Here is a 288,358-nt window from a genome sequence, read left to right on the forward strand (position 1 = left end):
TTTGCAAGTTGAGGGGGATCTTTTAATAGCCGGTATGAACAGGAGGAATGATTACAGCGAGGAAAACGTCTTTCACTATTCATATGGACATCTAACTGTTGTTTTAAGCCACACTCTAAAAATTGTGAATGTATCCTTAAATTTTAGTAGCTTTTCTTCCTTCATTGAATCCTTCTGTAATGCAGTTCTCAGGTCCGCCTCTAGAATTTCTGATAAAACCAAAGCAGACATCAAAGCTAAATAACACTATCCTGTTGATTACACCCAGACTAGCTTCCTGTCTTCTGCCTTCCACAGCTGTACCAAAGATCACCAATGAATCTTGTTAGTTAAATTCATACTCAAACAGAAATGTAAAAGCAGCCATTTGTTATTTTATGGGGAGTGCTGTAACTATTGTTTGCATTTATGTATTTAGTACATGTTTTGTGTGTTTAGAGTGCGTGAAGATCTGCTGATCCCTGCTCTGCTTTGGCTTTTTAAATCAGGTGCCATGACTCAACTTCAGCTATGCTTTTTAAACATTGTCTTCGATGGGAGTATCACTTTCAAACAGCAGTAGCTGTGCATGCTAACAGAGCATAACTCAGACTCCAGCTCAGGTGGTGATCTCTGGCTTGGGGGCAGTAAATCAGATTACTGCACCGACACTGAGCTAACAGACAGTCTGTCTACACTGTGATTATTAAACTGTACACAAATAAACTAAATCTTTAACTACTCCCTATTTATCTTAGCACTGTGACCCAAGCCACAGTGCTAAGATGCATGCCAAACAGTATTAAGCCCTGAATTATTCTACCTTAGTAATTGTTACTTACATAGGAAGTAAGGCCTGCTGTACAGTGTTTGGCTACTCTATTCACCTCTTCTAAGGATGTTCCCATTTTGCTCATTTTGTTAATAGCCACATTTGCTTTGTTTAGGCTCTATTGTAGTGAAATATTTTAAACTGATAAAATAAGGTTATGTACACAGTTACTTTTGTTAGACCTTTGAATGAGAAAAACACTTTCTAAACTGGACATGAGGTGATGTCCTACCCAGACATTTGGTCCAGCTAGGTTGATAAGCACTGGTTACACTGGTTACTCTATCAAGTCTCAGTTGGTTAAACCTCTGTCCATTCTGGAAATATGAATGTGTTCAGTGAATTTCTTGACAATCTGCTTATTAGATTTTGATATTTCTTGTGTTCAAATGGAATTATGGTCTGGTGGTGCTATAGTAAAGGTCAGAGGGTCACCAAAAACATTAGGATTCATCCTGTAATTAATATCCACATCAGTTTTTATGTTTCCAGTAGCAGCCAAGATATGTCACTCTTGAACAAAGTGTTGGATTGGCTAACGGCTTTAAGTTAGGCCTGCCTCTACCAGGGAAAAATGTATTGGCAGCAGTTGATTGTCATCGAGACTAGTTGCTGCTTGATTTAAAAATTTGCTGATTCACAAAGGCTTCACCAGTCTGAGTTAGCAGTGGGTGTAAGTTAGTGTTTTTGGTATGTAATTCCCTCTTTGTGTTACTGTCCTTCCACCACAGCTCATCAAGGAAACACTGTCTAGGGAAATGCAAATAGGGAACATTGTATCAAAAAGATGGTAACTTTGGTAAATAGCCACTTAATTTGACTATCTCAGACTGCTGAAGCCTCATACTAGCTGTGGCTGAACTTAAGAAGGCATGTTCCCACAGAACAAGGACTGTGGACCTTATCACCCATCACTTACATTGGAACGTGTTCAGAAGGGATTTCTTCACAGCCACTATGGAAAGTAGGAACAATGCCAGCAACCAAAACCTGTTTTAATGTATATATGGGTATGTGAGAATTGTTTTGAGATAGACTAGCCTTATCTTTTACCCAATACATGCCAACTGCTGTTAATGAGCAAAGTTTTTTTTCAGAGCCCAACCTGCACCCATCCCCACAACCTTTACTGCCAGCCTCAGCACTGGGTGGGCCCACTCACTCTGTAGTCACAGCCAGTGTGTATGGCTGCTGTGAAATTTAAAGTGTGTTAGTGGTTTTGTAGCATTTATGAGCACCAACACATTTGGATATCATTTCATCACTTCTTAATATGAAACGAATTTTTTAAAAAAAAATCACAAATGCTGATTACTGATGATACAACACAACAAAATTTTTTGTCATAATTTTTGTCAATTTTAACTCTTAAAATCCTCTCTGCAGGAACCATCCAGTGTGCATCAGTCAGCTACTGACAGTTATGACGACGATTGTAATGGAGAGAATCGGGCGAGTGTTCATCAGCCTGCAGCAGATCAGGCAGGTTCCCCAGATGCTGACTAAGGCGGCGCCCTCCATGCCCGGCACCGTGAGAGACACTGACGTTCCCTACTACTTCAGGGAGCGCTACGTCTGCACCGGCTACCGACCGCTCCACCAAAACTGGCGCTACTACCTCCTGTCCTTGTTCCAGCGCCACAATGAGACCATCAACATCTGGACGCACCTGCTGGCATTTTTAGTTTTTCTGGTTAAATTGCGCCAACTTTCTGAGACGGTGGACTTTATTGGCGATGCTCATTCGTGGCCACTGTTGATCCTCATCATGTCCTCCTTGACCTACTCGGCATTCAGTGTAGCAGCTCACCTACTGGGTGGCAAGTCTGAGCTGTATCACTATACCTTCTTCTATCTGGACTATGTTGGGGTGGCGCAGTATCAGTACGGCAGTGCTGTCGTTCACTTTTATTATGCTGTGGATGAGAGCTTGCACAGACACGTGCATGGGATCTTCATGCCTACTGCCACAATCCTCAGCGGTCTGTCATGCCTGGGATGCTGCTACGGCAAATACCGTAACCACAGCCTACCGACGTGGGTGCGCAAGGTGGGCCAGGTGGTGCCCTCAGCCCTCGCCTATATCTGGGACAGCAGCCCTGTGGCTCACAGACTCTTATCCTGGTCTACAGCCAGCAATGACCCAGCAATTATCTACCACTTTGGCCAGGTAGCCTTCTTTCTCAGCTGTGCCTTCTTCTTCTCCTTCCCCCTGCTAGAGCGCTGCTTCCCTGGACGGTGCGATTTTGTGGGACAGAGTCATCAGATGTTCCATATTTTCCTATCCTGCTGCACCCTGTGTCAGATCAACGCCTCGCACCTCGACTACGTGGGCCGTAGAAAGCTGTACTCACGTCTGCATAGGAGTGGTGAGGCCGCTGTCTTTGTGGGACTGTATGGGGTCACTCTGGTTGTATGTGCACTAATTGTTGCCTTCATGCTGAGGAAAGCTAAACACGTGCTAGGTCTCAAACCCAAGTCCAAATGATAGACACGATGCTGCAGGAACCACGTGCCTTTCCCTCCAGACTTACTGCTGTGATAGAAAGGGAACTAATTATTTAGTATTATGTATACGACCACTGAAATGTGAACATTTCATAACAGTACGTGGCAGATTACAAGAGGCATACATAAGGATATTTGATATTAGTATTTTGATGCTCATATGTATTTAGAATCTTTGGAACAATTCATAGCATCAGAATGAATGTATCAGCTGAAAAGCACATTAATATAATCAAAATCAGACTATCAGAACTTATATATCACTGCTGACAGTATTTTGTCATTTATAGGTGTCACTGCTGTTACTGATAAAAATAGATGATGTGCGGTTGGAGTTGTTTAATTATAAGGTTGTTGGGATTTTTGGTTTAGGTTTTGCAGTTATGCTAAAACTATGTTGACATATTTCACCCAAGCAAATTTTTGATTTTTTAAAAATCATAATCATTGAAATGGTTTAAAGGTGATAACACTGATGACAGCTTGTAGAAGACTGGCAACATTTCTCCTTCAGCAAAAATGTTCTTCATAATTGAGGTTCACACAATATGATACAGTATCATGAAAACAATCTACCATTTTGCATTGCAGTACCTTGCAGGGCCTTTGTCGTTGTGCGTTGAGAGCTGATTGGGTATTGCCTTCTATTGCAGTTGTATTTTCAAATGTGACTTTGACTTTTCTGATGCCTAAACATCATCAGATGATGACAGAATGTGTTGGTTCTTCAGAAGCTAAAGCCTTTGGATTCAAGTTGCCATTTTCATGTTTTTATAGGTTTGAAAGACATGATATATTTTTCATTGCTAGCCTGAAAACCCTTTTATTTTGTTGTTGTTGTAGTAGCGCAAGTCCAATTTCACAGCTCTTTTAGATTGAACTAAATGTAGTGCTTTTACACTATTTAAAGGTGCAATTATACAACATTTAGCCCCACTAGATGTCGCACTACAGCACCAGCATCTCAGACCAAAACAAATGCATACATAGTTTACTCAATAATGTTGAGGAAAAAAAGAAAGCAGCATCTGAACACACGGCTCACGAAACTCAGATCAAACTGTCAAACTAGGCAGTCCTGATCAAATATGTATAAAGATTCTCTTACTGCGTTGCCTATTTCTGCCTCAAATTTTTTCAGAAACATATTTACTGTTTTGCTGTAATATGGGAAACTTTGTGACCTGGCTGCCATGTTGAAGACGGACGCAAGGAGGACAGGGAGAGACTCACATGCACTGATATGCACGCACAGCTATACCGGCTTCCAAAACAAAGAACAGAGAAGCTCAGATAACAACACACACAGAGGGAGTGTGACTTCATTCTCTGCTCTGGATGATATTACTCCACTATATCTTTACATTGCAAATAGTTGTTTGCTGACAGCCAGTGTCAGAAAACAACTATTTGCTGACACTAGATATAGTTGTTTGGTGACAACAACTTTATCTAATGTTGTATATTGCACCTTTAAGAATGCTGAGTATTTCTATAAGGGATTTAATATATAATGAAAGTCTTAATTTTATAATTCTATGAATATGTATCACTTTAGACATGCAGTACAGTATGTGTTGACTGTTGTGTGTTATGTATATTAGGTTGTCAGCGATCACTGCAATGTGTCTTGTTGGAAATCTTGTTTGTGCCTTTTGAGTCATAAGGGAAAAGTGAGTGTGGGTGTTACATGGGTGTAATTAAATATAAAGGTACCATGATAATGTTTGTCTTTGGGAGATAATAATGTCTACTACTGACCAAGATGCAAAGACAGTGGGATTGAGTTGAAGAAACATTTATTGGAGGCAGAAACATATATATATGTATATATATTTTTTTCTTTTTGTTTAACAGCATCCTATCTGCTGATGTCTTGTTGTCCACTGTGTCAAATACCTTCGTCACTGCTACTATGATCAGCTACAAAATATCACACTTAACTGAAAATGACTTTGAGGTACCAGGCATGTTGACCTTTGCACACTGTGCAAGGAACAGCGTGCTGCAATGTTATCTTCATTGTTATCTTTAAAATATAATATTCATGTAGCCTACCTCCAGGCTGATAGAATACAGTATAATAGAGCAAACTATATTTTCAGTGATAACAGTCACAAGTAAAAGTTAAACCTCACCTACAGTGTCTGATCTAATGTTACACTCTGCCTCTGAGTAATGTTTGATTAACTGAAACTCCAACTGGGAAAAGAAACTGGGATGTCTACCTTATTGTGCCTGTTATTGTTATGAAACTGCTGCAGATTTCTTTCTCTTAATGCACTTTTCTTGACATCATGTGTAACCCACAGGTTTTTGTCTGTTTTTTTGTTGTTATTGCATGCTTTTTAGACATACAGTAGATTTTTTTTGTATTTCCCTTCCACTGTCAGCAAAACAGCTGCTCCAAGTGCTGGAGAAAGAGATGACATGATATTGATTGTAAAGGTTATTAGCATTAAAATGTACGGTATCATTGCATCCATAAAAAAAGAAAGAAAAAAACCATTTACATCATGACATTTTAAAAACTGAATTTGTTCTGTTTGTGAAGGATATCTTTGTTAATGCAGGTTCTGTAATCTTTTTGATGGGAGAAGAATTGTGTACCAGGACAATGCTCTGATGCAAAACAGACAGCATGCCAAATCTGAATGGCTGTTTGTCTATGGATGTCTCTCAATGGTTAATTGGTCTCCGTAGCAACCAGTTAAACAGTGTTCCTCTCAGCAGGGCCTCAGCTGTTATTTACATACTGTACAGATACACTTGATACTGCAATGTTGTATAATTTGTAATCTCAGACTAGCTATTAGCACTAAGTAAATCTGTGCCTTATTGCACTGAGTCAACATGTAAAAACTGCCTGTTGGCCAAGACACTGAGTGAGGACTAGATACAAAGGAAGCATGTCCACTGTAATGGAAGATATTTTCTTAGCTGGCTGAGTAAATAACAATGTTCCTTTCATGCTACATCTGACCAGTTAGGTGACCTGCCATCATAAAAATGTACCTCACTATATGTGTCAAGGATCCATTGAACAGAACCAATAAAAGAAAAGGATGTCACAGTGGCAGCTGTAACCTCAGTCACTGTAGGAAACTGATGTTCTGTTTCATCCCTCCCTGACTGCCAGCGGCAGTAAACAGAATGTCCCTTTGCACTCCATGCAGGTGGAGATCTTGTATCAACAAAGTCATGTGTGTGGCCTGTTGGCTACGTGCCTGGCTGGCTGCCCACTTGGGGTTAGTTGTTTGTCTTGTTTGCGTTTGTGAAATAGGTCCGCTGGATGTTCTGATACATGTCCTGTGGCCCATTCACAGTTCTAGCTCACATTTCCTAACCTGGCTCCCTATTTCTGTTGACATTGATGCTGGAGCCCAAGGCAATGAGTTGTACTGTCTGGGTGCGGGTCACTTTAGGAAAGCCCTGTCTGACCCATGTATTAACTGCAACATCCTTCCACCAACAAAGGCTGCGTCAGGGGAAAGTGTTGTATGTGGAGATGACCCTCAGTCTTGTGGGGCAGCAGGAGCCCAGGGTCCCTCTCAATAGAGCACCTTGAAGCACTAGTGTGGGCTCCCACTTTGAGGTAAATACATGAGACTTGGATGAGGAAACAGGCTTCAACCTCTGTGTTTCAAGACTGTGAAGGTGCATTTATCCCTAAGGGCAGATCCATCTCCAGAACTATCATGCCATGGAGCTGAGCCTGCCAGTGTACAGGCCAAGGATGGCTGAGCATAGAGGTGGGAGGGACTCTGCCCACTGTAGGTGACACTGTGTGAAGCCCTGGTTAAGACTGGACTAGATGATCTAGGTGCTCACTCAGTTGGTAATCCAGTTCCATCCTTTGACGTTCCACCCTCGTCTTTTTTTTAGTTTGTTTGTTTTGAGGAAGAGGGCTTGAAGTGCTGCTGGGCAGATCCATGGGAGGGATGCTAAGACCCTGGTTACAGTGACTTCCCAAGTCTCTGCTGGTTGCTTGGTAACCTCACAGTGACGACAAGACTCCAGCAAGTCTGTTGTCCTGGCCAAGAAATAGCCCAGCCAGTACCCCCAACAGCAACTTGTCACTTTTGCACTTTGGTTTTTGTACAAATTAAACAAACAACATATAATGTGCTAAAAAGTGAGCTTTAGAGGTGCTGGTAGGCAGACTTTTTTTTACTCTTGAGCAGAGTCAGGCTAGTTTTTGGAGCTTGACCCATATTAGGGACTAAAAGTCAGGATATCAGGCTCCTCTGTGTTGAGTTTGACAATTCTTTTCCTTTTCCCATTCCCTTTAAACAGAACCAGTAAAAGAAATGGATGTTGTGCTGACATGAGTCACTAAAGGACGTGGATGATATACTGTAGATAATCAAATAACCTTGCACTGATGGATGATAAGAGCTGATGAATAATGTGTACTGTTATCATTATAGAGGCGTATAGGTTATATAAATGATCATGGGCTAAACATTTTCACTTCACTGTACATTTTTTTCTTTCATTTGTGAGTTATAGTCCCCCATTGTATTTAGATCTACTTTGTGCCATATAAAGTATGTAATGCTGGACCGCACACTGTTTGAAAACCAGTGCTTCAATGTGAATCACTTAAAAATATTTTGGATATCAGTCATATTTTATGCTATTCAAATGTGTATAAAAATATAAAACATACTAATAAAGCCCTTTCTGTTAAAGAGAGTTAACACCAAATGAATGTTTTTTTTCTCTCAGCTATGTATGTGCTCTTTTGCATCTAACTTATGGGAACAAACAAACAAAAAGATCCATCAACATTGTGATACCAAACTTTTGTACAATATACAATAAATTTCATTTTCACCTTTTTACAGATATATATTCTTTATGTTTAATTTCCCCCAGATCTATATATATATATAGATATAGATATATTTATATTAGACTCTGTTATATATTCTGTTAGCACTTGCTGTTGCAACAACCATTTTCTATAAAGGCTTCATTTAAGTTCCACAGTTTCTTCCTATAGTTGCACTGTTGGCAATATTCCACAAACCATTTTTCAATAAGACATTGTTGAATATAAGACCCCACTTGCTCTCAGATGGATCTAGCCCAAGTGAAATATATCTTTCTGCTGCCACCAAGTGGTGATGAAGGAACATTTATTTCAGGTAAACACATACTGTTAAGCTGGAGGAATGCCTTGATTATTTTCTCATGTCATGAGCAGAATTGGTTTTCTACTTCCTCTGGTGCAAACCTCAGAGCTCATAATGTTCACCTCGCTTGCAGATATCAGATTTATTGACTGTCCAGGCTGGCTCTGTAGTCTGGCTCCTCTCTTACTGTGTGGCGGTGTGTACTAGTCCCTGCTGCACGGCTCAGTTACTCACTAAAAACCCTGAATCAGCTGAATTATGGCGCTGTTGGACTCTCTCCCACATTCCTCCTGTCTGACTCACAATAGAACGGGCCAGCCTGCTTCCCATGTGATAACTTCCAAATTAAATTTCATCACTGCTCATTAGACTTAATGGGGCTCAAAATACTCAGAGCATTAGCAAGCTGCATTACACAGCTAGTTTGCACTCTGACTCATGACGTCTTCTAAGACCAACGTGTAAGTCAACTTACTTGTGAGGTTTTTAATTTAAACACATTAATTATTTGTGCTGTGTGCGCCTGGAAATATAATGATTCCTGGAACCAGCTCAGAACGCTTACCATTGCTTCTGATTGGTCAACAGTTGTGGAAGTTGTTAGTACAGCTAAACCTCAGGAGCACTGTCACTAAAATTTTGACAGTTTGGGGAATCTAGATAATCATTTCTAGTGGTGGAAAGTAACTAAGTACAGTACTGCACTGTACTTAAGTACAATTCTGAGGTACTTGCACTTTACTTGAGTATTTCCATCTGATGCTACTTTATACTTCCACTTCACTACATTTCAGAGGGAAATATTGTACTTTCTACTCCACTACATTTATTTGACAGCTTTAGTTACTTTTCAGATGAAGATTTGACACAATGGATAATATAACAAGCTTTTAAAATACAGCATATTGTTAAAGGTTTCCAACCTTTTTGGCTTTTGACGTCTTACAAAAAGCAGTGTGTAGTCGGGGTCACATTTCAGATGTCTATGAGTTGTTAACAGCTCCACCAAATAGCGATTTTTCCCTCTAAACTTCTCACATGCTCTCATTTCAATAAATGTTCAAATGATTCAATATTTCACCAAAAATCAAAGATCAGAGAAAAAATCCAAAAACTGAAAACAGATTTGTGCATCAGAACTTTGTTTTTTCTTCTTTCCTGTCCTGTTAATCATCTCACGACCCCTCAGATTTATCTGGTGACTGTTTGGAGGGGCCTGAACCCTAGGTTGGGAACCATTGGACTAAACTAGCTAACTGTATATAAAGTAGTTGAAACTAGCTCCACCTCCAGCAGCTACAGCAGTAACATGCTGCTCCAACACTGATGCTTCAGTATTAATAATCTAATGATGTCATATATAATAATATATCAGTCAGAGGGACCAAACCACTACTTTTACTGCAATACTTTACTACATTAAGCTGATAATGCTTTTCCATGAAGGACTTTGACTTGTAATGGAGTATTTTTACATTGCAGTATTGGTACTTTTACTGAGGTAAAGGGTCTGAATACTTCTTCCACCACTGCTGCTTCTACTGGTTAGACAGAATAAACATTCCCATCAGCTGTATTTTGTGTTAAGTGAGAATTAGTGAATATTAGCATGCTAACAAAACACTAAACTAGATTGAATACGGTAAACATTATCTGTATGTGTGGATGGCTGTAGGCTGTAGCCTTGTTGTCACACACTTTGGAATTAGACAGAATCAGCAGGAAGCTGTAAAGAAATGCGTTTTAAGATACAGAATCGAGTTTCAGAACTATCCTCAGCAATATTATTTTGCATTTCTGGCTTGTAGTGTGAGCACTCCTCCACTGTGACACTTGTGATCACACACATTACAAGGCTCATTGTGTGATGTGGCTGCTGGCCTGGAATGAGGGCTTCCTCTGCCCCAGTGGATCCATTCTCCAGAGGTGTTTGTCTGCAGACAGCAGGATCAGAGTAGAATCCCGTGTTTAAAGAAACGTTGGTTGTAGTCTCAGCTTTTGGATCAAAAACCAACCCAAATTAGAGAGAGCTGCTCAGAATGCCAGAAAGGTACCAAACTGTCAAAATGAAATGGCAAGTAAATGTCAAAATTAAATCAACACACTAGCTGAATGTTTTAGTTTAATTCTGGCTTCTGTTAAACATTATATATTTATGAAATTAAATATACTGTCCAACACCTTAAACCGAGTTACAGCTTGAATTCATTGTAAACAACAGACACAAGCTGTTAACATTGGATGTGACTTCTACGGGTTTGTGCCACCATCAATGATAACCCAGCCAGCTAGACAGACAGTGTTTGTAAATCTAAAAACAACAAGAGATTTTCCAGCCTTTCTAGATTTGTGAGTACAACTTTCAATGTTGTGCACACTGTAGAAAGGCTTTGTATGGGGAGAGGGACAGATGGACTCTGGCTGGCTTAGAAATGTTTGTGCCACTGTGCAACAATCCTTTGTGAGAGCATAGTTTACTGTTCACTGTCAACAAAGCAACAGAAGAGGAGCTTGGGTAAATGATCCAAAATAATTTGAATAAACCATAAATTGACCATTTCAGTTATCTGGAAATGTTGGATCATCAATCAATCAACAAATCCAATAAACAGGTCTTTTTTTTAAACTCAGCACTCTGCATTGGCATATTTCTTTCATAGCTGCTGTTTTCATCTTACAGCATATTTTTTATGTGAATTTTCTATTTTATGTTTCATCAATCTTTCAGACAATTCCAGACAATCACACACTCACACACACTGGTTTCCACTTATTTCCACAAGCAGTGTTTGGGTCTCTGTAACTATATATGTGTGTGTGTGCGTGCGTGTGCAATTGTCTGGAATTGTCTGAAAGATTGATGAACCATAAAAGAGAAAATTAGGTAGTTGTGGAGGGGAAAAAGGGAGGTAGGGTCTATAGAGAGGAAAAAGAAGAGAAAGGGAAAAGGAAAAGAAGGACAACACTATAGAAGGACTATACAAGCATGAGAGGGAGAGAGGGTAGCCTACTATATGACGATTAGCACTTAAAATGTAGAATATTACCCTTTTACTGGGCGTAAATGGAATAAAATTTTAAAAAGCGCCAAATGGAAAATATGAATTAAGTTCTAATGTGTCTCTTTAAACAGTGCAGCAAATAGATGTCCTGTGTAGTGAAGGAGAGGAGAGTCAAGTTAACCACAATACAATGAAACATTTCCTGTCATCATTTTCAACATTCAAAGATTATTGACATGTCATAATATATAGGCTAGTTGATGATCAGCTGAAATTCAAATTATGTCAGTATCCACACAGTAGGTACATGCCTTAAACTCAGATTTAACTCACAATTTTACTCACATATTTGAGTGTAGGGGGATTTTAAACAATTAATCGATAATCTAAATAGTTGCATATTGATTTTCTGTCAATCAGTTAATTGTTTCAGCTCTGGAACTATAAAGTTTATTATTATTAGTATCTATATGCCACCTATTTTACAGCCAGTTATGTTTTGAACAAGCTCACCCAGTTGTTGGGTTCAACAGAAGGCTGGATTATGAACTGGGCAAAGTGAGCAGTGTCCTGAGGTCCCCATACTTCAAGGTGCTCCCACAAGCCCCGTCTTTACTGTATGGCATTGTCTTGTGATAATTTGATTAATTGTAACTTTGTTTGGGAATATGTAAAAATGCACTATTGAAGCATAATGTCAGCTGACATAATACAGGTCTTCAGGTGGATCCTGCTTTATTACCTGATCTTGAGGTCCTGTCTTGAAGAAAGTCTCTGTTAAAATCTAGTTTTAAGACCTTCATTAGCTGAGCTGATATTGTGCTTACAACCAGCAAATCTGGGACCATTTAATATCTCTAACACTGTACATAGTTCACACAGCAAGGGAAGGAATGGTGGGCTAATAGGGGTCCAGCGCCACATTTGTGCCCAAGGGCTCTCTAGAAGGTTAATCTTACCATGATTCATGGATGCTTCCATATATGAGATTTCAGAATGTGTTGCCACACAGCAACATTTTTAATGCAGGAAACAATCATATATTGTACCTTTCACAATGTTCATGTTTGCCTATTGTTTCACCCCATAGACTAAAAAAATAATAGCCACCATGACGTCACCCATTGGTTTGTGGACTTCCATTTTGAAGCCTTGAATTTGGAATTTTGACTGTTGCCATTTTGGATTTTTGGAGCCACAAGTGACCATATTTGGACCATGATTTGGATGAGAGGGTGGAGATGATGCTAACGCTAGCTGCTAGGTGCTAGCTTGGTTAGCACAGTGCACCCCTAACCCTAACCCTAACCCTAATCTGGGGTTAAGATACATAACATACATAACCAATGCTGTCGTGTGGTAGCAATTTGTCAATCACAATTTAGCCACGCCCTAAAGCATAGCCTGCTTTATCATCTATTTCACTCTAAATGGGACCATGATTTACAAAATGAACATCATGCTGTATTGAAGAAGACTTGAACCCAGTGACTGAGACCATAAACTCATTAGGAAATTGTTTACTGAGGTAATAAATTAAGTGAGAAAGAAACTTAAACTTACATACAATTGGACTTCTTTCTGCAACCAGTGGAGTCGTCCCCTGCTGGCCAAAAGAGAGAATGCAGGTTTAAGGCACTTCCGCCTTGTTTCACCCCCATTTCCCTCGAAGTAAAAACGTGTTTTATTTTGAAAGCACTGTCGCCTTCTTCCTTGTAATGATCGATGAGAGTTGAACTTGACGACAGAGAGCGCAGAGCTACACGCCCGCAGATACACAAAGGGAGCACAAGGACCTGCAGCTATGGGGATCAAACTGTATTACACCACCGTTACTGCCTCACGGACGGTGAGTCAAGTAGCCATAAGTGAATTTAATGAATTGAACCTTGTGTTTGTGTTTTTGGCTCCAGAGGCAGCAGCTAACAAAGCTCAGTCCAACAGACACACCCAGCACCCTATCAGTAATAGCTTCCTGCTGACTAACAGTGCAGCGGGCCTATGCAACCCACTACTCATTTATATCGCTATTGTAACGTCAGCATTACCAGACTGTAGGCGTAATGAGGATGAAAGTTGTAAATTTAACAAAAACATAAAGGAGGTGCGAAGACGAGCCAGTGTGCATCACTCCACTTCATTTCCTTCATCTTGGTAAAGGCTAGGTGTTTTTTTTATTTAGCATGTTTGGCTAGCTATGTTTCCAGAAATTTCTCCAACACAATAACAACAACCGTGTTACTTATTCTAAAACTGACACTATTATTGTCTCATTTTGGTATGTAAGACTGGCCTCAATAGCTAAGTCATAGAGCTAAGTGTACCGACCATATATCCGCTTCCTGTACCGAGAAACCAAACTTCATTTAAAAATCAGGCAGTTTAAGGTAACCTTGCTTATGACAAGTAACCCTTATAACCCTTTTAGATAGATAGTTATCAGTCCAGCATTCACCAAATACTCTAAACAACACTTTTTTTTTTTTTAAAGGAAGCTCATCGTTTGAAATGGGTACACCTGCTAACTAGTCCATATTACAGCAGGTTTGTGTTAAGCCAGCATGAGAAGCAGTAATACAATTACAAATGTTACTTTAGTAAAAGCTGCCTTTTGGATTATATGTAAGCCGAATTAACCAGTAGATCCTTTAATTAGGAAAGAAGTCAGAAGTTCACATTATTTGTTGACTGATTTCGCTGATAAGCACTATAAGATAAAATAGTTAGATTTTGTAATGTAGTTTTGCAGTAGATTTGCAGACACTACAGTAGGATGGATGGAGTTGAACTGGTAGGCATTAAGACTCTGCAGATATCAGTAAATGTGCAGATGCTGGAAAACACAATATTCCTTGTTACACTCATTTTTGCAGCACTTTATGAAAACAGCGCATGACTACACACGGGGTCAAACATCTGCTATCTATTACATGTGAGGAATTCATGTAGTGAAAAAGCTCTGTGACCTGCATGAGTTTTTAACCCTCTCATGTGCAGTGATACCTATTTGTATGTGCTTATATCCGGTTTACTGTAGAAACCTTTTAGATAAAGCATCGGAGAGGTTTTGATTGGTCATTCCCCACTGACACCCAGTTTCAATCCTCTGTCCGCTGTCTTCAACACATGTCATATATTAGCCAGTGATGTATTTTCATATTCATATGCATGTGCTGATTACTTGTATTGAGTAACATTTTTCAAAATAGCCACTGCCGGCCACAGCTCCAATGATTCAGAGGAACGTTTAACTGCTTCCACAATTTAGTGAAACACGCACAAGCAGTTCCCTTTTTTTATTTAAGAACATGGAACTGGCCTCACAATGAGTGTGTGTGTGTGTGTGGGGAAAACTAAATGCCAGCTTGTGGGTTTCCAGTTAGTGTTGTGCTTAGGTGTGGTCATTTTTACAAAAACCCCCCTCCCAACTTCCTCAGTCGCCCAAAAAGATAGCAGAGTGTTCACCAGGTCTATTAATCACCACCCACAAGCCAGATAACACTAGTGCTTTTTAAAGGCGCATAGTAAAAAAAAAAAGTCCTTAAATCATATAATGTTTTTTTTTCTTCTTTTTACTACAGCACTTTGCTCTGAGTAATGTCTCTATGCCCCTGCCCTTGAATAGATAATATCATAAGGTTGATTTGAATAGTTCCTCAAAGCTGTTTGCTGGCCTTTTGATTGCATAGTATTAATCACACAGACTACTAGCTCAACAGTCAGAAAAATCATCTTTTTCTCTTCTTTGTTCTTTGAAATGTTGTTAGTAAAAACAGGATTAGAAGTTGTTGACTTTGCTGCAACGGTTGAACGAGTTGATTGCTGTTAACGTTGGCGCCGAGCGAATCTCTGATGGGAGCTGTTGTTTTTCCAGGTGAAGTCTCAACAGGCAGAAGTGATCCGAATCCTCGAGAGTAAAAGCATCCAGTATGAGCTCATCGACATCTCCGTGGGCGGCGAGCTTCGCGATGAAATGAGAAGCAAAGCAGGAAACCCCACGGCTGTCCCTCCCCAGCTGTTCAACGAAGACAAGTACTGCGGGGTGAGGCTTATTTTTAACCTCTCCATCGGTTTTCTAATACAATAACTTTTGAATGTCACTGTAGAAATCTAGCTGACGCTTAACTCTGGGATAATTACAGTAGGATGAATTAAAATGATGGAATAGCTTGAATTTGTAGAGATCACTTGGATTTGGCAAGGGGTGGCCCTCTCTGGTGATTAAAGGGATATTAAACACTGAGCTGCTGCAGGCTGGAAAGGAAGTTCTGACAAGTTTGTTCCTCTTTCATGGTTCCCTCAGCACATTTCTGTCTATTTGTATGTTTGCTATGTTTCAACAATGTACACTGTAGTTAGGACAGAGAGATGTTGATTGATCGGATTGTGAAATGATCGGTATTGGCTAAGATAAACCTGATCAAACGCAGATCCTTTCTTCACTGATATCAAAGCCGCTCTCCTTTACAACACTGCATTTTGCTGCATATGCGAGTGAAAATGAAATGACCTCATTTCAAGATCATTTGGGTGCATCAGTGTGTATGACTCTGAGTTCTTACACCCAGATTTGCAAAATACATGGAATTAATATATTTGTTATCAGATCTTTTATCTCACCTCTTTCTTCCTTATTAGCAAAGTGTATAAAATGTTCAGGTAGCAGCTTCTCATGTTTAGCTGACACTAAACCCCACTAACCCTTCTAAATCTTGCACACCTTATATTTTGAGAGCAACTTGATTCAAATACTGATGGTCCTGGTTGATAATAATGAAAGTTTGACTTGAGATTGCTGAAATGTACTTTTACTAGGAAGTAGAGCTGCAACGAGAAGTCGATTAATCGATTAGTTGCCAACTATTAAATTAATCGCCAACTATTCTGATAATTGATTAATCATTTTGAGTCATTTTTTTTAAGAAGAAAATGTCCAAAGTCTCTTATTCTAGCCTCTGAAATGTGAATATTTTCTGGTTTCTTTAGTCCTCTATGACTGTAAACTGAACATTTTTGGGTTGTAGATTGTTGGTCGAGACAAAAGAAGACATTCAAGGACGTTTTCTGCCCTTTTATGGACCAAACAACTAATGGATTAATCGAGAAAATAAAGGACAGATTAATCGATAATAAGAACAATCGTTTGTTGCAGCTCTACTAGGGAGTACTTCTCAGTCTGTTGGAGTTGTTGGAACAACAGAAACACTCAATCATCTCTGGATTGTCCAGTGGTGTTACAGAGAGGAGTTTTTTCCCCTCACAGTTGATCTTCAGCTGGATACGCACACAGGCTGCAGAAAGCACACAAACCTGACAACAGCCTGTCTGCATTTTAAAATGTCTTTGTTTACCTGTGTGCTGATTGACTATCATGGCATTTTCTTCTCCACAGAACTATGAAATGTTTTCTGAGGCGGTGGAAGCAGATACAGTGGAACAATTTCTGAAACTGACTGAGGGCGGCGTGTGATTCTCCAACTTAGTCCATCCCCACAACTACCTACAGTACCCACCCCTCGCCCACCCTTTGCCCTGAAGGACCCCCTTTATCCAGTCTCTCTTGACACCACTGGCAGTGTCCACCCATGTTCAATGCCATAATGAAGAATAATGCCAAATAATCAGAAGACACACATTCCCCCTACTGCACCATTTGACTCTCAATCAGTCTTAATCTGTTTTATTTTTGTGTTCTGTTCTTTTCTGTTCTTTCCTTTGATTCCTCTCAAACTTTTCTTTCCTGTCTGACACACTAGTGTTACAAAGTGATCCTAGGAATCAACGGGGTGTCTAAATGTGCAGTAATTAGGTCGACTAATCTTGGCTGCGGCCACATGATCGCTGGAGATTTAACTAATCCACTGGATGACAACATTCAACCCAGAATCTTCCTGATCCTCTGCAGACCAAACACACCATAATCACTCAGTCTTAACTACTTTGTTGTCTTTATCTGTAGCCTTCAAGTTCCCATGTTGCACATGACGGCACTCTATTTGTACTTCATATGGATGAAAATGCACACTGAAGTAGCAAGGATCGTGATGTCCTTTAAACCCAGTACATTTTCAATTATAGCAGCTAAAAGAGGCCTTTTTGGCCTTTACAACTTTTTGTGATTTTGGTCCATTGGTCACCTTGTGTAGTATGTGATAAGTAGTTTGGTACTGAAATGGGACCAGACTGTAGTCCACTGAGGTCCTGCACTGATCTGAACAGTGTGAAGGGGCAATAATGCCACCAGAACTCAAAAAGTGCATTTCAGGACAAAATTAAAAATATATATAAAAAACCAAACAAGCTAGAAACTAGTACTTGTCTGACACATTAAAGGTTATCTGTCAAGTTTTTTGAAACAGAAGTTAAGTTTACATCCAGTGTTTTTTTTATCTTGAGGTCGAACAAACGTGTTGAGTACATATCCTTCATAAAACATTTCCAAAGCTGATTGAAACAATTTTTTTTAATCATACATTGTTTACATATATGTTTGTTTTCTAGTCTTCTTCTTCACTGCATTTGTTGGCACGTCGCTCTGTGTGCTGACATGTTATTACCGACTGTTTTTTCAGTGGTTTTTTCATGGAAGCAGTGGCAGGATGTGAATTGCACCACCTGCAAGCGTGCGTGTGCGTCCTCGTGCATGATACAAACCCACTTGTAAAAACATTGCTCCATAGCGCTACCAGTGGTCAAAAGTTTACTACCTTTAGGCCAACAGGAAAAGAAACAAGAAAAGGATTCAGTATTTCCCAAAATGTATTCCTGGCATTTTGGAGAAGGGTTTGACCCTTATGTAGAAATCAAATTTAAAGATGATTGAATAGTTAAAATAAAATCTAAATAAACACAATATGAAAAGTCCAACTCAAAACTTTTCTGAGGGGGGTAGTTGTGCGGTGGAGGGACTTGGACTCAGTATTTTAAATTCCTTGCTACGCACATGTTGGTGACTAGTATCAAAAAAATGCATTTGGGATCCAAACACCGTCAGTATTCATTATGGTCTCCAATGGTCCAAAATTACAAAAGGAAACAGTGGTTAAACATTTCAGTAGATAGCTGTTTAATTTTAGCATCCACTAAAACAGGATGAACGTAGTTCCTAATGTCACATTTGGTGCCAATATATATCTGTAATGCGCTTTTGCAGGTGGATATTCACTGTAGTAATAGCACTTACCTGCCATCTTCTACGTTTTCCATAATTTTACTGTATAACTTGAAAGCTTCATCTCTGGCACCAAGGAGTGCTCTGTATTGTTGGCTGATTGGCGCCAAACATTTAGAATGGCGTGTAAATGATCGGACTGAAAAGATGTGAATCTTTTAGCTTTTGACAACGTAGCTTCTCCTACTTCTGTTTCTTTTATGTTACAGTTACACTGATTTGTCCTGGGCATGAAGATGCAGTAATGTGACTATGCACTGAAACCCTGCCTCATTCTGAACAGAGATAAAGCTCAAAGCTGGTGTGTTTAAATGGACCTGACTCAGTCTTCAACTAGGGAACACTCACCACATGGGAAAAATGAAGGCTTCACTTATTTGTGCTTTTTATGTATTTACATTCATTCAGTTGATTGATCTCACTCGGAATACACTGTTCATGTATCAGGTCTCATGTCTTGTTTTTTTTTTAATTGAGGACAACATGGTTTCCCTCTCTTGTAACATCTGTCAACCCCCCCTGCTTTCAAAATTGTGTTGTTACGGTTTGGGATCCCTAGTAATGACAGCTTTTACACACAATGTTTGTGCACTGTTTTGTAAGTCGATGGTTGTAGATGTTTGCCTGTTATTGATGTATATTCACTATGAACCATGTTTTAGACATTCCATGTCTCTCTCTCTGAGCTCCTGCTTTGCTTTTGGACCAATTCCCCTTGGCCAAAAAAAGAAGAAAATAGGGAATAAAATGCTGATGTCTTCCAAGAAGATTGTGAAAAGTGATTTATGGGTAAAAAAATAAAATGGAGTTGAATCTACCTGTCTGAATTTTTTTTTTATTCATCTGTGGGACCAACCAAATTGGGCATTACATGAATTTCAAGTTTGAATTTCATCTTGAAAACAGAAAAAACTCCAGTTTCAAGATTCAGCATCAGTGTAAATTAAATTTGATTTGTGTGGTTTTCTATTCATAAGTTTCAGTCCCCGTTTCAATGTGGAATTTTACAGGATAGTGTGGAGACATTTCCCACTCACATTTCTAATTTGCAAGTCAGTGGAATATTCTGATTGCCAATACAGTCACACGGATGACAAATCCCCCGCCCTCTGGCTTTGCAGTGTCAGTAGCTCATAGCTGTGTTGTATCATGACAACACTAAATCCATACAAATATATTGTATATTGAAAATCTAATGACTGTCAACAATGAATGTCAGGACCAGAGCATAAACATATTAATTTTTTACACACAGACTGAGTTAGTTAGTCTAAATTTAAAGGTAAAAGTCTAGTTTCATATAATTGTGTCCTGAGGTCACTTACATGAAAAAGTTATTTGAAAACTACAATTTATATCAATGAAGTAATATTAAAATGAATATTACTTCTTATATCCTCTAGGTGGAGCTGATGTAGCACATTTCACTTCTACCTTTAAAGAAGAAGAGGAAGACGAAGAAGAAGAAAATAATCAAGCTACCGAGAGTTAGCAGGAAAGGAGGGATTCACTTTCTAATTAAAAGCAAAAACAGCCAGTCGGTTGTGGCATGCTTAACACAATTGAAACACATTAGAAATATTTTAAATAAGGGCACTTAATGACAAGGCAGGACTGTTCTATATGTTATGGTTCTGATTGGTTATTTTGCTGATTGTCGTTTGTTCCACCAATCATGTAGCCTACAGCTAACGTGACGTCAGACTGCGCAGCTCAAATTTCTGCTAATTAGCGATCGTAAGCGAACTGAACGGCACCTACAGATACAGGCAGAGAAAAGTAACAATATATAGAGAAAAGTTACATTAGATAGCTCGGTTGTGGGACTTAATTTACAACTTATGTTGCTTCATTTTGTTGGTGTGCGGTCCGTTGTGTGCGTGCAACAGAAGTAAGTGAGGAAGGTCTTCCTGTTCTGTCTGTCGAGTTTGAGAAACAAATTGTTAATTAGCCTACCAATTTAGAAAAAGGACGATACTGTGAGCCTCTAATTGCCTTTAAATCGTAGTGTTTTTGTTAGTTACAGTTTTTGAAGTATTTCTGTGTTAAATTCCATGTAAAAGTGAAGTGAATTCATTAAAATTGATTTGCTTTTAATTGCCATAATTGCTTAACCGGTGAATGATGAAGCACGAGCATGAGTCTTATGATGTGCAGGTGTTACCAATTAAGACCCGGTGTGCATTAATTAGAGAAGTTAAATACCGTACTGTTGAGTCAGCGCTCATAGTTACTAAACATCACAATTTCTCTTTGTGTTGTGCATAGTAATGATCATTTGCATTGTTATATAATTTGGGTAGTAGTTTTATTTGAACTTCCTTGCGATAGACTAATTTTCATTACTTTGGCTGATAAGTTAAGTGATAATTTCCTCCTTAACATGTACATATCATTCACACACACACCTGTCCCTATACAGCTTCAAATGTGGCAACAATGAAGAAGCAGTTCAAGTGCAAATGACCAAGTTTGTGATTTAACCCCTTAACAAAGAAACAGGGACAGATGGTAACTTTGGGCTATTTTTCAGATATTATCAGATATTTTTCATGTAATAATTGACATTGATAATATGACATTTTGGTTGTGAACTGGTGTTTTCATACAACTGGGCAATTTGGATTTAAAAAAAATGAGGTTCACTATTTGGTTAGAGAGAATAAATACTAGTTATAATAAGTTAATATCATCCTGACCCCAGTGGTGGAAGAAGTATTCAGATCCTTTACTTAACTAAAAGTACCAATACAGCAATTTAAGTCCTGCATGAAAAATCTTACTACAGTAAAAGTAAATAAGTATTAGCAGCAAAATGCAGTTTAAGTAGTGGTTTGGTCCCTCTGACTGATATATATTTAACTAATCGTTGATTTTTGGTGAAATATTGAATCATTTGAACATTTATTGAAATGAAAGCATGTGAGAAGTTTAGAGGGAAAAATCGCTATTTGGTGGAGCTGTTAACAACTCATAGACATCTGAAATGTGACCCCGACTACACACTGCTTTTTGTAAGACGTCAAAAGCCAAAAAGGTTGGAAAGCACTGCTTTTATCTTTAGCAATGTGTTGTATTTTAAAAGCTTGTTATATTATCAATTGTGTCAAATATTCAACTGAAAAGTAACTCAAGCTGTCAAATAAATGTAGTGGAGTAGAAAGTACAATATTTCCTTCTGAAATGTTGTGGGGTGGAAGTATAAAGTAGCATCAGATGGAAATACTCGGGGTAAAGAACAAGTACCTCAGAATCGTACTTAAGTACATTACTTCACTCAGGTGTATTATCCTGTGAGGGTTTTATTCTGAAAATGTTGGCCGGAAGTTTTGCTGTTACTTCAGTGTGGATAAACACTGGTCCAAAGGAGGAAGCTGTGAAACCTGACAATTTACTGCTAAGGTAACGCGAGATAAAGTTATATATTAATGGCATAAGTGTTAAAGACACCAGACCGTACGAAGCTGATATGTGCAGTAATGACCTGTTTGTTGCAGTCAGCGTTGTTACTGTGTGACTGTCACGAGCAGACTGTTCATAGGTTAGCTAGCTGAGCTAAGCTAGCTGACACAAGCAGAGTAATATCTTAACGTAAGCTATTCGCGGTGGTATAGAATTAATTAAAAAAAAGGAAACTAACGAAGTGAGAGCCATTGTTTTAGTAAGTACCAGGTGTTGATATTGATATTGCCACTTATAACTGATACTGCTGTGTTTATGTTTAACCAGAAGACAGCAGCAGGTGTTGCTTTGCTTTTCGGGAAAAGATACATTTGTTAGAAACATTACTTTTTGGACTAATTTGCAGTCGCTGGGATTCAGTTTTCCATCCTGCATACACAAGAAACTCCAAACAACACTTTTTCATTCAAACGTTGTTGTTGTTTTGGAGTACACGTCACACTGTACACAAACACAGCTGATGTCTGTTAAGGTTAAAGGCTTTGATACCACAGAGGACACTCATGGGACTAACAATAGAAGACTGTCTGACTGTATAAATAATTTTATATTATTCTTTATGTATTTTGACAATGATGATATAACCTGAGATCAAAACACTTTTTCACTGATCGTTGTTATGTATGTATGCATTCTTTTGTTCTGTTTCATGAGATATTTGACCGTATCTAGAGCGACTATCTGGTGTCTTTTCATGCAGATAGTTTTGGTTTTGTCTGCCCAAGTGTTGAGATATTTGCTCCTGAAATGTCTCCTTCTCCACACCAATACAATGGAGATGAATGGACCTTTGTTTGTGGTTCTCACATCATTGAAAATGACAGAAAAAATCAACAGCAACATGTTTTTTCTGTGGACAGTTTTCATTGGATCTACATCCTACTAAAGAAATGGTATCAGTTAAAACTTGAAAAGGTCATTGATGAGACAAAAAGTAGGAATATAATCTGCTCTAATAAATGTCTTTGTTTTCTCTGTCCCATGAAGCCACATGTGAGGATGAGTGTCCCAGACTACATGCAATGTGCCGAGGACCACCAGACAGTACTGGTGGTGGTCCAGCCAGTCGGCATTGTACCCGAGGACCAGTTCTTCAAGATCTATAAGCGCATCGCCAGCGTGAGCCAGGTGAGCATCCGGGACTCTCAGCGTCTCCTCTACATCCGCTACCGCCACCACTACCTGCCAGAGAACAACGAGTGGGGTGACTTCCAGACACACCGCAAGGTGGTGGGCCTCATCTCCATCACCACCTGCGGCTCGGGCAAGGAGTGGCCCCAGACGGCTGAGCGTTTCCACGGCCAGAAGGAGGTGTACAGCTCCACGCTGTACGATTCACGCTTGCTGGTGTTTGGGCTCCAGGGGGAGATTGCAGAGCAGCAGCGGACAGATGTGGCCTTCTATCCCAGCTTTGAAGACTGCTCTGATGTGGAGAAGAGAGTGGAAGACTTTGTGGAGTCGATATTTATCGTTCTGGAGTCCAAGCGGCTTGACCGAGCCACAGACAAATCTGGTGATAAGATCCCTTTGCTCTGTGTGCCCTTTGAAAAGAAGGACTTTGTGGGTTTGGACACTGATAGCAGGTGAGTTTTTCTGTTAGCTGCACTTTTTTTTTTTTTTTTTTTTTTTTCAAAAGCGCTTCAGCTTTTTAGGCTTAGTATTGCTTGAATGTAGTTTTCATTGTAGTCAGTACATGTGATAGACTGCATTGTCGTTGTGAAGTGTGTGTTCTTGTGTGTCAGGTTGCTAGTCGCATACCAGCCTCGCCTGCTCGAAAATCTTCCTCAAAAATCTGTCTTTTGATTTTTGCTGCGTTCATTTCCGTTTGTTTACCTTGGTTTATCTGTCTTTCTTCTTTTTTTTTTCTTTCATACTGTCCTGTGAGTTTATTGTTGGGTGTGAAAAGGTGAGATGTTAGACTCATAAGTGTAGTTAAACCATTCCAGTCCCATCAGCTTTAGCTCTGCCCCGAAGGCCACAACCAGACCTCTGTGCTGTTGTACATTTGCTCATGACTGCAAGCCAAACTCATCACTCCTCCTGAGGTTTCAGCTTAAACACAGGCCACTTTGGAAAGGCTTGATGGGAGAAACAGGCCAAAGATCTTCAGTAAGCTTTAAGATAATATCAGCAATATAATCAAGTCTACAAAAACAAAAGATTCTGAATCACATGCAAGTTGATCCAAATTCATTAAACTGCAAAACCCACTATACTGTATCATGAATTGTATTTTAATTCATGGTAAACGATGAATAATTTGCAGCACTACACTACAATTTATTGAAGTAGTTCTACAGTACAATACAAGAAAGACGATGGCAAAGTTACATTCAGCTGACCACCAGGAGTTCACAGAGACACAGTGATCACTTTTCTCAGTCTTGGCTACATTTACACTATTTGCATGGTTGTCAGTTACAGGACCATACCTGTATTTTTCTGTGTTAAGACCCATTTAATACAAATCATGGATACTCTAAATTACTGCCAATCTTGCTACCCTCCTGACAGCCACTGGTTTCAGTATCTTTCCATGTATAAATCTAACTGCATGTCAGTCTGTCCATTAATCTTGTTTTTGGGTTACTTTATCACGGTCATACAGCTGATGGCACAGTTTATTTTGTATTCTTCCTTTGAGTCTAATGGAAAGCCCTGATATTGGAAACCTCTGTCGACGGTCAAGCAGCCATTTTTTAAAAGCATGAAGCTGCTGAGTTCACAACTAGTGTTTTCATTGAAACTATACTTCTTCAAGCACTTGGATTTCAACTGCCATTCGCCTCTTTCAGTGTGTGTATTTTATATATCTTTTTCAGATATTCTGACCTGCACTTGAAATGACAGTCTAGAACACAATCTATGCTTTTAGCTTCAGAAAAGTTAAAAAAACTACCTTTTTTTTGACAATCTAATAAAGTTACCTCTTCTATATTTAGCTCATTGATACAGCTGAATATTGCAGACATGGCTTGATTTGCACCTGTGTCATATTTAATTCATAGATAAAGTTAAAGGATACATTTGGATTTCAAGGATCAAGCCTATCTTAATTCCAGACTCATATGTCATATGTACACAAGAAAGAGTTATTGATTGCTGTAATCATACCTACTATCCCTCTTGGCGGGACTTGATTGTAAAAGACTGGGGACAGAATCAATAGTCTTTATTCTGTGTAAAAATGTATTCCAAGGTCCAGCTGAACCTGTGATGAGGCTTCAGTAGTCTCTGTTAGCCAAATCAAGTCGTCTTTTTAAGACAAAATGTTCCTTTTTGGGCTTCCTTGCTGAACAATGATGAGGGAGCTGACGGGAAGTTTTTGTAATAACAGAACACAGTAATTTATTTAAAAGAGAGAAAGAGATATGCAAACATTTTCAGCAAAGACTTTAAAGATTGAAACAGAATATTCCATGATTTATGAGTAAAGTTGCAGCTAGGTCCCAACACTGACCAAATTTCACTATAACAGATTACTTGTCTCAAGCGTGTTGATGTCTCACATTGGTTTGAACTGAAAGCAGTGGCTGGCTTGTAAGTGGAATAAGTCATTCTAAAAACATACTGTATTACATGCATCGCAAAGTTGTCAACATTAATAGTAGCTGATTTATCTGTGATTTATAGTAAATGATATTGATAGAGCGTGAAGTGTGTAAACACTGGTACGGGCCTATAAAGGAGGAGCTGATGGTTTGGACTCACTGAACACAACATGGCACAGTACACGCTACTGAGGTTTGTCCCAGCTTCAGAAGAACATTTGGGCCGGGAAGGTGTAGTTTGGGACTCTGTCTGGCTGTAGAAGCTGGAGCGACACACTGGCCACATGGATCTCATATCTTTATTCATGAGCATACAGTGCAGCGTATTGCCTTTCCAACTTGGCCTAGCGCTGTGCTTACTCATAAAAACATGAATTTGATTATGGCATCCATGTCCAACAATCCAGTTTTAATTGCTGTGATTCATGATTTCTTTATGAGCAGCTTTTTCATTTAGCTTTATTTTGCCAGAACAATTTCATTGTTTTTTTTTTTTTTTTTGAAGTACCCTACTGAGCATTAGCATTCATTTTTAATCTGCCAGATGTGTGATATAGATTTTCCCTGAATAGATGTTAATGTAGATTGATTTTTATATCCCTACCTTTTTGGATTATACAGTTAAGAATATTTTGTTCTCAGTTTCATTTCACATCGAGTCCTTGACCTTCCAAGTCTCTCAGAATGCTCAAATGTCTTGCACAATAGGGTTCGTATTTTTCCTCAAAACAGTTGATCCTGGTGAAACTGGTCCTTCCTGAGTCCCTGTGTTATTGTGCAAGACTACAGGGTCGTACTGTAGGTCAGCTCATACCCTGTCCTTGTTTCGGTGCTTTCCTTTGCTTGTGCTTTCCCACTCCATACATCCCCTCTGTAGCTGACTGATAAGATTCACATGAGTCTCCTCTCCTGGCACCCTGCTGACGCAAGGAATACAATAGCAGAAAGTCTGCACTGTTTTTAATAGAAGAACTTTACTGTATGAATAAAATCACAAACCCAATACCAATTTAAAAAAAACAAAATTGTATTTTATTCAAAAGTTTGACTGTCTTTATTCATCCCATTGTTGTCTGAAAAAGTATTTCTCTCTGTTCCTGCTGCTCTTCTTCAGGCATTATAAGAAGCGTTGCCAAGGACGGATGAGGAAGCATGTTGGGGACTTGTGTCTCCAGGCAGGCATGCTGCAGGATGCCCTGGTCCACTACCACATGGCTGTGGAGCTGCTCAGGGGGGTTAATGACTTCCTCTGGCTGGGTGGTAAGTCTGAAGGATGGCAGCCGATGTGGGCTTATTACTACCAGACTATGTATCCTACTGTTTATGTTTTGTGTTTGATTCTGTATGCACTATAGGGCCATAAAGCCTCAGTGATACTTGATATCAATATCGATATTTGCGTTTAAAAAATCTCCTAGCTACATCTGCCGGTATGTACTTTTTTAATTATAACATAAATAAACTAAAAGCTACAAAGTATCCCTTCAATTTTAAATTGCGTTAATAGAGAATTGTAACAAAGGTATACTGAGTAGAGATTTTACAGTTGAAAAATAAACTTGTCAGTGCTCTCTGGTGTACAAACTATGTAACAGCGGCTCTGCTTCGAAATTACCTCAAACATATCTTTTGCATTTTGGTGTTGCAATTTGTTGCTATTAAAATTATATGTCTACCTATATGTGTGCTGTCGACTCTGTGCACTGAGCATTGTTTTCCGTGCTGTACCAAAAACAAATCCCACCAACTCGTGTGGCCATTGAAGTGAAGTGAGCTAATGATGGACAATAATGTCTGCGATATCAGTATTTTGGTCAGACCCTATGGATCAGCTATTGATACTGGACCTTTTGATTGCCTGGGTTTGAGTCTGTATTTCCCATCTTACCTTACAGTTTGTTTGTTGTTTTTTTTTTTTGCAGTTTGCTGATGCTTTTATCTGTACTGACATGCAGTGAGTGCAACAGTAGTAAATGATTCATTTTCTTAAATTGCGAAAAAGTTGAAGCAAACTATCAGTGTCGCAGAACTTTAATAATCCAGGGACTTGCAGAAGCTCTTGTGAGAGTAGGATCTAGAGAAGGAAAATGAATAGGAACTAAGGAGAGAAAGAAAGTATGTATTTAATTATTGCTGTGTTTTTGTTTTTCAGCTGCGTTGGAGGGTTTGTGTTCAGCGTCGGTCATCTTCCACTACCCAGGAGGCACAGCAGGGAAGACAGCGGGACGCAAGCCAAGTATCTCCCAGCCAGCAGATGCAGGGAAACGCCACAGACCAGGTGAGTACATCACTCTGCGACCAGACCGACAGAGCCAGAGGTCTGGTTGGGATAATAGTTGACTGTGAGTGAGTTGTGATAGAGTGAGAGTGTCATTGCTAAGCTTTGCTCAGCTAAGCTTCCTTTGTGTGCAGTGTACGTCAGCTTCCTAAACTTCTGAAGCTTCTCTTATTTATCCTGATGAATGCTAATTTTAATTCAAACTTAACAAGATTGAATCTGTTTCTACTCTTTTATTAACATGCTATTAACATGGTGTTTTGTATTAACACGGCCTTGTGTATGTCTTCACTCAATGTTGAAATAAATCTTGAATGGCTAATCAGCAGAGCATCATCCTGTCTCAGCTTGAATGGAAATGGTGATAAAGTGCACTTACGATATCCGAGAATCAAGTGATTTTGGTTGCAACTAGTGATCATTTAAGTACCAATTAATCTACGGATATTTTTTATTGTTAAGCTTATAAATTCAAAACTGAATTTTCAGTTGTATGAAATGATGGATATTTCTATTTCTGAAGTTTCAACCATCATATATTTGGTATTTTTACTTGATAAATCACTTTAAATAATTATTTTTTTTATCAAAACGGTCATTTATTCATTTAATGTTGATTTGACTAATCAATTAAATATTTATTTATTTCAGTCTTGAAGTAAATTAATTTGTCTAAAAAAAAAAAAAAAAAAGTACCTCTCATCCACCAAATACAAAGTCTTAAAAAACCTCAAAAAATGTCATTAAAATGTTTTGAGTTTCATTTACAAATGTTAATGCAGTTTCTTGCCTGCTGTAGGCAGTAATGTTATTTATGAAATGTTTTTGTATGTGGTTGCTGCTGTCAGGAGATTGTTTAGACAGCAGAATGTGCGGCAGGAAGCTGTTCGATCCTTTATTGTGATGTTTCAGTCAGTACCGAGACCTGTACAAACACTGTCACTACTGCCAGCTGTAGTAACTACATGTAGGAAGCTCATATATGAGCAAGTGTCGTTTTTAGCAAAAACTTAGATGAACTTAAATGAATTAATCATTTTTAATTGGTTAATCCATCAATTTATTTTCTCCCACTTATCCAGGTTCAGGTCTTGTTAATGAAATTAATTATCATTAGGAATTACTGTTGTCAAGTAGTGAAAAAATGTGATACAGTAATAAGTAATTATGGGTCATATTGTCCCTACTGGTTTTCCATCATACTTGTATCCATTAGCTGGTACCCTGCAGGTACCCTGACATAATAAATATACTGTACAACCTCTTTTAAAGATATTTTTATGAGTTTTACATCATTGTACAACTGTTTGAACTTTGTTTTGGTGAAAAAGTTGAGTTGCATCGCCAGAGTTTATTATGGCTCTTGATAAGTGAAGTTTATAGCAGAGCAGCAGCAGCAGCCTATAAGCAGACTGTTGGGACTAACACTGCTAACATTGCGCCTTGCGTCATGGAGTGAATCTGCATTCTTTCTCTCTGTCTGTAGGGGCTCAGGAGGTTCTCATTGACCCAGGTATGGTATGTCTAACCAACATAGCTCTTGTAGACAACAATCTGCCTGTTTGCTTGAGGTCACATTTGCCCTGTGTTTGATGTCATTTTTCATCCTGTATCATCTGCGCTCTGATTCCTATGGTTTATTTTATTTTGAAAATCAACTGATGTTTTTTCCTCTTTTGACAGGTAGTGTTCTCCTGTGTTGGTTTACCATCACCTTTTTTCCCCCTAATGTACTTGCTCTTTCTCACAGCCACATTTTTGGTGATCAGTATCACACGACTACATGACTGAAGACTGTAAATGGCCACTCTCAGTTGCTTCCATCCCTTAATTATTGCCGTCCCATTATTCTAACAACTCACAATTTACTCTTGATTACCCCACAAAAATCAGTTAACCCTATCAAAAATATTTTTAAATTGCTCCTCATATAGTTACCTCTTTGAACACAAGGTTACGTATCTCTGATAGCACCAGTAGGTGGCAGACAGTGCACCATAGGTGCATACCTACATTTCCCGCTTGATGAATGCTCACTGTTGCTTAACCTCTCACTATCATAGCCTGGGAAGAAAATAAATCACATAGTGTATTAATAATCTGTAACTTGGAATCGTACTTAATTCAGATCATTCCGTGCAATCATCATTGCCTGATGTGTTTTCATTTGGTCATGTTACGTGTGCAATTTGGCCAAGAAAAAGTGCAATGCGTCATCTCCTTATTCACTCGTTAGTCATAGTGACAGCAGCACAGTGTTGCTATGGACACAGCCCCGTTGCTAAGCAATGCACTCTCAATTGGTATTTGTATTCTAATCAGATTTGGCCGAGAGATGCACCTTGCAGTTGCTTTTGAAATATTTCAGGTACAAGTTTAACTCTGCTTGGGACGTTAGCTGTAAACATTGTTCTATTCCAAAGACCCCAGAATAGTCACAACACCGCTTATTGAATGCAGAGCAGGACAAGTTCTTTTAGGTTTAATTTAGAGAGGAAAAAGTGCAACTACAAACAGGATAATCTGGGGCACCAGAGCTAGAAATAAAAACCCATTCCACACAGTTGTGCATCATTAATAATTTGATCTGTTCACCAACATTTAAACGCTGTATATCTGTGTATTATTTAATGTGTGTGTGTGTGTGTGTGTGTATCAGTATGCATGTGGCAGTGGTAGCCAGAGAGGTGTCTTTTAAAGAGTAAGTGGTGGATTTAAGTTTCCCCTTCCTCTTGTCGTCACTCCTGTCGTTTCCTTTCCTTTTTTATTTTATCAGTGGCGGGACACACTGATGGATGGTCATTCCGGTGTCTTTCTTAAACTAATCACATGTCTTCCTTTTTTTTGAGTTTAGGAGCCCTCACAGCCAATGGCATTAGTGCCGACACCAGCACCGAGATTGGACGAGCGAAGAACTGCCTGAGTCAGGAGGACATTATCGAGAAATACAAAGAGGCCATCTCATACTATGGCAAGGTATTGAACAGAAACTACAGTTCAATCACTGTTGTTGGATTAAAGCTGCTGATTAAAGATGACACAGTCATCTTGAGGCTGCCACTGAAATTGCTTTGTGGCCAATATGGAGGAGGAACAATCACTGCGACTAATAATAACTCTTTGCATGTTAGCGTTATTTTAAAATATATTGTACCATAAGAAATGTGAACCTATCCTTTTAAGTCCAAACAGCAGCAACCTCAAAGGCACAGTCTCCTTTTAGTTTTAGGTCTTGAGTGGGAAACAACCAACAAGCCCAGATCAGTGGACCTCTAAAAAGACTATGCAGAGCCCTGAAATTGGTCACAAGAAACTTGAATTGGATTCAGAAGAAATCAAGATCAGTGTCACATAGAGCAGTCTCAGAGGATCTTGTCAAAAAGAACTTTGGTTGCACCTTTGACTGCTTGTACATGATGTAATTAGTAATGCGTAGTCCTGCGGTTATCAGATTAAGTCTTACATGGCAGTGTTTAGGTAGGTTGCGGTTGCTATAAAACCACCTCTGGTAGGCAGAAAATGAACTACACGTGTAGTGATATTTATTCAGCTCACCAGGGGGCAGTATTTGATTTGGTTATGGTGATGAACAGTACATGCTGACAGCAACTGCTTATTACTGAATGCTACATGGGGCCAGTGCTCACAAACAAGCACAAGAGCAGGTTTACTCTCCGGAAATAGAACTTTATTAGTCAGTTATACCTTTTTTGTAAAGCAGTATCAGACAGACAAAATGTATCTGTTCATGGATTAGTATGTTCATATTGTGGCAGTGCTTTCTTTTGACCACTGCACTTGTACAAAGTCACAAAGAATAGTATTACAGTATCCCTAATGCTTAGGGGAAACTGAATAGGTTCATTATGCCACCTAACTATTCAGGAGCAATCGTGTGCTTTATCTTCATTATTATAATTGCCTTTTTGCACTGACCTCCCTCAGCCCTTTTACCTGTAACTAGTTCATTCAGAATTAAATTACATCTCAACACATAGCCATTCAGATATTAATTGAATTTTAATAAGGAGACAATGAGAGTGGAAGTGGAGGGAAGTTGAGGGACGGCAAGATAAAAAATGCACACACTTGCGCACGGATGTGAAGCCTCAGCAGCTGTAGATCAGGTTTCCAGTAGAAGCACAAACGCAGTAGTGGCTGGGAATCCCGGGAAAAACCAGCGACAAGGGGATCCGAGTTATCAAACTTGTCTGTCATCCCACGTCTGGAGCGGAGCTCTGCAGTGACTGATGAGGGTGGTCATGTGTTAATGAAAAAACATTCCCTCTGATTATGAGGTGGGTTGTAGAAGTCAAGGCGACCCTCATCGACTATTCATTGTTCATTAACGCCGAGCCTTTTCCCGCTCTTCCTCTTATCTCCTGCAGTATAAGAACGCAGGCGTGATCGAGCTCGAGGCCTGCGTGAAGGCGGTCAGGGTGCTGGCCATTCAGAAGAGAGCCAGGGAGGCCTCTGAGTTCCTGCAGAATGCTGTTTACATCAACCTGGGACAGGTACGCTATCTGACTGGGACATAAAAGCTTTCTCTGCTTCACTGGATGATTAATATGAACTGTGGCAGTATGATGTACAGTTAAATCAGGTTGACAGGATATCTTACTTTGAGAGAAAAAACACATCAAAACAGAAATCACTTGTATCATTGTCTGACTTTAGACGGCCACACTGTCCTGGCTCTTTATTATTAATACGACACAGTTTTCTTTCTTTTTTTTTCTTCTAAATGCATCTGTTTCCTCATGTGACCTACATAGCCAATGAAATTTCTGAAGTAGTGGTTCAGCCTTTTTATCTTCAATTGAAATCTTGATATTATTGATTATTCTTGAAATTAATTATAATATATAATTATTGCATAAAGGCCATGCCAGGTTGTGTAATTGTAACTGCAGCTTAGTCTAATGGAATTTTTCTAATCCATAATTCACTTAGCAGGATGTCACAACCTAATGTAAAGACAGATATGTTGTTTCCATAACTGCAGCTATCAGAGGAGGAGAAGATCCAGCGCTACAGTATCCTGTCTGAGCTGTACGAACTGATCGGCTTCCATCGCAAGTCAGCTTTTTTTAAGAGAGTTGCAGCCATGCAGTGTGTAGCCCCCACCATCCCGGAGCCTGGCTGGAGGGCCTGCTACAAGCTGCTGCTGGAGACCTTGCCTGGATACAGTCTTTCCCTCGATCCCAAAGACTTCAGCAAAGGTAGGCTCGGACACTTGAGGGTAGTCTTGGAGTATTGAAAACTTAGAAATAATAGGTTCTATCATTACATTTGAAAGAACTGTGGCCATGATCACTCATTTTCACACTTATGGTGTGAAGTGTTTTAGTCTGGCATAGGAATGGATCAGCATGTTTATTTTTTTGTAGATACATCAACAAGCTATGCACATCTTACATATTAAACACAGTGTGTTCCAGAGCTGAAACTAATGATTTTTCATTATCCGTAGTCTATAAATGTCAGAAAATTGTGAAATATTCCCATCATAATTTCCCAGAGCCCAAGGCGACGTCTTCAAATTGCCAGTCTTAACTGAACAATAGTGCAATAACCAAAGATATTCAATTTACAGTGATATATTTTTTGGACGTTTGCTTGATAATCTACTAAAGTGAGAAAAGCGGTTATCAAAATAGTTGATCAATCAATTCATCAACTTATCATTTCAGCTCTTCTCAGGGCACTCAAGGTTAAACATCTCTGAACTGTTGAAAGAACAGAAGCTACAGCACAGGGACCAAATAACAGCCATTACTGTGCAATAGTTCAACATTAACTTTATCAGGATCGTAAAACATGAACATAATGTCGTTCTCACTGTAGACTTGATACAGCGGAGGGAAATTTATCCACCTAAGTACCACATATTCAAAGCAAAAATGTAAACAAAGCAACAGTAAAAGTTAGAACACATAGATGGAAATACAAAAGCATAAAGCCAAGAGATGATGATGGAGTACATATACTGTATATCCATTATTTGAAGGAAGATGATGTATTGAATTTTTCATTAAGGCTTTTATTGTGCCTACACTGTGAATTTAATATGCTTTTCTCTATAGCAGCAGGTTTACCATGTCATCACATTTTGCAGCATTTTCAGTGCTCCAAGATTTCAATAAAACTGTGTAAAACTGTCATTGGCTTATGTAATACAAATAATAAGTTCCATAATGAAAATCGTTTTTTGGTCTAGTCTTAGATCTGAACCTGAAGAGATGTTTTTTTGTTCATTATACAGCAACCAATGTCTAACTTCAACAGAGGCATCAAAGAAGTAGAAAAGCGAGCAGTGTCAGCCTGCCATAACAGCAATCTGAATAATAGTTTTGTTCTAACTTAGTTTGATTTATTTATTTTTTGAAGGGTCACAAGTCAAGTAGCGCTGTTTATACATGAGTGAAAAGAAATAAATCTCACTGAATTAATCTTTTCTCAAATACTGAGAGCAGCACCCTCGCGCATGATGTAGAATATATGACTGGTAGCAGTGTAAACACATATTTAATAGATCAAGGAAATTAATAGCATCACTTCATTCCACCTCAAGCTTTGCTGTCTTTTCAAGAGTTCTTCGTCAGGGTGTTCTGTATTCAAGCCACCACTTTGCTCAAAAAGGGGCACAATTGAGAACTGACCCAGGCTTTTGTAAGGTCCTCATGGTAAGCCTCTCGGTTATACAGACTCTTGACCCTTGCTCATTGGACCCACTCAATGGCAAACGTTGGCAACACAAAAGATAGTGCTCACAGTGAACAGAAAAGCTCTGGGATATTCATATTTTCTCTTATGACTGTTATTCCAGGGACACTGTGGAAGGATTTTTATCATTTCTTCAAATTTGGCCTCACAAAACATGTTTTTGGCCATAACTTAATAATTCACACCCTAATTATGACAAAGTTTCACACAAATGTCTAATAGGATAAAATGATGAAGAGATGACATTTTATATCCAAAGGGTCGAAGGTCAACTTCACTGTGTCATCATAATGTTCTGCAAAAAGGCTTTTCTGGCCATTATTCAACACCATATCTCGGGAACAAAAGGGGAGATTGTGACCATATTTCACATTTGGTCGGATAGTGAATTGGTGACACTAATCTTGGGTGCCCACCTTGAAATTGTGGTGATTATATAGATCTTCTGTGCTGCTGAGTTGAAGATGCGTGAAGCATCCACACTTTAGAATTTGTAACATCCACATCTGAAGGATGTGGATGTTACAAATACAAGGAATTTAACTATTTTTTTGTTTCTCTCGATCAACTTACACACTAATAGATAAACAGCAGAATAAGAACAACAAAGCTGAGGCAAGGCGAAAGACAATTGATAACAGCTAGACAACAACAAAAGGAATAGTTTTCCAAATATACTTGACTAGGGAGGTTTACTTACCACTGTAGCTGAGAAAACGATCTTAAGATGAATGTTGAAGAGCCAGGGCTGAATTATTCACTGGAATCATACATGTCAATATAGTGATAACTTCCATTTCGCCACAAAATACACTTAATACCTTTTTTATTAAATTCTTTCAAAGTCTTCACTATAAATATTACGAGTCTAGACAGACATGAATGTAAATTGCAACTTGACTGGTTGGCAGAGGCGTACAACCACAAGGTGGTATTTCTAGTTCTCAAATACGCTCTTAATCTCTGGTCTCGTCTCCTTTTTATAAACTGTGAATATTAACAAGCTGCAGGTTGAAAGAGGTAAAATGTTTGCACTTTAACTGTGAAGGGCTGTAGATTTTTGATGTATGCTTCACACCTATAGCACTAACTATTAATAAGCCTTGTGAACATATTAAGTAATATAAATAATAGTTGTACAATACTTTTTTTTAAAAAATGTATCTATGAATATGTATTATTCATCTCACTACAACTTTTACATTTCAATATTAAAATCAAGACCTCGGTCTCACCTACGAGGATTTTGCTGATCACCCTTTCATTCACTTAATGTTAAACATGATTTTACACAGAAAGCTCAATTTTCTTAAACAAGGCTCGTGTGCTTCTGCTGGTGTGACTTACGAGTTCTCCATTTTACATATCTTCTGCAACCATTACTATAGATTACTTAAACCTCATATGTAATTTTACAGTACATGGACAAATTATGCTGCATTATGAAAAAATTCTGTACTCTGGTTATTTATTGTTTAGTCTCTAGCTAAATCTCTAACACAACTGGAAGAAGTGATTGATTTCAGCCCTTCCATTCAGTACATTTTCAAGGCACTTTTGAAAGTTATTTCTCTCGCATGCTAAAGAGCGTGTGTCATCTTTCAATACAAATGTCTCTACTACACTTAGCTATACACAGCTATAAACATAATCCTCCTCTGCATATTGACATTAAAAATCTAGTTGGCTTACTGTAAACAAATTACCCTCATTATATAAACTGAACGAAGTTAAGCCTTTGTATTAAAAAAAGTAAAAAAAAAAAAGCATGAACAGCCTTCGTGAATGTACCACTGAGGCTGTAGGTTCTGTAACATAATCTGTACATACTGACATATCAGCTACATCCAAGTCCTGCTGAGGCCTGGTTATCCACTCTGAGTCCCCACAGGGCTGCTGGGAAAGCAGGGAATGGCGATTGTAAGTCTTCTGGCAGAAGGGATCAGGTGGGAGTTTATCAAGCAATAAGCTGGAGAGGAAAGTTGAAGTGAGAAAGAAAATGGGGATCAATGGTGCATTCCAATAAGGCTGCAGAGCTCTGAGATACAGTGGAGGAAATGTTTTTTTAAGTGGCTCAGAGGCCCTTTTTCACTATTCCCCTCTGTTACCAGAAATGGGGACACTCTGTCATTTTCTGTCTTTCTTCCTCTTACATAGACCCCCGTTCTCCACTGTGGTCAAGCTGTCCCAGAAAGTTTCTTTTCTCTTAATAATTTACATGTTTATTATTATGGAGAATAACGGTAAGTGTGTGACATCTCATCACCCTACGCAGTAGAAAATTCCCCCAGTTTCATCAGAGGTGGTCCAAAGCTACAGTGCCTTTTTGAGTCAGGTTTTGCATAACAGTACACTCATTATCTTGGTGGTGTGTTAATTGGATTGCCAGACACCTCCAGTTCAGGTCTGAAAATACCACAAATGAAGTCATTTTATGTGTACGAGCGAGAGCGACATCCTCAGAAAATCCTAAGTGTCCTTTGGATTACTGTCCTGCAGATAAGCACTGGTTTTGGCAGACAGGTGGAAGTCAGCTATTTTTAGACCGCTTAGTGGGTGCAGTTTCACGACAGAAAAAAAAAAATCGCTTATGAAGGAATTGCATTTACAGTTTGTTCAGATGGCAGAAGTCAGAATGAACAATAACCATGGTAGAAAAATGCTGATAACTGAAAAGCATCATGGGCGTGATTTAACGTTATTGGAAGTGGTATTTAAGCTGAGGAAACATCAGAGTGTTTACCAAATATCCTCCCTCTCTCCCTCTGGTCCCCAGGCCTCCCCAGCACATCTTTCTTCTAGTTTTCTTTCCCACTCAGTGAGTCAACAGTCGACAGCTGGGAGTGGAGCAGGGGATCTGGTAGGGGGCTGAGGGTCTTATGTAACAGTTGGTGTCAGGCTAGAATGCTATTAAGTTGTCTTGCGGAGCTCTGCAGAGCAAACTACACTGCCTAAGTTAGTACCGCACTGAAGCACATGTGATATACTGCAACGGGGATACTTCAATTTTAGAAATGGCTCGGATGAAAACACTCGAGTTTGATCTGATTTGTGTGCCCTTTTCTGTGTGAAGCGTCTCAAGCATGCCAAGTACAGACTCATGAAGGTTTGTGACACACTTGTTGCGCTGTCTGTCTCACGTACTAATTATTGTCATGGAATACATTAATTATTGTGAAGGTGTACTTACAGAACATTTTTGCTGAAGTTAGGGCTCAGGGACATGGCTAGCATTAAATGAACAAAATGAACAAAAATATTATTAAGATATACACATGTTGGAAAAAATCTCAAACTGTATAAAAGAGTCTCATTGCTACTCAGTGCAATGATCTCTGTATTTATGCATTTATATATGTATTTATTACATCAGACAAAATTCCTCATACTGTATGTGAAACAATAATTTCAACCCATTTTTTTAGTAATTTTTAAAAAATTTTAACAGCTGAATTTTGTAAAACAATAAAGCAATATTATCATATTGCCACAATATGACTTAAGTAAAAGTTGATAAATTATATTATTGCCCAGCCTTAGTTAAATGTACTGTAATATTATTGTTATTATTATTATTAGCATTATAGTATTATGAAGCAATTTCAGAATTTAAAGAAGTAATCTTCACATACTAGTTTTTTCTGGGGCTTTCAACTGCATCCCAGGGGTTACAATCTACCATCTATATGCAACCACTTGTTACTGTGAGACCAATTACAGAATTGATTCTTGCATTCTTCATGTATGTGTTTAAAGTGTAATAATTTGATCAAATATTATATGTGCTAACAATGCTTAATCAATAAAAAAACACAACAAATTATGACCTTGACATCACTGATTATAAATGATATAGTAAACAGTGTAACTTGTCTAATTTTTATTTAAAACTGTTCAACCAGAGTCGATGCTTTTTTGGGTTTTTGGGCCTCATTGGTCGGTTTTTCTAATAAATAGATTTACAAATATAAACAGTGAGTGGGATGAAACGTGTTAAAAGATGAGGAACAGTGTGGTAGGATAGTTCTAAGAAAACAAAACATAAGAACATTTCTCTATAAGTTGCTCTCTCTCACATATCAGCATCACAGTAATTCCAAATCAGTTTAGATTTTTCCTGGACTTAATATGCGTCTTTATATCATCTGTATTAGGACAGTCATTTGCACAGTGTGATGCTTCAGTTAGGATTGAATGCATCTGTTGTAATCTGACTTGATAGCTGTGTAACATTAGATGTCAGCAATGAGCCTTGTCAGCCTTGCGAATGTGAATTTCACTATGTGTCATCTCTCTGTCAGGTACCCACCGAGGCTGGGCCGCTGTTCAGATGCGTCTCCTACATGAACTGGTGTACGCCTCCCGTCGCATGGGCAACCCTGGCCTGTCTGTACGCCACCTGTCCTTCCTGCTGCAGACCATGCTGGACTTCCTGTCCGATCAAGGTCAGTTCATAATGAACACTCAGAAAGAAGCTTTAAAAGTAGCAATATTACACTTACTTTTTCATTATAGAATTTAAACCCTGTGAGGTGCTTCCAGCTTCATACCCAAGCTTCAAAAACATCTAGAAACAGCCACCCTGTCCTTTGGTGATTGCAGCATTATACCTTGTGCTTAATAGTATGCAATGCACAACAAAGCCAGCTTTTTCTTGGCGGGAGTGCAACATTGTGCTCTGACCAGAAATCCTGTGCAGCCAGGAGATAGGGTTTTTACTGAAGCAGTGTGAGCCAGACGGTCCACTGGCCACACAATAGAGGCCAGTGTAATCCTTGGTTGGCTACAGAGCATGAGAATAGAGGGAAGGGGGTTTAGAAGGAGACGAGGTATGAACAAGATGAAGGAAGCTTAGAGTATAAAATATTAAACATCAGCAAAGGGATTTCTGCAGCTGTGTTTAGGGTGCTGCTAATACAAGGGTTCTTAGAAACAGTCCTGCTGGAATAACATCAACACCTACATCCTTACAGTACATACATCAAAGGGCAGAAATGCTTCCAAATAATGAAATGACTACTTCTTAGATCCATAGCAAGCAATATTCTAAGTGTTTTCTCACTGAAAAAATTACCTTGTAAGCTGAGTCCTTGAGCAGTGTTTTTTGCTCCAATAAAATACAATTTCATATTTACTTTGTAACATTTTGGGCACAGAGTGTTGCCTGCTGCAGTATGGGTGCCCTCTTTTGATTGTCTCCACTCCTGTCTGCAGTGTGATATTAAAAATTTCAGAAAGGTTTTTGTAGGTTGCTCTAGTGGAATAAGTCCACTTTAATGTGTATTTGAGTTTGTGCGTGTGGAGTTGGGCAGGAAAGGACTTTTATGGCTACAGTTAACAACAACAATCTCTGTTCTAAGCAGGGCTCATGTACACATGAGGGAAGCCTGGAAAGCCATAGAAATGACTAGAGATTACTTTGATCAGTGACCACATGCAGGCACTGTGAGCATTCATCACAGTGACTACACACATAAAAAATTATTCTGCCACCACACCTGGTTCGGCTTTTAAGTTCAAGTTGAAGTCTAGATGAAACAGCATTTTGAGAGTATCTAACTTCTGTATCGTGACGTATTTCTTAATGAAACTGGATAGACAGGTGGGACATGACGTTGGGAGGAATTGGATTTGAACGTTGAAAAGTGGGCGTGTCATAATTAATCTGTGCTGCTAAAAGTTGAAGATTGATTGATTGATGGGTCGATGTCATGATATTGGTTGAAACAGGTTGTTTCAAGCCTACATAAACACACGTCATATTTTGTTTTACAGGAAGAAAACACAATTCGATTTTGATACAAGAATAAATAAATTGATCTTTTTTGTATTTTTTGGCATATATTGTTAAATAGGTACACAATATGACTGAGGATGTGATCTAAAAGGGTTAAAAAGGCATTTTTCATTTCATCTCAACTTAAAAGCAACCCAGCACCCAACCTCTTAGGCAAAGGGCCCAGTATTGAGCCTTGTGGTACACCCATGTAGATTTTGATCTTATTTGATTTTAAGATGCATGACTTTTTTAAATTATTCTTTTTTAATGAAATGTGTGTGTGGTTAAAATATAAATTACATTAAAAATAAAGTTCTTAATTTCATTGAAAATCAAAAGTACACACATTCCTGCTCTGCCCAGTGTTTATTGAGGTGATCCACCATTCATGAATGAACTTTCAGAACTTTCTTGAATTTGACTTTATTTGAAATTGCCGGTGAAGTAGGACTCTGATTACACATTTCCAACTAACACAAACACAAAAGTGATGAATTGTATAAACAACACTTCCTGCTCTGAATATAAATTCATTTTAGTGGTGGCTGTAAATGTTAAAAGATAAAGCTAGATAAAGATAAAGTTGGAGTGACAATGTTTGTGCGTCTGTTTCTGGCAGCTGGACTAACTAATTAGCTACAGTGAACAACACAGAACAAATCATCACTCCATCATGTAGATCAGGTCTGCAGATTATTTTATATAAAACCAGTCAAACTGATGTCTGTTGTGGGGTAACCTGTTTTACATTCATACTATAATGTTATGGGTTATTTACTGTTGAAGGTTACTGCAATTTTTGATTAAATGTTAGTTAATTGTCAAATATGTCCACCACATCTAATCTGATCTATTTATATCCTCTAATGAAGCTGGACAGTATTCAGCTGTTTGCTGTGTTTAATACTTTGGATTTTGTCCGACCAGTTGTTGGATAGACGACAGCAGACCAGAGTGGGAGCTCCGTAATTTTAAATTGTCATTATTTTGTGTTATTTAATTTATCATTCGAGTAAAATGTTTACTTTATCTGTTCTTTGAACTAATTACTAATGTAACCTATTCTGATTTTGTGTTGAACATAGGTCATGTCAATGGTTAACATGGTTTTATAATAGAAAACGTCCAGCGTATTTCATACATTGTTAAAGTCCATGTAAGCAGTAATAAATACATGTTTGACACACCACAGAAAAATATGTAATTAACCACCCAGACAAATTTGAATGATTAAAAAAAATTGCCAAGTATATAAAATTAGGTTTCAAAATCGTGGTAAAATAAGCAGTATTCTCTGCTCTGAAACGCTGGGGGCGTGTCCACTGAACTGCACTGAAAGTACAGACCAACTGAATGGCCTCTGAGTTAACAACGCTCATATCAAACTCCCGTATAAAAATACACAATTTCAAAACAGGGCTTGTTTGTAGGTGTAAGGTAAGCAACATGGATGATATTTTTAAAATAAACATAATAATAACATTAGGAGCCACTGTTTAATTCAGCACCTATTTTGTAGGTAAATGTGGACTTATCTCAGTAAAAATGTAACTTAATTGACTGGTGATTGTTTGCTTGTTAACTAATCATCTAATCATTGGAGTTTGGTGCACTTAACGTTACTCACCCCTCTGCTGAAAAGTCCTGCCTGTCACCCTTGAAGCAGAAGCCTCTCCTTCTGGCTGGGGACCTCCCAGCTGCACAGCCGGTGCTGAAGCTGCTGGTGGCTCCACCCATCAATGGACGCTTCTGTTGGGTTTAAAATAAGTCCTTGAGCACTAACATTGATATAGTGGGGGAGGGGTCATGGTGGTAACCCCTCTGTTATAGAGGCACCATTTCAGGCCCACCCAAAAAATCCTCAACACAGAAATGCTGAAAAACAGTATAATGCTCTAACTCCACAATTCAGTTCTACATAGTTCAGTCTTTTAACATGTTTTCAGCAATTATTTTCTAACGTGTATAGTGTGTTTAAAAAGAAATCTCTAATTCTCCCCTACACAGATTTAAATGATTAACCATTAATTGTTAACATGGCCGACTATTGATTTTAAAAAAAACAAACAAACAAAAAAACCCAACTTTGCTTAAAATTTGCATCCCTACTTCATGGAGCAAATTACATTTTCACTGATAATGAATTTGTGCCTTTGATGACTCTAATACTAGTGGTGGTGTTCAACATATGTGTGTGATTGCGTGTGTGTGTTTTTTATTTGCTGAAGCCACGGCAAAATGGAGTTTAATCAAAAGGGGACTAAAATTGAGAGAGTAATTAGAAGAGCTCTAGATATTGTGTCTCTGATATCATCAAATGATATAAGTGTTGTTTTTTTTAAGTCTTGTTAATTATTTGCAAATATTAAATACACTGTTTAGGACTGTAGTGAGAAAAGACATTTTCTTTTAGGTTGGATCTTTCCTGTTTTATCCTCATTACATTCCCCACAGGAGCCATGTCTCCGAATTGGATTGGTTTCTTTTTTCAAAAGCCTCTCTGAGAGATTGGTTGTACCTTTTGGTGGTATCATTAGATACGTAGCTCAAATGTTTTATTAAAGCCTTCATCTTTTCTCTCATCATTTAGCATTGACAATGTTTCTGCCTCTTCCTCTGGGTCATAATGAAGTGACCAGGTAAGGCTAATTATGGCTGCTTATAACACTGCCTGAGAGATTGGCATCAGTAGGGGACATATAATGAGGCAGGGTAAAATTTAAAAAAAAACCCTCAATAAATATCATTAATAAATATTAAATCATTAATAAATAATGAGTCACGAGAGGTCAAGAATAATCGCTTGTATCCATTGGACATGACTGAGCCATGTTTTTTTTTTTTTTTTTTTTTTTTTTTTTTGTCACAATGTCTTCAAACAGAACCACTTACATTTTAAACAAAGCTGCCCTCTGTAGAATGTGTGAGAAAAGCTGTTAAGACTGTTGGTGCCGATAGATAAAAAGATTGAAACTAAACGAGTTTTGTACTGCAGCTGTACTGCAATTCGTTTTAGGTTTTGGAATGTGGGTGTTTAACAGAACAAGTTTGAATGGCGGTCGACAAAGTTACATTTAAATTACAGTACATGCTGGTGACCTGACTGGGTTAAATATGGGGTCCTATAGACAAACAGTATGCTTACATCTGTAAGCTGTAAATGTACTGTAGGAAAAACTATCATTTTTTTTATTATTAGTAGAACTATATTATATCACTAGTTTCTGGTAATCTGATATTCATGCCTTCTTGATCAGAACCATAAATTAAACTTACCAGTCTTTAATGAAAACTGTACAATTTGATATGTACTGCTTAGTACTACAATAAAGGTACTGCATATTAATGTACTTATTATAAGAGTATTTATATATAACTTGATTAAAGTACACTTGAAGACAGTGCATTAAACAATGTAAATCCACTTGTTTCATATTTAGATTTAATAGAAAAAGTAATAATGTGCTTTAAATGCACTTATTTCTGTTCTTTCACATTTCAAGTGCACTTAAGTGTATTTTATGTTTATTAGGGAAAAGTTGAGGATGAGTCTGTGGTCGAAGCAGCAGTCGGGTGGGTGTGTGCACGATTCGAGTACGAACACTTCTTTATTGTTTTATTTTTTATTTTTATTTTTTATTTTTTTTTATTTTATTTTATTAATTGTAGAAGCCAGACTGCTGTCCTACTGCTTGTTATCTCCTGTTGTATGAATGCGGATGCTAGGTAGACTAGTTTTAGCCTGTAGTTCCATCAGCCCATGTGAGGGAATGTCGCCACCTGCTGCTGCAGCTAGTAACTGCACCTCACATTTGTGGATTCTTTCTACTGATCTGCTGGGCTACAAATTGGACAAAAATCCAGAAACGAATAGGAGGAATGTCACAACTGTCATGTAGCCCACAAACCAACAGGAAGCGATCCACAAGTATGCAAAACATGTACAAATGGATCCGCAAATGTGTAAATGTTTACAGAGTAAGTTATGCATATTTGCAAATCACTCTGTATTTATGTTGATATGACTTTACACAACACAAATAAAAAAAAAAAAAAACATGTTTGTGGATAGTGAAATATTTGTGGATTGTCTTTAAGGTCCAATAAAAACTTCCAGTGAACATGGAAGGAACGTTCCATGCTCATGGAAAAAGTGTTGTAGCAGTGCTTGCAATGATTTTTGCAAAGTCACAAAAAGAGATGGATACGTTTTAAATTGCTTACTTTTAAACTTGTAAATATTAAATTTCATGAAGAAAGATGAATATCAGTTGCTCAGTCTCGAGTCTACAAGATCTATTTTTAACCATAGTGTTTATGTTTCACTTATTTGCTGCTGGCTTCTTGCGAGGCAGAAGAATCTAAATTATTCATAAAACTGTTGACATGTCTGTCTGTGGTCTATCAGTAATCATTTCACAACATAATTTGATAAAGCTCTCTTTGAAAATGTTTGTATTGTTTGTGCTGTCATTACGGGTATTTGAAGCTCTAGTCTCACCTCTTCCCAGTAGTGTCTATAAAGTTGTCTGAGAATAAGTCTCACAGTGAATATAGAAATCTCCGGGGGGTCTCTTACTGCACTGAGTTCTTTTTTTCCCTCAAATGGTGAAAATCTTGAAAAGAATCAGGAGAACGATAGCAACATCACTTCAGGACCTGCTCAAAGTTGAAGGCCATAAACTTTAAAAAAACAAAACAAAACATATAGTAGACATTAGTTATCGCCTTGTGATTTTGTTACCACTCTTGATTCAGTCTGAGATTGGCCTCTTGTTAACCGTTTTCCTCCAAACATATAATTGCCTATTATTATTATTATTATTATTATTATGTCTGATTCACTAATCAGTGTAATGTGATTGCTGTTTATCATGTCAACTGAAGTAACGCCATTTGTAACATGTCAACCAATCAACACTATTCACCATTTACAGTACTTTTGCAACCAGAATTTTCAATGTGGGGTGGTTTGAAGTATACTTGAATATACACCAGCCATAGTACAACCCCAAATATATCCCTTACTGCTCTAATGACTGCAGTATAAGCCAAAGAAACATATGTGCATATTTTGTACTTCCATGCAGCTGTTTTTGCTGTACTATTCCTCCCTGTAATACTTAAAACTGATCAGTTGACAAAATAGTGCAGAATACATCCATATCTTGTTGTGCTGGCCAGCTTTTATTGAAGAATGTCAGAGTTAGCAGAACTTCATTAGCAGTGCCAAACTAATTTCATTTCCTATAGGTGTTTCAAAATAAAAGCCTCCTGCTGGTTCGCCAGTGGAAATCTTGTAATATAATGCAGCTGCTGTGAGGATACAGTGAAAGTGCACATGTTTATGGCTTGGTGCAACTCCGTGTGACCAAAACAGACTAATTCTCGAAAAAGCAGCTTTAACAACCTTTTTGCAGCCTTTGCAACTCACATCAGTGGGTCAGGGAATTTTTGAGAGCCCATAAGATGGTGTAAACTCCTTGCTGTTGGTCCTCACTCTATGTGCAACTGAGTCCATAACCTTGACAGACCCAACCAATGGAGTTGGCAGTGATGGACATGGAATTTAGCCATGACCAATTTGAAAACAATGGCACTCACAGGTAAAAAAGTTCTGTAAAACTGTGAATCCAACTGAAAAATGAGTGGAAATTGTTCCCTAGAAAAGTAAAACTTTTACCATTATGCATCATTTTTGGGAGACAGCAGAGTAGACACATCAAGGAAGAAGGAATACAGCAAGGGAGGAAAACAGAACATTTTGTGCATCACAGCATGCACTGTGGTTATGGCGCATAATCTAAAACTGAATCGATACAATGTTTGCCCTTCACAGATTGTCCCTCACACCACATCCACCACATATTATATTCCTTTTCATGGAGCTTAAGCTTGCAAAACGGTTTCAAAATGAACTCAATTGACACCTGCTGCTTTAGGAATTATGTTGGATCCATCCTGACAAATTGGGAGGCATTAAAATGGCTAAGTACAAAAGATGCTGTCAGAATACCTGAGCCCTCTCATTACTGTCACACTGATTTGTATGGCGTGAGCATTATTTCACTGTTTATTCAGAAATGAATGTTGGGTCCTGTCAAGCTGTTGAAAGTACAGTGTTAATAAAGTGGTTGCCAAGAAAGACGAACTGCAAACAAACGTGTTAGATGAAGGCAGATTTAACGTGCAAATTTCAAAAGTGTCTCTCTCCTACTCTTCTATCATACAACAAGGTGATGTAGGCAAAGTTTTCAAAGGAGGATTCAGGGCAATCTTTTATCCATGCTGCCTTTCATCCTGCCTTCAATTGTTCTTCTTCTTGTTTACAGTTGACACTTGGAGATGAGGTGATTTAATTTGAGGAACAGTATGAAGTGTAAAGCATCTTTTTTTTTTTTTTTTTTGCTCATCTGGACATTGTGTTCCAGCTGTCAGGCTAATAATGTGCTGTGCTTTTGTGTGGGCAGGGAGTTCGGTGAAAAGCAGGGGACAGACGGTAAAAAAAATTGTTTTTGTCCTAGTTTTAGTTTATGGATTTGATTACTTACCTGACACACCAAGCTGGCCTCGAGAAACTATCCGCCGACAAAGTAATCAAGTGTTTTGCCTTTAGTAAAGTTGCAATTGAACACACCACGAATTCTACAGCCAACAGCCAGCTGACCACTGACAGTTCTGCGCAAGAGGAAGTAATTAGTGAGTTGTCAGAATTTGTAATCCCAGAAGTGATGCCGAAAGACAAACAAAACAAACTACCCTATCAGTTCTCATAATGCTGTGAATCTATTTAAATGGTTTTGTGATTTGCCCTGAATAACACCTTTTTGGTTTGCTTTGCCTTGCTGTGTTATTATTGGCCCATGAAAATGTAAAAGTGAACAGTAAGAAGAGATTGTGCCATATGAGTGGAATAATTGATTCATTAGGCTGAACAGTCAGTCAGATGGTGCTCTATCACTGACTGCCTTCACCACTATTTTAACATGCCCAAATAGCCAAAGGGCCAACTAGTGACAACGGAGCCAGACGCACAGCAAAAACTACTGGCGGTGGTTGGCCATGGCCACAGATGCTCAACAACTACAACAGTGCCGGATGCTTGACTGTACTAAATCAACTTATCTAATTCATTGGGACATACTTTCTCAGACATATTTTAATGTATTGATTATACTGTACATATTCATTTTTGGTGAAGTATGAGTGCTGTTTGGTACTGTAACCATCAATCACTCAATCAGCCCTAATCCTGAAATCCTATAATCCACATTCATTTACATGGGTTTTCTAGGTTGCAGCTGCTCTGGTTGGTGATGCCAGTGCTCTTCACCACTTCAGTAAATGATAGAGGCTGTTGGTGATTGTATTTCTATGTGAGCTATATGTCGGCGAAAGACCAATTTCCATTATTGCCTGTACAATAAGTTTCTTGATCACATTACCTTGTCTTTTGATGGCAGTCCCCCTGCATACAAACAACAATGTCATTCATTATAATCACCCATTCTAAAGCTGTTTTTGTTCAAAATGTATTTTCCTTAAAACTGCACTATCAATGCTTTTACAATAATAATGGATCATATTATTATGTGTAATGTGAATGGTGTCCCTCTGCAGTTCCTATCAGCTCAACAGAACATTTTTGTGTATCTATCCATAGCAGGCAAGTGTTTTCAACTGAAGAAGCTCTGAAACATTATGTACACTACCTCTCCGGCACCATAGACAAGACACATAAAGTTAGCAGTTAGTTGGGGAACATAGTGGAGCATTTAGCAGTTTAACAACCAAATACACCAGAGACTTTAAATTAATGCTAATTGTGCACCATGTTTGCTGGATGGGGAGATTTTTCTGCTGACATGTTAGCCATACCAACTTTACAAAGTGATGTCAACATGTTTACAGCTAGCTCTGTTGCCTCCAAATGGCCTAAAAATCTAGTAATGTAGCTTTAAAGATACAAACTAAACTGAAAGGAACAAGGAACTAAAGCCATATGATGAACTAACCTTTCATTACACCAATTAGTTCAACCCAACAGCTTTTTCTAAGGCTGATAAAAGGCCATTTGTTGACATTTAATTTAATTGATCTTAATGTAAAATTAAGACAAATTTAAACTGAAATAGACAAACTCTGAAGGATCCATGCTGATTTTATTAATCATAATGAAAGCAATAAGATGCAGTGTTAGGTGATTATTCTAAGACTTGTTTTGTGTGGGTACAGAATTAAATTTAAACAGAAATTACTTTTTTCTATGAGCACACAACCACTGCCCAGCCTTGTGTCCTGGAATGGCCCCTAAACACAAAGCTGCCATGAAAACTCGGACATGGCCAACAAGAAAAAGAAAAAAGAACAAATATATCATCAGTCATGAAAGCTTTACGCCAGGAGGACAACTGAGCTATCACTCAATTTATCTCTTGCGATTTTATTCCTTCTACACTTCCTCCTTCTTGCTGATTCCTTCTTTCCTCTATCCATCTGCCTCTATTCCATCCTTCACTTCTTTTCCTTCTCTCTATTCCCTCACTCAAACCTTTCTTCTTTCACTCCTTCCTTTCCTGTTTTCATTCTGATCTACTGGTGGTGGATTTCTGCCTCCCAGTCTTTACAAGGTTGTAGTTGGACACATATTAACATATTTATATGGGCAGTTTTGTCTGAATGTTTTATACTGTTGCTAGGAGACATGAAAAGACGCATCCATTAGCTGTTAATACAAGTATCTCATCTTATTCATATATATATATTGTTGGGCCTTGGCTACAAGTTTGGCTATCAGCAATAATTAATGATGGGGTCATTATCCTGCTGCAATTATTAATTATTAAAATCAATAAAATTATTAAGAATTAATAATAATGGGGCACCACCCTGGAGTTAGGGAAAAGATGGCTGAAGTTACCTGGTGACTGAGCACATGGCGTGCAGACAATATGACAAAGAGAACCAGAGAGACAAAAGGCCAGACCATGTGGTGTCTTGAATACATTTGCTGTCTGGACCAAAGTTTGGTGGTAATGCTGCTTTGTGGCTCCTGTACTTGTTAAATCAGCCAGCAGACTTGTGTGGTAGTTGCTGGCACTAGATAACTTTGTTACTGAGTCTTAGGCAGGCTCTCGCGTCTTCTGCCATAAAGAAAAGAGTTCTGTGTATGTCTGCTGTGAGCAGGCCACACCAGAGAGCAGACAGCTGAGCAGCAGAGAGGTGCTCCAGCAGCAGCCATGAGGAGAAAGAGAGAAGAGGGGGATCTCTAGTTTTGTAAACCTGGCTCCATGGGTGGGGATTTCACACTTAAGTGCGAACAACCAAGGATATATAAATAAATATATATGTATCTATATATATCTATATATCTATATATATACACAAATAGAATATCTTAGTATTTGGTATGTCCCCCTTTTTAATGACAGCATGCACTCAAGCTGGCATGAGCTCCTCAAGTTTATGCAAAAGCTGATGACCCATGTTATCCCAGCATGATCTGACAACAATGTGATGTCACAGAATGCTCAGCTTTCTCAGTCTTCAAGTGCCCCCATAAATGTTCAATGGGGTTGAGGTCAGGTGACTGTGGAGGAAAGTCCATGACAGTCAGGACTCCTTGGTCTTCTTTGGTCTTCAAATAGTTCTTACAAAGCTTTGAAGTGTATTTGGGGTCATTATCCTGCTGCAGTATGAATCCAGCAAACCAGAGGGTCCAGCATCTCTCTGAAGAATGGCGTGGTACTTCTCCTCGGTCAGGATGTAGTCAATTTGGTGCAGGTGTCCAACTCCAGAGTAGGGAAAATACCCCCAGACTTGAATATTCCCACCACCATGATTCACTGTGGGTTTGATACACTGCTGTATCTTTCTCTCTCCTGTTTGTCTCCTTACATACACCCTTTTGTCACTGCAATAAATCTCAGACTTAGACTCATTAGTAAATAGGACTTTTTCCAGTCATTTACTGTGAAATGCTGGTATTTCTAAGCCTACTCCAAATGTTTGGCCTTGTTTCCCCTCTTGAGAACTGGTTTAGAAACTGCTACTCGTCCTCTTGACACCACTACAACACAGCCTCCTTTTGACAGTACTTTTGCAGATTGGAGTCCTGTGTTCTTTATTTACCAAATTCTGTATCTGTGATAAAGATGCTTTTCTATCTCTCAGGGAATTAAGCTTGGTGTATTGATCTTCTGATGGCGTGGTCACTTTGGGTCTGCCTGATCGTGCTTTGGATACAACTGATCCAGTTTCTGCAAAGTGTTTGAGTTCCATGCACTCCCCCCTTAGAAACCTTCAGTGTAGCCATATTTGATGCTGAGAAATCCCCTCTTTGCTTAGAATAATAATTTCACTTCTGACACTCTCACTTAGTTCTGATGCCATGTTTCCCACTATCGCAATGCTACGTAGTAAGCAATAGTCTGCTGGAAACTTAAGGCACAACCATATTTATAGCAGGTGATATATATCATCTGAACTCATGCTTCAATGGAAGAAATACAAGTCATGGAAATCTGACCTTTTGTACAAAGGAGTTAAGTTGGTCAATTCAGTTCGATTACTGACCTAGAAATAGTGAAGAATCTTAAATGTTACTTAATTTTAGATGTCATTACTACTTGTGTGTTTAAATGTTTCTGAATCCTCAAACTTTCAGATTATTTCTGGGTTTACATGAAAATATTATTTATATATATATATATATATATCCCTTTTTTGGATTATGCAATAAGGAGATAATCTATTTTCACATACAGAACATTTTGTATTTAAAGGACAGTAAAGTAAGAAATACACCAAATTCACATACTGCAAGTGTAAAAAGCCTGCAATCGTAAGACCTCATAATGCTCCCTCCATGAAGGGTTATAGATCTAAATGAATCTTTTCAAGCAAAATGTCCTCCTATCCTTGATGGACAGCCTTGAAACTTGCAGAGCCAAAGCAAATTCTATGGCTGGGTGAGCAGTAATGTTCCCTCAAATGGTATTGATGGTACAATAAAACTTACAATTTTACTCGAAAGCTGGGTCTGTTATTGCTGAGAGAGAGAGACAGACACCTCACAGGTCATTAATGTCTGGTTAATTTATATCGCACACAGATGAAATCTCTACAGTGGAGATGATAGTCAGATTATTTGAGTGTGGGGGAACTTTAAAGGGAGCTGCGTTATGACATAATTGCTGCTGTCTGGTGTTTGGATAATCGTATATATAGATTTCTTTATGTACTTCGGCCATGTGCTCATTGATTTTCCTGCTATTTTATGCTCCTACATTTATAGAGAAGAAAGAGGTGACCCAGAGTCTTGAAAACTACACCTCTAAATGTCCAGGTGGAATGGAGGTCATCACCCTTCCAGATGGCCTGAAGCTCCCTCCAGTACCCTTTACAAAGCTCCCCATTGTCCGGTAAGTCTGGACTGTGTGTGACTGTTACTTTTCTCTATCTTGTTTCATGTGGGCTTTATTTTTAACTTGGCAAAATACCATTCGAACTACAAATATAGAGTAATTATACTACAATGTAAACTGCTTATAGTGATCACGGTTACAGTGACGCTGTTACAGGTCGTGTTTCTCCAAAAATTGATTCTTGCTACGGGCCACTGCTGCTCCCACCCCTGCAGCCTAAATTCACAACCTGTCTGCTTCGGGCTAGTTACTTGAGGCTGGAGCTGCATGCACATTGAAATCATGACGGGAGAAAGAAGCTCATTTTATCTTAATGAAAAACGTAATCTCCTTGAAGCTTGTGACAAACTGCCAAAAGCGAGCCAATGAGATGTAGCAGCGAAACAAGTGTTTGAAACAGCTGTACTGTATTTTGAAACAGTCAATAAATTTCCGTAAATAGCGAAGCTGCCCATTATATATTATGCCTGCATTACTTTATATTCATGTAATAAATACACAAATGTCAATTAGACTGTAATCTGCATGAGAAATTAAGAAAAAAAAAAACAGTTATAATAATCATCCGTTTATAGTGATCAATTTGTCTTGGACCGACGTGATCACTATAAGCGGTTTCCACTGTATTGACATATCACAGTTTAGCAGTCATATAGCCATTACTGCTACATGATTGCGTGAAAAATGAAAAAGCTCAGAGTGTATAATTGGTGCTTTTGATGTGATTTGGAATTGGGTTTTCCAATAATCATTTATTCCTTTCCCAAACTAGGTAAATTGGGATCAGTTCTCTGATAAGACTGTTGACAACAATGCAGTTGTTTAAATTATTTCACATGGAAATAAATGTTTATTTGTGATTAAAGGTGCCCTGTTGAGTTTTGACCACTATTAACACTTTGAAGCAATGTTTTTGGGAGTGGGTCCTCGTTTTGTTTTCGTCTTCTGCTTGCGCACAAGGACACACGTGCACATGCACGTGGGTGATGCAATACACCATCTTGCTGATGGTTTTATTCTATGATACTGATTGACAATTGGTGGCAGTAAAGTGCCAAGAAATGTGGCAATGCAGCGACAAAGGCAGTGATGAAGAGACTGCTAGCTAGCAAACATGGATGTACACAATGTAGGTTTCAAATTCTCCCAAAAATCTGCTCTGTAAATGTTTGAGAAAAGAAATGCATTCCACGATTGTTACGATCGAAATCGAAATATAGTAACTGAATGAGTGTAATGGTTTTTATGTGTAAGAAACACTTTTTTTCACCAAAGGGTTTTCAGTTATTTCACCCAAAGTTGTTTGTTTCACAGAGCTTCACACTCACCTCTAATGAAATGGAATGAAATGTTTAGGGTCATTAACATTACATTAACATTATTATTACTGAGCCAATACTCTGATTGGCTGATAGTAATACCTCCCTTGAGAAAGACAATGACTGCTCAACCAGAGACATGACAGACTACATTCAGTTACATTAGATACTGCATATGATATGTCCCCCATGTGACATCACCAGGAACAACAACCTAACTAAATAATTCCACTGACAGCAAAATCTGCCTCAAGGCAAGACAAATGACATCAACAGCTATCAGATAATTTTACATTAATTCACAGGCTTTAGAATTGTTCCACAATGAAAACCAGTGTTTCAGATATGTTTAGTAATTTCTGGATAAATTGTTCTCGTTTTATTCATATCGAGTTGTATTTACAACTTTGAAACTCAGAAGTTGAAGTTTCCAAGGAGCACATGGTAATTGGACAGCACTTACATAAGGCTTTCTCTAGTATTCTGACCACTCAGTGCTTTACAATACATTTCAACATTCACCCATTCACACGCACATTTATACACTGATGGCAGAGGCTTCCATGTTGGCTGCCAACCTGCTCATCAGGATCTAATCTAATGCACATTCACACACACTGGCACAGCCTTTGAGAGCAATTTGGGGTTCAGTATGTTGCCCAAGGACACTTCGACATGCGGACTGGAGGAGCTGGGCATCGAACCGCTGATCTTCCAATTAGTGGACGACCAGCTCTACCTCCTGAGCCACAGCCGCCCCATGAAGGTAGCAAGATTGTTCCACCAGATTACTAGTGTGTGTGTGCAGAGCTTTTTGAGCGTGGAAATAATTAGGAAACACACTGCATTTGCAAGGCTACTAGAAGTGCTGGAGAGCTGGAGACACACTAAGAGGAACCGGGCTGTGCCAATGACGTTGTTAAAAAAAGTTATAGTTTTTCTCTCAAGTTGTAATTGTGGCTTCGATCGTAGAAATAATTTGTGCCTAACCATAATGTCTTTTATTATAGAGTGAAAAATTTGACATATTAATGAGCAACAGTAACTTGCTCACAGACTTGCAGGTTCTGATGTGCAGGAGTCCTTATGTTACTGCAGATTACATTGACAAGGTATCCTTGCATTAATTAATAGGCCTTTGGTCCTTGAAAGTGAGGAATACACACTTTCTTTCTGTTTCTACTTTTTTTTATTTGTGACCTTGTAACCTTTAACAAAGAGATGTATTATAAATCTCTAGCATTTTGCTGTAAAAATAATAAATAGTCATCACAAAAAATGAATGTTCCCTTTAGATTTAGTCTCTGGGCTCCCATATTGTAGATTTATTAAACAAACACATTCCATCATAAGCACAAAACACTTGGATACTGCATGACCTGTCCAAAGCTACACCAACTAAAAGAGTAAACAAAACTTCTCCAGTGTTTTTTATTAAATGTGGGTGAGATGATTGAAATTTCATTTTGATGTGACCTGCTCCTTAAATGCTTGTGGGAAATGAGTCTAACATGTAATTATTGTGTCTTCTTCTATGATGCCCAAAATAGGTCAGTGAAGCTGCTCAATCTGCCTGTCAGTCTGCGTCCCCACAAAGTGAAAGGCCTGCTGGGACAGAATATGTCCACTGCCAGCCCCTTCATCTACTCGCCAATCATCATGCACAACAGAGGAGAGGAGCGCTGCAAGAAGATTGGTTAGTCCAACATTATTTCTGGTGTTTCCAGTGACCATGCTGTATTTTTGGTCATCACAACCTATAGCCTACATACCAACTCACTGCACGAACCCTCCCAGGAGACCATGAACCTTTTTTCTGAAACTCTAGTTTATGAAAAGAGGGCTTTGATTGGATCTGTCAAAAATTTTATTTTCCTTGGTTGAGGGACTTTCATCCAGGGTTACAGAAAATTTCCAGATATAAAATATCCAATAGATACTGTAACCAATGTTTTAGTGATGAATCATGGGGGGGTCCAGTGCTTCTTGGCTGTAGTCAAACCTGCAGGCCAGATTTTATGTGTCCTGTCTGAAAGGGAACCTTCAAGCGTCATCATTGACAAATGTAGGGCAGAGTCCACTAGGAAGTGTGTTGTCAGTTGTGAGATGGTGCTAACTACCTTCATCCAGACTGGGCACACCCCGAGACATTCCCAAACACAATGCAGAAAGAAGCCTCATCTTGCATCATGGATAGTATAACTTCACTATTGTCATCATATCTAGTAAACAGTTTATGTAGCTTGTGCACTTGCAAACCTGCAAATACACATGACTGCACAAGACTTAACGTTGAGCACAGAAGACAGTAAGCACTAACAACAACTTTAATAAAGGCAGGAACACTTTAAAATAACAGCTTGAGGAAATCTTTAGCAATTATTCTAGTTCTTGTTTCATTGATCTTGATGATGTCCAATCATGGCATTGCACCGGCTTTTTAGGGAACTTAGCTCAAGTCAGTACAGTCTCTCCACATCAGGTTCATCTCTATTGCCTTGTTAAACTAGATTGGCATACAACTCAGTTAACAATTCTACAGTAATTATAGTCGGATGATATTGGCCAGCTGCTGTCATCTCCCTCTAATGGTATGCCTGCAGTCACTGTACGTTAACAGTCCGTAAAATCTGAATTTGATTTAACCCTACTCAACTATTCAAATCTAAAATGTTTTGTGTAAATTAATTTTCCTCTTACAGGCAGAAATGTATCGCAGACTTGCATTTAACAGTGAATAGGTGTTTGGTGAACTAACTTGTAATATCACCTTGACTTAAAAGATACTCTAGAATGATTATTTTCCATCAAATTATTTAAATGTATCCACTGTTTAGTCAATGAAACTTTTGGATGTACGAAATTGTGCTTTACATTAGATCCTATCCAGAATGGTGGAAATAGGGGAAATGCATCCTATATCTAATTGCATTCTGTAATATCTCAGTACCTATATTTATGACTGTGATTTCTTTGTCCACAGACAAACAAATCACAGGCATAAAAAGGAAAATATAACAACAACAAAATCAGATCAACTCTTTAATTGTGTACTCCACTCAAGTGTTATTGCTCATTGTTTTATTCCATTGTGGCCTCTTGCCTGCATTCCTGTCATGGTATCATTGTAAACAAAGCCTATCATCTTAACTAGTTCAATTTTGAATTAATGACTCCTTTCCATAAATGCCCTAACCGCTTGAGAAACATACAGCATATTCATCACTTTGTATGTATGCTGCAGTAAGAGGCTCAAGGCTATGCTGGAATGAATCACAAGGCTCCCGACTGGAAATCTGGTGTATGAAGGACTGCAGCTTGCTTGTGTCGTGTCTGGAGCGAACCCATTTCTGTGTCTTATGCAATGCTAGACGCAGAGTCATCAAACAATGTCAGATTTGGTATTGCATTAGAGTAGCAGTGAGAGAGGGAGTGTGGCCACCCATTGGTTGATGTGTTCTGAGATTGCGTTGACATCAACAGCAACGTATCGCCAATGCTGAGTCAGGAATATCATGCAGGGCTCCCTTCATCTTTCAGCCCTTTGAAGCCCTTTGAGGCCCATCTCTGGCCCTTTGAAGCAGAAGTTTACATCTTTGGTGTCAGAGTATATTTTTTTCAAAGTATAGTTGGGAAATCGATACACAGTCTAGCTCGAGTAATTGACAGTTTAAAAGTAATTGACATTGCATGAACTGATACTGATAGTAGGGTTTGTTTTGAGACAAATAATGAAGCAATTTGTAAAATTTTCGCTCAGGTGTGACATGTAATAATGAGTCTTTTTCACTGCAGCTGTATAAAATCTGTTGCTTGTTTTGGTAGTCTGAGTCCAACTAATAAGCAAAGCCTTTGAGCAATCAGTGTCTTCTTTGCTTGCCTTAGAAAAGTGTTTTTATATATTCTTGCTGAAGATTATATCAGAGCCTGTAGCAATTTGAGTAAGCCATTACAAAAGTATCTGCTACTACAACAAAAACTATAAACATGTGAATCCCTGATTTCAGCGATGGATGAAATGAAAATCTTGTTTTATTACCTCACCCTGGGTGCCTGTCTACATGTAGTTTTACCAATTAATACAGAAGCATAGGAAGAAATATTTGGTTTGCACTGTGTGCAAGGCAGCTTGGTTGGTTAGTTTGGTCATTTTGGATAATAGCCAGTGTATAAAGTGTGAATCATATGAATCATTCTGATGTATCTGAGCTGGGATAAACAGAGCAACAATAATTTTGTTTTATTCAGAAAAACAAAAACTCTAAAATATAAAGCTTTTTACCTCAAACAGAGAGAACCAGGACTGTATTTAGAATAGACCTCCATTAGACAAAGGCTTTTATTCCTAGTTTCCCCTGTTCCCTGGTTAATGCAGAACCCAATACTCCATCTTTATCTGTTTTCTTGATAAGTTCAGAATTATGTAAATTTCCACAGCACTAATTAAATCACTACAACATAGTCTTGTGATACTTTTCTAGCAGAAATACTTTTTTATTTCCGTAATTATTCCGTCGTTGTTATGCTACTATCAGTTAAATTCAATACTTCCTGTTAAGGTGTTGCGCAGTAAAAGTCTTCCAGCTTTCCCTTTCCTGGCAGGCATTAATCTGGAAAATCTGCAGGAATGTTTTGACATATCTTAAAATCAATTAAAAAAGTTAAGCTATTATTTTGGACTTGGCCATTATTTGAATACTGGTTCTCTCATTTAGTTAATCTGAAGCTGCAGTATTCACTGTGTTCATAGTTTATTCTGAGATACCACCGTCTATACCAATTCTGTCCAGTGAAAGTCTCACATGTCACTGTGAGTAATACATTTGAATAATACATTTTAGGATTCAGTGTTCTCCAAGAATTTTCTAAATGCTGCTGCTGAAACAACTTTGTAGGCCATGCAAGCTGAAAATCTGAATTTAAAACCTGCATATTTCTATTGCTATTTTGTTAGGGGGTCACATAGACAGACTGTTTGGTATTGATCTATTCTGTATTAAATATATAATCAATAAAAATGTAAAAATTCATTCATATACGGGGTGGATGACACTGAGCGGGCCATAAGTGATTTTTAATAAACAGCCAATATCAGTCTAATATTAACTGTACCATGCAGTCCCCTGAGCAGCTCTTTTCTTTGATCGGGATTTAGATGTTGAAAGTCAGATATTCCTCTGGCTCAGTATGGTGTTGTGAGGCTTTGGAGATTAATTCAAATATGCCTTTCCCTCTCAGTCCCTCTGGAGAGCTACAATAGCTGCCAGCTAATGAAGTTACGATTCTCTCATAACTCTTTCAAAGCATCTCTCAGCACGCAGGGACTGTCCAAACCATGTCATTGAACGATGGGTTAACTGTGAACATGCATTCATCACACAGTGGCCACATGTGGGCATGTCCCCTCCCATGTAGCACTCAGTATTATCTCTGCCCCCACAGATGCTTACAAACAGGGCTGCAACACACTGTATGATATCAGCCATTACCTCATTTGCCCATCTTGATGTCTTAACACCTACGTTCCAACATGAAATAGATATTTTTAGACTTAGGTCTAATGTGTACTTGTCTGATCAGTGAAATATACTCTGTGGGAATATTCTTGAGAAGTTTATTATGCTCTGATAGTGCCACAGCTATAACAAACAGCAAACTGTTACCACTCACTCATTTTACTGATGGGGAACCAAAGTCTTAAGTATTCTGTGTTAGGCTGTGGTGATTGAGGTGTGTGGACACTGAGATTATGTGTGTGTGTGTATTTTCTTGCTCTTTAAGTCACATGCTATGAATCAGATTGATGTTCAGCTATAAAACAAGGGGTCCTCTAATGGGAGATTGTTTTCCCTATAATTGCTCTGAGACTCAGTTTTAACAACTGGATACTCTACAGCTATCCATTCACTTTGATGTGGGTGATAGGCTATCTATTACACTAGTATATGGTCATATAGGGAGGTGAATCTTTTCTTCATCTAGTCCTCATAAGAGAAACAGGGGCACAGTGCAGTTTGTTTTTGCTCTGTACTCCAGCACATTGTATCTCAAATGAAACAATCAGGTTAAAGTGCTGACTTCCAGCTTTAAGGGTGCTTGGGAGTGTTCATATCAATAGTAAGTGAGCAGTGGAAGACTCGTTGCCCATTTTATGAAATCTGCAGCACAGTGATCCTAAAAATACAGAACCAAACAGTTGAATGTTCTTGGCTGAGTCACCTGACCTCGGTCCAACAGAGTTTGTTTCACTTGCTGAAAACTAAACTGAAGGCAAAAAGATTAATCACTGTCTTCTTCTGGACACCGCTCTGGGTGGCACCAGTATCTATTTTTCACTCATGATTTGTACCCACATTGTATTTAGACTGACTGGGCCTGTAGTAGTGTTGAAGGATGTTTCTGTTGGCCAAAATTCCCAATCATACATTTCAGAAAGGTTGTAGGTTGTTGCCTAGTAGTGGCAAAAACAGTCCCCATCCAAGACCATGGTCAGACTGACAGCGACACTGTGTTAAAAAATGGCAACCTACTCATTCATTTCAATGTGACAACAGAGAGCTCCAGCTAAAAAATGCAGGAGCATCTGACAAAACGTTGAACCTGACTCAACTTTTGCCACAATGCAACACAACTTCATCTGGCAAGGCCCATGTGTTTGGTAGATGTCTTTATAACATGATTGCCGCTTTCCAGAGTTAAAGGGCCAGTGTTTAGGTTTTAGTGGCATCTAGTGGAGATGCCACTAGATGCCACACTCATTCCCCTTCCAAGCATGTAGGAGAGCCTACGGTGTTTGTGAACCTCGCAAAAACGTGAGAGTGTTTGGTTTGTCTCTTTTGGGCTACTGTAGAACCATGGCGGTGCAACACGGTGGGCTCCGTGGAAGAGGACCTGCTTCCTATGTAGATATAATGAGCTCATTCTAAGGTAATGTTCATGGGATTATACACTAATTAAAACATACTTATGGATATTTTATTCCATTTCTGCCAAGTCTGTTCTGCTAGATGTCACTAAATTCTACAGACTGCACCTTTAAGCTTTTAAACTCACAGACTTACTACTCAAAGTGGACTTCCTGGATCATATTTCATCTTCTTACTGGTACTTTAAACATTTCAGGTAATCTCATTGAGGTTAAGATCTCTTTTACGATAGACCTGAGTACAGCAGAGAGAAAGAAAACAGGACACCCCATGCCTGCTTGGCCTTGAGCACACATACATCACATATGTGTCCAGTCCCCATGGTTCCAGTTGTCTTCTCCTGCCAATTGGATGGTTCTTGCATTAGGAGAAATCTCTCATTACTTAGACAAAATAATCTTACATAGACTCGAGGTTTACATTGTGGCCTTTTTTGTGGCTTTCAGCGGCATCTCACAGTCTTCCTCAGCGGATAGAGTTTGAGCTGTTCTCATAATTAATGACATCATTACATATGACACCATGTCTCCTGAGCTTGAGTCAAGATCATTTAGTCAAACTACTATTTCTAAGATCAAGATTATACTTTCACATTCAATCTCTCACTACTCTGTAACATTCAGGCAACCCATGTGTCCCTGGTTTTAGCCTCATTCAGGAAAATAGTAATGTATTTTTGTATGGGCTATTTTATTGAATTCTTCCTTATATATTATTAACTAAATATCCTCCATAAATGTGTCTCCATCTGGGGCGCTAACGACTCATAATTTCAGACAAGTGCCATAGCTCGGTCTTGGTTATGTTAAAATGCATTCCCTCCTGCTCTGGGGTCGCTTCATTTCACATGCATGGTTTTTACTCCAATGCCCAGACATAGTGTGCATGTATTATTCAGGATGAAAGATGAATGTTGCTGATAGTTTTACAGAATATTTCTCCGTAGGATGCAGTAACATCAGTAAACATCTTCAGTTCTGTCTGTGGTCAATAAAAGAGGATTTTTAAAGCAAATGAAAGACAGTCTGACAAAATAATTTGCCCTTAAAGGAACCAAATACAAACACAATGTTTAACTAACCATGCAGCCAGGCATCATTATTGCTTTGTATGATGAAGTTTCAAAGAGCTGAAGCCTTTGGACATCAGTGCAGAATCTCAATGGCCACTTGAGGAGTTAGGACTGAGGCAATACAGATAAGATGGCAGCAATCCACTTTGTTTTTCTGTTTTCTGAGGTGTATTTCACACTTAATTGGCTGGCTATGAGAGCATGCCTGTGAGCCAGACCCGGGGTTGTGTGGGACTTTCCAGACATTCATATTATAGATGTCTTTCTTTTGACTGACTTAATTTCCCAAGGTGCATGGCTGGAGTTTGCCTTCCATAAATCCCTTTTCCTGCCAGGGTCTGAGCTAGGATTTTCACCCCCTCTTTTGCAAGACTATTTTCAGCAATGGACTCTCCAAACGGACTAGAATATGTTACATTTCAAAATGGAGATGGGTATGACTACAGTGGGACTAAAGTAGCTCCTCAATCTTAAAAACCCTTTCAATATCTCATTCAGGAGTGATGGATACTGCAATGCAGAGCTGTAATCTCTCTCTCTCTTCCTTTTTAAAGAAGCGTAAGACTAGGAAGTTTCTTAAATCCAAGTTTTTTTCTCTCAGGCAACCAATGACTGCAGCTTTCCTCATAATATTTCCTTAATATTTGGGCCTTAGAAAATCTGCTTGAATATAGCACTCATAACTGCCTTTTACCTTGTGTGAATTAACAGTCATTGCTTCCAGTTGGTGGGTTAAGGTCAGGGCCAGTCCAGTTTTTCCACACCAAACTTGAAAAAATTTCTTTATGGACCTTGCTTTGTGATATTTGCCACAGGGTTGGATGTAAACTGTTGAAAAAAATATGATAAATACAAAATGTAAGATTTCCAGTAACTTGTACTAAGAAGGAGCATAACCTAAAACATGAAAAGCAGTGCCAGACCAAAGTTCACAGTATGTTGACTTGGGTGTCCAAAGGAAAACTACATGTTATTACAACTTGGGATTTATTTTCACAACTGGGACATCAGTTCTATCAGTTATAATATTGTTCTCACCAAAGTAATTGGTGAGATCTCAAAATGTGATATCTTTCCCAAAAAAGGCCAACAGGGCAACCAACATGTGTTGTGACTGTCAGAAAACAAACCCCCTGCCAGTCAAAATTATTGGGAAGAGACAACAAAGTGCAATCCAAACTGTCCATTGTAAACATCCAGCACAGTTCACAGACTGATATCCAGCTTCACTTTTTACCTTCTGTACTTGGCATAGTTGTGTGCACTCACGGTTTCTTTGGGCATTGTGTTTGTCCAAGATCTCAGCTGGTCTGTTTTTAATAAGCCAAAATTTTCTTTTAAAGGGAAAAGTCTGATTAATAAAAGTGATGTCACTGTCCGTTGAACCTAAAGTCTAAATGTTTGAGAATGAAAAAAACCTGTGGCTGTGGAATTAGAAAGAAGTGAAGTCACTGGACCTCTGTAGCCTGCTCCTCATCTCTACTGGGGGCTAGCAGCACCAGGCTGCATTAGCTGCCACTAGCATAAAACACCCAAATCTGCACAGTAGAGTGAATTTAGTCGAGTTGCATTGTGGAGAATGTAGGTGCCCAGTTTTGACAAGGATGACACCCCAAACCAAAAAAAGCATGTGTCCACATACCCTTCGCTATATAGTGTGATGTCTGAATCAGCTCACAACCATTCACATTTGAATTCAACAAATGTAATAAGTTGGTTCTTTGGCCTTTACTGACTCTTTGAGCTTTAATAGCACTGTATCCTAATGATGTATTTCCCCTTAGCTAATTAATAACAAATGGAATTTAATACCAACAGCATCTTATTCTAACGTATGTTTTCTTTTTCTAGACTTCCAGTGGGTTCAAGGAGATGTTTGTGAGGTGCAGCTCATGGTCTACAACCCCATGCCCTATGAACTTCGAGTGGAGAACATGGTTAGTGAAATTTATGACACCATGGGGCAGCTGTGGCTCAGGAGGTAGAGCGGGTTGTCCACTAATCGGTCAGAAGATCGGCGGTTAGATTCCCGGCCCTTGTACCCATTCAGCGTATGAATGTGTGTGTGTGTGTGTGTGAATGTGACTCGTAGTGTAAAAAGCGCTTTGAGCGGAATATCTGTCCACTGCTTTGTGAAAACAGGAGGTTGCTCACATGGTCTCTGCAGTAGTAATACCGTCCCTCTGCACCCACCTAAGAACTGCAACAGTGCAAGTGATAATGCTTTGTGGTTATCCTTGATAGCCCAATTAAGGTCCCTTAAAAGCTTTTCTGACAGTTTAGTACCATAATGATTGTATGGGATGGTGAGAACAAACTCTTCTCACACCTGACAGTAAGAAAGCATCAGTAGAGAGAGGCACACCCCCCTCTGGTGCTATTACTTTTATGGTTTCGCACACCCTCCTGTCAGACCAGATAGGTTCTATATTGAGGTAAGCACAAGACCATTCACTCTACTTTTCTGTGCAAAATAAAGTTTGAAAAGAGCCATTAGACATCAGGGAGTATTTTAATTGCATTGTTTAATAGCTACTTGGTGACTGCAGCTTTGTAAGTTCAGAACATTTCCTTATTAAAAGACCTCCAATTGTAGTGCAGAGCTGCACTTCTGCGACATCCATCTCTAATTTATGTACTTTGTCACTCCCTTCTCTCTCCTTTTCAAACGCACACACACACACACACTAGTTGAGTCACTTTATCAGGTTCAAGGGTGCAAAAGATTACCAAATAAATTGCTTTTCTTTCTGCTCACTGCTGTGTCTGTTTATGAATGCAGTGATGTGGGACAACCTTGAAATGCAAATCAATCATCAGGCTCAATAAAAGGCCAGCAGGGAGAAGCCTACTCTCAGCTGCTAGATATCAGTGGCACACCAGGATCGCACGCAGTGTATTACCTGTCAAAAGTGATGTTGCCTTTAATTATTGGGAAAGTCGAGAACAAATTGCTGTGAAAGTTTTGTGGCAGAGTGTGAACGGAGACAGTGGCCTCTTAATTGTGGCGGAGAGGATGCCAAATGGACTTGGACAGGTCTTGCTGGTTGATTTAGCCGCCCTGCATCGTCTGATAACGGCACATGCTGTGATAGATGCAGGAAATGCAGACGAGCTCCAGTTAGGAACATCTGGAAAGTGTTTAAACTGGAGGAGTAATCACCAGCTGGTCGTCTCTGTGTGTGCATTTGTGTGTGTTAAAGCTAAAGTGAGCCAAGTTTTGTGTCTGATAAATGTCATCTCTCCAAATCACAAACTGTGAAAGCAACTGAGAACAGTTCAATCCTACAAATATACTACAGATCACCTTATATATTGAGATGAAATTATTTGTTACGGCCTATTCTTATTCTATTAGAAAGAATGATTCAGAACTTAAAAGCAAATTACAAAGTGTCTTCAAGAAAGCAGCCAGTGATTTTTCTGTTAAGTGGAAGCTGGACTCACTTACGTTAGATTTTTTGGACTTTCCAGTCACTTTGATATACATTTGTAAAGTCTTTGGTTGTAAACCTGCCTGCTGTTGGGAGTTGAAAGAAATGCTCAAATTACTAATTGATTAGTCGGTCAACAGAAAAGTCTTTAACCAAATATTTGATGATCAATGAATTATTTAAGTCATATATATAAATATATATATATATATATATATATAAATATTTGCTTGTTCTACCTTATCAAATGTGATGATTTGCTGAAAATATTGTTTTAAATTAAATATCTTTGGGTTTTGGACAAGCAAAGTCTACTCTGGCCTTAGGAACTTTCAACTGGCTTTTTTTCTTTTTACTAATTTATGACATTTATAAACTACTATAAATGATCAATAGCATGATGAGCATCACTGGGCTGAAGCTGCAATTTTTTGCCGTAGTGGCTACAGTCACATTGTGATGTCATGTGATGTTCTCAGGTATAAAAAGGCCTTTCCTCCACAAAATCATTACAAAAGAAACAATTGAAGAACTTTTTCTGAATGTCTCAAACACTCCACACAATTTGAGCCATTAGTTTCCAAAAGAGATAAAATAAAGAGCCAAAACAAATTCAGGAAAAAAGGCAGCACTCCAGTGGCTGCAAAAACAGACAAACACCTCATGTTTTGATCATTAGTACATTTTGTCTAAAAAAAAAAAATAATGGAATCACAAACGGACTGCTAACACATCTTGGTGTGAAGCCTTCATAAGGAGTGTAAGCAGTTTTGTCAGTACATTAGTTTCAAATAAAATTCAGCAAAGTGATAAAGGCACGATGTGATTCTTTTGCTTCTTTTTACCTATTTAGTACCACCTTTTCCTGAATTTGTTTTGGAGAAATAAACACATTGCAGTCCTTTTCCCTCATATGAAGTCATGAAGAGCCATATCAGTTTATTGTTTTTTGGATGCATGGTCCATGGGCCCAAAAGTGCTGAAGCCTGAACAACTTTTTTGATGTATGTGCTCTGTGGGTAATTTTCATTACAATAATGGGGGCACCATCTTGGAACACAGTATTCAGGTCTCTTAACACATTCATGGATACAGCTCAAATGACTGTTTAAGTTCAAAGAGTTACTTCTCACAATATTTGGAACTGCCAGTTTGCAAAGTTGCTGCGAAGCGAAACAATCAAACAGACAGGGTCAAATATAGTGACGAGGACGCCATTAACTCCTCCCACCTACAGGTGAATTGATCAGGTCACAGATGGAGGCTGGGGCCCTTCACAGCTCCACGGCAGCTGGGAACTTCAGGTGGTGTAGTAGAGTCATGCAGATAGAGACAGGCAGGGTGACGCAAGCTGCCAAGAGCTCCTCTGCAACCCAGACAAAGTGACTGCTGTTAGACCCAAGCAACCATCTATCCACCGAACATAAACCAGCCAACAGAAACACACTGTGAAACAAACACTCACATAAGGTTACTTTTCCATCTTCCGTCACCAAGGTGACCCTGTAGTTTGGCAAGACAAGCCCTCCTTCTAAGTCACCACACGACTTCAGTGCTAATACCCAGCTTTGCTTTGTGCTTTATTGATTTTATATTAAAGTGGCACTTTTTACCCCAACCCTTTCATTTTCAGAGGGATCACCAACAGATGCTTCAGTCAATTCTACCCACAAACAAATTAGAGATATTTATTTGCTTTTTCTAAAATAAGAAACTGCTAAACTTGCATTTTCATATTTCACAAGTAGTATTGAAATTTTGAGCCAAACTAAATTAAAAAAAAATGATAAGTGAAATTACTATCCTGGAAACCTTTGTTTATGTTGTTTGGCACTCTCTGCATGACTTTATTCAGATATACAGTCACAGTATGTGCCAGTGCAAACACAGAAATAATCATAGATATTAATAGTACCATTATTGTATCATACCATTCTTCAAGGCAAAACAAAAGGTTAACTGCATACGGTCATTGTTGTAGAATGAAGTCAATGCACACCAGCTCAAACAATACAATTCACTTTGCACATGCTCTAATCGTTATTGTTAGTGAAACAGGCTAATTAACCTTTTCAAGACTGAATGCAAATGAACTATTTCCGATAGGTTAACAGTGATATTTCTGCCATCCAATAAAGGTGTATAATCTCCAGAAGTGAAAGCAAGGAGAGTTTAAATCACAGCCGTGGCACCTCAGAGGCTCAGCTCTTCAGCAGCCTTCTCTCTAGTGAGGTAGTGTCTGCTGTTAGGGATTGATGCAGTCATTACGTCACCTCAGTCTGCCTCATGCAACCAGGCAGTGTGTACTTTGAATGTAAATACAGTCAGTCAGAGGGGGCATGGTTACGCTTTCAATGGAAACTTTAAAGCCACTTTAGTGGCTGGTAAGAAAAGGCTTTGAATCTGCTAATGAATCTTAGGTGACCTGACCTGTTTTTGTTACTGTAGCCAATTTGACAACTATAGTCTGTGTATTTCAGCTGTATTCACTGATAAACATTGTTTTTATCATAAAATACTGAGGTCCTGCAGTTGATGTCACAGGCTTTAACAGCCGGCAAACATGCTATTCTCGGTTTTGCTGACATGTAAATGTGCCAGTAGTGACCGCTGAGTCAGCTAGATTTATATGAAATAGTCTTGTCAAAGTAGATTTCCACTGTGCCAAACACACATGAAAAAAACAAAACAAAAACTGCATGAATAGAAGTACTGAATCCAGAGTTAAATCATTCCTCTCAATAAACATAACAGAAATGTACAGTGGAGGAGAAAACTAAGGAAGAGGAAGAGATCATTGGTTCGGTTGAGTTTTGTGGTGATCATTTTATAAATAATGACCATGCTAGGCACAGCAAAGTCTGTTTGTTTGTTGGTCGGTCCACCACTTTGGCCCAGACTGAAATAATCACTTCATGGATTGCCATGAAATTTTGCATAAACATTCATGGTCACCAGGGGATGAAATCTAATGACTTTGATGATCCACTGACTTTTCCTCCAGCGAAAACTTTGACATACACCATTTGCACCCCTCTGGATGAATTGTAAAAACTTTCATTATCTTCTCACTTTTCATCCAGCTCCAACATCAGGTCACAATTTTAATTAATCCAATAACTTATGGCCAAATCCCTGTAAAACGAATGACATTCACATCAGCCTCAGCCGTAGTTTTTGTTAAATGTAATAAGCAAAAAAGTTTATTTATATGTAAACAGTGTCACAGCTCTTGTCAATACGATTTGTCTTTTGCTGTCCTTCGTGATGATAATAACACTGTACTGATTAAATACTGAGATCTCGGAGCGTTGTGACTACGTTAAGAAAAACAAACCTGTCTGTTTTTCTGGCTGTGTTCCCAGATCTCAGCAACTACTTTGGTCTATACAGTGTAATGAGTAACTGATAAATTGATGTTCAAAATCGCAAAAAATAAGACTCAAGTTGTAATAAAGTGGAATTATCCTCTGAAAATTCTTTTATATAAATGGTATTTCTGAGCTGATTTAAAGTCCCATCAAAAACTTTCATTGTGTTCAAAATTTTACTTTTGACGGCCAGTCCCTGACGTGGAATGGGCATGGGAATTAAGACCACTGAATTTGAAACCTCCCGGAGGGATCAGAAAATAAGTCCTGCAGGACATATTTTCTATCACTTCTCAGGCATGTATGGCTCAAGTGGCTTTTATATGGAGAACACCTGTCTCCTATAGAAACAGCCATCTCATGCTGATTACAGTGTAATCTTCAGGATATCATGGGTGGATTAAGATGAGGGATTATATAAAACAGTTGGAGAGAAACTTCACTCTGATCCCTTACCAGAGACTCAGGCAACTACACATCACTTTTATCAAAGGAGAATAGAGTCCATGTCAGCACGTCCGCATGGAGAGCACAAAGTTTGTTGTCAGTCTTTATTGATTTTGAAACAAAGCTGTTGCCAGTTAGTTTTTTTTTCTCTGGCATTTGACATTGTTTCTTTTTTTTTTTTTGCATTCTTTAACTTTCCTCCTTCCGGACTCGTGTGTCCTTTGTGTTTGTGCTTTGATGAAAGTTAGTTTTTTTTGCTTCTATGTTGATCACTTCCCATCCTGTTTTGCCTTGTATTCAGGGTTTGCTGACCTCTGGAGTTGAGTTTGAATCCCTGCCTGCTGCACTGTCCCTGCCTGCAGAGTCTGGCCTCTACCCCGTCACTCTGGTTGGTGTCCCACGAACAGCTGGCAACATCACTGTCAATGGTGAGTCCAGCTGAAAACTCAATTCAGCACCTAGATGTTGCACATCATAATGAGCTGGTCAAATTTGATGTAACATCTTTTATCACGTACACTGTAAAATCAGGAAAAAAAAAAGTTTTTAGCCTAGATCTTTACTTTAACGCAACATTCTCTCAGACTAAACATCTCTCCTGTTCTGCATTTGTTCTCAGGTTACCACACATCAGTGTTTGGTGTGACCAGTGATTGCCTGCTGGAGGGTCTGCCTGGTGTGAAGACTAGTGGCTGTTTGGTGGAGGTCATTCCCTCGCTTCCTCGTCTCCAGCTCAGCACATCACTACCACGGTTAGAAACTCTCTGCACCCCTACACTCACATCTCATCTGCATTAAAACAAGCAAAGATGTCATATTGATGGTTGTGATTATTCACTAAATGTACAGGTGTGAGTGTAACATACTGTATCACCAACACATTACATGACAGTCAAATGAACAGGGCTACAGATGTGTGCTTTTTGGATATGCCCACAATGTGTTTTGGTGAACTAGTTAATGAAGTTGTAAGTTTACTGTGCAATCAGTAAACTGTCCTGATATCAAATCACATTGGATTTAAAATCAGGCAGTGACTGTAAGGTTAAAGTCTTGACTTCAGCTTTAGTTTGAGGGTGTTTATATCCACATTAAATTAACAGTGCAAGAATTAAAGCTCTAAATAATGAAGATAAACCTGTCAGAATGATGTCAGAATAATTCATTTTTGGTTGCAAATTCTTTGCTTCCCTTTCCTTTTGGTTTAATTCAGGTCTTTAGTTATTGAAACACATGCTGAGTTGAACTGAGGTCAGGTGACTGACTGTGAAGTCAAGAACAATCCACAGTTTGGCCATAAAGATAATTTTTAAAAATGTCCAGTGCGTCCTACACTGTTCCCCCGCTATTTATGTGAACATCCTCAAACACCCTTAAAACTGAAAGTCAGCACTTTAACTTCATAGCCATTGTTTCATTTGAAATCCGTTGTGCTGGAGAACAGAGCCAACACAATGAAAAATGTGTCACTGTCCCTCTGCTCACAGACTGCACTGCACTTGGATAGTGTTCATAGTCGTTTCCTAACTTATAGCAAAAGGTAAATGTTCAACAGAGTCTATTGTGTATGATGCAGGATAAAGAACCTGTGTTTGCTTATTTATACTATGTCATGGTTAAATACAGTATTGCCTTTCACATAAGATCTATGTCTGCAAATGTAGTTGTGTGACAGAGTTGTGAAGTTTCAGTATCAATGTGTTTACTATAAAATGGTGTAACTGGAATAGAATGCCTCAGCACAGCAGTACAACAAGATTGGAGGTGCAATTTCCTGAGAGGTGCTAGATAAGAACAGGATACAAATACAACTACAAGAATAAATAAGTAAAAGAAAATAAACAAAACACTCTTGAAAATACACAATTCATATGTACACCTCAGATATAATGCACTGACTTACTCAGAAATTATGTTCAATTGTCTGTGATTATGGCCAAGTGGGCTAGCAGTCACAGTTAGTATTTACTACAGTTTCATAGTAATCATATATTCATTTTATTGTGACCCAGACTATGTAGTCTTCTAGTGACTGAGTATTAAATCTCTCGTTCATCCTTTCATACAGACTAGAAGTGTCACACCTAAATAAAACTCAGGTCAGGCCCAGGTTTGTGGACCCAACCTTTCATTCATTAAGCAGATTTTAACCTGACACTCTATCTATAGGTTATAAGTACCATTTGAAATATAGTTAAGAGGAGAGAGAAAGCCCAGATTCAGTGAAGCACATCTACAGTTAAATACAACCATAGGCGTTTTGTGAATCAATAAATTCCCTGGGGCAAAAAGTAATATATTCATGAAGAGCCCAAGCTCTAGTACAGTAACTTGAACAACTTATAATACACAACAAACCAAACACAAACAGTTAAATTGTTGGCTGCGTAACTCCATATTCGAACATACCGGTTGGTGGGAAACTTTGACCTGTGCTTTACAAAACTGATGATATTCTTACAACAGGGCAGTTTTTCTTCTGTCAGAAAGAGCTGCAGTCCTTGAAAACTCAAACATCAGCATAGCAGGTGAATTTGTGTTCACATTTACATCCTGTAAGGTGAAATACATTTTTTAACTCAGTGCAGGTATTGTAGAAAACATTAGAGGAGAAATGATGGGTTAAATTACTACTAGAAAATAAGAGGTAACGCACCATGTTGAAGTGCTGTAAATCATTCTGACAGCAGAGCTGCTGCAAAATCCGCTATTTAGGTCATCCCTGTAAGAACAGCACTTCAAAAGCTTTTGATGTGGAAAATCTTTTTATTCTCTGGTGTTGGAAGAGTAGTGTAGCATACACACGAGGCAAATAGAATAAAAATATAATATATGATCTACTGGGTCCTCTCACTGGGTCCACAGGTAGACCTTGAGCTTGACTTGACAGCTCTCATATCTTCTTGCCTCTAGCAGAAAATGCAGTACTTATCTTTTTCACATTACTAACATCAATGTTAAGCATTAGCTTCAATTATTCATAACATTTTTAAAGGCCCAGAATCTAGATCAATGCCTTCAGCTATTTTTCTTAAAACTGTTTTATTGTCAGAGTTTACAGGAAAGAAATATCTGCTATAATGTAAGCAATGTCTGTTGCTGGTATATTTGCAAAACCATTTAGATTTTTCAGTGTTTTGATTTTTAAAAGTTTCCATTACTATTGTATAATATCTTTCAAAATGCATTTGAGATGTCAGTGACAGTTTGAAAGGTTATCTCTGTGTTGATCTGCTGTCAGGCTCAGAAGACGTTGAGGCAGTTGTTGATTTCTGGCATTGTAATTCTAGCTGCATGCAGAAAATTTGTTGCCGTTTCAAAGTTACGATACTGAACATGTGCATGTATAATGAGGTATGATGAAGTTGTCGAGGACATCCACATTGATCTTTCATAATCTTTCATATTCCCTTTTGCTGCAGTATTTGCATTACTTTGCAAAAACAGATGCCAGCAGCTTTTCAAAACTCTAAACCTGTAAGCATCAGCTGCAGGTGTTTTACTTTTGACAGCTAATGGAAACACTGTCTTGTGACATGAATGACTGATATGTGGCCAGAAATGCAACAGGACACAAAGTTTGAATTGACAAAGAGCAGTGCAGCAGTTTAGTTTTGACTCAGTGTGGATTTACTCTCTAAAAGGCCATCATGTTTGCTGTTTTAGAGTCTAGTGTTCATTCTTTACTGTTTACTGTAGAACATGCCTATGTAAGTGTAATGTACAAAAGTTTGGACACACTTTCTCATTCAAGTGAATGGGAAGGTGTGTCTAAACTTTTGATTGGTAGTGTATACAGAGTCCTTTGACAATACTGTGAACAATCCACCTGACCATTCCTGACATATAGATTAAGACTTCAGATAAATTCTCATAGCCAATGTAAATCAAACTTTTCTCATTTATCCCAGGTCAGATTTAGCACTTTAACGTGTTAACAATTTAAAGTAGCCATGTTAGTTTGCACGTTAAACACTTAAACTATAGTTCAAACAAAGTTTGATGGCAAACCCCACTAATCATTGAAAGCAGTGCCAAGCTCTCAGCAGGACTCCCCACTGAAGGGAAAAAGCCATCAACAAATTCTAATTCAAGTTTCAGCAAATGAGAATCTAAAAAGCATTTATCATCTTCATCAAAACATGAGGGACAGGCTTTTAAACACACATCACACTCCACTGGTTGATTAATGCCTGTTCGTCAAAGCAGCAGCCATATCATGATAGAAGTATAATGGAACTGTTGGCATCATATTGAACCACATCATGTTGTACAACACCGTACATTAGTGCATCACATATTTTTATTCCTTGGCAAATATGTTGAATTTGTCTCAGAAGGAGCAATAAACACCTCCAGAGAATCTTAAGCATATTACACCTCCGAGGTAACAGTTATTCCTCTTCTTCATACCCACACAGGTCAGCTCACACACCTCAGCCCATGTCCAAAGAGGAGCTGTCCAGCAGTGTGTCTGTCCAGCTTTTCAACGGAGAGACCCAGCAGCTGACCATCACCTTAGAGAACATTGGATCTGAGGACATCGAGACTCTGGAGCTCACCTCTAAGATTGTCAGCACTAAAGGTTAGTAGCAAGCCAGAAAGATGACTAAAGCCATAACTGTTGGTTCTACTTCTTTTTTTTTTTAAAGTTCTGAATATCTCAGATGTCGATGACTAAAGTAACAGGAAGATGTGTCAGTACAGTATTGCAATGAAGAAAGGAGCGACTATATGTGGATTATTAGCATGTGTGGAAGGTGTGAAAACCTGCAAAAGTGAAACATTTCTAAAACAAACAATGATATATTGATAATACTGCTGTGCGTAGTATTTGCTATCAATGCTGTTTTTAGTCTTTTTGTATTTCATCATACACTGAGTTTGTGCTCTAGCCTCTTGCAGTCTATGAGTCTACAGTGCTACAGAGGTCACTCCCTGTTGTCTCTGGTTCTACATCTCTCGTGCCCCCGTGGCTTTCCACTCTGTGTTCCATCTCTTTGTTCAACACCTGCTCAGGTCCTCAGATCTCTGCAGTGTCTCTCATTATGTCTTGCCTTTTTTGTCTTTGTCTCACTGTGTGTGAAAAAAATCAGCTCCATTTTTAGAAACAGCCCGTACAAAGTTATGACGGTCTTCCCTGCAGGTGGCAAGTATCAGAATCGTAGCTGCTATTACTGTCTTTGCCTGTAGATGGCACTCATCAGCACGTCTGTGTCTGTAGGTATAAAGCCATGCTGTTGGATGATATTTGCTTGGCGTGGTTTCAGCTGCTTTACATTTTGAATAGTTGAACAATATGTTTGGAACTGTTGAGATAAAATAGGAGGCAAATTTCCCAAACATTGCAATCTGTTATTATACTCTATTATTGATGATGGGATAAATGAGACATCACTGGGGTTTTACGGAGTGCTTTGACAACTCGTGGTGTGTCTCTGCTGTGCTGCCTAGAGAGATAAACAGTCATTCAGTTACAAAATAAAATTATCCTAGCAGTTTGTTCAGCATACAGTTCTAAATACAGATATGTCATTATTTTCATACTGTATATTTACATTTTTGTCAATTTAAACATCAAGTAAAACCCAACCCCAAATATGTGCCAATTTTCATTGCTGATTGATATCAATATAGAAAGAAAAAATATTGGCTGATGTATATTTTCAACATAAACACACAACATAAAACACACACCTGTTTGATAAAAATTACTTTTAATTTAGTTATTAAAGAATTGATCAAATATGTGTTGAGCGAGACATTTTTCAGTTGAGAATAAATGTGTTGTTGCTCTCTTGTGGACAAACTATGTAATGGTGACACTGTTTCTAAATAACCTGAATGTATATTTGCCATTTTTGTGCTTCATTTCCTTATTATTTATTGCAGTGATTGATTGATTGATTGATGCAGTTACCAGGAGGTACATAGCAAGATTGCAGAGCAGCTAAGCTAGTCTGAAAATATAGAAACTATGATTAGATTTAAAAATATGTCCACTTATATATAACTAACACATCAGAGTTACTTTCAAATCAAATGAACATTTTATTAACATAATGGTTTATTTCAATGAAGGTATACTCAAGCTCATCTAATAGTGCTGTGGGAACCTTTGACTTATTGGATGACATATACACAGATACACATCTGTGATAAGGTAACACCAGCTGATAATTGGTCATAATTGAGAGTAACATTTCGTACTTAAGACTATTTGGTAATTTGTCTTATTGCAAGCAGCTCTGCTTTTGGAGTTTCCTCTCAAATTGGCCACTTTCGTAGAAGTCCAGTGTTTCTAATCGCATGTTACTCTATTTTCAAAAGCACCAAGGTGGATGTTTGGCTGTAAAATTATACCTTTGTGTTGGACACAGTTATCCTTGCAACCATACAGTAGCACATTGATTTTTTTAAGTTTCCTCTGCTTTATCCTTTTTTTCTGTCATTGTGTAGGAGAAACATGCAGGTGAAGAAGCAGTTTCTTTTCATGTCTCTTTTATGTCACTATATACCCACTCTTTCATCCAGTCTGAAACCCTTTTAACTAATGCTATTGACCTACAATTTTATAAAACAAACCTCAATGGACCATGCTGAGAAAATTGCACTGTATGTCCTCTGACTCGACCTTGGGAACACGGTAGATTCAGGATAAACCCAGGAAAAAATCTGCTTTTTTAAATCACGTCTTCTACCTGTGCTCTCAACAGGAGTTCAGTCACACAGGGATGAGCTGGCAGGCCAGTATATATAGAATTGATCTGACATTTCCAAACCGGCCCCAGGGCCCTGTGTTTCATTGGAGACAGACCACACTAACATATCCTCTGTTCAAGTGTTAACACTTATGGTCTTAAAAGGCAGCTTATGTCAAAAGTCTTACTTTTCACAGTTTTTATGCATTTCTTTTATATAACCACAAACAAATCTAGGACTCTGTATCGTGTATAGAGGAAGGGAAGTACTTTGATGATCAGCCCTGATGTAGATTTTACAGCTCAATGACAGTGTGCTGTATTGTATTTCTCTTGCTGACTGTGAACATCTGCACAGAAGCCCAGTCCAGCTCTTGCTCTAAGGTGGATAAGAATTAGCCTGTCAGTGGTAAATGGTACAGGACTCTAATTAAAATAGTATGAGATTTGAAGACACTCGTACAGCCGCTTACTGTCTACCTCTCCCTGCTTCTCACATACCCTTCTCCCTGCTGGCCCGACTCCAAGGTGCAGTGTAGTCTCTCTAGTTAACAAGAGTTCTCTTTGAAATGGAACTGTTGTTGTGGTTGTTGGAAATGATTTAGGTGCAAATATAGTTTTGCCCTCCAGAGAATGTTATTTTCAGAGTCGGATGAACAACCAAAAATAACTGACTTCTCAGTGCCTGAATGAGACACACACCAACTGTAGTTTCACATCACTCAAAGACTTTAAATTTGAATGAATGAACTTTTATAATTTGATATAACTTATAGAACTTTCCATAACTTCAGTTCTATACTTAGTTTAATTATTACAGATGATTGTATCAAGCCATAACAAATTGACTAATTGTAAATTAAATATTAAAAAACAAGAACAGTGGAAAAAATGTTCATTAAATACTCAAACACAATGGCTCAGTGATTTCAGAAATGTGGATAAAACGTCAATACATAACACAAGGATTAGATATGTTAAAGTTCAAGAACTGATAAATGTTTCAAATTTAATAAGAAGACAAAATAATGTAAGTAAAAGTGAGTAAATTGTTAAAATCCAGTTATAAATTAATGAAAGTACATTTCTGTCCTTTACCCTTAAGTTCTTACCCATTAAACTTTACAACCTTTAAAGCTTCAGGACTGGTTGCAAGTCGAAGGTCAAAAGGTCAAACTCACAAAAAATGGGAAAAAGTCATTTTCAGTTGTAGCAGATAAAACCTACAAAAAGAGAAACCACCAACAAAGCTTTTCTGTTACTTTATTGTTCAAAGGTATCCTGAATGAATCATCATCTTTGTCCTTGTTTTCAACTTCAGGCCTTCCAAGCTCTCTTCTTCTCCTGCTCAAATCCTTATCTTCTCCACTTCCAGACAATAGCTTCTTCTTCAGTTCTTTATATTCCTCTGTTTCTCCTTTTTTTTCTCATCCTCCTCACTGTGTCCTTGAGCAAAAGAGTGACCAGTATAGAAGCACTTTGTCTGTGAACCCTGAACTCTAAAATTCCTGATTTGTATGTACTGTTTTTTCATAATATTATAATATATGTTGTACCTACATGCAATAATTGGACGGGAGATATACCATCTCAACCCTGATCATTTCAACATTTCACTTTTTCTTTTTAACATTCTGATGCTTTTTGTGGTCTCTCCAAAGCTCACCCTTCATCCATGAATACAATTTTACATGAAAAAAGTCTGATTTTAACTAAAACAAGAAGAGCATCAGACAAAGTATTTAATACTGACCGTTGACATTTGGTCAGAACCCTATTGATATTTAACCCTTACTAATGAAGTCTGCGTTATGATGTATATTTATCAGAACATGCATAAAATCAAAAGAAGTTACTTTTACTGGTAAAGTTATTACTCAATGATTCAAATACTAGTAGAACACATGCGATATACAGTAAAGGAATATCCAATACAAAATAACTATTTTATTATCAAAATAAATGTTAAATCGTACATCATATGTACAGTGTGTATTAACACTTAAACATCAAAAAACTTTTGTCTTTGTCTCTCTGTTGTCCTTGAGGGCTCTTAGTCGAGGAGTCTGGAAGCTATGATAATGTTATCAGTACTCCAGCTATCTCTACCTTTGCAGTCAGACACTGCCTCCTGTACACATACAAACCAATCTTAAACATAGTCAAATACAATGGTTATTAATGCACATTTATCATGTAACACACATGCAAGGAAGAATAGGAAACAGCAGTGATTATTATAAAGTATGAACATTAGAACATGTGCATTGACTCAAGCATCAACAGTATTTCAGATCACTGTCTGTGTAGTTGTTTTAGTTGTCTTGATTACATTTTCCTTCTTATAATCCTGCCTGCTAGCTGTGCTGGGAATAACAGAGAACCTGTCAGTTTTCCAAGTTATCTCTGCTCATCTTCAGTCTCACTTTAAATAGTTTCATTAATGTTGGATGTATGAACAGCATTCAGGCAAATACAGTACCCTGCTTATTCTGCATTATTCTGTCTTAATTGCGGCAAAGTGACCACAGTCAAGATTCCCTCCTTTTCGCCACTCTGCCATTTCCCTGTCTGTGCTCCTGCAGCAGCCTTCATTACAGTACAAAGAAAGATCCCCTCTAAGCAATTAAGTACACCACATCTGAGCTGGGAGACCTTTGAAGGCCATTTTAATGTCACATCAGCTTCCGTCTGGACTCTGTCACAGGATGAATTTTTCAAATTCAATTTGTGTTTCACTTTGTTCTTAAAGGCTGTCTGTGATAGTGTTTGTTGTTGAAACTGTTGAAGTGTATTGAGTGATAACATATCCGGGATGCGCTTGTAACACAAAGATTATTTAAGAAATCACAATTTGGAAACATTTCACCTCAGACATGAGCAGCTCTTGTAATTGAGAATTTTATTTCTTTGCACAGATGGAACCTTTGGCTTAATAGAACAGAGTTATAAGCTCCTCTCTCAGCCAATGACTGATCCGAGTTGAGATTTTCCATGGCAGACAGTCTCACAATTCACATATTGGTTTTTTAAAGTCTCTCATTGAGATGTACAGTATTAGTTTAACCCCTTAAGTGTCAGTTGTCTCCAGAAAATAAGTTATTTTGACTTTTTCCAAACTTTGTTGTCCTGAAATTCCTCATTTTCTTCTCATTTTAAGTGTTTATATTCCACATTTATTCTTCAGCAGCCTATAGCTGGTAAGGGAAGCAATGGTAAAAAAAAAAAAAAAAAAAAAAAATCACGTGATCCACATGGCTCAGTTCTTTTAACAGTTTTGACTATTACTGTCTGTTCAGATGAGGTTATGAGATGGCAGGGTGTCATTTTCATGTTGCAAAGCCCTTATGTCTGACAGTGATTTAGGACTTTTAAAGTAAACTTTATTTTTTAAAATAATGTTAGAAATTTCAGGCTGGTAAAGGGTTCACTAAATAACATCTCAAAGGGAAGACAGCAGTAGTGAGGGTGTCTGTCTGAGGGGAGGTAGGAGAGGAAAAGGAAAAGCTTGTTATCTTGAAGGGATCTTATTGTCCCATGTAAAGCTGTATTTCTGTATTCATGCAGTTGTCATCATGGTGTGTTAAGTCTGTCTGTCAGAGCCGTTTCGTCTGGTCTGTTTTTGGATTTAAGCGAGACACAGAGCTACTCTGTTCATAACATGTTCTTACCAAGATCTACAGTAGCCAAAATCAAGATGTTGATCGTATTTCCACTGTGTTGCTTTACCTTGTAGTCATTAAGCAGAGTGTCCTCTGTTTTATGCTAATCAGCATGACCTCTGGGCATATACTAGTAGACGAGCTGCCTTTGAAATCACCTGTATATGTAGGCGATTGTTCCCAGTTTGTTCTCGGCTGATTTGTGAATTAGCACATACTGGAGTGTACTTGTTTCTGCACTGCAGCCATACTGCAGCTTGTGTTTTTTTTTTTTGTCTCTGTTAGGCAATACAAAAAGATGCTGTGTTCTAAGTTTTCATCATATTGAATAACAATAACAAGGTCTTCAAGTGTCTCCCTGTTGTTTGATGGAGTCTTTTGTAAAAAGCTTTAAAGTGTCAGAAAATGACAGTTCAGCCAAAGCACACATATCGCCTCAGAGGAGGAACCGCCTGGTGGGCTGCGTGATACAACCCGGCCCGCTAATTGCATTGCAGTGCAATTGATCATCCAGTTATTTTCTCTGTGTAACTTCATCTTTTTTTATTTCCATAACTTCTTAAGCCACTGCACTTCTAAGTAAAGTGCCTTAAATAAGACCAGTCCTTGAAGAAATTACAACATTTTAATGAGTATGTGTTTTTTAATCTGGTCAATCAAATTGTTACTGTTGTTATATCGTCTCATTCCATTAACAATGAGAAATCATCTACTTCAGAGGGTAACATTAAAAGGTGGTTTCTGGATGGATACAGCTCTACCTCAGGACCTTTTAGAAAAAAGCATGTGTAAGCATGGTCTGAAGTATTTGTAGTTGAGTTACGTTTGGTTGAAATTTGGAGACAGATCAAATTATAAACAACTACTAAATTGTTGAGGATGGTGCAATTAAATCCAGGATCTTTTTTTCTTTGGTGTAAAGATAGCAGAGATGCAGAAGTCCAGGTCACTTTGTAACATCATACAACCAACAAAACCAACACAATTACTAACATCATTATCAATAAAATTCCTCCAAGTCAACCGAACAAAGGACCTAAAGGAACAGATACCCATACTGGTAGTAAACCTTTCTTGGCAAGCACAAGCTGACAACACTAGCTCTAGTTCTATTCTAGTTCTATTCATCAGTTCTCTAAACCACCAAAAGTGGTATTTAAGATAGTCTATGAGTTGTACTGAGTATGCATCAGGTGCTTTCATTCTCATAGCTCATTCTGTTTTATAAATAGCAGTTTATGTGTGGGGAAATAGTGTATGCGTGGTTTTTGTGCACACACACACATTGTGTATACATCTGGGTCCTGGTTAGTCAGGTATAGGGGCAATTTTCATGTATGAGCTTCAGTGCTGTATCATTTTCTTCCAGTCACTGTGCACGATACATTCATTTTCTTCCTCCCTTAAAAATCGCTTCCACATAATAACATTCACGCCCCGGGTGCCTCAGTCATACATGCGCTGCAAGTTGCGACGCTATGTTTTTGTCTGCATGCTTGATCACTAAGCAGGAGATCATTGATGCAGTAACGATTGGGGCCATGGTGTCACACTGCAGCACCATGGTGACAGGCTGTACCATCATTGGTCATTATATTACCCCGTCCTCATCTGCCTGCTTCCGTAGTAACAACCCGGTCGCGGCTGTAGACAGGCCACAGTTGAGAGGGCCTCTCTGAAGCCTTCTGCATTCTCTCTCTCTCACTCTCTGAATGAATAAAAGATGAAGAGTCACAATAGGAAGACATCTGTGGCAAAACAAACAAAACATTACTCTTTCTGCCACAGCCACAGCCACAGCCACCTTCACATACGAGACAGGTCCTCGGCTCCTCCAAAAATAAATACTTATTTATGAAAACTTAATAGATAACAAAAACAAACCTCAATACAATAATCTATTATTGTATCATATTTAAATACGACTAAACATAAACCGAGTGGCCTCCGAATAGCATAAAGTAAGCCATCAGACCTTTATTCCTCGCTGCTTCCTCATTGCCTTCTGCGCATATAAACATCAATACGACTCAATTGTCCCCTAAAACATTTTTACGCACATTCATATCAAATGTCTCATAAGGACCAAACACCTTCCACTGCAAAGCCCATTAAAAAGGAAAAGAGAGGATTAATGTTGCCTGAGTGATTTGGTTACAATGAGCAGAGCTGGCTGTCAGCTGCCTGTGCAGTCCTTCTTTTTTATTTGATTCCATCAATTTTCTTTTGAGTGCTGTTAATGTGTGCTTCCATAGTGTTTCCTGATGTACAGTATAGCATGTTTCCCTTCCTATCTGTTTATCTATCTAATAACTTGAGCTAAGTTGAGGATATTTTTAACGCCGGTTTGTTATTCAGTCTTGCTAAAAAAAATCCTTTTATTAGTGCTGATTTCTCTCTGGAATGTTTTAGGAGATTGTAAACTTCCATTATGACATACACTTTACAAATGAGTTCCTGTGAATATCTGTGTATTTGAATTTTAAAGATTTTGTGAGGGAATGGCAAATTCAGCCACCAGCAATGTAAAACATCATCAGTATCCTGAGGAAACAGAAGTAGTAAGCTTTGTAAAGTTGGCAGATACTCTGTTGGGTAAATTGTGTGTCTATTTAGTGATGATCAAACAGTGTTAAACAGTGTTGCTGGCACTCCTGCTTATGAGGTTGGTTTTTCCTGAATAAACCAGCAATCTGCCCGGATTTTTCAAACTTTTACTTCTTTTTAAACTGACATTGCCAAATGAGGATGACAATGTCCTTTGGTCGGTTGGACCACCACTTTGTTCCAGACTGTATATCTCTAAAAATATGAATTGCTGTGATATTTTGTACAGACATTCATGATCCCCAGAGAAGGAATTGTAATTACTTTGGTGATCACCTGATCAAGTTCCACCAGCAGCTCAAAGTTTTGATATCTTACTTGATGGATTGACACAGAATTTTCAGGTTCCCGATGTTTCTAAATGACTTTGATGATCCCCGGACTTCTCCTTCATCACAACCATCAGGCTGACATTTTTATTTCAGAGTGAAATGTCTCAGTAACTAGTGGATGGATTACCATGAAATTTGCTACAGATGTTTAAAGGCATACTATGTAGGATTTTCCTTAAAAACAACGTGTAGACTCATACAAAAATAATCCTAATCGATCATCACTTATGACCCACTAGAAGTGTGTGGCGGTGCATGTATCTGCAGAGACTCTGCCCTCTGCCTGTATTTTCTTACGATTTTGCTGTGTTTGGGACACTTCTGGACAACAACTTTTGGGCAGTGGGCGTGTGGCCCTCAGCCAATATCAGCAAGCAGGTGTGAGGTCAGGACTCGTAGCATAGCAACTAGTTTACATGGCTGTCCCCCGTCTCTCTCCTCTGCTCCGCTTATGCCCTCTGTCTTTGTGTCATGGATGTATAAAGAGCTGCAGGTCTGTGCGTCTGCTTGAGCGAGGGCGCGGCTGAGCTACACACACGCAGAGCAGAGAGGCCACAGTAGACAGGATTAAGCTCTGCATTCACACAACATCTGGCAACGAAGCACCTTCCTGCAGGGTTGGACGGAGGTTTTCGGAGGTTCGGGTGTGTTTATTTTGCTTTAGAATGTAACAGCCGTGAAACAATCAGAAGACAATGTTTTATTTTTCTGGTTACCCCCGCTCCCTCTATTCATTCACTCTCTAGCTCGTTCGAGCACCGCTGCTTGCTCTCTCTCTCGCGCTAGCTCGTTGAGCCGGGGAGGAGGGGCCGACTTTGTCGTGTGTTCACAAACACTGACAAATCCTGCATAGTTTACCTTTAATATTACTAATATATATTGAATATTAGATCAAATTGCAATTGATACAATACTTTGGTTTATGACTAGTTACCTGAAAAACCTATGTGTTCCAGACTAAGAGCCAAATGATGAGCACAGTCAACATGGCGTCATAAACATCAGCATGTTAACACTGTCCATGTTAGCATGCAAATGTTAGCATTCAGCTTAAAGCACTGACACAAGTACAGCCTCGCAGACCGGCCATTGTAGCTTCAGCCCTGAGCTGGATCAGTCAGATGCTGACATATGCCATCATGCATTCAGTTTAGTTACTAAATTAAGGGCTAAATCACTGCCGTCTCTCATTAAATATACGGCCTTTGCTTTGTGATGCAGCGCCTCTGCTCGTTTTCTCTGAAAGTTAATGTTGTATTTTATTAAAGTGTAATAATTTCTTCTGAATAAGTGGAGGCTGCCTTCCTTTCATACCAGGCAGCAGGCCTGTACTATAATATATTGTGGGGAACCCTGTATAGTGAAGAACACAAATAAACCACCAACAAAATTATTTTCTGTTGCTTAAAAAGAAGGCACGTATCTGTTATGTTATATATATTGCATATCAAATCTTGACAATTGACACTTAAATCTGTTAATGTGATTGTAGTGTAAATATTTTCCATGGCCTGCTTTGCTTATATGTCTTGTTTGTGAATCTTATTTGGTTGTTTGAGGGTGTGACAGTGTAGGGAATAGATATCCCAGATGTTTCTCTTTAGTGTTGAGTCCTCCTTTAGGCTGATTCGTGCCTGCTGTTGACACTGTATTGATCGCGTCAATTGGATACACCCAAAGCCCCTTGTTCCCTAATTACCTTTCGACTTTATGTTAAATAGGATGTACAGTGGCTCCTGAATTTTTAATCTCAGTATTATTTGTAGAATTTCAGCTATTAACAGTCACACAGTACCTCATGCAATTTCTCTATTGCTTGATTGCTCCGTGATTCTAATTATGCCCTTCTAGTCTCCATTTTTCCTGATTGGTGCCTGTTGTACATACCTCGATCCACTGCAGTGCCCCTACACCTATTTTAACTAGGGAGGGACATTACTGAGAGAGAGAGAGAAAAGCAGAAAAGCCTGAGAGGATGAAAATCTGAAAACCTAGTGTCCGGAACCTAAGTGTTCCGGACAGTGTATGAAATAGAGGTTGTTTCATGTCTTTTCTGAAGCAGCAGCGATGTGATCTCTATATTGTACTTTTCAGGAACAGGATGTGCCTGGTTAATACTTCAAATTAGGCCCGGAAGATTTCCGGACATTCAGAGTGGCTCCCATTTCTCGTGACTCATAGTTTAGTGGAACGATAATATCGTCATCCACAATCTCAGCTGTCTCACCTGTTGAATTACAAGGCCTGGTGTTGCATATTCAAGTGAACGACTTGTTTTTTTTTTTATCGTCCCAATCCCATTTCCTTTAAATCATTTCCCCACCACCTCACTCTCTGTTCCCCTGCTCTTTTTTTCCTCTCTCTTAATTCACTGAAAGGAGCTCTGAGTTTATGAATATTTAAAGTGGAGCGTTATTCACAAAATCTTTATTTAATGGCGCCTACATTCACATCCTCCTAGAGGATTTTAAAGGCTTTGGTTTCGAATCAAGCAGAGACGTGTAAACTGTTGTTCTTACAGTGAGCTCGCTTCTCCCCTTCTGCCGTGCTTCTGTTAAAATATGCCTGCTTGCTGTTCCTGCAATCCCTAAGAGCAGGAGTGGCTCACCTGCATAGACAGAACACATGCTTTATTCAGGTGATGTATCATTCATTTGATGCTCCTGGCTGAAGTGGATGCAGCTGAGTCATTCGTCTCAGGTAGAAGGGGTTGGAGGCATAAATTAGAGCATCAGGTCTAGTGACGGGCACCAAAAGGACTCTGGGTAGGTGGCCAATCAGCAGCTTTGTTATTCCTGAAAGCAGAAAGCACAGAAACATCATAGTAACTTTGGTCTTCATGGTGATGCGTAACCTTGTGCAGTTACAATGAGGTGTCCTCTTTTCTTCCCATCTCATTTTGCACAAAACTGCACAGACAGGAAGCAGCAACTCAAAGTGAATTTTTCTGCTAAATGCTTATTTGTGCAGTGTGCCTTTGGGTAGCTACAAGCACAACAATGTCATTTTGTTTTGCTCGCCCAAAAATATTTAGATCCATAATTGTTGAAGCATCAATTTGGCAAGCCTCGCTGTCGTTTATCCCAGTAGGTACCATCACGCTCTGAAGTTATTTTTGTATTTGCTTTCTGTTTCATTTGTTTGTTTTTAATTTGCATTCCTCTTGACTTTTTTTTTGTGTGTGTGTGTGTGTGTCTGTGTGTGCAGAGAAAGTGTTTGGAGAGTTTCTGAGCTGGGAGCTGGAGGAAGCAGTGTCTCACCTGCCTCTAAAGCCTGGCCAGGCTGTGACACTGACTGTCAACATCAAAGTCAAGCTGGACTTCTCCGGTCAGGAGAACCTGCTGCAGGACCTCAATGATGGTGAGTGGACACCGTTCACATTATAACCCTGGTAGCATCCTGTATGTCAGTGTAAACCTGCTGAGATTGTTCAATTGTTAAAATGGTCCTCTGGATAGATCCACAATACAATACTGTTAAGTTTTCCCTGCAACATACTGTATATGAGTATAATGTTATAACACATTATATACATATATTATAATTATGGAATTTTGTAATTAGTCAATATGAAGTCCCCCTCCACTCAAATCTGTTTTGTGTTTTGTTTCTTCACTTCACTGTGCAGAGTTTCTATCCTCCACATCACAACTAGTACAGAAGTAATATTTTCATATTCATAGATTCTGGATTTTTCAGTGAAAGCAAAGGAGTAGATGTCATTTAGAGATTTTTAACTTAACAATTGAACTCTTTGTGGAGGAACCGTATGAGGCAAAATTAGTTTTTATGATCATTCCAGCAGAGTATTTTTTACATGTCTGGAGGGGATCTTTAACAGCCTGTAACATAATTCATTTAAATGTGTCACGCTGTTCGACAAATCATAAATCCCTTCTATTAAACTGCGTTATGTAGAAATTCATTATTTGATGTTTAAACATATTTTAAGCTATTCCAAAGTGAGTTTGTACATCTTTCACCTTTTGCACATCTTGTCAAATTATTCTTATCAATTGCTACAAAACCAAACAGAAATACAGTATGTACACTATATGTTAAAAAGAAACATAATTCAACAGCACCACAAACTACCACCTTCAAAATGATCAACATGTCTCCAAAACAGAAACTGAACATTAGAATCTTCATGAAGGAAGGATTTATTTTAGGGCTTCAGCAAGGTGGACCTAATGAGTGCACCTTCCTTCAGTAGGCAGAGGCTTTTCCTATATTTATCCTGAAGTGTCTTATAATAGAATTTTCATAGCGTCTTCTAACTGTACAGCTGAAGTTATGCACATGTTAAACGCAAAACTTTGAGTTAATTTACTGCCGTACACGGAGCCCTCCTTGTTATACTTTTTGTTACAGGGAATCTGGCTGCCTTATTTAAGATTCAGTAGTAATAGGAGAGAGGTCTCAAGGTCTCTACACCTCCATTTCTCTCCTAGCTTCTGGCTTCCCCACTTCAACAGATGGATATCCTTTCTTCTAATTCTTATTCCTAGTTTTGGAAAAAAAAAAAAAAACAAGTCTGATCTTCTCCTCTTGCTTGAAGCTCATTCATTGTGTTCCTTCTCCGGTCTTTCTCATACTGTAGTTAATACTCAGTCTCCTTTCTTTCCTGTCTCGCTCCTGACCTCTCTACCTCCTTCTCCACACTGTTGAACCTCTTCACCACAGACACTATGAGCTGATAAATATTAATGAGAGATCAATATGGACCGGCTCCTGCACCACAGAGACTTTACTCTGCGTGTGGTTTGTGTGTGTATGCATGTGGACTCAGATGACTGAGAAAGTAAACACATACGACGCTGCATGTTTATCTCAGCCTCAGTGCCATTCTCCTCATGAGGTCATTTAAGCGATACTATTTCAGTGTTTTAATTAGCCGAGCAATAATTGAGGCCCTGAATTAAGGAGATAAGACATGGTCTAAACAACAGCTTTGAATGCAGTTATTATAGTGACATTATGGGAAGCAGTTTTTGCTAAACACATTTGATGCTATCTAACTCTCTAATACATTAACATAATCACATTAATGTTGTGTTAATATACTGATGGACATATTTGCATAAAACCAGTTGTTTGGCTTTGTTTTCAGTCTGTGCTCCTGTGTGCTGGAAGTTCTGCCATCTTTGCTAATTCAACTGTAAAATCTTGATTATTGAAGGCAAAAATGTTGCATTCAGCAACTGTTAAATTGTACTGCTTAGCCATCACATATTATCACAAAAATTTTAATAGCATCACATTGTACAATTAGTGAAATGTTACCGTGTTATAGGCAACAGCATAATAGGCTTAACCAAAGTTTCCCAACCAGAAAAACATTTGCAGTAGTTTGACATTTTGGGGAATGCGCTTATTTGCTTTCTTGTCAACAGTGAGAGAAGGGCTATTTCTGAGCCAGGTGCAGTCACTTCCTGGGGTCTTGTCATCACAGTGAGGTTGCTGAGCAACCATTGGAGACTCCAGACTTCCAACTATTCCTTTAATCTAGGAAACTGCTGTTTTGTGATGCCTGGACCAGTTGACAGACCAGTAAACTTCCTCCCCCTGCACCTGTCTGATGGTGGATAAGAGAGGAGGCTGTGCACAGCCATTTCTATAACATCCACATCCACTTCATGCAGTGATTGGCCAGCTGTACGGAAGTGAGAGAGGAGCCAGCGTTCGAACTTCTCTCTCTAGCTCTTCTTTTTCATTCTTGACAGCTATCTCTGTCACTGTTCACGTGAACAAACGAGTGCAATGCTATGAACGTCTTCCAGGAGGGACTGTCTGAAAATATGTACTATTATCCCTGTATTTAAACAATATCACATCTCCCCCATCACCCTCCCCTCTCTGTAACGGTCGGCTTTTCACTATAAACACGTTTGATTTAGTATGTGGTTGTTGTAAGAACCAGCTCTGAGCGACCATAAATTGAGCTTTACGGGGAGTTACATGCCAGAGCTGTTTGTTGGCAACTAGCAGCTGAGCACAGTAAGGGCTAGCTGTTTCCCCCTGCTACCTGCTACCTGTCTTTATGCTAAGTTAGGCTAACTGCCTCTTGGCTCTCGCTCCACACATTCTGCGCAAATATGAGAATGTTACCGATCTTCTCATCTAACTCTCACAGAGAAAACAAATATACATATTTAATAACTGTTCCTTTAACTTCTTTCACTACTTAAACATGTCTTCTACACAGATGAATTAACCTTCATATGGCTTCACAGTTTTTCACTGCACTGAAAGATCTCTGAAAAGCGGTAGTACGATTAGTATAAATCTGGCAAAAGGCAGTATAGGCGTTATGGTAGGTCGCTAGGGAAAAGGAGAGGTAATAGCAACATCTTGAAAAGAAATGTTCTTAAATGAATAGTTGACATTTTGGAAATGTATGCTTAGCTAAGCAAATCACCTGCTGTCTCAAACTTGATATTTATCACACAGACATGAAAGTGGTTTTGATCCTCTCATCTAACTCTTGGCAAAAAAGTGAAGTGTAATTTCCCAAAATGGCTAACCATTCCAGCGATTTTCAGAAATGGCAGCTGTGCTAAATCCTGGTCTGAGACGACTACCTGTTGCTGATTTACAGCAGTTATAATAACAGACCAAATTTTAATAACATATTGAAATGTGAAAACGCCCATTGTTTCAGCAGTATTTAATTAATGAAAACTATCCACTGCCCATGTTAGCACTAGTTAGATTAATATAATCAGTCCTGGATGAAAATAGTGTTCTAACATCAACTGGCCCCCTAGCACCCCCATCCAGAATCTGAAGGTGATTGTGAATATGTGGATGAATATGAATGTGAATGCATATTAATGAATTTCTCTACCTTGCTCAGGCGAAAAAGGTCTCCGTGTACACTCTTTTTCAGTCTCTCTGTCTCTCTTTCACACCTTCTCTCCCGCCTTCTCTCTTTCCAGCTCCACAGCCTGAGGATAAATGATAGCTCACAGCTTGGGTAGTGTGTGTCAGAGCCTCTCTGATGTGTATGCTGCTGGTACATTGTGTTAACATCAGCACTTCTCTGTATTAAATATAACTGTGAGCTCAGATGTCTCGCAGCCCGCATATGACCAAGGTGTAGCCTTTGTTTGTCATGCTGTATCGGAAGTGGGAATTAGTTTGTAGCTGATTCACACCTGTCAGAGCGTCGAGAATGATATTATGTATCATCAGTGGGATTTATTTTTAAACTTCTCATATGCTGTTAAATGATCAGCTTCTGTTCATATGTACGTGTGTAGGAAGTCAGTCCATCAGCAGAGTTGCGCTAGATGTCGTCTTTGTGTAAAATGTCCCCTGCGTGTGAAAACAGTGCAGAGGGAACATTCAGAACAGGCCGAGCATCATTGATTTATCCGCGGACGAGTTTATCCCTCACTCTGAGTCCGGCTTGAGACCACAACACTATAACTCAGGATCAGACGGGAGTGATGTCATCACTCAGGACTAATTGGCCTTGACTTGCAGCGAGCTTTATCGTGTTAAATGGTGTGAGCGTCGTACCTGACAGCGCTACCACAGACATTAATGTTGTGGTTGTCTTTTGAAGAGTGGTGCGGCGGCTGCACCCCACAACCCGGCCCGCACCTCGTACCACATTAAATGTCTGCAGCCACAAAAAAAAAGTAATGAGACACAAGAACAAATTATGCTGAAAAAGTCACACACTAGCAACGTGAATTAAAGGACTCAAACAGAGAGAGAGAAGCATTCAGAGGCTCTGTTGAAATCAGTAAGGGATGAGGAGGTGCTGTCTTAGTGTTCTTTCATTGTTTGTCCTCAGTTGACACTAGTGAGAGAATACGCTGCTGTCCCACTCGCCCCCAAGAAAGCTTTTAAAGTAATAATGTTTGACATGTTCGTGTTAGATTTCCATTCGACTACTCTCTGTTGTCAAGTGATACAACAGTTATTCAACCTTTAGCCCATTCATGAAAGCTTTTCTATTTAATGTTTCAAACATCTGTAGTCTGGTGGGTCTTTTATCTGGGGGATAAGTGTATATATGGATATAGATAAGTAGTATGTGTTAAGACAACATTTCACATTTGAGAACTATGGCTTCTTTTGCTAAATGAAAAAAAAAACATTTATATTTCTCAAAGTAAGGTATCACAAATGGGCAGGCATCATATTATCATGAGTACCATAAAATTTCAAACGATATCCAGCCCTAGTAGCAAAGGAAGTGATGTTCTTCCAGTCCTACATTTTGAGTTTGTTGGAAATAAATGGAAGGAAACTGGGCAGTTACCAATAAGTATTGATAGTCACCTGAACTGCTGAACAGACAAAGAATGCAACCCACAGAACCCTTTATGTAAACCTCATTCAGAGAATATCAGTGGAGAACAAACCACAGTACTGGACTGTTTGACAGGTGATCTCTTAAAAGACCAGTGCACAAACATCTCTGATGAAGTACTGAAGTTTTTTTGTTGCTGAAAAGAAGCACACTGCAAATCGTCAGGGAAACCATACTTTTCTAGCTTTTTTTTGTCGAGTAATGTTTTATTAAGAAAGCTTGTAGTAGCAAATGAATAGCCATAGTTTAGATAAGTCAAGTTAAACACCGTGTGAATGGCTGCATGTTAGACATTTGTTACTGCTGTTAAAACAAAGCAGATGTTTGTAGATGATCTCCCTCTGCCTTTAATGGAGCGTCCAGACCGACTGGAATGGCTTTCAGTAATGATGGTAATCACTTGTTCTTTGTATATTACCTAACAGATTTCTGCTCATCATGTAGCCCCATCCCTCTCCCTCTCTCTGCAAGACTGATAGAAGCATAATGACGTTCTTTCCTACAGTTTCAGTGTTGCATGTCGGCTCAGAACAGTGTGGTTTTGGAAGTGGCACTGAAAGATTTTACTGTAATATATCCTTTGAGTCGGATGAATAGTGTATTTTAAAAGTGCAGAAATCAGATTGTCCATCTTCAGCCAATAGTTGTTAAACGAGGCTCCGGTCAAGCAGTGTTTGGTGTTTGACTTGTATTTTCCATCCTCATGATTCTCTTCCCTGAACAGGATATTGAATGAGGTTTTAATGTTTGCACTGCAACAGGTCATATATTCCATATGTATTAGATATATCTATCTTCCAGAGAAGAGGCTTGTTAATATGGGAGCAACTGACAACCGCAGAGATCCACAGTTATCTCATTGACATTCCGATCTATGATAATGCTGTTATAATTATTTCATAAGTGACACTCCCAATCTTTGCTGTTCTACTTAAGCACAGGCAGCGAGCCGGCCACTGATAGAAATGCTGAGTTCACCCGATTCTCCCCGAGGCCGTCAGACAGAGAACGAGACAGATACTGATTGGAGGGAAGGTGTAAAGGAGGAGATGATTGTGAGCAATGCCATCGTTAATCACGCCACCCATTACTCACGTAGTCTTTGTGCCACAGGACATGACGAGTCGTGTATCTCCTGAAAGACTGCGTAGCATAATGGAGGATGCAGTCTATAAAGTCTGAGAGTGTTTCTCTCTGTATTTTTGTGGTTGTTCTATTTCCTGCCACCTTAAGTCTATGTCTCGATGCATATGTGATCTGTTTAACAGTAGGTTATAGAGAATGGAGATTACTGTCACCAGAGGAGTGACAACAGCTGACAATGACAAGTTTCACTCAGACAAAAGTTAACAATAGTGATAGAAACAGTTTGAAATCTTTGGTCACCCTAGATCACACTGTGATCTACTATGTCAATATTTTCAGTGTCAAAAATTTAACAACATAAAATGATGCTGAATACACTGGCCATATTGTATGCACTATTTTTGAATAAAGTTGAAAATGAAAAAGAAAAACAGTGCCAGCTCTTTGGCTGAAGCTCATTTTTTGTTTTATCGCATTTTCAAGCTCGTCGATGGATGGCACAAGTCGATGGTGTGATACATATTTCTTTTTTGTAGACTCACAATAAGGCATGTAGTGAATCTTAGATTTTTACTCGTAAAGCTATTGCACTTACAGTAACGTAACAAGTGTAGTTGTCAACTCAAGTACTTCACCTGGTTCACTGTCTCTCGTGTGTGTGTGTGCAGCACACACACACACAAGGGCTCAGCCCTGCCTGCAGTGAACCATAGTGAGCAGAGTAGCGTGATCATAAATGACAGCTAAATGCAGCAGAGACTCTCACACTGAGCTGAAATTAAACTAGTGCACATAAATTAGGTAAATAACATAAATAAAGACAGTTTCTTCTGCGTTTTGCTGTCATTTATAGTCGTCGTCTCGCTGCTTCCCTCTTCTCTGCTCTTTCTCAGCGCGGGCGGGGCTGAACCCTCCGTGCGCATGCAGAGGAGAGACAGACAGCAGTGGAGAGTTGACGACAACTAAACTTGTTACGTTACTGTAAGTGCAATAAAAGCTTCTCAAGTAAAAAGCCAAGAAGAGTGATTTATGAATGTATTCCACGCAAAAGATGGACAGACTCCAAATGATGAGAAGTATCGCTGTAAAGAGTGTGATTTACATCCCAACGAAATAAATGATAGCATAATATGAAACAATTTATGGTCACACGATATATATCATCATATCACACAGCCCTAGCTGCTAATATGATAAAAAGAAGATGCAAAAACAATCTGTGTTTGCTTCACTTAAAATATGATTTTCTGCGACTCATCACACTAAAGAGATTCAATAAAAGGAAACAAGTAGAGTCCATTGTTTTCTTTATTGTCCCTATTGCTAGAGACAAGCCTTTACTAATGATATCCCCTGTTTTATAGTTCATTATTTCAGTGAGAAGCCCTCCTGTTTTCTGATCTGCTCCAGTTTGCTGTTGCAGTTCTTTGCTGTGAATGTGAGCTCAACGCTTTTTTCCGTGTCCACATAGTCGTGCTGTCGCTCTGACTTTCTTATTAACAGAAGTACTCTTCCAATTGGTTCTATTTTACCAATCTTGCATGTGGTTGTTATAGTTTGATTGTCTGAATATGACTATCTGTCTATCTTGAGCCAAATTGCTTGAGCTGCTGCAAAGCCCGGTAATTTCCCCTCTCTAAGGGGAAATTGCGGGGCTTTGCAGTCCACTGACGTCAGAGAGTGATATGGCGGCTTTGACGTCAGAGCGTGGGCTCTGGGCGTCATTTTTGAGTATTGTCTGAGTGGGTTGAAAGCAGCAGCCCCTGTGGTGGTGCCGAACACAGCTGCTGATAGTGCAGCTGCTCCTGTGTCCACACTGCTTCTCTCAAGATCACGGATGTAAAATCATTCATTTATTCCTCACATGCTTGTAGTAGCATGAACCCTCAGATTTTCTATTATTTAAGAAAATAGAAAAACTCAATTTCTTTGTACCATAATTTGAAAGTAGGACATTTGCTATCTAGCAGAACAAACTGACCACAGCATTTTGAGAAAAAAATACATTGATATCATTAGTATATCTTACTAATTATGCCTCCATTTATATGAATAGACATATATGTGTGTATTTATATGGATGAGGGTAGACAAAATATTGGTAGCACCTCTCATTATAACGCAATACAATTCAACAGCACCACAAACTGCAGCCTCCAAAATGACCATTAAGGTGAATCAATGCCTCCCTGAACATAATAACCTTTATGAAGGTAGGGTTTATTGCAGGGCTAGAGTGTATTAGTTTTGGCTGGGTGTACCTAATAAACTTCCAGTTGAGAGTATACATCCAAGCCATAGATTACTGAAAAGAAAGGTCTGCTCTAAAACAATTTAAACTCTGCAAAAAACCACTATTTGCAATGTATGTTTTGCAATTTAAGTGTTGTTCCCACGCAGATGTGACGACATGTCAAGATATTTCCAACACATAGTTAAGTTTGATTGAAAAATGATTCCCTGCAGAATCATTAAGAACTTGCTGCTTTCTAAATCATTCAACAATCATTTATCAGGCAAAGCTTTAAAAGATGTAAAAAGGCCATAGATACCAATTTGTCCTTCACTAACAGCCTCAGTATGCAATCAGGCACCAGACATGTTGTGTTTTGAGCTAAGGGGTGTGATCACATTGTGTTACCAGAGTCACAACATTTTTTTTTAAGAAATTGGTTGGTTGCTTGTTAAATTAATATGTATACACTCCTACTTTTGATCAGAAGTTTGTTTCCTGGGGGTCATCAAGTAATTCTTAGGAACATGGTGATTCTGGTAAATGTAGTAATTCACTAACTGAACAAGAAGTAGATGAGGGAGAGTGGTTACATTAAAATGATAATTAAAACAATTAATCATAGCTCCTGTAAAGTACTGTAATGCATCACAGACTGTTGATATTTAACAGCGTGAGACCTCCTGCTCTGCTGCTCTACTAGCTGCTGTTCACTAATAGCCCTGCTTATTTTGCTGACTCTGTGATGCTCTGATGTCTTTTCAGATGGGATCAGTGTGACAGGCTTGCCAATCTCCAGTCCACTGCGCCAAGTCCTCAAACCCAGGCCTGAGACCAAACCTGTCAGCAGCGAGTCCGGCAAGGCAGAGTACAGCCATATTAAGGTGAATAAACAATAGCTTCTGTTAAGTGCATGAAAACAAGCCCTATCGTTTTGCTCAGGATCAAGATGCAAGCAGTGTTTTCATTGCTTTGTTTTATTTTGTGTTTCCTGGCTTGTAGCATAGATTTGGGAAAATGCATGTTCAACCTGGTGCATCTCTCACTGCACCTTTTCTGCTGATAATGAATCTCAGATTGGGGATATTTAACCCTCCACTCTTGGTCTTTATCTCTCTTATTACCCCAGTAATGCTGTGTAGAGTATGTGCATGTTTTTGCAAAACTTGAGGTAAAACTATAGCATTATTTCCCACTAAACTACAGCTTTCTGTATATGCCCATAGAGAGAACACTGAGTTTATTTGGCTGGTGTCTCACCTTGGCTGATGCACTCTGCTCTTTGAATGAGGACTCAGAGCACCAACATAGGCATAGAAATGAGAGGAAATTGTTTACAGGAGTTTTTTTTTTGTGAAACTGCAAAGAGTGCAAAGGGGAAAAAAGATGGTGTGACAGGAAAGGAAAAGAGCTACGATGGAGACAGGCAGAATGAGAATGAACAAGATTGAGCTTATCAGCAGGGGAGAAGGTTTTGTTGAGGGCTTGCTGATGTCTGAAGGGAAGAAATGGGCGGGCTGACTTTAGTCTACCCGCTGAGGGTCATCTGAACCGCAGAACAGCCAATCCACCTGCAAGTTTGGTGGCTGCGTTGTCTTAACTTTAAAAACTAGAAGAACCTTTTTTCTCTCATCCGTGAATCATCAGGAGAGAAAACAACATTGATGTCAAATGTTCGGATGTACTCCGGAAAAAAAAAGTCAACTTCTCTGACATTCTTCAGAAATGTTTGACTGGAGGATGACTAATAGTAGAGGAAATGCAAGAGGATGTTTTTGTTCATAGTCAAAGAATGCTCTGCCAATGACAACTTTGGACAGAAAAGTGTTTATTAGAAAGAGCAAAATTCTGACTTATAGCTTAGATAGTGACATCACTTACCAACCCAAATTTCTCATACCATGCATATAAATGTAGACCATGTGCATTGAAAGCGACAGGATTAAATAGACATGGTAGAGCAAACCTCAAGAGCACAGGTTTCGCAAAGTGTACTGGAAGATATCGGCACACAAACATGATACCATATTGGCCCAAATATAAGACAATATTTTATTCAGGAAATTACATTTGAAAAAGTGGAGCTTGACAATTATGTGTTCACAACATCAGATATTTTATTTGAATAGAGGGTGTACAGCTGTAACTGGGTCGTTACACTATGGGTTGTTTGTTTGTAGCCTTAATGTAGCTATGCTAGCGAGTGCCTTCAAGTCAGTTTATACTGAGTCTTTTAGAGTCAGTTAGTCTTCAAAGTGTTTTGTTAGCTCAGTTTAAGCAGCATGAGTTTCTGGAGGCTCGTGTGTCAAGTTTCTCTGCCACGGAGGAAATAAATTGATTACGAGTGAAAACGAGTCCAAAGCGTCTCACGGTGTCTTAACTGCAGAAACACACCTCCGACCAAATCATCTCTCAAGCAGCCAAGAATTACTGCTGTAACAAATGACGGTGAACTAACAAATACAAACAGACAGCCTGAAAAACGCTAACTGCCGGAGAAAATAATTGTGATTGCTTTGAAGAGGTTGAGAGGAGAGTGTGTGAGTGTGATAGACAAGCCACACAAATGTGAGATTTATGCTCTGCCTTTATGATATTTCACTTTTATGAGGAAAAAACGCCTCCGATGATGAGGACTCTCATCTCCTTGGATTAATAATATCTCTGGGAAACTTTGCCAACAGGACTTGGTGTGAGAATGTGTTGTATCTTCTCCCAAAGATTCTGCTGTACTGAAGGGGTGCTGTATTTGGATACTGAAAAAGGGCGGGGCCTACATAGGAAGTTGTGAGAAGTTGTCTCCTTTTTCTGATTTTCTACTGCCATTTATAATCCTTTTATGTATATGTATAAGTTTAGCTGCCAGCAAAATAAATAAAACAGTAATAATCTAACCATTAACCTAAATTAGTCAAATAATAAAACATAATTTGCATTTGACCTGCACCTTCACAGATAGAAAAAAGTAAACCAACAGGAAGACGAGGTTTGAACATTGGAAAAATACAAGTCCGATTAAGTAATTCGGCCATATTGCATGACTTTTTGTCTAAAAACAGGAGGTTGTGCATGCGATGGGAGGGCATCCAGATGAATATAAAGTTGAAGTGTCTATGGAAAACAATGAGAAGGCTACTGACAGCAATCTGGAAAGTTTTAGTCTTAGCAGTTTTAAGTCAGTCCCTGACTCGAGCTCATCAGTTCCTGTGAAGCGTGTGAAGTCACGCAAAGCACCAGGGTTGAATGTGGGGCCATTAGGTAAAAATAGCAGTCAGGATTTATCCATCACTGTCCAAAAAAAAGCTGATGATGAAAAGTTAACTAGGATGAACTTTAAACAATAAATATCTGGGGTAATATATTCATATTTGTTTACGTCTCATCTGCACCGACTACAAATCCTACTGGTGCTGCACAGCATCACTGCAAGTAAAATGAACAATTTATTTCCCTTTGGATTTATTGCGTAACCTGTTAGATATCCAGTACCGATGCAGTAAGGGAGAAAAAAAGGACCAGGCATTTCTAAAGACAAGCTGGGCATTTTAATCACTGGTTAGGCTTATTAGAGGCAGAATTTGACTGGCAGCTTTGAATTTCAGAGCAGATATGGTGTTGGAACCCTGGTTAAAGTAAAGCCAATTAAATAAAGATCCTCACCTTGCTAGAACTTGAAGTCAACCTTAAAGCATGTTGTAAAGACAGGAGCTCCTCCTTTCATTTTGTAGATGTACTGTTAGACATACTGTGAGCACTGAGGTGATTCATTTCACTGCATGCTCAACAAAAGCTTGTGCATTGATTTGTCCATATGCAGTAGTGAATTTATTCTGGGTTTCCAGCTGCATGACTCATCACTGCTATATTTTTTTCAGCAATTGTTTTCAAACCCTCAACAAGCAGCTGACGCATGTTGACATACAAGAGGTGGACAGGTACAACATTGTTCAACATAAATCCAGACAAAGTTAGTCGTACAAAAACTTTATTTGTCTTTAAGGAAAAAAAAAAGCTTTGGAAAAACTGATAAGAGGAAGATTGTTTGGCCCATTCTCATAAAATAATACAGGAATCAAGTATGGACAACATCTCAAATGTAATTTCATGCTTTATTTACATAAGTTTTCATTGTTGGTGTCGGCACTGATACAAACTAGACATTTTATTATCAGAAATGTAAGTGATTAAGATTACAGTAACTACCAGTATTCCTAGGAACTGTGTAGATATCAGATGATTCCTCACCTCAGGATTTATGTTGAATGCCAACAATCACCACCAATGCAAGAAGTAGTGTTCCCTTCATGTAGCAAGGTAGAAAGTGATGGGGGTGGCAGGGTGGGAGTTGTGTGTGCACACAAAGAATCTCAATCAGTATTTGGTATTTCATGAATTGTAACCTTCACCAAGTGTCTAACCCTACTCATACCTTAACCATATTTTATTTGCCATAATCACTGTCTTACCCTAACTTTAACCATGAGAAGATATGTAGAAATCAAGCATTAAAAAAAAATCGTCATTGGATATAAAGAATGCTGTCCAATGTCGACACTCTTGACTGGTGATAACGTTGTCCCTGGAAGGCTGCTGAAGCATTAGTGCCAGCAATGCCTTCCTTCCATATTTCTTCATTATCTTACTTCTCTGTCACTTCTCTTTCTGTATCGGTAGACAGGCAGCAACCGACATTCATGTGCAGAGGCAATAAGGAAAAACCTTTTCACAATACAGCTACTTTAAACCTTGTTTTATAAAGCCCTGATCTTCCCGATTCAGTAACAGGAAGCACTGATGTGTTGCCTCGAAGACATCTTTCCTTACTTCCCTCACTGCTATCTGTTTGAGCTATGTCTCTGCATATATTAGAGTGATTTTTGAACAGGCATACTGCTAGTGTTATGTGGACCCTGATTTGTCAGTGTGTGCATGATAGGATGAGAGAGAATTTGTATTAGCTGCTAATAACTGTTTTTGGCCAGGAGGACGGATGGACAGATGCACAGGAAATTGAAAATCTTCAAACTGTCTGGCAGTGAAACAGGGTTTTCCCTGCATATCTAAATCTTAGGTGAGCCAATTGAGCATTAGACCACGTAAACCAAATTTGTCCATTAGTATTGTGTGTGCCTGAGTTTCTTTACTTCTATACTTTTTTCTATATATTGTATTTTCCTCATGTTTAATATATTTGATCTGTGAGTATATATTTGCTACTCTTTTGCCATCGGCAGTCGCTGGTGTGTATACTTGAGCTTGCGCACTATGAGTAAGTAAAGTGCAATCAATCACCACTGATCTGTAATCAGCACAGGAGGAGTCAACATGTTAATCTCACTGACTGTTCATCGCTCAATCTTACCATCCGTTTTTCAATTCCTCCCACCAAATTGCAAATGACTGTGGGCTGGAAAAATGTGTATGCTGTCAGGATGGGATGGATCCACCACAGGTGAAGGAGGTCTGGCCGCTCAGACGTGTTGGTTTTACCGATTATTTACACATTTCCAGTGACTCAGATGGAGGGCACTTCCACAACTTGGTTTCTTTGACACTGTCAATTACTTCTCTCACCTCATCACCGCGGCTTTATGTCTCATTCCACCTGCCTGTCTTCAGCGGGAGCACTTCCTCTGCTCACCTCTCGCAGCTCTGTTACAGTCTGATTGGGTCTGCAATGAGTGCTGTGCCTTCGCAGGGTTCAACATCAGGTTTTTTCCCCACCGGCCCAATTGGTCTGTAGATCAGAGTTTTACTAGCTCCCTTAATGTTTCCACTGGCCTGCCAGCCAAACAATGAAAATAGCTCCTTTTTCCCCATAATTTTTAATGATTTATTATACATATTATGTACAACAATGAAGTTCCCTTAAGATTTGGTTGTTTTCCTTTAGTTATTGATACATAATGTTTATATATTACACAAATATGCTAAGTATACACTAAGGCACTTATTGGATCAGTAAATGAATGGTGTATAAATGTAAGTTTCTCCATATTTAGTGTAAAGCCAGATGGTATGGAATACATAGGAAGAAGAAAACAGAATGTATGATAACATTTCAGCAAGTATGGATGACAATGGTAATAAACTCAATTAAACAAATTAACATTAACAACATCAACATTAACAAATAAATAAATGCTGAGAGATCAGCAGAAATGTACTAACAGTGAACAGTGAGAGAAAGAACATAATGGCATTTGTTTGTGTTCACACTGGCTTAAACCTCAGTTTAGTTACTTTAGGTTTAAACCTGTATTAACCAGTTAAACAAGCAGACACAGAGCAACAGCTGTTCTATCTCTACTTTAGGAGAGATTCTGTGGTAGATGTTGACAAAGCTGGCAGGAGCCACAGAGTTGAAGGCTACACCTCAATAATGTCATTAAAAACACTCCTGGTGATCAGCAGCAAGCATTTTTTTGGTTTTCACTAAACTCTATAGGTTTTCGTTCATAAACCTTGGTGATTAACACTCAGAGAGCTGTGTGTCTCCTGCTGAGGCTGCTGCTGTCAAAGTCACACAGAAGACATAAACATAACCACGCAGTGAGGATGCCCCTCTTTCTTTTCGTAGCCTTGTAAGTTTCATTCGCTGATGATTTTTTTTGAGTGCTGGTGTTGCATTGTATTTGGGAACCCATCTGATTCACTGGTAAGAGGCTAGTGGGCTAAGAGCGTAGCCTTCCACATGTGTATTTCAGCGAATCACAGTGTATTTCAGCGAATCACAGTGTATTTCAGCGAATCACAATGCATTTCATCAGTCACGTGTCTTGAAAACAGACATGTCGCAGACTCTGATTGGCTGTCCCTGGCCAGTGTACAATCCTGCTCATTCACTGGGCCTTCCTGTAAACCTGTCTTCACTGGACAGATGTCATCGGGACTATTTCAAGTGAAGCTATGATACTGAAATACAGAGGCCCCTCAGACACGCCCACCGATTATCTTCAAAACACCAAATGTTGCACCCAGTGCAGTTTTACTTTTCCTTCCCATAATGTTATTGCAACATAGAGATTGCTGTTAGAATATAAATGCATGTGTTACCCTGAGGGAAAAGGTCTGTGAGAGGCCGTTACTGTGCTTCCTCCTGCCTGCATCAGGGGTCTTGGAGTGCACCATTTTCTATATGACGTGCACCTCTTAACCCAGCCAAATATGAAATGAAATAGTCCCATTTCAGGTGGTCATTTGTAAGATATTACTGCAGTGTCTACTGCAGTTATATCTCTGACAGTGGCTTTGAAAGTGGGTTTCTGAGACGCTCAGAGGTCCTTCAGTTGGTTATAGTCTACCTCTGAAATTGAGGAGTGGGTGCTTTGCTACTTTTGCTTTTGATACTTGTTTGTCTTTTGATATATTTAGATGATTTTAATCGGTTATTTGGCATACATGTAGAGCTGAAACGATTATTTGATTAACTAGTTGATGGAAAATGAAGTCCCTTTTGAAAATCTCTTTAGCAGTGATTGTACTTACATGTAATGTTTATTTTCAATTCACATAGAAAAAACAAGTCAAATATGCTTATATTTGTTATATTTTATGCCAGATAACACAACATCTAGGTGCTGTTTTTTATTAGTTTTGTTTTATTTTGGTTTTTGATTGCTGTATGTCCCCGTATGTATGCCAAGATATTCATCTTAAACATGCTGGTAAGAAGGAAAATTGGATCACACTTCAGAACAGCCGATCTAAGCATTTTCTCAACAATGAAGAGTGTGTCTGTGGTTGTGTGCTGTGAGACAGAACCAGGCTTCTAGACAAGACATGCTGACACACACACACACACACACACACACAGTATCGGGGGGGGGGGTTGTGTTGGGGTGGGCAGAGCTTCTTCAGGGCTAATCAAATCCAGTGGAGACGGAGGCAGAGTCGGCTGCCTGCCTGCCTGCCAGCCAGCCTGCCTGCTATTTTTAGAAGCCCAGCCCTGCCGATGGCAGTTCAGCTCTTTTCACAGATACAGATCCCAGCTCGTGATACAGATATTTATAACTGCCACAGCTGTCTGCCCAAGTGTGAAACTCCAGCTGAACAACCAAATGATTTTCTTTTTCTTGGCTCAGGATTAAAGCTGTTCCTTCTTTTCCTCCTCTTTTGTCTTGTTCACCACCAACTTCAGGTTCAGTTTTATCTAACTTTGAATTGGTTTTTGAAGGTTGATCTTTATTGATTGAGCTGCGGATATGCAACCTATGGAGAACAAAGTGGCTGCCCCCCTCCTACAAACACACACTAAAATGTCTGAAGTATTCCTGTTGCTTTTCACATTAGTTTTTCTTCTAGAGTTTAGGTATATTGACTTGTAGGTTTCACTCTAAGTCACACAATTTTGTTTTTTTCCATATTTCCTTTCAACATGATTCTAGCACAATGCAGGTTTCTCACTACAGGTCTCTGCAGTAATGCAGACATGTCTTTGACTTGTCAGTATCCAGCTCCTCTGTCATTTCTGTATGGACTAGTTATGTCAGTAGTTAAAGCTGAACCCTGTCTTTGTTTTCTGGCTTTGCTGGATGAGGCTTCTTTTTCTTATCCCCATCAGTATCTCCATCAGTAATGGAAAACCAGAGCGACAGAAAATAAAATTGATCCTCTGCATATCAGATGTCAGATATATCAGAGTTTGTCATTACATTGTTTACATGCATCCAGGATCGTGTATCCTCTTCCTACAATCCGTGCTTGCCTTAGAGCTCCTGTGAACATCTCATCTTTTAATTGAGCTGCATTAGGATTTAAATAACAGGAGAGACGCTGAAGGAGAGCTGTATGTACAATCATGTCTTCTTATGAGACAGAGCAAAAAAAGTCTCAAGATGCTTTCTCTTTTTATAGAAGAGGATAGAAATAGATGGAAATATTTATTCCCCAAATCTATATTGGGATTTCTTTTTACTTATATTTAGTCTTTGGAACATTGCATGTCAAATATAGAAGGAGCGAGGGAAGAAAATCACATATGAATAAAGATTTGTATCTCCTACAGTTCTAAATTGATTCACAAATTCCAAAAAATTCAGTTCTTGCATATGTCCCATCAATATAAAATGGTTTCTATGTTGATGCAACATGAAAGACATCACCCTGTGTCAGGCACACAGTGCTTCCATGTGAAGCTGTTAACTCTGCTGTAGTGGAGGAAAACTCTAACAGTCAAGTCAAGCAATTGATACATGTTTCCTATTGACACCAAACCTCACTTTGGCTGTAAATAAGTTTATTCAGCTTTGTCACCAGAGATATATATAGAGGGAGACAGGTGGGAATAAGAGTAATAATTCAGTCAACCTATGATTAGACTTCAAATGTAGTCAAACAGCTTGCTTTTGACTAGTGTTTCTTGATGGGTAATATCGGTCCCTGGAGGCTGAACCACAGTACACTTCACAGCAACAGAGATATTCCAGAAAAAAAGAAAGGTATTGAGCAGAAAACACTTCACAGGCCTTTGTGAACAGGCTGTTGCTCCTTGATTCCCTGTCATTTACGACACCATGCTGAAGCATTCAACAGTGCAATACTACTTTCTACCACCTGCTAGGCAGGTGCTCAGACCGTATTTAAAGAAATAAACCCTTTCCAAAAGTTTCAAAGTCTCACCAGGGTCATCTCAGTACAATTCTTTATTACAGAGCTGCCTCTGTGCTGTTTGAAACCTCCTCCTGTCGGGGGTTTTGACAAGCAGCTCTCTCAGTGAAAAATTTGGCCTTATTTAACATAACTGTCTCCACTGACGCCACAGGGGGACAACAAATGGACTAAATATCCCATCCATCCTCTCAGGGTGGCGAGCTTGGTGTAGTGTGCAACTATCTGTCAATCTGAATGTCTATTTTTAGGTTTCGCCGTCTGGTCTCGGAAAGTTTACTACCTCCGAGTGTCTGCGATCTGCCTGGAGATAGAGAATGTGAGAAAATTAAGACCAATCAAAAGGTATAATCATCATCAGGAAAGCCCCTCCTCACACACACAAAACCAACAAACCCCATGCCGCACCAGTCGCCGGCTGTTTGCCAACAATTTTATTCCTACAATCCGTTTAATCTCTGAGTGCTTCATTTACCTGTTCTTCTAAAACATGCCCGCTACACACAGTGCTCACTGATTGGGATTTGAAGCTACAGCTGCAAACCACAGCTGTGCCCCTCCTGCCTTCACTTATTCAGTTTATCTGTATATGGCTGCCTGTTGTCTTCAGGCTAGGCTGCAACATCATGAAGCACATCCCTGGTGCCTTGGTGATAGATGATGGGAGGAAACATGAGTGAGGAGAAATGGGAGGATAGATGGGGTGTGGGGTGGGTGGGGGGGGGGGGGGGGGGGGGGGGGGGATGTGTCCCTGAGAAGCTGCTTCTGGTGTGAAAACCTACAGGGGTTTGTGGACTCTTTTTTTTTCTTTTTCTGCCACTTGTGTGTGAGTCACATATCAGAAGATTCTTGCTGCTTCCACCGTCTCTGTGGACGCTGCATCTACTTCCATTCCTCGTCCTATCACTCTCCGACAGGTGCAGCAAAGTCTGCTGTTGACTCTTTTATGCCCCAGGTAGCAGTTTGATAAGTTCAAATGTGATTATGTGTTTCATTCTCTCTCAAGAAGGGTTGTCATTATACTTATATATATAATAATAATAATAATAATAATGATAATGTATATAATTTACTCTTTTGTGTTTTCTTTCAGCAAAACTCAAATATTTAGTGATACAATTTCCATGTGAGGCTTTTATTTTGCTTTTTACTATTTGCCTCATAATTAGCATTTCCTGTAGGATGTCGATATCTCATCAAATGAAACCTTTGAGATTTGCTAATATGAGGATTATTAACATTTGAGAAAATTGTGAAAGGGCGTGCTTGATTTCCTGTGAGAGTCAGCAAACCTGCAGGCTCGGCTTGCAGTTGCAGCGTTGGCAGAAAGTCAGCACGGCGCTTTACGGCAAATTCTTCACCCGTAGTTGCAATGAGCAGGGGGCCACATCATCCTGACAGTGACACTACGAAGCCCCTTGTTTGGCATTTAACTCCTACATTCTGGAGGCAATCTTAAACAAGAGACAGAGAGGATGAAGTAAGCGCGGTATATTTTGTCCCCGATGACCTGTCGCTGCTCCATCAGTGCTAACACTGTGATGTGGCACCGCAGGCCTCCTGTCTCTAACTGATGGCCAAATGATCTGGTCCATTAAGACCCTAACCCCAGGGATAACTGAGTTTTGTATTCATCTTTCTAATTACTGTTCATGTAAAATGCACAATTCCGTCTGGGCTCCTAGGCAGCTTTTTATGAGCTGTGAAGAGACAGGCCGACCAGAATTCATTGAAGTCTTCCTGTCCCTGTTCAAAGTAGTACAGAAATACCATATAAACTTTGGCTTTTGAATAGTTGTATATATCTTATATGAATTTTATTAATCACGTGTTTTGTCTTTTTTTTTCAAAAAATGTCAAAAAAATTATGAAAACAATACTTCAGAGAAAAAGCTACAATAAGGAAACAAGGATGTCAGGAAATAGGAAATCAGTTATAGTAGTACGTATGAAGAGGAATGATAGAAGAGAAATCAACCAACAAGGCCAATAATTTTAATGTTCATACATTAAATGCACCTATTTTTGATCAAAAGTATTATGTTATTTGTTGACAAACAGGTACAAGGCCAACAGGCAACATGTTGGATTTTCAACCCAATAAAAGTGCTAAATGCACAATTCTCCTGTAGTTATGGATTAAGAACAATTTTGAGTTCCTTTTTTCAATATACTATACCTTAAACATCGGTGAACTTGGAGAGCTTAAAATATAAGAGGAAGAAGGAAGATCCATGTAGGTTAATACTGCTAATAGGTTTGGTGTGGTGTGGTGTGTGATGTCTCCCACCAAGTCATAAAATGTCTTAGTAGTACCGTCATTTATTTTAAACATGATATTATTATGCAAATAAACTTATTTTTATATACTTTTTTGTGATCAAAAATGTATTGAAATAAAACAAAATTATAGATCACCAAGCATATAGCAGAACTCCACTCAGAGAAAAGGCATGGAAAAATACAAGAGAAATAAATAATAAAAATAACTATAAATAAATGAATAAATAAATAAATAATGCAAAAAAGAAAACCGAATGAAGACAAAGGGTAATAATAATCCACATAAAAAGCTTGTATGATTTGTTCTTGGATATGTGCTGTCAATGCCTGAGGTGATTATTTGTGGGGTGTCAGGATATGTGAGTTATACACATCTAGACAGTATAATAAGTCACTGTGTTGAGTACATCAAACAAATAACAATGTTCAGCACACCTGCAGGAGATCACATCCTTCACAGCACAACTCAGAGAAATATAAATATAGCAAAAATTCACATTCAGAAAGGTATTGATAAACATGGGAAGTCAACTACGATATACTGTATAGTAAGTTAATTTTATATTATGTTATAATATTACAAAAACTCCCTGTGCATTAGGAGGTAAATCTATCTTTCCCACAGATATGACCTATTACTCCCCTTTAACTGTAACAGCTGTAACCTGTTTAGTAGATAAAGATAATACAATCAACAGATATCTAATACACACGAAAAGAACTCCAAATAAATAAAAACAATAGTGAGTCAATGTAAATGCACAAATAAACAAAATACTGTAGACACAGAACAGCTTTCATTAGTAAAACCACAGTAGAAAACAACCACAACGATGACAAGGATTATAAACTATACATGTTACTTACAAATACACACACATAAACATACACATTCGAGTACATACATGTACATGGCCCGTAGTACTACATAGAAAGGTTTACATTAGAGGAAATGAGATCAAGGCAAGGCTAAAGGTTAGGTTTAGTTAATCACCTGGATTATCTCGATAGCTTTAGGCCAGTTGATCACAGTATCAACTCTTATTTTTTATACACATGATAAATTCAGCCCTTATACTGGGCTCACTACTAGGGTTGGGTGTCGTTTGATTTTTATCGATTCTGATTCTTATCGATTCCCAGTTTCAATTCCAATATGATAAAAGAAAAAAGAGGTCAAAATGTTCAGCGTTTACTTTGACTTTATAAGTGAACATTCTACTTTTTTTTTTGAGTACTTTCTTTCTCATCATGACATAGTCTGCTGTTACTGTAAAGGCCAATTCATACTTTCCACATTCTGCCCCCGCAGACAGCTCTGGACTTGCATGCGGGTTGCGGACAAACATGCGGTTCCATTCATACTTTTTTAGGAAGTCTGTGGACACAGACGTGTTTCACATGTGCCTACCAGTAAACAGAGCTGCAGCGTGATTACTTTCCAAAGCTGTAAAATCACCCTTAAAACGCAATAATCTGTTACTCCAACCGGACTGCTGGATCGTGTTTCATTGTCTCACCGGCCATTTAAACAACACGCCCACACCAACACAGCCCCTTGTATTGTTTTACACAGGACAGTCTGAATGCAGCTGATGAGTTCCTGTCTGTTGCTGAACAACAAGAAAAAGTCAAAAAAGAAAAGCGACACCTTAATGACAACAGGAATACAGTACACGTATACACTGTGTGTAGATAGATATCAAAACACTGGACATTCTTTTAGATCAACGCCATGCCACTTTAAATGTTTGGTCCAATTTGACGTGCAGCCTGACTTACAGCTAATTAGCTTCCCACATGCATTTCACTTTGTCTTGTCGTTTTCTATAATAAAGTGAAGTCACACTTTAAGCGTTGACCACAGTCCACCTTTCTTGGCATTTTGGATTCAGTTCTAATTTTGAACTGGTTTTCGGTTCCCAACCCTAGTCACCATAGTAAATACTGCAAGTCAACATGGAACAGGGTGTGAAGTAGCTCTCCAAAATGCAACAATAGAAAGTTTTGTTTTCCATTGGTGCTATTGGGTCCCTTACATCATTAATTAAGGTGATAATGAAGTTCTTTCTCAGGGGCAGGGTGTATGATGATATGGTGTTATTCAACAAGGATGATATCATTAGACTGTCACTATTCTAAATTTAAACCATTTTTTAATGTAGGGAAAAATACATTGATGTGTAATTACCTGTTCAATTCACAACGTACAAAGTGCAAACGGCTGTGGCTGGATGCCCACTTGCCCACAGTTAATTAGACCATTGTTCACTTTAACCCAAATGGTGGACACTAGCGAGCCCTGCTGAACAGATAATAACGACAACAAACCAACAGAGGAGTAATTCATGAAAACCTTTTGAATTTGACACCATAGACAGCAACATTGCAACAAATGAATCTGGTATTTTGTCTACAGTTTCCTACTAATTCCACTCCATAGTTTGAGGATTAGATCTCATGATCTGCATTTAAATTTATTTGAACAAATTCCACACTTGTCCTCCTTCATTCAAATCTGATTTCTATGATGTGTAGGGGAAGTCAAGTGAGAATATACTTCCGTATTTAGTGTACATGTTTTCATGTAAATGTTGGAATACATAATTGCATAATTGCAGTGATTTAGCACTTTGCCCAAAGACTAAATGTTCTCCATGGAAGTCTTAAAAATATCATACAAGAAGACCTGCAGTGATCGAGTAAATGAGCCTTGGTGTAAAATTCAGTCCCACCCCCAGAAGGTCACTATAAAGTTCTGTTTGTTGGCTTCTGTGTTGGTGTGTGTGGAATTGCTGGTGTATGCAAGCCTGGCGGGTGAAATTAGTAGAGAATCAAGCATTTCATCATGCTTACTGGACTTGAATCCATGTGTGAAATCCAGTGAGCCAGGCCAAGCGTGGCTCCATATGCTGCCACGTTCGATGACTGAACCAGTGTCGATCAGATCATCCTCAGCCTGACCACAGTCAACCTGAACAGGATGTTTATATGCCAGCATGCTTCAGCATCCAGCACACCTGCCTTTTCATTTGACAGATAGTTGTTGTAGATTTTTATGTATGTATGTGTATGTTTTTGTGTATCTATGTCTAAGTATAGTTCACAGTGTGTCGTTTGTGTTTCCGTAAACGTCCGCATCGCCATGCAATTTATCATTTTTTTTCAGGCTTTTGGTGCTTCTGGCTTTCAGCTCTGCTTGTCTCATCTTCGAAGCTGACTTCACATCTTCATGGTTGACTGGCTGTTGATATACTATAAGAACAGAAATGGAGGACAGGGGGGATGTGAGGCTTCTCCCCGTAGTTGGTCCAGCTGGTAAATGGTGTGACACCTGCACAGGACCACAGGGTTACATAAAAGAGCAGCCGTTTCGTGTCTGAGGCACCCGTGGGTCCTCTGTTTACCTCTGATCACACATGAACAGAGGAAGCGTGTGTGTGTGTGTGTGTGTGTGTGTGTGTGTGTGTGTGTGTGTGTGTGTGTGTGTGTGTGTGTGTGTGTGTGTGTGTGTGTGTGTGTGTGTGTGTGTGTGTGTGTGTGTTTGTGTCGGATGCAGTCTTCATCTCGGACAGATGCCACTCTCCCTTGACATAATTTAGTGCCGCTGTTCATCCTCTCTCCTTCCCCTTCATGACTCACAACGTATAATCAGATTGAACCATATGTAAGTGAATTAGTCAACACTCACCAAAGAAATCGAATTACTCTGGATGAAATGGTTCTTTTATTGTAAGAATCCGCAGGAAGTATTTATATGCATGAAGCACCTGGGTTTCCATTGTATGTGTCACAGCCCGCCCATCAACTACCAAACTCTATTAACATTAGGCAAGTTTCAGTATATCTGCTAGATTAAAGGCCATGAAATTTAAATTTCAATGCTGATCACTTTGCAGCTCTGCAGTCCTATAGCCGTAGAGTTTACAATTTCTCCCCTGCCCCCCTGCAGACAGCAGAGAGAAGATAAAAATGTCCTGATCACTTTTTTTTGCCCAGAGTTGAATCATATAAGTATTTCTATATTATGTATTTTTTCTCCATAATACAGCTGTACAGTAGGCAATCATTAAAACTGTTATAGTAATGCAGATGTGTGTGATATTGTAGTGATCAGGTCATTATTAGGACAATAGGGAGACTCTCCCGGGACTGCTATGAGCTGCAAGGGTCACTGACGGGCTAGCACTTCTGCTAGCTAGCTAATCTGCCAGCTGATAACTATTGGCTGTGTAAGCTATTATTACAGTGTTATCTTGTAGACCAAACTGGATGTGGGTATGATGATGCTTTTTTATTACTTTTTAAGGTGGAATGTTGATTTTATTCAAAGTGATAAGGTACAGCTTGCATAAAAAATAGAGAAATGCGGCAGGTTGAATAACAATCCCAACACATTTTTCCCTTTGCTCTGAAAGGTCTTACTAGTTTTTCAAGTGCAGTAGTGTTATGTATATATCTTCACTTCTAACAGATGACAAGCTAGCAAGGCTACTGGAAATTATGACTTGTGACACTTGTCCTGCTGTGTCACTTGGTCCCTTGAGAGTTGAGGTGTTGTGTCCAGTGTTTTGGTGGAGTACCAGTGCAATGGATCGTATTTGACAACTGTCAGACCCTGATCACAATCAGTCACAATAAACAGAAGTACTGGCAATGGATCAGCTTTCTATAATCAATGCAAATGCCATGGGTCTAATACAGATTCTAAGGATTAGCTCCATACATTCTTTAATATAAGTGATGAAATGCCATGATGTAAAAGGAGTAATGGACCAAAGATGCGGTGTAGTCAGTTGCTTTGTGGGCATAAGAATGAGGCTTTGTGGTATTTGTTGCAAAAATGTCTTGTGATCATTAGCATGTGGCTCAATCTTTCATTGTTTAGCGGCTGGAAATACAAAGTGTGAGGATGAGATTCATTAGGCTGTTCTAATCTCCTGACAACAGACTCAATCAAATCTACATTGTGAATTGTGACTTCACGTTTATAAAAATTTGGCACATCAGTTTTGCAAGCGATAACATTAAAAGGGAGGAACGGTAAAAGCAGCAGCAGCCACAGTGAACTGTTATTGAGGTAAATAACACCTTTTAACCTTTTTTGTGTTGTAATATAAAACAAAACATTTGTACTATCCCAAATTTATGGAGACTGCAATCACAACCACTGCAAGCACTTACATGGATGGAACTTTGGACACTGGAATAATGTTAACACTGCATATTGTTGGTGAAAATAATCAACTTGATCAATCAAATTCTTTTTGAGGATTTATTAATAGGTGTAGTTTGAAGTGAATGCAGAGGTTGAAAAAAAAGTATTCCAATGTGATAGGCATATATGATGAGGCAATGCCAAGGCCATGATATGGGGGAGTCTTGGTGACCCTGTCATAGTAAGCAGCCAGGGAGCCACGGTTTTAAATATTTACATAAGCTGCACACAGCTGTTTCCCTGGAAACCTAGTGTTCTTGAATGAGGAGGCAAAGAAAGAGGATTTGCGGGAAGGGGCAGTCCTGAAGGGCCTCAGTGAGGTAAAAAGGAGAGCGAGGTTATGCTTTTACATGAAACTGAACTGTGTGAACTGTGTGTCCCATGAGTCCCGAGGATGTCACCATCGCCCACACTCCTGTTGATTTGCACTGCATAAACTAAGAAACTGTGTAGAATAATGAATCAAAACCAGCCAGCGTGACATGCACAAGAGCACAGAAGTTGGTGTGGTTATTGATGCATGGTCGTGCAGTGGATGTTGTTTGTGTGACAGTAGTGTGACAATGTTTAGCATTCAAATTAGAGACTGTAGATGGAACACATGCCTGTCACCTTCAGCTGAAAGAAGAACACTCATACAGTTAGTAAATTGTGAATATGAAATGCTGGTAAGAATCAGCATTATTTTTTCCTCTGCCTCGAGGACATTTTTTTTTTCTTTTTGTATTTAGATGTGTCTGCTGGCTGGGGAATGTATAATGAAAGTGAAACAGAACAGCACAACATGAGTAAAAAGGTGTTATAGGGGTTTATGTGGGTGTCCTCTATCAGTTAAAGTACCGAACGTATCAGAACACGGGTGCACAGTGCATAGTGCTCTGTTGACCTCGTCCAAACAGGTGGGCGGCAGACTATATGGACTTGTTGATCCTCATGTTTGAATGTTTTAACTATTGCCAACACTAACTTGTGGATTATTTTTGTTTACACTGCCAACTTTCAATTGCTCAATGGCTTGGCAGTGCTATACAGCACTTATCAAAATCAACTTTACTTAACTACCAACATAAAACACTAAAAAACAAAAGGAAAGATCAAGTGAACAGTGAAAAATTAAATTGTATGAACAAACCGTGGAAAAAGGTCTGATAAATGTTTATTATATATGAACTCAAAAAGTCCAGTTGGCCATAAATGATAGCTATGGATTTCAGTGGCTTCAGTTGCAGATCTGTCACCAGGAATTACTCCCTACAGGGAATTTCTCCTGTGTAGTAGTCAAATGAAATGTTAATATCCTGTCACACATGAAACACGATTGAAGAGTCAAACTGTTTCATGTCTGAAAAATGTGAAGTAGCACAGACTCACACAGCTCACTGCAAGACTAACTACACATTCAATCATAAGCTGTGGGGTATTTCAAAATCATGTATCTACAGGTGGCAAGACCTCTTGAGTACCACGTAGCTAATATCCACTTATTTGGATTTAATGTGCTGACAGCTGATACTTTGTGCAAATATTTGTCAAATATTTAAATGTGATTTTAATGCCAGAAAATGTCACAAACTACAAGATTTAATTCTCAATATCGGCATGCTTCTGAAATAACGTTTAGAACACAAAATACTGAACATTCATTCTTGCATGTGTGGAATTGAAATTATGATTAAGGGCTTTCCATAAAATACCACTGTAGAATTGATGAATTACACAATAAATGCTGCATGGAGCAACTGCCTGTATCATAATATCACAGATAGGTGATGCTAACTTTAAGATATTTTAATTCAAGTATCAGCTAAAGGCTTTTGTCACGCACCAAGTACATCCCAGACTACCTGTCTGATGCAGTCACGTACAGCTGAGACGTTATTCATATTTTTGACAATATTTTTAGTACTCTCTACATCCTTTTAATAACTTGAAATTGACACCCCACAGCCCCCCTCGTCACAGATTCCTCAGAGTTGGACAGGGTTCTCACCCACTCCTTAAAATGTCTCCCATTCTAATTGCCACATCAGAGGCAAAACCTAACTGTGAGGGGTGCAGAGCGTGACATTATAAACGCTGTAGGCAGAAATGTCAGGACCATCATTAAATGGACCGGATTGGGGATGTTCAGGTAGGTTTTTGGGGTGGGTTTGGAGGTGGTGAAGTGATTATACCATGCTATGCAAACTTTTGTGCTTCACTAGGTCCTCTCCCCTAAAAAAAGAACAAAAAAAACCTTCCTTTTCCCTGTCAGCGGTGTCTGCTATTTTGGTATGCATGCAGCCTGGTTGTTACTGAGCAGTTTTAGATGCTCTAACCCCCATCAGTTGTCAGATAAACACCGACATGTTCGCAGCGGCCTCACTCCTCATCATCCGACGATTATTGCTAAGTCATTACACCATGAGGCCGATAGAGAACATATTCACTCTTATCAGCCCTCATGCCCTCTTCTCTCTTGAATCATCAATTGCAAACAAGCACAGCAGAAACATGATAATACCAAGTTGTCTCCAGGCCACAAATACCATGGAAGTGCCTCTTAGAAGCTAAAAACCCAAAAGGTTGATCTTATTCATCGATGAGCTCTGTATCAAACGCATACAGTGATCTGATTTGCTCATACTGTTGCAAGCACGTTGCATCAAGTTTGAACCCTTTTAGAATCTATCACAACAAGACTCCAGTAATGAACAGGAGTACAGGGAAAAATGCTGTTGTGTGTTTTCCACACTTATCTATGGAGACAGCAGACAACTTACTCCCGCTCAATACTTGATTTGTATTTCACTTCCTTTCTGAGGCTCAGCTAGATATAAAGCTATCTTCATGATGCTGTTTTAACTTCTTACCGTTTCTCTTCAAGTTAGAACCCTGGGGTGCCGAACTGATTAGCTCAGTGATTGACAGCCAGGTGTACATATGAGAGGCAGTCCCAGCAGTCCTCCAAATGGACATATTGCATCCGAATGCCCTCGAGTCATTCCTCAGTTTTCTGCAGAAGCCGGGGCCACCAGGCGACTAAATAGCTCTCCTAGCTGATGGCTCACTTCCCTGCCACTAGGCAGATGCAACCTAAGCAGGGGTCAGGCCTCATTTTAAGGACAATTAGGCACACAGACCTCCATTTCATCACATCATCAAAATACACTGTGACCCTCTGTCTACACACCATTCACCCACCTGACATACTTGTGAGGAAAAACCCTGTGAAAATAAAAACACCCGGGATCCATGGAGAGGTAATAAAAAAGAGGGAATGTGAGTAGAGAGTGGAACATCTTATTCACCACATTTCTTTTAAAATTAAGGACAAAAAAAATGAATGTTTCTTGAAACAGACAGAGAAAGTGATGTTGTAAGTGCATCTCCCATAAAAGGGGGCTTTACGGCATTTCCAATTTGGCCGTCTGCAGGAAGATAATGATGTTTCACACACCAGTGCCTTCTACTGTGGCTTTTGCTAAGACCGTGGAAATAGCGTGGTGGCATTCTCTTTTTCGTGTTTGCAATTATTATCACTAGCTGTGTTTTAGGTTCCCTACTACGGAATTGTCAGAAAGGAAAGACAGAGCAAGAGATAGATAGCAGAAGTGCAAAGCCATTTTTATTTTGGAGCATGTGTTGCTCCTCTGCATTTTCAAGCCTGTTGGTAATTGCTTGAAGCTACAGTAGTCAATAAATATTTTTATGTAAATAAACATGTTTGTCCAATGGGTTTAAATCACAGGTTTTACACATCAGATGTTGTGAAGACATAATTATTTAGCCATTAGTGGAGTGTGTATGCAAATTAACCTATAGACTGACATGCGTAACTAGTCAAAATATTCTTGGTGGTTAACCGTTGACATCCCTAACTAGGATATTGCTGCACATTGTTAGCTAACTAAGAATGTAATTCTCATCAGTGTATTTAATGTTAAACGTGTAAAAAGGTGTTTCAGGTCATTTCTGTGACTGCTCCTATGATCTCAAAATGCTCAACTGCTAATAGTTGCACAGGTGTTGAAACTTGTTCAGATTAATTTTGATCACCCTTATCGCATTTATAGACTTTATTCTATCATTAAAATATAACAATAACAATTAATATAATGAATTGTTCACATTCTTAAAAAAATCAATCAGACAGCATTTTGTGGAAAAGTCAAACATTCAGTGTTTTGATAAACTCAAAACACTAACTCCTAATTGATGATTATATACTGTTTTGTCTTCATACAATGTAATTATCACTTATTGTTATTGCACCATTGGTTTTGTCCTTGGTGCCCTACATTTTGGCCGCAATGCCCCAATAAATTTGTATTTATCAAATGACTTAATTCCAGGCCTGACATTACACATGCACCATTACAAAGCATTGGTCTGACAGAAATTGGTCTGTGGAAGGAAAAACCAATGACCCTGATTCAGATGTGGTTTCCTTCCAGCTAGTCCTGGACCAGCACCTCATGGTCTGACACATGAGCACTGAAGCAGTCTTGCCATGATTTTCTGTCCACTTCCAGAGTATACAGGTGTCCTACATACTGATAAATGTGGCACCATCCACATATTCCGGGGAAAAAAAATTTAGCTTTGATATCCCACAGTTGAGGAGCTATGAGTGAAAAGGCAGTGCTTATATTTTGGCACTAGTTATATTACTGTTGAAAATGAGCACTGTGGCACTGTAAAGCAATGTTTGATGGGGTTTTTTTTGTATCTAGAGCTCTTTTCTATCTTGACTACATGTAGGGTCTAATGTGTATTAACAGTTGGTGACTCTAACACTACAAACTAATGCAATCATAGAAAAAGCTTTTGCAAATGCTTCATGGGGAAGATAATATAGGCTTGTCAGGGTTGTATTGTATGTGTTTTGGTGCTGAAGCATCAAACTGCACAGGGTACCTTTAAAACAAAATTTTAACAGAAAGTAAGTAAAAGCACACTTGTTACAAAGATTCTGTGTATGTTTGACTTACTCTCTAGCTTCAACTCTTCATGAGCTACTATTGCTAAAAAATGTCCAGAAAAATAACACAAAAGCTCATAAATTACTGTAATTTTTTCCAGGGCATTCCTGTCCCTTGAATATTGAATATGAATATTTTGAATGATCATATAATTCCGGGTAAGACTGCTTATACCTGAGTTTCCCAAAATGTTTGAGTATTCTTTTAAGAAGCACCTTGGCAAGCCATTGCCAACAAAGACTAGTTACTAAACAATGCAGTCTTGAGCCCCCTGTCCCTGCCTCCCTGTCACTGATGCTTTATCTTAGTATTCCTGTCAGGAGACATGTGGCCATGCCATAATCTCCGCAGGAAGATGTGTCAGATCTTTATCTCAGTGCCAAAACATTCAAAAAGCCTTCAGCCTCCTTCGTCTTTCTCTCTTTTGTTCACCCGTCATATGCAGGAGTGAGAATACTGTGTGTGACGTTCAGAATTCACCTCTATTGTCAAACATGCTGTTTTGTATGGATGATGTGACGCAGAGTCTTTTGAGACTTTGTTGTGACACAGCAAAAAAGGTAAAAGCTTGTTTAATATGGAATCTGTCACCTGTGTCATGTCTGTGATGCTAAGTTCAGACTGAATAAGTAATTTTTTAAAGATAGACATAGGCCACTGAAGACACCAGCCAGTGACAGTGTTTGGAGCTATACAATACATTTATACTTATTCAAGATCAGCTTTATTGTTATAAGATTAGTAACAATGTGAAAGAAACATGTAGTTGTACAAATGCAAACACACATTCATTGAGCTCTCAAAATAAATAATGAATATTGAAAGAAACTTATTCCATCATAGCTTGTAGAAACCATGCATCCTGCAGCATCAGCCATATTTGGTAATGTAGTCTAAACTCTCATGCAAATGAACATTTAATTTTAGCACAAAGACACAGTAAAGATACTGGATTGTCCTTTATGTATTCTTTTGAAGAAGCTCTTGACCTATGATGGGTTCAGGTCAAGCAGTGTTAAAGGATTGTTCCATGTCTAGTAGCCTCTGCAGATGATACATCTCAGAGTCAGGATTGGTCACTTGGTGAAAAATGATTGGTGCAGCATGAGCAATTAATGGATTTACCAGGGAGTAGACAGCAACAAAGTGTAGTCCCAACCCATGTCCTGGCCCACTTCTTTTGTGTTGAGAATTCTTACAAGTTGACATTGCAGGTCCAACCAGGTTTAAAACCTCAGCATAACTGCCAAGATAATTTTTTTTATTTATGTTTTTATTTTCTTTTATCATCTGCCAGTCCACTTACACGTTTGATACATATCAATGTTGTTAAATGTAATCATTTCACAACTGAAGTTGCAATGGCTACAGTATTTTCTCACAGTGCTGCATTGTTATCTCAAGGATGTGTGGAGATTGGCCATTATTGTTTTGATAGTAATATGAGAGGCCTTCTTATTTTCTGACTGTGTCAGGGTGAGCTTATCTATGAGAATTATGTCCTTCAAGGGTGTTAGGATGGAGTGTGTTGTAGGTTGTACAGATGGTAAAGTCCTCTGAGACATATTTGTGATTTTGGGCTATATAAATGAAATGACTTGATTTCTACAAGCCCAATCAATCAATGTGTTTATACACACAATAGAAAGAGAATGTCAGGTGGAACTCTGTAACTGAGTAACATTATGTATGTTAAGGTCATTATCAGGGTAAAGGCCTCAGTATGCTTCAAATGAACTCAGTTGTATGGCGTTTAGTGTCTAAAGACAAATGTGTTTGTACCTTAGCCACACTCAAAGGTGAGGTGAGAAAACTGTGACCATAGCCTCCTCCTGGCAGCATCCCACTGCCTCCCCAATGTTTCAAAGGATAACTTCACATTTTTGTGAGCTTTCATTGTGCATATGTGCAGGTTGTATTATGATAGGCTTAAAAAAATTGTGAACCTCTCCTTTAACCAGTTCATTCATTTGTGATTTGCATCACAGAGGATCTTTGTAAAAAAAGAGCAACAACATCAGAATTTGTTTGGAAAGTTGAACTTAAAAGTATATAACAAAGAATAAACTCGAACACCAAGTCAATTTCCATTTCTTTGTAGCCTACAAGATGCAGGACATTAACTTGCATATAAAACACCTCATTCAGTCTCTGGTCATCGGGGATTGTGCATGCCTTAATCAAACTGTTCTTAGTAATCACACTGTTTGTATGCATGTGAAGGTAATGTATGTGTGCGGTCAGGCTGTTTGCTTTGGCTGTGTGTTGCTACTGGTCTACTCCTGACACAGTCAGCTCATTACAGCAGAGCCTATTTTTAGTCCAGTGTGATTGAAATAGGGTCCTTAGGGGCCTGAGAGCACAGAGAGAGCAGATTGAACAGGGGAGGAGCTCTGGGTCAGTCTGGATCTGAAAAGGGAATCGAGGTGCACAGCCGGTGTTTGCCGGTGTCGCTGAGACGATCAGTGTTCAAGAGGATCATGTTGGGGCCATTAGTACCACATAGGCAGCCACAGGATCACACATCTGCATGTAAAACAGCACTCAACTGCTCAAAAGAAAAATTAGTTTGCATATTTTTTAAATGTATGTTCTTACTAAATAAAAATATGTCAGACTATGTTTAAATATACTGTACTACACTGTTTGTGTTTATTGTAATGAAGGAATATGGAACAGAATGGCTCTTGTATGTTTTTTTTTTTTTTTGGACATCAATGGTGTGACAAAGCAGTATAAGCTGAATCAGGCTTTGGCAACATGGACAGTTTTGTTCGAAGGATAAATTAATTGTTGATTTTGGCCTTTTCTCTGGATTTGTTGATTAAAAGATAAACTAACACCAACCTTATCCTTTAACAAACAGGAGGAAAATAAGAGAAATGAACAGTTGCGTTCTAGAGAAAACATTGACTTTAATGGAAATTGCTGCCAACCAGTGTTTCTGCTCAAAGAATCTGGGCGATTTCAGTCAATCAATTCAAATGAGATTCATATCAACGTGCTGTTCCTTTCATTCAGTTGCCAGCGCAGCATGAGTCTGTCTCTTGCCTGCATTGTAGGCTGCTGTTCTTCCTCCAGATCCAAAACAGACTGGCTCCACTGTTTCCTTTCCAGGGAAGACAAATAGCAAAGAAAACATTCAGAAAGGATATCAGGATTGTAATTTGCAGCCGTTGCATCAAGCATGTTTTATTAAGTTCTCCATCAGGAGGGCAGTCTTCCTCTTTAGAAAATGAACATGCTACTCCCATTAAAGTCAGTGTCTTTACAACATCACATGACCAAAGCTGTGTTTGTTGCAATAAGTGACAACACAGTAAAATAAGAGAACATGTTGATGTTCATGAAGGAAATGTATTGAAAATACTAAGAATCTACTCTATAGCCATGCTAGTGACTCTGTGAGGCTGTACTTTGGCACAGAGATGCTTTGAGCTAAACGCTAATATTGGCATGTTAACATTCTCACCATAACAATGCTAACATGCTGATGTTTAACAGGTATAATGTTTACCATATTAACCATCTTAGTTTAATATGTTATTTGCTATTCAGCACTAAATACAAAGTATAGCTGAGGCTGTTGGGAATGTCATTCCTTTTGCAGGTGGTGGACAATATTTTGACCCGATGATAGCACTGGCTCAAAAATTTAAGGAATCACCAAAATTTTTACAGCCTGAGGGGAACATTAATGTGTACACCAAATTTCATGGCAATCCATCCAATAGTAGTAGATATTTCTGTCTAACCCACAGATAATAGCATTAAAACATACAAGGGTAAGGGGAAAAAAAAGACTATATGTACAACATCAAACTATACCACAAATGTGAAACAAAGCCCATGCAGTTCAAGATAGGTGAACATTTAGAATTACAGTACTATGCCTACAATAATAATCCTTTCTAATGTTTTCATCTCTGTTTGCTCAGTGTACTGTTCTCCTGTCATTAGGTTGTAATAGGCTAGATGTCTAGCCAGCAGGCTCAGAATCATTCCACTTTGGCTTTCCGCCCCACAAGAGGGGATAAAGAGTGAAAATAATCAAGGAATCTGTGAAATTTGTTCTGGAAAGGCACAGCCAGTGCCTCCATCAGCAATATGTGGAGAGATGATATATGCTGCATAGGAAGAAAAGCGGGACCTTGGATGCTCCCTTTACCCCGCTTCAGCCCATTGCCTGAGTCAGCTAGTGCTCCCTCACCATAAACTGCCACTTTTAATTTCCCTATCCTTTGCCCACTTGGCTGCTTGACCTGTGCCTCCCCCTCCACAGAATACCTCTGAGTACCTCTGAATAATTCTTTGTGTCCACTCCCACCCCGTCACTGTGGAATACCACTAGCAAATCCCACCCACTGCACCCACCCACCACCCTCTCCTGTCATACAGTTTTTAGGACGCAATGTGTCGATTCTGAATCATCTGTTTGGAGCCACGAATCATACCATCCCCACCCCTCAGGCTTTCTCACCATTATACCATCCTTCCATTTCATCAAACAACACAAAAGCTGTGCTGCAGTGCATTTATTATTTCACAGTAATCACTTTTGATGCATCTATCTCAAAAAGGCACAAGTATGTATGGTGGCCTTGAGGTGCAAAACACGACAACATTTCAGGAAACACAACATTTCACAAAACATGACAACATTTCACAAAAATCCCACCTTGAAACTGTGGTGATTGTATAGGTCCTCTGTGCTGCCGAGTTGAAGATGTGTGTGAAGCATCCACGTTTTAGAATTTGTAGCTTCTTTGCATTTTGCTTTCCCAAGGTGCTCCATCCTCTTCACTTCCTCTCCCTTGATGACAACCAGGACAGGGGGCTTCATGTTCCTCTAGTAGTCCACCACAAGCTCATTGGTTTTGCTGATGTTGAGCTTCAGGCGATTACCGTTGTGACGAAGCTCTCCATCAGTTCTCTCTACTCCCCTGTAAAAATATTCTCTAAGTGAAGGTAGCATGTTTCTCACTGGAAATTATTCACCGGAATCATACATATCAATATAGTGATAGCTTCCATTTCACCAAAACTTAAATTCCTTCAGAATCTTCACTACAAATATTATGTGTCAGACATGGATGTAAACTGCAACTTGACTGGTTTGCAGAGGCATACATCCACAAGGCGGTATTTTTTTTTCCCCCTGAATCAACCATTAAACGTGGTACACTGTCTTGATTCCTTTGATCAGCTTGATTTAAATTTATATCCTTCCCTTGTTCTTTTGCAGACTTTGGAAGCAGTGCTGAGCTTCAAATACTCCGGGGGAGCAGGCAAAGTTGAGGGCTACTACAGGGAGCTGTCTCTGGGAGTCCATGTTGATGTGGAGCCTTCCGTGTTCTTCACCAGAGTCAGCACACTCCCTGCTACCAGGTAACACACACAATAAACATGCATTTACTGATTAAAGTATTTGTGATTTTAGTTTTGTGTGAGCTCTGCTCTTTAAATGCCTTCTTTAAGGATAATTAATAAAAAATGAAAAAGGGTGTGTTTGTTTTGGTAGCCGCATTGACTGTGCGTGCATGTGAGTGTGCATGTGAGTCCCTCCGTGTCCTCCACATCTGTTTCCAAGATGGCGGCCGGGTCACAAACTTTCTCAAATTACAGCTAAACAGTACACTACAATAGGTTTCTGAAAGCATCTGCGGTGAAAAATAGGTAATATATTCACCAGCTAGTCGCCAACTACTGTCAAAAACGACTCCAATCATCCTCCATCACACACAGTTGGAAAACTTACATGCAGAGCAGGTGACTTAAAACTACCTTAACGCAAACTGAATAATGGGACTAGAGTAACCTTGTGAAAGAAGAGTTTTTTTTTTTTATGTCACAAAGTTTGTTCTACAGGAGCCCAGTTCAGTCAGTCAGTCAAACTGTGCTGCCTAATTATATTTTAATGACCGTAATGCAGCAGTAAAATTAAATAGCTGTGTTTTAGTTTAGCAACTGTACTTCAGCATAGGTTTGTAAAGCAATATTTGACAAATGGTAACAGCAAAGAACTTGCTTATGTTCTGTTCTGTAGTCGTGCTCCCTCAACCGTAATTTGATGAGCCTTTAACACTGCATGCCATTTTTGTGCATATCTGGGCTTTTATATTGATAATTTATGAAATATATATCTTCATTTAAACCCCATCATTGTCAGATAAAACAGGAATCCTACTCAACCTTCATCGGAGTAGCAGAAAAGCTGAGGAAAATCTACCTCACAGCTACTCTTGTCCTAATAACTGGTGATAAATCTCAATTCTAAAGCTTCATTTTATCTCTCATACGATACAAATGCAGCTATTTTCTCCCTCTTGATTTGGTGGATAGATATCAACCTTCTCTTTAACCTCTGTGGCAACACTCTCACTATGACATTATTGCTATCCAAACCAGAAGACTTAGAAATGGTATTTTCACTGACAGGTCAGATAGTGGCGGACGTGAATGGATATTAAATGGATATTCACTCTTTTCTCGTGCTCTCACATTCCCCCTCTCATGCACATACATTAGATACTGTGGACACCCTCACATATCCTCTCACACACACACACACACATTCCCTGTGTCTCGCTTCACTCCACTTTTCAGCTCCCCAAACGCTCCTGAAAAAACTCCAAGCGAGGGAGACAGATCGTAGCCGAGTAATGGCCACTTGAGGTGAATCATTAGCTGTAATAATATCTGCAGTTTAAGCCATCCATCTTGGCTCAGCGCTGATAGATACGCTGCACTGGCTGCTATACCATCACCCTGTCATTGCAACCCTCCTCTTCCTTACCTCTACTGAACCCAAAGCACTTTCTGCCTCATCTCACTGACTTACAGTATCTATTGGCTCTCAACCACATCTCAAAACATTTGAAATGTGTTGAAATTTCAGGCTTGGAAATATTTAAGGAGGCCCTCTCAAGTCAAATAAAGTTTATTTGTATAGCTAAATATCACATTCAGTGGCACAATGGGCTTTACAGGCCCATACTAGTGGTTCCTGACCCAGTGTGACCTTGCTCAAGGAACTCAAGTAAAAACTACCCAAAAACCTTAACACATAAACAAAATGGATGGATACAATAGGAACTCTGGATGGGAAGGGAAAAACAATGTATTTATTGTTGTGTGTTTCCTTATCTGAATCATCAATCAGTCAGGCAAATTTGAGATTTGGGATTTTTGGGCTGTATAAAGAAAACAAACTTGACAACTCGTAGCTATACTATCCAATATCCAATAATAAGCTTCTAATATGATGAATATAACATGCGTTAAAGTTGCGTTAACATAATTTAATGGATATTCAAATGCCCACAATTTAACAATTTCCATTTAAATATGAGACATTTAAAAAAGCAGGACTTAGAAATGCAGTGGCGTAATTGATTATATATGTTGTGATGAAACATAAAGAAGTCTCTTCTCATGCTTTTCATGATATTTAACTAGTGTATGTGCTGAAAATACAACAAGCTTTGGGCTTAAAGCTGTCACAAATAACAAAATCAGTATTTCTTAGTCAAATTCATTTGTGATGATATAATTGTGATTCTGATTGCCCTTTTTATGACTTGAACATCATTTGAAATCATAATTCTCAATCATTGCATTTAATTGCATTCTGACAATTTCGATGCATACTTGCATCGAAATTGTCAAAAAGCCTACATTTTCACACTTTGCAGCAAGCATAAAAAGCACTTTTTATGCTTGCTGCAAAGTTCTGACATACAGATGGATGACAGATTAAAGGAAAAACCAGTCTGAATGCTTGACCCCTACAGTGAGGGGATGTGGTGGCTCTGTTATGCTGTGGGGGCTTTTTGCTGGCATGATTTGGGTCCACTTGTCCCAAATCAGAGGGAAGGGTCACTGCAAATCAGTACAAAGTTGTTCTGAGTGATGATATCCTATGATTTCTATCCTGATGGGAGTGGTCTCTCTCAGAATGACAATGCCCCCATCCGTAGGGTACAAGGTGTCACTGTATGGTTTGATGAGTATGAAAATGATATGAATCATAAGCCTTCTGTGGCCTTCACAGTCACCAGATCTCAACCCAATTGAACACCTGTGGGAGATTTTGTACCGACAGCGCTCTCCACCACCATCATCAAAACACCAAATGAGGGAATATCTTTTGGAAAAATGGTGTTCATCATTCCAGTAGAGTCCAGAAACTTGTGGAATCAATGCCAATGTGCATTGAAGTCATAAGAAGTCATGGTTTTTCCTTTAATTTGTCACCTGTATATATCTAGAAGGCTCAGATGAGATCTTGAGATGCCTTTACTTTTCAAGTTGACATTAGGAACCTATTACAATGTACTGTAATCACCAGCATCAGACAATCTATTCATCATATTCTTATGTACACAAGAAAAACAAATGTTTGATTTGCTTTGAATCCTTCTCTGGAGGGACAGACATTAAAGTCATGTAACTTGTTCCTCTCCCTTAACCCCCCTCCCTTCCTCACTACATATCTATCCATCGTACATACACTTCAAGTACTGTTTAAAAGTCCCTTTCCTTGTGCTAGTGTGTGATTTGGATGTGGTGTCATCAGTTCATAACAAATATGGTACAGTAGCTGTTCACAGTAATAGAGAAGAATATAGTCTTACCTTCTACCTTTTTCTCATTTGCACTCTCTTCTCTTGCTGACTGACAGTATTCTAATCTTAACTTAAGCATTCTTCAGTTCCCTTACCCAGATAAGTCTGAACTCTGTAAGGATAAAGACGTGCAGTAATCTTAAACACATTTATATATCTTCATCAAACTACATCAGAATAAAATGAACAGCTTGAAGAACAATTTTTACTAAAAAGCCACAAAGCTAGCCACAGTGTTGTACTATGATAACATCATGACAACAATACAGTTTAAGATGCAGTATTGAATGGAAACATTTTTGTAACAAAATGAGAAGAGGCCTGCTTCTTTAGCATGTAAATTGAATGAAAAATGAATTAGACCTGTAAAAAGTCCATCTTCTTATAGGTTTATCCTGACATAATAAATGTGACACATCTCAACAATATAACCAAAATAGTCTTATTTACATTAAGGTCAATAGTTGGACCATTGCAGGTCACGTAAACATAGCCACTATTTTTAGTTATCTTAATGTTTTATACCAACAATTCTCTCTTACCTCAATTTCAACATATTCCAACATTTCAGTTTTTCCTCCACTGCAACATTTTTAGATGCTGGTTAACACTTATGGCCAATCAGACTGGCTCCTCTCATCCCCTTTCAAAGCACTGCTCTCCCAACTGTGACGTACTGCTGGTTTGGTAATGGAGTGGAGACGTCCAGTGAAGCTGGAGGTGCAGAGTCACAAGTGCAAATGCACAGTGCAGATGGTCTCTTTTTAATTGAGCTTTTATAGGCTGTAAGCTGATCATTTTCATCACGATCCTGTTTACATTCTTTTCATTAGGGTCACATCACTATGAAATTTAACCAGTACAGTTATACAAACAGCAGTATGTTTACTGTGTTATGTCATTCATATCGCAGGTTGACATCTATTTTGATTAAATGCTGTCCTTGTAACCCACGACACAAAAAGAGAGAGAAGTTTTAGTTGTCTTATGTTTCATGGCAGGTCACTCAGACGCTCCTGATGATTTTCTCTACATAAAACGCAAAGCTCTGCAGAATACGAAAATATTAACGACCAGTAGGATGTTCACAGCAGCACAAAAGTTTGTGTAGTCATTTAGCACCAGCCCGGTGCTGCTTATGTAAGATTTAATCAAGTTAACCATTGAATTTGATGTGTATAATCAGGCTTTGACAATACACATCATTCCAATTAGCGACTGTAGATGGAACACATACCTGCAACCTTCAGAAGGCTGTGTAGGGAGTTAATCAGCGATAAGGGAGGCCTTCATACATACCAGCTGTTGTGGATGACAGATGCTGGTAGAATCAGATATTAATCTTTATTCTGCCTTCCTGGCAACTCTGCCATAATCAGAATGAATCTATTTTTGTCTGTACAATTAGACGTGTCCAGTAGTTGCATTGAAGGTTCATATGTTGGCCCCTTCACCAATTAAAGGGACAGAAATAGCACATAAAGTGGCCGTAATGTTCTGAGTACACTGTTGACCTGCTCTGAGCAGGCAACTGGCACAAAATGCAGTTAATCTTTGAACCAAAATTTCAGTGCACTGCCTCATTGCCAGTGACACTCCCCTACTGCACCTCCCTTCTAACTGCGCTGTATGGCAAATTACTAAAATATCCAACAGGTGCAGGCAGAGGAAAACCTCACTACACCTGATAAAATACAACCTCAAAAAGATAAAGCTGATTGTCTCATTCCATACTGTAATACTTCTTTCTGTTGTTACTCTTACCTCACCCTCTTTTTCTCTTTGTCTCTCTCTCTATCTCTCTTTTCGGTTAGAGGGTGGCAAAGTGAAAGTTTTTCACGTGTCTTCATGAATAGGTGGTGATGGAAACTCGGTGATGTAGTGACTTCCAAGCTATAACCACCAACAAGCTAGCTAGCCGGTAACATGCTAGCGTTGGCCAGCTGCAATAACCCCAAGCTAATATGACAGCTTCCACCATTTTTGAAGATCGGCACTATCAAGACAGTTTGCAGTTGGTCAAAGTTGAACTTGATGCAAAACCTTGATCCCAAATTGACCTTATTAGTGATTCCATTCATGTTTGTTTTCTGTCCAAAAGTTAAAAATGCTGGGTTGACTGGATTCCAACTTCCCATTTCTCTCTCACCACCTTTGCCCCTGCTGTGCTCTCTCTTTCTTTTCTTTTATCTTTCCCCTTTTTTTTCTTGCATCTGTTATTCTTTTCATCTTTTTCTCCTACTTTTATCCTCATACTGTATCTCTCCTCCTGTGTCCCTTTCTCATGCTCCATTTTAGACTCTCACCACCTTCATCTTACAGCCTGTTCCCTCACATTACCTTTTCACCTTGCTCTGTTGAGCTCTGCTTTGTACTTTTATCTCTTTCAAATCACCAACTCATATGTACAGTATAGTGGGACAAAATGTGAGATACACATTACAGTGTATTACCATTTCAGTAATAACCATCTTTCTGAAACAGCTTCAAAAATAAACCCTTTTAAGACTCAGGAAGTATTTTTTGTAGGGCTACTGGTTTTGATTGCATTACACCTGTGTATCTCATTTACCTCTCTCTATCCTTTTGTTTTGCTCCCTCTGACTTTCTAGACAGACTCGCTCTCTACTGTTTCTTCAAATGCCCTCTACTTTCTGTCTGGCTGTTTCTCAATTCTTCTGTTCTTTTTTTTTTTTTTCATCTCAATTTTTTTTTTCCTTCATGCCTCCCAACTATTGTGTCTCTCATGACTTCTTTCATTACTTCACTCCACATCTCTCTTTGCCTCTGCCCTAGCCTCCTCTGTTGTTCTCTTTGCCTCAGTATACATTTTCATACCTTTTGTTTGCCTACAGCATCTCTTTCCTCACATATAAATATACAGCACAGACCTCACTCTTTCTCTTCATCATTTTTGCTTTCTCACATGCACTTCTCACTTGGGAGTCAATATGTCTGAGGGTTTTTTCCTGGGACCCTACTACTGTATACAAAAACATACCCCCAATGTATACTATGTTCTACAGTATAAAGTAAATGCCAGCTTATATCTTCTCCATATGTTTTTCTCCACTCAGCTGTTAGCATCCTCTTTGACTTTTACTTGTGATGTTAAAGACACAATTCAATGGCCATCTGTTTTTTTTGGCACACAGAGGACCCTCTTCAGGGGTTAGGCCATATGTAAGGTGACAAATCTGTTCAAGAAAGTGACGAAGAGCTGGGATGTGTGAAATACTCAGTGATCCATACATTGCAGGGACCTGTTAAAATCCCATTCACTCAACATTGTGTTGCCCTGAAAAGATGCATTGCTCCTCTGGGGGAAATGAACTGATCCTCTGTTGTGTTTTTATGAAAGTGCATCCTGTGTATCATCTATAGCATCATGAGTAATTCTAACACTTTGCAGCCCCTATAGACAGGAAAGCTTCCGCTGTTCACAGATGTCACTGTAAACAGTTTTTTTTGGAACTACTTTCTATTGAAGAAATACTTTCTATGAAAACTCAATGGCATGTTCTGTGGATTATGTTGTTTTTTCATTAATTTTTCAATACTGTTTCAGGATGTAGGCAAGCATCTAAAATTGTGGTACATGCAACCACAACTATCTGCATTGCTAGATACAAACTAGGGATATGTGAAGTAATACTTTTTTTTTTTGTAATTTGGGCAAACTGACCCTTAAGTGAGTGACTTGTTATGTAATCCATTATTTGACATGGTGCACATGTTAACAAACCAGCAATTAGTTTTTCGTAAATGTTCACTTGTTATAGAATAATCTCAGTTGCTGCATCTTTAAATGTGGACATAAAAGTAGTCTACTGGCTCAAGTATCTAAAAATAGCTCACCATTGGCAGTACTCTAAATCCAACTCTGCCTAATTAAGGCCATTACATTTTGTGAGCAGGGAATATGTCACGTTTTCGTGCCAGAGGAGGGCTGCAAAATCAGCACTTATTGATCCCGCATTTGCAGAATTGACTGAGGTGTGGGCCCAGCTCCATTGATGTTTGGTTTTTGCCTCCTCCCATGGTGTGTGCCATTTTTACTGCCCACCACTTCACAGTAACAGCGTCCCCAGTCCCAGCTATTTCCCATTCAGTGTCACACCACACTTTGATAGATCTATTTGCTCTTTTTAAATTGTTGTTTTAGGAACATTGACAATCAGACTGTGTCCCTTTGCTGTGGGATTTGTCTGCTTTCTACTGATGTCTTTTTAGGGTCTTTGCATAGAAATGTGTGACACCAGCTTTAGAGGTTCTCTGTTGCAACAGGGTCCTCTTCAAATCAATAATAACAAAATGCTGACCACCTGGTTCATTTGTTAGTGTGATAGAGTTCTCAGAAGTAGACAATGGCATTCATTAGCTCACTTTTTCCCCCTTTAGCACACTACCAGTTGTACCTAAAATGATCAATAGTAAAGTAGCTTCTTCTGAACTCATGACTGTATCTTTCAAATTAATTTTCCTTTCATATATTGCACTCAGGCACACACGGTGGTGGTAGTATTAAAAAAAAAAGCCTGCCACACACACTCACAGCTTCTAGGGTTACGTATGTTCATACACAGGCAGCACATGCAGCCAAGTTGTTTTAAGCTTCATGAAATGTACATAAGGAAGAAGTATTGATATTTCATTGATGGATGATTTGCTTTGTACACTACGAGCAAAGCAGCAGGTTCGATACGTATTCTCCTGGAACACCGGGGATAACTTTGTTCCCTCTCCACCTCATTCTGCTCTTAGAGAGGAATTTAAAAATTCACAGGCTGAAATGGAGACAAATAGTTTGAAACCCTATTGGCGGTTTTGAATAATTTATTTACCTTAGATCTCTGTGCCCTGTGTAGTAGCTCAGCAGAATACTTATCAAAATGATTCAGTGTTATGATTCATTTCCCTTTGGTTGAAAAATATAACCTTCAGCTTTAGTCTGCAGACATTCTGCAGCAATACCCGCAACACTTCCTGAAAGAATTTGTCCACCACTGTTCAGTGTCATTTGAGGCTCATGCTATGGTCTTTTAACTCTAAACTCTTATCACAAGGTGCAAATCCACATTGTCTGTGCCTATCCTCTGTTCCTTCAGTTTATCTGGGGTACTTAGTACATGAGCAATGAGCCTGTGTTTCTTAACTGGGTGGTCTGATTGATCACCTCAGCTAAACGCCCTGGCTTATATAAATCAGTACCTCGCCCCACTCAGTCCGTTAATCACGTCCGCCAACAAAGACGAGACAATTAAAAAAACATGGGTAGACCTTAAAAAATATGCTCCTTTAATTGCCATAGCAGTTTATTAGGGACTTTGGTAAGCTCAACTTAAGCCTCCATTAACCCTGAGATTTAAGAGGCAAGAAGCTGTGACCTGGAGGGAGGATGGGGTGATGGGCAGCATTTAATTTACACAAAGAATACGTTTTGTTATTTGCTTTTTGCTGTGTGATTCCACTTACTAGAATTCCTTTACAGCATGCTTTATATTCATCCTTTTTTTAAATTCTGGAGCTTGAGCACTTTTAAAGCAAAGACTGGAAAGACCATCAATATCAGTTAGTCGATCAAGTTTATTTGTCGCATGTAATCATATAAGGTACAATTACAGTGAAATGTAATCCACTAATTGCTTAAATTTGTAATTGAAAAGGGTTAAATAGAATAGGAATAGTTATAGATACGATATATGTGTATGACATATATTGTGTATATATATACAATATATGATATGATGCACTCACTTCATTTCACTTTCTTCAGTTTGCCTCACCTTACTTCACTTCATTTTATTTTCATAGCTGTGTATGATTAAAGGGCAGGTCCATTATTTATTTATTTATTTATTTGGAGGTTTTTATATCATTGTATAGCTTCCCAGTAGTGTTCCATATGTATTAAAATCCGAAAATTCAAATTTTGGTACAAATGTTTCAGCGTCAAAACACCATTTTTCCCAAGCCTTTCTAAAAAATGTTCCCACGTGACCTGACATGGGTTTCTGCATGATTACATTGCTACATATAAACTAACTGAGCACTCACTGTTGCTGCTGCTCTGCTAAACGTGCTAACACACACGCACAGACGGAGCACTCACTGTTGCTGCTGCTCAAAGTTTAAAAAATAAACTCTGAGCTCTCCTCCTGCCAGTAAACAGCTCCGGATCAGACCAGAACCCGGTGTGACTTGCGGGTGTTATTCTTCCCGAACTTTGACTCTACTCCGCTCACTTTACTTTATCATATTGATTTATTCAGTATACTTTATTTATTTACATATCTAACTTTTTTCAAAAGTTCTCACTTCAACTCATTTAAGCATGTATCTTGGTATTTATTTATATCTTTTTTTTCAATTCTATTTTAAATATTTTCATTCCATATTTAGTCCAGGGTAGAATAATTAGCATACCTGCATTGGTTATATTTTATGGGTGTTCATGGACATATGTCTGACCTTTAACTCTTTTAAAAAAGTGTGGATATCATCTGTAACGCAAACCTAAATTCAATGAGGTAAGTTTCATGTACCGGTATATATTTAGAGTGTTGTCACATTCTTCCTGTACACCTACAGAAGATAATTAATAGAACAGCACACTGGCTGCACTGGACAGCCTGTTCCCTGTTTCTGTTTTGAGATATCCATTCCTTTTATCAGTCATTACCAGGCGAAAAAAAACACCTACTTAGGGGTTAAAATTAACTCTTTGAAAATCCAGCATCATCTCTCCCGTCTTGATCTAAATCACAAATTGGCCCTCTTATGATCTGCATGAGAAAAGCAGGCCTGGGATGATGTGGAGATGGCCTTTTCCAGCTAGGCCTGTGGGCCTGATGAAAGCACTGCCACCTTTGATGTTATGACAAGGACTGATGAGTACTTCACACTGTGTCTTCTCTTGATCTCATGGGTTCGGTGTGTGGCTGTATGTGGCTGTGTATTTTTAGAAGGTAATTGTAACCACATGCATTAAGTATAAACTCACATGCACCTAAACAAGTCATTATGCACGGGCATCAGAGTCACCCTATAGAGAGTGAGCATGCTTTTTGTTATGTATTTGTTTATAATGTATAAAGTCTAAAATAACGCACAAGGCTATGCATCAGTATGAGCTTTGTGGAAATAGAAACAGGGATGTTTATGATGGAGTTTTTATTCTGATGTGAGTTTTTTATGTCTGTGTCTATCCACAGCACCCGCCAGTGTCATCTACTGCTCGACATCTTCAACCCAACAGAGCATGAGCTCACAGTCCGTGCCAAGAACAACCAGGACCTGGTTCTCCATGCCAGTGAGTGCCAGAGGTGAGTGGAAAGTTTCTCTTTCTGCATACAGCTGGAACTAGTCTTAGCATGTCCCATACAGTTGTAGGGGTGTAACAGTTCTGAAACCAAGACCAAACCCCCCCCCACCCAACAACCCCCTGCCAACACTGCCGTTGGAGCCTGTTGAGCTCTCATTACGTTACTAATGTACAAAACTCACACAACCCCTGCAAAAGGACTCGTTTCACTATCAGAATTTGATCCATTCGGTCTGATAACATTTGGAAAGTCTAGAAGAGCTGCACGATTAAATTATTTTATCCCCATTTGAGATATGGAGAGGGTTAACTGGAAGTTAGCAGGCTCGGCTGGTGGAAGTCTCTGTTACGGATTACTGTAATTACCGGTAATGCAGTAACAAAAAATTAACAGAGCAAATGGAAGCAGATCAGAAAACAAGGGGGTTTCATACTAAAATATGAGCAAATATACTTATTAAACAGAGGAAATTAGAAATAAAGGCCTCTCTCTAATATAAGCCTATATATATAAGACCTGATACCCTCTGCAGTTGAGGTAGAGTAAATAGTGATTTTGTTTACTTAATATGCACACTGGTCTTAAGAGAAGTGTTTTTTATTTATTTTGTGTATTATTTGTTTGTGTACTTATTTTAACTTAGTTAATATGTAGCCAGGTCCTCAGCAAAATGTATTTATTTTTGTTCAATTTTGTTAATTTATGTGAAGTTCATTTATAAAGTCATTTTAGCTTCATAGTGTTCTTTAGTTTAAATGCTCTCCCATCTCCTCTGGCGTATTTACCTGATTTAAACATCTACTATTCTCCATTATCAACCAACAACAACCAGCCCCCCTTAACATAAACCTAACTGCATCTCTCACTTTTTGGAGCTCTTATCGTTTATGATGTCCAGATATGAGAAAATTGTTATTATGGGTGATTTTAATGTTCACATTTGTTGTGCAAATGATCAGTTGGCATTAGACTTTAAAAAATTTGTGCGACTCATTTGGCTTCACCTAATCTGTTACTGGCCCCTCTCACAATCGGGGCCTTACTCTTGACCTTGTCTTATCTTACAGACTTACCCTGTACAGTCTATCAACTAAAGAGCTTTTTGTCTCTGATCATCTTGCCATTATTTTCAGCCTTTCTATCTGTAGTGTCTCCAATGCCCCAGTCACTTGCTTAAAGGTAGAGCCAGTCTTTCTGGAGATTGTTGATATTTGAACTAAACGCCCAAACAAATACGTCTCTCCCTTCATGCTCCTTTAGAGGCTCCACCCCCCAAATTCATTGACAGGCATTGCCAAGGCAACGACCAAAAGAGAAATATAGTGGAATCCAGAGTGAAGCATGAGCAGTAAAGTCACTTCTGTTCCTCTCACACATTATCACAAGTAGAAAAAAATTTAGTCTCATGTGAGCACAACAGTCCATCCACACTATCCACCTCTCTGTGGCCTCCCCACTTCTCACTCTACCTGCATTCAGTGTCTCTGTCCACAGAAGCAGCCGTCAGTCAGCTGCAGCTCCTGGAGAGCTGAGAGGACAGTGTCCAGACAAACTGCCTCCACCAGGCTGACAGCAGAAATTTACTGAACCAAAATAGTTCGCATGTTGGTTCCACAGGAAGAAATTGACAGTGTTTGTATTTACTGATTCTTTGATAAATTAATAAGTTCAAAAGAAATATACAGTGGGACATTTGTGTGATTTAAACAGCTGCCTGCTCAAATTACACTTAACTAAACGCAACAGAAACAGACTCGGAGTGTTAAAAATGCGAGGGGTCTCTGTGAGACTGTCTCAGAGTCGGTGTGGATTGATACGTTTAATAAAATGGAAGTGTATCTGTTCCATGAGAAAGCATTTCTATGTGAATTGGCCACAGCTTCTCTCTCTCCAGTCTGCCAGCCCTCCCTCACCATTCAACGGGTGCTGGAGACGGGAGACTGTCATGTCCTCACACAGACAGTTTCTCTGATGACTTCCCCCTTGGCTGGAGTAGTGTTCTGTGGCTTGCTCTGAGTCACTGTATTAACACGCCCATTTACAGAGCCAGGGCTGTGTATGGACACCAGATTTTTTTCAGCGCACGCACAGAAGGGACCGCTAGCAGACTGTAAGGAGATATTGCTGAGTTTGACCGAGTGTATTAGAATCGCCAACTACACCTTTAAAGAGACGTGTAATAAACTCCTCAACTTCAGCCATGTTTATTAGGGAATTTTACCAATCATGCAAAAACTTCACAGCAGGTACTTCCCCTGAGAGTTTAGTAGATCAGTTTAATTCACTCTGTGTTGGTATTCTTAACAAAATTGCTCCCCTCCAAAACTAAGTAAAATTGGTCCAATTGGTACTCCCTGGTTGAATGATTATACTCGCAAAATAAGGTGGGAATGGAACATAAGTGGAGATACAGCAGATTGTCCAATTACAACTCTGCCATCAAAACTGCAAGAAAAAAATATTTTTTCAATATTATTGCTGAAAGCTACCATAACCCTTGAATATTGCTATGACCTATTCAACATGTCAATGGTCCTAAAAATAATTCATTCCCTTATCAGTCATCAAAAGCATGTGAGAACTTTTCAACATTCTTTACAGCTCAAATTGAAAAAAGAGTGAGATTATACCACAGATTTGTAACTTCACTATTACCCACCCACCCACCCACAGTCTCATTCCCCTCTTTTCAATTGATCTCTCTCCAGACACTGCTGGAGACTGTCTGTCAGTTTAACTGCTCCTCATGTCATCGAGATGCAATCCCATCCAGACTCTTCAAAGAGCTCCCACCACGTATTTTTCCAATTGTTCTTTCCATTATCAACTGCTCACTAGCCAATGGTTATGTACTGTCTTTTTCAAGTGGGCTCTTGTGTAACCTCTTCTCAAAAAAATAAAGAAATAAAAAAAAGATCCTGATGTACTCAACAATTATAGACCAATCTCCAAACTCCCACTTCGGTGGAAGATTGTATACAGACAGTGAACTGCCCACATGTGCCAACATGATATTTTTTAAAGTTCCTGGTTTTGGAGAAAAACACAGCACTGAGACTGCTCCACGTATGATGATCTTCTCTTTGCTGCTGATGCTGGTGAAGGGTCTGCCCTGATCTTACTCAAGTTCTGCCTTTGACGCCAGATCATAGTACCTTAACTTGCCGTCTAAAAGACATCTTAGTAGCTTCACATCATCTACTAGGGGTGGGAATGCTGAAGGGGGGAAGTTTTTCTGTGCTCACAGAACATCTCAGTCAGTGCATGTTCATATGAGTATGATTTGTGACATCACAACTAGCTTGGAGCCAGTTGTAGTCCAGTATGCAACTTACACAAGTGTGATATGAAAAATTGAAGCCTTCAGTGCACAAACACTGAGAATGGACTTTACAGGGAAGTAGGAGACATATTTTGTCCAGCAGTTAAACTAAAAATATTAGTATTCATATATTCTGGATTTTTTTTTCAATGAGGAGGAATATTATTAATTAATATTAAGAATTTTAACTACTTAGCTGAACTTTTTTGTGGAAAACCCATATAAGACGTAAATAAGTGGGTTTTTTTTAATCTTTTAGATCATGTCTGATGGGATCTTTAATTTTCAAGCATTGTTTACTCTTCAGATATTAAAGCAACACACTGGTGTTATTTCACCCATGACCTGAACAACAATTTTACTAAATAAGCCCATATTTATTTGCTTATTTATAAGCGTAATTCATGGGTGCATGGGGGATATTATGGAAGAGTTTTTGAGTAATAGTGTTGGTCATTAGGATCGAGAATGTGGCCAATCAAAATATTTTCAGTGGATCAGGATTGGCCCGATCTGTTTGTGATTTTTATGTTTATGTTAACCCATTGCAATGTGGGTACATTATTAAAAATCCCCTACTGTGGCGTAAAAACACAATTCATTTGCAGTTTCAATTAATAGTGTTCATTAGCAAGTGAGGTGCGCACAGCTGCATTTACTTTAAACAAATCCCTTTGCATGTATTTCAGTGTCAGTCTGAAAGTGCACTTTGCCACCACACTGCTACTGCTGATAAAAACTGCATGCGAATTCAGTGTTTTTGTATGAGGGGTTGAAGGCAGGCTATCCCAATCATCCAACCCTTCCTGCCACAGCATATCCAATACGAGTCTCCTCTCTCCGTGGATATTATACAAAATACTAGAACACATTACAGGAAAGCCTTGATGTAACTACATTTATTAATTATTTTCTTTAATAACTTTATTGCAGGTCTACTTTAGGCCAAGCATGCACTGTACAGCTGTATCATGTAAAAAAAAGATAAATATCTGGGTATCATCAAATGCTGAGAAGATACTCAGAAGAACTCAGATCACGATTTGAGGGAAGAAAAAGAAACATGATCATGTCATCCCTACAGTTTCTAGCAATTCATCTTGCTAGGATAAAATGCATTCCAGTATTGAAATAGGAGATGTATAAGCATCAAACTCATTATATGTTAATGGTGAACTTTTTTTTTACACCCGACAATGTATGTTTGACAGCGTATATAGTCTATAAAGACTGATATATCGGCTGCGCCAGTTATTTCCCCCAGTATATTTCATGATGGAGTTTTCTGTTTTTTTCAGCGGTTTCAGTCTGTAAAAGCTGCAATAACCCTTCTTCACTCTTCCTTAAGGAGCTGCTAATTCACCTAAAAGAATTTTATTTGTCTGGGTTTCAGTTTTAGTGTTCCATAAGAGTTTTCCTCTTCACTGGGAAAAAATCTGGGGAAACCTTAAATTCATATAGGAGTGTAGTACTTTTTCAGTTTCCACTGGGATGCAGATACAGTATACCTGCATATGTGCATGTATATCTTCACACTCTCTCTCACCTTTTTTGTAGTTTACCTCAGCCTCTCTCTCTCTCCCTCGCACAGTTTGTCATTTCATTGGAAAGTGGCAAATTACAATTCCTGTCAGCACCGTCTCTCCAGTGCATCCTTTGCCACAAGCAGAGGTTCGCTGTTGGTGACTCATAGACCTTTTTCCACAGGGGTGGAATGTTATTATATGAGGGGAATTAGGAGTTGGGAGGGGATCTTTTCAGACAGAAGCAACAGCTCATCACTCTGCTCATTCCAAATAATCTTTTATGTACAGAAATGAGCTGTTAGGATCAACAAGCAAGCTTACCAGCATTTTGTTGCTGTTATTGTCCACAGATAAGGTCTAACCCCTCCAAACACTCCAAAAAAGTTGTTTTTAAAGATGCTGTTTCATTTACCACTACGTTTCAACAGGTTAGCTTGGTGAACGGGTTTAATCATTGTTAAACTTAAAGCAAACAGTTATACATGCTCCTACAACTTAAAAGGTGTGCAGTTAATTCAGAGATGTATTGTAGATACAACACACTATAATGAGAAGTGGTCTTTTATGGCTTGAAAGTATTTTTTCTAGAGTTGATCAAGGTATGATTGAATGTGTGCACATACACTGGACAGCCAGGTCTGACTTTGATTTAGTATGACTGGCATCATATCTGTAGTGCAGTCACTGCTTAGTAATTGCTGGTTAAAAGGTAGAACATTGCTATGTTTGCTCTTTTTTATTATCAGGAGTCTCTTGAAAAAGAGATTTTGATTTCAAGAGCCCATGCTGGTTATCCATTTACCACCCACTGTTCTGCTTGTGGGATACTAGCATTATGTCAAACTTTGACTGTCTGAAGTCATATTCCTCTGTGCTGTGGATCTCCTTTGTTGTCCAAACATGTCAGCGAGCCACACCATGGCGCTGAGTGACCACTCACGCCACAAAGAGTCTGGGCACAGTAGTTAGTTATAAAACATCTCCAGACTAATAACAGCGATCACTTTTTTCTTTGGAGAGTAGTTCTCTGTAACACTGTGTATGTGAGGGAACGTGGTTCTGTTTACAGTGTTTTGTTAGCTTGCTGTGCTACAACCTCTTGACTTTGTGCTGAGGTTCTTTAAAAAAAGACAATGTTTTCAGTTTCAATATGATGATGATTTGTTATTGTTAAGTTACATTAAGAAATACACCTTAATAATTTCTCCTCCATCTTTACTTGCACTACAAGCAGTTGCACTCAGAGGTCTGGTTAGTTATTTTCCACGATAATGTGATTATGGTTTCAGACTCATCTTTTCGGTCATTGTGGTCACTTTAGATACAACACATGGCAGTGTGTACAACTGAAATAGACTCTCCTCAGACAACTTTATTTATCCCGAAAGGGCAATTCAGTTTGGCAGTATACCCAGACCATGCATAAGAAAACAAACAAACAAATAACAGACAGATCTATGCCAGAGACAGTCAGTACACAGGTTACTCACAGACATGTAAATAAATGAACAATAAATAGATACGTAATAGATAAGTAAAATCCTAGTCCCAGCAGTAACAAGCCTCAGAATGATTAGTTAAGACAATAAAACTCCACGAGTATGGAAATGTTATTCATTCCACACACTGCTATCAAGGTTTAACAGCCTGATGGCAGAAGAAATGAAAGATTTTGAGAGACGATTTGTCTTCACAAGTGGCGCTGTAAAACGATGGCCTGAGGGCATTAAAATGAAGTCAGAGGTAAAAAAAATATAAATATAAAACTGTTGTCCGATAGAAGCTTGTTTGCTTTTTTTCTGCCATCAGAATGTTCTGTTAAGTCAGGTCATCTGTCACCGTTTTATAATTCCCTAAATTGCCAAGATTCACTCGACCCATCTCTCATTGATACGTCCTACAGTAAATGGTGTACATACTGTAAGAACATAAGCAGAGGTCAGTATGCATAATGTGCCATCTCTGTAATTGATTCAAAAAAACCCAGCTTCTCTAGAAACTGATACAATATGACACAATGTGCCTCTGAGGTAAAACATGTCAAGTCTGGTAACAACTGCAGATGTATATATAGACTTACATGTCTTTTTCCCCCTTTGACTGACATTCCCTGTAGACACAGCAGTTGCCTTTGACTCCACTGATCAGTGCTTCCGTCCTGTAGAGATTTCTCTTGAAGCCTGACAGACACATAAATTCATTATCAGAAGATTAGCTCAGGTTTAGCATATTGGTTCTTTCATAGCATATGATATTTCTGTAGATACCCCTACAAGGCAGAGAATAGTGGATGCAGCCTCACTCATCCCCAGCTCAGTTCTGGCAACATGCTGATCGTTTCCTTTGACACACACCCAGTGCACACACAGATTATTCAGAGTGGGGTAGGATTTTGCATACAGAGAGAAACAAGGCCACAGACTTGTGGATCTCCGTCTGCTGAACCATATTGTGCTTGTCTCTCCAGCTCATCCTCTCTCAACATCAGATGGCCATGTCATTTCAAATTTCTTTCCTGTTTTATGATGAATGAGGTGTCAGGCGCAAGATGTTTTCTGGAGTCTTCATCCAGGACTTGTGAAGCTAAGTCTTCAATCTGACAGTCACAAAAATGACTCTGTCAATCATCCACACTTTCCTCCCACAACAAACGATTTTTAATTGTTTCTATTGAGCTTTATCATGGCTACACAAATAGAAAAGGAAGAAAAGGCCTTCATGCATGGAGAGAAAAATAGCAGTTTGAACGGTAGATTTAATAGTTTCTTGACTTGTGCCCATATGAGGGGAGTCTGAAGACAGCGACATGGAGCTGTTTTCATCTTCCGGTATAGTCACATTTAAGTCATTTTAGATAGTGACAGGTGATGGCTTACTGTACATTTATTGAATGCTGTTACTAAAAAACAAAGACCCGATTGGTTGTGTTTGAGCAGTAAGTTTAGTTTGTCGAGTGTGTATTCTTTCCCTGTGAAAGTAACACATGGAGAGGGGGGAACAAGGTGAGCGACAGAGTGCTGCTTTCATCTTCTCATATCATTCACAGACATGTCTTTTACAAGGTCTTTATCCCCTTGATGGTGTTCTTTAATGACGAATGGAAAAAAAAGTGAAGCACCTCAGAATGTGAATGGTCACTTTGATGTTTGGAAGCGCTACAAGGTTCCCAAAGACCGCAGTGACACCACACAGTGATGCCCAAACTTTAATTTTTTCCCTATGTTTGCTTTGAACAAAGCAGAACAGAGAGGAGAGGATGTGTATCTATCTATTCTTCTGTGGTTGGATGCTGCTGATATTCCTGGCATAACATTATTCTTGGCTAAAGAATATTCAAAGTGTGTGTTGCTGTGTGTTATTTTTTTTATTTCAAGCAATTCCCTTTAATCAGTTACTAGACATATTAACAATCAATAATCAGATAATCATTTGAAAAATGATGCAACACTAGGGGGATTCATGAGTGTTCCATAATACAAGTGTTTTTTACCACGTTAGTGGCAATTGTTAGATCCACCATTTTTTACTGACATTCATGTACCCCAGCGGATGAATCTTACTGACTTCGGTATATCCTCTGACTGGTGCTCTAGCGCCATCAGCAGGTTGGCATGAGGTTTTCAGTGAAACAACAGTTGGATGGATTGCAATAAAATTTGGTTCACATGTCCCCTCTCAGGATAATTTAAAAGCCTTTTGGTGATCTCCAGACTTTTCCTGTTGCACCATCAAATTTAAAATGTGTCCAATAACTAATGACATTCCCATCAGCCTCAGCTGCACCTTGTGTTTTGTGCTCATTAGCAAATGTACAGTAAGCATGCTAACATGCTAAACTAAACATGGTAAACATTGTACCTGCTAAGCATCAGTATGTTAGCATTGTCATGGTAAGCATGTTAGCATGCCAAGTTCAGCTTTTCGCTCAAATTGCACTGTGGCAAAGTACAGCTTCACAGAACTGCTAGCGTGGCTGTAGGTTCTTAGTCTTGTTGAACTATTGGCTTTACCCATAATCGCAATAAAATACAAGTAGATTAAGTATTTCAGTAATAAATTATAGTAACAAAATGATGTCTTCATGTACAGTCACAGTGCTCCGATTCCATTCCCTTTAGCTTTAAAGAATGGCCAGAGAAGTTCAAAATATTAGATATAGTAAATAATGCTGAACCACTTGCAGGCTTTTTTTTGAGAACATTAGTCTGATAACACTGAACATGCAGGGTAGATTTAGCACTTACAACAAAGTCTAGTCCATTTTCTTGTAAAAGGGCTGTCGCTTTAAATATTTGTTACTAAATAACCAGCAATAAATTTCGTGTTACTGATTTTATTAACATAATAAGCATACCTTAGCTACATGATTGGAGTGAGCCAAACGCTGTTTGTCTGAAAACATCTGCTCAGGTGGGACAGATGCCCTGGGAATGCACAAATATTGTCGTCAACTTTACCAGCATAGGAAATCCTTAAGGAGGATGTTCCATGCACATTTCCAAGTCTATATATATATTCTGGGGCTCTGCTAGAATATCTTTGTATGATTTACAGTTCAAAAAATGTGTTTATATTATACTGGTCCTTTACACAGTCCCTCAGTTCAGCCTCTGTCTGAAATAGGCCATTTTAGCTCCTGTCTCTTTAAGGCCCCCCCTTCCGATGAGCCCACTCTTTTCTCTCGGCTTGGGAGGCTAACAGTAGTAGTTGCATGTCATTTCTTGTTCTCATTCTTTACTCGAAATGGAAACTTCATATACATTAGTACATGTTTGAGCCAAAATCTGATCTGATCTGATCTGAAATTTGTAAGTGGACAACATGAACAACCTGTGGAACTACTTTAGCAACAAAGGCTATGGAACGGACAGCGGTTTGTGGGCATGTGCGAACAATGTGATGTCAGTTCAATGGGGAAGTAGGAGTAACATTGCAGAGTGTTCATAGCAGGTGGAAGCCCTGACTTTTGACTTGCAGGCAGCATTTTACATACGTTCACCTCAACCATGTTTAACATCCAACACAATAACAGTATATACATAACAGAAAATTACAAAAAAGCCTGATATGTCCCCTTTAAGCATTTAACTTCTACTGGTAAATTGGATTTACCCCCAAAGAAGCTGGAATTTTGTTAAGAAAGTTCATGACCTTTGTTTTGATATTGTTGAAAAGTACTGCTAGTCCCCAGAATTAACACTGCAATTGCAGCGGTGCTCTCCACTGTCCGACATGCCCATCCCCAACCTGCAAGATTTAGCATGGAAAATTATGGCCATAAAGGTTTTGATAGTGATACTGTAAAATTAAACATGCATTCATTAGTATGCTTCACCATGCACATTAAGTCTGGTTTTGGCAAAATGACTAATTCACCCCACAATACTCCTCGATGGCAGTTTTTTCAACCACCTTGAGTTTAGAAAAATGATCAGGCTCTAATGGTCACTGCTCTGCATAAACAGCATGCAAATTAGCACTGCTCTCTTCACTTACTTTATATTCTTTCATTTGAGAAAAAAGGAGCGATCCTGTTCGTCAGACAGCTCTGACCTTTCTGGGACTGAATCTTTGATCTAATGAGCAAATTATGATGAGACTGAGCAAATGAAAGATTCTGTTATTAATATGAATTGAAAATAAGAAATGTTGTCCAAGATGTCAGGCTGAAAAGTAATTTGCATAAAACAAGTCTTCAAACATTGTAATTACGTGGGTTTGACTGTAAGTCAGTCAAGTCCTTTGCTGGGTGATCCTTTTGTATAGGATCAGTTTGATGCAAGTGTTTGAACAGTATCTAATTATCAGAATAGAAGAGCAGAGGCCCTGAGGCTCTTGTCTCTAGCCATCAGCTGTATAAATATAACCAGTGGGAGAACACCCTCGGTCACCTCCTTGTGATGTGATCCCTCTAAGCTCATCCTCAGCATCTTCCAGGAGATTTCTTTGCACCACTCATTCCACAGTTTCTTTGTTGAAATCCATATTGTTGTTTTCTGTCCTGACTTTCAGCTCTCTTTTCCCTAGTTGACCAACTCTTATAATTAATTAGTATTCTTGAGTGACTCACAGCACATTGGCATTAAATCTGAATATTTGTTCAAAAAACCTGTAAAAACTCCAACCTTAACCCAATGTCCACTTACTAGCTTTTTCTGGAGCATTTATGGAGCTTTCAACCTCTCATGTTCCTCCTCAGTGGATGGGGTTTACTCAGTTTAACTTTGGTTAAACTATCAATTCCAAGAATGAACTTTCAGACTTAAATCTGGGTGTGTTTCTGTAGTTCTGTCTCACACAGGCTCTGCACTCTACTGGACTCTATGGGTAATACTCTCCTCTAATCACATGCACACAATCACCCACTGAAATTTGCATGTATGTAGCTGGCCAATCAGTACATGCCTACCGATGACGTGTCTCACACAGTATACAAGGCAGTGTTTCGCTGTTGTTCTCAAACTTCTCACTTCAGTGATGGCAAATCTACTCTCTGATCTTACCTCTCCACAGATGGAGTTGCCATGCTAGCACAGCTCATCTCTCTGGCTAACTGTGATGCGGCTAGCGGCATTATCTCCTCACTGAGGAATAAAGCTTCACGCCCACACATTGGCCGGGGAGAGGGTACCATATGTCTGCTTAGTGTCAACACTGTCTCCTGCTGTTCTCACCGCTATCCTTCATGGGACCGGCATACTGGCATACTCCTTAAGGAGTAATGCCTCAAGCCCGCACACGAACGGAGGAGGGGAGACATCATGTCTGTTTCGCTCCCCCCCCAGTTATTTCTGTGGGAAATACAAAGGGTGGGAAATACAAAGGGGAACGAACACATTGACACAGCATCAAATGCTGTGATGAGGCAGCAGACGGTGATGTGTTCACGGACCACACTGTTGGCTTGGCCTTTTTGATAGCCCCCCGTAGGCAGGAGAGGGCCGAATCGGAGTACCACAGCTTTCTGGCTGCCGCCACCTCTGACAGTTTTATGAGGAAACGTGTCACAGCTGCACATTAATGGAGTGGATGGACAGAACACTGAGACTGGGTTATTCCCTCCAACTTTGCCCTGTTCCTCCTCCGTTCTTGAGCATCAAGGAGATAAATCTATCCTCTCAAGAGAAGATAGATTCTCTCTCCAAGGACATCAAGACCTAAACAGGCTGTCTTGATTGTTCCCACTCACAACAGACAGAGGGGTTTTTACTCCATGTACTTCCTGGTTCCCAAGAAGGCGTCTGAATGGGTCTGAAATGAGGTTTCAGACCCATTTTGGATATACGCATCCTGAATCAATTTATTGTTCAAAAGACGTTCCACATGCTAACCATCAGGTGATTGCTGGAACTGGTTCCACCAGGCAACTGGTTCTCCACCATTGACCTGAAGGATGCATATTTTCACATAGAGGTGGCACCGAAATGCAGGTAGTTCCTGCGTTTTGCCTTTCAGGGTATAGCCTACAAGTACAATAGGCTACTATTTGGCTCTTCCTTGGCTCCCCCGGAGATCCAGCAAGTGTGTGGATGCTGCTTCTTGTACTTAGACAACCTCATCGTCATGGCTATGGTCCAAGGAATGGGCCATTTTCCACACATCCACACAAGTTCGTGCTGCACCTAACCCGGTTAGGTTTCGCCATCAACTGGAAGAAGAGCGCTCCCCAGCCACGCCAAAAGGTGGAGTATCTGGGAGTCATGCTTGACTCATCTACAGGTTGTTCTGTTGGAACAGACAGATGGCCCTGCAGCAGAAAGTTCTTGGACTGTGGCGGGGAGCAGCAGTGACGGCTTTGTCATGCAGGTGTTGGGCCTCATGGCGGCGGGCCATCCAGTGGTTCAAGTGGAGGCTGCAGCCTGAGGTGGTGTAGCAGCTTTGGAACCGGTTCAGGGAAGCAGAAGTGGATCCGTTCGCCAGTCGCAACAACACACACTTCCCGCTCTGGTTCTCTCTGACGCTGCAAGACGGCCAAGGAGGCTGCTCTATGCCTTTCCTCCTCTTCGTCTCATTTCCCCTCTGCTGGAGAGAGTGAGACAAGAGTGGCTGTTGTTCATCCCCAGACCGCCATTCTGCGCTGTGGTACACAGAGATGACCCAGATGTTGGTGGCCCAGCCCTGGTACCTCCCTCAAGTCTGGAGGGCCCTGTCTCAGGAGGAGGGCTTGATAGGCATGCTGCCCACATTGGGCCAACCTCTCCGGGCTTGGCTCTTGAGAGGGGCAGGCTGACACAGGCTGGACTGTCTGTACAGATGGTGCAGACCATCCAGGCGGCAAGAGCAAGATCCACCATTGCTTGCTACAAGGCCGAGTGGTTGGGATTCTAACGCTGGTGCAAGGAAAGGAGATTAGACCCCCTGACATGTGCAGGGTGACAGGTTCTCCCCTTTCTATAGTATCTGGTAGAAAAAGAACTCTCTCATGCCACTATTAAAGTGTCTGCAGCAGCTATTTCCACCTGTCATGAGGGTTTTTGGCAACAGACCTATCTTTGCCCAACCCCTCGTGAAACAGCGGTCACAGGGGGGTACATGTCTATTGGACATGTGCCTTGAGGATATATGCCTTGTTTATAAGGTTCCATCTCTTGGACATGACAGGCTCCTTTTCAAGGTCCGTGCTCGCAGAGGTGACTCAGGACTTGTGAAAAGGGTGGTGTGAGTGTTACGATATTGTAACCCTAGTTCTGTATGTTCAAGTGGAGCCCTCTACCTATGGACCCTGATGTGCCTTAACCGTCCGCGGAAGTGGTTGTGCAATGAGAGCAGCAGTGAAGTGCTGCCTTATATACTGTGTGAGACACACGTAATCGGTAGGCGTGTCCCAATGGGCTGGCTATGTACATGCAAATTTCAGTGAGCGATTGCATGCTTGTGATAAGAGGCGAGTGTTACCCATAAAGTCCAGTAGAGGGCTCTGCCTGTGCTTATAGGACTAGGGTTACAATATCATAACCTTCGTTTTGTATCACCTACACACACGTACAGGTAATGGAAGACTTTAAATTAAAATAATTATAGTAAGAAACTGTATTTATACAGCACCATTCAAAATAAAGTTAATAAGTGCGTTTCATAGGAAAATCAAGATTAAAACATTCCAGCACTATAATTAAATAGAATCAGGCAAATAAAAGCAAAAGTAAATACAAAAGAGGAAGTTAAATAGAATATAGCATACCATAAATATTTTAATAAGAACTGGAAAAATAACATTGATAAAAGGCTTTTTGTGATTTAAAACACTTACAGATTCTGTAAGTGTCCCCCAAATTATCAAAAGACTATTTTCTACCTTACCAGTGTAGTTGTAGCCAGCCATGCAGATGCCTTTTGGGGTTTTCTTTTTCTTGTTTTCTTTTTCTTTCTTTTTTTGAACACCTCAAATTAAATTCTGTTCACCTTCATTATATTTGGTTTGAGGCAAAAATCTCAGAGGTTGATAAACCTGGGCAAATGAAATAAACTATCTACATGGCATACTAAAAAAAACATTTAAGCTAATCTTTGAAAGCTTAATATGTTTCATTGTAATAAACATAACATTCAGTGGTTTGGATTCTCTGTCTTGAAAGCCATCCAGTATCTTTTTCTTTGCTAGCAGCAGTTTGCTCACAGACCCTCCTGATCCCCACCCCCTCTCTGCATCAACACCACAGCTGTGTCTCCCAGGGGATATAAACAGGCCTATGGGGGTTTACATCTCATCCCAGTTTCAACCCCTAGGCACTAACTAGTTACCACTGCCGTCTACTATTACCATTGCAGAGCCAGCTCAGTAATACCACCTGTAGTTGACTGGGGACTTAGCGCTCACTGCAGCAGTTTCTCTTTTCTAGCCATGTCTCCTCTCCATTCGCCATGCCTTTTGGCTCTGCCGGATCGGTGCACACAAGGGCAGACACGCCTCATTGCACGAGCTTTTCAAACAAAGCTTGTTTCCATGGTGACCACCTTTCCCGTTCTTGTGCTACTTTTCATGGCAGCGGAGCACATAATGCATCTGCAGGCAGTTATCCCATCTTCAACAGTCCCAGCCGAGAGTGAATATTATCATGTGATTTTTTTTTTTCTTCTCAAAACCTGCAGATCAAAGTTGCTTCTCTCTCTCTGTGTCTCCATTTGCCATGAAAAGAGTGTAAAATGCTCATTACATGAACAATATCATGTCCAATGAAAAAATACTTGTATCTGCTGAGGAGAGGGCATAGGAGCAATGTTTTCTGACAAAGATGAGGGCTGACTGCTGTGATGTACATCTGCTGCTGCTGGTCCTCTCTTTGGGATTCAGCTTCACACCACTGTCATATTTTCTTAGCATCTGTGGGAGTTTTTTTTTTCTTTACACATTTTCATGAAATAATATGTTCCCTAGGGGGCGTTTTAGCCCTGTTGGCTGTCAGGAGATGGGTTAAGGTGCTAGAGCATCAAGATCTTTTTCTACTCACATGTCCTTATATACAATATTTCTACAATTCTTCCATCCAGCTGCCTCAATCCACTGGTGCTAGTCATTTGACACAACGTAATGTACATCATGTTTTTATATTGCTGCTATTCTGGAAAGGTGCTTCATCTCCTCTGAATTCATATATTCACATAGACAGATATACAGCAGATTTGTGTGCCTCAGACAGCCATTTCCTTCTCCAGTCACCTGTGACTTCATTGAGCTTAATGTTATGGTTAGGCCCCGTGCTATCATTTTAGTGTCCAGCTCACATACAAATCAATAATGTATTATTAGTTTGAATTCATTTACAAACAGCACAATCACCTGTTCAAATGCAGCTGGGGACTTTTGTTGCGTGTCATTCCCTTTCCCCTCCTGATGTCCTGCCTCTCTCTTTTGTGCTATCTAATAATGGCAAAATGCCCCCCAAAAAAGCTTCTGGCTTTTAACAGCAGAGACAAAAATAGCTCACTCTGTCAACCCTAGTAATAGTCTACCAAGCCTCAATTTTAATGACAGCCAGCGCATTAGAAGATTGTCTGCACAGTAGCATTCTTGGATACATATCCGCATACAGTAATTGGCTGTAAGGAGTCGTATTTAATGCGGCTCATCATATTGAGTGAGATGTGGATGGATGGAGCGCCACTATCTCTGCAGCCGCTGCAAACAAAGGGTTACACAGAGTCAGCCGCAGTCTAAAAATACACTGTTGCTCTTGCCTGCCTCTGCACAGTCCTCTATGGATCTCCGCCCTTAAGCTCTTGCACGTGAGCTAAAAATAACCCTCTCTGTGAAAACATACACACACTCTGTATGGTCTTCACTCTCAGCTTCTCCCCAGTGACATAACACAATCACTGGCTGTTAAAAAAAGATGCAAAAAGGCTCTGATAAAATGTTTGCTGCAAACAATTTGCTGTTCTGTAACAGGCTGCATAGGGCATATTTCAAACTGTACACATTGCTCACAGCAAGCTTACAGTCACACAATAGAGAAAACCTGCACACAAAGTAGTAAAAGCACAAGACAATTGAAAAAAACTCAAACAAAACTTGAATACCTTTTTAACTGCGCTAAAATAGACAAATAGTAGTAGTAGTGAAATTAGAGCAACAGCAGTTGACTGGTAGCCATGAAAATTCCGTACACTACTTAAGCATTAGCACCATCATCACCATCAAAATTCTTTTTATATTTTATTATATTCTATTGAAAATGTTTGCTTTTGCACAATCAGATTTCTTGCATCTGCACAACACTGATGTGTTTGAACCTGCTGTGATTTTGTGTCCATAGTTGAGGTTATAGACCTGGCAGCTGAAATGATTCATGGTTTCGCAGTGGTCAGATGAAAGCGACCCCCATATGCTTTAATGTGATTATCATGTACTTTTGGTCTGAGGCAACACAGCATTTAATTAGGAAGAGGTCGTTTCACTGTGACCGGCTCATCCTAAGCTGGTGTTATTACTGCCATTAAAAAAGGCTTCACTGCCACAGCTTATTGCAGGATGGTGGTAATTAGCAATATAGTGTCAGAAGTCGCACGCAGTGGACACGATATTTAGTGATTCGGGTCTGGTTTGCTTTTAGATGTTTTTTGGCAGAAAAATTAAATCAAGGTGTGTTAGATCTCTCACCTCTACTACCCAAATAGCTCACAATAGCCATTTATTCTGGTGTTCTTCATGGCTCAACTATCTTCGGACTAATTCCGGCTAATGTGCATGCGTCATGGTCCCACAATAGAATGTTGACGAAACTTTTTGATGTACGCTTGTGGGGAGCAGCTCTCATTGAAATCAACAGGGCACTATTTGTGGGTTTATCAACCATGATATAATACATGTGCATGCTTGGACCAGGGTCAGGAGCAAAAATAAAAATGCAATTTGGACATCCTCAGTTGAAATTGCTGTATATTGCCTTAAGTTTGCGTGTCATGATTCTGCCCAAAGACATAACTGCTCCTTTTGGAGAAGCTTGTGGGAAGCAGTTCAAAGAGTGATGGAGTCAAAGACGTGATGGTGGTTAAATACAAGGATGTGCACAAGCTCCTCCCTGGCATCTACGTACAGTATAAAAGAATCTTCCACAAGTTGCATTATTGCAAATCCTGATTAACTCTGTCTCTCAATTAGTATTACCACATACACTTTGTTGGTTTTTAGTGCTGTGCTTTGTATGACTATCCACCAACCCTGACCTCCTGGATAAGGTGGGGACACTTCTGGATTGGAAAAAACATTGTCAGTGAAGTTAATCTAGGCAGCAATCCTTCAAAACTTATCTGGCAAATCAAATACATTTAATGAAAATGTATTTTGTAGGAGACAGAATTGACTCGCTGATAGTCATTTATAGCACAGCAACTTTTATACATAGAGTTTTAATATCATTCACTGAACAATAATCTTTAGATAGGGTCTGTTCACTCACGCATTTCTTTGCAAAACCATGAAAACTGCACAGAACACGACTGTGCCTCATGCCAGGTGCTTTGAACTTGCTCAAATCTCTGTAACACACCTCTGCTTTGCTCCAACTCTCCCTTACAGTCAAGTACATAGTGAGTCATCAAAATACTAAATGGATGCAGGCTTAAAAACAAAAAACATTGTTTGTGCCTGACAAAAATCCCACTTGGCCAGTACAAAGCCCCACAGACTGACAAGAAAATAGACCTCTCTATCTGTATGTATGGGCATGAATAATATTGCTTATTTCTCTAGATCTAGCCTTCATCTCAGTATGTCTTTATAGGATTTATCTGAATGCTAACTGCTTCACAGCTCACCCTTTTGAGAGATAGAAATTTGGGTGAAAGCACTCCATCCATCCATCCAATCTCACATCTACCCTTGCCGCCTTTCTTAGCCAGAGAAATAAAGGCCAAACAGGCTGTTATCAGCAAGGGGCTTGAGGGAGGCATGGAGGTGAAATGGACTGGGAATTAGGCCTAGAGATGTTCTACGGTGGCCCCAGCTCAGCACACAGGTTGTTATTAAAAGCCTTGTAACAGGCTAGATTAGTCTCCAGATATGGCCTAATCCTTGAAAGACTCCACAATCAAATCAATGAAAAAAGAAGATGGTGCGGAGTGGTGGTGGTAGAGCTTGGCCTCTTAATGCTCTCCTGCCTTAGTAAAAAAAAAAAAACACTTTTAGGGGTGCTTGGAGGTTGGATGTGGTCTTTGTTGCAGTTAAAACTACTGTTCTATGGACTGTCTCATATTTTATAATTAATTGTATTTATTAACACAAAAAATAGCTATATTTACAGAGTTGTTAATTATAACACTGTCACCCACTCTAGCTCAAGGCTCAGTGTAGGCAACTGGCATGTACCATGTAGTGAACCCCTTTTAAATCCATGTAGGACATAATTTCCCAATACAACACTATACAATTAGTCTAGTATTAGTGTTGGACAGATACAGCTATATCCTAGCCTTTGTTAGCCTCTTTTTTTAGCAGATCCTTTATTTCCCTTATAGACTGGGTTTGATGTGGAGCATAGAAGCCTCAAAATGGATTACTAGATAGCAGCTAATGCAGACAGGCCACTAAAATTCTCACATCAAATCCCACCAAATTAATGCCATTATAAATTAGAAAATTCTACATGCTGTCAATTTTACATTATGTCCTTATTACAGTGAATGCAATTTACAGGAAATACATAGTAATCTTTTCACTGCTATAATGCTAAATGTTTGGTTTTATTTCTTGAAAAACATTCCTTTCCATACTGCTCCCCATTTGAAGTGTTAATTTGGATGTGGCTGTCTGGCTCTCACTAATTACCTGTCCAAAGAAAACCAGTACAAGGCCATACCAAATAGTGTCTTCCCATATATGGTCCATTTGCATTATGGCAACATGGTATTTTTAGACTTAGTGTGTAATGTGCGCTTTTGAAGATGACTGAATGAAAAGCAGCGCCCATTTGAAGATGGGACTTCAGTCAGTGACATAAGCCTAATACCACTAATCTTCAAAGGCGGATGTATTTGAGTGTGGTGCAGCAAGACCTGGAGCTTTTCTTTCCTCTTTGTTTTGAAGTCTTAATTGTTATTTAATTTGTGTTCTGCTTTGTTGTAAAGGCTGTGAAATGATAATTGCATTGCCTTTTCTCCTCCACCTCACTTTGATGTCTGTGTGTCTCTGGACTCATCAAGAGATTTTTTTCTTGTAAGGGTAATTGCATTAATGATTCGCAATACTTGTATATAAGACAGGTGAGACAGCAGATCACCTGTAATGATACCTGTGGGCAGATCACAATCTGACTTTCTCCCTCAAATTACTCCATGATTAAAGGGTGTTTGTGATTTGCTTGGTCAATGTAGTGTTCACATAATCTCTGTTCTGTTGTAATTCGTCATTTGAGAGCACCGTGATAATAGCTATCAAGAAAAAATACAACAAAGCCTTGGCCCATCTCCCTGTCTGTGCATCAGAAAATGACTCCTCTGGGAACCTTTGAACTGGAATCCAGAGATGAACCTACTATTCAATACATGGATCTACTGTTTTGCCTATCAAACAGAATGAAAATAGCTAAGCACATAGGGCCACAGCTCTTTAATATGTTCATGATGAAATCATTTGCATTGGTCAGTGTGGTTCATGTCAAAGCAGTGATTTAGCAAGGCTTAAAAACAGTGAGTGACCCTAAAAGAACCTCTCATTGCAAGTTGGCTTCCCGTGGCGATGGATGTCCAGGTAATTTTCAGTTAGCAGCCCACCTCAAAGTCATATTGTGTCATTTCTATAAGTAGGTAATGGCAGGAGTACTGAGGGCACAGAAAAATGGACTATATGTTAGACTTTTTTGTTCTGTCCTCTGTGCAAAGAAGAGTCTGATGGTCTGTGTCTCAGTTAAACACTTTGAAGTAAAGCCTATCACTCATCATGACACCGGTAAGAGGCCAGACACATTTCTTCTCTCCTGTGAAGTGCTGCTGTAGCTTCATTTCAGTATTGTGCCTATGTTTCACTTTGCAGTAGAAGTTCAATACGTATCTCCAGGTTTGGTGATTCTGAAGTTTTCAGTGAAGTTGAAGAATCACAAGGTTACAAAAAAGTATTTTTTTTTTCTGAAAACAGGTGCTGCTATTGCTTGCAGCTGAAAATGCAGGCTACTGAGAGAATTGAGTGATCAGGGTGGGAAATTCACATTTTAAATATGAACATCTACCAGCCACTGACAGATAAATGTTCAAATTCACCAGCCACTCAATAAAAAAAATCATTAGTTTGTGTCTGAAATTTACTAGCCACTTTCATATTTTACCAGCATTTGGCTGGTGGCTGGTGCTAATTTCCCACCCTGTGTGTGATAATTGCCGGTTCTAGTCGTTTGTTCTATTTTTAATATAAAACTACTGATCTGTGGAGCTTTAAACCAAGTTTCTGAAAAGGCTAAGGAATTTCTGAAAACAGCTGGTCACTTTACTGTTTAGCAAACAGTAATCACATAGGAGTAATATACTTATCTTTGTGGTGTAACTTTCCATATCAGGAGTAGTCCATTTGATGGGGACTATTTACAGTGTAACAGTGCCCAAGTTAATTGTAATGAAGGAACATGTCAGCCAGTGCAGCAGTGTGACTCACTGATGTGTTTGTATGTGTTTTGATTTTATGTGTTTTGATTGAGCTCTATGATACAGAGGAATAAGATAATATATATCAGGCTTTGGGCACACAGAAAACACTTGTTAGTATGATCAATTCATTGTTGGTTTTGATCTTTAATTTAGATTTTTTAACGATAAAAATGCAGAATATACACAGCAGCAGGGCAGCAGTGAGGTTGTGGGTTGCATCACACACTGCTTCATCCAGGGGACATGGGGGGCGGTTCACTTCATCCCTTATTCCTCTTATTTCCCTTTTCCCTTCAGGACATCTCCATACACTCTCTTTGTATTACGCTCTACAGGCATAAGCTCTGAACTCCACAGAGATTTGTGCAGTCAGAGAAAGAATACATACAATTCATGTTTCATCTTGGAATGGATAGTCTAAATGCTGTGGGGATAATTAGAGGTGGGCTTCGGGGTCAGTTTCATAAGCAAATGTGTAAATAGTACACACAGACTTTGAATCCTGATGTGACACTTGATGTAACCTTGGGCAACGAACGCACTGGCTCTTTTTAATAAAAAAAACTTAGAAACACCCACAGAATAGAGGGGGAAGCTTGGACCTCAGGGTGTTTGTTCAGACTAGATAAATAATTTATTACTTGCCAAACCACACAAAGCAGTCCACATTGGCTGTCATCAGGCAGAAATGTAAGCAAGGTTTCCTTCATGGAAATATTCTGTAGATGAAGATTAACATAGTCACTGTGATTTATTGAGGGTAAAACATAGAAATATGTAAATGGATTAGTATAGTTCACCCAAACATATTTTTGGTATTAATCATCCAAGCTTTTCCTGAACAGGGCACGGGATGAGTTTTACCCCGGATGAGTACTACACTAATAGCTTTTATGGACTTGCTGAAATTATTTTGCTGTTTTTGAATTAGGTTTTCATTAAAGACCCCCCCCAGACATGTATTAAAATGATAAGATACTCTGCTTGGAACAATAATGTGTGTCTGATACGGTTTTTCCACAAAAAAAGTAAAATTCCCATGTTAAAATCCTTAAAATCCTTGGCATCTACTCCCTCATTAAACATTCCATAATCTATGAATATGCAAATATATTTCATTTCAGAAGTTTAACTGTTGTACACTAGATGTCTCCTACTTCCCTGTAAAGTCCATTCTCAGCCCTCGTAAACTGAAGTCATTTGACTCTCGATTAACTCAGTTATGTTTCAAATGACAGTTATGTAACTGTCATTCCCAGAGTCATAAAACTTACTGTTACTGTGGAGTTTCCTATTAACCATTTAGAAATTATGTAAACTGAAACTTGTGTCTGTAAGTGCCTCTTCTATGTCCTGTTGCAGGATGGCCATCCAGGTTGACAAGTTTGACTTTGAGAGTCTGCCACAGCCGGACCAGGAGACAGTTCGCTTCACTAACCCCAAACAGCTGGAAGAGGAGCGACAACATGCCCAGGGCTGCCAGATCAACAGCAAGCTGGACATCTGTTGGAGCATCATATCCTTCCAGTGCCTACATGTATGGTAGAGCTTAATCAGAGAAAACAGCCTGAGGCAGAAAGTAGATGGAACTGGGAAAGGTTTACATTCATAATTGAGTGTCCTCAGTCTCTACCAAATCAATAAGCAGGTTATAGTTTTAAGTGGTCAAATGGATTTAGGCAGCACTATATTTGCTGAATGTTGTTGTTTGTTGACATCAGTGAGATCAGTGATATAAGACATCTGGATCTTACATCTGGAGGCCCTCTGGCCAGCAGGGAACTTGTTCGACTGCACTGACAGATGGGAAAGCGTATGGTGAAGTGCTTGCCGCTTTGACACTGTGAAGTGATGTCTTAGTGTGTGTATGTGTAATTGCACCACATACAGCACACACAGCAATATGACTTGAACATTTTCCTTTTTTTTTTTTTTTTGGTTCAACTAAGGTAATCTTTGGTACCATTATTGCTAGCAGGCTGCCCTTTGTGTTCTGCTTCTGCGTAATTTTCTAATAAGTGATTTTAAACAGTCGATTACAGAGAGTCACATGGTATGCACCTTACCCAATATATCCCTGTGATGCATTTTTTATTTTTGCCATTGTTCTCAATGCTGAAGATGCATCTGAACTAATATGGGTTAATAACTTTGAAACCACTACTAAATTAAAAGTCTTCTGCAGGGTTTTTCAACCAACTCGCCCCATGAATGAGGGAGTTAAAGAAACTGTGGGAATCAATCAGTTCCTTTAACATTCATGCTTGCGTTCCCACTACAGCTCAAAAATTGTGAATATTAGGCAAATTAAAACATTAATAGATTAAAAAGTGACAGCTATATTTGACACTTGAGATGTGTTTTTCATGCAACAAAACAACCAACTGTTGTGAGACTGAATCCACATTGGAAAGGAGACATGCACTGATGGCAAAGGAAATTAAAAACAACAAGAAGACAGGAGCTCTTTTTAGATTCTTTGGGAAGTTGGCTACATAACTCGTTTAACATCAGCAACCTTTATTTCCACCTCAGAACACATGATTAGTGCTTAATCCTGCATAAACACAATTCGAATATTAGATGAACATACTGTTACACATATCAGGAAATATATACTATATGGGGTCCTTACAACATTCTAAATCTCATGTTGACAGCATCATATAATATTATATCAGCCAAAACACATGAGAGGGGCATAGTTCAATCAAATCAAATCTTGGCAGCTTGGACTGAATAAAGGCCAACAAACCAAAACGTGAGCCACATGCCAGCAGTCAACATTGAAATAAAATTCACAAGTATCATAAAAAGTTCCTGTTGAAAAGAGCCACTGATCCCCATGCATACAGTGCTGTGACTCAGCCCATAACTGATCAGTTGGCAGTTACCAGTGCACACATTCAGAGAATCAAGAACCGCCTGTCAGATTGTTGGTGAGCATGGTGTTCAATTAATGATGAATCCAAGCTCTGAGGTACTGAAGTTGCCATTATATTTTTCCCTTTTTACGAAGGCGTAAACAGTCCTGTCATTATGTTCATTGTTTTATCTACAAGTAATTTGTCAGCGTGTAGGCAGGGGCAAAGAAAGAAAATGACATACAAATGTATTCTCAGCAGCGAGTCTAATAGCACTCCCTTTATTGCTGCAAACTTTACTGCAGGAAGTGCCTGTTTAAATCATTTTATCCAATTTAGAACATAAATCATGGTGGTAATTTGTGAATTTATAAATTCTAACAAGTTTCTTTGAAATCCAACAGACAGTCTGTATTGATGATGTCATTTACAGACAAATCCTGTTGCTGCTTCATAGACCATGAGACAGCCACTGTGATTTTTCACCAAATGTAATCAAAAGAGAATCACATTTAGGAAAGGTACAACACTCTCCCTTAAGGGCAAAGTGGAAAACTGATCCAAAGATAAATAGTCAGTCAGTGTTGCAACCTTCATCAGAGCGACATTTTCTCATTCACAGGTGGAAGCCATACTATACATTCAAATACAGCTCATTTGGGTGGAACGGAACTTTGTGTGAAGTAAATTACTAATTCAGAGTCAAAAGAACGACACCAAACTTGTCACATAATGTCATCAAGTCGAGTTTCTATGATCTGATTTCCAGCACAGGGAGACATCCCTCTGTGTGTAGATAGTGACTAAGCTGTCTAAAATCATTGGAAGAGCACAATACACATTCTGCTTCAGGGTAGATTTTGCCTTTGCAGCATGAAAAACTAGAGAAATAAAAGATTTGATTACAGTGCATGTCACACTCAGAAGCACTCACTTGGCCTTGAGCAAAGTAACAGTCATTTTAGTTTGTAATTTATGAGTTCTCTACTATATTATTTCTGTTCTGTTGATGGTGATTCGCTCATAGGAAAAGGCTTTGCTATATACAGAAAAAGAAGAGAGAAGAAGGGAATGTGTTAGGTGTGTCTTCCCCTTGAAGAGATTGTTGCCAAGTTCAGGAATCATCTTTGAATGCACTGTGTGGAAGTTAATTTGTGTCTCAATAGCTGTCCTAACAAGCACTTATATCAGTTTCACAGTTGCTATACAACTGCATAACTCTCTGTACAGTTGTTTTAGCCAGAAGAGTATATGTGGCATACAGTTTGTCATAGATACCGCTGCTAACCACAAGTGACAGTTGCTTCAAGTATACAGTTGAGTGACTTCAGGGGACAACAGTGCAGTGCAGTACTTGTTTTAACTTTGTAAATATCACCTTTAAGACATGTGCTCAGTTGTAATCTGGAGGCAGCACTATTTGTGTCATCTCTCACTCTAAACTTAGGTCTAAGGGTCTTCTGACTCTAAAGGGTCGGAAGGCTTTAGGAACATTCTAGGACCACTCACACCCACTCTGTATGTTTGTATATTAAGCTGCTTGACTGAAAAGTTGCTAACATAGCTCAGAAGAAAGCACCAAATGCATAGAATTGATCAACAATTAATAGTACAAATCATGAACAATTACGGTCAGTGAAAACCATAGATGTAACAAAACTCCATGCAACATTTTGGAGGCATTTATGTTTATATTTCAAATAACTTTAGAGAACAATGAAGTTTTGAATGTCTGTAAAACAATGACTCTTGAAAGACTTTCTCTTGAAAATATTCAGTAACAGCAAACATTAAAGTGCCGAACTCTGAATGATTGTTGACTATAAGTTTAGCTGGTGGACAAACATCTTTGGTTTCCACGATTCCTCAGCTCTGTGGTAAATTATGGAAATTGACTTGTTGGATGTGTTGCTCAGTGGCCACAAATACTGTGTATATAATATATGGTCCTGAATATGAAAGTCACTTCTTATTGGAGTTCTGTCTTAGAATAAAATCCTGTTTCATACAGCCACAGATGAATGAATCCAAGGGTGCTTATCAAATTTGTTTCATGGTCAGTCCCATTAAATATACAGTTCTGTATGTTTTTCAAATGACCATTGTAGGACCCATGTTCAAGTGTCTCCATTCAAAATCTAAGGTACTGTATACACTAAAAGCAACCTTTTAACCTTCTTTCCAATGTAGCGATACTTTCACTGTACTCATAAGGTAGATGTGTTGAGTTCTGGAATGAGTATAGTGACACCAATAGGCCTTTTATCTTCAGTTTTAGTCAAAGTTGATTAGGATTGTCTCCTCCATCTCTTTTAGGCTACTGGAAAACCTTGTTCACGACAGTACTATTTGTGAATGAGCTCTAAACACAAAGTATAACTGAGGCTGATTGGAATGTCATTAGTTTTGCAGGAATTTTGTCATAAACCAAAGTATTAGAGAAATTGAAATTTTTATCCAATGATGGCACTAGATAAAAAGTCATGAGGTCACCAAAATCATTCACATTCATCCACTAGGAATATATGTAGCAAATATAATGACAATCAGTCCATCACAAATTCATGAGGATTCATCCTCTGCAGAACTGACTGTTGTAGTTGTTATGTATAGCTGTTACATTTCAGTCTCGAACAAAGTGATGGATCAAAAGACAACCGCCTAGAGCTACACCACTAGCTTGGCTAGAAAAAAAAAAAAAAAGCCTGCAGCTAATATCTCAGTCCATCCAGCCATCTATACCCACTTACCCTCTGCTGGATTGAAATGGGCTGTAGCATCAACTCATATTGGGCAAGAGGTGGGATACACCTGGACAGATTGCCTGTCTATCACAGGGCTAACACGTACACATACGGATAACCTTCTAGACTCATATTCATACATTTTAGACTCTCATATTAACTTAACATGTATTGCTTCCTGTGAGGTGACAGTACTAATCACTAAGCCACCATGCCACCCTAATTTAAAAACAGTAGTGTGCTGAATGATTGACAGTTATACCAGAGCTAGTCCTGTGTGTGTGCTTTACTGCTGGAATCATACAATATATCCAGTGCTACTCTACAATCAAACAGCGGCCGCTCTTTGTGCAGTGGGTCAGAAGATATAATGAACATCCCCATATTATGTAACTTGTGAGATTCAAAGTGGACTTGTATGAGGGTCCACAGAGAATTGCAACAGAAAGTCAGATGCTCAGGCTACTTACTGATCCTCATGCTGTACCAACAAAGACGTGCTGTAGCTGCTCAGTGCTCCTGTTTCCCAACAATTCCACTGAAGCCTTGAAGTAGAAATTCTACATGTTCATGCTCCAAGTGATCAAAGCCACAACACTGCCATTGTTTCACCACTGTTCATCAAATAAGATGCAGGTGCATGTTGTGACATGAGATTCATTATGAGTCAGACTTTGAGTTTGGAGATGATCCAGCAGGCACAGTAGGAGCACTTTTCAGCACAGTGTGTTTTGTCTGTAGATGCCTTCTCTCTCTCTCTCTCTCTCTCTCTCTCTCTCTCTCTCTCTCTCTCTTTGCATGCATACTGTACTCTCTCTAAAAGGTTAATAGACACAGGTTTGGTGCTCTGGGCGCTACTCATTTCACCCATTATTCCAAATGTCAGCTGTGTAAATGATCAGCGGTGTCCTTATCATCACACATTATCTGGATAATTGCTCTCTGACAGCCATATTTGTTTTGATGCAGCATTCAAATATTGTTAGCCTTCCCTGCTATCAGTTTAATGCCATCGTCATTGCCATGTTACTGAAACATGTTTCCAATCCACCCTTGACATCTAAATGAATGTGTAACACGAATAACATGGTGCAGTTAATTTGTATGGGGCTTTATTTCTCCATTGTGCGTATTGTGTTCATACTCGTAAAAGCAATGCAGTGTTATGTGCCAGTTTCAATTCATAGTAACTGTTCTTACACATTTCTTTTCATTTTTCTTTACATTTCCTGCTGATGTCTGCCTATTGTGGGTGTAATGCTCGTCTACTTCTACTAATACTAGTATGTAATGCCTTAATGACTGACGTGTTGGTATTTCTTGCTTAACTTTGCGGTTTTTGTGTAATATGAGGAGAATGCATCCACACATTCAGCACACACTCCATAAGCAGCTTTCACGTCTTTAAAAATGTCTCTCTCTCTCACACAAAGTCAATTTGGTCCTTTAATCTTCTGGAGAAGTGTAAGCAGTTATTTTCTGTGAATACAACTAGGAGGTAAGCGACTGTGTACTGCGATGATAGTGGTGGAGTTAATTGACTTGGCTGTAAGAAATCAGGAATGTGGTTCCTCACAGCTGATGCTCAGTATTTACTTGAATTTTATTCTAAATATAACAAATCAGAAGAACATCTTTACAAGTTATTTTTATAATATTCCTGGATCCAGTACATCATGAGAATCTTGTCTCTGTAAACCTTACACATAGTCAGGGACAAAAATTACACAAAGGATGACTACACTGCAGGCCCATTAAAAGTGTCTCTGGTGCCAAGCTAATTATCCATTAAGGGTCCGCTGAAAAAGGACTTGTCAGTGCTAAAAGCCTCATGGGTTATGGGTTAGGGTTAAAATGTCAAATAAGTTGCTCATTCCCCCGTGGTTGGCAGTCTTTTCTAAAGGAAAAGCAGTGTGATTTCCAAGAGCTGGAACTTGTGGCTTGAGGTTTGTAGTAGAGTGTTATGTTTACTTTGAAATAAAGAAAAAGGTAAGGATGACAGAAACAAAGAAAGGACAGAAATGAACTGAAGTACTTAAAAGTACCAAAGACATATTCCATAGCAGTGGGTAGGTGAGCCACTTCGTTGTTTCAGCATAAAACACAAAAAGAACAAGAATACAAGCATAAGAAGAGGTTTAAGCACTAAAAGGAGTTAAGAAATTGAAGTGGCAGGAGCACTGGAAGGAAAGAACAGTATCAGTTGTTACAGTCATGTCACATGTCAGGATTATTATTGGTTCCTGTAACACTGAATTTACTGGCTCTGTTCTAAGCTCCATTACCATGCTTCTATCAGGTCACCATAGACATGATATCAGTTTCCATTTTTTCTCTTTTTGTCTCATTCTGTAGTTAGGTTTGTTACAGTTTTAGCCTGTTATAATCACAATTTGAAGCATTTTCTTCAACTCCTACTGCTACAAGTAAAGTTGTAAATCAGTCGTCTCTACAGCAAAGTTTCTCATGTTGATTAATCCTTGAATTGCACAAAGCCTCTTCCTGTTGTTGTCCTTAATCACATCCACCCTTCCCTGCGGCGCCGTGGAGAGGCCAGCGTGGAGGGAGTCCTCAACCAGCTGGTCCTGGAGCACTTACAGCTTGCTCCTTTGCAGTGGGGTGAGTCTCTCACAGCTGAAATAAACCAGGCATGGACACAATGCATCACGTAGGCATGACAGAACGGGGTTTTCTACCTGCTACAGACTCCATCTCCGTCACACGTTGAGTTTTGCCAAGTGATAATGCAGTTGGTTATGCAGGGTTTGGAAGTGTAGGCTATATTAGCTGATTCTGAGTTAATTAACTACAGGATCACGGACACACATTGATTTTACCGATATATTTTAATGTGCAATTTAAAAAAAAAAAAAAAAAAAAAACACAAGGTTGCACTGCTGCGTTGAATTGCCTCTGGTACAATAAGGTATTTATTTTAATCATTTTTAAACAGTTAAAGTACTCATTTTAGTTTTTACCTGTTGGAGGGCCACTTAGCAAAAAAAAAAAATTAGATCAGCCGTGCAAAAAGCCTTGCGACACCTGTGCGCGTGTGCACTGCTTCCATGGTCAGTGTAGCAGTTTCAGTTGATTATAATGGACCCGTTCTGTTGCAGACATGCTGCGACAGATGTGTTGTGCTGTGTTCGTGCCCAGTGTATTTTGGCCATTATGTGTGTGTCTGCATGTGTGTGAAATTGAGTTGTGATCACACACTCACACCACTGTCATGACTGAAAGTTTGTGAACTCCATGTGCACTTTAACAAATTTAGATCCTGTTACATATTTCTGAATCTGCAATGTTCTATTTTTTCTGTGCAGAAGTGAAGAAATCAGATAAAAACTTTTTAATTATGTTGTTGTGACTGTACAATGCAGCTTTGATTTCATTGTCCATCTTTTCAATGAAATTAGACCCCCTGTTAGGTTTTCCATGTTTGCCTGCCAATCACAGTTATCTAGGTGGTTACATAGCCATCCCTCTACCTGTCAGTTAGCGCATAAGCCTCCAGAACTAGTCTCAAGCCATGTTTTTTATTTGCATTCATAATGGGCTACAGGCTATTTTGGAGAGGTGTAGACAGCAGCTTGGGAAATGTGTGAATCACCGGGGACACTCAGAATTTGTAGGAGCACTCTTCGGTCGCACCATCTGTGATCATCCTCTGAAATCACTTTTGATTTACTGCGGGTGTTTGTTTTTTGAGATTCTCGGCCTCTCTTTGGGAACTGCCAGCATTTTGATTAGTCAGCTGGGGCTGTCCTGCTTTTGCAAAGAGAAAGCAATCTGCGAAATGAAGCGACACGGCAGATCAAGCATGGAAATGTAAGAATCTGTTGAGACAAAAATATGGGGGGATGGGGGCGGGGATCAAGAGAAAATACTCCACCGGATTCATTGTTCTCCAGATATTTTGGCATTTGACATGCGCCTCCGTCAGAGGAAGACATTCTTGAGGATAAAGCTGTGAGGTTTACTCATCGTATTTTTCATGAAATAGAGACCATCTCTGATGTGATATTGTACATTATGTATGCAATCTCAGTGCAGACGTTAGCTGTGGTTTTTTCATTGTTCATTGTCTTGATTTCTGTAAAGGTGGTCTTGCAGTTCCAGCCTAGGCCTTGCAAGCGTTGCTGATTATGAGCCAGATAATTTGCCTCAGCCCATTAGGATGCCTTTATCAGGGTTGCCAAGACTATCACAGGCTCAATTACGGGTATAGTTCAAGCATTTCCCCTGTGCCTGAAATCGTTAGTCCAATTGGATGCTTTTAATGTCTCTGTGTCTCTGTAAGCCTCACACTTACAGAGATACCATAGATGAATATGTCTTGCTTGTCAAAAATTCTGATTGTAGTTGTGTTTAATTGCTGTGATGTTAATGGCCAAAACTGAAAGTTCTGTTTCCTCATCTGTATACACATAATAGTTTCTCTCCCATTAGTTTGTAGAAACAAATTCAACTCCTCCAGGAAGTAATAGGTTCTTTGTCAAAATTTCTTCAATTTAAGTTTGAACTCTTAAGTGAAAATAAATTCCTCTTATTTGCCTGAAGCACATTACAGAACAGGCACTGCCACATCTGTGCTGCTTCAGTCTCATCAATATAGGATAATTGGGAAAATTCAATCAGTTATGCAAACTTTAATTATGTCATATGCAATATTGTAAAGCTTTTTGTCTTGTCTTTATCATGAAGCTTCAACGAAGTTTGAAAGGTGGTCTGCTTAACAAATTTAATTTCCTTATGCATAAGAAATGATAAACAAATGTGGAATTCATTATAGTTTACTGCATTGCTAATGCGTAAAGGCAGCGTGAGTGTTGTGCTATTTTGAAATCAAAGTGTTTTGTACTTTATAATAATCTTGATGAGTTCATTAAAACACATAAAACATTTTTAGTAAATGTAAATTGGGTCATCTGTGCACATGCACTGTGAATGTGAGCTTTTCTGGAGGTGGAGCCAGTACTCCTCAGTGCCACTCATGACAGCAGCACCAGCTCTGCACCACCACATATTCCCATCAACAAGACTGAAGAGAATAATTTCTGTCACAATATTTTGAGCTGATGAGCAGCGTCTGTAAGTTAAGCGATCCAAACTACTCGACTATCAACTGGGCAGCGTGGCATGAACATGCATGCAGATAAATTATTGACAAGAATCTGTTCTGCTTCGCTGTCTGTGTACATTTTAAAATCACACATGGTTTGAAAATGGTTGAACATGGTTTCCCTGTGGGATCAATGAAGTTCTCATCTATCTATCTAAAATCAAAACTGTTGTCCAGGAGCTATGCATGAGCACATTTTGCAAATATATGTTCGTATACAGAGCTCAGTCCGTCAATGTGCCACATACCACTGTCCTATATAATCCTGTAAACTTTACACTTGTCCACTAAGTCACTAGGTCCTCTCGTCTGTCAGCTTCGCCACTTTTCTACAAGTACTCATTTAAAGAAAATTGTAATCACTTCTAGCTGTGCTCTCAATCAGTGTACTTGAGCACAGGGCGTCCTCTTCGACTAGTGGTCTAAAAGTATAATATGTAACTGGCACAATCCTAATCCATGGTTCAAGCCAGGACAGGAACATGTGTTATTTGTCAGCATAACTGAAATTGCAGAGTGACCTTTTTTTTTTTTTTTTTTTTTTTTTTGCCAAATTCTACTTTGAATGTCAGTAAAAATACCCCCCCCCCCCCCCCCCCACCCCCCCCCACCCCCACACCCCCAAAAAATAGGACAGGACACAAATTATTTATATTTTAAGTACTGTGAGAAGAGTCCAAAACCATCCAGTCCAACCTGTCATTTGAGTGAGATCCTGAGTGGCTGGTCTCAGCTTTGCTAGCAAGAAAGACAATTACATAGTTAAAAGCAAAATGTTATTCAAAGCCTACAAGGGGGTTTCATAGTTCATCTGTTATTTTTTGTTGTTGATTATAAATCTATTTCTCCTAGAATTCAGAGCAATATGGTGGGTGTAGTGAATTAATAGTCCAACAAAATATTCAAAAACTCAACAGTACTTTTTATTTATAGGCACTGTGGTTCAGTCTGAGGTTATAAGAAAGAGACTCTGACATCAATGTCTGAGCTCAGCCATTGTGTGGCATGAGAGACTCGATGCCTCCTCATGATTTGCTACCATAGAAACCTATGAATATTTGATCATACAGTACAGGTTCCAGTGAATGGAGAACATGGAAAGTGCCAGAATCAGTTTTATGGTTTTGTGTTTGTTTACAAGCTCATTATTATTATTGAATGGGGAGCAAACTGAGGCCATTATCATTCTACCTCTGGGCAGAATCGGCCCCACAGTCACATCAGCTAAGCTGCAATAATGTCAGATCATGTATGATGAAATCCGCTTCACAATCACAAATAAATAATGCAAGTGTTTTCTAAATTAGTGACACATCCTTTTGTTACTGCTAAATTTCATTTTTGAGGTTCAGACAACGGTTGTAATTTACAGAGTGGGCAAGAAATTAAAGAGGATTACTTTTATGTTTATGTGGTAAGCTTGTTTGGGGGGAAAAAACAATTAGAAACAAATTTTACCATAAACACAAACATAGACGGGAGGGCTGCATTTTCATTATGCTGCCTAGAGAGCATATCTCTTCTGGTACTTCTTCCCCTTAAATATATGGACAGCTTGAACATAATTTCCTGCCTGTGTTTGTTTGATTTCACAGAAACTACTATTCTTCAAAAAGCCTTCAGTTATGATTTTTTGAAAAGAAAATAACATTAATATCATCAACTGTGACTGCAGTATACTAGGCTCACTCACAGTGTAATCATTATGGACAGGTTCTACAGAGCAGGAAAAAACAAACTTATTCATATGTGCCTAAAAATACTGCAATCGGCATGAATATAAGTTTGGATTGATATGTACCTACGCTTGAGTATGAGTACTAATTCCAAAAGGTTCCTACTGAGTTTCTGTGATTTTCAAAGTCATTTAATTTTCTGCTCCAGCAGTAAAAGTCTATCTGGAAGCCATTCTGTCATTCTGTCACAGATCCTGAAAAAGAAGTCCACTAAACTGTATACATTGACCGTGGATTTCATAGCGCTGCTGAAAAGGGTAGACAGTTTTACAAACAGTCTAAATGTCAGCAGAGCAGCCTTGGAGATTCTTAGCTATTGTTTTTCAGAAGGTTACTGCCTGACTGGTTTAATCATCTGTGACAAAATTTTATTGCGCTCCCAGAAACTATGTGGGGTACTTGTCATCCTTTAAAATTGGAGAATTCAGAGGGAAGAAGTTTGTCAGACTACGGAATGGAACACACTAATTTAGCGTATAGATAGAGATATCGCATCTTGTTTTTCATGGGAAATATTTAACCCAGCTCCTATAAAACCATACTTCTCCCTTCCCCTATATATTATACAGTAGACAACATATTGTTGAAATACGCTGCAGCAGTTTTGAATGTAACACTTGAATGCCTGATAGGAAGACAGTGTTTCCAAATGAATCTTGAATCATTATAACCCTAGCATGTTGTACAAAAAAATGCAATTTTGCCAAGTCCAGAACAGACAGAATTATTGCTATTGCTCTTTCAAATGCACACATGAGTCTAAGCCTGTTGCTGGAAGATTCCAACTTACCTCCACAGTGATTATAATGCCAGAACAGGTGGTATCATTTGTTTTTTGCAGCCTGGCATTATGTAAATAGCCCCATTGATTATAGCTCCTCGGCTGTCAATTTGATTAAAGGCAAAGTGGTGCACCTCGTGATAGGAGTCGCTATGTCAACTTAATGGAGTGTTGCTAAATAAACAGTCACCTGGCCAATCAGACTGAGCTCTCAGTGGAGTTGACACCATCATAGCAGGTTATGATACTGTGCTAAAGGAGAGCACGAGGGCTGTGTCAAACAACTGACATTTGAAAAATGAGATTAAACAGGGTGAATTTTTTAATGATCCTCTTGGGGAAAATTGGCTTCTTGTAATGACAAACATCAACAGTTAACAGCAAGGACATTTGACTGTGAGTAAGAATAAAGTAATTGGTTGCGCACTTTTAAAACATTTAAATACAAAAAAGTCAGCCGAAATTAAAAAATACACGCAATATTTAAATGCATGTTCAGCTTCACTGACAAGTGTTATACTAATGATGAATATTTTTAAATAATATTAGGTGATCAATGAAAGAGCAATATCAATTACTTGTAATGAACTGCATTAATAAGAAGCCATATCCAAGCAATTGTGGACAGGCTTTGATTTTCAGTATTGTCTCCCCGTTGAGTGCTGTAACCAAGCAGTGAGATGGAAAACAGCAAGCCCGAATGCGGACTTTGCACCCATTCCCCACCCTCCCCCTCTCCCACCATCAGTCTGCCACCAGGAACCCATCTCAATGGAATACAAATTCACCCATGACTGGAAAGACAAATGTTTAGCCTAGGAGAGAGATGGAAAGAAAAGGGTGGGGGCCTTGCTGTAAAAGGCGGAGAGATAATTTAATAAGACAGTCCCTCTTAACCGGCTCACACCGTCACATTTTTTTCCACTCCTACCCGGCGCACACAGATGGACATTTGGAGCAGTCACAGGCGGTGGCTTCTCAATACACACAGGGGATGCCTCATGGAATAATATGCCTTTAAGCTTTTGTCAGGTGCCCTATTGCCATGAGTGCTGCAGGTTTGACAAATTGTGCTGCCAAGCCTACCTAACGCTGAAGTCTTGTTGTACTGATGATGATTAGAACTGCTGACCTGAGAGAGAGAGAGAGAGAGAGAGAGAGAGGGAGGATGGGAATGAATACAGGCATGGCTGAAATGAAAGAGAAGTGTTCTGACTGCACCTGTAGCTGGTAATATGTCACATCTGTGAGCATACATCAACTCCAAGCTCTTCTGCAGTTATCTGCACCGCAGTGATAGGGCCTTTGGGAGAGGATAGTAAGCCCTTCCTGCAGTCTAATTTAGGATGACATCAGCCCAGTCTGCAACCAAGTCTCCAAAGGAAGGCAAGTTCATCCATGGACTTTGTGCACAACCATGTTTTATTACAAATTTGCTTAGACAACACTAAATCTGAGCCCCGTGATAGACTGATAACCTGTTAAGGGTGTATCCCACCTCTCGCCCAACGTCAGCTTGGGGAGCCTCCAGGCCCCTGCAACGGATGAGAGGGCTTAAATAATGGATGGATGGAATACTAAATTTGGATCATAACATGCATCTAGTTTCTTTTTTTTCACCATTGGCGAAAGGTTACAAAACATACTGCTAATTAATAGGTGGTGTTGTGACATGGAGACCAAAGGCAGAAATATTGCATAAGTGATCAACATTAATCCATAAATATCACTAAACATCATTTAGATGACAGGAAGGGTTATGTCATTGTGTTTAGGGCCGCAATTAACAGTTATATTCATTATTTTTTACTGAGTATCATTTTGATTACTTGATTAATTATGTAGTCTATGACATGTCAATAACACCAATTATCCACCATGTTCCAAAGGAACGTCTCCAAATTGCAAATTTAGTCTGACCTGAAGTATTCAATGCCATAAAACAAATTTTATAATTTATAATTCAAATAGCTATTCAGCTAATTAACTATTCATGGTGCAGGTTAATAAGGAATCATTTAAAACTGATGTATCATTAAAAAAATCAAATTAAACTAAAATATTTTTGGTGTTTGTTTTTTTTTTTTTTTTGGTTTTTTGTGAATGGCAAAATCTTGGCCAGAAAAACTGAAATTATAATGTGTAAATATTTTATTGCAGTGCCTATCAGTAGTTTTACTGTACTTTGAGGAGAAAACACAACATTTCAGTCTTTTTATTTCATGGTAGTAGCTCAAACTTACTTCAACCTGCGTTGTGGAACAGACAGGTGAACACAGTCTAACTCACTGTCAAAGCCTGGTTTGAATGATCATCTGTGGATTTTTGGAATACCCTCTCAGGACATACTCATAACATTTTTTGTACATGTTTAGTGGGCTGTGTAGACCTTAGTGCTCTGAGGCCTCAAGGAGCAGGAAAACTGTTGATAAACAGTCAGGGGCAGAGGCTTGTATGTTTCCATTACCACCCCACACCCTACCTCACACCCACTTATTGAAGTACAGATAGGCTTAAATTTGCAGCCACTGCTGCCCATTTAGCTGACTGATGGGTGCAAGGAGGAGCACTGGGTAGGCAGAAGCTGATTTATCTGCTTGTTTTTCAGCTCTGTCGCCCAGGCTCTGTCAGTCAGCCATCCTAAGGGTCTCCTTTTGAAGGCAGTAGAAAGCGAGAGCGTGATGGGAAAACGTCATACACCTTTTTGGGAGGCTCATTCTGTCTCCTGGGCCAGTGCATGTGATTTACAGGTGCAGTGCTGACTCGGATGGGCTGAGATGGGTGTGTGGACAGAGACACTTTCTCAAACGGGTGATAAGTGGGTAATGATGAGGTAGCATTGCCTGCAAAACCTTGATTCTCGGAAACAATTCCCCTACTCAGGTAGTCTATGGAAATGATCTGCATTGTTTTTCAACCGGCTAATTAACCCGTTATGAATGTGATTTCTAGATATTGTGCCATGCAGTATTATCATAACACAGGACGTTTAAACAAAGCATTGTTAATACATTTTTTACCACATTAGGGGAGCAAGCATGAAAGGATCATTTGTTCTACTTTGGCTGGAATCACCAGTCTTATTCTATCACCCTGTTAGCTTTAATGTGGAAGTGAGAGCAGAGAGTACAGCGGACCATTCTATGATTGCCTATCTAGCTGCTTCTTTTTTTTTCTCTGGCCCTGTGTGGATCTAGAGTTAGCACATTTAACAGGCTTGGAGCGTCTGTTTATGGGGCATTTATCATGGCTACAGAACAATTCGGGCTGTCAGTGCGTCAGTTTGGGTGAGCTGTGGAAATAAATCAAAACTCCTCCGGCCTGCCACAGATAACACACCACACCCTTACCCATTCATTTAGACTGGTGGGATGGGACAAAGAAGAAAAGAAAGGAAACCCAAGTAAAGAGAGGTAGCTGCAGTTGCAGTAAATTAAACTTAGAATTGTGGAGATTATATTGTTCAGAGATCTTCAGACTCTGTTTTTGTACCAATGATAAATGTGCAGAGAAGGCTTTTGGTCTAGTTGTGTATCTAAGGTAAATCTCCTTAATTTGCCTACATCTATATGGTCTATCCAGTGTGTTTTACTGTTACCTTGTTTAATCCAAGAAGAAATGGGGGGGGTTTCAGAATTTTCTGAATGTTTTTTCAGCTCAAACTTGTTTCTCCCTCTCTGCTTTCTATCAAATAAAACCACCTCCTTCATTGATTTCTTTAGAGGAAACAAGAGTATCCCCAACGGCTGCCTTTTCATCCCTGAAAGACAGATTACCTGGCATTTCTAAATGCAACCAAGTCCAGCCTCTGGTGTCACTGTGAGGAAGTCTAGATCGCTTGGCCACACTATTTCAAGTGCTACTAAAAGAGAGAATATTTTGACACAGCTGTTTCACCTGCTGGAGTACAGAGAAACATGCATCGCCATGTTATTCCATGTGGCTCTGCACCATCAATCCTCAACTGTGGGAAACATAAACAGATCAGTAGTGGATGTGTTGTTGAATCTCCATGTGTTTTAGCAAGATATGATTTACCATATTTTTTTAAATTTTTATTTTATTTGATAGGGACGATGCAATTTAATGTACTTCCAATACAGAGCATGAAACTGATGTGCTGCACAGAGAGTTTATAGCTATTGCTAATTTTCAACTCTTGTTCCTAGTTGGACTTAAAAGTTGGACATTATGATTTCAGTTTGTTTATATTAAATTAAAAGGCAACGGCTTGTTTAAAGTGCTCCTTGTTTTTGTAAAGTCTATAATGTGCTAAGCACCTTTAACAGGTGGCATACAATACAATTTATTTATTTAATTTATTTTTAGTCGATAGCATGACATATATTTTCATCTTTCACCTGCACCTCTATTTAACAAGGAATCATATTATAATCTTATGAGCTTTCAAATTATTATAACCTTAAATACAAGAACATCTAATTTAGTGTCCTGTTTTAGTATTAAACATTATTGGCAGCACAGACAGTTGATATAACACAACAGCTGTATCAGCAAAAGGTGGTAATGGACTGAAAAGGTCAGGCTAACTAATTATGGGGTAAATAGGTAGTCAGTGTACTGGCCATGTTGGTATTGATTTCACAAACCTTTACCATATTGCCCTAACTGTTAAAAGCTACTGCACCTCTGGCTCCATCTTTCTTCCTTTTTGCCTACAAAGACCGACCTTTTAAACCGTACAATCACCCTTCAATTCATTCCCAAAAACCATAGTAGACATCAAAGGCTGAATTTGGTGTACAGCACCTTTCAATGCCTACTGAATTATATTCCAACTGTATAATATTCTTAAACAGAAATTATTGACAATGACCTTAAAATGTCTTAAAGTCAATAGGTGTGGTCACACTGTATAAGTATGCCATCTATGTAAAGTATACTTGGGTCTAGGGTAATGGCTGATTGTCTGGCCATGCATGGACCTGATCTAATTTATATAGGCTGCTGGATTTGTAAAAGGGCTTACCTGCTTAGACCAAGTCAGCCTAAACTAGTCATCTTCTTTTTATCCAGTTAATTTTATTAGAAAGAGTATATGAAACGTCATATAAGATATGTGCGTGCAAAGTTGGCATGGAACGTTGCAGTTCAGGGAAGACACATTCTTGATCATAAAGCATTGTACACTCTATATTGTTCATTTGTATTACTATATCTTTAGACTGCACAAATAATGTATAAAGCAAGAAACAATTTACTTCTGGTTAACATACTAAGTGTTTTTAGACACTGAGGGGGGTTATAATTTAAGAGGAAAGTTTAATTTAAAAACACAATGTGTTCCTACCACTCTGAAGAGGATGTGTATCACAGTTTGCGGGGTAAATTTATTCACACACAGATTCATCTGGAAACCATGTTCCTTTATTTGGTAGACAGGTCAAGGGACTTAGTTCAAGAAAAGCAACAAGAGGATTTGCTATTAGTGGCTATTGGTAAGACTAGTGTAATTAGTTAAATAGTGATGGTGGTTCGACAACCAAGTGGGCCATGGCATTCACATGAATTATGAATTCATACGAATCATGAATTCAGTTGGGCCAGCCACCGTAGTTTAGCCTGAGCAGATACAATGTAAATATAAGGCCAGGTCATGCTGCTGATTATCTTCTCTTTGCTTGGGTTTGCTTTAGTTGGTAGTGGCAGCAATTTCTAACCATATCAGCCATAAATTCTAATGAATTGCTCAGTTGTACAATTCATGAACATTACTGCTAAAATACACTTAACAGTGTCTACTATTACAGAGGTACATCTTCAACAAAGAAAAAAGTAATCTTTCAAAGAGATTGATTACAGTATATGAAACGAGTAAAATTGCAACATACCTTGTGATCCAGTTGTTGATATAAAATCTAAAGCTAGCTGTAAAATCTCACACATGCAAATTATGGAGCAATATAAAATGGAAAGCTCAGTCTTCCAACACACCTGCAGGGGCAGTTGGAGCAGTGAGTTACAAACCTTCAGCTGTCCAATAAAGTTAACAGCTAACGATGCAACAGTCATCTCAGGAAAGAACTGTTTTAGTGACATTCTTATATGTAAAGGACTGCCATTATGGCAAGCTTGACAATTTATCTCAAACCTGAATAGAACAAAGATGTTTTTTTATCTAATTTTTGTTAGCAGTGCACAACAGTAGGTTTGATGTACTCCTCAGTTTTTTATTATAAAGTGATGAGCCATTTAGTAGTAATCAGGGCAGTAACACACTTGAGCCATGGCCTGGTCCTTTGTGACATGGGTTGGACCCAGGATTTGCCAGTTAGTGTGGGAGCTGGTCCACAAGCATTTGCTTCAGGTTTGAATCATAATCCCCGGAGATCTGCAGAGCCTGCCAGTCTGTTTGACGATGGTGGGACATGACATAGCCCTTCAGCGGGAGAAGTCACTCCACTGGACTCTTCTGTCGCTATTGATCCTTCTCAATGATGCTCTGGTGCCATAGACTCATAATCAAATCTTTTCCCACGTGTGTGGGGCAGGCCTTGTGTTGTTTGTAGAATGTGTTACAGTGTGTGGATGCCAACAAATGTGTTTGTGTCTCCCACAATGAATCGAGGAAGGGAAGTATAGAAGGTTTTCTGTCCGTTTCTTCATTTGGCCATCCATCATGTGCAATCTATATTGGGTTATGGAAAAACTTTGGTGGATGAGGTTTCGCATAAGTGTGTCACAACAATCTCAAAATTGAACTGTTCTACCCAAGGAGGGTGCTGCAGTCACAGGTCAGAATAAGTAAAGATATTTCTTTATGATTTGCCCTGAGGAGTCTCATCATTCACTTTTTATGATGTTTGTTTATAATCAGATATTCTCATATGGAATCATTGCATTATTACTTAGATTTGCTTTGCCTGTCATTGTTGAGCACTTCTGAGGTCCCATCGCTGCCTGTCTGTACCCCTTTCTGACATGCTATCCGTCTTTCCGTGCGACTGCTAAGAAGATGTAGCAGGTGATCCATCATGTTTGACTGTGGTGCATCAGATGTTGCCCAGCTAGGGATTCTCGGCAACAGCAGCCCGCTGACAGGTCTGTGTCAACCCTGTGGGTAACTGACACTTTTTAGTATTCAATGGACTGATCCTGCTCACACTACTGACAGGTTTCTGGCCCTGACACATACCAGCCATCGCTGTAGCAGGACACCTACTGAGAACCACTGAGCATACACTGTTACCCTGTCATTCCCCTCTGCCCTGGAATACCAAGTTTACCTTCCAGAGCAAGAAGAGTGTGTGCACAGGGCTTGCTGCAAGAATAATATGTGACTAGGTGACAGCATATTATGGGGAGACGTCGAGGGCCATAGAGCACCATTGCAGTATCCTAGTGTGCCAAAAAGCATAGGAGATGTATTTTGGGAAACACTTGATGAAAATACATTGTCACATTGTCACATTATCTTTTTCACTCCCTTTATTTGCACTTTCTGGCTCACTCTCTCTTTCTCTCATGCACACCCACACACATAGACAAACAGTAATTTGACACTGAGTTTCAAAACTGGCACTATTGCCTCTCATGATGGTGCTAATAATGAACAGGGTCAGATAGAGTTGCTAGGACCTCTATTGTCATAAGATAAAAGCTTGATAGCACAAGAGATCAATTGAAATGGTGCTATTAGACAACATAATTAGTCAATCTGAATGATTATCATGACTGTTGCCTATCCTCATAACACTGACTGCTATCATTAATTATTGGCCTAATTGTCACTCATTAGCAGCTTTCATAGCTGTCAGCAATGGTGCATCACCAGATTCGCAATAGAATATTAATAAATCTAAATGTCCCCATAGGAAGCAGCTAAATTGATACAGTCAAACTGCTAAACAACTTAACATTTAATTCAAATTGAACTGACCCCATTAAAAACAAGTAGCCAAGGCAGAATATCCCGACTGTTATGTTCCATTGTGATTGAATCATAAGCCTTCAATTATGCATTCATCTAGGAGAACATCAGTTGGTGATGAGTCTTGGTTTTGCAGTATTCTGGTTTTTAAATGAGCATCCATTAGCATACTGGGTTTATTTAGTCTACAGTAGGTGACCGTAGGACCCACTTTAATTTTGAAGACCTAGCTAGACATTAGCTGTATACAGATGGGTGACAAATGAAAGGAAAAACTGGTGCAGGTCTGAATGCTTGACCCCTACAGTGAGAGGATCCGGTGGCTCTATTATGCTTTTGGGGACATTTTGCTGGCATAGTTTGGGTCCACTTGTCCTCTTAGAGGGAAGGGTCACTACAAATCAATGCAAAGTTGTTCTGAGTGATCACCTTTATCTTATGATGAAACGTTTCTATCCTGATGGGAGTGGTTTCTTCCAGGATGACAATCTCTTTTTCTCCACAAAAACAGAGAAAGAGAGTAACTTGGGAAGATTGATTTTGGCAGCTGAATCGTTTTTTGACAAATTTCCAACAGTATGGTTATTATTAATCATTATGATCTGTGGTTGTCACTATATTTGTGACTTTGTATCTGTCTCCCATATATTGGGAATTACAGTTGTACTCATAAGTTAACATACCTTAGGAGAATACATGAAATATTGGCCATTTCTTGGAAAATATGACTGATCATGCTGAAAACTTTTGTTTTATCTAGGGATAGTGGTCAGGTGAAGCCATTTCTTTTCACATAATTGTGTTTGCCCTTTTTAAATCATAATGATAACTGAAATCACCAAAATGGCCCCTATCAAAAGTTTACATACCCTTGAATGTTTGACATTATACACACAAGTTGACACACACAGGTTTAAATGGCTATGAAAGGTAAGTTTCCACACCTGTGACTTGTTTGATTGTAATTAGTGTCTGTGTATTAAAAGTCAATGAGTTTCTTAGCTCTTGAGAGACCCTGCATATTGCATCCAGGGCTGCTCTGACATTACTGGATACTGAGCCATGAGGAAAGCAAAAGAATTGTCAAAGGACCTGCAAGAAAAGAGAGTTATAAATCAGGAAAAGGACATAATAAGATATCCAAAGATTTTAAAATGCCAATCAGTAGTGTTTAAGCTTCGATAAAGAAGTGGTAAATTAAGGGTTCTGTTGATACCAAGCCACGGTCAGGTAGACCAACAAAGATTTCAGCCGCAATTGCCAGGAAAATTGTTCAGGTTGCAAAGAAAAACCCAAAAGCAAATTCAGCTGAAAGTTGCATGTGGCTGTTTCAAGATGCACAATAAGGAGGTACTTTGGTACAAAAATGGGCTGCCTGGTCAAGTTGCCAGAAAAAAGCCATTACTGTGCCAGTACCACAAAACAGCCCACTTACAATATGCCAAACAGCACCTAGACAAGCCTCAAAACTTCTGGAACAAAGTTATTTGGACTGATGAGACTAAAATTTAACTTTATGGTCACAACTATAGACACTATGAATGGTACACATCTTACAGATTCTGCTAGGGTATGTAAACTTATGAGCACAACTGTGTATTGGTTAATCTTCAATCACTTAACATCAAAGCCTGTTATACTTGAGATACAGACCAAAGGATAGGTGGTTACTATGGAGTGTGGAGAGTCATTTACAGACTAATAATGAAAGATAACAGCAGACGATGCATGGCAAGGAACTATTTTAGCAATTTTTGAACCAGTTTAAGTCAACTCATGATTTAGCCTCCACTCCACCAAAACACATCTTTCCTCTACTGATTGCTGTGTCACACCCCACTCAAAACAATGGCCACTGATCCATTACATGGCCTTGCACTGAATATGAGGGAGCACTGACTGGAAGGGGTAATTAAGATTAAGTCTCTGGACAGTCGCAGAGCTAGGAGAAATAATTGGTTTGTAGGCCTGGATGAATCGATCAGACTCATATCTAGCGCTTGCTATAGACACATGGGAGCATCTATCCCCTTTCCACCCTATTATGGAGTCGCAGTGGAATGGAATGGCGCTGTGTATTGACAGAATTGTGTATTTTTCTTGTAGTGCTGGGTCACATAGAGGGAGATGTGCAAATGATGGTAAAGACAAGTAGCTTTGATTAGCATCATTTTGAAGAAAAAAAGTTAGGTACAGTATATTATGTAAAAATCAGTCCAGAGTAAACAATATGAATTTGGAGCATCAGTCATGCAAAAACTAATGTTCCGCTAGCAGATACATTGACGATTGGTGTAGTGGTCTGAGGTTTGAGCACAACATGGAATGTCATTTCTTTGTCCATGACCTTTTAGGACAGTCTGACCACACACTCAAATACACACACCCATAACATGTTCTTAGTGGCTGATTCACTTTATGTCCTCCTTTTATCAAACAGGGATGGCCTTTTGTTCTTTTCTTTTGTCTGGACCTGTCATTGTTCTGCCCACCTGGTATTTAAAGACAATCATGGTGCGGCTAATAATTAGCTCCTGGGATCTGCACTTGCTGGTCTATTTTCAATGAGGGCTTTGTCTGCAAACATAATACCACAGTCCAGTTTTTCCCCTAGGTTTACTGCTCTGGGGTGGTCGGATGGGCCATGGGGCCCATATATTCAATAATTCAGAACATTTGGACCTGATCAAACAAATAGTTAAATGAGTCATATTTTACAAGTCTTCCCATATTTACTTCCTAGTGATCCATAAAGAACAAACAACAAACTGCTGCCAGATTCAGGTCGGGTATTTTTAATGAGTGTAATGAATGTAGTTATAACGAGTGCACATAAATAAGGTAAATAACATAAATAAAATATTTAGTTTCTTTTGGGGAGGGGGTGGGAGGTTCCATGTCAAGAGTTTCCCGGGCAATGACACAGAGGTTGACTCACATTTTGGAACAGCACCACTCAGAGGCTCCCAAACGCAAATGATTATTGATTTCCGAATGGATATTTGGTGTTATTTTTGGCATTAAAAAAAGATTTTTTGGCCTGGCAGGGGTTCTCGTACAATTATAGAGGAAACACTGCAGTCTTTTTCTCAGATGCAGCGATCACAAGAGGAAGCAACAGCTACTTGTAATGGGTGGCTGGTGTTTTAATGTTATGAAGATTAGACAGCAGGAGAGGACTAAAAATTTATTCTGCTGAATCACACGGCACCATTTTGACTGTTTTAGAATTTTAGGCAAAGTTTCTAGCAGCACTGCCTGTATTGCTACCAATCCCTCAGGGCTTTTCAGTTGCTTTCCCAATTAAAAAAATATCTAACACAGTAACTCACACCCCAAAAAGCTCTGAGCTGTAACACTGTCAGCTGAAATACCAGTGTCAGGTGCATTGTATTCTTCTGAGATACCAGCTGTGGCATGATGTTGGGTTTTTGAGTTAACTATGAGTCTTGTTAGCACTCTCTGACTGGTTCCCTCTCTTTACAACATAAACTACACTATTTGTCTTCTGCAACTGATCTCACTAATTGCAATGTCTGTTCCCTCCATTATTAGAATAGAAAGCAAATTAGAAGCCCACATTGTGTAATGAGCACACGTTGTCCACTTGGGACCAACAGTGATGCAAGAAGAAAAAAATTTTATGTAGAAGAATTGATTTTATCTCAGTTGCATTACCTCCAATGCTCTTTTAGAACATGTGCTTAATTCATGAAAAGAAAACTGTGCCACTTTGAGCCAAATTCAATTTTGACTGTCACTTTGTATGTGGCAGAAACCAATTTAATAGAAATCATTGTGACAGATGTGGCATTATGATGCAGTGTCATCATGATGTCATTATTAGCAAAAAAATCAAATAGAAATGCCTGATTGGTTTAAATTTTGAGCACTACATACAGTATGTCATCGGGACATTATGAAACACTGATTCATGTAACTAAGCAAAACTAAAGTTATCGATAGCAATGATTGGACTCATTACTATTTGTGTCTGTTTCTATTTGGTAAACAGGCCCACAGTGACAATTCCAACATTTAGCAGGTATAATGTTTACCATGTTCACTATCTTAGTTTAGCATGCTAACATTAGTCTATATCTACATCTACACCTAGTAGATGAGAGGTACAGTATTCAAGTGTTTCAAGTGAAACATGGGCCCAATGATGGACACCAGATGAAACGTCAGGGGATCCGCAAAGTCAGTATGATTCATCCTCTGGGGACCATAAATTTCTTGGACTAACATTGCTATTCTTAGAGCTATGCGCTAACTTGGCTAAAAATTTAAATATTTTTAAACAAATCTGGGAGGAAGGAATATTCACACAAGTGACGTACTATATTTGCCTTTTGCCAAATATTGTATTAGGATTGACAGTAGACCATTTGATAAATCTTTCCATATGTTTTATTAAACATTCAACTGTTTTGGATTAATAGCCTTACTTCAGTTGGTTTACTCTGAACTGTTTTCTAACTTTGAATGAATCAGTCTCCACTCTGTCTACAGTGAGAAGCTGAGTGCAGTAGATAAGAGTGTGTGCATGTTCAGTACTGTGTGTGTGTGTGTGTGTGTGTGTGTGTGAGGGGGTGGGGCTGGTAAGCTTGTCCGCTGCAGCCTCATCCATTTAACCGTTTCTCTCTCCCCACGGGGCCAGTGTTGTACTAAATAACGGCGTATGCTCACAAAGGTTAAGCGGTGAGTCAGAACCAGTGATGACAGGTTGACCAATGAGTCTCAGCCAGGCTGCCATGTAGCTCTGTGCAGCAGATGACACAACTTTACACACACACACACACACACACACACACAGTGTCATTCTCGCAGCTCACTGGACATTATTGGATTTTTGTGCACTGTTTCTGTAAACTATAAATCTTTCCTCTGTATTGCTTTTCCGGCATGCAGCATTGACTTTTAGGTATTAATGATTGGTTTACCCCCCCTGTTATTTTCCTGACCATGTTTCACCATGTCTCATTTTATTTTATTAATGTGTTTGTGTATTACTGTACCTTATAATCAGCTTGATAAACCGACATATAGCAACACCTCATAGGTGTATTCAGTGAACATTAGGGACTTAAGTTTTGTAGTTTTTCTGTGTGCTGTAGACATTTGGGGTGTTTGCACAAATAATTCAGTCTCTCCACATCCAGTAGATTTGAGAATCATTATTGCAAACAGATGTTTTTTTTGTTTTGTTTTGTTTTTTTTGATAGTATCCAAGAAAGTACTTATGTCCTAAATTTTGTGTGAAAATGTAACTGTCTTTTGCAGAAATGGAGATGCTTACAGTACTGCAAGGAGCTTCAGGGGCCTTTTTCTGGAAAGACACTGGGTCTATTGTAACAATATTTGGGTCCCTGAGCTGAGTCCCAGACTCAACTTAAACGGACACAATAGGGAAACTTGAAAAGGGACTGATTGGGAGGAACAGCCTACTCAGTCTGCTTTGTTATTGGACTTTGTGCTAATTATGGATTATCCAAGCCAATTGTAAGATCTCCAAAAAGTTTCCTCTAGATTGTAGGTTTGCAGCTCAGAGGAGATGACTGTGAAGCCCTCAAAACTTCCAAAACTAGTCAAAAACACTGTTGGTACTTTAAATATAAAACACACGTTGAAAAATACAATATTTTGGTTGTAACATTCATCAGTCCTTCATTTTTTATTTGTGAGAGTAGGTGTTTTATGAGTCTCCTTTTGTTCTTCTATTAGCATTAGTTGGTAATGCTGAAACAAGTTTGTAGTATCCCTCATGAAATTGCATGCACAGACCTTTCAGATACTGTAGCTTTTATAAGCTACAAATGAACTCTTCTATTTATTTTATTCATTTTGCATGCAGTATATGTTATGAGTTTCTTCACTAAGTAACTATATCAAGAACTGAAATGAAAGTCTGTTATGGATTATCTGTTGCCCAGAAAATGCACAGTGCCGTAAAGCCCAGTACATTCACATCAGTATGCGCTTGTATATAGAGATTTAATATTCGTTATAGAGGCATCAGTCCTGGGTTGAACAGAGACAGAGAAAGAAGATGATATGCAGCAAAAGCGTAGCAGATTTATTGATTTTCCCATTGATGGATGCTTGCAACCCTCAGAAGCCTTTTGTAAAGAAATATCTCGCACTGCTTTCATACTGTATGTATTTTGCTGATAGATTTCCTAACATGATACTCCTTTATTCCCTAAAGAGCCCTTACAAAGGAACACCTGAAACCTTGAATAGGTGTGCACCCCCTTTTTTCTATCTCGAAAAGCAATTCCCCAGAAACAGGAGATATGAAATTGTAATTCTGCAGGAGACAAATGGTATGTGGTGCTGCTCTGAATTATAGATGAAAGCAGAAGGGCCTTAGTTCTGCCTTCTTGCCCGAGCGTGATTCAGACAGTCTGGCGTGAGCAGGACATGGTCACATAACAGGTGGAGACACACACACACACACATATATATATATTCAATCTGTGAGTCCCGCAGATTTCACCATATGAGAATCAGGGGCTACTTTACAGTTAGACTGATATATTGTTTTCTTCTTTTTTTTCAAAATATTGGGCCAGTATCAATATTTAAACTTGTGTGTCCTCTTCTGATAAGAGGGATTTTAAGCAAGATTTGAGCAAACTACACTGCTTGGACTTAACCTGAATTAATTATTGTGTCACATTTTAATTCAATTCATTTGTGGTAGCCTCTGTTTCGAAAGGCCGTGTTTGTCTTTTCTCGTTTAAATGCAGATTAAGAGGGACCAATTCTAAAAAACAATTATTTTGCATTTTGCTCTGGTCTCCCGCGTTGAAAATCGGACGTGTTATACACCCATCTACTATACCAACCTCCACACCCTTATTTTCTTGCCTCACTACAGAAAGGACGCAATGCTTCCTCCATTGATACTGAATTCTGAGATTGGACGTTAACTGTGAGGTGTGGAATCATTCAATATGGACATAAATCCTAAGGATAATGAGGTGTTTTTTTGTTTCTTTTTCATGAAAAAGCCTTTTTCAATGGCACTGGTGAAGAAGCCACACTGGCGAAAACAGTTATAATACAGCTGAAGTCCAATGAATGAATACATGAATGTTATCAATTTCCAAAAGCCCATTATACCCCATTTATATGTATCTACCTCATGAGTCTCGGGCATGAGCCCAAAGAACTGAATTGTAAATGCAAACAAGAGTTATTGTTAATAACTGATTGCATCTCAAGACTCTCCCAAGGAGGACTGAGACACCTGATGTTGAAGAGTTTAGGGGGCCAGCCCAGCAGCAACTACATGTTCCAATGAACACAATTGGCAGTGTTTACAGGTGGGAAACCAGTGAGGGATCATGTCTCCCCAAGAACAACTACATCAGTAATTTTTGTGTGGAAGAAGCCACACTGGTGAGCAAAGCTTTAACATTGCTCAGTCCTTCTCTGTTAGTCATCTGGTCAGTTGTTGGTAGCTAGCTAGCTTAACTCTTTCAGCAAAGACATCCATCAGTGTACATCTACTTCTTCTTTTGAATTACATTTACAGAAAAACACCAAGACGAAGATAGTTGGATTTTTAAAAAAATCTGGGTTAATATGTCTAAATGAAAGTGTAAGAATTGGATTTGTTTTTTATTCAGATATTAGTGTTGAAATAAGAAGTGTAAATGGGGCCCTTAAAGCTTTTCTAACATTTTCAGCCAATGAACACAACATTTTTGGATCATCAGCTAGTTTCCAACCTGTGGCAGACAGCAGGGGCTGGTTTCAGAATCATTACTAGTATCACTTTTTAAAAACAAACATATCGGCTGAGCTCCAGTCTCCCCTCCCCCGGTCTGTGTTTGGTGTGACTGTTGGGTGCTGCATAGAGAGAGAGGGTCCCTCTCTGACAAACCATGTTTCAGCGTCATGGCCAGTTGGCTGATCCGTGCTCAGCAGACTGTAGGATGTCCTGGTCTGCTGTGTTTCACTGGTCCGAGGTCAGTGCGAACGTGCCGCTGACAGCATGCTAGGCATTCTCAGTGCTGCCAACTGAGCCCACCAGAGCGCTGACAGCACTGCCTGTGTGTGTGTGTGTGTGTGTGTGTGTGTGTGTGCGCGCGCAAGGGACTCTGCTTACAACTCATAGCGATGAACTTGACAGATAAATTGTCAGAATGTAATCACGAATGATTCACTAGGAGAAACTGTCATAAAGCAAGAATATGTGTAATTTTAGTTATGCACCCACATTTCAGAGAAAATATAAAAACTACAAAAATAATATTAAACATCTAAGAGGCAATTCTTTGAAATTTTTCAGCTATGCGTGGGTGTGTGTGAAAGCCAGGAGGTACTGTACTGTGTTGTAAATGTGACTCTTGATGCCTGTAGATGCATGAGGACTCCCCCTCTTTAGTTAGATGGCCAATGAAAGACATTTTAATGTCATCCTGACCTGTGTAGCTGTTTACTGGATGCCCTCTACCCATCTGCCAGTCTGAGTTAGTCTCTATTCTCACTGCACATGGAGATGAGAGGCACTCATCCTTATGGCACTTCAGAGAGAGGAGCTGTGGAAACATGCCACACCATAATAATACATGTATGTTATATGACAGAAAATGTGACTTAAAGTTTGTTGGACTCTATGCAAATTTGAACAGTAAAGTTCAGCCAAACTTACATTTGATCTGTCTGGCTGTGTAGTGCTCAGATGCAGTTCACTCACTGGCATATATACAGTACCCTGCTATGCGTGATACTTTATTTGGCTGAATTAATAAAGGCCACAGCTCTGCCAACAGCCATAAAACTTAGACAAAGCCATACAACACCCTGCTGTAACATCAGTGTTAGATTGATGCAGGCATATTTATTCATAAGTTTCTCTCTTTCTCTGCATCCTCACCCACCACACTCAGGTTGGTTATAAATCATCTACAGGTTGTGACTCAGTGGGGTCATTATTGTGTTATACTCCTGCTTAATGCAACACTAAAATTTTAATTGCAGGTTATATTTAGTTGGAACCATATTTTACCAATTTGCATATTTTAACAGCAGCAGCTGTGGAATCTCCCGCCTTCCTTGGGGCTTGCCTACAGCATATGTCTCATGTGAAGGTAAAAATGAGTCATGAAATGATACTGCAACCTCAGTTACTCATACAACATTCCCTGGCATGCATGAAAACATAGCAGTGGGAAGAGATTAAAAAAAACCCCAAAACTATCATCTTCAGCTGTGTCATAAATAAAACTGCCAGAGAAGATGATGAGGAAACACTGAAGATTTTTGTAGAAGAATGCGTGAGTGTACAGTACCAGTCAAAAGTTTGGACTCACTTTCCCATTCACTTGAATGAGAAAGTGTCTAAACTTTTTACTGGTACCATATATCCATAATAGTTGAGTCAGTGTTGTATCAGAGCTGCTGTATCATCTGCTGTCTGAAGGATGTTAATATATCAGATCAAAGTAGGATTTAATTTTACACTTAACACCTAAGATGCTGGCAGGCTAGAGCTGTACAGTTGTTCTTTGCGGTGGAAGTTTTGGGATTATTCGTTAGACTTTATGGCAGCATATGATCCAGATCCAGTCTACAGTACCATATTTTCATCCTCCAACAGGTTTGTTGTCTTTCTGTATCATAGACAGTAACCCACATGTTTGATAAGCATTTCCTAAAATGAATGAAATTTCTTTGCCAAACTGTGTTGTTAGCACTGTAAACTAGTCGCAAAAATATAGTAGTTTAGCCTTTGCAGTTTAAGACAAATGTGATACTAACACAGTTTGGATCAGCATTGACAAAATTTTAAATCTGATTTAAACAATTTTGAAGACTAGTCTGATAATCAGACTGAATTGCCATTTTGTTTATTTTGAGTTATTTTGAATTGTTTTGCCTTCATTAATCAGTAGCTAGTAACATATCGGTCCTGCCAACATCATTTTCAGTTGAAACAGACCTGCAGTACAAGTTGCTACTGTAGGAGCAATCAATGCAAAGTTTTTCACAAAGATAGAAGATTGAAATTGCCCATTTTCACAGATCTAGCTAATTAGCTAGCTAGCTAAGAGGGAAGACAACATCTCCATTCTTAATCCAATCTACAAAACTCAGATTGGTTGATTGTTCCTCTAACCAGCTGCAACAGTCAGTTTTAGTTCTGTTTAACTCTTCCGAAAAAATATCTGCATATTTGGTTTTAAATATGCTCACATTTCTTACGCATGCACTTGTTCACTTGGGTTGTTTCATGTTTGTTATTTGAGAGCTGTGAGACAATAATCTAAAAGCTGTGTGAGCTTTAATAAATTCCATATCCTTTAAAGGGGCCGTATTATGCTTTTCCTTATTTTCAGACATGTATATAATGTCACAATTTTGGATATACATGTTAAAAGTGTCCGACGTGTCAGATAACGAGGTAAACATATGTAGCAAGTAAGTTTCCAACGTTTTTTTCTGCTTTCAGCCTGAGCTGACGTCAGTTTGAGACAGGTTTCTTTTTGTGGACATCTGCTACGTGCACAGAGTGTGAGTTCGCTGCTCTGCTCCCAGAGTAGTCACGCCAAGCCACAATGCCATTACACAGGACAGCAAAGTAAAATAAGTAGTTTACCTGTTGGAGGTGTGCTGGTTGTCTGCAGCTCTTCATAAAACATCTCACTGTGGCTGTTTCTGCTTGTACTCTTCCTCCCTGTGTTATTCCTAACTGATTCACTCAACAAATAGCTCCAAATAGCTCCATATGTTGTTGTTTCAACCGGTTTTAGCGCCGTCAGCGAACATCCTCACTGTCAGTGAGGAACATGTTTTTAGTCTCCCGTTAGTCATTTAAAAGCTTTTAATTTGAAGCAGTAAAGCAGGAAAGGTTTGGTTTGCATTGACAGCAAAGTTACACAATTCTGATACATAAAGCTGACCAAACAGCACAGAGTGGGCTCATCGAGAGGGGGGCCTTAAAGAGACAGGAGCTAAAACAGAGTGTAAGAGAAACTGTGTATATTGAGGGGCTGCATAAAGGACTGTGAATCATGCAGAGCTACTCTAGTGGAGTCCAAAAATAAGAATTTAGAGCTGAAATCAGCATATTAGGTCCTCTTTAAGTAAAACAACTACTTACCAGCTCAGTGTACTGTAGTTCTAACTACTAACACTCTGTAGACAGGAAAGAACACAACCTTACACCCAAACACTCTTACCTCTGTGTATACCCACTTAAGTACAAGTTCTCCATCTCTATAAAGCTTGACAGGTCCTCTACAGCCAGTTGAAGAATTATGCAGATCTCTTTAGCTGCCCTGGTGGATACATTGAATGGCGCTGCGGGGAGTGTTAAGAACACATACAGTTTTAGATGGATTAGCATCCCATGCATAAATAAAATGCTTATGTTTGCCAGCTAATGAGTCCCACTGAAATATCTCAGTCCTGAGATGAGCCACATGTCTCAAACTGATGATCGTTAAGTGTTTTAAATATAACCCAATATGCCCAATGCTTCATCTTATTAAAGAAGCTTTTTTAAATTATTTATATAGATTATAAATTGCAGTACATGCGACTTTACGCAGCTTGAGTTACTTATGGATCACCTCATATATGAGAATTTATTATCTAGTAGGAGCCCAGTGACAGTATTGTTAGTATAAAGGTATGCTTAGATGTAATCTAGCTGATTTTCTTGCTGTGCATTTTAAACATCAGATGGAATTATTCACCCAGTTTTTGAGAGTGCTTGGGAAAAACACATGAATAATGCAACAGCACTCAGTGGCTGTGGTGGGCCTTAATGAGATTTTTGGGAAGATTGTGCTTACTGAGTCATCTTGGGTGAGAGGAGAGTCAGGGAAGGAAAAGTGAAGGTGAGTGAGAGAGAGGGTTTCAGGTATGTCCTTTAAGTCCTAGTTCTAATTCAAGTCGTGGCAGGGGATAAATGTAATCATGGTGCCACAGAAGAAGAGTACTGGGGCTGAAGCATGGGCCACCTGGCATTATCCTGACTTATCCAGAGTCTTCTCTCAAAAACCCAAGGCTATATTGTACATATACATAAAACCATCTCGCTGATTTACATGCCCACAGAAGGGAAATCTCAATAAGGGTGAGAATCGTGAAGTGGGATGAGCGGCTGGTCCCAGAAGAATTTTAATACTTGTTTCAAAGCTTTCTTTTATTGAGATTGTCAATATTCCTCAACACAGAGACACATGAGTCTGTCGTATAATGTAGCTATCCTGTACTTATGGCCAACAGTTTTAATTATTTCAACTTTATTTCTGAGAAGTCATGTTCATGCTCAGTCATGTTTTGCATGACAGATGGCTCTAAATACTACAATATCTATGAGCATGGCAGCTGTTGGATAGAGAAGAAGCCAGTCAGAGGCACAAATCAGAGTTCTAGGGAATTCAAAAGTCTTCTGCTTTGCGGTTGGGAATGAAATATGGGTTGGTTGTTGCAGAATTAATAATCCTAGAATCCTGAAGTGAATTTATTTAATATCAGCCCAGATTGTATTATCAGTTCTCTGAAAAAGTGTAATCATTCGTTTCTGCAGCTCATGAGACAGAATTTTAAAGGCCCCTAAAAAACTATTTTCTTAATCAGGTTTTCAGTATGAGTGATGGGGTCCCACATGAACACACATTTTTCTGAAGGTTGAACAGTTCTGGTTATTTTATATGAGAGATTTCTATATTCGTGTTTTTGTCCTTTCTTTTCTCCCTGGTTTGACGTGGGCGGGGCTTAGTTAGAAAAAGTGTCACGTAATTCTGAACATCAAATAAACATCAACAAACATTATTGTTCATAAACAATAACTATCTTTCTCTTCCAAAGTTTAATCTTGATTGTTGCTAATTTAGTCATGAATATTTAACATTAGAGAGAGAATAGAGAAATATTTAATATTTATTTTCAAGGGCTCTAAACTCTGTGATTGGATGTAATTTATTAAAATGCACCTGGGAAGTTGTTTTTGTCTTCTAATAGTTTTACAAACACAGACTTTAACTTAATGGAAAAATCTGATATTTTCTAACAAAGATTTTAGTTCTAATCATATAACTGGGAGAGTTTAATTCCCATCCAAGCCTGGGAATTGCTCAGACTATGGAACATCTAAAATTGTTCAGAAAAATGAACAGCATTTTTATTTCTAGAATCCCGAATGCCTTAAAATAACTATATTGACTAATGACTCTATAGATAATTCTACGATACAGGATGTATTACAAGATAATGATATTATGTCTCAATATCTGTACAACTGAACAGAAACTGGCACTGAATCCCTATGAGCAGAAACGGAGCACAGTATATTGCTGCAATATGTAAATATACAGCAGGGTACTTGAAATGATATGCAATGTCAGTCTAAATGGCCATAACTCTGAAATGACAGTAATGAACTGGGCATTTTACTATGGAAATTACAGCAAAGCCTAACAGCACATATTTACATTTTGACTGATATCTCAAGTCTAAGCCATCAGTGTAGCCTTGCATGTTTTCAGGCTATGACCCCACCACTACCCGCAGCTGGACTATTAAATAATATCAACTCAACACACATGGCTAGTCCATAGGTTGGAGGGAGTGACCTTTTCACCTGCAAACACTGCAGTGATATGATGAAGCAGTGATGAGTGCTACAGCAAAGTTCAGCACTGACAAAGTGACTCACAGCTGCCTGCCAGAAATACAGTTCTCTCCTCTTCACATCACATCAAGAGGCAGCTTGCCAACACTAGGTGGAGGCCCATGTTGTTGCTAGTTAAGTCCTGTTGCATTTATACAGTTCCCTCAGAAAGAAAGTAAACTGGCTATGGCAGGGGAAGGAATAGTTGTATTCCCCAGCATTTGGTTGTGCTGGTGTATATTTTTACTCTCCTGTCCTTTTCATGCTTTGGCCCATGTTTGGACTGCACACCAAAATGTTCCACTTTACTGCTGCATGGCCGCAGAAAAGAGGTGCTAAATTTGTATTTGATACAGTGCCCATACTTCCCTTCAAAAGCATGTTTGGACTTCACTTGGTGTAACTATCAAGTCCAAGACTGTTTTGTTTTTTTCCAAGATGGAAGTTGGAAGACAAACTCAAAATAAATGTAACACTGCATGATCTGCACCAATTAGGACACCTCTTTGTTTATTTTAATAGACTGTCGCTCGATTTAACTCACAGTGCTTTACTTAAACATTTCAAATTCTTGGAGAATGAGAGTCTGGTCACAGTGCAAGGCGCAGTCAAGTGCACACTGTGCAGAGGTAGGCAATGCACTTTTGGTATTTTTGTGGTTGGAGGCATGTGAGGAACCAAGAGCACATATGGAACCAGGGTTGGATTAGAAAAAATCCATTATCATATATTATCAGTTATGGGTGTAACGGTACGTGTATTCATCCCAAACTGTTCAGTACGGGATGTTCACTTCGGTAAGCTACTTTCTTCGGTTCGGTATGCTCTGTGACCCAAATTAGTACTGTCAAAATAGTTCAATAATCCACTCACTCCAACTTGCAGAACAATAATTCTAGAGTGCGAGTTCCACCCAGAACATATTGGGAGTGCACCACTTTGCTCTAGCATGCTCATGGATGTATGCTAGCTGGCTTAGCCAAGTAAGCCTGGTTATTCATGTCATGTAGTGTCGCTGCTGCCGCAATGACAAACAAGAGACCCGAAATTGACAATCCTCCCATGACAATGACCGAGTGCAACACTATTGATAAAATATGCAACGTTATCCCTGTATTTAAACAATATCATGTCGCCCGTCCCCCTCCCCTCTCTGTGATGGTCGGCTTTTCACTCCACCTTTGAGTGAAGCCATTCAGAACAACTATAAACACATTTGATTTCTGACGTGCTTGGACAGCACGTCATAAGAACCAGTTCTGATCGACCATGAAACAGGTGTCCTGAGTGTAGTAAGAAAAAAGAAACCTTTCTGCAAGTGACAGAAAGGTTGTTTTCCTTTTCCACTGCAGCACAACTAAATTGTTTCAGTAATAGTCCACAGGAGTGTCTGCCATGATGAAGTTAATATTCTCATTTCTGTTCACTCCACTATGAAATTTAACCAACACAGTTATATGACAGGTCAGGTTTCTGCTCTACCACACCCTGCTGTACAAAGACACCACAGGTTTGTGTGGTTACTTTACACAGCACTGGTGCAGGATTTATTCAAGGCAACGTGATTAAGCTGATGTACGTATTCCTGCTTTGCCAATGCGCGTCATTCAAATTAAAGACTGCAGATGGAAGATGCACCTGCTAGCTGTAAAGAAAGCTAATCACCTGAAAGAACGGGGCTTCTTACATGCAAGCTGTTGGGCACAGAGAGGCTGTACAGAATTAAACATTAATCTATAGCTACTCTTGCTCACACAACTGCCATAATTGGGGAAAAAAACATGTTTTGTTTTTTGTCTTTTTGGTAATTGATTTTTTTTTATTGAAAAATGGAAATACAGTAGCCTCTAGCAAAATAGCACACAACACTGTTGGGCATGGTAGTTGACATGTACGGAGCTGGCAGGCAGCAGAAGGTGCAAAATGTTGTCCATTTGACACCAAAATGGCAGTGTGCTAATGGATTGCCAGTGACAATGTTCCACTCCTTACACTGAAAGCTAGTCCCCACAGTACCAAAAAACCATATCACACTTTAGGAAAATGTCACCTTGCTAGCACAAACATTCTGTTGCTTCTGGCAATCGTGCTTATTAAAACTCTACTGAAAAATTGGTTGTTGATGAAAATTCACCATCTCAAACCAAGTTTGCATCCTACAGCTTAAGAGTGGGCTCAAACATCTTCCACACAATAAATTAAAGACTCAGCAATGATAATTTTAAGAAGCTCATAGATAGATGATATTGTACCACATAAAGCAGCATGTTTCAGACATGTTCTACCCTACAAAGGTGTCAGGATCTAATCTAGAATCATTTGTGTGCAGATATAAAGCGCTGTGTTCTATTGACGTCTAGGTCTTTGCTGTTCTTCATATCTAGGTGTAATTTAAAAACCCCTATTTCACCTATCACTCTCTGCTAATAACAGTGGGATTGTGGGGCATCTCAAGCATCAACACACAAATGTTGGGTGGCATACTATCAATGCTCCAGATTTTCATTGACTTAACTGTTCGAAAGAGAAAAACCGGCCTTGGCTGGTTTCCTAATTACAGCAATATTGCCCAGATGCTCTTTGCTAAAATCCTCTTGGAGCTGGTTCAGTTCTACTTTCCTTGATAGTTTCATCCATTCATTGATTCACCCATTCATTCATATTCACTGGCTTTGTTGAAAATGATGAGTAAAGAGTGTTTCTCCCTGCTGCTCATTCATTTTATCTTTAAAAATCTAATCTTGGCTCGGCCTGATCAGTTCCTGGATTCAGTCCTGGATTTAAAGCCCTCAAATGAGAGAGATGATGCTGGAGAGAGCATTTCGGTACTACAGCCACAACATGTTTATGTCCTTGGTATCAATCTGTGTTGAGATAAATGAATCATAATTGAATTAATATTTGTTAAACATACAGATGTCATACAAATTGTTTTGTTACCTAGAAAACAGAACTTAAAAAATGTTGAAATATTAACTCACAAATCACCTCTTTAGTTTTTGAACAAAAAGAAAATGTGCTTTGCTGCTCAAGTGGGTGGTCTGCAATGTATCCTCTTTTTCATAGTATTTTTTTTCTGTCCTCACTATTTCTAACCTAGAAACAGGCACCAGGATACATTTTTTATTAGACGAATGTCATGGGAAATATGTAGTCTGTACAGCACATATTGTTGTGTATGTCTGCATATTTATGCGCTTGCTTGCCCCTTTTCATGTCATGATTGTGTCGGAGGTAAGAAGGGAAAGTGATAGCGTGACATTGCCGGTGCTGTTGCACTGTGAGGGCACTCAAGGATCTGCAGGGAGGCCAGCTAGGGGACAGGAGTGACAACATGGCTGGAGGATTAATTTTAACCATGTAGAGAACCTCTGAATCACTGTGCACAGGCTTACACACTAACTCACACCAGGGCTTTTCCCGGCTCAAAATGAGGCAAAGGTGTTACCTCGACCATGACCAACTGAACCTTGAATTTATTACTTTAAATGGAAAATACATTTAGATATGTGCCAAGTCCTAAGTAGTCTGCCTACTCTGGCTATGGGAAGCACAGCCTATACCTTAGATAATCTTCTAACTCTATAATTGGAAAGGAACGACAGTAATTTGGTTATAAAACATGTTTTAATTTAAATAAAGCCTCTCTTAGGCTATAATTTTGAATAGTGTTGTAAAAGGTGTTTTGAATATATTGGACACTGGGCAAAATATCTGAAAACAGAGTAGGAAAATGCCTAAAATCCCCAAATTATCTGTTGTGCTTACATGGATAAAGCACTCACAAGCTGTTTTAGCTGTATTATGTGATTATGCCTAAACAGAAAAGCAGGTTGGTGGTAAAATGGATTACAACCTTATTTATCTTTTGATGGTGAAACAGTTTCACTAATGTCTGAGACTCCAAATAAAAAACAGAAAGACAATAAGGTATTTAGGGCAGCTAAAAGTTAATCTGTTTTTAACATCTACCATAACTACAAAAAAAATACCAATGTGTTGAAGGTTCTATATGTATATATATGCTTTCTATTGCCAATGAGTGAACGGATTGTAAGGTAACTTAAAAAATGAGACCTTCCCAGACTTGATCGGTTGCCTATAACAGCCTGTGGACTGATTTCTATGTGAAGGACTCGGGCTGGTTTTTCCCTGAAAATCCAAAGGATTTGACATTTATGTGCACTCGCGAGAGCCTTACCTCTCTCCGGCATCAACAGGGTGCAACAATAGTAAACGTTAACTTTGAAATGGAGTCCGCTAACATCAACAAACAACTGGCACCCACCACAACACAGTCAGGTAAGCTAATATTTCCGCACAGCATGTGAAATATATTGTGATATTGAGGGGTTAGCTGGATAATGTTAGTGTGAGAGGGAATTTCGGATACTTACATATTGCACCTTTAACAGTTAAATATGTGGTCATTTTAGTAATATTAAAACATAAAGGTTTACAAGGCATAGCAATGTATATTCACTTCACACTTCTGCTTAAAACGCAAATTCATTCAGAAATTAGGCAGGCTAAATTCAACTACCCTTGTGAGAATTTAAGTCACTGATATGAAAGTTGGAAACAGAACGGGGACTTTAGCTGTAGGAAATTGCCTTTAGAATTTTTGGATCTCATATGAAATCAGTGAAAAGGTATTTGAATGTGATAAAAATGTTTTCACGGTTGGTTTAGTTGTCATCAGTGAGTTGTGCTTGTTCTGGATGGTTTTCCTCACTGCTGTTTAAACAACAGTATGTTACTCTCAGGTGTTGAATTGTCACTTCCTGTGAGAGTGACCATGTTTAACACCTGAAAAGAATTAAATATTAAAACTATGGTAAAACCATGGCGTTTTAAACAGTAAATGGGAGACCTGTCTCTTTTGCAGCTTTACTTAGAAGCTGAAGCAAGTAGGCTGTGCATATTTTTACATAAACATTTTGCTTTCTGCAGCTTTAATTCTGTGGATTTATTGTTCCAAGAATGCCATTTCTTTTTTAATTCTTATTCCCTCTCTGCATATTCCCCAGTAAACATCATCACACATCAGCAGAATATGAGCTATGGGTTTTGGCATACCTTCTTATCTGCTTCCCTTCCCACACATTCACCTGTTACCAAACAGTGTTAAAACTGCAGTGATCTCACTTTTCTATTTTCCAAATATAGTTTACTGCCACTTGGCTTCAATCAGGCAAAAAAAAAAGAAATCTCTTGATTGCTGCCTTGAGTTTGGGATTGATGTCAGAAAATTAATTACGGCTAATCAAGTACACAGACCATAGATGAACTCGCCTGGGGCAATCATTACACAGCTGCATTATGTTACAAGACATAAGCCAAATAGTAGCTCTGCATTTGCTCTTAGGGGTAGCTTGCATGATAAATGGATACCATAGTGACTCAAGATTTTTTGACCTTCCCCTAAATACATTCCTAAATTCCTGCTGAATCTCACAAACCATATTATGACAAATGGAAAATTGCTGAGGAAAAAGTTATGGCCAAAAACACTGTTAGTATAAGAGATTTTATGTGATTTCACATTCCCATATTCCCACGGTGGTTTGAAGCACATTCAGCTATGAGCTCATGGAGCGAGTCTGAAGCTACTGGTCCGTGTCTGAGCTGACTGTTCAACAGGCCCGCGCGCTGAGCATTTAAAGGCAAATCTCTGTTAATCACATATGGATTGAAAATAATTAGGGCTATCTTCTCCCGGCAGACGTCGATAGTCCGAGTGTGGAAGCAGGAAAAAACAACTGCTGCAATAAATCTGATCTGATAATCCAGTATGCTGATTTAAACACAACCAGAAGAGCTATTCTCACAGTTCATGGCCACAAAGCAAGACAGACTGTATTGTCACGAATTAAAAAGAAGTTATGTTTAATTCCTGAAAATTATCCTCCGCACAAAGGAGGATGCCCTCCTTGATTACCGTATTTGACCTACAGTATACAGAGAAAAGCACTGTACCCAAGGAGATTTCCAAAAACTCACACATCTATAGTATTTTAAAACTATTTTTTCTGACTTTTGTGAAAGCAAGCTGACTGTAGGGCCACAAACAAAAATTTAATTGCAAAGTTGTGCTTATATCGACTCTGGGCACTGTGACAGTCCATAAAGTCACTCATCCATACATTGTCAATAGAGTGATTCCAGAAAGCATTTGCTGATAATGCAATGGCCTAGATAATTGATTTATTGGTTTGGGGTTTAGGGAGATAGTTGCCACAGTTCATTAATAGAAATGAAATAAAATATTCAAATCTCTTTCCGAAAGTTAGATGAGAAGATTGATACCACACTCATATATGTCTGTTAAATATGAGGCTAACAAGCAGCCAGTTAGCTTAGCACACACAGAGTTGAAACATGGAGAAAGAGTTAGCCTGGCTCTGTCACAAAATCCACCATATCAGCACCCCTAGAGCTCACCTATTAACACATTACATCTTGTTTGCTTAATCCAACATCCAGGAAGACACTACACCCGGCCAAGAAATAGTCCCACACTTAACTTCCTGCAACCACAACTTGTCACTTTTACACTTCAGTTTTTGTATGGATTAGTGAAACAAGACATAAATTGTTGATTAGTGGGCTTTTCTATTGCTGGTAGGCTGGTTTTGTTACCTTTGGGGAGAGTCAGGCTAGCTGCTTGCCCTTTTTTCCAGTCTTTATGCTAAGCTAAGCTAACTGGCTGCTGGCTGTAGCTTTATATTCAACAGACAGAAATGAGAGTGGCATTGATCTGCTTATCTAACTATTCCTATATACATATTCATATCAGTCATATAAGGATAATGACATGCTACTTAGGGATAACCTATCCTTCATTATGGTAATCTAGAATCTTGAAGTCTATAGCGAGAGACATCTCTCCACAGAGGGCTTCAAAGACTTAGATTCGTTTTTTCTCATTTTGTAAAGCACTTCTGAACATCAAACTCAACCTCAGGCCTATCTGTGATTACAACTCTGTGCACATCACATCTGATTAAATTTGGATTACTTATTTTTTTCTTGAATGTATCATTATAATTAATTGGATACTATCTTGCTCATTGGTGTAGGACTAGACTACAGACATTCCTGGCGTGTATGGAGGCTCATTTGGTTTGATAAATATTACAACACCACAAGTGGCCTGGCAAGCAGCCCACAGGGAGCTCTACAACACATAACTGTCCAGAAGCTAATTAAAACAAAGAGAACATTTTACAGAATATACATAATTATTTGCTTATTTATGTTGAAGTATGAAATAATAAGATAAACTGAGTCGCTACGTCTTATCAGAGCAACCCAAACATGCAGTTTATGTGGCATTAGACAATCAAAAGCAATTGAGTTCCTTGGCCATGTAAGAACAATGTCTACAATGCAGTGAGAGCTGCAGTCTGGAAACAAACAAAGAGAAGCACAACAACAGACTAAAATGCTGCACACATGAGAGGTGCATTGCCTGAGAATAGTTTCAATGGAGCACAAAGCCTCTATCACTGTCAAATATTTGCTCACTGGGATGGTGTGGCACTCGATAGTGCAGGGGACGCGCTGCACTGTAAAGTATCCACCTTTTCCTCCTCTGACAGAATCTCTGAGAATGGAAAGCCAAACAAGACCGCTGTACAATAGCCTGCCGTGTCAATTCCATACTCGACACTGGAACAACAACATCAACAGACAGTGGAGGCGCTTGTTTGAGGAGGACAGATTGAGTGGGAGGGAGGGAGGCCACTGACTGTTTTGACTCATCTCCAGAAAAATCAAAGTCATTAGTAAGCTTCCCCTGAGAGATTCACCGTAGTGCGGTCTAAACATGGCTGCTGTCATATGCTGAGCTGCACACTTACTCCCATTTCCCTGCCTCATTACTCTGCTCTGCCTACCTGCCTCTTCTCTTAATATGTTTCAACCCTAATTATGCAAATGAATCCACTTTACCTTCAACATTAAAACTCTAATAGGTGTAGATACCTCCAGGCATGGTGGTGGAATTCCTGTCCAAGTCTTAGCCTTAAAACCAATTGAAGACAAGTGAGAAAAGATTCCACTGCAGTTGTTTTGCTGACAAATTGATCTTTGTTCAATGAGGCAAAACCTCCACCAACATGATTAGCTTTCATAAGATTGATCTTTAAAGAGGCACTGCACACTTAAACCTGTTTTTGAGCTGTGAACTAAATTATATGACTGTACTGTGATGAAACTGATCAATTCTGGTGTTAATATTGACATCGACACTAAATTTATAAAAATCAGCATTTCATGGGTTGTTTTAAATCAACACTGAACCTTGCTGACATAGAGTCGACTGTTTGGGTCTACGTCATAAAATACCTCCCGTGTCACACATTACGTAGCCACGAAGCCACTCCCCCTACAGTCGTTGCCCTGCAGTCTTCTGCTGCATTTTTTAAATATGCTAGGAGGGAGGAAGCTAGCGGACTTTGGGTTTGTAGTTACTCTTTAAGTGGAGATATTCCTTGTTACGATGGTTCAAATTTGGTTATTGTACCTACTTTTAAAATGTGAGGCCCTATGAAAACCACGTATGCATCTGGAGAATTTAGTTTTAGCTTCAGATACTTGAAAAAGTGTCAGACAACAAACTTCAAGTCACTAAAGATTGTTGTCCTTTTCAATTTTACAGCATAAAATTGCTGCTAAAACTTTGACAGATGAGATGCCCGACTACAAGCTTCCTTAAAGAAGGCAGGGAAAGCACCTCTGTTTCTTATTCCGCCTTCTCTTTGTGTTTCAAGCTTGCCATCATGTGGGAGGTTGAAAGCTGTAAAAATTGCTCCTGATGACGCAGATGCAGCAGCAACTAGAAGAGGATTTCCCAGACATGAACCGAAGGGGTGCTGTTAAAGGGAATGTTGTTTTCTTATGTAAAAAAGAGGAGCACAACAAAAGCCCTGCATACTCACCCACACACAATCTGCTGTGGCACGATGTTCCTGTTGCTGCTGTTTTGTTTCTTGAGCAGATAATACGACACACTGAAACACTGTGGAGTGCAGTACTTTAATGTGGCAATTATGTCCAAGACAAATTAACCCTAGGGTACTTCTAAAGTCTAGCACCATCTATTTATACTTCAACAAATTGTTTAAGAAGGAGAACATACAGCAAAGAAAGTTAAGACCTATGTAATAAACTTAATTTTGTGCTTGAAGGGGAGGAAAAAGGAGAAATGATTAATGTATGTACTCTCATCATAACTGGAAATACTTGTTTCTGATTGGCTGGCAGGTGTCTGTTAAAATTATAAAATAGGTCACAGCCAAAATAGTTCCAGTCAACCGTTTAACCACAGATCTTAATCTGTGCTCAACACAGCCTGACCTGTAGTGGACCTTTTGGGACTGATACCAACACGAGAGAGAAAAAATACTGTGTATTGGCACATTTCTTTTCATTTTTTTACATCAGCACCTAACATAAAGTAATCAAACAGTATAGATGGTTTTGTTAACACTTTTCCATGAAGCCCATGTCTATAATGCATTATAACCATACTTATGTGTTATAATCTGCGTATAGCTCTGTATAATTATAGTTATAAACACATAAATATTCATAATGCTTTATAACAATAATCATAACACATTGTAAAGCATTTTATAATGACTTACAATGTCAAGTATCATAATACTTCGTAATTGCTGGTCACTCGCTGACTTTTTTTTGCAAGGATCATAGTGTATTAATTCCAATAGTTGTAATACATAATAATCATTTTATAATTAATCACTGTTATAATGCATTGTAATGTGATTTTAAGTTACTCTCAGTGGTCATTGGGTGCTTTAAGTGAAGTACTGAAGGCGGAGAGGGAGATATCATTACATTACAAGCTGGTTATAAGTCATTGTAAGTGGTAATTGTTTGCTTTAAGTAAAGTGAAGCAGGACAGTAAATGTAGCGAAGTATGGTTCCCACACCAGGACTTGAACTCAGGTCTCTCAGACTGGATGACTATGCTAACCACTCAACCAACAGCTCATCCCACTAGCCAAGGGCCAGTGCTGGTAATAATCAGTTGTTATTACTTTCTAGAACAGTGGTTCTCAAACTTTTTCACATCAACCCCTTAACTGACGCAAATTAGACCACAGATCCCCATCTGATAGGATTTTTGCTTTTGCTATTACAAAAAGTACATGAAACCCATGACCAAAATAGTCACACATTCTGTCATTGTGTTACTTATGGATGGAATGATAGTGAAAATAAATTATTCCCCTTTTTGCTGGGGAAACCTGGAACCCCCTCAAGGACCATATGGGGTCCTCAGACCCCACTTTGAGAACCACTGCTCTAGAGGGCACAGGCTTGCACCGTGACATTACCTCCTCCTTCGGGAAGTTTGTCCCCATGCTTCAGCCTACCACCTCTAATTCAGAAGTATTAAAATTAATTGAAGTGAATGAGGAGCCTGACACCGTGTGAGGAGATGGTAGGCTGAAGCGCGGGGACACACTTCCTGGAGGAGGGGGTAATGTCACGGTGCAGGTCATTTCTCTCTAGAGATGATTTGACACACTGACCCTTGGCTAGCAGGATCAGCTGCTGGTTGAGTAGTTAGTGCAGTCATCTGTGGTCTGGAAGACCAGGGTCTGAGACCCATTGAGGGATACATTGGCTACATTTAACTGTCCTGCTATATTTACTGTCCTGCTTCACATGACTTAAAGCAAACAATGACCACTTATAGTGACTTAACAGCTTGTAATGTAATCATATCTGCTATATATTACTTCACTTAAAGCACCCGATGACCACTTAGAGTAACTTATAATCACATTATAATGCATTATAACAGTGATTATAATGTATTACAACGATGAGAATTATAATACACTGTGATCCTTGTAAAAAAGTCAATGAGTGACCAGCAATTATGAAGTATTATGATACTTGACCTTATAAGTCATTATAAAATGCTTTATAAGGTGTTAGTATTATTGTTATAAAGCACTATGACTATTTGTGTGTGTGTGTTTACAACTTAAATTATACAGTGTTATAAGCAGATTATAAGGCATTACAAGTATGTTATAATGCATTTTAGACATGGGCTTCATAGAAAGTGTTACCCAGAATTGTAAAGACAGTTTGCCTTTGGTAGATGATATAAGTTGAATTCCTGAAAGCTTTGCACAGGTTTACTTCGCCTCAGTGAGCAAATCTTTTGACTACAGTGAATCCATTGGAATTAGTTAACTTTGGTCCAGAATTTTGCTGTTATGAATGCTAGAGTGAATTGGCCATTACTGTCTAGTGAAAGAAAATCAGCATCTTTGTGTCGGAGAAGATAGGTCCTTATCAGTATTATCCTGACAAACATTTGAAACCAAATTGAATCATTGGGAAGGATCACATTCAACCACATAAATGAAGCCCAAATTTTCAGGGGGAAAAAAAAAACAAGAGTGGCATGACATGCACCACTTTCTGGGTGAATTATCAGTGTGAGGCAGAAACACTAAGATAATGAGCTGTCAGTACTGCACTGGGGGGCAAATCTCTATAGACAGCTCAGCTACCTGCAAGGTTATTATTTCCTCCACAGAACGAACGGCAATCAATGTCTTAGAAAAGTTACTTCAGTCACCTGCAGGGGTATCAAGGATTCAACAAGGATTGATGTAGTAAAAGCAAAGTCTTCTCATTAAGAACTTGCTCTGCCATCCTACCTACTCACATAAACTGAGATCCACAGAAATTCTTTATCTTATTTTTTAAACAAAACACTCATTACTGGGGAAAAATACTATGTAAGGCTTAGTGCCGTTTGTGTAAGAATAAATAACGAACTTGAGTAGGTTTGACAAGGCTGGACATCCAAGGTTTGTAATAAGGCAATGAACAATTATTTGTGTTTGTGTGTATGTCATCCTCAGTAACACACAAAGGTAAATCTGAAGACCGGGGTGATATTCCAGAAAGCAGGTTTAGTGAATACTCTGAGTTTATTAACCCTGAGATGAGGGAAACTCTGGGTTTTCCATTCCAGAGAGAGAGGTAACTTAAACTCTGGGTCTGTTACCGTGGTAGCCTGATTAGTTTAGTCGCTCAGGAATTTCCAATGTTACAGCCTTTATGCACATCAGTCATTTCTTTGAACAGCGGTTTTTCCTCTCACCTTCAAGTATTAGCATCAAGTCACCCTCAGCTCAAAATAAAACCTCTGCGTGTCCTTTTTTTTTTTTTTAATAACACCGTGACTGTGTTAGAGCAGTTCCTGCACTGGAATGTTTATTGCACATAAAGTGTAATCTCAGTTTAAATTTAGAAAATATTTATGATGTTTTAGACATGTAAGATCAATGAATAATAATCTCTATCACTCATGATGTGATTGGTCACACTGATGGAACATAATTCCTATTTTATTGGAGATTATTATGTTAATATTTCTAAGTGAGCAGGATCATGGTGCAGCTGTGGAATGTAGTTTGAAAGTGAGTTTTTTTAAATAGGGTGCATAGTCTTAATGCATTTTAACAGCATTTCAGTGACAATGTTTAAATTTACATTTGTTGAAGTAGCTAAAATAAAGTCACTGAAGGCTGTTGAGCTAAGACACAAACAGATGTGTAAAATTTTAAAATGTACTGTATTTTAATCTAACGCCTTTTCTAGTGTGAATTACCAAACACATTATTACTGAATCAGACTGTGAGCTTACAGTCATGTCTCTATGTCTTTGATCTATATATATTTTTTAAATCTTTAACTATATTTTTCATCTTCAGTTGCTGCCTCCTGTGTTTTTTCTGCATCAGGTTAAAGCTGAACAAATACATTTACAATGCAATGCAGCTACAGCCTGATACACAGTCAGATTCCACTACTTTATCATCCATTAAGGAAATGTAAGTCTGGTAAATGATGAATTAATGGACAACACTGAATAAAACTTAATTGTGTTAACTTATTGACACTTTCCCCGCTGTGACTCAGGCTTTTTTTTTTTTAAAGACAAAATGTGCACCGTCTGCATTAATATCTCTACATCCACTGGATTAAAATGGAGGCTCTGCCTTTTATTTACCTGTTGCCGTGATGAATCGTAGTATCAGAGCTGTATTGATGGTGGGGTTTTTTTCTCATTCATCACACACACGCTTGACTCAGAGTGAACATACTCAGGGTTGATTGAACTGACTCTGATCAGCTGTTCTGGAACCGGAACTCTGAGCTTCCCATCTCAGGGTTCATCAGCTCAGAATTCAGGGTTAGATTCAGTTTGTTAAACCCGCTTTCTGGAATACCACCCAGAAGCTCTTGTCTCTGTTGTGATCTTTTAGTAATGCTTCACTGCAGCTCCTGTAGTGACTACACTGTTGTATTTTAAAGCATTTTAATTACCACCCTTCTCACCACACTGAAGATGAATGCACTTAATTTCAGATATGAGGATGCGAGCCAGCATACAAACAATGCTTATCAGCATCATGTGTGACTGAAGCTGAAAAGAAAAGAAAACCTGTTGTACTCCTATCACTGTATGATTTCAGATAGTGTATGTGTGTATCTGGACAGACTAAAAGTGGAAAAGTAGCATTGTAGCTGATATTTTCGGGGCTTTGCTCACACTAATGGAACAACTAGCTGGGATCATTATCACCATCTTTATCACAGTATGGAATGACAGCTCTCAAATCAGTGGAGTCAATTCAATCCACTTGTTGAGTTTACTCAACATGATTAATGGAGAAATAATGTGAAATCTCTCTAACAGCCTGAAGAAGGTCAAACAGAATTAGCCTATGCTAAGCAATCCAGGTTCCTAGCCTCTAAATTAAATCATCCTGAACTGCATTACATCTCTAACCTGTCCGCCATCAATCACCGCACTAAAGCAGGTACCCAAACGCACTCGCTCCATCAATCTAGGCTGCATCTCCCCTTCTTCTCTTCCTCCTCTCCTAGACAACTCACTCAGACTGTGCAACTCTTTGCATCCTCCATACCTGTCCACAAGCTGCACTCCATCTCCATTTCTCACTCTGTCACTTCTCAACTCTATCATCCCCACTCATTAAGCTTTGTGGGATGAATCTATCTTCACAAGTCAAAGTTAATTCCTTCTTCACACTCTTTTCCATTCATTTTTATCCTCCATCCCAGCCTTTCCTATCAGTGTTCCTTCATTAGCATGGCTGGCTCAATCACTACAATCTTTCATTTTACTTTTCATTAGTCATATCTTTTCTAAATGTAGCCCAGGTCTCGCTACAGTTGGTGATATCTTTACAAGCTGTTAAGCAATACCCGAGTGCTTATTTTCATTTATCAAAAAGTAAAGTGCACAAAAAGCATTTATTTGAAGAACAGACGACTAGGGTGAAGTGACCACTCAGCTGAGCAAATCTGATTTGATTTGTAAGGAGAGGTAAGCGCTGCAAAATCTATTTTTTCTCCAACATATTTGGTGCCAAGTGCTCACTATGGTGGTGTTTTTTTGTTGTTCTTTCCTAAAATCATGCCCATTTCTGTTCATCCCAAACAACCCACTGTAGCTGCTGAAAAATTAAAACACACCACTTCCTCTACACCAGATTTTTCCAAGGCTAAGACCAAGATTTAAAAACAATGAACTGAAGAGGTTGAATTATTATTATTTTATGTTCAATGGCAATATAAAGTAATAAAACAGTCAATTAGACAAATTTATTGTGGGTTATTTACATTAACTGGTTAATATACTTTGAGAATTTAATGAGAGTTTAACATGGAAAAAAAATAAATGCTGGGGGCTATCAATTATCGCTATAGTAGATAAGTGAAGTAAAATAGCTCTACAGGTCATCAGGCAGGTCATCAAGAGACAGCCAGGGGTGTAATAAATGTCTCTGGGTTAATAAGAGTTTCAGACTAAGCCACACAGTGGTGTTCAGAAATGCCTCATGCATTGCACGACACTTACACATCATAGATGTAACAGATTTCTATAATTTGCAACACATTTTCTGATAAAAGAAACTGCTTCATTCAAAAACAAGTTGGAAATGAAAGTGTTTGGATATAAAACAGGGAAATGTAAGATCTCACTAGGGCTTTAATTGACCCCTGCAGCCATTAAAATGTGTTGGACAAGGACCTTCTCGTCCAGCTCCAGTAATGAGTAATGGCAAACTCTCAATCAAATCTCTAGTAAAATCAAAGTAAGGGACACAGTTGGCTGTTACTGGCTCATAATGTATGTAAACAGCCCTCCCTCCAGACTAAAACTGTTTTTCCAAAATGGAGTGTATAATGGAGTGTATAAATCTTAAAATGGCAGCTTGGTGTTTCAGTGTGTACAAGGAAAACGGTAACAGATCAAATCGAACAGAAAATATGTAAATGATATTGTGAATTTGGCAGTGTTAAAAGCCAGTGTAGGTGATCATCAGGAAGGGACTGATGGGAAGGTTGGCACACAGCACAGTAACCACTTGTCTCTGTAGCTGCCCAGTCAGAGTCTGCTATATGGTAACAAAACTCACAAGACAACTTTTTGCTTCTAACTTTTGTCCGTGAGCACTAATTTTAAATGTCGATATAGCCTATCACACAGCTGTCATGAAGCTGTATCCATGTTGATTTTTTCTAATGATGTCACAGCCATAGAGCAATAATTTGGTCAGCCAGGCTGCGTCTACAGTACTCCTTACTAAATGTAGGTTGTGATGCAGTTTTGTTGTTTGCCAACTAAAAGGAGGACAATAAAGAGGAGATATAGTTTTTCTATTGTTTAGGTGTTTCTCTGTGGGCAGAGGTCTCTACTGAAAAGACCTGGAAATGCTAGTGTGGATGCAAGTCATTTTGACACAAAAACAATATTTTTAGAATTAAACTGTTTTGTGTAGGTGTATTCTGACTTAATTGAACAGTGAACAGCTGCCAAACTGGAGCTGAATCTGGTCAAAAGTCCATATGCTGCCCTCACTTACGCAATGAAAGAATGATGATGAATGAATAAATCCCAAGGTTAATCTCAGCATTTATTATACAGTAGCACTGCCTCATGTCCTTGATGTTAAACCTTCAACAAACCCCTTTCCAGATCATAGTATTTAAAACTAATGCAAAACACTACTACTACAAGGTCTCACTATGCAACTAATAAGATCTTTGTACACACAAAAAAACAGAAGCTATATCAGTCTTATTCATGAAATGCTGCTGCTCAACATCTGGCTATTTATTTGACATCTGTGCATCAACCTAACTGTTTCAGTAAATGGGAGCTTGTGATTGCTATTGCTGAACACCTGTACAATGTAATGCGATCCAATGCGATAGCCCTGCAATAAATGTGACATTTGTAAAGTGTATTTTGCTCAGCTTTTGTTGAGACTGACAGAAAAGTTTCAGCCTTGTGGTAATTTTTGAAACTATAGATCCTGGTGATGGTGTTGGATTGTGTGTAAGTGGTAAGTTTGTGCCCCATCATTTAAATAAGGAGAGATTAGTTTATAGATATAAAGCTTTGTTGATAAAGCACAGGTTAGATTTATATGATGCTGTGAACCAACTGGAAGTAGCATTTAAGATTTTAGACTGATAATGTACAGTAACAGAGGAATGTGGGAAAATATACTGTATGAATGAATAGAAGCCAAAAGGAGTGATCTAGAAAAGAGGAGAAGAATGAAGTAGTCTCTCTGATTGAACTGACGCCTCAGTGACCAGTAATAAAACTCTACACTGATATGATACCCAGAACTATTTCTAATTGATTTCAGTTTAATCAACTATCTCCTAAAAACTTGTATGAGCGTGGTCGAAGTGGATGGTGACCAAAGCGCAAGACTTTGACACCAGAGAACGGAGTTTGCTTTGTTAAGGTTAAGGAAAGATGGTGACTTTGGGTAAATATCGAAAAAGTAAACACATCTGGAGTTTCTAAGTTCATTCTTGACCTTGGAAATATCATTTGAGAAAACAATCCCACAACAGTTTTATGAAGATTATTGGATGGTCAAAATGTATCAGATGAACTACTAAATGGGCCTTGAGTGAGATTGTTTTCTAAATTTAACAAATCTTGTGTCTTGCACAATCTTAGTGTTTACTTTTTCAAAATCAGAAGAACTAACTGCTTGAGTTGCCTTTATTATGCTTAAACATCAATCATGCTTTAGTCACCACATGCATATATTGTGGGAAAACAAATGAAAAATGTCACTGAGGGTTTTTCAGATAGGTTCAATAGCAATAACATTTAGCAACTTTGCACATACGTTCATTGTAAACTTTTGCTCAGTATGTTGGTAAGAACCATACTTCAGGCAGCATTACATTTCTTTCAATACGTAGGTTAGTGAAATAGGAAGGTGTGACCAACTGATCGTGAAAAGTGACTGAATGAAATCGAACGACTACAATCCGCTCTTCTCATTTCTTCTTCTTTCAAACTTATCAAAAGATGTGACAGACAGACTTATGAATGATATTACCACAATCTGTTACATGATGTCATGGAAATCATTGCAAAAGTGTTTTCTTTGATGGTTTCTGACATTGGTAACATGGTTGTGAATAAATGCATAAGATTATTATAAATGCATAAGATGGCGAATAAATGCATAAGATTCATTGGTAGTGCAGTGAAGACAGGACATAACCTCAAGCTGCTTGAACTTGAAGAGGTTTAACAGACCAGTAGAGCTCAGCTGCTCCTCCAATAAGAACTTTCAGACAGGAGGAGATTTATTGTTTAAAAGTCATAGGTTAGCAAAATATTGTTAAGTTGTGAATATCAGATGCAATTATACAGGAGGCATGAGAAAGACCTCTGTGTCTCTTAGCCAAGGTCTAATTACAAAGAGTCTGATATAATTAAGAGGTAGAGGAGAGACTGTGTCGCTGATAAGAACCAAGATCAGAGCATCCGGTACAACCTGTAGATGAAGTACCATCATCCAAAACACTTCAGTGCTTCATTTTATGTAGTTGATGATGTTAATTTGATGCAGAGACCTATTCATAACAAATAGTATAATGTGTATGCACATGCTGGAGTTTCTAATGAGCACGTCTAAACCTGACTACATCACAAATGTTATTTTCAATACAGTTACTGTCACACGTTTACAGTATATTTAATAACAAAAGTTCAGTTTTTGTACAAATAAAATGCATGATTCAACCGGAGTGGAATGGTTACTATCATTCTCAAAAATTAAGAAAATACATTATTTTTATTCCAACTCGAGCTTATCAATATTATGAGAAGAAGTGGTACATAAAAAAAGTTATTTCTTCCATCCATTTTCCTTTTCACTCATCCCTCCTTCCCTTGAATTATTCAGTTTTAATACAAGCTGAGTAAGTGCTGTCCCTGAAATAGCTCAGACTTCTAAAAACAGCCAATGAGGGAAACCAAGTTACCAAAACCCACTGAATGATTTATGGATTTCTATAATAATAAACGGAGGCTGATGTATTTTGAGAGTCTAGATGGGGACACAGAAACACGTCTCTTAAAGTGACAATGTGAATATTGATATACAGAAGGCAACTATGCTACAAAACAACACAGGTTTTCTTGCATCATATATTTTCTTAGCTACTTCTCCATTAGACAGTGTGTCTGTGTCCTCTGTGGTTGAGTCTTCCTGAGGAATACAGCTAAACGGCAAGTGGGCTTCATCTTAAGTACTCGCTCTGTGACTGTAAAAGCAAATACTCAGAGCATCATGAGTAAAGAAAACCAGAGCTCATGTGCTGCTGGCCAAGGAGGCAAGAAGCCTTCAAACACTCAGTGAAGGTAAAGGTTCCCATTGTGCTTTCCCCAGACATAAATCTCTCTGAACTGGGAGGTGGAGGTGGAGGTGGAGGAGGAAGTCTGAGTCTAATTTGATCCTATGCCACTGGTTCGAAATGACTTAAAGTCTTCTAATGCCACAAGGGAAAGCGCTTAGTCCAAGGGTCAGGGTACAAAAGACATAGTGCAGTTAATATGAAGCACCACAATAGGAATATACAGTGCTGCTTGAAAGGTTGTGAACCCCTTAGAATTTTCTGTATTTCTGCATAAATGTGACCTAAAATGTGATCACAGATCACAAGTCCTAAAACTAGATAAAACCCAATTAAACAAATTAGACAAATCTTTTTTTTTCATCTTTTTTATTTATTTATTGAGGAAAATGATCCAATCTTACATATTTGTGTGAGGCAAAAGTATGTGAACCCTTGCTTTCAGTAAATGGTGTGACCCCCCTTTTGTAGCAATAACTTCAACCAAACATTTCCTGTAAATGTTTATCATCCCTGCACATCAGCTTGGAGGAATTTTAGCACATTCATCCTTATAGAACAGTCTCAACTCGGGCATGTTGGTGGGCTTCTTTGCATGACCTACATGCTTCAGGTCCTTCCACAGCATTTCTGTAGGATTAAGGTCAAGACTTTGACTCAGCCATTCCAAAACATTATCTTTCTTCTGTTTCAATCATTCTTTGGTGCATTTAGTGTGTTGTCTTACTGCACGACCCACTTTATGTTGAGCTTCAGTTCATAGACAGATACCTTGAGTTGTTCCTGTAGAATTTGTTGTTACAAGTCAGCATTCATAGCTCCATCAATGATTGCAAGCCCTTCTGGTCCAGAGGCAGCAAAGCAGCCCAAACCATGATAAAGTTACCACCATGTTTCACAGAAGGGATAAGGTTCTTATGCTGGGATGCAGTGTTTGCTCATTGCCAAACATAACACTTCTCATTCAAGCCAAAAGGTTCAATTTTGGTCTCATCCATCCACAGAACATTGTTCCAACAGCCTTCTGGCTTATCCACGTGGTCTTGAGCGAACCATAGATGGCAGCAATGTTCTTTTTGGAGAGAAGGGGCTTTTTTCCTTGCAACTTTGCCATGCATACCACAGATATTCAATGTTCTCTTGATGGTGGACTCATTAACATCGACTGTAGCCACTGCAAGAGAGACCTTTAGTTTCCTAGATGTTACCCTGGGGTCCGTTGTGGCCTCCTGGACTATTACAGGCCTGCTCTTGGTGTGATTTTTGTTGTTCGACCACTCCTGGGGAGTGTAACAGTGGTGTTGGATGTCTTCAATTTGTACATGATCTGCCTGACAGTCAACTGGTGGAGTCGAAACTCTTTAGAAATGGTTTTGTAACCCTTTCCAGCTTGGTGACCATCAACAACTCTTCTTCTAAGGTCCTCAGAAATATTGTTTGTTCAAGCCATGACACACTTCCACAAACCTGTGTTGTGAAGCTCAGACTTTGATAGTGATGACCCAGATTTCTCTTCTTTAAATAAGGCAGGGCCTCCCAGACTCACACTTGATTGTCATCCCATTGATTGAAACACCCAACTCTAATTTCGCCTTCAAATGAATTGATAATCCTAGGAGTTCACATACTTTTGCCATGAACAAATATGTAGCGTTGGATCATTTTCCTCAATAAATAAATGGACAAGTGTAAGGTTTTTGTCTCATTTGCTGATGTCAACTGGTGTCTCTTTATCTAGTTTTAGGACTTGAATGTAAATCTGATCATGTTTTAGGTCATATTTATGCAGAAATAGAGCATATTCTAAAGGGTTCACACATTTTCAAGCAGCACTGTATACAATCCCTCCTGCTGTGAATGTGGTCTACAAAACCTAGCAGCAGTAATAGTTTTAGATGTAGGTTGGATTTCGGAATTTCTAGATGAGGTCATTTAACCTTAGTTCATATATGTAAGCTATGCTGTTTTTCTTGACACTAGTGGCATGGTGGTATGGATGGCAATGTCAGTCAGTGGGTCAGTCAGTCCGCCAATTCGGTCCAAAGTGATATAATCCACAAATATTGGTTGGATTGCCATTAAATTTGGTACGAATATTCAAGGTTCCCAGAACCAACCTAATGGATGACTTTGTTGATCACCTCACTTTTCATCTAGTGCCACCATCAGGTCACAGTTTTCACTTAACCTCTCAGAATCTACTCAGTGGATTGGCACAAAATGTTGTACAGATTCCTGGCTCACAGACTATTCTAACTCTTATTCTAATGACTTTGTTGGTCCTGACTTTTTATTTAGTGCCACAGGGTGAAATTTTTTGTGACTTTTTCTGACTAAAAAGTCACACCAACGTCCCAATGTCCCAACAGCTATTGGATGAACTGAATAAAATTTGATATAGACACTCATAGTTCCTAGATAGATAGATAGATAGATAAAACTGTTAAAACAGTCTGAAAGACAGCACCAGACACATGGTTTGACAAGTGTTTGACAAAAACACAAGACAGTGAAGACTCCTTAAAGTGCCAACAGCGCAAATAAAGAATACAGAGACCTAACAGCCAGCAGTAATGAATAATCATGAAGGCCACTTGATACTCTAGCATGCTGTTGAAAAGCTTCACTGCAGCAGGCACAAAGGACCTTCTCAGTCTTTCTGTTGAGCATCGGGGCATGAGCAGCCGTGCACTAAAAGAACTGTTCAGTCCACTAAGAACACTATTGAGTGGGTGTTCTTCATATTTTAGAATGGTCTTCAACTTTGCTCTTGTTCTGTTTTCTAAAAGAACTTCTAAGGAATCTGGAGGTGAGCCAATGATAGAGCCAGCTTTTTTTACTAGATGAAGTATCCCCCTGACTTTTCACTTTGTGTCAAAAATAGACAAAATTTCACTTAGTCCAATACCAAATATAGCCACAGCTGCACTCTGTTTTAATGTTTTGTGGCTCGGGTTGTACCTCATTTGTACATTACTTTGGAAAGAAACTTCTGTCAAATGAATAAATATAAATCCAAATGCTAGCATGATATGACAATAAACTAAGATGGTGAACATGGTAAACATGATACCCACTAAACATCAGCATGTTAATATTGTGCCTTGGTGATAAAGATACATGAATGAATTTATCATTGGTACAACTGACTGAGCTGTAAGCATGGCTGTAGACTCTTAATCTTGTGAACACTAGTGTTGCACTAGATGTAGTTACGGAATATGTTGTGCAGCAGTAATGAAATGAATTTGTTAAACAGTTCTATTTACATAATAACTCCCTTTACCTGACTAACGATGTTATCACAGTGAGTGAGTCCGATTGCGTGACCAAGGCAATGTACCTTGACTAGGTCATGGAAGACTCCGAAAGATCACACAATACACAATCATTTAAAAAATAAATATAAAGCACATAAATACATTATAAACTTATAGGAGTGGCTCTGTTTAGATTTGGACCTTGAATTCAAGTCTAAGCCACTGCACCATTTGAGTAGTGAAAATACCCAGATGATTTAAACAATTTGCTGACCTGAAGAAACCTACAGAATAACACCTCTAAAATGCATTTGTGCTACTGTTTCATAGAAATGTCCTTGGTAGTAATGAAAACAAAGAAAAGCTACTTGACAGCTAATAGAATCTGCAGCTGCTAAACCTGAATCAGTTTTCGAATTTATGAGTAGCAATCAATGCTTCAGAGGTGCTTCACATCTAAAAACCATTACAAGGACGAACTCTTAACACAAAGTGGGAGGAAAGACCCAGAGGGCAGTTGGGAGCAAAAGAAAATAAGTTAACACTTTACAATAAACATCATTAATAGATGGTAAATTGAACTTTAGTTCAGTTATTTTACTGTTAAAAACAATAAAATGCTATTTAATAATGTTTACTAATTATTAGTAATTCTATAATTTATTTTATCATTAGTTTGTGTAGTATAAATAAAAATAAATTATATATTGTATCATAGCTGATAAGATACAATAACAATTACATTCTGATTACATTAGTAAACTATTAAGTTTATTGTTGCAGATGCATTATAACATATTATATTGAGTATTTGTCAATGATTACCGAATGATTTATAAACCATTAAGAAATCATTTGTAAACATCTATAAACATAACATAGATTGATGGACCAGATATTTGTAGCACTTTGTCAGTGGTTAATAATTGGTTTGTAAACCATCTATAAACATTATTTGGTTGGACATTATTAAGTTGCAATTGATATTTATAAAATTTTACAATTGCTTAATAAATATTTAGTTTATAAAGCATGTCTAAACAAAAATGGTCTATATATTTAAGTAAGTTATTAACAAACTTTTAGGCAGCCCTCTAATTGTAAGTTTCAACTTTTCATGTACCAAGGAGTAGCAAACCATATTAACTGTTCCTCACCTGTTACAAAGGACATGTAAATGTATAAATTCATGTACAAAGGTCATTGTTACAATATGATACAATATATAATTTATAAACTGATTTTATATTACACAAACTAACGATAAAATAACATAAATTACAGCATTACTAATAATTAGTAAACATTATTAATTAGCATTTCATTGTTTGTTAAAGGACCAGTGTGTAAGATTTAGTGGCATCTAGTGCAACGCACTTGATATTCATAAGTATGTTGTAATTAGTGTATAATCCCTTGAAAATAAGTGTGTGTTTTCGTTATCTTAGAATGAGCCCTTTATATCTACAGGGGGAGCGGGTCCTCTTTCACAGAGGACACCATGTTGCACCTCCATGTTTCTACAGTAGCCCAGAACGACAAACCAATTACTGGCTCTGGAAAGGGCCTTTCCCGTTTTTCACAAGGTTTGCGGTCGCCGTAGTGGTATTCATTTGGTTGCAATTTGCAGCCTCACCACTAGATGCCACTAAATCCTACACACTGATCCTTTAAGAATAGAATAAATATTAACTAAAGTTTAATTAATTATTAATTTACCATTTATTAATTATGGTTATTGTAAAGTGTTACCGAAAATAATCACATCAATTACATCTAGCATTGTCCAATATAATCAAGCACCAGCCCGTTTCTGCATGTCAATCAAATAATCTTGGAGTGGGAGTATACACTGGGGGCAGGTACCCACTTCCTACATATCTCTTTCGTGGTTCGGCCTTGCTTTACATTTTCCTTTCATCCAATCCACTATTCTGACTCCAGGTTAGTGTGAGAGAAGTCTGACTGGAAATGCATATTAAGGTCTAGAAGGATGCTTCTGTCCATGCAGCGTTACTCCAAGGCATGCAGATATGCATGACAGACAAGCACAAGAGGAAGCAACTCATTTCTCTGGCAGCATGTCAGCCAAGTGTACTGATGGCTGACAGCACAGCCCAGATCTCATCTGTCAATGTGGTCTTAAGACCTACTTAAGATGTTTTGTGTCTCTTTGTGTCCCTTGGCTTGCCTCTGCAAATTATCTGAAGGTCTGGGTTCAGTTGAAAAGCAGCAGTGATGCCAGGAAAAAGTACCCATGATACACGAACTTATGAGCAGGTTATCAGTGCTTTCCTTTGAAATCCTGCATGCTTGGAATACAAAGTGCATCATTGTTAAATGTGCACACAATCGGGACAAATAGCTTTATATATCTACAGTATATTGCTTTGTATAGTGGCATTGTGCTGTGATGGCTCTGTCAAACTTTACAGTAAATGAAATTTATTATTGATCAATTAAAATATAGTTAGGGATGATGGTAATATAATTTTCCCCCAAGACCACTGTCTGCCAGAGTCAATGGTTAAAGGGGACCTATTATGCTTTTTGTGGTTTTCTGTTATTCATATACTGTTAAGATGTAGGATATCTATGCTAAACATCTTAAAAGTTACAAAACTTTAAGTAAGTCAAAAGCCAGGCCTTCAGCCTACTCTGAACACTTCATTTGTGACGTTTTTTTTCTACCTTGCCAATGAAGTGACATCAGATCATGCATGCCCATAAACGGCCAACCATTCTATAGCCTTGGTTGCTAAGGTTGTCGCTTAAGTTTTTCCATGTGTTGTTTGCATTGTTCACTTGCATAATTCGAAACAGATTTGGGCTCAAACATGTACAGATGTATTTGAGAAGTTGATATTTCGAGTAAAGAACGTGAAAAAGAAGTGAAATCCTACTACTGTAGTTTGTTTGATGGTTTGTTTATGTAGCCCCCCGACTGGCTGGAAGTTGGCTGTGACACAGCTTGTGGAGGCTAGCCACACCGAACAGAGTGTGCTCATCAGGAGGGAGGCCATAAAGAGGCAGGAGCTAATGCAGCCTGTTTCCAGCAGAGGCTGAACTGAGGGGCTACATAAAGAGCCAGTATAAGATAAATAAGGATTTTTTTTTGAGCTGTGACTCATGCAAAGCTACTCTAGCGGAGTCCTAGAATAAAAATATAGAGCTGGAAATGTGCAGAATAAATCCCCTTCAAAAATAAGACGGTTGGTTGATGGACATTTCTTTATACCTCCATGCAAAAAGAAGAGCAATACAGAAATTAATGGCCCCAGGTACACCAGGTATGAACATGTGATCTGTATCTGAATACATGATCTGGAATGATGATATTAGAGGTATTAAGCTTCTCGCTACTTCCATTCTGCCAACATTGTGATCAGCTCTCAATATGCAGTCCCAGGGCAAGGGAAGCAATGCCATGGACAGGTGTCATTAATTGCTAAATCACTTTTGTGAGGGAAGACTTGCTAGCCACTGCTACATGTAGTTTTTTCCAGACAGCTTAAGCTAGTGGGAAGAGGAGGGGTTAGGGGACCTTTCATGTTGATTTTTTTTTTTTTCCTTAACGATGTGGTCAAAATGTAAGGACAGCATTTATACCTGGAATCACAATGTGAGCCAGATCTATTCCAGATGTGGTCTGGATGATCCAATCACATTACAATTACAACACATTTACACCACATAGGATATCCAGGAAAAGATCACATGTTAATGCCTGGTGTAAATGGGGTCTATGTGACAGCCTCTTGCAACCATCACTGCTTGACACAATGGCAGCTTAAAGTTGTGTGGAAGAGGATTCAATTTTCAGTGGGACAGTGACACTTTACATTGAAGCTATGCTGGTCCTACCATAATGAACTAACAAAGAGCAAAGAGTGTTCTCTCACTTTCACAACTTTCCCATCCTTTGCCCAGACATCGACTACAAAAATTAAGAAAAGGAAAATGCTAAAATATATCCCAATAACATTCCAAGATTCTCTAGAGGATGCTGTCATTCTCACACTCACACTGCAATCTTTCTTTTTGTCTGGGTGGTTCCGTCTACAACCCAAAGTTAAAAATACACCTAACTTTAACTCAACAGTGTCTTCAAATTCCTCAGTGCCTTTCCAGTTCACTCTTGATGTTTGTAGCAAAACTGCAGTAGTCTTAATATTCAAAACATCAACATTTTGGAATATGGGGCACTAATGAGCACCAACAAAATCAGATAATGTACCTTTAAAGTTAAACACACTATTAACACTCAAGTGTAAATACTTTTCTATTTAATAACATTCCATATATTTAATTATAACTGTACTTCTGAGGTGCCGCAGTAAAACAACTTTTACAGATTCAGCTACATTAAACAAAATCAAACAAAAACCTTATTAACTAACTTCAATTTGTGAGCAAGATTCTGGATTGCATGGAAGCTACACTACGAAAAGATAGTGCTGAGTTCGTTGAAAGATAAACAGTTGTTTTAAGGTTTCTTGTAGTGGTTTAGGTATTATAACATTCATTCAGTGATTCATTTCTTCTTCTGCCAAGATTTTTCCTGCAGATCTGGGGGATTAAACCGCACAAGTTTACTGTTCTGCAGAGATGAAAAAACCAAAATAAATACTTGCTTGGATGCTGCTCCTGTAGCTGAAGGTAACAGAGCCCAAAATAAATACCTTAACAAAACAAAAAATTGTGTGCTTCCTATTCAAGCCATTCAGTAAAAGGACAGTTCCAGGCTCAGACAGGATAAACAGATAGACAAGACTGATGGACGTAGTTGCAGATGTATGAGTTTTTCTTTTCATCATTGGTGACGAATGATATCTGGGACTGCTGTTCAACCACAGAGAGAGACAGAGACACAAGGAGAAACTGAGGGAGGCAATGCACCCAGTATGATGAATGAGTGAGACAGGAATGAGATTAGGAGTAGTCCACTGAATAAATGAACAGATTAATGAAGTGAGAAAAAAGAACAGGCGGCTCGATGCTGCCAACGACGACACGTTCCTCTCCTTCTAAATAAAAAGTGCTGCTTCTAAGAATAGCTGCACTTGCCTCTGGTTACGGGCTGCGATCGCCATCATCATTAGCACCCTCGTGGTGTGATTCTCAGCATAGCAGAAGTTGCAATGTGACTGTGGGAGATGATGGTATGTTGCTAACTTGTCCTGTTTAGCTCACAAGATGTTGAGATCCCTCCAGTGGTATTTTAGGAATAGCAGCTCCCTCATGGAACACTTGGAACTACAATACAATTATTAACGAAATAGATAATAAAACATGAATCTCCTTTGCACCTGGCATTTAAATGCATCATGGGTATCAAATTTTCAAAATTTCAGGATGTCAAGGGCTACTTTAACTACATCTGTCAGTGCCTCTCCACAAAACTGTTGTGGCAAGACACTCAGTTCAGGTGACCCATCTCCCTAAGAAAGTGTGTAGCGTGAGTTGGGTTTTATTGGCTGGAGTGATATAAAAGTCACATGAATTATGATATGACTGTTCAGACTCAGGTTGCATTGCAAAAAATCAGATCTGTATCTGATTTAAGACCACATATGAAAGTGGCCCAAATCAGAATTGAAAAGATCAGATTCCATGTGATTTGTGCTGTTCACACAAACAGATCTGAGTCACATATGAGCAAAAAATGGATTTGGGCCGCTTTTACCTGCAGTTGTAGCAATAAAGCACTGCAGACCAACAATGATGTAATGTGCATGTTTTCACAATCTACACAGTACCCAACTTCCTCTGTTGTTGGCCGTTCCACCACTTTGTTTCAGACAAAAGAATCTCAATAACTATTGGATGGTCTGCCATTAAATTCACACATCTTGTGAAATTTCTCTAAATCTACTCGATGGATTGGCATAAAATTTTGCTCAGACATTCATGGCTGTCGGACAACATATCCGTATGACTTTAGTGATTTCCTGGCCCTCCTTCTATCGCCACCAGCAGGTCAAAGATTTCTCATTTCAATTGAAATATCTCAAAATCCACTTGATGGATTGGCACAAAATTTGGTACAGTCATTCATGGTTCAATGTTAGCATGTTAAGATGCCGGTGGAGTTTTCCTTATCTAAATCATGGGTCTAAGAATAGTGGGTGTAGCATGCTGTACAAGGCCCTCTATAGTAGGGAACACTTGTGACTTTGGGCTATAAGAATAAATTCACTTCACATTACTTCTTAATGGTTATGTTCATTAAAGTCATTGCAAAAACACTGAATCATGGACTCTGCTAGAATCAACTTTACAATGGATTGTACTCGGCACTATGATAAAGACAAACCAGACACATCACCCTGAATGTTTTTCACTGTTATGAAGCATGAGTGTTGCAGCTGGTCTCAGTTTACTGTAATACAGAGGTGTAAAACACATAGTTTCCCTACTGTCCACATACTGTCCCATACTTACCAAGATACCTTGTCATCTAATGCTGCCTGAGCAATTAGAAAGTTGGAGGAAAGATTCGCATGTGGAGCAGTAAGAGTCTGGGGTTATAGGTATCGTAACACCAGCACCACACTGGACAGGGAGCTCATTATCAGGCCAGCAGGAGCAGTTGATTTCTCCAGGTCTTTTTCTCACTTCCTCGCTCCATACTTTCCCAGATCATTTATAGCAAAGCAGACAATTAAGTCCTAAGGTACCTGGTGTACAGTTGATTGTATTTCATACACAAAAATCAGATCAAACTTCAGCCAAATCATACAGTATCTCAACAAAGTCCAGATGGGAGGGTGTTAATGTTTCTCCTCCTATGCCATCAACAGAGGAGATGATGGTGACGCAGTGATTCATCTGCTGCTAGGCCAATGCTTGTCACGCATACATTGCTCATAGCAAAAGCAGTTGGCAAGGCCAGAGTACCACTTAGGAATGTAGGTCAGAATTGTTTCATGAGCCATTAAAATACAACACAAAGGATATCAAGATTTTGACTATTTGATCATTTTTCTTAGTAAAGAAAGGAGTTAGGAAATTTATTCTTCCTATTCTGAGTACAGTAATAATTTACCTTTACTGAGCGTCCTACTTTACAATCCAGTTAACAATTCAACACCGCAATCAAATAAAATCCAGCCAATAAAACTACAGAAAATGAAATAGAATAAAATACCCACAATAAAATAAAATAAGATGAAACTGATTCTGCAGGCCTCAGATCTAGGAGATCCACTGGATTCTGTATGAGACAATAAGTTTTTACCTGCATAGAGAATTTATAGATGTCAGATTCTTAACCATATTGGCAAATACAAAACCAAATTTAAAAGCATGGTATTAAATACATCTCTGCTAACTGTAACTGCACAGTGGACTCACTCCAGGTTGATGTTGGGTAAAAAGACAGCATGTAGTATGATGATTCTCGGGTTAATTGACATTGGCCAGTAAAAGCACAATTCATATTACTAACAAGAAATTTGTCAGGTCTGATAGTAACTCACGCTGAAATTAAAAAGTGGATGGCATGCCTTTATTGGTGCCACTAACTGGCATCTGTCACCAGAGCAAGAACACCATTATACCATTGGCATGTGAGTGTGGAGAGTGATCTGCCAGTGACATAATGGTATGAGTGCCACACACAAGTAGAGCAGAAGCAGCATACCAGCAGTCAACAACAACATACCACTCATAACTGGTATATACTACTAAAACAAGAGTGACATACCTTCAGTCATGTCTCAATCGCAGCAATGCTGCTGACATAGATTACAGGACAATGGATGCAGAGAATGACAAGAATGGTGAGTCAGGTTACTGGTATTACAAGGCAGCTTACCTACTAGATTTATGATTTAAAGGTGCAATATGTAAGAATCAGAAATTTTTTCTCATTAATGACACCGGTGGCTGTTAAGTGAGCTGCATTCAGTATCCTGTTGCTTTTACATGTGCTTGCACCACGTCAGCACGAACTAGCAGTGACGCTAACATTAGCCAGCTAAAACCACAATATCACAAAATATTTCACATGCTTTGCAGTAATGTTAGCTCACCTGACTCTGTGTTGTGGTGGGTGCCAGTCATTTGTTGATGTTAGTGGACTCCATTTCTAACCTAATGTTAGCTAGTGTTGCACCCTGTTGGCGCCGGAGAGAGGCAAGGCACTTGGGAGTGTGCGTAAACGTCACATCCTTTGGATTTTCGTGGAAAAAAACGTCCCGAGTCCTTCACATAGAAATCAGTCCACAGGTTGTTATAATCAACCAAGAAAGTCTCGGAAGGTCTTATTTTTTAAGTTATGTTATAATCTGTTCACTCATTAGCAATAGAAAGTGATTAATACATGTACATTGCTTCACAGTTCTTACATATAAAACTTTTAAATCTGTTGAAGTTGGGGGTTTTCACTTTGGTGTCTTTTTTTAGATCAAATGACTAGTTTTACTTCATGACATAATGCTGTGGTAACAGCAGGCTCCATATATTTTAAGCACTCCAAAGGCCCTGGAGTTGTCCATTTCCACACATAAGTAGATAGGTCTGAGTTCAGAGGAAATGATCTGCAATGCAATTGAACCATGACCCTCCTATACACCCACAGAAACTGATGTTCTTGAGGAACACAAAGATAATCCCAAACATTTCTGGCTGGACTCTTTGGGATGTCGTCTGAATGAGTATCACGATTTAAATCTAATTTATTTCCTTTTTGATCAAATAGACATTGATTTTATCATGTAGGGACTCAGGAAGCAACAGAGTATTAAAGGTCTTTGGTTTCCTTTACATCCAAGCAATAGCCTGCTGTAATCATGCCAAATCAGAATAATAGAATAATATCTGTTCCCCACATATTATGGCTGTTATGGATGTGTGAATAAATATTTAGTTAATTAGCATGATGGCAAGAATACTATACATGTGTCCCATTTAAATGATGCTTTAACATGATACATAACGTGTAATATTGTAGATAGTAGAGATGGTCATTTTGTTTGATGTTGCTGATGTTTAAGTGACAGCTATTAAAACCACAAGAGAAAGAATTAACTGGTATAATATAGCCATAGCCGGGACTTTCATTGCAGGTATTTATGAGCTAAAGCAGGAAAAGCAGCAGGAAAACACATGTTCAGGTATAACGGGTAGGAGAACAGCAGCAGAACAGTCAAGAGTATTTCTATATAAATAGTATATAGTATAACCAATTTCACAAACTGAAGCAGAAGTAATATACAACACATTTACAAAAACAAAAGTGTCCTTCTTGGTTGGGGGTAATGGAACAATTACCTCATTTCAAGCAGGCATTATAGAGAAGTTTACACAAGGATGTGTTGCTGCTCAAATGGAAGAATGCTTTATTCTTATAAAATGTACATTTCTTCACATTCTCACATATATTTCATCATCTGTTTCACACTTTGGTAAATGAACAGGGCAAAAAACAAAAAAACACCCAACAAATATACCTCTTCAAATGTACTTCATTGGTTTCCATTCATCACTTGCTTGTCAGTCTGATGATTTGGTGATTACTGCAAGATGACATTATTTGGGTTTTAACTTGGCAATCCAACAAGTGATATCCATTTTTTTTAGTAGCAATAAATGAACAAAATAGTTACATATATTGGAAAATGCTCATTGCACTAGTGACAACGCCTGAATGTTTGCTTTAGAAAAGATATTAGATATATTGTTCTGGGGTCATCATTAACGAGGTGTTTTTGTCACATTTGTGTTGACTCTTTTTCATTAAGTCAGTGTGGTTGGTTGCCTGCTGTGGAGTACTTTGAGAGGATATCCACAACTGTTCAGATCTAATTTCTGTTTTTGCCACAGTTGGATCAGGCAGCATGGTGAAGAACTTTGTAAAAGTTTTATGAAAAGTGAGAGGCAACTAACAGTGACAACTCAGTGTGGTAGAACAAAAGATAACTCAGTGCCTAAGCTTAGAGAAGGCCATTTTGTGAAAAAGAGAGAAACAGTGAGAACTGGAATTAATTCACACAAAACACTGTTATTCGGTCAAAAATATATTAAAAATACACACATAAAGTATAGGAAGAGCTCAAACCTAAGTCATATCATCTACTGCAGCTACTACTGAATTTCAGTCAATCTCATCAACTCATGCAAATTTAGTTCAAGTGAAGATTTGAGTTTGAGTCCCAGAATAAATGCAGCAATCCATCAACATAATGATTTTTGACTTGCATATACGTTTTGCATCAGCACAATGACACATTTAATGCAAAGGTTATAATGGGGTTATTTATAATAGACATTCCTCAGCTCTGAACATAATAGTCAAAATGGAGGTTTGAAGAATTATATGACTGCACAGCAGGAAGCCTCAAGCCAAGACTGCCATCTCAGTATGGGGCCATTAAAATGTAATGGCACCCAGCCACCACACTAGTGCTCCTCCACGCTATTGATTTGTTCTATTTTGGGAAGATGCTATATTGAAAAGATACTAGATCTACAATGTTATTTTGTACTGATCAGCCACACACAGTTTAGTAACGACAAAATGCTTGAGGCTGTGTCCAGGTGATCCAGGTCATCTACCCCAACTTTACCTGACTTTCCTCATCATTAAATGGAGGCAAATAGGGGAAAATGGCTTGTCTATATGTGGATAAAATCTGAACATCAAGACATTAAATGCTTCCTATTTAGAGGCAGAAATTCAAATGGAAAAACAGACTTATTGTCCACTTTATTACATGCAACTGCTCCTTAAACAGCATGATACCCAAACACTAAATCATGTGGCTGCAGATTAAAGCATGCAGACAGGATTGAGAGTTTCATTTAATGTTGGATTAAACATTAGAATTTGTAAGATGCATGATCTAAATATTGATGAACATGATTAGATTATTGGTCCTTGCAGCTTGGAATTTACAGACTGGTGTAATATGCAGGAAACATATATGGGAAGTTATGTTTTATATGAGCTCCAAATCTTAACAGATTCCTTATCTCTCTATTTAAGTCTTCAAGTTTGACTTTTTAAATGCTCAGTTGTAAATGTTTTAACAAATTATTAATCATTGAAAGCAAACCTAAATTGACTCAATAAGGGATGCAAAAGGGTTCTGATTTGATAAGCAGACTTGATACTAGATTCTGATTTGATAAGAAGTGTTTTTTAACCATTTTAATCCTAAGAAAAAAAAGGACATCCAGACCCATCCAAGCTGCAGTAACAGGAAGCTCTCAACGTAATAGCAGCTCAGTCCAACACAGACATGAAGAAACACACACCACTCTACATTTTTTCAAACCTCAATTTCTGTTGTGATAAGATGATGGTAGGGTTATGAAGTAGCATTAACAGCATGAAACCATGGAAGACTTCTGTCTCAAACATGTACCAGTACAGACATTAGGGCCCTTAAGGTTGGAGTATGCATGAAACAAAGTAGTTTGTAGTTCATACAGTGTGGTTGTGGGACACAGTCTTCCCCAATTCTGACGTCTGTAATGTTTGGGGGGAGGTGGTCTCAGATGCTATTTGAAGATCTGACATGTGCTCCATTCATCGTCTTCCAAATTGAAATGACAAACTTTGTTGCTTGTAATCACCATACAGAATGACACATATGAGCATTTTCTCATTTGACGCCCCGATCAGCGGGATGACATCATTTGTCAGTGTCTTCCAACACCTCTACAGTTTGGTTTGGTTTAGGGACAAACACGGCTTGGTTAGGACTGGGAAAAAGCCAAGTTTAGGTGAAAATTAGTGCTTAGTTAAGGTTAGAAGAAAATCGTTGTTTGAGATGAAATTAATACCTCAAGGCTAGGGGACAATACTGGTCATAGCAAAAACAAACCAATGTTGACTGTAGGTAGGAAATGGAACTGCAACAAACTTCAGTCTCCAGTGTTAGAATCCCACATTTTGTTGACCCATCCAGTCACTTGACCACCTCCTTAAGACTATAACAATGTCACCCAAGTTCCTGCTTTGCTCCCAACTGACAAAAAGCATAATTCCTACGGCCTCTAGAGGGCTTTGTCACTTCAAAAGGCATAATTCCTACGGCCTCTAGAGGGCTTTGTCACTTCAAAGTAAATGAATGTCATTTTGGGGCATTTTTAGGCCATTGGCTGAAACATTTTTCTTAGGACAGTCTCCTTGCATTTGAAGCACACTGACCCTTTAGGCTTCTTTTGGTTGACGTGGGACAGAATCCTTCAGGAACAATTCCAGCCTCTTGTTGACTCCATGTCTTTAAGAGCTGTTGAAAGATGGCCGTACAGTCTATGAATCTCTAGAGTTGTAATTTACATAATCATATTGCCTGTGGAGCAACATGTCTTTTGTTACTGTCTGTATTATCTTTGCTTTTGATGTGTTTCATGTTTTCTTCATGTTCTGTACCAAACCTCTAGGGCAGATTCCCCCTATAGGGAGCAATAAACTAAGCAAACTATGCTTCTATTACTATGAACATGTAGACAAATCTGTTGCTGTTGGCAGTTTGCAACACATCTCAGAGACACCTCTTAATATTTATAGACCTCCACGACAGTGTTCATTAGATTTTTTTTAAATACAACAGTAATTTCAACAGCAAGAGACAATCTTCAGCCCATGTTTTGTCATTGTGTCAGCATATATTTGCATTCATTCATTATTTTCCTATTCTTACTTATTCAAGAGATCTATTGTGATTCCCTTTCTGAGCACCACAGAGTGCACTCTTATTTCCACTTGTCATAGTCTGACATGTAACAATAACTTGCATTGTTAAATGCCTCAATAAGTGTGTCTAAGTATCTTTATACCTGTATCCATTTCTATCTGTTTAAAAGCCTGGTTGAGTGTGGCTGGAAGTGAAGGATAAGGATGCTAAACAATGATAACCTTGGGTGCCACCATGCAAACAGTGAGCCAGCAGAGTACACTTCAGCTTCTGAGAAGGTGAATAGAGAGATCAAATGAAGGATGGAAAAAAAGAGAAAAACTATTATTTAAGTAAACAGAAGTCACTGCCAGTTAGGAATGAGAGTGATGTTTAATGTTTTGGATGAGTAATGCTGTTTCTCCTGTGCTCATGATGCTGACAGAGCAGCGATGAGTGTGTACAGGCTGGAAGCAGCTCAGCTCAGTTAGGTGTCCTGCATGGAGACAAGCCAATATTAGTCTACCAAGCTTATAAACTGTTGCCACAACATAACCCACAATCTCTCTGCCTGACACCTTGATTCCACCGGGCAAGACGGTTTTGTTCTGTCCTCGCACTGTGTCGTACCCCACCGGGAGCATTTCAGAAGCGTTTTGCTCAGGCAGCACCAGAGAGAAGAGAGCCACCCCTCTACCTGAACAAGAAGTCAGGGACTGGGGCAGTCATGGCAGCAGTGTTGTCATAAAATCTTGTGATTTTCCACTTCCACGATGAACCTCTCGTCGTCCATGGTGACAAATACCCTCTGACTGGTTGACTTCTGGCCTGGTGCCACCGGTTATAACGTAAAGTTGATGTAGTGATGTGATATAAAATCTGGATTTTGAAAATTGACCGGATGCTCTACGCTGTTCCTGTGTCTGACTTCCTGCTTTGCTTGATCTGCTCTTTGCAGCTTGACGCAGCTTCCATCAAAAATAGACTAGGCACGTATGTTTAGTGGAGAGCTGCTTGTTGGACGCTTCTGAAACACTCTTCGGTGCGTCTGGTGGGATCACAAGCATTGACTAGAGTGGCCGTGGTCAGTTCTGCGTCGCAGCCGGAACGCAACGCAGACGTGTCCGGTGGGATCTGCTGCCCGCTGCTGATTGAAATTATAGCACCCGAGCGGGTCTGCTTGTTTGGGGTGAAGCCTCTTAAATATTTCCTGCTAACAGTGAAATAATTACACACAGTGTTGGATTACAAAGAGCAGCACAGATGGACAGTGATTACTCAGACCCTTTAGAAAGATGCTGCAATGGGAGAAGTTTAATCTGCACATTTATGGTTGGTTCATGTTGCCTTCACCAATTTAGTATCTATTAGACTGCATATGTTGCTACAGAGCATTCCAAAATTAGCAGAGCTGTGCAGTTCAAGATGTATAGGCCTTCTGGTTCAAACTGATAAACGTGGAAATGTTTCATGTCCACCTTCAGTGATTCTGAGAATATCCAGCATTTTCCTGGCTTCTTCCTGTCAGAGCAGATGGAATCTTTAAACCTTGGTTGAAGGAAAAGACAACAGATATCAAGTGAGTGGTTGTTATGGGGATAATTATAAAAGGGGCAGATGGCTTAGGGGTATATCAGAGCCTGCCAGGCTATTTTTAGACTTACTGCAGCACACCGCAACCTTTTAAAGCACATCCTCCGGCTCCATCGAAGCATTCATCAATGACCCTGCCTTGGTAGTGGCCAGTGGCCGGGATGAGCTGTTAAACCCTGATGACCTGGTCATCTGGGCCAGAGCACAACTCTTTGTTAATGTTCATCCTGGAAGAAAAGACACTGCTACTGGAGTACGGTCAACCAGGAGTTCTAGTTTAATCATGTGTTTTTCTTCTTTTTAATGTGAATAGTTTTATTTTCAAATATGTATTTTTATTTTTGTCTCGTTATAGTTGTCATGTTTTCTGTTCCAGCCACTTGGAATAGTCCACAAAAGGAATTTAAATTAAGTTATCTACCTTGGCAGAAATCAAGACTTTTTATTATCTGTTTTTTTTTTTTTTTTTTTTTTTTTTTTATATTGTTTTGTCTGCAACTTTTTATGCTGCCGTCTTGGCCAGGTCTCCCCTGCAAAAAAGGTTTCCAACCTCCACGGGACTTCTGGTTAAATAAAAGTTACATTCAGAATATATATATATATAAATCTCTACTGCAGATTTTGTCTTTGGAATTAGCAGCAACAAGAATGTACTGAACTCATTGTTTTTATAAGAAGGCCTTGGGATGCATAATTATTTATATAGAATAGAAAACAATTGGTAGAAAGTTCTTTTTCATTTTAATACTTTAGTATTGAAAAAATGTCTTGTTTTTCATTTCATTTCTTTCTTTTTTTTAGGGGTCAGAATTTAATTTTCTTAAAATATGCATGTGGGTATAGATTAAGGTTCTTCCTTGCTGTCTTTAAGTCTTTTGGAGGGATTTTTGGAGAATAACTGTGTCTCTGTGGGTGTGATTTATTTGTTTGTACTGTACATCTACCAAATGCAATTAACCATTGGCCGTAAAGAAATGTATAATATTTCATTTGTCTTCTTATGTGCCAGAGTGAGTATTTTTGGCACACTTCCATTTGTACAAAAACAACCTGCCATTTTAAGAACTTGCCAAAAACCTCGACTTACAATTACTTGCCCTTCACAACACACACACACACACACATACACACACACACACCCCTGCACTACATATACACAGTAGCATATTCCTGATGTAATCACTTTAGCAGCAGACTAAAATCCCCTTTGTTTAATGAACATTTCCTACATACTGTATACTTCAGAGATGTCATCACTGAGCCTTTCAGAGCATTTTATATGAGCTGTGATGAACATGACATCTATATTTGTTTGGATCTGATTGGTCCGCTCTTCCCCTCATGTTGCACAATATTTGTGAGTGAATCTTAATGAGCTGAATCGGCAGCCGGTGTGACGCACGGCATAATCGTGTAAACACTGGCAAATCTCCAAGTGTCAGTCGTCATCTTTATCTTCACCTGCGCTCGCACTTCACGGTTGACAGTGATATGGTGAGGGGCGGAGAGGCTTGTTGAATCTGCGAGCTGTAGTTTGATCTGTGGCTTCCATACTCATACAGTAGGGAGGTGTCGTGTCTCTCTCTCTCTCTGTCTCCCTCTTTCTTTCACTTTCTCTCTCTCTCTCTCTCTTTCTCTCTCTCTCTCTCTGTTTCTCTCCTGGTTGCTGTGGCGACGCCTGCCGCAGCGCTTTGCCTCTGCAGACTCCAGCAGCAGCATCTGGGCAGAGCCGTGTGTGCGCTAACATGAAAGCTGAACCCAGCTACACACGTTATGTAACATGTACGTACTGTACCTGCACGTTAGTACAGGAGGGTAATTAATAAACAGATCAATTCCTCTGAATTTATTAATGAACCTGTCACAACACAAGAAATCAATGTATTAAAAATGAGATATGGATTAGGACTGGTCTCCTAAGTCAGTTCTTATCAAACAGAGCTCTTGTTAATGCTAAACACTTCTTTAGACACACACACACACACACACACACACACACCCTGTGATGTACTGTACCTGTTGCTCGTGCAGCACTTGTTGGAGCAGTAAATGAAGCAGTGTTTTGTCGCAGTGATATTTCTCCCTCCAAATCCTCATCCTCCTTCCTGCTGACATTTACTTATCCTGTGTTTTGTGGCCTGTTTTATTAGTACAATTCCTCTGACAGTCCAAACTGCTCCTCTACAGCTCACTTAGCTCTTCATTTTCTATTCACCTCCCCATCTCTCCTCCTTTTCCTCCTCCAGCGTGTATCATCATCAGGCTGGGGAGAAACTCTTCTGATTTTAATTTCTTTGTTAGAGCCCCTCTGTAGTTGTAAACAAAGCTCCTTTAAATAATGTGCTGCTAGGATGATAACTTTTTCAATGGCTGAATAATTGTTTTTATATTGAGTCATTATGAGTGCAATTTTCAAATCACAAATGAAGCCAAACGTACACTTAAATGTCTTAACAAAAGAAAAAAAAGTTTAGTTCCAGCCTTTAGGGATTTTACAGTTCATTAATGGTCAAGTGGAAATTTATATTTAATGAACACAAATCAAAACTCCCCGCACATTATTAGTTTGCATTACAGTAATCAGATATTGTGTTTACGCCTGGTCTTCAGAGGAAGAGGATTATCCCTGCAAAACAGTCCAGTGGAGTACATAATCAACCTCTGTTAACATGCCTCCCCCTATTACAGTGCATATTTGCATAATCTTCTCTTAAATGCATATGCAATGAGGAGAGAGACGCACATTCCAGACAGTCACTAAATTGGCTTGCAAACGGTTGAGACTGCTTGATAAATATAGCACGTACGTTTGGGGCAGATTAGGTCCAACATCACAACTGCACCTGTAAAACAGGCACAGAAACATGAGTAAATCTGGCCCTCAGTATCTTTTTAGATGTTTGAGAAAGTGCAGACTGGGCAGAGTGGCAAGTCTTTTACTACACAAACAATTTAACACAACAGGTAGCTAGCAGGTAGCACAGCTGCTGTTGCATGTAAATGACAGACAGCTAGTGAACAGAATTGTTGAAAACTCCCAATTAAACTTTTAAACACACTATACTGTAACATTGTTTAAAGCTTAAAATCTATTCAGAATCTTCAGGATTCAAGATGGGGAACGAGCTTATATTGTCAGCCTGTGAAGCTAACGTTAGCCGAAGCAGCTACAGTGCGTAGCTGTAAGCAGCATTAGGCCTCATCAATCTGTCAAAATATTGTCAGATGTGTTTTATCATCATAACTAGCCAACAACAAAGCTGTTACCACTTTCGAATGTCATGATTATTAAGTAATGTAAAGTAGCAAAGTATACTGTTATTGAAATATTTTAATAAATGTAAGCTGAATTAGCCATTTTTTTCTTTTATAGAAAACTGGGCAATTTAATGTAAAAAATGAGTTTTCTGTAACTGACTAGTGTTTTTTTAAAGCCTGGGAGGACCTCAACAACATTCCACTGATGTAGAAATAATAGAGGTTTGTGATTATGCTTGGTAAAATAATAATTTATAGAAAATAATCGCAGTTTAATTCACATTGTTGGTCATAAAAATGACTTCCTCAAATCGTTCACTGTTTCCCACCATGAGCCAGAGGGATGTAACCTATGCCTACTCGGCCTCCAGAGATACTTCTCTCCACGACATACCTACACACAGGACTGTGGAGGTAAACTAGGGAGCATGTGTACAGTGGTACTACAGCACTCAACTCTGCACGCCAGGAGAAACACACATCAGATGCTTTTAAAAAGCAGAGTTTTGTTTTGACCTTTCCAGTCCTCTCTGCAGAGGTGCAAAAGATGTTTGCTGAGGGTCCAGAGAGACACACAGCCAATCAGAACCTTTAGCCTCTCCATTTTTTCATTTATAAAATTTGGGTACTGGCCAATGCATCCCATCTCATCAGTGCTACCTTGCCAGTGACAATTGTGAGAAAATGCAGATTTTCTTTTTTTCATAATTACAAATAATTTGTATTTCTGAACGGTTTTCCTCATCAGAGCAGGCTGGAGTTTCTTTCCACTGCTTGTTTTTCTGCATATATGTTGCCTAAATGAGTTGCTTGCCTTGGTGCTGATACACAATCCAGGATAGCAGAGTAGAGAAACAGAATAGCAAATGTTCAGGCTGTGGGTGTGTGTGACTGAGGCGCGCGTGTGTGGGAGTTCATCAGCTCATTACAGACTAACCATCCTCTTTTGTTCGCTTTTAATGTGAAAGAATTTATTTCCAGTTTTAGAGCCAATGTAGGCTACCTATAATTTGCACATCTCCTAGCAACAAGACTTTGAACAAACTAAATATAACTACTTGCTAAGGTGTCACTATAGGCTCAGTTCTACTGGCTATGAAAGGGTTGTGTTATGTGTGTGTGTATGTGCATATATGTATTTGTGCATGTGTGTCTAAATATACCATCACTGGCAAACTATTGCACTTAACATTAGCGAGAGGTAACTGAAATGACGTTCAAACTACAAGAAAAATGGCAGAATAACCAAAGTAGCAATAGTGGTGGTGTTTCATATCCTACAGTTTGGGGGAATCTTGAAATTTGCTTAAACCTTCCACATAATGAGCAAAATAGATTTTCTGGTTTAAAAAAAAAAAAAAAAAAAAAAAGGCGGCCTCTATACAGCACATGGCTTTATTACTGGAATACAGCTTGTGTTTGGTGATCTTCAGTGTTCCTCAACACAGAAACAATCCTGGATAATTCAACAATACTATGGGTTTATGTTATGACCTCCAATTTAAATGATTTCAACTTCATTTTGGAGAATTTCTGTCTTTTCTGCCAGTTTGGTTTGACAGATGGCTCTAAATACAGTGATACCCATGAGCCACATCAAAACGCTTCAGAGTTGGAATTGGAAGGAAAACAGTGCGTCAGTTACTCAATTCATCCAAAACAAAAAACAATGACAGATTCTGAAAGTGAACTGATTTAAACAGCTGAATGTTGTGCAAAGCATAATCTCTAGGAACTTCAGCAACACTCAAGGCACACATACCGCAATTTTATCAAAGAACCAGATATTTCTTAACACAGGTAATCTAATCTTTTGAGTTTCATGCCCATCTAAGCTTTGGAAGTGTTCCAACTGTAAGTCACTTATTGTTGTCTATGCAAAAAAAGTTAATAGGACTTTTACTACCAAAACACTGGATGCCCAAAATACATTCCACATTGCAACTGTACTGAATAAGATTTACCAAACCAACCTCACCAACATATCATACAAACACAGTGTTTACATCAGGGTAGGAAATTAACTTTTCTTTACAAGGGCTTTTTTTTGTTCTCATGAAATATGTTTCGGGGGACATTTTGGATAATTTCCAGGGCAATTTTTTCATGAAATGCCTTAGTTCTATGTTGCATGACAGACCAATATTAAATGATTTTCCTATTTTCTTATTAAAAATAAGCAAAGGAGGCAGCCAAACTTATAATGCAAGAACATGAATGGGTAAAAATACTCACACTGTTATAATCCCAGTTACAAATTATAACTGTGAATATTTTTATCCAATTAATGCATATTTATTTAGTAAGTATAAGTAATAAAAACATTACATAACGTTAGATTTCAACATCTCAGCAACATTGCTGATTGTCTAGTATGTTAGGTTTGGCACTCTATGGTTTAAAATAACATGCGCTGTGACAGCTTTTGTAGCTGAAAAGGCAATTTTACATTTTTTAGGGGCCTTTTTGTCCCAAGCCCATTTCTAATTTCTGACCCTGGTTTACATGCACACGTGACTTGCTAGTTTATTGCAATACATTGTAATTTGTCTGAACAGTGAGCTGCAGATTTCACTAGGTTGTACAGTACCTGTAGAAAAAGAGACACTCAAGAGTTTTTGAGTGATGTCAGTCTCCCTCCCTTTTGGCTTCTTAAGTTTAATTTTTCTTGATATATGTTGCAGCCAGCAGGTTATCTGCAGGCATAATCGGAAAAATGAATTTTATCCACTACTGATATTTTGTTGATTTCAATGCATTAAATCACAAAAATGTATATAAAAACACATTAAGGATAATTCAGCAATACCTGAAAGATGGAAAAAAAAAAACAACAATAAATTAGTGCCCAGAAATGTGACATTTTCTTCACTTTACAAGGTTTGTAATGAAATAAAAAAGTATTGATTATGAAGACTGATCCACTTGACATGTCTACATGTTACTGCAGTCAAATGTGAATTTAAAAATGGTAAGTAGCATGTAGTAGCATTTAATAACTACATGGATAGTGTCACAGTATTGTCATCTCATGTATCATGCATTGTCAAAACTAAAATCATATTAGGAACTGACCTAAAGGTAATGAAACCACTGGCAAAAATAACAATACCAGTAATTGATATTGATGCATATTTGTGTGGAATCCTGTCAAAATATCACAACCCAGGTCCCATAAAAAAAAAAAGTATAGTATTTTAAATAATGTACCATATGTAGTCAGAGATGGATGACATTGGTTGATGAAAACCTTAAGGCCAACAAACTAATACATTAGCTTTAGAGATAAGTGGCTTTTCTTTTTTCTTTGTCAGTGACAAAAATCTTTTAAAAATCCTAAAAACCTCTTGTAAGCCGCTCAGTGAGTGCTGCTGGTTGTCTGTGTTGACTGAAGTGTGTTTTTAATACAGACGTGGAGTAGTTGAATGTCACCCTCCTGTAGCTCCAGCCTCCCCGGGGCTCTCTCACTGACGATGACAGCACGGCCTCGGCCACCCACACCCACCCTCACCCACCCTCGCTCTCCCCCATCCTCCCCCCTGCTGGATTGTCTGTCTATCTACATACCCCCCCCACCCCTTGCTGTACGCAACAGATCGGCACACCAGTGGCACCGAACGCAGCTCGGCTCTTTCATCAGGCTGTCACACAGGCTCAGCCGCTCTGACTCACAGTATTTATCACAGCCGCGGGCGTGACACTAGAAAGCGTATGACATTCGGTTTGCGCATGCATGTGTGTTTGTGTGTGTGTATGCTACCGTTATTCTCGGAGGAGTCATTACTCGGGTGATCTCTTCGGGCGCCCCTGAATCCCCCATGTTTCTTCTCAGCCCGCCAGGAGCATACGGGAGCTCAGTTCACTGAGCTCGTTGTTCAAAACAAATCATCGTGTCTCCCCCTGCACCTTAGCCAAATAGGGGCCACATCAGCAGTGACTGGCCACACATTAGCGGAATTGAATTGAACTCACTCAGTGTTTCTTGGTTGCTTGTGACAGGAGAAAGGGAGATATAGCCATGTGAGGAGAGATGAACATACTTCAGGGTGATGTATGTTTTTGTGTGGCATGGTGGGATTGTTCCAACAATCTCATTCGGCCTTTCTTAACAGAAATTAGTCATGCATGAGATTAACAGAAGGGAATTCAGTTTAATACCCACAGCTCCGGCACTCTCCACTGATGTCAATAAAATGTATTTTGGGACAAACAAAGCCTATTGATCCTTCACGAGAAACAGTATGATAGGCCATTAATGGTCGGGTCGGGTTTTGATGAATACAAATGAAGTGGAGATTGGGAGGAAATCCTGTGAATGACCGTGCACGATAGTTGAATGTGGGTTTGAAAAGTCTTAATTCTTGTTTCTGCAAAATTCCTCAGAGTTCTATTTTTGTACAAAATGTTTAGACAAAAGAAGCTTCCCCCCCAGTCCTGCTAATCCCCTCCTTTCTTTTTCTTTTTTTCTGTCTCTAGATGTGTTAGTGAATGGGAAGCCATGTGACTGCGATGTCATTGCCGACTGTAAAGTGGGCGACGCTGTGACCCTGGAGGTAAAACTGACCAATCGGAGCAAGAATTCTGTGGGCCCCCTGGCCCTGACTGTAGTGCCCTACCAGGACTACCAGAACGGAGTCCAGAACTACGATCTGGAGGACGCCGTCACCTTCATTGGCTCCAACACCTTCTATATTGACACGGTCAGTAGGAGCTTTAGTACTACGCTGATGTCATTCCCCAACAGACAACAAAGAGATATATTTAAAACAGTCACATCACATCATGTAACCAGACTGCTTCATGATGTCACAGAGATAGACTTAAAAGGGAAAGTCAATTCAGAAGAGCAATTTTTGCTTTTCCTGGCAGCTCATAGTAGCAGAGGTCACACCAAATGCACTAATAATATGGGAAAACTAAGTGCTAGTTTGAATTCTGTTGTAGCTGGTTGTCCAGGTTGTAGCTGAACAATGCACAGAGTGTATTTGATGTACTGGGTAATGTAATGTATATTGACATTACTGATGACCATGTTCAAAGGCATACTGTAGTTTTTTACTCTTTAATGTGTTTCCTTTCTTTTCTCACAGCCTTTAGTTTTTATTCATTTCCAGTTTTCCAATTTTTATCTTGAATTACTTGCAGAGACTTGATATTTGCTCAAGTTCAGCATCTAGGACCACAACTAACAACTTTTAATTATCTTCATAATTATTTTTATTATCTTTTAACAATAATATGTCAATTATGTTTACTGAATAACATAAATTCCTCAAATTGCTTGTACTTTCCTTTTGATAGTCACCCAAAGATATTTAATTTACAATGATATAAAACAAAAAAGGCAGCAAATCTTCATTGAGAAGCTGGAACCAGTGCATATTTTGTGATTAATGAAACAAGACAGGCAGACATGTTTTCTTTGATTGATTACATACCTTAAAGGTCCTGAAAACCTATTTTCTCAATCAGTTTCTACGATGAGTGATCCTACTTGAACACAGGATTGGTTATTTGACCTGAAACATTTCTTTCTCTCTCTTTGACTCTGTGCTTTTCTCACTGGTTTGAAGCGGGTTGAGCTCATTTTTTAAAATCAGAATCTCATGACAGTTGTTGGGTTGTTTTTAATAAATAATACCTAAAGATGTGTTTTTTTTTAAGTTGGATTGTTGTTTAATTAATTTTATGTTGTGGAGAAATACTAAATATTTGAAACCATGTTTTCAGAGGCATTGAGTTTCAAGTCACTGCCAGGCTAGAACCTGCAAAAACACAAGCATCATCCTTTAAAAATCATCATCTGAATCTATCCTAACTTATGAAGAGTGGAGGGATCCTAAAACTGAAGTATAATAAGCCTTTCCTTTTATGCCAAATTCTAACTGCTGGATGCTGAACAAGTAGGAGGTGATATAAAAGACATGATTGATGCCAGTACAAAGAGTTAACACAATCCCAAAGAATAAAAACAATTATTTGCTGCACGTCTGTAGCTTTTCATCAAAAGCACAGTCAGCTTCAAACTTACTCCCCAGCTGGCTTCACACTGGCTGACTGTGTGCCAGGTTCATTATGAGACTGATCAGAGGTGATTGCTAACGATTCTTACGGCTGTGTTTCTTTGCCATCACCAGGTTAAACCCAAAGAAAGCTCTGTCTGTGTGGGTGCCCTGCTCTTCCTCTACACTGGAGATTTCTACCTTAATATCAAGTTCCAGGATGACAGTGCTGGACGAGAGCTTCCCTTAGCCTGGTTCACTCTGCCCAGCGTCCACATCAGATCACTGGACACTCCTCTACAGGCTGGGGCCTAAGAAGCCCTGGAGCCTGGTGGTCTCAACATTGTAGGTGTGGATGAGGGATGGAGGGTGTTGTTCTTGTTGTCTGTAAATAGAATAGCCTAATGAAATAAATCACATGTAAATATCATTTTGTTAAAGGTTACAGCATGTGTACAGTAGAGTGCAGCCTTTGTTAAGATTTAACATCTTATCTTCAAAACTCGCTTCGTTCCCCAACATTTATGACAACAACATTTTGGAGTGAAATCAGTTCATCGAATTGCTGCGATTACTGTTTTAGCTCATTTGCTTAGAGTTTATCTTTGGTTAACTTTGATATTTTTCGGTAGCAAACAGTCTTAACATTGCTAACCTATAGCTGTGATCACACCATGCTGGAGTATAAAATACTCTACAAAAGAGATACAGAATAGTTTGCTGTCATTAGTGAGACAGGAGTGGATGGAACAAATGTGCTCCCTTAACCATGATAACTTATTGTCCGGTTAGCGACCAAGCTAGCTTGCTAACTGGTAGTTAGCTAAGCCAGTAGCTAGCCAGATAACTTGGAGAGCTATTTTGGCTGGCTAGCAGTAGCCTGTTAACAGCTAGCTAAACTGGCCGCAACCAATGGTAGCCACTGCATGACCCCACAAGTAGTCAACAAGCTTCCACCAACAACTATTATGCGAGGTGATGCGACATGCGCCACTTTCTAGTGTAACTGGGCACTAACACCACTGTCATACTCATTTTCTTTTTATCTTTAAACATTTGATTTTTGAATTATGGTGCCATTTATTCAGTGGATTTTTCTTTTTTAAATTAGTACAACTTGACTTAACGACCTCAAAGCCCTTACTGAAGAAGAACACTGGAAATTTGATAAGTCTATAGCCAGATATGTACACATAAAACTTAACTTATTTCTACTGCTGTATGGACATTTTCTTTGTCTTCGTGCCACCAGATGAATTTGACTATGTTACATTAGCCTATCATTATGTGTGACATATAATTGTTGTAAATAAATGTTTAAACAAAGCAACCTTTGTTGATTTTGACATTATTCCAGCTCTTTGCATTTGTCTATCCCAGCGTTATAGCTCTGTGATCATCTTTCTTTTCTCTCTGCTGAGATGACCTTTATCACCACAGCATCTAGGGAAACTCAAGTCTGGCATTCACACACTTCAAAATCCATAAACTATAATCATCAGGGAAAACATAGCTGACTTATAATCATTTTTAACGTTTATTTTTCCATGGAAATTCAACTGAACGCCATGCTCTTGTCCAGTGATGCCTCACAGTACATTCTCACAGCTGGAAATATTTGGACCATTTGTAATAATACAGAGGTCCCTTATCTCCCTCATGTTGTATGTTGCACATTGCACCTTTTTGAGAGTTTTAGTACTTTTTGATTTACTGGGAGTTAACCAGTACACCCACAGCACTACTGATATAGTGTAAAACATTAGTCATTTTCTGAGCCCATCTGGGAACCTAAATCCCCTATCTACCAGTAACAATCCCACTTCTCCAACCTTTTAGGTTACCACTAGTCCCAGCAGTAGCTATATATAGGATGAGCATTGTAAACTCTCACTGCAGGCCCTTCCTCCATCCCCTCACTGGTGGACCAAATGTGAACTGGGTGATAAGAAGATGCTGAAGGCAGATTAGCCTTGTCGAAGGGCTGAAATGTCTTGGGGGGTGGCTGAGAGAATTCAAATGAAGTAGTTCAAGAAATTCATGTGGCTTTGAGAGGGTTTGTCAGTAAGAGAAAATACACTCTAACATGAGGCAGTCCAGCTTGGGTAAGACCAGCTTGTTTCCTACCTTCTGACCAACCATTATGTCGGGGCTTTGTGTGAATTGAGAGCTTACATCTATTAATGGCAGGGATCAGAGAGGGCTTGTTTTTTACTCTCACCGCCTGACCACAAAACATCAGGATTGAGTCTGCATTTATGTAATAATGGTGCACACAATATGGCAAAAAAATACAGTTTTTGTATATTTCTTTTAATGTGACTGTTTCTCTTATTCAAAAATATCAAGACAATCTGAAATGTGAGGCACCTTTGATCTAGGTAAAAGCATAAAAAATCACAAGCATCTTTTTTTCTGGATGTGCTCATATTTCCTCATCAAGGTCACATTTGAAGTTCAGTGACAAACAGCTTTCCCACTAAATGTGTTAGTGTGCATTGCAAATAATACATCAATGAATCCACAGATTTCATCAGTTAGTAGCTTACAACACAAACAATGTCAAAGTCATGTCCTCCACGGTTATTAATTTGTTTATCTATTTATGTATTTAATTAAGAATATACTGTGTGTGAGTGTGTGTACTGGCTTTGCTCATTCAGTGCTTTAAAAATGAACAGCAAACATATATGGGCAGACTCCTGCGTGCAACAATAAAACTGGAGTGTCTTAAGTGTTTTTGTGCTGATGTGAGAATGTTGACCCTGGGTTGAGAGTACAGTACAGTCTCACTTCTCACATGGAAATTGTATCTTCTGCATATTGTTTTCTGACCCTGGGAGCTGCGTTTTTCTGTAAAGATAACTGCATTTATGAGCCTGACTTACCAAGCAGGGCTGCAATTAAGAGTGTCCTATCCTCACTTACTAAATCATATATTCACATTATTCACTCTAATTAAATTCTGGGTTCTGGCACGGAAACCTCACTCTGCAGATGAAATAAAGAATTCAAACTTCAGAGCAAAACAACAAGAGTATCCAGCAGTAAGTACTCCACCCAGACAACTGGATTCACCAACAATCAATATTTTTCCTTTTGGTCGCCTGTGGTTTGAAGCATCACAGACTGACCTGGATGATAATGATGGTAAACACAGGATGTGCTGTTGTGTCCACCAACGAATGGCTGAGATAAAGTCACTTCAGTAAGTACTGCTACTTTAAAAACTACTACTTTTATCCAACAGCTGTTCCTAGTTAGGTTGAGAACTTTGCATTTAACATTCTCACAACAATGTTACATTCACCATGAGATAAGATTATGAAATATTGTTAATGTGATCTTCCTTTCTTTATTTCCTTCACTTGCATCTTCACCTGATCTGGCATGAAAATGAACAAGCCTTGAGATTTGAGGTTTTCACCTGTTAGTGAAGTTCTTCTATGACTGCTTTTACTTTTGGATACTTGAGAACATTTTACTTTTAACATTTATTCATGTTCAGTTACAGGTTCAAGGTTCTCCAGCAATCCAGCAAACTGTTGGGCTTCCATAAAATTGAGGATTTCAAAGACAGACTAAAAATGATCATCAGAATTATACAGCGGAGGCCAAAATATATACACTTTCAGTCTATGTATTGCTGTATTAAGACTGATGGATATGAGTCATCCTTGTTTCCAGTTTTCCTCAGTGGCTGACAGCAGTACTGCTACAAAAAATCTGCCAATACAGCCCAAAAAGTATTTTCCCCACAGACTACGATTATAAAAGAGACACATGTAAAACACGTCAAATTGCAAAAATGGGCACTGATTACTCTTTGTAATATGATTTTTTTTTTTTACTGATGAAGATTTAATATTTGTAAAACTTTCCCAGAGCCTAGAAACGCTTTTTTAAAGTGTGACATCATCCCAATGTTAAAGTCTATGGATTGGGAAAGAGATCTTAAAACCAGAAAGAAAAATTATTGGCATATGCACTGGGTGAGCAGCCTTCATTGGAATAAGCTGGTACCATTTGGGGGTCCGGTATACAGTCCTGTAATATATTAATGGGTAAATTCCCTTATCTTTCAAACTCCATGCCATCAGTTTATAATGCAGGCTTTCTGTTATAATTTCTTGTCTCCAAGTCTAAGACTGATTTTGAACCCATAGTTAATTTGCTCTGGTTGCGTTGTCACCTTGGGTCTGTTTCTTTTGAAAAAAATTCAAGCAAAATTCAAGGGAACAAAAATGCATCACTTATTTATTTTATTAGAGTGTTCACTCTGCTCATATGTTAGACATGTCTCATCAATGTCTCATATCAGCCCAAATATCATGAAGTCAGTGTACTTTGTTGCTAGTCCAGGTTGGATCACAATTCATTCTCCAGCTAGCTGCTAGCAACTGTTGATTTTGCTCATCTGCATCCCAGCATGCAAAGCTGGCTATGGGAGCTGTTTAGCTCAAACTTGCAGAGGACACCTTGTAGTCCGGTCAGATTGAGGGTGGATCACATTCCCACCTCAAACTAAACCGCTCCAAAACTAATTTGTAACCGGACCAAGACGCCTTTCTCCGAAGGGTCTCGCTGCAGTTGTTGTGTTCAGATCTGCCCAAACGAATTGTACAAAGAGAGAAAAGGTTTGATAACCCTGATTACATTTTGACAGAGTGAATAGTCCCCTTTTAAGTAAAATTTTGGATGCAAGACTTGTAATTGAGTATTTTACATTACCACCAGAAAGAAGCTCTTGAGCAGTTAGTGTTTGAGGTTACAGTTCTTCATTTCACCATCTCCGCCTTAAACAGTAAATTGACCTCTGCTCACCAGAGGACAATTCAAAAGAGACTTTAAGCCTCTTGTCTTTGAATTTTAAATGAGGTTTCTTATCACAAAATCAACCCCACATTATTAGCCACCGACTTTCATTAGCTTGGAGCATACCTGTAATTCTGATCATAATCAGCCTAAAAATCATCCATCAATCTGTACTGATGCACTTCCGTCCTGCCTGATATTAGGTGGTTACAACAGTGATGAAAATGAGTTGTTTGGTGAAGAAATCCCCTGTAGCTCAGCTGAAGACAGTGCAGTGTGTCACTCTGCATGAAAACATTCATGCAAATGAATCTCCAAGAAGCCAGAGTTCAATTAAATCCCTTTCTCCTCTCTTTCAGTATTGAGTGGTAAGTCACGTCCATTCAGTATATAACAAAACTGAGTACACCCCTGTGTAATATCACTAAAATGTTAAATGATTCAACATTGTATCATCTTACAAGACTAAACTGAAAATACAGGCCTCAAAGTACAACCTCAATGCAACAAAAGTGAGTACACCTGTGACCACTGAAACAAAAATGATTACACCTGCGATTTCCAATTAAGACTAATTGCCTGAACAAGGTTATAAAAGAACCAGTGAACATCACAATTTTCTCAGTTTTATCCTGGGTTGTATCTAATGCAACATGGCTCCACATGGTGAGGAATTGCTTGAACAAGTAAGAAACCAGATTGTGAGACTTCATAAAGATTAAATAGGGTCCAAGATCATCAGTAGGCTACAGATCAGAAGCTAAAATATAGTTGCAGCAGTGGTTAGGAGATACAGGAAGACCCATACTACCAATAACAGAAGGTGCAGTGGCCATCCTGGAAAGATGACAGCATGCACAATTCACTCCTAATGCAGCCTTGCACTGAAAAACAGACGAGCAAGAGCTTCTGACTTGGCACAAGGATTATCTGAGGAAATTGGTGTTTCAGTGACTGCTCAGACAGTGATGGACATTGCATGAAGTCAACAGCTATGGACAACGTCCAAGAAGGAAACCATTGCTCACAAAACGGCGCAAAACTCCACGATTAAACTTTGCCAAAGAACATGAAAAGAAGTCTGATGAATTTTGGCGGCACATTCTTTGGTCAGATGAAACCAAAGGAAATAAGTTTGGATCAGATGAGGTCCAGCATGTTTGGCGTGGAGCTGGCCAGGACTACCACAGTGACTGCATAGTGACGACCATGAAACACAGAGGTGGGAGTGTGCTGATATGGGCCAGCATGAGTGCAAAAGGTGTAGGAGAGATGACATTTACAGAATGCAAGTTTGTAAACCCAAATACTGAATGATAAGATGACTCCCAATCTCAGGAAGGTTGGCAGGAGAGGAATTTTCCAACATGACAATGATCCCAAACACACTGCAAAAGTGAAAACTATGACCTCGCCAAGTACATCCCCTGACCTGAATCCAATAGAACACCTTTGGAACATTTTAAAGAGGAAGGCAGAGCAACAAAACCCTTCCGGCAAAGAGCAGCTGAAAAGAATCATCAGTGAAGGATGACAGAACATCTTTCCATAGATTTGTTGTAGACTAGTATCATCCCTGCCCAGGAGGATCTAATATATCATCAAAAATAAAGGTGGGCATACCACATACTGAAAAATAAAAGAATGGAGTCTCACTAATCAAGGCTGTGCTGACTTTAGTTGCAGTTTCTTCTTAAATATGGACCTTTCATTATAGTTTAATTAGTCAAACATTCTGTTTTTTTAACTAATTGGCCTAACTCCTCTTGGATTTTGTCTAAAAATAAATCAAATCATATTAAATGGACAGGGTTTGTAATTACTTAACATTTCAGTGGTATTTACCAGGGGTGTACTCAGTTTTGTTATATACTATGTATCTGCAAACTTGATATGTAAATGATCTCAGGAGTGGAGTGATAAAAGGGTTTGGGGGGTTGGGAGGGGTGTATTTGGGTGTGTGCTGAAGAAAGACGAGCGATTTGACACCTGCACTGCTTCTTCACTCTCGCGCCTCTAGCACTGCAGAGAGAGAAAACCTGCCAGAGAAACGCACAGGAATCCTCATCCGCTGCATGTTTACTGATCCACTGTGACTTTCTAACTTAATTAATGCGCTATCTGCCGCAGCACATGAGCTGGTAAATGTGAAATAACCTAACCTGAACTCTGAAGTGTGGCTGTGAGACTGCAGCTTATGTAAGAACTTTCTTCCAGTTAAAGTCCCCATGAAATGAAAAAAGCCTTTTTCACCTTGTTCACTAACCTTCCATGTCATAATATCCACCACTGTCACAATAAGTCCCTCAAAAATGGACATAATGTGTATTTTAAAGTTAAAATTAACCCCTAAATATTATCTGCTGATTAAACTTTCATACCTAGGTCATGTGATGATAACTGAGTCATCTCCATGACAACTGAACAACCTCCATTCACTAATGAAGACTTTGAGATGCACTTGAAAGCTCTGAGAAAGGGTATTATGTAGACTTTCATGGTGTCATTTTAGGAGGATTTTGGTTTCTCATTTTCCATATTTGAAATTTAGATTTAGAATTTTATCAAAGCTGTCCTGGCAGCAGAATAATCTCATTAGTTAAGTTGAACCTCCAAGGTGAGAGCCAAATAACCACAGTTAGGGCCCAAGGCAGGATTTTAGCTCTGCATCCAAATTGTTTTGTCTACTGAAAAAAAAATAGAAGATTATTTTATTTTTCTTACATTTTCTTTATTTTAGTTTGCAGTTGATGAGGCCACTGAAATCTTGACACTGAAAGTTCATTCTTAACCTTGGAAACAGTTAACTAAAGGTCTACTTACTAGCTTTTTCTGCAGCTTTCAATTACATCTCATGGTTTTCATCAGTGGATGGAATTAGCTCAGATGACATCACATGGCCCAAGTATGGAACTTCAGTCACATGATGACAGTTGATTGTTAGAAAGGGTAAAAATAACTAAATAGGACCCAGTGGACGCTTTCAACAACTACATAGTATCACATGGCTGAAGATACTTGGGTCACTTTATGATAACTGAGCTATTTCCGTGACAACCGAGCACACACCATCCGCCGAAGAAGATCTTGAGATGTGCGTTGAAAGCTCTGGAAAAAAGCTGGTAAGTGAGTTAAGATCTTGTCATCACATTTAACAAACATGAGCGCATCAGAATGTATCTATTTCACAATGCAGCTATATTTTCTGCACTGTTTATCTCCCTTATGATGATCTAAAGGCTGTTTTGTAGAGAAATGCTAAATACCTTTTTATTTAAATTTTTCAATCAAATGTGTAGAAAAATCTGAATCATTTGTGTGTATTTGTAGAATATAAACTCTTTCCCAAATCATTAAAATCCCCAAATTCACAGGATCATTACCAATCAGCATATTCTGCCTCTAAGTGATATGACCTCTGTTTGAAACATGTTCATTTTCTATATACTGAGATATCAGTGAAACGTAACATCTAGTAATCCTCAACATCTGCAGCAACAGAGAGACCATTGGTTTCTCTTATGTTTCTGTGAGTTATTCACTGCTGGTTCCAGCAAGGAACTGGCCACTAACTGGTTTCATTGTTTGACAGATGTGAGGTAGCTGCTTCTTGTGAGTCAGTTGATCAATTGGGACCAAAACAGGGTGTCAGCGCTTTTAAAATGCACAGAGATTAGAGAAAAATGAAGAAAAATGGTTAAATAATGTAGGAGTTCATTTGATATTTATTGGAATAATTAAAGCTAAGATCAGTATGTATTGATTTTGTTGATTTACATTGTTTGCTGTGAAGCAATATGTCATAAATACCTTGTTTATTGATGTGTGTATGATGTACAACACACAACATGCTGTACAAAACAGCTCAAAGACAACAATGTATCTCCACACTGACTTCTTTCAGTTGGGGCAAGTGTGAAGTAAGAGTAACAGAAGTATTCAGCTGTCAGTCCTGTCATGTCTAACTTCTAACATTCATCACTGCTAATTGTTCATGTCTGATGTCTGTACTGTTAGTTTAGATCACATGAAGAGAAATCCTGCCGTCATGCAGCCTTCAGAAAAGATATCTGTGCGTCTATGCAGGCTTGTATGATGAGCAGAGCGATCGTACTGTAAGTTCTGTGTCATTACCATGGAGACTAATCTAAGATGCTGCCATTATTAAACTTTTCTCTGAGCTTCTCCAGAAATGCATTAGCAGTTCTGTAGGTGGGCTGAGCAGGGACTTGAAATGTGAGAAAGGGGAGCTAAATATAGAACGACTACAGATCCAGACACTGTTGATTAGTGGAGCTGTTTAGACTCTTAAATTGCTGCATTTATGAAACTCCGTGATTGATGTCTTGGCTACTGTGTGCACTCGACTTCTCACTGAGATGAGCTCGTTCCTGTTTGCGTGTTTATGCCTGTGTGTGTCTTTTTATGGAAAGGGTGGACAATTCGCAGTTTCAGTTTCATTTCAAACCTAAAATTATCCAGACAGGAAAAAAAGAATCCCTGTGGCAAACCTTTAAAAGCCCACAGAAGAGGAAATTATGTCAATGCATATAAAAAAAACACTTGTAAACACATTAGTGATTCAGAAGTTCATAAAAGCTTTTACATTTGCTATTCTAATCACTCAGTTCACTCTGCAGAGAGATTTTGTTTCCTTCCATCTTCATTTTAAACATAAATAAGTCAGTTAAGATTAAATATGACAATGACAAACCAAACAGTTCATCAGTATTTTAGAGAAGACCAAACCTCATTTAAATAACAAATAAAATAACATCTTTCTTTTTTTCCCTTCAAAAAGAGCTACATTCAGACTGGCGGCTGTGTTCCTGGCTGTGATATATACAGTATGAAACTTATCCTCTGCATTTGGAAGTGAAATGAGCAGAATGGATTGTGCATTTGAAATGGCTACATACCTGCACTCTAAATGAGGTTTTGGCTCAGGCTCTATGCAGGACCAATCAGAGTGCAGGAAGGATACCAGTCCAGGATGTGATTTTATGGATTTATTCTCTAATTATCTCCCAGTAAAAATGAGAAAAGTAGCAGAACATTTGCATCAGGTCGAAGAGGTGAGGGATGCATTTAATACTGTATGTACAGTATGGGATTCTAATATAAGTTGATATTATTTCCAGTTTTCCATACTATCTATACAGGATAGGAACTTCTGGAAGTGTACTTGAAGTCTGTTACTCTCTAATATTTGATGTGACCAAAAACAAAGCTTAGAGCTCCTAATGCCTCTGTAACAAATTTAATATATTATATAGTTTAAAACATACGCAACAAGGCCAAAATGTATATTGTGGGTCAATAAAGACAATGTTTCCTTGTCTTCAAAGATTCTGCAGATTGGAAAATCTATGCCTCACAACTGAGAATTCAGGAGCTGTTCTGGAGCTTTTAATCATATCACATGATCTTCATCAGCAGGTGGAGAACTGTCATTGAATTGAAGATGTTCAGAATTTCTTTTTCCCCCCCCCGAGAACCTTTCATGGCTTAAATAGCTGAACTTCAGACTTCATTCTTGATCTTGGAAAAAAAATCTCACCACAAGGTGATTTTTAGTAGCTGTTCTGGAGCTTTTAATCATATTGCATGATCTTCATCAGCATGCTTTTGCAAGTTCAGGTGGTTTAAACATACATTAAATCATTCAGGCATAACAAGGGTGAGAGAGCATGGAGCAAAACACTGTAAGATATATTTAATGGGTTAATTTAAAAAAAAATATATAATGAGTCATAATAATTGTTTGAAGTACATGTGCCACAGCCTACTGCCTGTTAGGGTTAGCAGAAACAATCTTATCATAATGCTGTCCTCTGTTGATGCCAGTAGGTAAATTCAGCTGTCAACTTCATGTGTCAGTTACATAACAGCCGTCGTGTAGCTGTGAGGGATTAACTGCCTTGCTCAAGAGCACTTAAAGGTTTGAGATGGGTTGTGAAAGTGTCTCTTCATGTTGGGCAGGTATGCACTTTCCATCCACAAAAGAATGATGAGAGCTGTCCTTTTTTTCAGCAGGGCTGGATTAACCCCCTGCAGGCCACCCGGGGCAAAATGAACTGTGGGCCCCTGTTGACCCCACCACCCTCCATTTGTCCCACTCTTTGCGGGCCAGATGGAGGGTCTACGCATTACTCAGTAATTCGTCATTTTTAGAGGTAACTAACTAAATTAAGAGCAAATGTTTTTTAAACTTGACTCAATTTTAAAAAAAATATGAACTGATGATTCACTCTAAATATTTTCAACTTGAATCAACATCATACTATTCATCAAACTGAAACTGATTTTTTAAAGTAAAGGCAAACCATTTATTAGCATTGGGCAAACTTATGATTAAATCTGTATTTTTTCTCTTTTTTGATGTGAGCTTCAGTGTGTTGGATGTGTCTGGATGTTGATAGTAGAAATGGCCAAGAGTTTTTTTTTTTTTTTTTTTTTTTTTTTTGCACCAAGTCTTGTATTGATGACCAATCCATTCTTGGACTATATGCACACAATATCACCCAATCATTTACTCTTAATAACTAGGTCAATAACAATAATGGAATAGTGAAAACAGTGCAAAACACAGTAACACTCAGACAAACTACAGACTTTAGGTTGATTCCAGTATATATTTTTAATATTTATCCTCCACTGGATAAATATTTTAAAAACACTTTTAAAACGCAAAAATCAACAATCTTAGACAACAAGAATAAATAGTTTAATTGTCTGTAGATTATTGGACTTACAAAATATTCACTGAATAAACAGCAACATTTTATATATCAACAGTGTAAACTGAAAAAAAGCCTTAAAATTCGATTTTCACTCAGGGGTCCCTTACAAGACGGGGCTTCAAGATCAGGTAATAATGCAAATGTGTGTAAACAAACAAGTATGCAATGAATAAAATTGCCTCAAGGTAGCTGCCACAGTGTGAACGTGGAGCGACTGGGCCCTTTAAGGTTTTGGGGCCCTGGGGCAGTTCCCTTCTTTATTCACGTGGCAGTCTTGTTTTTTCAAGGCGGATTACCTATAAAATCAATGTATTTCTATTCCTCCCTGCTGCATTAGATGTGTTTCTGTGATTCCTCGAAATGTGTGTAACATGACTTGGTGAGCAGCAGTGCGCTACCAGCCTGTCAGCCTCCAGCACCTTGGACAGCGCAGCAGCCTGTGCAGCTGAGCCCGAATTGGAGCGCACATTTCGCGCTGCTGCCGGAATGTAAAAAGCACTAACGTGACCATCTCTACCCAAGTGAAACCCGCTCTGTCCATCTAATGAGTAGGAGTGGTCACTGTGGGAGGGGTCGGGGGATGCAGTCAGTTGTGCCCCAGCAGATTTTTCCCGAAGAGAATGCTTCCAAGAGTGGGCAGACACTCACGCCAGAAGTCGGATGAATCGTGACACTTGGAAAAAGAGAAAAACAGAGACAGGAGGAGCAACGCCCACCGATTAGAGTCTGGAGTGTGTGGAGACATAAAGTGTGGAGCCTTCAAAATACGAGCAGTTCGTGACACGCATGGTTAACTCAGAGGCCCCCGCACGACCAGGGAAAACACATGTATTCTTTTCTTTTTTTTTCTAAAGCAGCTCAAACTGATCCGCAGACAGTAAGGGCAAGGCTGTTTGGAGTGCGCATGGATGTGCGCAACGGAGCGTGAGTGCCAATGCGGGCACGCAGCGCGCTGTAGCCTTTTAACATTTTAGTTAATCCAGCACTAAAGTCTTTTTTTCTTCAGCTTCTGCTTCTACACATCCTAACAAGATATAGATTGGGGGGGAGACTCTTCTTTGAGATGGAACCTGTTGTCGACGATGATTTGTTGCGTGATTGGAATATTGTTTGAATTCTGTGACAAGTGGTGAGTTGATCCAGGAATAAAGCAACTGATAAGGGAAATAAGGCAGTGAACATGTTTGATGTGGAGATCTGCGCATTGTGTGAGTAACATTTCCCAACTTGATGCTCCTCTGCGATACTCTGTGACCCTCCCGTCTTATCGACGACTCAGCAAATTTCTGATGAGGATGACCGCTGTTTGTGAGGAAGATTTAAGGATTTCAGGGACAGAAATTTGATTTTTTCCTTTTCTGTATATGGGGAATGGCTGCTAAAAATAGCCTGAATGCTGATGAGGCTACAACGAACAGGTTGGTGTTAAGCTGAAACTTAGAGACATGCAGAAAGATGCTCAGTTATAGGACATTTTAATTCCCCTCAAAGTAAGAGTGGAGCATCAAGGGAAACAAAACAGGATCTCTCAGCGATTATTTATTTGTTTGTGAGCTTTTATTTAGACAAGTTTAGTTCACTTGAGGAGGATAGAAACCAACAGACGATCTTGGAAGCTGTTTGTTGATGGCACTGCGCACCGGGAGGACTTGGTTTGGGCAGGTCTTGCGCAGGGTCTCTCGGCTGCAGGGCTCCTGGTCCAGGCGATCGAGTAGTCTCTTGTGTCTCTCCGCAAACCAGGAACAGGATCTAGGGGTCTGTCACCGGGATCACCATAAGGCAGGGGATTTCCACCGCTGCCCCGACTCCGGCGTTCACTTCGGCCACCGTCACCGGAGCGCACCTTTCTGCGCCTCCGCCTCCAGGCGCTGTCCACACGGCTTTCCTCACGCTTGCTGCGCCTTCCCGGGGAATCCGAGGGGACATGAGCCCCTCGGTCGCCGGTTCCTGTTGGCCATGAAGCGGCAAAACGTGCGGACCTTGTCCCTGATCATTTGCACGTTTACATACCTGCTCGTCGGGGCCGCCGTTTTTGACGCCCTGGAGTCTGACTTTGAGATGCGGGAAAAAGAGCAGCTGGAAGCCGAGGAGAAGCGTCTCCAGGGGAAATATAACATCAGCGAGGATGATTACCGCAAACTGGAGACCATCATCATGGAGGCTGAGCCCCACAGAGCCGGGGTGCAGTGGAAATTCGCAGGGTCATTTTACTTTGCCATCACGGTTATAACCACCATAGGTAAGTCTCAGTCTCTTTTCGTGAGTCCTAATCTCTAAAACCAGTATAACCGAGCCTCTATAATCATTACATCACTGTTGCCCAACAGGACGTGGTTTATTATGAGGACAGTTACATTTTCAAGGCAATAAAACGGTCTGTAGGCAACAATTAGCCGGGAGCACATGTTCTTATATTCAGAGCCGTCACAAACATTCCGACCTGCTTAGAAACATTTATACTGTACCACAGGTCTTTATATAAAGTTTTAAGCAACATGTTGCAGGGCTCACTCTCTGGTCCAAAGGGAGTTGCACTGCGTGGATGAAGCTTTATGTCATCGCGGTCAAGCAACATGAGAATATTTGGATATATATTTTCGTCACAAATCATTCACAGGCTGAATAAAACTGAAATGTGACGTGGCTTGGCGCGCTTGAGTGCACTTAGACTAAGACATGCATATGATATTCCTCTGGTGCAGCTACAGTTGCATTATGATTCAACTTGTACTTTGACGGTGCGTCACCAAGATGCAGCGCAAAGTATGACAGAGTACTGCGAGTTTATATCCCGATATTTTCCTTTGTAAAGAATGTAGAAAGATCACACGGAGCTCTGCAGGAAGATCACGAGGCTTCGTGAACGGGACTGATCGGGAGTTCAGTTGTAACAGAAGCAGCAGGGATGAGCTGCAGTGTTGTGGTGCTGAAAGGACAGCTCCTCTGAGTCCAGCCGCAGGCAGGACGAGAGTTTAGATCAACAACTGGGATCTGACGTCACTTCTGTATCCACAATACTTTTCACATTTTATGGTATTATCTGGATTTTAGGATCGATTGGGAATTTGCGACAAACAATTGATGCGTAATCAAAGAGATGTAAGAAATAAAGAAAGCAAAGCAACAGTACTCTACTACAACCAGTGATGTACATAAGATGTGAGTGAGTGCTGGTGATCATGAGAATTAAAATGAAAATCACCCTGTAAGCACAAATCAATTCTGTTTTCTTCAATGCATTTTTTTTTCAATGATTACCCCTTCAAGGAAGCATAAATTACATCAGTTTGACGCTACTTGCGATGATGCATTTGCGTCAATAAGATTTATTTCAAGCTGCTGTGGTGGTGGGGTAAACTGAGTTTCCCTTTGTTGACGCTCCACCCCTGGCTACAATCAAAGCACTCTCTTTCTGCATTTTAATCACCAGAACACTGAATGAAGCTTTGGTGAATTGAGTTGTAGTTAATTGAATTAAATCAAAATGTGCGTGGCAGTATTACCAAATACAAGCTCAAATTCAACCTTTCAATCAGCTCAGTTTAGATTACTTGCAAGGCACGACATTCAAAATTAACTTCTCTTTCTACAGAGGTCACAGAGATGCGCTTTCTCCATTATGGAAGTCAGATACTATTATTCAAGATGAGGACTTTTAGCTGGGGGGAAACTAATGCACCAGGCCTGTCCTCCAGTTTGCCAGGCAACACTTAAAAGGGCTGACTGCACAGACCAGTGAAGGTGGATCCGTTGTTGTTTCTAGGCTACAGCAACGAGAGCCATTGTAATATTCATGTTCTGTGAAGTGGTTACATTTACTGTGTCTCCTCTGTGGAAAGCAGGACGCCTTTTATGCACCATCCAACTCTTTGCAGTAGTAACAACAGTTCAGAGAACATTCAGACTTCTCCTGCTAAATGTGCAGGAGTCGACCTTATTTGGCCTCCTCTTTTCATGCACGCACCTGAGAAGATGCACACACACTGTTTAGATTAAAGTTGAGACAGAGGAATTATTTCATCATGACATGACGTTTATTTGGCTGCAATAAAGAAAAGGGCGAAAAAAATCAACACTGGCAGAAGACGTGATTATTATTTGCTGATTGCAAGAAATTCATTTATTACTTGCTAAGTACAAATTACACTTCTTGTACGAACATAAACACCAATCAAGGATACTGACAACATAGTAAAGTAAGGCTGCATTATGTCCTGATAAGGAAAACATTTAATATTATAATTTATCAACTTTTATCGATGGTAATAACATATTTTGTTATAATTTTACAAGATTTTGCTGTCTAAAGAAATTATTCCAGACACATTCTCATTAAAAACCTAACAAAAAGAGTTCTTGCAGGGTTTGTTTACACATTCAAAGAGTTTTGAATGATATAAAGCATAACAGTATAACAATAGACTTTAATTCATTGCATTTAAGATCAATGGGATTATTTTATATGTGATTTAGTTTACCTTACATCATCAATAGTATCATGCAGTACCTATCAAAACGGGGGAAATACTCATACTGCTACTGTGATATTGACTCTCCTGGGGATCAAAATCGTATCCAATGTTATCTTGTCTTAAAAGGGTAAGTCTGGTAATATTCTATATTTTTCTCATTGTCAACAAATCCCAAAAAGACCAAAACCAGCAATGAATTAATCCTACCTATCCTACCTATTAGTAGTGTCTCATAGTAAAAACACATCAATGAGCCACAATGTTGCACTTCATTACCAAGAACACACACTGTAGTTTATTTTGACTCAATCCCACACACACACTGCACTGCTGCCATGAATACTCACTAAAGCACCAAATATGTATTTATCTGCAGCTGAAATAGTCCCCAACAAATACTCTCCTGTTAGGGTAAAGTTAGCTAAAAATGACAGTGTCTGCCTGTTACAATCAATTATTTAGCCATTTTTCAGAAAATTAATTACTATGTAAAATCATTTTTAAAGATTTGGCAATTGGCTTGGTGCTGAGAGCAACACATGAGAAACTGAGTAAAATGTTGTTGGTTTTGCTCTGGACATGGGATTTATTGACAGTAACAAAAAAATCACTCTTAATCATCTCTTAACGGTTGTGTGATGCCTACTCTGTAAAATAGTCAACACTGCATTCTGCCTGCCGTATGTCTGAATTTTTGTAAAACTAGAGATAACGTTCCATAAAACTCAACTGTAAAACTTTTCTGTAAAAAAGAGAAGCAGAGACTGGACAAAATGGACAAAAGCATTACCCATCATTAGATGAAACACGACACAGTGATCTTGTCACATTTTAGCAGGTGTAATATGTTCAGTACTCTTAACAATATTAGCTTTGGGTCTGATGGAAGTTCCGTGATGCCAGGTAGATTGGCTGTACGTCACTGACAATAAAAGACCATGAAGTTAAGATAATCAGAGGAAAGTCTCTTTATGTCAGTTTTATATCCTTTTTGTGATTTGCCTAACACCATCTAGATACTCCTTATAAGGCAGACCCATTTCATCTGACACTGCAAGTAGTTTGATTCCAAAGCTAAGAATTATTTGCAGGTACCTAGGCAGTGGAGCTTTGATTTGATGAGTTCTCTCGACAATTGGAAAGCTGTGCTCAAACATACTGTTCAGCTGACAGTATGAGATGTATCACCTTACCAACTCCCAACTGTTAATGGTTTATAGGAATATTTCCATAGAAATAATGAAACTGGATTTGCTCCAATGCACTGTATCAGCAGATTTTCAAATAATTATTTCGGACAGTAAAAGTGAACAAAGTAAAACTAGCTTTGTGAAAGAGGAAACTGCTGCAAAGATAAGGAAACAATTTGGACTGTGTCAACGATGAGCTGTTTGTGGAAACTAATTAAATTTAGTGTCATCATATGGGACTGTAAAAATAAGGTACAAAGATGTCTATTAAGATATGTGTTGCCACATGCTCGCTCTCTCGCTGCCGGATGTGTACATTTTCAGCCGAATAAATCAGACCAGACTCCAAATACCCCTGGAGAAATCTAACAATACAGCTCGCCACAGTATTTTAAAAGCCACCATTACACATCCATCATTTGTTCACCGTAAATCTGAAGAACTGTATTATATTTTCAAGATTCCCCAGTAACATCATAGCATTCTCCATTGTCATAATTAACTCGACACCCAGAGTACAGTATTTTATACATACAGGTGAAGAATTAAAAAGAAAAACCTGAAAAAAAACCTGAGAAATGCAGATGCTTCCGCATGGTCTGACAGGTCACTGAATGGTTTAATGAGTGTGAAAATGATGTGAGTCATATGCTACGTCTTCCACAGTCACCAGATCTCAAACAAATTGAACACCTATGGGAGATTTTGGACCGATGTGTTAGACAGTTCTCTCCGCCACTATCATCAAAATATCAAATTAGGTGTTTTTGAAACAATGGTGTTCATCACTTCAATAGAGTTCCACAGGCTTGCTGAATCTACGTCAAGGAGCACTGGAGCTGTTCTGTGGGCTAAAAACACCTTCCTAACACACTTAATACTTTTTTTTCCTTTAATCTGTCACCAATTTGTAGTTATATTATTACTGCATATACATGCAGATCTGTTGGCTTCATGTCAACATCCTCTCCTCTTTCACCTGCTTTTTCTTCTTCACTGTCCTCCTACACTGAAATTGATCAAAACTAGTTAAAACAAGAGATTCGTCCTGTGATGCGAATGTAAGGGAAGAGTGAAATAATAATGTAGAAGAATGTGAAGAAAAAGCATATTAACTACGTATTCAAAATAAGTCCCAAGAGCTGCAGGACAGATAGTGGTAATATTAGTGGCAGCATCAGTTATAGGCATTGTAGTAGAAATACAAGCTGTAGTATTAGTAGTAGTACTAGAGGTAACAGCAATGTTAGTTGCAGCATTTGTAAGATTAACAGTAAAAGTAGTATTAGTAGTGCCAGGTGTATTGTAGTAATAGTGGCAGTACTGGTAGTGTTGTAGAAGTATTAGTGGTGGCATTTGTAGTGACGAGTACAAGAACTTGTAGCAGCAGCAACAGTAGGTGTAGAGGTTTTGGTAGTAGTAGTAGAAGAAATAGTAGCAGCAGAAATAGTGGCAGTAAAACTATTGTTAGTATTAGTGGAAGAGTTGTATAAGATTTGTAGGCACAGTAGTACAGTATCAATAGCAGTGGCAGTAGTAGTATTATTGACTGTGGCAGTGACAGCAGCACGGCAGTAGTGCAGTAGCAGTACTGATGGCAGTAGTAGTAGTAATAGTAGTATTGACTGTGGTGGCAGCAGCACTAAAAGTAGTAGTAGTAGCAGCAGCAGTAGTAGAATCAGCAGCAGCAGCAGTAGTAGAATCAGCAGCAGTAGTAGTAGTGGTAATAGTAGCAGTTGCAGTAGTAGTAGCAGCAGAAGCAGCAGTATTAGCAGCAGCAGCAGTAGTAGTGGCAATAGTACCAGTTACAGTAGTAGTAGTAGTAGCAGCAAAAATAGTAACAGTGGTAGTAACAGCAATTGTAGTAGCAGCAGCAGTTTTAGTGCCGACTTTTCCAAACTTTTGAGCCAAAATTAGTGAACTTAAACACATTAAAAATAAACAACCATTTCAATTTTTGATAATATATACATCACAATATGTCAGGATTTCATAGTGTGTACAATACAAAAAAAGAGGGACTGACTTTCCGCTTTGTAGTAGTAATAGTAGCAGTTGCACTATAGATGTAATAGTAGCACTAAGCAGCAGCAGCAGTAGAAATGGTAATCTAAGTAAATGCAGTATGAAAAAGCCTGCACTTTAAATTGAAGACCTGTGGCTACACATTTACTCATGGAGGATTTAAAAAACCCTAATCTAGACCAGCTGTGATACTCTTAGCACATGTCAGACCAGCTGTCTTGAGGGGCCCATCTCGGTTGCCATGATGAGGCTATAAGAACCCTCCCTGCCCCCTCCACAGCACCCCTCCATTCTGACTGACCTGCCAGTTGACTCTGATTATTTCTGTGAATAATTGCACCCAATGTGACAGTTAGCAATGACAGCATGTGGTGAGCGCAAGGTGCTCTGACCGAAACTCTGGTCTGAGGGAGAAAAGCAGCTGCAGCATGCTGTAGTGTGTGCATACACCCACCTTTCTCACAGTGTTGAGTCGCTCATGTTGCCGGGAGACTAAAGACAGCTTAAAAGGTGAAAGTCATCTCTGCTAAATGTCTGGAAATATCAACATGAGTAGATACAGTAGATATGCAGCTTAAGGTTTGACTGATGTGGATTTGTGAGACTGAGATATTTTTGAGCAATAATTCATATTTTTCCAAAAATCTCATCTTTAAATATGTAAATTATAATTCCAAAATACACTACAAGAATTCAGTTTTTCCTTCTTGACTTATTAGAGTAGTAAAGTTTCTGAAACAACATTTAGACCATCACCATAACATTTCCTGGAACCCAGACTAATGAAGTTTAATCAGGGCAAGCAGCACTTCAAGGCCATATTAAAATGGCAGACAAAAACATAATTGCTTTTTAATGAATAATGTATTTGCTATGAAGAATGACTAAAAGAAAAATATGTTATGAGAAATAAAATTAATTGCATATTTTACAGGCTTTAGTTGTGAGGTAGGAAGCTTCATATGGTTCTTGAATGTCAGCCATGTTGTATTTCATAAAAGGCCAATATCAGACAGATATAATGTCAAAGTACGCAATGCATGAGTAACATATTAGCATGATTTGGTTAGCATAAGTAAAAACAATCTGAACATACAAAGAAAAGAGCGTCACCTACAGAAACTTCATCACAGCAACTGTCAGACTACTGAACACAATGTTTGACTAACATGCGACCTCTGGGAAGGGCAGTGCAAAGACACCACAGCAATTTCACTGTTTTGTGTTTGATTTACAAAATCTGGATAACTAGCATGGAGCAATGAGAGAGAAAAGTGACAATGTGGTTTTAAAAGATAAAAAACTACTTTACAGGGATTGAGAAAATTATGTATTTCGATACCATTACATTATAATCTGAATACTTTAAAGATGAATTGAAGCAGCATTCATTGATTCCCCCCCCCCCCCCCCCCCCCCACATTGGGGCAGTAGAACACGCTAAAATTAATACCATATAAAGTTGTTATAGAAAACGTGTTAGCAACAGTTGCGTACTCACACATCCAGAAGACATGTAGCAACATTAGCATTTATTTATAATCATGTTTGTGCTCAATTGAATGTAAGTCCAATATTCACTCTCCTTTTAGCGTTGTTTTGGTCTCCACCAATTTATGTGGGAAATATCTGGCTCTTTAGCTGCTAAATGCTCAACTATGTTGACAAGCTAGTCGTTAACTTTCTACGTCGGTCGTTGTTGCTGGGCAGGTAGTATACAGTGGATTTATTAGAACTTTGTCAGTGAAAACAGCTGCCTGTTGCGGCTGGAAACTGGATTGAGAAGGGCAAAGTTTGCTGTCTGTAAAAAAGCAAAAGCAGCTTTGCTAGAATGCTAAAATGTTCAGTAGAACTGAGAAAGATGGCAGAGTTGGGTTATAATTCTCTGTGGGTTTGTCACTATAGACAAAATAAATCACCCCTTTCGCATTACATATAGTTACTGGATCCAGTGATAATATAAAAATAGTAATTTTTGCAGTCAGTAGATCCAATTGTGATGCTCTGTATACAGTACCAGTCAAAAGTTTGGACAGATTTTCTCATTCAAGTAAATGGAAAAGTGTATCCAAACTTTTGACTGGTAATGTATGTCATTAGCCACAATGAGACAAGAACCTAAGGAAATCCCAAATTAATATTCCAAATGTCAAGATAACTCACCAGTCAAAAGTGTGAAAATCCTGCCTTATTAACATATTATTATAGTTAAATGCTTTTCTTTTGTAGAGCTATACGAGTAGGTGCCGTCCTCACAGATAAATTCATCATCCGTCCTCTCTAATGAAAGCGCTTTGTGAAGATGAGTCAGATGGCGTGTCTTTGTTGGACCTATTGTGTCAGCCACAGTTTCCATTACGCTGCACTGCAACTGCCACTTACAGCACATCTTTCTGCAGGATTTCTTGACTTGCACTCACACATTAAATCCAGTTTATGTGCCAGTAGGACAAGTCCACTCAATGAGAGTGCATTATGAATCAAACCCATTCAAAAGAATTCATTATAGAGTATATGGCCTTTTATAAATGACATAGACAAAAAGGCGGGTAATCTATGACTTCCAGTTGGTGATTACCATTCAGCAGAAACATCACATTCAGCTTGTTTGTACTTTAAAACTCTCTAGTGTTATTTATTATGTTGTATATAACTTTTTGTTCACACATTCCAGAAAAACCTTAGCTGAAGATTGAAGATAGCTAGAATATATGATTTAGATGCGATATAAGAAAATATTTGACTCAGGCAGGGGAATAATGTGGTGCATTTAAGGATTTGGGTACTGAAATGTTTTCAAGGGGCCATTTGCATACAGTGTATGTGCTCTGTGGTAATACACACTGTAATCCTGACAGGGATTTTTTGGTGGAGTCTTGGAGACATGTAGCCTGTGGACGGTGGTTGATGTGTGTTTATGTGTGTATGTGTACATGAGTGACATGGTCTGGAGGGTGGCTCAGTTTAGGGGAACACACAGATTGTCCATCTATGCTGAATTTTGACACTGACTGATTGGAGAGCTGGATGTACAATATCACTATACTTCACGGCAATTTCCCCCTTTGCTTTTCCTGGCAGGCAGCAGGGTTCCTTCATTCTCAAAGAGAACCTGTTGATGGTTCTCCAGCTGTGTTGTGCCCTTTGTTCATGCCCAGCACAAGTCTCATTTGAACATCAAAAAGCACAACCACAAAGATGGTCAATAAGCTTGCTTACTCATGAATTTTCTTGATGACATATGGGCTGTAATACCCTGGGTTTCCCATAACTTAGTATGGATTATGTAAATCTTCAGTAAATCAAACACACAGGATTTCATTACCTCCTCTTTTAAGCAGGAGTCAATAAAATGATTGAGCATATTTTAAATCCAGGTGATTTGCTCATTCATAATGTATGACAGAGTTTCATAACAGGTGTATCTATGATGATTAATGGCTTATGTCATATTTTTTGTTTATTGTGCGTAGAAATGTTCTTTGCACACGCAAAATTATCATAGGATTCATGACGTGCGCACCAGCAAATTTTGGTCAAACCACCGTTAGTGAATCAGAATCATTCAAAATTGACAGGTGTGTGTCCACTATTGGTAATTAGCATGCCCTCATTTCTCTATATAAGGAAAGCTCTGTTGGAGCAGTGCAGCAGTGGAGAGAGAGGTCAGTCACTGCAAAGTGGGCTGTGATGGTAAAAATGTAGAAAAACTTTACTGCAAGTAAAATACAAACAATAGTTTTAGAAAAAAACGCCAGAAAAGGCAGATTTGGCTGTTATACTTGTCACTGGAACAACCGTTTGGCGCCCAATTGTGAATCCTGTATACAGCCTGCATACCTTTTGCACTACTACCGCACATGGTCTAAGGTAGTTCTAAATTTGTTTGCAGAGTAAGAACAAATTCAGGTAAGAACATATTGATGAATCTCAGATTTGTGCTTAAAACGCTTGTACACACAGTTTAAGGACAGATTTGTGCATGTGCACTGTTTGTGAATGAGGCCCAATGTAATGGCAAGAAGAAATCTTCAGAATAAAAGGATAATACACAGATTGTATGTTTGACAAATGTGTTGTTACCATCAAAGCAAAAAATAAATTGAAATAACATTACAGAAATCACACAGCTCATCATGTGAAAGGCAAACATAAACTCACGGCATAAATTCAGTTTACTTTCCTTCTTAATCACACAGCAGTGTGTTCAGAGAGAGTATGCCAGTAGGTGTGCATGGAGCTGTAGAAAGAGTGATACTTGGTATCTAAAGAGTTTGTGGTCTTTGTCATACAATACAAGCACAGGAGCAAAAGTATAAGAAACTGATTAACAGTGCGTTTATCTGCTCTAACGTAGGCTGCAAAAATTAGCATGCCCGGCCAGCTAGTGTACAACCTATAATGGTAACCTTGTGTTATTTACAAAGGCCAGTAGTATCATTAGCTGATTATTATTTTGAGGGGATATATGTTACATTAGAAAAAGACTATTCAGAACTGACACATCTACTCTGTAGGTGTTTAGATGCTATCAGAGTTAACATTATAGATGTTAAAGGCTTAAACTCATCAGTTGTTCCTAATCCTCAAATCCTTTTTTCTTCTAAAAGTGAAGCATGCTGTTTGAAAATAAGAACACTAAAGCATAAATCTAACCATCATGTTGCTTGTTCAAATATGTTTTCATGGCATCCAAACCATTCAAGGGAACAAATGATATTTTAATTGCATTTTTATTTCTAACACTACACTATAACACCAGGGCTAGATAGTGCTATGCTGCGATAGATACACAAACAATGCTGCTCCTTTATTTCCATGTTTTCTTCATGGAGTTTTTCACGGGTTTTCATTATGTTAGCTATTTACAGCTGATAAAATGTGCAGTCATTGTTTCAGCTGACATAATCCATGCTCATCTGCTAGAAATTAGAAGACTGCTTTTGTTTACTTCTGAGTGAAATTAAAGACTTAGTGTTGCAAAAAATACAGCAATATTTCCAGTGATAAATCTGTACCTGTTGCCTGACTGGAAAATTCACCTCCATTGTATTTGCATCCTGACACAACAGAGAGAGATTCCATGCATGTCAACACACATAAAAAGATTTGGTGAATTCACAAACCACCAAAGGTTTAAACCATATGACAATCTGCATTTTCCCACAGGAGGGCATTGGCCTTGTTTCATAACCTGGGTGACAATTTAATCAGTTGAGGATGATCAGTATGTAGCGTCTGAACACATCATCCATTATTTAATACTCAACCTAAGTAATCACTTGTCTGCTTTGCTTCAAAACAATTTAACGTGTTATAATGTTCTTTTTAATTCATTTCATAAACTAGGAGTAATTTGTTTACATCAGTCTTTGCATGTGGAATTTTAAATCATAGTGTTTTGCCTTTTTCACTGTTTGATTTAGTATTTTCATGAAGGAACATCTATTAAAAAACAAACAGGACTATTTCTTGAATAAGGGAAGATTCTGTTGTCATCCTTGGATCTCTGGTGTTAAATTACCTGGACGTATCCAGTAAGTTCTATCAAAGATTAATGGAGTGTTGCTGAAGTGTTCAGTGGTTTTGTTCACTTGACATTTTATTTCCATGTTTCCAATTTATGAGATCAAATCTGTGCTGTAAATTAACACCTTAGTTTTTGGCAGACTGCTGTAATGTCTTAGAGTGTTAGATGAATTTGTACTAGCCTTTCCTCTTGAAACAAGAAAGTTGTTAATATACTGTCTGACTGCTGCTTATTGAAAAATGATTTCAGGCATTCACCCTAGTTGCACTTTGTAGCCAGTAGATTATTTTCACTTTGCCAGAGCGTCCTACCGGGAGCTTGATGGAGGTCTCCACACAGATCGATGGGAATGTGTTCCTGTGGTGCTGATGCTCTCTGTGGGAGTCACTGGCTCTGGAGCCGGCTGGTCTGTTTTCACTGCTCAGAGGGTAAACTGTGCACACAAGTTCCCTTGGTACAGCACAGTTTGCCCCTGTAGCTCTATCCTCAAAAACAAATGACATGAGATGGGCTTTTTCATCCACAACAGAGATATAAGGGAGTATTTCTTCTAGTTTTCTAGTATTCTTCTAGTATTTCCAAGTATGGCCTCATCTTAAAGGGAAATTCTGGATTATACAAACTGGGTATTATTTGCATAGATTTGGCCATCATTCCTGTCTGTAATCAAAAGTTAATTCTCATCAGTTAGCTACTGAGATCAAAGAGAGGTTGTAGAAGCAAATCTACAAGCTTGTTTACAGCCTGTCTGATTGAGTTTGTTGTTGTGATGTTGTGTACCCAGATTTCAGCAGTTACTTTAATAAGCTAACAATAAACTGCAATTTGACTTTAAACCTGTATTTTTTTCCACTTGGGGCAGTACAACAACAAAGCACTGTCCTTTTAAAGTTGGTACGGTGAATGTGCTAGAAAACAGTTACTATTTACAGCTACTATTCTGTGTAAACACCATATTTATGTTATTTCATTCACCGTGAAAGATCGCGGTGAGCAGAAAGTTTGCGGTGGAAATGTCTTTGCCAAATGTGTATTACTGACACGAGGAGATAAATGAGCTTTTTTCAACTTGCTTTATGATGTTGCCAGTCAATCTCGCATTGACATCTGCATCAGCAACATGTAGTAAAAAACACAAGGAGTGCATGCTGATCAATCACAGTTCTTGCGGTCCTCCCTCAGAATCTCTGCAGCATTGTAGACCTGCCGTGTAGTTACATGGAGGAGGAGCACATTAGCTATGATGTAGTCTACAATGTAGCTACAGACCCTATGCATGTTGCCACCCAAAAGCACAACACAGTCAAGTATTAATGAAGTTTTAGCATTCATTTGGAGTCCAATATTAACTGTCCTTGTAGCTCTGTTTTTGTTTCCACCAACTCCACAGGGAAATAGCTTGTGTTTTACCTGCTAAATGCTTTACTCTGTTCACCAGCTAGTTGCTAACTATGTCTGCTGTTTGGGGCTAAGAAGGAAGCGTACAGTGGGTTTATCTGAGCTTTTTCTTAGAAAACAATGAGAAAACTACACTTATGAAACCGCTGAGAGCGAACCAAAACAACCACTGCTTGCAGTGAGACCAAGACAATGAGCTGAAAGAGGCTAAAGTGCTCTGTAGAGCTGAGAGAAACTGCCATGCTATGTGTTACTATAAGTTACCCTTTTAAGCTCTACATCAAGGGTCAGGCCACAATAAAGATTTCTGCTTTTCTTTTTCTGACTCAAGTCAGGCACTATGACAGCTATACTGAATTTTTTATTTGCATCAATAGCAGCCAGGTTAAGCCACACATGTCACCTGGAGACAGAGGCCTTAAAGCTACAACTGTAAGTTAACTTTTAACCCAATTCCTTTCTGGCTCGACGCCTGTCACTCATCTCAAAGAGCTATAAACAGCAACTAGCTTGAGGCTAAAGTCAGCAGGATCCATCACACTACAATAAGAGATGAAGAAGCAGCTAGCAAACACACGCAATGTGAAATAAACAGACAGAACAGGTTTTATGTGGATCATCTTTAGCTTCACTGCACAGTTCCTACTGCTGTCCTCAATCGTTGTTGGTGCTACTTCCAAGCACTGTGGCACTGATTCGATCCATCATAACAATGTCAATGGCTTGTGGCCAGCATTTTATGAGTGTCTTCTCATCTGTGTGAAGAGAGAAGAATCTACTATAGAGATAAATGTATTCAAATACCCACAAGCCAGCAAGAGGCTTCCTTTTACCCTTTGAGTTTCTTAGAGGATTCAAGTGGTAGTGACTGGTTGTTCCACTCCAGCACAGACGAAGCAGAGTGGAGTGACAAGCACAGTGGGCTCATCGAGGCTCAAGTGGGCCAGTGTGAGTGGAGAGTGGGGTTGGTGAGCTGTTGCTTGATGAACCGTAGTACCTGTTTGCAGTCAGAGGCCTGGGTCCAGGTGGTGTCCTTCTTAAGCAGCTGGCAGAGAGATGTCATGTTGGCTAAACACTGAGGAGGAAAATGGAGGTAGACTGTGGAAGAAGAGAAAAGGATAGAGGGACAGATCCTCAACAAATAAAGGGTTTGTTGACATATATCTAAGGCACAACAAGCACGATTTGTACTGCCCCATCATTTATCTATGAGGAATTATCACAATGACTAAGCAGCTGAAATTTCCGACTTTCAGAATCTTTGAGATGTAAAAATACAAGAATTCATATGTTATTCAATGCACCTGTTTTACCTGCTCTAACAAATGTTCACAATGAGCTTTGCACCAATAAACTGCAGTATGACTTAATATCACTAAACCTAACTTGAAACCTTGATGTACCAATTTTATATATTACATATCTTGTGACTCTCATAATTTTTCATGAAAATAAAAATAACACGGAGAACACCCGCTGCAAAAGGGTCTGTTATTAATTATACACAAATATTAATGCAGTTATTTCTTTGAAATATTGATATGAGAACTTTAAATATTGCAGTGTCTTATAACATGCATGTTGGGCTTAGTAATGTATGAGACAAGATGGTATCAAAGTTCAGGTTTTAAATTTTGTACATTCTGTAACACTGCCAAATAACGACTTACAGTGCAAGAGATTTAAATTCATGCTGTAAATGTTGTTAGACTATGAGAAAAGAAAACTTAAAGAAAAAATTCTGTTTTTTTACAAGTTAAATCTTAAATGTTTATAATTTTGGTCATTACTTTTTTCTTTCCATGATGACAAGAAGTATATGATAAGTGCCATAGACCTCCATTATTGTCCCAAACTATTGTAAACACTCAATTGTCTATCAATTGTGTATTAATCCACAGCTACAAATAGTCCCCAGCAAATGCACCCTTTTCTTCCATTTTGAGTAACATTTGCTAAAAACTACAGTACCCTGCTGTTTTAAGGAATTACTTTTAAAAAAAATTAAACTATATATTATTAATCTGTTTATAAAATTGTATGTCTTCACAAGGAACAAATGGGCTTGGATAGGAAAGTATTGAGAGATGGACTACTAACACATTGTTGGTTTTGGTCTTTTCATTGGATTTGCTGACAATACAAAAATATAGAATAGCACCAACCTTATACTTTTCAGTGTCTTGCATTGTGAATATATTTAGTTTTTTTTCTGTCATTATCATACTTTAGATCTTAGGAATTTATCAGGTCTAACTCTTATTTCCCAACAGTCAGGGAAGCAAGTGGGCAATGCAACACAAGTTCTGACATTTACCTCACATCAGCCATTGGCTGCCAGTTGCCTTTTGATCCACTATGGCCGCCCCAGGCTGAGTCAGCATGACACAGTACCCAGCTGCCAAACTGCTGGGTGTCCCTCCTTGCTGCTTAGACACAAGAGGGATTTGCATTTCATCTTATTGTTATGTTAGTACACTCTATTCCTGCAGTCACACATCATGCTGCTTTTCCTCTGACACAATGTCCCCCTTAAGCACCCGCACATAAAACTCCAGGGTAATTTATGTAATTTGTCAGCGGGAACAGTAAGAGTGCAGATGACCAATGCTACTCCATCACTACCACCTGCTGTTAATTCTCTCCTGCTGGACCCTGACAATCATCTTCTCGCTGTAGCTCTGCACTGTAATGCACTCCCACACAGTCTTATCACAACCACTTTATTCCATCTGTAGAAAGAGTGGGAGTGTGTGGTCTCCTGTATGAGTTATTGCCACAGAACAGCAGCATGAAATCAGCGTCGGCGGCTTGTGCACAGTGTGTGGTCCGCTAGCGTTTTTGAGTAGTGTCTCTGATACTAAATGCAGTACCCCTGGAGGTTGGAAAACAAATACAGTACTATAGCACAGTGACAGTAGAACTACACAGGTTGGAAAAAATTAAAAATGAACCAGCGGGATGAGGGGTATAATTCTCACAGCATCACCTGCAGTTTGCATGGCATTGCTGTGTGAGCATGTGAACACTGTTTGTTTTTAATTGTGTGATGATTCATGCATTTTAAATGAAATTATATATTATAAGTGATAATTAGCTGAATTAATATTTTGATGCACAATACACAATATTCAACAGTACAGGTGTTCGGTTTGTTCAGTGTAATCATGATGTACACAATGATTTATGTAAATACAAAGCTTGAGCAGTTGCATGTCATTACATGTGTATTATAAATGCAGATCTGTCACAGAATTAATTGCGACCAAGTCCAGTAAAAGTGATGCAAAGTATACTGAGCAGAGTTGAAGGGGAAAAACAGGAAAGCCAGCTTGCAGCCACTTCTGTTTGGCTGTGTTCAGCCTTGAGAGACCACGTGACAAACGAGCTGTAGTGTGGAGCCAAGAGGCAACTAGCTGACCATTAGTGAAGGCTGCCCAGCTGCTGTGGTTCAACATAATGACAGACCTGCTGGGACTAACATCGCATGTCTCCATCTCGCAAAAATACCCGAGACATCAGTTTGCGATGACCTTCTGACTAAAGCAAAACATATCAGTGTTACAAGTCTGTTGGCAGAGAGGCAGCAGGGCACACCAGGCCAAGTGGTGTCAGTTTCTCTGGGGAGGTGATTTTAGTGAGAACGCGAGTGCCTGTTGCTTAGCAGCACTCAATGGCCGTATTTCCCGATGCTGGGCAATGAGCTTCATTAGGTGAAGCCTAACAGGGGATATAGAGTGACACCTGGGACAGCTCAGAGTCCTGCCAGGAGCAGGCTGCAGGATGTGAGTGCGACATGACTTTAAATATCTGAAGAAACTGTAATGATTCAGCATTGTGAGGATTGTGATGACCACACTAGGCTACAGCTGCTATAGAATGCACTCTAGAGTCTAGTGTTCTCTACAGAGGTTTAATTGACATTTTAACATACTGTTACTCTGCTCCGAGTTTCCCCCGATTCTCTAGTTCATCTGGTAAAACATAATGCTACAATTAATCTTGCCTGAAGCACATTTACAGAGAAAAATCCATACCAGGATAGAGCAATATTAGTAATTTATTTATGTTTTTCATTTTTAATTTTATTCATTAATTTTTGCACATACAAACAGCATCAAATCACATAACAAATGCAAAAACAGATGTGAAACCAGGAATAAAGAAGCCATATGCTTTTATAGTGGACCACTGCTAAAAATAAAATGAAAGACATACAATATAAACACACAATATATTGACAAAAATGAAATACTCATATAAAACGAACAGGGCAGTGCAGACACTGATCATATACATAAAAATGGGAAGATAAAGCAGAATGTAATAACCAGATGATAGACATGACTTTTTCACATTTTGCAATTATTGCAAGTGTTTTGTATTCCATTTGTGTGCATTATGATATCTCAGAGAATAATGGCCATGTCTGGCTTAACAAAAGGGAGGGTAAAGATGGTCAACCAATTTGGATAAGAACTGAATAAACTTGAGAATTCAATTTTAAATCAGCAATATATCAACAATGAATCACATGACTACTTGTATGCAAAAGGGGTCACTTCTAGTGATGAACCCAGAGAGAATTATCATACAACTTTGCAGGTTCCCTCAGCTCTGATAGCAACAGTTGAGAGACGACAGCATATAAGGGGAGAGAAACAGGGAATGACATGCAACAAGGGTCCGCTGCTGGATTCCAGCCACAGATGTTGCAGTTATGTGGCATGTGTCTTAACCAATGGCCTTCCAGGGCACGCTCTGATGAGCGTTTTAATGTCTTTCAGCTCACTGTGTTGGTTTTACAGCTCTTACTGTTTTGGTTTTGTCTCATCGCTCTCAAAGCATTGTTTCCAGATGCAGCAGACAGTGGTTTTCCATGAAAGACCTGTTACACTGTCCAACACCAAACAACAGACAAACAGAATTTTCGCCTAGCTGGTGAACATATCATAGAATTAGGCTGCTTAAAAGCCAGATATTTCCCTCTGGAGTTGGTGGAGACCAAAACATAGCTAAAAGGAGATGTAATATTGGACTCCAGAAACACAACTCCAAATGAATGCTAATGTTGCTCTGTGTTTGCTGGATGTGCAAACTGGCAGCTGTTTACTAGCAAGTTCCTCATATCAACTTTATGATAATATGTTAATGTTGTGTTTACAGCTTGTTTTTGCAGCCCCCGAATTAATAAGTTATAACTTAACAAGAAGTCACTAAAAGATAATGGAGGAGAAAGTGGCAGGAACATATATTTGTACATGAACACATATCTGATGAATATTGATGTTGTATACAGAAAAAATATTTATTAAGCAGAGCAAAGGACTTGTTGACACCTCCAAAGAGTGTTCTGATTAGGAACAGAAATGGAATTTATTTTACTTTCCAGCATTTTTATAATGATAATGATGTATATAAATATGCCTGCTGTCACACAACTCCAACCACTTGCACCTCCACCACACACACACTGATTAAGAAAAAATATTTATATTATATTTATACTTGTATATTTTACACGAAACCAATATATTCTTGCAATTATCTGTGCATATGCATGTGTATGTGTACAGTGTGTACTCTAATCTGGAGTGTTTCAGTGACAGAGAAATAACCACAAATTGAGTTTCAAGCTGCTAAATCAGGTACAAACTGTGTGAGGAGGTGTGACACAGTGTTGAACCTCGGTCTTCCATGATGAAGCAGAAATCCATACGGCTCTGGCCCATAATTGTAAGCTCAGAAGAAGTAAGCCTCCCTGCACAGCACTAATTACTGGCCTTTACGTTATTGTCAGTCCATCGACATTTTCCTTTATTGGTGAAATAACTTTAAAAGTTGAGTAGCTGTTTCTGGAAATAGCTTTTGCTTTTGATTGCTTCTGTCCGAGTAATCTGGCAGCTCTCTCTCTCTCTCTGCTAAATGTCTATTAAGAAGGTAATAAGATTCACTGGAAACTGAAAGGATCCAATAGGAAAGTGGATGGAGTGGTGTTGACATTGGAAACCTTTACACGGTCAGTCAGACACATTCTCAGCCTCGGTGAGATAAATAACAACTTAAATGGTAATTCCTGTTTCTTAGGACTTCTTATTTTCACATATATATTTTATTTTCACTGTTTTTTTTCATTCATAAAAATCTGGAAACATGGTGACATTGCTTGCCACTCAGAGTCCAAGAAGCAGGAGACAGTTTAACCAGAATATAATGGAATACAAAAGTAATAATAGAATAACCACCTTATTTGGTGTTAAAACCTAAAGTGAGCACACACAAAATCTTGATAATAATCCCTCATTGCACAGAAAAACTGAGCGTGCTCACAACAAGGTCAATGTTGAACTAGCAGGTCGGTCTGTAAACTATGATGTGTTTAACACGGGTGAATATTTTACTGTTTGCATTTATTTTCTCTTTACAATAGGTTTGACTAAGTCAAGGGTTTGTTGGAAGTAGAATGTTGTCAGTAATTTACTTGTGATAGTTGTGATAGAAGTTGTTACACCGATAGTACCCTATATTGTAAGTATGAACACATGAAACTATTACCTCATTATTGTTTGCACATTAACCAGTCATCACCTCTCTATTACACTATTTCTCGTGAAGGTATTACCCCATCTATTAATACCTCCATTAAAACTCTAGTTGATAATATTTTACACTGATATTACCTCACTATTAATGAGAGAATATTACACTGATATAACCTAGTTATTGTCTTCAGATAAGCCTGTTCTTACTCCATACTTACCCCCTTTTTAATAAAAAAGTTCTGCCCAGTTATTTCCTTAACATATTTTACTCATTATTCTTTTAAATAATTTAATTTAAAAATTAAAGCCCCATATGAACAAAAATGTTGTTATTATTACCATTATTACCATAGCTTGGTGATATACCAAGCTATTACCTCTATAAACACCATGGCTTCACCCCTGTTATACCAAATCATCAAATGATATGACTGCTTGTGTTTCCTGCTCAATGTGCCCTCTTTTTAATGATGTCATGCTCCCAGATCTTGGTGAGAAGTTCAGTAGTGATGGTAATGATGACCAAAATATTGAATATGGAACCCAAGTCGTACTAAACTGGAATGATCCTTTAAAGCTTCCCTGGACAACTTTGCAAGTTGGAAGTGATGAATGGCAGCAAAACTCTTATATATTCTATCTATATTACAAATATTTGAATTCCTGTCACTCAAAACTACACATCACATTGCTTATTTACCAAGCAGGCTTGTCTGTGATTGTTATAATACAATAATACAAAAGGGTAATTTTTTTTATAGCAAGGGAGCCTGATAACACAGCTTTTTTGCAAAAAATTTCACCTAATGTAGCTTTAATTATCATGAGGACTGATGCAGCGCACCAGGGCAAGCGTGCAGCTCTCAACAAGAGCAGCGACAAAACCCAGTGTCAATCTAAACAGAGCCCATACTGTGAGCCTGATGTGGTTTAAGCTCCCTGAGGGTTAATACAGGTTTCACTCATTAATTCACACATGAAAACAAACCATATATTTTCAATCTGAGTAATCTCCCAAACTGATCCTTGTGTCTGGTCGCCCGCTGTGAAACTCACATGATCATGACAGCTTAACATCTCGTAGTAAACTCCTCTAGTCATGTTTATCACTGGAGCTGCCGTAGTAGCTCGCTCACAGCCTGAGATCACTGGCAGAGGACAGACACAAATAGTCTTCAGAGGAGAGACTTCAAAGACAGCTCACAGCATGCATTTAAAAAGGAGTAAATTAGTGAAACATCCTTTCAAATGAAATATGGAATTATGATTTGCCTTGAAGGTTGCAGACGCATGAGTCACCTTTGTTAATACTCATCTCCCCTGTGGTGTTTTATCATTGAAGTTGCTCCCAGAAAGTGTTGTGCTGAAGTGAAAAACAGAAGATTGAAGAGGGTTGCTGTAACGGCTATCTGATAAGGTGCTGGATGACTCATTGTTGATTAGTAGTTTTCAGGTGATAGGTAGGCCCCTAACTCCCCTTTGTGAGCATATGTGTGTGTGTGCCTGCATGCATATGAGAGAGAGTGTCAGAAAGATAAATAGAGAATTGTAGGTGTGAATCTGAGTAGGCAGCACCACTATGATTTTAAATCCTTGTGATTTATCACAACTGTTTTTTTATTATAACACATCTGATAACTGAGCTAGATGTGACATGTCAGAGGACAAACCTTGTCATACACAGAAGGGTTATAGAATATTCTCCCTGATTGAGGAGGAACGATTATATTGGAATCAATTTTGTCTGGTGATTCTGCACTAATTTTTCCTGAGCCTGCAGCATGTGTCTGTTTAATATACTATAAGTGGATTTTGCCAGGACAATAAGCAATATTACAGCACAAACATACCTCAGACAGTCTAATTCTTAGCATCTGAAAAAGCATAGGTAGGTCATTATGATCAGGGACAACAATAAATACAACAAAGGAAAGAACATGAAATAATTCTGCCTAAACTTGGGTTGTATTGGTTATAAATTCTCATCCAAAACATGAACTATTTGCAGATGTTCAGGCTGCAGTGACTTGACGCTGTGTTGTTCTGCTGGTGATTAATCACTGTTATAATGTCACGGTCATACTGGTCAGTCTGACAAGTTCTGGCTGACCTGCACCAGATGCTATTGGCTAAAAGAGTTATTGTATATCTTGTAGGAAATGTCATCGACTGACCAGATATCAACTACAAAAATATGTTATTTACCGATGTGATGAAATCAAACACCCCTGGCATTGTCAACAAGACAGGTGTAATCCAACATACCCAATCAATATTTTTCAATAACAGGGCCACAGCAAATGTGCTGCTTCTAGTACTTCACAACACTCTGTCATACAGATGTATAAAATAATAAGTATATTTCTGGCTTAAAGCTGCTAGCTGAAGGAACGTATCCCACGAGATCTTCAGGCGTCAATGCTGTGTACAGTGTATGTAGTGTTTACAGTTCATAGGCTCAGCCAGTGTGGAAGATCCTGCATTTACATAAAAATAGGAATACAAATGTGTAAATGTTCTCCTCTGCAGGTAAAAATATGAACAAACACAAAGAATCCCTAATGAGAGAACTGTACAAAACAACAGTAATAAATATCGACATGGAAAACAAACAAACAAACAAAAAAACCCAACAACCCACCCCCCACATGCACATACCTAAACCTATGATAATCTAGATATAACATACGTGTAATCACCTCACTCTTCTCTCCCAGGTGTTGCTAAGTCTAACTTCTTAATATAATGGTGAATATACATTTCCTTCAGCAATGCATCATATTTCATAAGTTTATCATATGTTTTATGTGTAAAATTTTGTACTTTACAAAGTAACCTTAATTGTCAGAAAAATGTTGTGGTGTAAAAAGCACAATATCTCCCCCCGAACTTCACTGGAACAAATGTACAAACCCTCATAACATGGGTAAAATGGTTGAGCTCATAGTCTGTATGTGATTCAGCCTGTAATAGCGCTGAAATTAAACCTGAAATTACTGATTTTTTTGGCCACTTCAGTTAACAAACTGTAAACACTGACATACAATCATCTTTTGAAGTTGATGGCAAACTTGTTGCAGACAGTTGCTAATTTACACATCCAGCAGACATGGAGAAACATTATCATTCATTCGGAGTCTTGTTATATTATAAGTCCAACATCGACTCTCCTTTTAGCTGTTTTGGACTCCATCAACTCCTGAGGGAGATATCTGGCTCTTTAGCTGCTAAATGCTCCACTACGTTCACCAGCCACTTGCAAACTTTGTCTGTCTGCTAAGGTGACTTTGTCTGGTGCTCAGCAGTGCGGTGGGTTCATCAGAGCTTTTTCACTGGAAACAGCTGCCTGCTGCTGGGAACTTGTTGATGAGGATGGTGAGGAAGAACCAAAACAGTAAAGTTGGAGAAAACCAAAACAATGAGCAGAAAGGCTTACAATCAGTTTAGACTCTGATTTAAAAAAGCAGCAGAGGATCGTCAGCATCAGTTAGACATTTCAATCCATGACTAATATAAAAATATTGATAGGAGCAGATTTAAATGTTCACATTGAAATACTGTAATTGAAATGGTGTTGAAACAATATATATATATGTACAAAATGTTGCCCAGTTTTACGTGTTTTGATCTGCAAATGTTTACTATGTGGTCACCAGTCGTGTTCTGCTAAGACAACAGGACACTTTTTAAAGTCTGACAAGCTGTCACTCTCACCCATGATGACACTGAAGCTGGATAAGCCTTACTTCTGCTTGTTACTTCTGCCTGTCACACACTGCTGTTTCAAATGATTCTCCCTCTGCCACACCGGCTCATTATCATACTTGGTTATGACATCTCTTGCCTTGTGCATTCTCTGTGTATCCCCCCATATCTCAGTGACATGTGTCTGTTGGCTTCTGTTCTTTATAGCCTTAGGGGCTTGCTTATTGCGCTTCCCGCTGAATCCTGCACTGCTGCCTGGATTCAACAGGGAGCATACTCATGTGTGGAGCCTGTCTTATAAAATAAGAGTATAACCATTCATGGAATAAGTGTCATTGAGAGAATTACATTCAGGATAGACATAATAGGACTACTCATGAGATGGATTACATATCTAGCATACATATCCTTTACCGCAAGATTTAAGGATTCTCAAATTCTCTGAGGAGCAATAGCATCTTCCACAGGCAGTACTGAAGATTACCAGCTTCTCTGCTCAGCCTGTAGTTCAGACGCCTTTCTAGTATACTGTCTCCCCAAGAAAACATAACTAAGGGCCTACAAATGTGAGCCTAGACTGTCCCTATATTGTTGTTGTAAATTGACTTTGCAGGAGTCCTGTCGTATTTTTTAAGCCAGCTGGTTTCACATTTTCTGCTAGACACACTAAAAACAATATGACCCTCCATGTACAGAATTCATTCTTGTTTATTTAGCCTTAATTGCCGATGCAGGCAGTCCAACACTTGCTTATGCAGTGACCTTGAGAACTTCAGTCCCTGACAGGAAATGTGTAAATATGAATGCAGATGTGATGGAGCACAACAGCAGTTCAGCGAGTAATATTAGTCTGCTTGAATAATGGGGTCTGTCCTTCCCGGTGTTTGACTTGCATACCTAAAATGACTGATTTGTTGCAGGTTTTACAAAATTTTTTGAATGCCTATGTGGGTGTGCAGCACATTGTTGTATTTACTAGTAACTAGGGCCAGAAAATCTGAAATTGAATGAAGAAAGGGGAAAGGAGTTTGAGGTAGAATTAACAAATGGAGATTTTTCCCTTACATGTGTCCTCCTCTGGTTGTGACAGTGACTCCTTTCTTCTCTAAGCAGCAAAAAGTAGATGCAGCATGAAAGAGGTAGCACTGCAAAAGGTTTAAAGGTGTAGTTCAGGGTGGTTGGGTCAACAAAATGTGTGACCTTGACACAAAAATGTTGACACAACCAACATGATGTTTTTCTAACCTTAAAACTGATATTTTTACATTAACAGTGAATCAAACGACTATGTGTAATGTTAAAGGGGGATGCTTGTGGTGATAAATCCACTAAGAATTCACTCCTAACTCTGCAAATCTCCTCAGCTCTACAGAATGTTTAAGCATCTTTTAGCTCATTGTTTTAGTTTCAACACACAAATCTACTGTTTTAGTTCCCTTTCACCGCTCTCATAGTCATTTTCAGCCACAGCAGGCAGATGTTTTCAGAGAAATGGTCAAAAAAACTGACTGTGTACTAACTTAACCCAAAATATGATCTTTCCTTAAACTTAACCAAGTTGTTTTTGTGCCTAAACCTAACCAGACCTTAACCATAGTGTTGTCACATTATAAAACAGCATTTCTTTTTACCAGTGATTGGTAAAATAGACAAATGATGTCCTGCTAATTACTGCCAATAGGGACGCCAGATTAATTTCTGCTGCCTTCAAGTGGTCAACGATCATTAACTGTCAGATTAATATCAATACTAGTGTTTGAAAAAAGTAGCCATGAGACCTAAATGACCTATTTGACTTCAGGAAGGAGAGGTTCTTAGTACAGAAAATTTTTTGTTGAAGTTTACAGCTAGTAAACAAAGCAAAGTAGGACTGTGAGAACATGAATGATGAAAACTCTTTTTCCTTTAACTTTTTCTCTGTTTTGTTGATTAAGCTTTACTACTGCACTGTATGCGGCACTCTTTGTCTGCTCAGCTATGGTGGCAATTCACATCAATTATTTATTCTTCTGTTTGTTTCAAACAAACTGAGGACATAAGAGACATCACTTCCTGAGCCAGAGGATTTTTCCAGGAAGATTTTACCCCTCACAACAAAAAGCTATAGTTAGTTGCTTTGTTTTAAATACATTTATCAGAGAACAGGAATATAAACACTCATTTATGAAACTATGTTGGATGATTACTTTAAGCTAAATCTGCTCTTTGTCTGTATTTTTTACATTATTTTTTACAATAGTCTATATCCTGCACTCATTGTAAGTCTCTGGATAAGAGCATTAGACAAAACACTTAAAATGTAAATGTGATCTTTCTAAGCTGCTGGCAGGCATCTCTGATATCGGTGGAATTGCCTCTCCGTCGGTGTAGAATTTTATGTTTGACATTTTTCCCTTAACAATAGTGTTAAGACGACTACCAGCTAAAAGACCATAACCATTATGGTACCATAATAAAGTGGAATTGTGGGGAGACTTAGTGTTTCAAAAAGCATGATAGTGAAAGTTCCCTGCCTGTAATAGGTAACCATAGTGTTCCCACTTCTCAGTCACATTAAGCTCTTGTTGGTGACGTGGTGGAGACTCAGGCAGAGAGCTGAACAAGGTGTTCTCACCTCTCTGCTCCCTGTTCTTCTTGACCTTCATTAAAATGCCATGGCCTGCAGCAATTAATGCCACCGGGACACCTGAAATACGAGGCAGATTAACCTGCGGATCAAACGAGCAAAAGGCATTGGTTTAAGCAACTGCTCGACACTTGTAGAGTTACTACCCAGTCTGTGTCTGGGTGCTAATGAGGGACTACCTTGATAGTGTCATGAATAATGGATGATACATATTATATAACCAGCAACAAGTGGAAATAAATGAAAACCAAAGGGAGGTATTGACTACTCTACTGTGCTCTGTGACAAAATGATGTGTTTAGAGGATCAAATGTTAAGTGGATGTCAATTATGTTTCTATTTAATGTTGTGTTATACACTATTCTCCTATCTCTATTCAATAAAAAAAATAGGCTCTAATTTTAGGTGTGATGCTGCAATTTTTGTTTTCTAAAATGTATGTATTAAAAATACAAAAGTATAAAAAGGTATAAAATAGAAGTGATCCTTTAAAGCTATAGTAATAAATATTTTTGATCAATATTTTTTCATGACCAATGGATCAAATGATTATGTGTAATGGCATAATGTCAAATGTTGCTTGTAGTAACAAACCCGCTGAAAATTATCACCCAACTCTGCAGTTCTCTTCAGCTGTACGGAGCGTTTTAGCGTCTTTCAGCTCATTTTATTCAGTCTGACCACTCTAATTAGCATTGTTTTCAGCAGCAACAGGAAGCTATTTTCAGCAAAAAATGCTGTAACAAACCCACTTTTCGCTACCTGTTCCAGGAGGACAAATAGCAACTACCTTGTGAACATAGTGGAGCATTTAGATATTGTTCTCAGGAGCTAGTGGAGGCCAAATTAGAGTTAAAAGGAGAATGAACACTAGACTTAACTTTGCTAGATGACCAGAAATACAACTCCATATGTAGCTACTTTGCTAACACATTCACCATATTAGCTTCACAAGGTGATAATATGTCAACAGGGTTTGAGCCAGAGCGCATATTGCAACAATGACCCTAATAAAACATTACATGTCCTGTCACTACAGCCTCCCCGTGCCCAATTATCCACATAAAATCAGGGGCTAAATCAATGTTGCCAGCTGGCCTCTCATTTTTAGATTAGTTAGCTAAACTACAAAATTAAACTGTTGGTTGTTATTTATTGCAAACTGGTGCCTGTACGCTTGGCAAAAGCTTTTTTTAGGGAGTTAAATGCCAAAAAAAGTTAGCAAGGATTGCGTGTTTTGGCTATTCTCAAAGACCAATAGTTAGATAACATGACGTCAGCTCAGCAGCTAAGGAGGAGACTGAGAGCTGTCAACAGGATCAATTTAGATGATACCTGATATCTCCAGCTTTAATTGTCAGATGTGACTTCCCAACAGTTTATAAATACACAGCTGTTGGTTAATTCATTAAGCCATTATGACTGTGAGAAGTTTTTTTTCCTTCCAGGATGAGATAAATGATTTATTTATGATACAATAACAGAATGATATAATAGTCAGATTTAGGCTGCCAGCTGTGTCAATTAAATTTGAGCAACAATGACTCAAACTCACTCACACAAACTAGTGGCGCTCACATTGTGGGTGTGGGCAGACATTCAAAATAAGTCATAGTAGTGGAGTGGATTGGAGCCAAATAAGGGTTGAGTCATGCAGTTTATGATGAGAGCGTGGTCTTGGTATATTCATAAATGAGTAAAATATTAGAGGCACTATTGATATGACTGTGAAGAGCAACAGGGAGAGTGAACATTTATTCAATTATTGTGTGATAGCTGAAAAAAAGACAACTGCAGTTTCTATGCATTTTGTAGAGTGCTGTAGCTCTAGGGATGGCAATGTCAGTCTGTTGGTTGGTTGGTCCCCCACTTTGGTTGGTCCACTACTTTGGTTGGTCAACTACTTTGGTCAAGACTGAAAATCTCAACCACTATTGGATGGATTTCAATGACATTTGGTGGACATATCCATGATGCCCAGAGGATGACTATATATGGATTGGCGTACAATTTTGTACACATTTGGGTTCCCTACTGAGGCCCTGAGAGACAAATGAGAGATCAATTTTCTAAGTCTGTTTGTGACTTTGTGCCACAAAGTTCCATAATTTTTTCCATCTGTGAAACAGTTGAAAAAAAGTTTTATCAGGTGAAAAAACATTTTTTTGTGTTTGTTGTTGTAATACTCATTTCATCCACAAGAGGCTGAAATGCACCACTACCCATGTTATAAATAGGACTAAAAGCATTCAAGTTTTCTTCCAGGTGAGTTGTAATTTCTCAATGCACCCTAAACACAATATTGTATGATAGCAAGTTATGTAACATTACTGTCATGTCTTTCTTTTGGCTAGAAATGTATTTTAATCAGTGCTAATCTGCCATTAGCTTTAGCTATACTGACATTAGGTGTTAGCCCGCTAGCTAGCGAGTGAAAAACATATTGTTCATGGCTAACCAATAGCTACAACCTAGGTTAAGTCGACTGCATTAGCTAATGTTAGTTTATTGTAACATTAGTCATTGTAACGGGGACACTTCAACCCTTATGAGTGGGACATTTGGACACTTGCTAAGCAAATAGGATAATTTTGTACATTTAATGATAGCTATACAAAACAGAGTAAGCACTTTGGATACATTTTGATTTAAATAAATATGGTTATTATTCATATTTATGATACAGAATTGGATGCTTGTTATTGAATATTGCAATTGTAGTGTGATGCTTATTCTTAATCAGTCCTTCAAGTTGACAGTTGAACCATTGGTACTAAGACAATTGGTTTTCAAACCTTTTCATGTCAAGGACCCCCAAATTGATATGTAACAAACTGACCCCCATTTGATAAGATTTTTATCTTGAAGACCCCTATCTAAGGAGATAGTTGGTAGATATGATTTAGTAGAAAATTCCATAACCGTCTACACTGTAGGTGGGGGAGATAACCGTAGCGAGAGTGAAACCTCTGATTACAATAATCATTCTTATACATTGTGCTAACTTCTAGTGAACAGAATAATAGTAAAATTGAACTACTCCCCATTTTTACGGGGACGCCCTCGAGGACCCCTAGGGGTCCCCGGACCCCACTTTGAGAACCAATGATCTAAATCACCCTTGAGGCCAGTCAGCTCATTTTTGTTTGTTTAGTATTCCAGAGGGAAGTCCAACATTTGACTTGTGGGTCCAACAATTCCATCCTAGGGGTGTAAGCCACGTCGGTGAAGGAGGAGGCCATATAAGGTGAATAGGCTTTGTTTATTTATATAATAAATAAAATACTTAACAGCAACTATGACTCTGAATGATGCTGTCTTGTTTCACAGAGGATAGAATGAGACTTACACACTGTTGGGGAGAAATTCAAACCTGATCAGTTGTGTGTAGGTAAAGTGTTATAAAGTATGACCCAAGCTATCCAAGCATATTGGAGCAGTGAGCTGAACTTGATTTTGTTGGCAGATGAAAGTGCTCAGAGAGAAAATAAGAGTGTGTTGTTAGTCTCACCTCATGAATACTTTTATGTGAAACACAGTAATGATTGTACAACGTGCAGTGCATTAAAAAGACTCAATTTCAGCTCACTCTCTCAATACAGTATAATTATACTTCTCACTTTAAGTAGTGGATTCTCCCCTTCCCTTTTGTTTTGTACTTTTAGACTCTTCCCTTTGTTTGCCATGATATGTGATATAAGATTATTGCTGATTGGAGTGGAGTCCTTTCATTTAAATGAATCATTCTTTCTCTTGATAAAATCTCTAGGAAAAATACAGTGTGCACAACTCAAGGGTTCGAGCGCACCTGAAGGTTCCGTTGTTGGCCAAGTACCTGAACCTGATCAGATGAGGACATGACAAGTTTCCAGCTTTTCAGTATTGTGTCAGAGTTGTGCCTATATTTGTGGAGGACATAATCAGACATTTACACACCCTGATTAATTTCACTGCATGCAATGTTGAATGACAAGTTGCTTCCATATGTATCCGTATAAGCTGAAGACTCCTATCATCAGTATCTAAGTAAACTTTGTTAAAAAGACATTAATTTAAAAGAAAAAATGTTTCTACTCAGTTTGGCTTTTATACATGCATCACCCAGTGGTTTCTGCCACAAGGTCTGTGGTTACCATCCATCCTCACAGTTGATTTTAGAGAAGATTAAGATATCCCAAATACATTACTAATACATTAATATATTGTCTATTTACTGCTCCAGAATTAATTGCAAGTAAAACATCAAGCAAGTATGTTTTATAATACCACTTTACCAATCATTTGAGCATTAACCATAGTACATTACTTCATCCATCTTTCAGGCCTTTTCACTTCATCCTAAGCAAGAGTGCCTTTGATTTTGAAACACTGTAGGTGGTTGGTGCTTCACAATCCTAACACCCCATGACTTAACACAGGGATATTTTCAGAATACAAGAGTTCAATTTTATCTGAAATGTCTGTTGCCCAACTTAATTCTCATGGTCAAATAATTTGTCATATGAAGATATTTGTCATTAGAAATCTGTTTGCATTTTTCAATTTGCAGCACATACCATCACCACTTTTTTTTTTTCTTTTTCCCATGCTGCAGTGCTCCCACTTCCCTTGAATATCCCTAGTTTTGTTTCTTACCTTTGTTTGATGAATTGTATATTGCATTTTGTTTTATAAAAGTTAAATGTTGAATATTGCTGAATTTAAATTTTTACAAAATTTTGCTGAATGACATACAAAAGCTTGTGTAATATGATCAATTAATAAATATGTATAATAATACATATTTTGTCTGTTGTTTTTATCAAACTATACATAATTATATATGTTTAGAATCTAAACCTTAGATGTTGAAGTGCAAGTGCTTATAATATCAGCATTGTATGTATATTTTGTTAAACTGAATGTGGCAACAAGTGTTTTACAGAGAAATGTGAAAAAAAAAAAAAAAAAAATGCCACAAACAGAATTGTGTTGCAAACTGGCGGCAAACAATAGAAACCGCAGGTGCCAAACTTTTTTATCACACATTGATACAACTGTTTGCCAGATGGCCTGTACTTTTGTAAATGAGGCTTTCTAACAACTGATTCACCCAGAAGAAGGTTGTCTTATGCTACCAATAACGATGCTATTGGATGCTTTCAGACTGAGACAATGAAAATGTGCTTTTTTTTAGAGTGTTTCATTATAAATAATATTCAAATGTACAGACTTAGTGTAATGTTGTTAATTCAGTCAGAAAAAACGATTATTATGGAATATTAATGTTAATGTTTTTTCAGCTTTCAAATGTAAAAAAAATCATGGGACCATTGTGATTGGTTGCTATGGGAGATTAACATTGGCTAATGTGTGCTAGCAGGTGATGAATAAATTGTCACAATTGATGTGGATGTTTTTGAACCACTAAAATTAACTAAACTGTTGCAAACTACTTTCATTAATTGTTTGTGGACTAACTAGCTGATATCCTTTACAACTACTAACAACTGACTGATGGGCCAGTCAGGGTAACCTGAGTAGATTATGCAATCTCTTCAAAGAAGCAGATTGGATATCTGAAATGGTTTGATTCTATTGATATCCAGTGGGATAGAGATCATATGGCTAACAACAACAAACGTTTTTACATCAGTTTTACATCAACAGACCTTCTGTTAAAGAATGTGAAGTAGCACTGACTAAATTACATTTCTAGCCAAAAAAAAAGACACAACAGTAATGTTACATAATTTGCTAACACACAATATATGTAGCTTGTGTTTAGAGTGCATGGAGAAATTACAACTCACCTGGAAGAAAACATGAATGCTTTTAGTCCTATTTAGAACATGGGGTAGTGGTGCACTTCAGCCTCTTGTGACCAAAATAAGTATTACAACAACAAACACTTAGAAAAATGATCCTGACCAAAAAATGAAAAAAAAAAAAAATAAAATCACCTGTCAAAACATTATTTTCATTTGGCGTCTAACTTCTGCATGTACTTTGGTTTATGATGAAATAACTGAAAAACAAGTGACATTCCCATCAGTCTCAGCTGTCATAGCTGTGTAGCAAATATTATCATGTTAACATGCTAAACTACGATTGTGAATTAGGTAAAAATCATATCTGCTAGACATCAGCATGTTAGCATTCTGACCAAGTAGCAACTACCATGACTCAAGGCTGAAGTTGATGTGACAGTACAAAGTGTATGGCACCGAAGGCCACTAGATGCTGGCTCCAACTGACACCCATTCAAAAAATGTCAACTTCTCTCTAGAAATACTAAGTCACTATGGTCTCAACAGCTAAACTCAGGCCTTCTAATAAGTGGGCCGGTGGTCATTTTGGAAATAATTGCTCCATCAATAAGATTTGAAGACTTATAGTAGCTTTGATGTCTGCCATGTAGGCATTGATTGACAGCTTTGATTGACAGTTTGTATGTCTGCTGCTCTCCCCGGCTCTGGGACTCGCACTGTGTGGGACTATTGTCACAATATTTTGTAAGTTTAATGTTGCTTGATTTTGAAATCTGCCCTCACAATTTAACTAAAGTAGCCCAAGCGTGCACCGTTCCGTTTCCAATAAGCTAGCGTTTGCTTCAGTCCAAGGTATCAGGGCGTTTTCTATTTCTGCATTCTCTCCTGATTTGGAAGGTCCTGGCTCCAAACAAAAAAGATTGCGCCAACTATAAGCAGCAACGCAAACCAATGGATGATGTCACACCTCGTTACTTATATCTCTCTGTACAGAATATGATGCTGACATTAGCATTTTTCTTAAATTACTGCTGTACTGTTAAGAGCAGTCTCACACAACCACTGGTTAAGCTGTAGACTCTTGGTCTTGTTTTATAGTAACTAGAGCTGTAGAAAAGATTGTGACATGAAAGTGTATTGAGGTTCAGTTTTTACCCCCTCCTACCTTAAATGACACTGAACATATTTTCATGAGACACTTTTGTGTGGATGTGTTATCACACTTCCCACTCTGGTTTGTTCAAACATTTGAAGAGTGACTCAACAGATGTGCAGGCAGCGGTACAGAAAATATGTTCAGTCTAAATTCTGTGAGAGAAATTGAAAGCAGGACTGACCTAAGATGTTGTAGTTTGAAGCTCAAAGTAAGATACACAGAAAATCTAGACTCTCATTATCATTTTTATGTTGAGATGGCCAACACATTTAATTGTTTTAGCCACAGCTGATATTACATAATGAGTCAATATTTCATTAAAGCAATCAATTATTACATTGTTTATTTTACTACAACTACTGAAAGTAATATTTTCTACAGAAAGTCCAAATGATGTGTGTTTAAGGAAAATCTATTTACAATAGGAGACATTTTTCAAAGACTTTATGAGCATCCATGTACCCATCAGATTTGAATTTTGGCAAACCAGGCAAATTTACAGCATCTCAACTAGTGGATTGTGGTGTTTTTCTCCACTGCTGACACACTTTGTGCCTCTGGCTGATAAGACTGCTGTGTTTTTACATACTAATCCTGCCTTCTGCAGCTTGTTGGAGAACTGAAAATATGGAACATCTTTCTTTTCCCTCTCTAAATGCCTGCATCCATGTCTAGAACATAACCCTCCATTTTCAAAATGTGTCTTATTATGTAATGTTTGAGTGAACGCGTCTTTCTTGTGCTTTTATCGTTCATTAAAGTGTGTTATTCTCTTTCCACTGCACTACACACTGTGCTGTACACAAACACACGTTTCACCTGTGCACACATGAACACAAAAGCACCTGTGCATGGCAGGGCTCTGTGTGGCAGAGCAAATATGTCTGTTCCCAAGACAACAGCAGATAATAGAGTCATTATAACAGGACAAACAGATTACAAAGCACAGCACTGCCGCAGAAAAGCACACATCCCATCAAAGAAATCAAAGAAATACTTTAAGAGACTTATTCGAAAAAAATAAATAGCAAAGTTTAAGTTATAATCTGTGACTTTTTCTTCTTTCTTCTTCTTTTCCTCTTTCTTTTGTTTACTTATTTGTGGCTAAAAAAAAAAAAAAAGTGTATTTAATGTGTCAAATCCTTTGCAGGAGAAGAGAAGAGATTCCATACAGAAAAGCAAACTGAAAAGCTTTCAGGAACTTATCACCTTATTGTCTTGTATCAATCGATTATAGATGGCAGCAAAGTGCACATTATTTGATATGAAAATGTCACTGTTTATTACTTTTACAAGTTATTGTCTGCTCTGTCGGTCTGCAGGTCTCACTGAGGCCCTGTAAATCCTTGTTAATCATCCTGTATTTATTGCCTTGGAAATGTAAGCACGCTAATGAATGTCTGAGCTGAAAGTGAAACAGCTTGAGCTGATGACATCACTGTGAAAGTGATTTTGTCACTTTTTTTTTTTCCTTTTTACTTTAATACACTACTTTCGTGACTTACAGATCTTGACTTTGAAGATCACAATACTATCAACTACCATCACATTAACACTTTGTTGTTCAATGTGTCCAGTTTTAAACATAGAAATAGGATATCAAATCAAATAGGAGTAGGACATACAAGTGTGGTCACTCTGCAGTTGCTGGCTCTTAAATCAATACCTAATACACTAGAGTCTGATTGCAATTGGGAGAGGCTGTTGAGACAAACCTTGAATGAGTTGTCCAAACAGAAATATTTGTTATTTGACATAATGCCGTGAATGTAAAACATAATGTTGAAAGATTGTCTGCGGAGAAGATTTGTGATGATCTGTCTGCACAGACGAGTTTTAGCGCAAATTAAATGAAAGTTGTCATTTCTGCACAGATGTCACTGTAATTCATGATGTCCTAATTATTCTGCGAGAACAAATTTAAGCAATAAGAATCAATATCAATTAATTTGCTAATTTTCAGGAAGGAGCAAAGAAGACAGATGGCTGGGTAGAATACAAATCTGTCGTGAGATGTAATTATAATTGACTAACACTTTTGGGATGCCATGAGCATGTTTGCTGCATCTTTACACATGATGTTTACTTTGAACCAAACTGATTTTAACCATGGTTACAGGCAGTATGCGAACATTCCTAAATATTTTTTCTCTTTACATGAATTTGAATTTATTCTGTGGGAAAACTCAAGAGGCAGATTCTGTGAATTGCTCATATCCACGTGTCATGATAAAACCATGAGATACAGATTTGCATCATGTCTGGATTGGCTTATCTTATTTCCACAAAACGCATTAATATCCTCTCCATGTTGTACGAGAAAGCGATGAAGATTTGTGTGTTTTAGATATTGTTAATGAGGTCATCCATGTTGTTGATTGAAGCCGTTCCTATTGTGCGTATGTGGAAATTATGTGCACGTTGCTGCTTAGTGTTCAAGGAATTCAATCAGCTCATTTGTAGTCAGCACACAGCCAGCTGCTGCTGACCTGCAGCTGATCCTTCAGCTTCCTGCACAGGCCTCCAACTTCAAGGTCCATACCAGTGCACATCTAAAAACACCTGTACTTAACATTTGTGCCTACCATTTCCCAAAGCATGCCACAGCATTTTAGATTCTATTTTCTACTTTCCATTACCATCCCATTCTTTTTTGTCTAAGTAGCATAAATGTTATTTTGAGTCCACTTACTGGCTCTTTCCATAGATTTCACCCACATTTTACTGTCTTCATCAGCAAAGTGAAGTTAAGTGAAGATATTTTTTATATAACTACTACTTCCAAGATCAAGACTGAACCACAAGTGCATCTTGATCTAGTTTATTTTTAACTGTGCTCTGAGATAAATAGAAACTAATGGCAAAGAAAAGAAGGTAGGAAAAAATAAAACACATACAGCAAACTAAAAGGGGATTTGTAGTTAATGACATTACCACCTGTAAATAAAGAACTACCTTCCACTCAACAAATGTAGTACCATTTTGCAATGTCTTTTCTTGGTATTTTATGCCTTGTTAGAGAGTTGACAGAAGGGAGATGACAGGACATTAAGGAAGACAGATGGGGCCAGACTGGAACTGGGGATGTTGTGGTTCCTGGTCAGTGCATTAAATCCCTTGGCCACCAGGGCATCCCAGCATTGTCTTTTTAAATTGAATCAAGTTTATACAGGCCAAATAGGATACACAAGATGATACAAGATGACTAAACTTGAGGAAATATGTTTAGTGAACTTAACATTTTAAATTAAATCAAAATCTTGTTAGTCATGACGATAAGGGCATTTTTTCCACTTCCAGTTGTACTGTAATTCCATTTCAGAGTCTGATCTCTACTCCAGATTTTGCTCTGTATAGGCAATTACATATATCAATGTTGCCTCTTAGATATGATCTGTAGTTGTTATTTTCCAGTACATACAACTGGGCTGAACTGGATAATCATCATGTTGGTTCACATTGCTTTCATTTCATATCATAAAGATGATCTAATGCTAACCTAAAAGGCATGTGTAATATGACACTTTACTGTGTGCATCATGTAATTGTAGTTAAACAAGAAGAAACAAGCTCTCTGGAGAGTTTTAACCCAGATACAGTACTGTGGACTTTGCTAATAAGCTATACTTTTTTGTTTTGTTGTCCACAAAAACAAAACAAAACAAAAACAAAAATATTTTCTCACTCATTAATGTAAATCCAACATTCACTCTCCTTTTAGCTCTGTTTTGGTCTCCACCAACTCCCAAGGGAAATATCTGGCTTTTTAGCTGCTAAATGCTCCGCTATGCTCACCAGCTATTATGGTAACTTTGTCAGTCTGCTGTTTGGTGCTGGTCAGGTAGTGTCCAATGGATTTATTAGATCTTGTTTGCTGAAAACAGGTGTCTGGGAAAGAGGGTAGAGTTTGCTTGTGGGAAAACCAAAACAATGAACTAAAAGAGGCTGAAAGGAGAGGAGACCTGCAGAGTTGGTGGTAATCATTTGAGGATTCATCTCTAGGAGTGACTGCTCTGACATTCATCTTTGTTTATAAAAAAATGGGATTAATGCAGCTTTAAGCTTAAAGTAAAAAATTGGCCTGAACACTTCGTGCAATGTTTGTTACAGTGCTGGTATGTTCATTTAAATTCCACTGATGAAATAACACAAATTGTACATGCAAGTATTCTCATTGCTCTCATTGCTTGTGCAAATCAAAATGCCAGAGCTGAGATTTTTTTAAAATGCACAACTAAACACATGCTCAAGTGGGTGGAAAGCCATATGGGAAAAGACAGAATCAATATTTGAGAGCGCAAAACACAGCACTTGCTCAGGACATATCTAAAAAAAAAAAAAAAAAAAAAATAGCCGTGCAGTACACCAAAAATATTATGTCTCTATTTGGAAGGCAGTTGCTGAAGTGATACACATGCCAACTGATGGTGGGTGTTTCTTGGCTATGATTTTGGTGTTTAATACCTACAGTTATGGGCTGTGGTGGAGCAGAGCTAATCAATAAAACTCTTTTTTTTAAGCCCTGCATATTCAACAGCAGTAGGCTTCATTCATACTGTATCTCTGAAGTAACTTTACTAACTTTACTGCAAAGCACACATGTTCATTTATACTGCATTTGAAAATTAAATCAATATTGGGTATGAATCCTATTGTTAGCCCTACAGGTTGATTTTGAAAAGTCTGTTTGTGTGTGAGTCAGCAGCTTGTGGTCTAAAGATAAAGTTTAATTAAGCTAAAAGCTTCACTGGCTCCCCCATCACTCCTTTTCAATCCCTCCCCCAAACTCCTCTACCTCACCGGAAACTTCTCACTAACTGGACGCCCCTCCCACCATAATCTTTGAGCCCAAATAAGATTAACGAGCAGACACATTTCTGTGGCATGCACCTATTCAATACCCCTTTTGGCAGCACTTGCACTCTTTCAGAGATTTCTTGCTTGGTCATGTTTGTAAACAAAAGCTGAACTGGGGTTTTTTGAGTGGCGGGGTAGCGTTTGTGACGCCATTGCTGCTTCACAAGCATCCAGAAATGTTCCTGCATCACTAATTAATGCTGTCTGTCTGCTCTTTTCTCAGGCTATGGGCATGCAGCGCCAGGAACCGATGCAGGGAAGGCCTTTTGCATGTTTTATGCTGTCCTGGGAATCCCTTTGACTCTTGTCATGTTCCAAAGTCTGGGCGAGAGGATGAACACTTTTGTCAAGTACCTCCTGAAGCGTATCAAGAAGTGCTGCGGCATGAGCATCACTGACGTGTCCATGGAGAACATGGTGACCGTGGGATTCTTCTCCTGCATCGGCACGCTGTGCATTGGAGCCGCAGCCTTCTCGCATTATGAAGACTGGAGCTTCTTCCAGTCGTACTATTACTGCTTCATCACATTAACAACTATAGGCTTTGGGGACTTTGTGGCCCTCCAAAAGAACAGGGCCCTCCAGAAGAAGCCCCTGTATGTGGCCTTTAGCTTCATGTACATCTTGGTGGGCCTGACAGTCATCGGGGCATTCCTCAACCTGGTAGTGCTCCGCTTCCTGACTATGAACAGCGAGGACGAGCGGCGGGATGCAGAGGAACGGGCCTCACTCGCTGGCAACCGGAACAGCATGATCATCCACATCCAGGATGAGTCGCTGCAGCGTGGCCGGCGGCGGCGTGAACCGTACCGGGCAGAAGTGACTGATTTGCAGTCAGTCTGCTCCTGTATGCACTACCACTCGCATGACTTCGGCAGCTCTGGGGGAGGGATGGGAGGCCTGGGCTGTGCCTTCTCCCATCAGAACTCATTCAGCTCGCAGCTGAACCCCAATCAGTACTTTCACTCGGTTTCCTATAGGATCGAGGAAATCTCGCCCAGCACCTTGAAAAACAGCTTCTTCCCTTCGCCCATCAGCTCAGTGTCTCCGGGCCTTCACAGCTTCACAGACAATCACCAGCTCATGAGGAGAAGGAAATCCATCTAAACCCTAACACACACAGGAAAAATAAGTTTCCATCTTTTATACACAAGGTCAAACATTTCCAATGCTGCTCCTTACCAAATCTTATTTCAGCACTTTTTTCCCTTTTTGGTTATATGTAATATAAAAAGTATTCTTGGGAACAGAAGAAGAACACTACGCAGAGCAGTAAGCGTGGACACAATGGGATGCAAAGCATGAAGCATGGATGTCTATTTTTTCAAGAGATCGCTCCATTAAAAAACACTCACACACACAAGACCTTCCTTATTACAGATTTACACAACATAATTGATATATTAACTTTGGTTACATACCAAATGATGCACACTTTGGGAAATGCTATTTTTCAAAAGGGAGTATGCTTGTTTCACCTTAACTTGAAGAAACTTTTACCGTTGTGTACTATTCCATTGCCTCACTGCAAACAGAGAATTTAAAATGACTTAAAGCATCAGGTATTGTTTTCTATAAGCAATCATATATTTCAATGGTTTTGCCACACATCAAGCCAAAATATTGTTGCCAATATTAGCATGTGCATTAGATGTCATTTAATGAGTGTGCCATGGTTTTGTGACATTCTTTAGTCTGTTTTCAGCTGTATGAAGGGCATCTGTTTGTCTTAAATTCAAAGGATCATGCTGCTGTTATTGATATTTTTCCCTCATCTAGAAAAGTTGAAAGATCGTGTCTGGCCACAAAAGCTTCAATTACACCCATAGCACTGGTTAGTTGTTTGTTTTACTCCCATTTATATCAATATTGAATATCAGGCTTTTGGACTGAAGCTATTTCAGATCTAGATTGACTATTTTACACCAATATACAGATATCATACAGGAATAACTCCATTGTAAAAGAGGCAGAGAGACTAGTTCTTCCATTTTCATTTGCCTTAATAGACCACAATGCAATACTCCCAAAGATATCTCCTGATTTCACCACTTTCATAAAGTGGCACTTCAGTAAAGTTGAGAACACACAAGAGCTAGATTTAAAAAATAATGGTCAAAATTGAAGCAGCAGAGGATGAGATATCCTGATTTTTAGTCCCCAATGTGGATACTACAATTCCCATAATGCCACTCAATGGTGTCATTAGACCCTGACTGCCCTCTAAATGCCTTCTTTCAAATGCCACACCACCTTCAGTTTGTAACGCAGGCTCCCAATGAGGTGTAAACTAAACATAGACCTTAAAGTAGTGTCAGGGCTATGATCATATGATCACTGACATGCCTGCTTTTCACAGACTAGATGGCCAGGTGGCTCCATACTACTTGTTAAGCTTGTTTTTGAAAAGTATTATAGGAAACATTGGGATAGTTGTAACTAGTAGGAGCTGATGAGTCAGGCTGAAAGAAGTGGATTTACAGGTTCTTTGAAAATGATCAAATTACCCAAATTAATGAAGTGAGGATATACTTTAGGATATAAAACCGCGTAAGAGGATCAAAAGGTGGATTTCTCCTTTAACTCGCAGCTACCAAATAATCAAACATACAATTAAATTACTCCAGCTGAATTCATCGGTGAAAATTTTAATCAAACGACATGTATGACCATGATCCAAAGTGCTGATTCAAGGTTACTTTCTGCATACATCACGTATGCCTGTAGCAGCTGATTCCAAATCTGAACATGAACCATCCTCATATCTAACCGTGCAGCACCAAGAACAGAACTGTTTTATGGTACCCCATGCAGATCTAAACTGACAACTCTTGAGGTTTGGATGCACTTTGGAGCCATTAGTGAAACACAACCTGATAAACGCATCATCACGGAAACAAGCTGAAATAGTGAGTATGTGAGGGGACGGCTGAAGATCACCAATAAGACAGACTTAATAACATCAGTATGATCCTTTCAGTTTCTGTAAAATATCAGGAGAAGAGAAGGGATAGGAAAGATTTTTTTATGTTGGAAAGATCTGATAAGTGCATGAACTTTGTATGATGAATGGGTAAATAATTTCATAATAACTTTAAAAGTATCTTAATGGCAAATAGTCTTAACAATGATTTACAACATAAGCTGTTTATTTTACCAAAGTCCAGCAGTTTTTAAAGGGATGAACTTTATTTACCTGCTTTTTAATTTTCCATTCAAACAAACTGTACAATAATGTTTGTTCTCAGGTTTGAATGAATCACCTTTTTTTTTTGGCTTGCTCCTATAACAAACACAATTCCAGAAGTGCAAGTGCATCTTTCAAACAACACAATGTACATATCAAATCCTCATTACCAGATATTAAGAATTTTCCAAGACAGGCGACTGAGATGCATCATCTCACTGAGGCCTGTGCTGTGTTTGATGCAGATGTGTAACCAGGAGTCCGTTTGCATTAGAGCATTATTTCTGAGAGCCAGAAGGCTGGAAAATCTTTGAGCAATTCTGGGTTTTTATGTTTATTACAGGCCTGTTTTAAAGCCCAATCTGCCTTTTCTGTCACAGCTGGTCCAACATTAGCTTTCCAGGATAATATTTTCACTATCTCTAAGCTAAATTAAACGGGATGGTACCACTTCACATAGATTCTGAAAGCATTTTAAGCTGTAAATGTATATTTAGATATGTATTGTTTGTAAAGATTAGAGCTTTTTTAAGTTGCACAGGGCTTGAAGCTCTTTTTCCCTTAGCAAGATCTATCCTTCAAAATCAATCAATATTTCTGGAAACCCACAATTCTTACTCTAAATTTCTGGACTTTAAAAACACGTTACCTTCTGTATTCCTTACAGCCTAGTGTCAAACAGGCTTCTATTCATTTCCTTGGTAGCAGAGCATGCCTCGCAAGGTGAATGCCACTTTGTTTGGGCAAATGGTAAAATGCCATGGATCCTATTCAGTCATGACAAACGTAACCAGGCGTGGAGTCCCAGATAAGTCCTAAAGGCATTGTTTCATTATTGGAACTCTAGCGGCTTATCTAAATATCCTGTACAATATGTTTATAACAACCTTTGGAATAAAAAGGCCTTTTCATGGCTGAGATGCATATGTATTTTTACACATTAGCATACGTGCCTTGAAGAAACAGCGGTCAGTGTTTCTGTTGAAGTGGGCACATTTAAATATGGTGGCTGCGGATCTGTTTGTGCTTTAGCAAACCAATTGGAAGATTATGGAGGTCTGGCTTTAGGGCTAATAATAGCGCATTAATGTATAGACAGATCTAAGTTGAGAGAAACAAGTTCATATAAAGAGAAATCAACATCTGATCTTATGCCTACCTTCTAGGACCATCTGTAGATTCAAGTACACAACCAGCGCCAAAGCAGATTCATATTTGTGGTGAATAATCACTTCCTCACCTCCTGCAGAGAGAATCATCTCATACTGGCTTAAAGGATAGTTTCAGTATATTATAACCTGGTTCCTCTTTTCATAGTTTTTGGCAATCACTCCTTTTGGTAATAATATCATTGTATTTAACAGGTTAAATGCTGAGATTTGGAAACACAGTTTAATTGCTAAAAATAAGGCTATCGTGTGTTAGCAAACAATATCCTATATGCACAAAGCAGACATTGAACAACATTAACATTCATTTCGAGTCGTGTTTCTGGTGATCTGATGAGTGTAAGTCCAATATTCATTTTCCTTTTTGTTCTGTTTTGGTCTTCACCAACTCCTGTGAAAAATATTTGGCTCTTAAGATGCTAAATGCTCCACTATGTTCACCAGCTAGCTGTTAACTTTGTCTGTTTGCTGTTTGGTGATGGGCAGGGAGCATACAGTGGGTTTATCAGTGTTTTTTTACAGCAACTGACTGAAAAAGAGGTTGATGAGAGCGGAGTATGTGTGCCAGACAACCA

The 288,358-nt window shown here is 38.9% G+C and overlaps 4 protein-coding genes and 1 long non-coding RNA gene across 11 annotated transcripts in view; all 5 read left to right on the forward strand.

Moving 5' to 3' along the window:
* The window catches only part of paqr7a (progestin and adipoQ receptor family member VII, a), a 9,363-nt gene extending 1,348 nt beyond the window's left edge, over nt 1–8,015 (forward strand). The window contains exon 2 of the mRNA XM_044336491.1: nt 2,198–8,015. Within this exon, the coding sequence (XP_044192426.1) occupies nt 2,235–3,299 (1,065 nt within the window). The 5' untranslated portion in view covers nt 2,198–2,234 and the 3' untranslated portion in view covers nt 3,300–8,015. The remainder of the gene's footprint in view (nt 1–2,197) is intronic.
* A 5,160-nt stretch (nt 8,016–13,175) lies between these two features.
* sh3bgrl3 (SH3 domain binding glutamate-rich protein like 3) lies at nt 13,176–19,450 on the forward strand. Its single transcript, XM_044336231.1, has 3 exons — nt 13,176–13,311; nt 15,337–15,504; nt 16,855–19,450. Exons 1-3 carry the CDS (start codon nt 13,267–13,269, stop codon nt 16,930–16,932), a joined length of 291 nt encoding a protein of 96 aa, XP_044192166.1. The 5' UTR covers nt 13,176–13,266; the 3' UTR covers nt 16,933–19,450.
* A 904-nt stretch (nt 19,451–20,354) lies between these two features.
* Nucleotides 20,355–233,945, forward strand: trappc9 (trafficking protein particle complex subunit 9). Of its 7 annotated transcripts, none has more exons than XM_044335377.1 (23): nt 20,355–20,524; nt 23,083–23,678; nt 26,761–26,906; nt 27,799–27,924; nt 29,411–29,437; nt 30,779–30,900; nt 32,313–32,438; nt 32,930–33,146; nt 38,952–39,095; nt 51,726–51,852; nt 54,725–54,870; nt 63,024–63,109; nt 68,726–68,852; nt 69,044–69,176; nt 72,846–73,009; nt 84,934–85,086; nt 94,140–94,258; nt 120,694–120,836; nt 131,290–131,400; nt 153,682–153,835; nt 160,456–160,546; nt 231,093–231,316; nt 232,754–233,945. In XM_044335377.1, exons 2-23 carry the CDS (start codon nt 23,095–23,097, stop codon nt 232,931–232,933), a joined length of 3,450 nt encoding a protein of 1,149 aa, XP_044191312.1. In that variant the 5' UTR covers nt 20,355–20,524; nt 23,083–23,094; the 3' UTR covers nt 232,934–233,945. The 7 variants fall into 7 exon arrangements, with proteins under 7 accessions (XP_044191312.1, XP_044191315.1, XP_044191317.1 ...); XM_044335378.1 differs by lacking the exon at nt 20,355–20,524 and adding an exon at nt 21,940–22,035; XM_044335379.1 differs by lacking the exon at nt 20,355–20,524 and adding an exon at nt 22,130–22,294.
* An 11,845-nt stretch (nt 233,946–245,790) lies between these two features.
* On the forward strand, nt 245,791–284,534 carry kcnk9 (potassium channel, subfamily K, member 9). Its single transcript, XM_044335886.1, has 2 exons — nt 245,791–246,415; nt 283,651–284,534. Exons 1-2 carry the CDS (start codon nt 245,803–245,805, stop codon nt 284,532–284,534), a joined length of 1,497 nt encoding a protein of 498 aa, XP_044191821.1. The 5' UTR covers nt 245,791–245,802.
* On the forward strand, nt 273,581–276,398 carry LOC122969872. Its single transcript, XR_006399105.1, has 3 exons — nt 273,581–273,929; nt 274,819–274,911; nt 275,434–276,398. It is a non-coding gene; the product is annotated as an uncharacterized LOC122969872 (long non-coding RNA).
* Nucleotides 284,535–288,358: the final 3,824 nt, after the last annotated feature.

Source organism: Thunnus albacares, chromosome 19, assembly GCF_914725855.1.
Source record: "Thunnus albacares chromosome 19, fThuAlb1.1, whole genome shotgun sequence".
Classification (NCBI taxonomy): Eukaryota; Metazoa; Chordata; class Actinopteri; order Scombriformes; family Scombridae; genus Thunnus; species Thunnus albacares.

Coding starts and splice junctions, on each gene's coding strand:
- sh3bgrl3 (XM_044336231.1), top strand. CDS start 13,267: ATGGGGATCAAACTGTATTACACCACCGTTACTGCCTCACGGACG. Junction 13,312..15,336: donor CCGTTACTGCCTCACGGACG/GTGAGTCAAGTA, acceptor TTGTTTTTCCAG/GTGAAGTCTCAACAGGCAGA. Junction 15,505..16,854: donor ACGAAGACAAGTACTGCGGG/GTGAGGCTTATT, acceptor TCTTCTCCACAG/AACTATGAAATGTTTTCTGA.
- trappc9 (XM_044335377.1), top strand. CDS start 23,095: ATGAGTGTCCCAGACTACATGCAATGTGCCGAGGACCACCAGACAGTA. Junction 85,087..94,139: donor GCTGCAGGACCTCAATGATG/GTGAGTGGACAC, acceptor ATGTCTTTTCAG/ATGGGATCAGTGTGACAGGC. Junction 131,401..153,681: donor CATGCCAGTGAGTGCCAGAG/GTGAGTGGAAAG, acceptor GTCCTGTTGCAG/GATGGCCATCCAGGTTGACA.
- kcnk9 (XM_044335886.1), top strand. CDS start 245,803: ATGGCACTGCGCACCGGGAGGACTTGGTTTGGGCAGGTCTTGCGCAGG. Junction 246,416..283,650: donor CACGGTTATAACCACCATAG/GTAAGTCTCAGT, acceptor CTCTTTTCTCAG/GCTATGGGCATGCAGCGCCA.